Source organism: Ceratotherium simum, chromosome 8, assembly GCF_057802395.1.
Source record: "Ceratotherium simum simum isolate JZ-2026a chromosome 8, ASM5780239v1, whole genome shotgun sequence".
Classification (NCBI taxonomy): Eukaryota; Metazoa; Chordata; class Mammalia; order Perissodactyla; family Rhinocerotidae; genus Ceratotherium; species Ceratotherium simum.
In genome coordinates this window covers 32,076,540-32,364,897 of record NC_141907.1, presented here as the reverse complement: position 1 = coordinate 32,364,897, position 288,358 = coordinate 32,076,540, and the positions used below count along the sequence as shown (strand labels likewise).

The following is a 288,358-nucleotide window of genomic DNA, read 5'->3' as shown; positions in this document are numbered from 1 at the left end:
GCAAATTTCCTAAAAATGCATCCATTGATAGTAGAATATTTGTACTAAAGTCATAAAGGAAGAGGATATCTTCATTTAGAAAACAAAGTACTAAATTATAATTTTACAGTCACGACACAAGCCCCAGCTCTTCCTAGGCACAGTGGAGCAACCTAAAAAGAAACAAAAAGACATATCTGTTGGGTTTGTAGGTAAAAATGTTGATGATACCACACCAGTTGGTGAAATATTGAAACAGTCTGTACTTGTTGCTAAAGAGCTGCTGCTGCCAGCCCCTGCTGTCCTGCTCTCATCCTCAAGACTCCCCTTCTGATGTCAAAGTTTCATAGACTAAATTGTCCGGGGTATATCACGTGATTATGTAGTATCCACTTCTATTTAAAGGTAATTTTTTTTAACGGTTCAGGAATTGGTCTACGTGAAACACTATTTTGGCCAAAATGACGCACAATAGGAACATAAGGAAATGCTGAACACTTAAAGTAACTTTGTGACCAATATGGAGAAAATAGCAAGTATTATCCAGAGAGGCCCTGTAACAGATGTGCTGTCTCAGAGAGAGTATACACAACACACTGCATGCCTAGGATCTTCTTATTCCAGGGGAATCAGTAACTACATTTTTTGACTGCCTTCTCCGTGCATGGCTGAAAAGTCTCAACACATTCTACCACTTTTTAGCAGAGTAAATAAATATTAAATACCACCCATCCAACTCCCTAGGAGTGGAAACAGACCTATGAATAAATTTTATGACAGTGAGAGAGAAGTGTGGGGTGCTAGAGGAAGGAATATAATCTTCTTATAGATAAAAAATAACTCTTAAATTTTTCACTTATTGTCTTTTTTTTTTTTTAAAGTACCCTAGACACTGGGCAATTGATAGTGGAAATAAAAGTGTGGACAAGGATAGTTTTTAAAGAATGACTACTTTGAGCACAGTAAGAATCTACGCATTTGAACCAAGAGAATTAAGACATTAGCATTTAGGGAGGGTGACTGATAGAAAGCACCAAGAAAGTTTGCTTTGTACTTATATATGTGGGGGTATGTAATAAAGTGTTTCTGTCAACTACATGATATCAAAATGACTTCCTAATCAGTTTGACCTCTCCCCAGACCAACGAGTGGATTTTAAGAACACATCAGAATTCAATTATAAGAGAAGTCTCAGTTGTTCTCCATCTGAATCAGTCATTTTGATCACTGTTATCTCTTCTTGAACAATCAAATAACCTATTTTAAAACTGTATCTACTTACAGTATTCTAGGAGCTTATTCTAATACTTATTCTAAGTCATTTAAATCAAAACGTCTGTTTGTAATTAGCAGCTGTTCTCAAAACACCCAGACACTAAATTCCTACATTGCGAACAGCTGATGTTGTCATGACAACCAGCTAGAAACTTTAGCTTAGAGAATTTATAAAATACAATGAAGTCACCTCCTGGTTTGAGTCAAGGCTGGTAGCGGGGTGAGTGGTGGCTTAAAATGTTATAATCTCATTTCATTCCCTGCACAAATGTCCTCTCATTCATTTGTTGGAACGTTGGAAAGGAAAACATTAATTTTTCAGATACTATGGTTATGAGTTCACATTTAGGTGCTTTAAAATAGTAATAGGCATGCAAACAAAATAGCTGTATGGTTACAGATTATTAATTTTGATACAGAGTGATTCAGCATAAAGTACTAATTATCTGTAATAACAAGTGTCAAATACTGGCCAATAGATTTCTTTATAACTAGCCTAAGGGTTTAAATCAAATACAATTCAGAAAAAGAGATTCTTCTATCTCTTATGGGCTCTTTGGTTATCATTCACAACTACTTCTGCCATGGTGGGAGGCTGATGGTAGGTAATCAGACAATTTCTAGTGAACTCCTGTTGCTCTAACTCAAGCCCTCAAATTATGCCTTTTTCCCTCCCCCAAGAGATCTCACTTATTTAAGAAACAAGATCAAGGTCACACAATGTAAGTCTCTTCTTCTATCCTTCTCTTCACTTAAAAACTCCCTCTACCTTTCTACATTCATACTCTCATCTTTTCCGCCAACCTTGGAGGAGAAGATCTTTCCTTCAGTCTGAGGAGGACCTGTCTTTGCTCTCAATTCTGTTTCCCACTCTTCTTTCAGGAAAAGTGCTCTTCAATTTTGCTCTCTTTCTAGCATCTGGAATCTCTCTCTACTCTCTTGTTTTGACCTCTGTTGTGAAAAAAAAGCATTAGCTCAAATTCTAACTCTGCCATTTATTTGCTGTGTGACCTTGGGTCAGCTATTTGACCTTTCTGTGTCTCAGATTCCTTATCAGATATAGTGGGGAAATAATAGTTTTTACCTTATAAGGTTATTGGGAGGATTAAATAAGTTCTTTAAAGTGCTTAGAACAGAGCCTGGTACATAAAATGTGCTCAATAAATGTTAACTATCTATCATCACCATTTTAAAATCGCATGCCCCTCTACCGCCTATATTTACTTTTATTCTTCTCTTTACTGTTTACACTGCGTAGTGGCTTCCGCTTCTATCACATTCTAAAAGGTCCTTACAACTTCATAAATAAAAAATCATCTCCATTCTTCCTTGTACTCTTGAACCTCTCTCCTCTCTTTAAAGGCTCTATTCCATTATCTTCTAAGGCACTCGCTGATCACCCTTTGCTGTTTTTTTCAGAAGCTGCACCTCTCAATCCAACCCAGTAACTGTATAAAGAAAGAATAGACAGGACTTGGTAATCTCTCTCAAATCCATTTACATATTTAACACTTCAAGCCTTACAACTGAAGCAATCTTCCAAATGTTTTCCTGTTATCCAGCCTTCACCTCCCCTGCCCCTAACCCAACTTACCCTGTCCCCAGCTGCTGGCACGTGAACTTTCTATTACTGTATCATTCTCTTGGCTAAAAGTCTCCACTGGCCTCTCATTACCAAACTCTTTAGCTTGGCCTTCACAGACCTCTATCCTGACCCCAACCTTCCTCTCCAGTGAGAACTCCTACTCTTCTCAAGAATGGATCCTTATAACCTGACACACTTCCTCAATATATCCTGCATGTTTCTGCTTCAGTAACATTTCTTTCATGTTTTCTCACACAATTTCCCCTTTTTTTCTACCTTTTCGAATTGGATCAATGCATTAAGTCTTAGCTTAAATCCCACCTCTTTCTCACTGAAGCCCTTTCAACAACCATTTTCTTTTTTTCTCTTTGATTTCCTACACCACTCACTGCCTATACCATGGGACACTTCATACCAACTGCTCTACATTGTGGGTTCTCCCCTTACACATGAAGACTTTACCTACCTAAGTAGTTAAATTCTATGACAGTGGGGATTCTCATAAATTTTGTTTTCTTGACAATACTTACCATTGCTTCTTGTAGGAAAACTTTGGCTTAATTAAACATCTGATTGTCTTTTATGTATCAGATACTGAATTGGGGCACAAAATTCCTGATTCTGTTCTTGGTGATGATGGAAAGAAAGGTCTCAAAAGATCATTCCTAGAAGTGCTAGGCCTTCCCAGAAATAGACATAGTTGGAATTTTTTCTGTTAATAAGCTTGCCAGGTCAAGTTTCTTACTTGTTAATGTAATTTAGTGTTGCCATCTTTATCAGGTTATGACCAGACATTTGATCTGCTCCCAAATATCAGTGGCTTGAGTATTTAAAAATTATTGGTCATTTATGGGTAAGTGGTTCAAATTTTTCTGACTACTATCTTTGTTTCTTATTTTCCACAATCTCCCCTGTTTTTTTACAGCCTTCTTGTGCTCCTATTAGCTCTATCAATGCTAGAACATCCCATCAATTCCCAGCAAGCAAATGTTGGCAGAACAATTAATAATAATTTCTCTGAGTATTAACTTACACTTTAAAGATACTTTTGGATTTTAATTATATTATAAAATTAAACATTCCTTCTTGTTTTCTTATATTTAATTGAGGGATGACTATCATGTTTATGCTATATATTTCAATATTGGACAAAATTGAGAGGATCTGTTTTATCAATAGAATTATTTTAACAAATACAGTGTAAGTGTAATAACGAAAAATGAAATGCTATACCTGGGTCCACTCATTTGTCTGGGGATCATAAGCTTCCACTGTATTAAGATAAGTTTGTCCATCATACCCTCCAACAGCATACAATTTATCACCGAGTAAACAGACCCCCACTGCATCTCTGCTGATGCTCATAGACGCCACTGCAGTCCACATATCTGTTTTAGGATCATATCTGAAAGAAAATTTTAGAACTGGAGCTGACATTGTTTTCACAATATTTTTCATATAAATAGTTTTGTTCTTTAAACCTATCTTTTGTCTTATTATCTGCTATATAAAGTACATTTGAACATATTTTAGAGAAAAATATCAAGATGTTCTGAAAACTTTTACTTACAATATTATAGATTCATTTAGCAGATGCATAACACTTAAACTATTCGAAAGAGCTAATGCAAATACTAAAAACTATTTTAAGGTTTTAGATTGCCTACTGAAAATCTGAGAAAAGCAATACGTGAGGCTCTATGCAAGATGACTTACAGCTTCAATCACTGAAGCTGTCCATTTCTAAACGTTCTTGTTCCTTTCATGAAGTATGTTAACTAGAACCGCCAAAAGTTGTCTATCTAAGAGCAGACACATCATACTAAGATGACCTACATTGCTCCTAATACCTCTTGTATCAATGAGCAACTTTTCATTAGGTGCAGTACTACAGTGAGCCTGTAATTTATGGGGCAAAGTGAATAAAGACTTCTATAGTCCTTTCCCGGATTACAACAGGTGATAAGCGTAGTCTGAATTTTGTTTTCCAAATACAGGTGAAATGCAGGTGTAATTTTCCTGCTTTCTCATAAAACACCAACCAACTCTGCTTAGCATTTGACAGAAAGCACTCACTGTCATCAACAAACCTTTTTCACTTTTTATTCTTCTTCTAGTCATTTATAATTGATTAAATAATACACACACACTCACTCATTAGCTTCCCATTGCTCTTTAAAAAATCCTTAATAACGCCTCAAGACTCTACATGATCTGCCCCCGTCTTCACCCGACTCCTCCTCCTTTCTTGCCGCTCTCTCTATCACTCTTTTTTCTCCAGCTACAGTGGCTGCCTTCCAGTTTCCTGAATGAACATATTCCTTTCTGCTTTGGGGTGTTCATACATGCTCCGATTGACTCCACTTCCTGAATCCATTGAGTTTTCTCCATTCCTTGAACTAGATTGAACACAACAGACAGGAGCCTGAACTACTGTCCAAATCTTCCACTGATGTTAGGCTCTTTACCTGGCCCCATACTTGAGTTTCATGAGGCCAGTTTGGATGACTTGTTTAAGCTTTTAAGTCTTATTAACCTTTTATTTTATTTTATTATTTTATATTTCATTTTATATCAAAATGTGTTAGAAATGTCCCTATCCTTTTCATTTCTTATTTAGCCTCCGGCCCCTAATTCATTCTCTGAAATTCATGAAACTCCTTTTCTTTTCTTATTATGTACAGTGTCCAGTACAAAATAGGTACACAACAAATGTTTGTCATTTGATTCAATTAATAAATTATATACTCAATTCTAAGGTAAAGTTTAAGTAGGCAGTAATATGATGAGAGCAGAATCTGAGCAGGCTATTGGGAGACAGACTGAGAAATGGCCAGAGCAGACAACCCAATGTTTACAAAGCTCCTAAGGAACTGCCTCACATGTGGTAGATGTTCAATAAAGAGTTATTAATTCATCTGGAAGTGTCACAGGCTTATATTTGTTTTTTTATCCCTAGTTTTCCTTCACAGGAAGTTACCTCTCCACACAGTCTGAGAGTCTGGAAGTCAGGTTGGATGCGGGAGCATCGTGTCCTCCAATAGCATACAGCAATCCATTCCAGGTAGTCACCCCTACTCCCCCTCTCCTTTTTGACATTTGTGCACAGAGTGTCCATTTGTTAGTATGAGGATCAAAACATTCTACTGATTTGAGACAAGAACTTCCATCACGACCACCAACTGCATAAAGTCTGTAAAGAGAACAAACAGAATGATAAATAAGAAATAGTGCTACTATTATGCTTGAGACAAAGAAGTTATTCTTATGGTATTTCGTTGAATTCAAGGTGCCATCGATTATAAGACACACTGTCAATTTATGTGCCATCAAGAAAGAAGATGAGCTATCAATTAAATGACACATGTATATATCATATATATGTATACACCAGATATCACTGCGTATACATAAAAAAGAAAACAAACTCACATGAAAGCAATGACAACTATTTCATAGCTGCCATCTATTTGACAAGTCACCACTGATTGTAAGATGTACTGCAATTTTAGAGATGTTAAAATGTCTTAGTATTGATAAAATATGGTATAAAAATATACCACGACTTATGTCTTAAATAGCTATGATAAGACTTGGTTATAAAGGAAATAAACAGCTTCTCTGAATACCTACCACAGATTAGGCACTTTACCTGTATTAATTTAATCATCACAATGATGCTATGAGAAACCATTTGCATCCCTATTTCACAGGTGAAGAAACGTGCTCATGGAGATTAAGAGACTTGCATGGGGTCACCCAGTAAGAAGCAGAACCGGGACACATAGTTATATTATTGAGCAGTTGTACTGTCAACAGTCATCTGGGATGTACTTGTAATAGTGGAATAGGAGAATAAAAGGATAGCTTGAAACAATGGTATATAAATTAATATTTATTATATATGAAGAGTGATCCTTCATTAATTTAAATTACTGCAGAAATGGATACTGTGAGTTATATAAAATAAATATGATATGTTAATGTCCTAAATGTTGCCTAGTAGATCAATTTTAATTCATTATCAATCAATATACTACACTAATTTAAAAGAATTTTACTCCAAACTTAAAATATATGTAAAATATTTTAAATATTTGAACATCTGAATATTTTTTACTAAGCACAAAATCTTCTTGTACTTACTATTCACTTGGGAAGCTTTTTATGGATATTTTTCTATTAGTTTTTTAAAAAGAATAATAATTTAGTTCATTGCTGATACAAAAGGTCACATATTTTGAATTTATGGATACCTTAGTTAATACTTCAGTATTTCTTTATTCTTAAGAAATAATATTTGAACTATACCAAATTTCTGCCCAATAAAACTCTAAGTATTTATGTTTGGGTAAATATAGATATTTTAAAGACATATTTTATAATTTTAACTCATTATTTAAAGTACACTATGCCACTCAAACTGGTTCTTGAATAAGATGACCATATCTTATAATAACACATGACTGTAGCAATATCGTGTTCTAAACTTAAACTATATTAATAGTATGGAAATCAAAATTTATTTGAAACTTTAATCTGCTAAAATTTTTATCTGTTATAAGCTAATTTGTTACTGTTACTGTTATTTTATTTATTTATTTATTGTTTTGTTACTGTTCTTAATATTAAACTGTTCTCATCTTTAAGTAATACTTGGTAGAATAATTATCTGAATATCAATCACAAAATATTAGAAGGCGTCAACAATTAGAGAATATCAATAATTAAAAATACACGTACGTACACACACACAAACACACATACACACACAGACACACACACAATAGACTTCAAGGCACCCCACTCTCTTAATAGTGAATTCATGGGTCTCTATTGTGAAAAGTGGTATAGTACAGTGATTAAGAGCATGGACTCTAGAGCCAGACTTTCTGGTTTTGAATCCTGGTTCCACCCCGTACTAGCTGTGACTGTGGACAAGTTATTTAACCGCCACCTGCCTGAATTTCATCATTCATAAAATCTATTAGCCCTACCTCATAGGATTATTGATGATCAAATTTAAAGTACGACTTTGAACAGTGCCTTACACATAATAAACATGGTGTAAATGTTTAAAGGGAAAAAAGAATTCTGTCTCTACTTGTATTCTTTTAGGGAATGGCATTTTTAGATCTTGAGTGTACAAACAACATTTATACCGAGCTTATATTAAGGGCTAAAGTGTGTTGGTAACACTTTCTGAAGAATCATTCTCTCAAGCAATGGTTTTTAAACTGTATTCTAAGAATAGCGTTCTGTGGAGGACTTGAGGGAGTCCCAAAAATGGTTTATATGAAATTCAAGTTTTAAAAAGTAGTTTTAATTTTCAAAAATATCACCTAGCTCAATTAAATGCCATGGAAGATTCAGAACTCATCTCTCTTCCCCATGACAGTATCTATTACAATAAAAAGAGAAATATTATATCAAATTGTGATATATCGTACTATATATTTAAAAATAAGATTTAGGTCTTGCCTGACTTTTAAAATTATGATCAAGAATGCAAGTGATTAGTAGATATTGTTTGAGATTCAACTTAGGAAAAAAAGATTTCTACTACTTTCAAATTACTTGAGCAATTTAACTGAAGAGTTTTCTGAGATTTCAATTAAATTGAAATCTAGTAGTGAAAATAACTTAACCATTTTCAACTTCTTATCTGTGAATCAGGATTTTCTTCATACTGGACAACCAAAACAAAACATAGAAATAATCTGGGTGTTCTTTAAAACAGTCTTATTCTTCTACATTGATTTTTACAGTAAGGAAATATTACAAACTCAAACTTATAATAAATTTAAAATAAATTTATAATAAACTTAAACTTCCATTTGCCTTAAGTAGTGAACTTTTTGTAAGATTTCATTTGAAAGAGAGATTCTACTGCCAAAAATATTTGCCAGCCAGTGGCTTAAAAGTAGCCTGAGCGATTGGAAGTCTAAATAAAGCTTCTTTCTGTCAAACATGGTAGAAAGAAAAATTTTAACACTTAAAAATTTTTAAGATACAGAATTTAACTCATAAAACATTGAAACACTTCCTTCCTAAAGAAGCAACTGTATTTTGCAACAAGAAGCATTGTAAAATAAGTTAAAACAATAAAAATAGTAGTTAATCCAGGCTTATTCATTTCATAGATTAAAAAAAACTGAGGCACAGAGAAATGATTTGTTCTAAATCACAAAGGAGTAGTAGAGAAAAGATGCATAATTAATTTTTTTCAATCAACCACATACTTTTTTGTTTTCAACTAACGTAAATTCTATTTTTTCCAGATTCTGGATATGTACCTAAAAATGGAAACTGACAAAATAGTTTGAAACATTGCTACTTTGTTTTAAAGCAAGCTTAGAAAAATGCTGGTTGATGGATTAACACATCCTCTTCTTGGGGTGATTAAGCACCACTGCATCTAAGTGGTACCAGGATATTCTTCAACAAGGTTGCACACTTCAGATTACGTGCTGGGTACTGTGCTAGGTCTAAGGAACAGAAAGTTGGACCATGTCACTCAGGACCGTGATCTACTATAGGAGATGGATCAGTCAACTACACTAATAGAGTAGCACATGCTGCAACACAATTATACACAAATTATGCAGAGTAAATATGCTGAGGATGAAATGGACAATGAGCGCAGGGGGAATGAGGAGATGGGAGTGGGGATTGGAGAAAGGTTTCTGGAGGTGATTTTTGAGAAAGTTTCTAGGATGCTGAGTTTGCCAGGTAAGAAAGTTGGGGAAACAACATTCTAAGACAGACGGTATGGGTTAAAAGATGATAGGAGTGTGAAACAAAATGTATTTTTCACAAATAGGTTAGTTCTGCTGGTGTGTAATATGCACGGGTAAAGGAGAGAGAAGAGTCTAGAGAGGTGGACAGAGGCAAGATCATAAAGGAGCCTTGGTCAGATAAGCTATTGCAAGGTTTTAAGCAGGAAAGTGACATGGTCCTATTTGTATTTTAGGTAGAACATCAGGTGAGTCTCTAAAATGAGGGATGAAAGGGAGAGAGTTAAGGTTAGGGGCAAAGTGACCAGTTTGGAAGATATCCCAATAGATCAGTTACAATCACAATGTAGATATACTATACTTTCAAAATAAAATGTCTTAATATTTAGTAGATAAGAGATGCTTAGCCTCTGATACGATTATTAGGTTGCCACAGAATTATACTCAATAAATTGTACTTTAGGTAGGTTAAAGACTGAAATATTTATTTCTCATTAGAGATAAGGAAAGGTAAGAAAGTAAGATACTTCTATGCCCAGAAGTCCAGGCTACCATAGGTCTGGAAATCAGGTTTTAGAGAAGGCAGTTATTCTTCTGTCCTCTATTAGAAATAAATATTTCTAGCCAGAAATAAGGGCCAAGAAATATGCCACTGAACAAGAAACAGTCCAATGAACAAATCCCAAAAGTTTACACTAAAGGATCAAAACTGAGAATATTGTTCAGTTTTCTTTCTTTTTTCTCTCTTACTATACTCTGGTGGCTGACTCTTCTACCAAAGAATTAGCAAAGATATGTAGTGATGAATTTTGAAGTTCTTTCTTTAGCTAAAACAAATGAGGGGAGGAGTATGGAGATCAGATACATTTAAAAAGTGGGTTTCTATTTCTCTATCTTACTTGTAATAGTGCTAAAAAATAACAAAAAGTAGGATGTAACTAAGAGGAAACAAGCAAACAAGGAAACAAGACCCTATGTCATAAAATATAAAAATTTTACTAATATCTTCTCATTTTTCTTTTAATAGTCAACAGAAGTCTATAAGTAATTTTAGGTCTCTATAGTTTAACTTTGATTCCTTCATCTTCTGGAAATGATGATAAAACATTTTAAGTGAGTCAAGTTACGCAGCAAACAACTTTTATTTAATAACCATACAGACCTTCATTTTATGGAAAGAAGGCTTGAGAAAGATATGTATTTAGTCTCTGAGTCCCCAAGAGCTATTAGTGATGGCTCTATCCAAATCTGTTTACTCTATTTAGAGCAGACATGAAGCACCAGAGCACCTCTTTCTAAATCCATTCCACTTTTCACCAGTTTACCGAGACAAGAAAGAAGTGAAAGTAAAGATAAATCAGTAGAAGAGATTAGAAGGAATTATTTAGGGAAACACTAGAGAGATTATACTACTTTTAAAAGACTATATACTTTGAAAGCTATATAAACCACCAGATTTTTTGCTATACTGAATATTTATATAAAATTTCTTCACTCAAAATGATAACCAGAAATTTATAATATCTTACATTAAAATGAAAACCTAACTTAATGTTGAGCTATTTATATTTAGAACTATTATAAAAGAGACTACTTTAGAAGTTTGTTTATATCACTCAAAGTATTTCTTTCATGATTTCTGTATATCTTTAAGTTGAATGTGATTTAGCTTAATAAATTTAGCTTATTGTATTTTAAATGGAACTTTAAATATTTCCTTACTTTCCACTTAGTACTGCCACACCTACTGTGCTCCTGGGGGTGGACATAGTGGCAACAAAATTCCACTGGCGAGCCTGAGGGTCCCATCTTTCCACTGTATTCAGATAGCTCCAGCCATCATGCCCTCCTACTGCATACATGGGACCTTCCAGTACAGCCACACCTACAAGGAGACAGGAAAGAAGTAATGATTTAAAAATCACATTTTGATTGAAATATAAGTACAATGAACGTTACACATGCAAATTTGACTAAGCAAAGATTTACGATATAGATATCTGGCTTCTTCACACCTCCTCTTGGTAGGTAGGTTGGTGGGTGAAGGGGAGAAACAGCACCATAGCTCTGGTCTTAAAAGTTTTAGAGGCAGTATTATGAAGTCCAACAGTGGAAAGTTATTCAAAACTACACAAGGTGCCCATATTACCACATTTAAAACATTTTTCAATAATATGAATTTAAGATATATTTGAAAAACTATTTCTATTCCTTTACCTCTATTAATTCAAATTCATGAGATTTTACTATGGTAGTTAGATTTGCTACCATAATCTATTGATGTGATTCATCACCAGGGAACTGAGCCAGATTCATCTGTTCATTTATTCAACAAATATCTATTGAGTTTCTACTAAATGTCAGGCACTTAATAAAACATAACAGATAAGGGCTCTGCCCTCATGGACCTAATATTTTAGTCAGGAAACAGACACAAAATATATTTCAGGTATTGATAAGTGCTAATAAGAAAAATGTAACAGAATAAAAGGGCAGAGAGAATCAGGGAGGACCTTTCTGATAAGGTGACATTTGAGCAAAAACGTGAATGAAATTAGGAAACCAGACATAGAGATATCTGGGGTAAGAGAAGGTGAGGCAAGGAACAGTGTGTACAAAGCCCCGGAGGCATGCTTAGTGTGTTTCCAGTACAGCAAGGAGGCCAGTTTGGTTGAGCAGGGTGAGTGAGGGGGAGATGAGGGAGAGTGTAAAGCCAGATCACGCAGGGTGGTCGGGACTATTGTAAGGACTTGGGATTTTTTTTTTTTTCCTGTGAGGAAGATCAGCCCTGAGCTAACATCCATGCTAATCCTCCTCTTTTGGCTGAGGAAGATGGGCTCTGAGCTAACATCTATTGCCAATCCTCCTCCTTTTTTCTCCCCAAAGCCCCACTAAATAGTTGTATATCATAGTTGCACATCCTTCTAGTTGCTGTATGTGGGACGCGGCCTCAGCATGGCCGGAGAAGTGGTGCATTGGTGTGTGCCCGGGATCCGAACCCGGGCCGCCAGTAGCAGAGCACGCGCACTTAACCGCTACGCCATGGGGCCGGCCCAGGACTTGGGATTTTATTCTAAATAAGATGGAGAGCCAGTAGAGGGTTTTGAGAAGAGGTGCGACATGATCATAGTCAGGAGAAATACAAATATGTATCACTTAAGGGCCAAAGTACAAATTCTGTGATACAAATATATTTTAATTTGTGAAATCATGGCCAAATGAGATATAAATATTCATCATTCATGTATGACCCAAACCAACATACCATTCCACTCAGTATTGGATACGGGATAATACACACACACATACATCTGTAGCTCCAATTATATATAACATATATCCAATTATATGTGTATGTAATTAATCAAAGGGCTGAAAGAAAAACTAAGGGGTCCATCTAGTCCAGTTCCTTAAGCAATAGCTTTGAAAAGAAATTTTAGCAGCAGAACCACTTTTTCAAATAAAATATTTATGTAATTCTCACATATAAAGAGATAAAAGGAATGTTTAAGTAAAAATTTCTTTTATAAGTTCAAATTTATAACATTTATTTATTAAAAGGTAAATCAGTAAGAACAAGGCTTTTTTTTTTTTTTTTTTGGTGAGGAAGATTAGCCCTGAGCTAACATTTGTTGCCACTCCTCCTCTTTTTGCTGAGGAAGACTGGACCTGGGCTAACATCCGCACCTATCTTCCTCCACTTTATATGGGACACCGCCACAGCATGGCTTGACAAGCAGTATGTCAGTGTGGGCCAGGGATCCGAACCCCAGGCTGCCACAGTGGAGCAGGCGCACTTAACCGCTATGCCACCTGGCCGGCCCCGAACAAGGCTGTTTTGAATGACACAAAAATTTGAAATAAAAACTTAACTTTGAACTATATGATCATTCTCCTTTGAACCTGCTGCAGTTCAGTAAAGTCTTTTGTATGATATCTAGAACTAATGATAGTGTTCCATGCACAATCTAATCTGCACATAGCTGAATCATGGGCATTCTCACTCTATGTACTGTATCTATAAGAATTTACCTTAAGTTAGAATTAAGTTTCTTTTCCCCATAGTGGGGGAAGTATGCATTTGAATCACACTATTAACCCTGGATTTTATGGTCAACCCAAATTTTTAAGTCTTACTCATGCTGCTTTTAAGTTATATTTTCCTATTCTGTGTCTATGTAAGAGTTAATTTTACAAACTCAAGAGTAATTTATAGTTTTCTTTGTTAAATTTCACATAGTTAATTTTAAGCTCCTCTCTCAGTACCTTAGCCCTAACACTCTGGTTTTACTTTCTCACCAAACTTAAAATTTAAGATCACCTTTCATTGAAACCTAATCGTAACGAGTAGAATCTCTTGTCTCTTTGATCTTCTGCTGTACCCACTACCATATCAATCTTTATGCGTACATAATTTTCCTCACTAGCTACTGCCTTTTTTGAACAGCATGCACTCTGGTGCTCAGTATTAATAAATTGAATATAGTATAATGCTATGCTATCTAAACTTAACTCTGTCTTCACTGCTACTCATCCATCTTTTAATATGATGACCTATCAAATTCTCTACTGAAACTATTTTAAACCTTTTCCAAACTGTAATAAATTGAGAATATGGTCACAAATTCTTCTGATCCCTGAATGCATGCTTATTTTCAATGTGACTCTGTACCTCCTCCCATCAAGAGAAGGAGTCCTTTTCTCTACTCTTTGAATCTGGGCTTGCCCACGTGACTTGTTTTGGTCAGTGGGACATCAGCAAACATGATGCAAGCAGAAGCTTGCAAAGTGTCGGTGCATTGGGGCTTGCCTTCTCTTGCTGCTTTTGAAACTCTGTGACTGCCACCATGTGAAGAAGTCTGGGCTAGCCTGCTGAATGATTAGAGGCATGTGGCCCAGTTGCCTCTGCTGCCCAGGCCAACAACCTGCCCACCACTACACATGTGAATGAGGCCATCCTAGATCATCCAACCGACCTGTCAGCCCACCACAGATTCATGAGAAAACCCAGCAGAAATCATCCAAGGCAGCCCGGATCAGAAGCACAAACCAGATGAGCCACAGATCCATGAGCTAAATAAATGGTTGTTGTTTTAAGCCTCTAACTTTTGGAGTGGTTGGTTATGTAGCAAAACCTGGGTGATATAGATACATTTCAAGCCCCACCTAATTTTAATTCCACCTCATTCACTCTCATCGAACAGTTCTTTCTATTTCACCTATTCTTTCTCCTATGAGAAAAGAGAGGTCACCTGATCAAGATGCCTAAATTCTCTCTGTCATCACAGAGTGAGCCATCAGTTCCTTGAGGGTAAAGATAGTGTCTTCTTCATCTTTGTATACCTACAGAGCAAAGAGCATGGCACAGAGTACATGCTAATCAATATCTGCTCAGTAAATCATTGAATGAAAGAATGAAAAGTCTATCAGGACAGACATTCTCTGTGCCACCTCAAAATTTTTCTGGGTTTTTACTCATTTCTGCTTGAAAACCAGGGGATATAGATGAAAAACAATAATGCTAAAGATTTTTAAATAAGTATTTCAATTAGGTTAGATAACATTAATTGTCAACACAAAACACATTTAAAAAGGTGGTTTTTCAGTCCATCATGCTACACTAAAATCCTTAAACATCCATGTTTTTATTTGTGCTGGTTGCTGCCACATTTATGTGTGTTTTCTATATATTATGTACATTATGTCTATATGCTTATTTTCTCTGCTTCCACTTCTCAGTTAACAAGGAGCATGTGAAGGAATGCTTGGTGACTGATTGTTGCTGACTCAGCAGCAGCCACACTGGTCTTCTTCTGCCTGGTACAGAATGTAAGAAGGCTGTGGAAGCCTAATATATGATGTTAGGAGCAAGTCTGCACAGTTATACTCACCAAGGCCATGCCTATGTGTGGACATAGGAGGCATTACACTCCAAGTTTTTGTTTTAGGGTTGTAGCATTCTACAGTATTCAAAGTCTTCAGTCCGTCTCTTCCTCCAACCACATACAGTTTGTCATCTAACACTGCAACACCGAACTGCAGCCTCCTCCCATTCATATTTGCTACAGGAGTCCACATATTTGTACGGAGATCATACTTTTCAATACTTGTTGCTCCTTAATAGTAATATATAGAAGTTATGTAAATAAAAATTTCACCACGATTGAGTAATGTATGAAATTATACATACAAAAGTATAATTTTATTTGCATTGACAATAAGACTTTTATTATATTCCAATAAACCCTTGCATGATCTGGCCCTTGCTTCATCATCTGGCATACACCAGGCTCCAGTATTAAAAGGTCAAGTGAGAAAGGATTATCTGTCAAAGGAGGCTGAGAAGCAACAGCCAGAAGTGGGAGGAAAAGCAAAGTAGTTCAGTGTCTTGGAAGCCAAAGGAAAAATTTTTTAGCAGGTAGGACTATCAACAGCGTCAAATGCTACTGAGAGGATCAAGTAAGATGAAGACTAAAAAGTATTACTGGATTTTGCTATATGGACGTCTTTGATGACTTTAGGGAGAATTCCCTTGTTTGAATGGTTGAGACACGACTGGGAGGTGAGGAAATGGAGATAGTGAGCACAGATAATTCTTCTGAGAAGTTTGGCTATAAGAGGGAGAAGAGATAGGAATTACTAGGTGGGTTGAGGGAGGTTTTGTTTTGTTTTGCTTTTAAAATGGTAAAAACTTAAGTTTGCTTAAATGCTAATGGGAAAGATCTAATTGTGAGGACAGAGCTGAAAATACAGGAGATTAAGGGATCCTAATTAACAGTGTGAGGTTCCTGAGGAGGCAGTATCAGAGCACAGGAAAAGGGCTGGCTTTCATAGGAGGAGGGAGCGGATACATGTTCTATTGCAACTGGAAGGACAAGAGCATAAGTGTGGATCACGTGCTTTGGGAGCTATGAATGTAGGAAGTTTAGGAGTAACTGCTGATGGTGTCTACATTTTTTAAGAATTGGAAGATTCAAGAAACTCTTTTGTTTTCTTTATGAGGTGGTGAGACCACTGGAGTTAAGGAAAAAAAACCTCCACTTCTCTAAAAAAAGCCAAAAACAAACCCAACTCCTCAGTTATGAAGAGTTCAGTTAGTGTCTCCTTTGCTTCTAAGTTTCTAATACAACATGCAGTCAGTGCTATTCTTATAGAATTACAAACAGGACAAACATTTATTCTAAAGTATTTGTTACAATTAGGTCATCATAGCACTAAATACTATTGATAATCTCCTAAATTTTAGAAAGAGTTTTGTTATATATATAGAATATTATATTTTATCATATATTATAGTTTTAATTATTTTTTATTTACCCTACAAAAATTTTAGGTTATTTGGGATAAATACCAAGTCTTTTTCCATCTCTGTATTCTCATAGTACCATAAATAGACTCCCTTGTACATAGTAGCTGTTCAAAAATATTTCTGAATTTGAATAATCTTTATAATTTTTAGCTATAATGAGATTTTATCATACATTCAGATTATTTTATGTAATAGTATACTTGACTCATTCTAAATTTGATCCTAAAAGCTTCTTTCTTTCTCAAATAAAAAGGCAATGCTAATCATCTCTCCTCAGTAATGAATTTAAGGAATATTTTTTTCATTTGAATTTTAAGTTATTTCTTTTAGATATAGCTCACTAAGCAGTATCATAGTCTTATGAATTGGTAACTAAAAATTATCTTTCTAATATCAAATACAATTCTTAAAACATAAAATCTTAAAACATAGTCTGAAATATATATCTTAAAAAAAAGTCTAAAAATAACAAAATCCTAATAATTGCAAAATTCTATGTAAAAGCTCAGAACTTCCCCAATTTATACTGAAGGATTAACCTTTAAAAAAAGTAGGCACAAATAAATTCTAACATTTTCTTAGTGGCTATTTAGAACCATTACTGGCGTATTTGTTGGGTATACTAAACAGATATATGAAGGGACCAAGAACCAATGACAGACTACCATCCAACTAACACAAATTACTCTTCATCATAAAGACATTGGGAATAAGCTAAGTTAAGGCCCGGGAAGATAGCTTGAATAGGATAGAAGGTCAGAGTATTACTAAGAAAGACTCAGAAATAAAGTTGGTCAAGCTGCAAGGGCCAGATTACAGAAAGTCCTGAAATCTAGAAAGAAGAATTTACATCTTACGTGGTAAGAAATAAAGATTGCTGGAGTTTTTGAGCAGAGCAATGACACGTTAACAGAAGAGTTAACAAAGCAGAGAGTATGGTCTCTAGAGTCAAAATGCCTGTTTGAATTCTGATTCCATCACTAATCAGTTGTGTGATCCTGGGAAAGTTACTTAACTTCTCTAAGTCTCACTATCCTCATCTATAAAAGAGGGCAATAAAAACATTCAGCTCTGAGAGTTGCTATGAAGATGAAATGAAATAATATAGTCAAGTGCTTAGCATAATGCCTGGCACATATTAACAACATAATGAATGCTATTCCCACTAAATTAACGTGATCAAAATATGTGAGCTGACAGGAGGCTAACAGGAACTAGAAAGATAGCAATGGAAATTTGGAAGAATCAGACCTTTTTGAAAGAAGTCACTTAGTGACTGTCAGAATTTAAAGTCTGAAAGAGATAGAGAGAGAGAGAAACAGAGAAACAGACAGTAGCCATGTATTATTTACTTTGGGTACTTAGTATCTGAGTTCCTGTCTCATGCTTGGGGAATTTTCCACTGCACGTATGAGCCTTGATGAGATGCAGCAACCCATCTCCCAGAAAGCTGAAAAGACAGATACTTATTCTCTTTGTCCTTGGAAGTTTAGGGCTCAGGACTGACCTAAAGCTAGTCAAATGGATGCTTGCACCTAGGATTTAAAATCGAAAGCAGGAATTATACAGAAGCAGGGACAGCGGATGTAGTTCCTGTCTGTTCCTCAATAGCCTTTTAGTAAATTCCTTATCTGCTTAAACGAGCCAGAGTTACGTCCACTGAAGAACATTTAATTACAATTCCAAGTTCTCAAGTCTGGGATACATGGGCAGAGAGGATTTGGACACCGGAAGTTTGAGGTGAAAGCTGAACACCAAATAGATATTTTGTACAAGTTGGAAATATGAAAAGAAAATCAAAGTGAGAGAGTATAATTAACACAGAGATAACAGTTAAAGCCTTGAAAAAGAGAGGGAAAGAAAGAGGGGAAGAAGAAGTGCTAGTAACGACTACAAAGCCAAGTACCAGCCCCAGGCACACAGTAGATACTTAATAAGTATTTGCAGACTGATTATATGGACTGTGGAGATCTCCAAAAATGTTCAAATATTTATACAACACTAATGAGTTATCTTACTTTATGTATTTCTGTTCCACTCAGTCATTAAGCCTATATTTAGAACTTAAGCATCTATAAATACATAGCACTATGTTATATGGGATAATATCTATCTATCTTCTTTCTTTCTTTCTTTCTATCTATCTATCTATCTATCTATCTATCTATCTATCTATCTACCTACCTACCTACCTACCTATCTATCTATCTATCTATCTATCTATCTATCTATCTATCTATCTATCTGCTTGTTTCAATGAACCTAGAAGTTAAATAACAATACAAGATTTTCAATTAGAGCTAATATTTTTATATTCCTTAGAAATGTCATATAGAAGAGAAACTTTTAGATGTGGTTAATGCATGAAGTGCTTCTGTCATACAAGTAATTCAAGAGATGGCAGAGGACAACCTTCATTCATTCGAAAAATGATGCCGCGTATGTGCAAGACACTGTTCTAGGCTCTGGGAATATATTAGTGAACAAAACAAAATCCTTGCTTTCCTGGATCTTATTTTGGGGGAAGAGGTAGACAGACCATAAACAAATGTATCAGGTGCTGTGAAGAAACATAAAGCAGAGTAAGGAGATAGAAAGTAGTAAGCAAAAGATTAGAAAGTGATGGGCTAGAGGTTGCTACTGAATGGTCATGGAGGTCCTCTTTGGTAAACTGACATTTGAGAGGACATCTGAGTGAATAATTTCTGCTAGGCATTCTGATATCAGGGAGTAGACATTCCAGTGAGAGGGAACAGCTAATGCAATATCCCTGATGTGGGATAATGTTTGGCATGTTAGATGAACAAGGAGCTCAGTGGGGCTGGAACAGACGGAGTGAGGGGAGAAGTCGGAAGAGCTGAGATCAGAGAGGTAGCCAGAAGTCAGAGAGGTATTGTCAAGGAATTTCAGACTATTAGTACTAGGAATTCAGAGGAAGGGGAGATCAATGTATACTTAGAAATAATACACAGAAAACTTCTAGCACAATACCTGGCATCTAGTAGGCACTATACGTGTCTGTTGCTATTATTGTTACTATTAGTAACAACTGCTGCAAGAATTGTACAAAGAATTCCCCAACACCCTTGACCCAGATTTCCCAAATGTTTATGTTTTACTACACTTGCTTTCTATGTATGTATGTATGAATTTTTTTCTGAACTATTTAAGAGTAAGTTGCAGAAATGATGCCCTGTACCCCTAAATACCTCAGTGTATCTTCCTCAAAACAAGAAATTCTCTCACAAAACCACAAAGCATCATCAAAATCTGGAAATTAACCTTTATACAATGCTGTTATCTAATGTACAGACTTTACTTGGATTTTGTCATTTGTCTCAATTATGTCCTTTATAGCAAAAGAAAATCCAGATGATACATTATAACAGCTGTCATGTCTCTTCAGTCCTCTGTAATCTGAAACAATTCCTAAATCTTTTTTGTATTTCTTGACACTGACATTTTAGACTACTACAGACAAGTTATTTAGTATAATGTCTCTCAACTTGGATTTGTTTGTCTTTTCCTCATGATTAAGTTCGGATTATACTCTTTTGTCAAGAATAGCACAGATGTGCAGCCGAGTTCTTCTTGGTGCATCATAGAAGAGGCACATGCTGCTGGTTAGTCTCATTATTGGCAATGTTATCTTTGATTATTTGATTAAGGTGCTGTGTGCCAAATTTCTCCACTGTAAAGATACTATTTTACCCTTTGCAACTAATAAGCAAGTGGTTGGGAGATACTTTGAGGCTACATATCCTGTTCTCCTCAAACTTTCACCCTCTAGTTGTAGCCATCTATTGATGATTCTTTTTTTTTTGTGAGGAAGATCAGCCCTGAGCTAACATCCATGCCAATCCTCCTCTTTTTGCTGAGGAAGATTGGCCCTGGGCTAACATCCATGCCCATCTTCCTCCACTTTATGTGGAACGCCGCCACAGCACGGCCTGACAAGCAGTGCGTTGGTGCACACCCAGGATCCCGGGATCTGAACCCTGGCCGCCAGCAGCGGAGCGCACACACTTAACCACTATGCCATGGGGCCGGCCTCTATTGATGATTCTTTTTGTTTTCCCCCAGAGATTGATTGATTGATTGATTGATTTTTTGTGAGGAAGATCGGCCCTGAGCTAACATCTGCCAATCCTCCTCTTTTTGCTGAGGAATACTGGCCCTGGGCTAACAACCATGCCCATCTTCCTCCACTTTATATGGGATGCCGCCACAGTATGGCTTGACAAGTGGTGCGTCAGTGCGTGCCCGGGGTTCCGAACCGGTGAACCCCAGGCCGCCGCAGCAGAGTGTGCACTCTTAACCGCTTGCACCACCAGGATGGCCCCTATTTTTATTTATTTATTTTTAGTTTTTGTTTATTGATGATTCTTAACTAATTAGTTATTATTATGATGGTTGCCAAATGGTAATTTTTCTAATCTTATCTTTGCTTCTGTATTTATTAGTTGGCATTCTACTGTAAGGAAGAGCTTTCTTTTCTCCCTTCTATATTTGTATCAGTGTGGACTCATGAATACTTATTGATTTAATAGGTTATAATCTTTTACTATCATTATTTATTTTTATGCTAAAATTATCCCAGATTTGGACAGTGGCAGCCCGTACAAACTGTCTCCTGTATCCCTTGACCCGTCTCCATCATTCTTTGAGCATTTTCTTACATTCTGGCACTACAAGATGTTCTAGGCTTATCTTGTATTTTTCCTACCCCAGTTCTGGAACCAGCATTTCTCCAAAGAGCTCTTTGATCATATATATTACTAATTAAAATTCCTTTTTTTTCTGTTCTCCCAAAGAAAGCTTATTTAATACCTTTTGTTGAATCCATTCCTCCAACTGCAAATAATGTACCAACAGTTGACTTCCTTGGTTTTGTCCTAGGACTTTGTAACATGGGTCGTCTCTCTGGTAATAAATGATATTTCATTGCTTCCATAATAAGCTTCTGACATTCTATATCATCTCGAAAAAGTGCATTATTTTCCATGTCTGCCAGGAACTAGAAAAGAATAGTGAGTATGTATACCAAATGACCAAGTTCACAAATGGAAATGATATTTAAAAAAAATCCAAGTCTGGACACCTATTTTTAACTAAAATATGCAACAGTTACAACATTTATATTTTAAATTTCATTGAAAAACAAAAACTGAGGAGGATAAATGGTCTAAAATCTTAATAGTGCTTATCTCTGGGTAGTGGGGAAATGTGCTTTTTTTAATAATCTTTTTTTTATTACTTTTCTATATTTTCCAGATTTTCTAAAATAAATCATTTTACTTTTTTAATTAGAAATAATTTTAACTGAAGAAGAATAATTATGAGTTGACTAATTATACTGCATTTACTTGACCTCTGTAAACAATGCTCAAACAACAACAGCAAAAACAAAACCTACCAATTTCTTAAGGGGCAAAGAACTCTAAAGGGTGATTATTCTAAAAGAATTAAAATCCCTTGTGCTTCACTGAATCCTATTTTTTTACTTATGTAATTTTATATAAATGCATAAATGTAGTTACACCCTACTGTTTAAAAAATATATTTCTTTTCCTTTTGTGCTTGGATCTCCATCCCCCTCCCTACCCCTTTATTGCTTTATTTCTTTCATTTAGGCTATGGATCCATGTGAAATTAATTTTTTTTTTTTTTGGCTGAGGAAGCTTCGCCCTGAGCTAACATCCGTGCCAATCTTCCTCTATTTTTTAGTATGTGGGCTGCCAGCACAGCACAGCACAGCATGCCCACTAACAGAGCGGTGTAGGTCCATGCCTGGGAACCAACCCGGACACTGAAGCAGGCTGTGCTGAACTTAACCACTGGGCCACCGGGGCCGGCCCCTGAAATTAATTTTTAAACAGAGTATGAGTTGAGGAATATTTTCATCTTCTTCCAGATGGATAGCCAGTTCTGTACCTGCACCATTTATTAAATAATCTCTTTCATTTCCAACTAAAATGAACTTTGGTCATATATTACATTTTCATAAATAGATTTCAGAATGTATGAGATCTGTTTTTTGATTCTTCATTCTGTTCTGTTGATCTGTCTACTCCTATTCTAATACCACATTTTATTACACTGTCTTTATAGCATATTCTGACTTATAGCATATTCTGATTATCTGATATAAATCTACCCTCACTGTTCATTTTCATAGTTTTCTTGGCTTTTTTTTTTTTGTGAGGAGATCAGCCCTGTGTTAACATCTGCCAATCCTCCTCTTGTTTTGCTGAGGAAGACTGGCCCTGGGCTAACATCCATGCCCATCTTCCTCCACTTTACATGGGACGCTGCCACAGCATGGCTTGCCAAGCAGTGCGTGGGTGCGTGCCCGGGATCCGAACCGGCGAACCCTGGGCCGCCGCAGTGGAGCATGCGCACTTAACTGCTTGTGCCACTGGGCCGGCCCCTTCTTGGCTATTTTTGAGTGTTTACTTTTCATGTAAACTTAAGATAAATTTATCTAATTCCCCTTCACCATCTTGATCCCATTGGAATTCTAGCAGGAACTGCATTAAATTTATTTATTAATTTAGGGAGAATTTACTTTTTATGATATTAAATCTTTCTGTTCAAGAAGCCTTTCCATTTGTTGGACAGCTTTCTTCACATAGGTCTTATGCCTTTCTTTTATTAAGTATATTTCTACAAATTTTATTGCTATTGGGAATGGAGTTTTACATTTCCATTTTGCATATGTTTTGCTGGAGGAGAGAAAAATCTGCTCATTATTGTATACTTGTATTATAACCTACAACTTGACCACATTCCCTTATAAAATTCTAGCTGTTAGGGATACAATCATAATCATCACTAAACATGGAGAGTCGACATCTTTTTTTTTCTAATATGTATGCCAATTATTTCATTTTTATTTTATTATTGTGATTGCTAAAACTTTCAAAGCAAAGTTAAATAATTAGGGTGATATAGAGTAGCCCTGTTTCTGGTTTGAAGTGATATGATTTTAATGTTTCACTATTTAGGATAATAGTTGCTGTAGCATTTAGTAATCCATCTTTACTATACTTAGGTTGTTTCCTTCTCTCCCTATTTTATTTTAGAGTTTTAAAATTAAGAATGGTTGCCAATTTTTTTTCAAATATCTTTTATACATCTATTGATATGGTCATATGGCCTTTTCTCCTTTAAGTTATTGATATTATAATTACCTTGACAGATTTCCTGATACTCAACCATTCTTGTATTCCTGGAAAAAGACCTTCATGGTCATAGTGATACACTGCAGAATTGTATTTGATAATATAAGGTATACTTTATATATCATATACTTCACCATTTCAAGTATACAATTCAATGTTTTTTAGTAAATTTACCAAGTTGTGCAACTATTACCATAAAACAATTTGGGAACATTTTCATCACCCCAATTAGATCCTGCATACTTGTTTACTGTTAATTTCTGTCCCTATCTCCTATCCCAAGTAGTAATCTGTTTCGATAGATTTGCCTGTTATTAGATGTTTCATATAAATAGAATCATACAATATGTGGTCTCTTGTGTCTTGCTCTTTTCATTTAGCATGTTTTTGAGGCTCATCCATGTGTAGCATGTATGAGTACTTCATTTCTTTTTACTGTTGAATAATATTCCATTGTATGGATATACCACATTTTATCTATCCATTCACCAACTGATGGACATTTAGGTTGTTTCCAGTTTTTGGCTATTATGAATAAAGCTGCTAAGAACATTTGTGTGCAAGTCTTTATGTGGATATATGTTTTCATTTCTTTTGGGTAGATACCTAAGTAGAATTGCTGGGTCATATGGTAAATTTATATTAAGTTTTTAAGAAACTGCCAAACTTTTCCAAAGTGGCTACACCATTTTATACTCCCACCAGCAATACATAAGGGTTCCTGTTTCTCCACATTCTCACCAACAACTGTTACTCTCTCCTCTTATTTTAGCCATTCGAGTGGGTAGGAAATGTGGTTTTACTAACTGCATTTCCTTAATGACTAATATTGTTGAGAATACATTCATATTTTGATAATGAAGAAAAAGAAGAGTCTCTGACAAAAGTCACTGTAAAAGTTTGTGGCATTTGGAAACCAAGAACAGCATGCCAAAGGCAAAAAAGCTAAATTAAGACATAAGTCGCAGGATCTATGCCAGAGTGTAAATTCTGGTATTAATTATTCCATATTTTTTCTATGCACACAAAATATAGCTATACTTGCTCCAGAAACCCACTGATGAATATGCATTGAGTTGGCTCATTTACATTAATCTTAATGTTTATATTACTTCTGTTATATATAATTAGTTCTTTCTAAATAAAAATAAGTGTGAAAAAAATTGTAGAAAGTAAAGTCTTGGGAGACTTAATAGTTATTGCAATTTGAAGTAAAATATATTTCTTAGTATGCTGACAGCCTCTATAACTTATGAATAAATGGGATTAATTGTATTTAAGTAGAGAGATGAAAGTAATAAAAGAAAATATGAAGCCATTAATTCAAGAATCAGATTAATCAAATGGAAGATACCAAATATCATTTGGAAAATCATTCAGAAGGCACTGAGAGAGAACTACAAAATATAGACTTTTGTATACTTCACATTTTAAGTGAATACTATGTGCCTTCTCTGCCATAAAAAAACTGCAAATTATTAAAAACATAGCATTTAGAAAATAGAAGAAACATTTTCAATTTGTAAATTTTTATCTTCACTCACATACTTGTTCACCATAGGACTATTTCTCTAAAACTGTACCCCCAAATACTTCTTAAAGTAAAAAATAGAATGTGAATGATTTATGAACTCTATAGGCTTAAAAAAATGTTTCAGTATCAAAAATTTGTAAATTTAAAGAATGCTAGAGGTAAATACTGACTCATTTTATAATTATTACTTTTAGTAAAAAACAACTATGAGATTTGAGAACAGAACAGTGAAGATCAAGATACTTGTAATACAGGCTAACCACTGGAAACATTAAAAATTTAGGTATCAAAATATTTTAAATAATGTATATATGTCCTAGTATTTCTATCCACATTGTTTAATACTTGATCAAATGGAAAAATTTGGAATGCTTTCAAAGGTATAATAAAGTGACCATAAATACTTGTCTTCTGGATTATTCAGAGTTAAAAAAATAAAAAAAGCCACAATAAAATGATCATTTGGTAAAGGATTACAACTACAAATATTATTTCCTATATCATTTTAAGGATCTACTGTGGCAGACACTATAATAAAATTACCATATGGAAGTTGAACCTCTTTTAGCCAGGCTAAATAGAATGTTTCATTTTAACAGAGTAGGGTAAAACCTCACTGAGAAAGAACTATTTCACAAAAGTAAATTCTCTAGGTAACTGGATCTAAGGGCAATTTTTAATATTACTCATTTATTATTTGAAAATTTAAATAATTATCATATTTTCCTTTCTTAAAAAATTTCTTTGTTTTTATTTTTATGTTTTATTGAGAGAAAATTGACATATATTAGTTTCAGGTGTACAACATAATGATTTGATATATGTATACATTGCGAATGATCACCACAATAAGTCTAGTTAACATGTATCATCACACAGTTATAATCTTTTTTTCTTGCAATGAGAACTTTTAACATCTACTCTCTTAACAACTTTCAAACATACAATACAGTGTTATTAACTATAGTCACCATACTGTACATTACATCCCTAGGACTTATTTATTTTATAACTGAAGGTTGTATCTTTTAACCACCTTCACCCATTTCACTAACCCTGAAGCCCCCTTTTCCTATTTTTTAAAATAAAACATTCAGAATACAGTCCAACACTTTCTTGATAATTTTAGAGTCTACTTCAAAACTTTGTCACTTGGTATCTCTAATTCTGCAAACTTGTCCTTCACTTTTAGCAAGGAATAAAAAACCAAGCTAGTATCTCTAAATGTCACAATAGTGCAACATGATACTATCATTATAGAAAAGAAAAAAAAGAAAAAAGAAAATTGCTCAGAGAGGTGAAGTAACTAGTTTAAATTATACAGGGCAATGTGGCTTCCATCACCACTACTCATCAGGCTAAGAAGTGGTTCTCAAACTTGAGTGTGCATCAGATTTGCCAGAAGGCTTATTAAAGCATAATTTGCTAGGCTCCACCTCCAGAGTTTCAGATTCAGTAGGTGTAGAGTGGGGCCTAATAATTGGCATTTTAAACAATTGAACTGGTGCTAATCCTACAATTGGGGATCACACTTTGAAAACCACTGGACTAATCTAGTGGATTTTCTGTCCTTATCTTATTTGTCTTTTCTGTAGCATCTGATGATGTTAAAATTTCCTCCTTCTTGAACTTGGAATCATATCACTCCAGTTATTTAGGCAGGCTCGGGAACTACCACTAAATACTAGTATTTCCTACGGTTCCACCCCTAGGGCTCTTGTGTTCTCTTTAGCCAATGTCATTCTCTTCCCTTTGGCTTCAACAACCTAAATAAGTAGTTTTCAAAACTTCTTAGACTCTAAGAGGATTAAAGGTGTCAAGAAGCTCTGGGAACATGATTCTTCCACTTCCTTCCCCACCCTCAAAATCAGCTCTTCATCTGTATTCTCTGTCTTAATTGACACCACCTAATTAATCTAGTTGCACAAGTTAGAATTATTCTGGACCCCTCTTATTTTAACCCCCACCATGCCGTCATTAAGTTGTATCAATTCTCTCTCCTAAATAGTTCTTGAGCCTGGTAATTTCTCTACCTCCACTGCCAGAGATTGCCTAATTCACTTGTCTGAATCCAACAGCCTTCCTAATGAGTTTCTACTTTGACTCCTCCAATCCATTCTCTACAATGCAGTTACCGAATCTTTCTAAAATAAAATAATAATTATGCCATTCCCTATATAAAATCCTTTAGTGCTTCCTCACTGCTGTTAGGATAAAATCCAAACTCCTTGGCATGAGTAGAGATTCTTCATGATCCATCTGTTTCCCTCTCCAGCCTCATCTCTCAACGTTGCCCTTTTATTTCTGCACTCTAGCCATGCAAGCTATCTTCAAATTCCAGAACACGATATATTTGCTCATGATTGTATAACTAGGTACAATCTCCTCTCTCTCCTGGGATACCACCCCCTTGTTTTGGGTGGCTAACTCATGATGCAGATCGAGTGACACTTCAGAAAGTTCTCCTCGCTTCCCCATCATCAGTCTGGGTGGGCTACTCCAATTATTTTCATAATACCACGTTCAGATACCTATCACAGCCTTCATCTCATTATATTGTAGTCACTGATTTATTTTTTAATCTATGTCTTCCTCCACCTGATATTCTTCCCCTCACCCAGCAATTTTATACATAGTAAGAGGGAGAACAGTTTAGTGGAAAAGGCACAGAACTTTACTTGGGTTCAAGTCCTACCTCTGTCTCTTATTAGCTCTATGATATTAGCCAAGAAGCAAAGCTGAATAAAACTACAATGCCGAAGGACAGGAATTTATGCAATCACTTTGTGATTTTGAACATACAGTTTTACTTTTTTGGTCTGTTACTTCATTTATACAACAGCTGTTACACTAAATGATCTCCAAAGTGCCTTTCAATTCTAAGATCCTATGGTTATGATTATCAGCAGTATCCTGGATAACAGAAAATTTAGAGAGTCATGCAAATATAGTATCATAAATATTTGAAACTGCAAGACTGAAGTAAATTGTCAGGTTACTTAATTGCACAGATTCTTTTCAAAAGTCTACTAGGATTTTTCAGATTTTATTTTCTTTCATCTAGAAAAGAATAAGAAAAAAAATTCTGCTAGGTATCAGTAAAAATATAACTCTCTTCTTTAAATCTGATTTCAAGAGAAATATTGTATAATGTTACTTTTCCTGAATTGTTCTCAATTCATGCAGTTTCACTCCCATGAACTCACAGAACATTCTACCTCTGAAGAGGGAAGTCGTTCTTATAAAGCATCAGCACTGATTTTTGTCTCTGTAAAGCAGAGAGCGAACAGTAACTTTCGCTCACAACAGCTAGAAATAATACATAATCCTCAAGATAACTACAAATAAAATAAAATTTATGGCACTTTAAACAACAACAAAAAAGTCTGACTTTGAGCAGTTAACAACTCATTCTTTCCCCACTTTCAAGGCCTCTTTCTCCATTCAAGGCCTCAAGGTAAGCAGCAAAGTATGCAGAGGCAATTTTTGTATATTCCAGTCAAAATTGTAAAAAGAGGAAACTATCCATGTAAATATGTTATGACTGATTGCCTGAATGCACCAACTAGATATCTCTCAATTCTAAAATAATGATAACAATCATACCATTATTATTTATAGCACATTATATTTCACAGAGCTGTTTTCTGATCCTCATAATAATACTGTGAGATACATATACAGAGAGGATGTTATCTCCACTTGACAGATGAAGAAACTGAGGTGGGTGAATATGCCAAGCCATAGAGTTTTAAAATGTCAGAGCTGGAACTATTATCATGTCTTATTAATTTATACATCACCAAAATCCAGCATTTACTGGATACCTAATAAACATGTGGCAAATGAATTAATCTAAATTTTCTGGTTCCTAGAGTCCAATATTCCTTTTATTAGCACTCTTACAATTCTCTTCTAATTGCTAGGATAGGTTTGTAGCTGAGTCAAATAAAATTACTAACCCCTAATCAACAATGCTACTTAATTGATGCAATTTAGGTAGCCAGACCTTCTGAGTTGACAACATAAGCAGAATTTTTTTAGTTTGCTATCTTTTCACCTACACATTTCATAGGATTATATATAACATTACCTTATCGAATAGAATATTCACAGAAAAAAAAACCTATAGAAAAGTACATATTAATATAATTAGCATAAAGTGAATACTCAAATATTGTTGCAATTATGACACTGATTTTAAATAATCAAAAACAGTTTACCTGTGGCGCAAGAAGAGGTAGCCTAATGTAAGCCAAAAGTTTACTGAGATCTTTCCGTCTCTGTTCCAAATCATGACGGACCCATGTAAGAAGTGCATTCAGTATTGTCTCCTCATTAGGAATGTTCATGTCATCACTGGCCAAGAGCTTTGCAATTTCGCTGGCTGGTAATAACACAAATTCTTGATTTCGAATGACTTCCATGAAATGCTCCTAGAGGGAAAAAATAGCATATAAACAATATTGTTCCTTCTGGCCATCACGATTTATTTAAAAGAAACTAAAAGTTTTTAAAATTAGATGTCAAAACACAGTTTACACTTCAGACCTTCCTTACAATGTGTTACTGCTTGCTAGGAAAAAAACAGTAAAAAATAACCTTTCAACTGCAATTATGTTGTTATACTTTTTATTTCTATATAACTAAATTAAAGTGTTATACCATTTATTACATTTTATAATTTTTTATAATTTTATTTATTTATTTTTCCCCCAAAGCCCTAGTAGATAGTTGTATGTCATGGCTGCACATCCTTCTAGTTGCTGTATGTGGGATGCGGCCTCAGCATGGCTGGAGAAGCGGTGCGTTGGTGCGCGCCCGGGATCTGAACCCGGGCCGCCAGCAGCGGAGCGCGCGCACTTAACCTCTAAGTCACGGGGCCGGCCCCATTTATTACATTTTAAAAATGGGCCTGAGACTTTCAGGTATTGCTTGCCCAAGTTACAGAACAGTTTTGGAAAGTCCTTCAAAGAAAGACAGAAAAACTAATTAGACACTGAGCTGTACAATACTCTAATATCAGAAGTTAGTTTAGATTTGTGGTTGCAGAAGAATTTGGCCAACAGTGGAGCCAAATACCTGGGTGAGCCGTAAAGTTATTTCTCTTACCCAGAAATGGCCTCCAGGTTGGCCAGATTTCCCAAGACCATTAGGGACCATAGAGGTCTTCTCAGACTCTTCCTGGGAAGAGAATGTGTCCTTAGAGCTATCCTAGAACCAAACTGGTCTTTAAAAGGATTTAATGTTATTTATAAGATCACCAGGATTTAGATCTGTTTTGAAAACTTTAATCTCTTCTAATCTGATTTACATACAAAGTTCTTTTGGTCTCATTGTAAAAAAAGCCAAAGCAAAAGTGTTGACCTAGAGTGCACTGGAATTCCAGGACCTTAGACTGAAGATGACTCAGTCCTGGCCACATACTAGAATCAGGCCCCTTATCATTTGAAACGGGAGACAGAAATGCCCTTAGGTGTGAGATGATAACCCTTTTACCTTGCTATTATGCTAAACAATCCAAAGAGAAGGCAAAAGTTACTCACTGGTGTGCAAGGTTACAACTCTTAATGCATGCATTGCTTACATAGTTATAATATAAATGTGAATGCTAGGCACAGTGTCCCTTAATGTTTTTCTCATACTTGCTAAGGTGCTATGGCTGTCTCAGCATACAGAGTTTTAGTAAAACAGCCAAGGCTGTTTAAATTAGAGCTAGAGATAAGGACTATCAATAACTATCTTCCATATTAAAATGAGAATTATATTTTCCTTGAAGCCTGCAGTAACCCAAGTTAGGTCCTGATCTAAAATATGTCTTGGGTTGATATTTCTTTCTGCAGAAATTCTTAAGAGGAAAACCATACATGAATAATTAACTAAATTCAATTGCTTCAATTTATCATAATTTGTTAAACATGCCAAAATGAATCTATTTTAAATGACTGATGATCATTTCCCGAAATATATTTTAATAAAACCTCAATGCTGGAATGGCTTCAAGCAAACTCTTCTAGTCAATTGTATACTGACAGTATAAAATGATTTGATAACACATAGCAAAAGCTATAAAAATGTTGAAGCTCTCAACCTAGTTATCCTACTAGGAGTTTAATCCTTATAAATAATTCATGAGAGGGAAAAAAACCCGATGCTTTGCTAATGATGCCTCTCGGTATTATTATTTATAATATAAAAAAATGAGAAATAGTAAAAAATGAGAAATATAGGGGGTTGTAACTCAATGGACTATTAAGCAGACATTAAAATTTTCAAGGACAAAGATCACATAAATACATGGAAACATATTTATTATGTAACATTAGGCGAGATTCTGAAGAAATCAAAATAATATACATTTCTAACTGCTCAAAGGTATAGTGTCTAGTATAATCAACATGTATACAACACTGATGTAACTATTGCCAGACTTTCAAATGGTATTAACTGCATTTCATCAATGAGAAAAGGACTATTATATATTCATTTGATTGTTTATTTGTTGATATATCTATTTCAGAACAATGCCCATTCCATTCAAGCATAATTCATATTAAGTGAAAATCAAAATTTTCAACAACAGTAGTATTATGGAAATACTACTAAACTTAAGACTAAACATGAAGTGCTTTTCAAAAATATTAATTTGGTTCTGAAGCAGGTATTTTGCAGAATTCAATGTTTTTATAGGTTTTCTATCAAGAAACAAAATTTAAAAATTTTAAATTAAACGTTTATATATTTTTTATAAATCCATAATGACATTAAATATTTGTAATGATATAACCAGTCTTAGACTTTTTTGTAGAGGTTAACTGACTTGCTCCAGGTCACGTTCAGTGGCAGTCAGAACAAGAACAAGCTTCTAGGTTTCAGGATTACAAGAAGAAACTCCTCATCCTTTCCTACTTGTATTCAGGCAGGATGAGTGAACATCCCAAGTACATGCACCATTTACTGATTGTGACAATTGAATTCACTCTGGCATTATGCTTACTTCATATTTTAAATCCATTATATGATACAAACAGCTATCATGCTACCAAACTCTTGCTAGCATTATGCCCTTTCCCCTTTTGGAATAGTTCTTACGCAAATGAAATTACTGAGGGATTTATTTAAATTGAAGATAGAATTTCGCTATACATTTCAGTTACCATAGCAACAATTCAAATCACACAATCTGCCTGTAAATTACTTATTGTTATTAGAATTCAATTTCATGTCTCTGTTGAAACTGAATAATGTCAAATAATGGCCTTGAGAAGAAAAAAAAAAGCTACTACAACTAATGGGCTATGAAAATAGCTTTAAAAACATTGAGCTAATTTAAATTTATGTCTAAGCCTCAAACCAGCAATTGTACCCCTACTGTAAACAACAGGAGTGACCTAAATGCATACAAATGCTTTCATGTGAATAAAACTTCTTCCTAGTAAAGAGATATTACTTAAATTATGAACTGATTACCAAGGAAAAAAAATCCAGCTTTATTTTACTTATATTCATCCTAGTCCAAAAGGTATTTGAACTTGAGGTAAAAAGATTAAAATGAGAAATCTAGGAAGGATAAAGACTGAGGGGGAAAAATCTTTGAAACGACTTAATTTAAAAGATGCTAAACCCAATACCATGCTAGGTCTGTATAGTATTGCCCTGTCACACAATCTCTTTTTTTTCACTTGAAGCACTTTGACCATCATAAACAAGAAACATTTCTGAGAAGTGATTACACCACAGGGAGAAAAATGAATCATAAAGGTCGTGCTTTTGTATGAGTGCTTTTGTTCACTCACATAAATTCCTACTGTGTCAAATAGAGTAAATCTGTATAATGATGGTGACGATGATAATATTACTTATTGACTGGGTGTACTATGTGTCAGTCACTGTTTCAAGCGCTAAACTTCTATTAACTCATTTAGTCCTCACATCAAGCTTGTGAAGTAGGTAGAATTAATCTTCCCAACAGTTGTAAATCTCTATTCTTATAATTTTTCCAAATCTCTAGTGAAAGATTCCTAAAGCACTTGTCAATCCCTTCTCAGACAAACCAACTCAATGGAAGGATAGGAGATGGAGGAGAGGGTAGACAAAAAAACCAACTAAATGTTGATAAAATTAGTAATATGGATAACTGTATACATGTCTGTGAATGTTCACATTCTTCTCTCAGAAGCTATACTGCTAATTGAAATCTTTAAAGCAACAGTCTTCAATCACTGCCCAGGTGTGAAGATCCAGCTGCTGTAATGTAGCATGATGGTCATTCCTTAAAAATCCATACACCCTCCTCTTCCCTGAATCCCTCCACTATTAAGACCTTGGAGGCTCATCCTAACAACATGCCTTTAACATGCCCTTACTGTCCTAGATCAATCTGTATCCATTATCCTCCAGGCTTCTGAATCAGAACCCCTCTGTGATTTATTTTGAGCACATAATTTGCTATCACTAATAAAACATTGTTCTACATAGCTAAAAACACTTCTTACATAAAATCAGATTTATCCTTAATAAAAAGCCTCCCTTTCATCCTCCTATCTTCTGTATTAGTACTGCACCAACACACTACAATCACAATCATCAATTTCCATCAGTGAATATGTGGACAATTCTGAAATTCATCCATGTGCTACAAAGCAAAATGTAGGAGGGGAAGTCCTGCTTTAAAAAGCTGCAGATCCGAAAATCCTGAATGGAACAATCCTAGGCCACTTCTCTGCTTCTTAGTGACTGTAATAACTTAAGGCTTGACTCATATATGCAGGAGAAATATCACTTGCTGTTTTTCCCTCATAACTCAATGAAAACATGACACACTAGACAGTGAAACTGAACCTCCAGACATGTGGCAGAGCCATGGGAAAACAGCAACATGTAGATAAGCCCACAACAATAAGGAATAAGGCAAAGAGCATATGCCTTCCAGCTTTTCAAAAAATACATACCATAGTATAATTGTGAGCCACTTTATGCAAATCTGTACAACCTTGGGCATCAGCAAAAGAACGGATTCCAAGACAGTTGGATGGGTGAAGCTGTTTCATTAAAAACTTACAGCATGCTTCCACAACCTGTGAAAGCTGAAGAAGGCAAGCTGTAGACAACAGGCTCTCAATATTATCTTCTTTTAATTCAAGGCGGCCTTAATGAGAAAAAGAAATTCCATTAACTATGGAGCTATATTAATCTTAGTTTATAAAATAATTAGTGTTGTTAGTAGTAATTCTAAATAAGAGTTCATTACATTTATTCCAGACCTAGATGATTTAAAGATATTCCAAAACGAAAAAAAAATATTAAATATGAAAACAAATTATTAGCTTTTTGTGATTTCTACTAAAATAAAAAACTAATAGCTTATTTTCAGAATTTTTAAATAACACTTTAGTCATATTTGTTATATATCTCTCAAATTTTAAATGTAATAATTTAAAAGCATTATATAATTCATCTAATTATTATATTAACATTTAAAATATCATTCAAAACTTTAATTATCGGGGCCGGCCCTGTGGCTTGGTGGTTAAGTGCGCGCGCTGCGATGCTGGTGGCCCGGGTTCGGATCCCGGGTGCGCATCGAGGCACCACTTCTCCGTTCATCCTGAGGCCGAGTCCCACGTACAGCAACTAGAAGGATGTGCAGCTATGACATACAACTATCCACTGGGGCTTTGGGGGGAAAAAAAATAAAATAAATAAAATCTTTAAAAAAAAAAAAAAACTTTAATTATGATAACCATATTAAAGGTTCTAATATAGAGATTTTAACCTATACAGGTATCACCAGGGGTGGTGATTACAATAGCAGAATTAACCATTAGCTGTGGCAGGCTTTATTAAAAGCAGAAATCTGAGATCTAATAATATAACATAAATCTACGAAGTTTCAAATTTATTACCTGTATATGCATACTGAATCAAGGACCATAGTGAATTTGGTTCTACACCTTCCATTTTTATTTCTTCTTGTCTTGCTTCCCTGACATCATTAGTAAACATGGCAGCAAAATAATCTGAGACAGAGGAGAGCACCAATCTGAGAACATATTAGAAGAAAAAAAGAATCAATGACCACATTACAGTTGATGTTCATTAACAAATGCTGCTTCTCTCTCTCTCTCTCTTTTTTTTTTTAACTTTGTCACCCATAGAAAGTGCATGGTACTGAGAAATGCATTTTAAGTTTGACAAATTGCTTTATGCTCTAGTTTCTTCCTTTGAATAATAAATTACCATTACTGAAAATTTTCTGCTGAGGTAAATGATTTACCCATTCACTACTCAAATATCACTTTATAACACCCAGAAAAAAAGCCATAAGCCCACAGCATTACATTGACTATACTAAAAAAGGAAAAAATGTAAAGGTTATTTTTCTGTTTATCACTTTTGAAAATAACCTAAGTTATTTTTAAAAATTTAATTGTAGAAGTAGTGAATATATAGGAGACATTTGAGAATGGTTTTAGCAGTTATTTTTAATTTTCATGATTCTTTTATTATTATAGTATATGATGTTTGTATTTTGTTATAAAATTATAATTTTTATCACACTATAAAATTTAGTTATAATACATTATTATATATTAGCTATGTCTCAGTCCAGATTTTTGATAGTCACATATAAACAAAAATAGGTTATAAATATATGTTTTGAAATATACATTTTTCATTTGATAATATGTCTTGAAGATATTTCCATGTCAGCACACTTATACAGATTTACTTCATTCATTTTTTAAAAAGAAATAGAAATTATGATACAGATCACAGTTGAAGCTCCCTCTCTAATTCCGTTCTCCTCCCTCCCCAGGAGTGCTTGCTGAGTCATAAGGTTTGCCAAATTGCTCTTCAACGTGCTGTGCCAATTTAGACCCCTACCAGCATTGCATAAGAGTTAACATTTCCCCACAATATTGTTAAAATTTTTGGCCATCTGCAATGTGTTAAATGGTATTTCACTGTTGTTTTCATTTTCATTCACCTGATCATTAGTGAGGTTGAAGATCTTTTCAAATGCTTATTGGCCATTCAGGTTTCTTCTTCTGAGAGTTGCCTGTTCATTCTTTTATTCACTCAACAAATATTAATGTGCATCTTACAAGTACTGGGTACTGTGCTAGATACTTGAGATATATCAGTGAGAAAAAAACAAGATCCCTTCTCTCATGGAGTCTTACATTCTATAGGGAAGGGAAACAAACAATACACAGCACAAACAATTCTTTAGTACATTAAAAAGTGATAAGTGCCGTGGGGGAAAAAAACCAGGGTAAGGGCAAATGGGGAGTTGGGGGTGGGGTTAAATAGGTGGTCTTATTGGAAGGTGACATTTGGACAAAGACTTGAAGGTGGTGCAGGAATTAGTCACACATGTATCTGGGAACAGCATTTGGGCAGAAGGAACAGCCAATGCAAAAACCCAAAGGCAGGAGGAGCATGCCTGGGACATACAAGGAACAACAGGGGGTCTGTGTGGCTCAAGCAGAGTAAGCAAGGAGAGCAGTAGGACAGAATGTGACAGCGGAAATGGCAGGCTGGATCACACAGGCCACTGTGAGGACTGGGGCTTTCACACTCAATGACACGAGGAGTCAGTGAAAAGTTTGATCAGAGGAACGACTGGATGTGAGTTCTATTTTAAAGGATCCCTCAGGTAGCTGTGTAGAAAACAGAACGTAGGGGAAAAGAGCGCAAGCAGGAAGAGAGGTTAGGAGCTTCTTGCATTGGTAATCTAAGTGAGATGGTAGGCTATGTGTGGCAGGTAAAGTAATTAGTTCTGTTTTAGAAATACAGAATTGGAGAGGCCTCTAAGAAATTCAGGTTGAAATATCTTTTCTAATAAAACCATGCTCATAATATGGACTTTTTGTCATAGTATATAGTAGCATCTCAATAAACGTGTGCTGACTGAGTCACTCTATAAGACCAAGCCCATTCTTCCTGATTTTACTTCCACTTTGGAAGGTTTAACAAAACCTTTGGGACAGAGTGTTAATTAGTTTTGAAAGGCATAAAAAAAACCTTTGGGATCATAATGGTGATTAACGTTGAATAATTGAATATGGAATTATTAGAAGAAAAATAATGAATTTTCTTTATTAAACAGCTCTCTTTTCCTTTTCTTACTTCAAGATATAATACTTCATTTGTGTTAATGGCTTTTGTTCCCTAGCACCCCTGCTTTTCATGTTTCCCGGAGGTCATCAAACAGAAGCTGGGATAGACGTGGCTATTTTAAAACTCTTAACAGTTTTGCCACTCCATTCCACTAGTTTTTTGCTTCTAAACACTCACAACTCTAATTTCCAGTGAGTTGAAGTTATCTAACAGGTAGAATTCGGTGGGGTGAAAGCTGCTTATAGTAACTGAAATATATACCAAACAACACTGACTGATTTGAGGCTAGTGTGTTTTGTTTTTGTGCTTCTACAGAGGGAAAGTGACCCTTTTGGGGTCATTTAATGTGTAATAACTATAAATGCAGTTTTCTTTGCAAAAATTCCATGAAATACACCCCTTCCCCAAGACATTCCATTCTAATAGTCAACTGGAATGAATTATCTCAACATACATAACTAAATTATCAAGGAAATATTTCACACATATAGATACTTAGAAAACAATTACCTATGAGCTGGAATTCTGCGATCACCAGCAACTAGAATTACATCACATAACTGTTTATGTCTCAAATAGTTTTCCATCTTTTTAAATGTTTGCTCAGCATGATTAAGGGCTTGGAAAAATTCATCTGATGAACATGGCTCCATAGTATGGCAGGACGATAATGTCTGACTACTATTGGAAGTCCTGAAAAGAAAGAGAACACACATTTTGAAATATGACTACCACAACAAAAAGATCTTTCCGATCAAGTCCTTTAAAGCCTTCAAATGAAATAGAAGTAATCAATGCTACCAGTCAATATTAATGTATAATCATTCATCATTTTTGTCTTTTAAAATCAATGATGGCTCAGATCATACGTGTGTCTTGCAAACATTGCAAGTGAATGTGACATCCGTTAGTTAAGAGCTACACATATTCTTTGTATACTTGTTTTTGAGATCTCTTATCTGGTCAATACAACATCGCTACTGAAAAAGAGCCAAACTATATTCATATTGATAGTCATATCTCCTAACATTATATTTAAGGGTATAAGAGAACATTTTTTGAAGAGAGGAAGGCAATTAAACTATTTTGGAGATATAAATCCAAGGCATCCTTTACTTAAAAGTGGGTTATGCTCCACAGTTCATTTATAAGATAACTGTTCAGAATACAAAATACATATTGTCATAAGAACAGTGTTATACATAATTCATTGGATTCTCTGGCCAGTCTTCAAAAGCTCAGGTAACCTATAACTTACATTACAGGTTAAAGGGATTTGATAGCCTAATTCAGGTATCTAAAAATTATTTGAAATTTCCAAATTATAATTTGAAGATTACGAGTTCTATGTTTTCATATGATTTACTGATGGAAATGGTGAAAAAGTGAAAAGATCAGGACTAAGAACAAAATCCTAAATCCACCCCTTCTCCCCCGCCCCCCGCTCCGCAAGATCTCTTCTCCAAGACCACTTGAATCAAATAATCAACATCCGTTGGTTATGCAACTAACTACAAAACCACCAACTGTACCACAACTTAGTTCTCATTTCTCATCAGATCTACTTTTAAGGATATTATGATTCGGACAAATGCTTTGTTGAATCAAGCCTCACTATATCTTAAGAGAATATTCTTAATATAAATATCTAATAACCTTATCAAAAAAGAAGTCATTGGATCTTTTAGAGTAAAGGGAACTGAAGCCAAGGAGATTAAGTGCCTTGCCAGGAGTCATAGGAGTTCGTTCATGGCAGAAATAGGACTGTCGTAGAGACTGCCACCAAGGAGATTAAGTGCCTTGCCAGGAGTCATAGGAGTTCGTTCATGGCAGAAATAGGACTGTCGTAGAGACTGCTACGTGTTCACCAAAACTCTTTTTCTTTTTCTCCTAGGAATGGAGCTAGACTATATTTCCCAGATAGGTGTGGTCTTATGATGGAAATGAACTGTGTCACCTCCAGGCTAAAGTGGCTAAGAGTAGGTATGCCTTTCCCATTCTTTCTCTATCCATAAGTTGAATGGAGAGGACTGAGGACTTACGGGAATGAAGAGATGAAATACACACATGGAAGGTCACTCAAGTAAGAATACTCCCATAGACTATACTCACAAAAACTTTTATATTGGATTGAGATTTATCAGTTTCTAGGAAGTTAGCAGTGTCTTGACTAGTACATATCTCTACCTAAATCCTCCCAGTCCAGTCCAATGCATTTTCAGTACTATAGCAATATAAGCCCTAAAAAATGTTCTTGGAGAATAATTTTCAGTAATGATAACAGAAGAAAAATATATATTATCTAGAAGAAATGTATTGTACACTATGAATATTATTGGTGTAATGACTTGGGAAATCCAGTATAAGATACTGAACTTGACATTAAGATCATTAATATAAAAATGTATTGAGTAATGTGTAACTATGCTTATATAAATAAATGAGAACTTGAAACTATTTTAAAATCAGGATAAAACATAATATAAGCAAAAACAAATAATGTTGGCTTCCATCAATAACAATTTGAAGATTTAAAACATTTTTCAATAAACGAAGTTTTATATTGTCAAAATACTAACAAATGATTATGATTATTACTGATCTAAGGATGACAGAAAAATAGACCATCTAATTTTTATAAGCCACAAATTCTTTCAAGAACAAGAGAAAGTGAAGTAAATAAATCAAATACTTTTTTCTTAGGGTTCCTATATTTTGTATCACACTTCTTATACTTTATATTAAATTCTCAGTAATGATTAGGCAATGAGTTAGTTGAACATTTTTTGAGTGATGAATTGCCATCATCCAAACCTAAATGTTAATCAACAGTAAATTTTGAAAGAACAACAGAACTTTACAATACCAGCATCACTAAGTTATTACCGGCTAGCTTTGATGATGGTATAAGCCCAATTAATAAATAGACTACCTCTTTTCTTGTCAGAAACTTTCAGGGAGTCTAGTTCTTTAACCTCTGGCATGAATCAAGATAACCTGGGGAGCATTTCAGCATCTGTGTTCAGGGTGTCCTTCCCTGAGACTGATTCAGTAGGTCTGAGATGAGACCTGAACACTGTATTTTTAAAAGCCCTACACGTGATCCTAACATATATCATAGGCTGAAGACCACTGGCGTGCACTTCAGGCACGAGATGGATACATTACACAAATCTACATGTGATGAACTTACAGGTTCAAAACATTGATTTACACAATAGATACTTTACTTCCGAATTTCTTTGATTAAACTGAATTTCTTTGAATAAAATATTTTAAATGAACTAGTAGAACTTAATGGAATATTTGTGATTTTCAAAATGAGAATAAAGGTAGAACACCAAAATCGTTTATATACATACATATCAACAGAACAACAATTTATGCTTCTAAAATAACATTTCAAACTTCTTAATTTGCTTTCAAGGCATCAATTGCCATTACATGCTAAAAAACATTATTTCAATGTGACAATTAATTCACTGCGATTTCTGGGTATAGCAATCACTTCCACTGCTCCAAGGGTCTGATTTGTAGCCTGTGGAAAAGCAAAGCTATCCACTCACAAAAGGAATGTGAAAGAGGAAAGAACAGAGCTACTCAGACTTGAAGAGCTGCACAGCTGTCTAGCATTTCTTGTTTTGTTTTTAAGAAATTTGGGACTTTGCATAAATATAATGCAAGAATTTACTAAGGAAAAGAAAGAATTTACTGCATATCCATACAAGTATAGGACCTTAGACATTAGGACAATTATATACAGAATTTTTACATCTAGAAGACTCTATGCAATCATTTAATTCAACTCTCTTATTTTGCAGATGAAAAAATTTGAGGCCCAAAATGGCCGAAGTGATCAACCAAAGACACACAGGCAGCCAGGAGCAGAAGGCATTCAGAGTATTGGTCAAACCACTCACAAAAGAATGGAAATTCTTGCTCACCTTTACCCTAAGGCATGAGCAAGTGCAAGGACTAAGGGGTACAAAGGGAGAACGATGGTACAATATGAATAAGGATAATTTAACAGAAAAAAAGACATTAGAACTAAGGATCTTAGACATAAGTCTACTCCTATGTAACTGCCCCTTAGCTAGGTATGAGAGAGCAAGACTCTCTTAGGTTTCCATGGGACAGAGATCACATCTCTATCCCTGGCTAATCAAATGCTTTTAACACTCTGGGTCTATGTAATTTACAACAGTAATACTTCCTTAATATTTCATTTCCTATTATGTGTTTTGGTTTGGAGGGTTGAATTGGAGAGGTATGGCGTAGAGATTAAGAGTATTTTAGGAAGGTTTTAGAGCTGTGCTGTCCAATATAGTTTTCACTACCTCCATGGGTATATTTTAATTAAAATGAAACAAAATTAAAAGTTCAGTTCGGGGCCAGCCCAGTGGCGTAGTGGTTAAGTTCGCACACTCCGCTTCGGGGGCTGGGGTTTATGGGTTTGGATCCTGGGCACGGACCTATACACTGCTTGTCAAGCCATGCTGTGGCTGCGCCTTGCATACAAAATAGAGGAAGACTGGCACAGATGTTAGCTCAGGGCCAATCTTCCTCATCAAAAAAAAAAAAGGTCAGTTCTTTAGTTAGACTAGTGACATTTCAAGTGCTCAATAGCCCCATGGGGCTAGTGGCTGCCAAACTTGACGGTGCAGATATAGAACATTTCTATCAATGCAGAAAGTTCTATTGCTTAGTGCTGATTCAACTCTGTCACTATGTATCATTCTAGACAAGTTATTTAACTTCTCTAAACCACACCTTTTCCAATAGCAAGACAGGGATAAGTAATACATAGTACTTTCTTTTAGAAGATCTCTAATGGGAAGATTATTAAAGGAAATAATGAAAGCATAGCCCTAGCATAGAATAACTACACAATCAAGGTAAGCTACTATTAGTAAAACCTTGCTTTTCAATGACCAATAGGAAGGCCTGTAATCTCAGTCTTTTGACTTTATATATTATTTGTTTGTCTTTTTAAAAAATGATCCCCAGCATCATCAATTTTTATAACTAAATTTCATACTTCTTAATTAACATGGCCTTTAGTACAGCCAGTAGACATCCTAACCCACATCCTAACCTAACACAAACACCTGGGAATAGGCCATTTATGGAACATTTAGAATACATTTCTCTGTGATTTCTATAGAACTTTTACATGATAACCAAGGAAATACATCTGACGTCTCTGGTTTTATTTATCTGATGTAACTAAGACAGTAAATCACATTTCAAAGAATTGAATTGCATGACATCATTCAAATCTTTTTTAATAGACGTTGACTGTAATGAACTCTACATCTCTGAATATTTCCAGGCTACAGGGAAACATTTAATTTTTAGCTTATTGTCCCTCTGCAGTAGGCAACTGAATCTGTAAGTCAGAAAAATGCCTAAACATGGGAAAGAGGCAAGTATCAAACAAATCAAATCATCAACTATTCATAGAGTAACTCCTAACATGCAGCGTTGGACCAGTTGTTAGAAACTGTGGGGATGCAAAGAAAGACACGATTCTTTACTGAAGGGACTTGGAATCTGAAGAATCAAGTTTCATAAACTGGAAAAAATTAAACAGCAACACTACCTAATGCTTGCAATTCCTCAGATTTTACACACATGTGCACATGCACACAATTTACACCACGACCAATATTACCTTTTTATTATATACTACTTAGATTTCTTCATTCTCATCACCAGAACTTGCATTAGGCTTTCTTAATGAAGTAATTTTTCAAAAGAAGTTTTAAAAATCACTTCAGAAGAATTATACTGTAGTATATGGTTTTGAGTAGAAAACAAAGCTGCATTGAAACTCCAAATGGTCTGTTTGGCTCACTCCCTAGATAAGTGATTTATTCCTAGCCACCCGCCTCATAGGTTCTGGCATTCAGAATTCATGCTTTTGCAAAAGTGCAAATTACTATATCATGAATCTTTTGTCATCTTTTACAAAATTCAAAATCACAAATGTAAAATAAGAATGTAAATTGCTTAGTATAGGCTAGCAGTCTCTAAATTTTTTTATGCATACCCATGTCAGTATACTTTTAAGCATATGCCCAATTATATGGATATTTAATAATTTATAAAAGATATAGATACCATTGTACAATTATTATTTATACTATAAAACACAGAAAAAATAGAGATTTAAAAGATAAAATATAAATAGAAGTTTTAATATTTACATGTATATATATATTTTTTACCATTTTTCCAACAGGTCATCTTGTACATCCCCAATTGGAGTATAATTGCTATATTGAAATATAGAGAAAGGAAAGATCAATATGGGCTAGAATTTGGAAAAGCAACAAGTAGCAGGTGACATTTGAAATATGTCACAGAGTTTAGATGAGTGAGGAGGAAGAGGAGTTGGGGTCGTCCCCTTTAAAGAGAGGAAAAGGCAAGTGTATAAAGAAATGACAAGAAATGATAAAAAAAAGAATACCTTCACTTTCTCCCTTCTCAAGACAAATATTTTTTTGACTTTGGAATTTCAGGGTTTTTTCACTGGTACTGTGGCCAGAATATCTGGGGTGAAGAGAGTTAAATGTTGTTTATAAAAATCAAATTTTCTTAAATCATAACCAGTGTGAAGGGGAAGGGCCAGCAGGCACTCTCACATAATGCTGGTGAGAATTAAAACAGTAGGAATGTTCCTGAAATGACTTTGAGAACACAAATCAAAAACCCTAAAAATGTGCAAACCCTTGGGACTTTATCCAAAGGAAACAATCATCTGTATGTACAGAGATCTAGCTACAGGGAGGGTTTATGACAGGAAAATATTGGAAACAATCTAAATTCCAAACAAATAGAATATTGGTTAAATAGGGCCGGCCCCATGGCTTAGTGGTTAAGTGCGCGCTCTCCGCCGCTGGCGGCCAGGGTTCGGATCCCGGGCACGCACTGACGCACCGCTTGTCCGGCCATGCTGAGGCTGCGTCCCACATGCAGCAACTAGAAGGATGTGCAGCTATGACATACAACTATCTACTGGGGCTTTGGGGGAAAAAATAAATAAATAAAAATTTAAAAAAAAGTGAAATTAAAAAAGAATATTGGTTAAATAAACAAAAGGTATATCTGTACATGGGAGAATGACCTGCCATTTTAAAAGATATAAGGGAACATTTAATGATATGGAAAGCTGTTTTAGTGGACATTAATTGTCTTTGCCTATCCAAGATTTCTTCTTATGGTAACAGACCCATCTCTACCTTTTGGGAAACCACACATTCCCCACTTCAGTCCACATGACTTGGGCGGAGTTGAATCTTCCCCCTGGGCAGAGGTGAGCAAGGGACTGGGGCCTGGCCAAAAAGAGTATCATATCTCCTGGCAATAATGATTGGTTTCAGTGGACACATGACCCAAACAAGGCCAATGAGAGTCGATTTCAAGACGTTTTTTGGAACTCTTGGAAAAGAGTTACTTCCTTTCCATTGAGGTTGCTAAACTGATAAAAAGTAAACTTGGAGCTGCTAGTGGCTTTTTTGCTACCACACTGAGAGCCTGCTGAGACAATACTATCATAAAGGAAAACAGAATCTAGAGAGGGAGAAAAACAGATTTCTGGGGTTAAGTAGCTGGATCCCGCCATGTCTAAAGCTAGGCTCTATCCTTGAACTTTCTATGTACTTATGTGAACCAAAAACTTCTAGTTTTTGCTTAAGTGGGATTGAGTTGGGCTTCTGTCTTTTGCAAACAAGAGAGTCCTAATTTTAGTATTTACATTAGGGCAAAAAAGCAGGTTACAAAACAGTAGGTACAATAAGATTCAGATTTTTACTCTAAAGACATATATTTTTATTATGTATGTATAGAAAATATATTGGAAGGACACTTTCCCAAATTTTTAACGATTATTATTTTGGGATGGCAGGGTAATTAGTGATTTTTATATTTCCATTTTTGCTTATCTCTATTTTCTGATGTCTCTATGGTAAAATATTATGTAACAGAAAAAAAAATTAATTTAAAAAATTAGATCCAAAGAATTCTCAAGAGTTCTATTCAACTGTCTTCACATCTTGCACCCTGTTGATCGTGATGCCAAAACCATTCTTTACTTCTGCCACAGTAATGAGTTTTAGCTGGACACATGGCTACTCAGGTAGAGACTACATTTCTAAGCCTCCCTTGCAACTAGTCATGGCCATGTGACTAAGTTTTCAACAATGGAATGTGAGCAGAACTGATATATGCAACCTGTGTTATTTGCTTAATGTCCTCCCTTTTCTTTCTTTGGTCCTTCCTACAGGCTAGAATGCAGAAGGGGAGCTGAGTAAGCTTTGATCATAAAGATAGGCTAACACCCTACAGGATGGAGTAACAATGGGGAAGGAATCTGGGTCTCTGAGTGAACTTGTGAAGCAGAGCTACCTACCTGCCCTGGAACACTTGCCCATTTGTTAGTTGATAAATAAACTTCTATCTTATTTTAGCCACTGTATTTCTGCATCTCTTTATCATCTTAGTCTATTCCCTACTAGTATACTTCCTAAAGTTTACTGACCAAATTTTATGGCTTTGTGCATATGAGTGTATATGTGGTATGTGTGTGTCATTGTTTTCATGCCTAATATATCTAATTCTAAAGATATAAAGCTTCACTATCCAGTTCTAAATGGATAAAAATAAAACAGATGCAATAAGTGACATAAAGACAGCTGCTTCTGCCTTAAAAAAGAGTTATAAAGGCCAGTTGTCCAAATGTAGTACCTATCCCTTTTCATAAGCTGATTTTTCAGCATTCCCAGCAGTTCTAGGAACTAATATGATTCCAATAAATTCCTACTCTGTTTAAATCAGCCAATTTCAGCTGCTTAAAACTAAGAACTCTGAAAAAACAAAAACAAAAACTAAGAACTCTGATTGATATAGCACACAGGGAGGCTTTAGGGGGTTCATGAACTCCTTGAACTATATACAAAAATATTTAACACACACACACTGTTTTCTGGGGAGAGGTTCCATAGCTTATATCAAGGGAATCCATGATATGACTTGGGCATATATACGTGAGGGAGGACAATGCAATATATACTTCTCAGATACAAGTACATTATAGGTGAACTTCTTTGTCATCTCTGGAAACAACTTTTTTCATATGGAATTGTGGAATATTTTAATTTCAAACTGAACTAGAATTAATAGACTGGTTCAAACAAGGAGATGTATAGACAACATAAAGAGAGTCAAGAAAAAGGAGACAGCACTTGAGAAAAGGTGGTACTATGAAGATAATCTCTTGCTGGGAGAGGAGAGGGAACTAAATGCCTTCAAGATGAGTCAAAGAACAGCAAATCAACGGAACAAGGAATAGAAGAGTTCAAGGATATCTGCAGTTAAAACAGAGTAGCAAGTAACCAATAAGATGGTTCAGGTAACTGTGGATAAAGAGTTGTGGCCATGTCAAGAGATTATACCTGTAAGCCAGCCAGGTTTATTTTCAAGAACTAGGCTAAGAAAATTAGCTGAGGAGAGAACGTGAAACTGGTTAGAATGAATCATTAACTATTATGTAAATCCAAGTTGAACTCAGTGATTACACGAATGGTCATGGAGAACTGCCTACTGGTATCTGACGACGAAATCTACATCTTAACCGTTTGGGTTCAAAATGCAGCTCTTTCTAAGTGATCAAGGTCAATATCAACAGTGGTAAGTCAGGCTGACGTATCCTTGATATGACGTGATGAAAAGGGCACTTTATTTTTGTGGTCTTCCTCCCCCAAACTCATAACCCCAGTCTAATCACGAGAAAAACATCAAGACAAATCCCAATTGAGTCAGACATTCTACAAAACACCTGACCAGTACTCCCCAAACTGCCAAGGTCATCAAAACAAGTGAAGTCTGAGAAACCGTCTCAGCCCAGAGGAGCCTAAACAGACATGATGACTAAATGTAACGCGGTATCCCAGATAGGATCCTTCAACAGAAAAAGGATATCAGGTAGAAATTTTAAAAATCTGAATAAAGTATGGACTTTAGTTAATAATGTATCAATACTGGTTCATTAATAGTAATAGATGCACCACACTAATGTAAGATATTAATAATAGGGGAAACGAGGTGTGGAGTATATAGGAATTCACTATACTACATTTGTAATTTTCCTGTGAATCTAAAACTGATGTAAAAATAGAAAGTTTACTTTTTTAAAATGCAGTTTATTTTACTTACTAACTTTGAGCAAGTTACTTACCCTTCTGTGCCTCACTGGCCTCCTTCTGTAAAATTAGAATGATCACAGTAGCTTTCTAACTCAGAAATTTGCTGTGAAGGACTAAATGAGTTAATATACTAAAATGCTAGAACAGTGCCTCACATATGGTAAGCATCCAGTCAGAAGGAGCTATTATTATTTTTGAATATAGTCTTACATATAAAATATTAAACTCTAACTTTATAAACAAAGTTTGAAATAATGAAATTTCCCCCAACATATCAAAAATTACATAATTTCAAAGCTGGCAAATCAACGCAAGTGTAAACTGTGTTTATACTACAGTCACATGTGGGCCACCATGTAAACCTTGCTGGCCTTGGTAAGAATCATCCTGAATTAAGGTCTTAGGAACCTACTGCTCACATAAAAGGTGACAATTCTGTTACTTGGGGTCTAAAATTCCTCATAGCGTAAAAAAACAAAAGTTTGTATTTAAATACCAAAGTAATAACTTAGACCATTCTCATAGAGAAAAAGTGGCGAGCTACAGACCCAAGATCAAAGTTAAAAGATGAGAAACTTTTAAATAACCTAGATGTGTGGCAGCAGAAATTACCAGAAGGCTAAGGCTCAGGCAGACATTTCTCCCAGCTAGAATACAAGTGATCAAACATATTAGCAACATATGATGCCTCTTCACTTCTGCTTTAAATTGTACAGACCCACTGTAGGTGTTATGATTCTGTGTATGTAAAACCACTCAGCTGTCTTCTTTTTCTAATAACTCAAAGTTTCAGTCTAAGTTCTGAGATCTATGTAAATATTACGAACGCTTAAGTAAAAAATTCTCTATATATCATATGTATTTCCCCATTATGTCCTTCATATTTTAAGATATCTGTAGTATACTCAAATAAAGTTTATTTGAGTATACTATTTATTATAAATACTATTTTATTTGCAGATTTTACATAAGAAAAACAACTGTTTTCAAGTTACATACAAAAATCTGATGAATGTCAGCATAGCTTCTTTTGACATTAACAGTGATAGTTTTTGATTTGCTTACAGTAGAAGGGCAACCACCTAGAGAGACTGCTCACTTAATCAAAAAGTAGAGGGCAAATAAATGTATCATTTATGACAAAGATCAAAGACTCAGAGCTGGAGGATTGAAAGAAGATGTGAGAATTAGATACATTTAATCTAGAAAAAAATGAAGAAGTAAAAGTATACACACACAAATGACATTTCTAAAATCTATAATGTTTGTTTTTCCCTTTTTTGCAAAAAGATGTTAAGATAGAAATTTCAAACCATCAGGAATATTAAATTGCTTGGACACATTTCCCCTCTTATATCTAAAAATCAGAGACATTTTCTTTAAGTACATTTTCTCTTTGAAATAATATTTTAGGAATAGTTTGGTCACTGCAGATGTCAACTGTTTACTCCTATCTTATTATTTACCTTCTTAATCTTGATTAGCATTTATAAAATGGCTACATTTATTTTAGATTTTTAAAAATATCATTTCCTTAATTTTAGATCGCCTATAAATAAAAATATCCATTTTACATCTTGAAGTATGCACATAGCAACCTCTCAGTCAAAAAAAAGGCTATCTTTTTCTTTCATAATGAATATCCCGCCAAGATGATATTTGAATATGGATACCAAAGAATAGATTAACTTAATTTCAGTAATCATTAGCTATGCAAACTACCTTTGTGTAAGGAAGTAAATTATAGCGACCAATGCGTGTATAACCTTTCCAAGAATATACATGTATATAAATTTTATACTCATATATATATAATCTCTCCAGGTAGTAGATATATGTTAAGATTTTTATAACTTATGCTAGTAAATAAATGTTTTGTTTTTATAACTTTATTAAAATATTCTTGATACATTGTATTGATTTTCAAATGGAAAGATGAGTACTCTTTGGTTTCCCACAAAAATGATAAACCCTGAACCTTTTACTATATAAATTATTCTCCTTATGGTAACAAGTCTCCAAAGAAAATAATGAAACCATTAACTCAATTAATCTCCACGTTAAAATTATCAGTGGCTCCTATTCCCTTAAGATAATGCCAAGTCATGAACTAATTTGAAAATTTTTAAATTAAATACACTAGTTACCTATGTAAAGATATTCCCCTTTCTCCACTACACAAATGATTATAGATGACTGGTCTATATTTATTATTACTCCAACACCACAGTTCAGAATTCCATGTTCTGAAGGTTAGAAAAGGAGAAGGTGGTAAATATCCCCAGTAAGATATACTTGAATATATGAACTCATTTTGTCTCCATCTCTTAGGATGCCTATATTAATAATAACCAAAATACAAATTACAAGTGTTACTAAAACCTGCAAAGAAATTTTAAAAGAAAAAGAATCCAGCAATCAAACTAGACAAATGATAAGCTAGACAAATAATAAGCTATTTGTGCCTTTAAATATTTTGTAATATTTTCAAGTGTAGATGAATCAGAAAGATGACTTTCATTCTCTAACTTGTTATACAATGTGCTATCGTAGTTTAAACTGATGAATAAGAAAATCCATTTCAAAGATAAAGCCAGGTTCCAAGGGTGAAGATGGATAAAGTCATTATGAAATTACCGATTCTTTCTTTCTCTCCCCAAACTAATTTTCCCTTCTTCTTGTCCCCTTTTCACCAGTTGACTGCATCCAGTCCCTCTAAGTTCCCTTAACTCTCCTGAAGGAATGTCCTTCATTTCCCTAAATAGCATAATTTTCAGTGAAGTGAAGGTAACAGAAATTAGTAGCTGTCATCTTAGAAAGAGACATGTTACTGTACTCTCTGTATTAATCTGGAGAGCTGTAACACAGACAGGACAAAGAGAAATAACCATAAGAAAAACATTATTGACAACTACAATGGTGTAAAAAAAATATTGACAACTACAATGTGCGTCTTCTTGTAAAATCTTTCATTTTCATTAGAATTTAAAAATGACTCTATAATCTGTTGCAAACTAAAATGTCATTAAAAATTTTATACTATAGAAATGTCTGCTATAGTTTTGCTGACTATAAAGGTTAAACGAATGAAGCAAACTGCAAGGCAATGATGCATAAAATTGCTACTATATATTATTTTCAAGGCAGAGCCAGATCTATATACAGAACAAAAGATATTTCAAAATGAATGTTATTTGTTGTCTTTATAATTTAACAGAATTTAATATTACAATATTTCCAAAAATTCTAGCAAAAGTACCACATATGCATACCAACATATTATATGTATATGTATGTAGATATATATATGTATGTATGTAGATGATATATATATTCATAGATTTTAAATAATAATACTAAATTATTTTAAAACATTATAGAGAATATACACCCACACCCCATTTCTAACAGTAAGAAAATAATCAACCTGCATGAACTGGAATCAGATTCATTTTCTTCTTCACTAGTGCCATCATCCACTTCTGGTCTATCCAGCCAATGTGCACCGCCACAATCTTCTGCTGTAAACTCAAATGCAGGGACTTCAGAGGTGGATGCCATTGGCCAAAAAGGTGAATTCTGAAAATCCAGTTGGCTGGACCTTCGGTAACCAATTGAAGCCAAAGGCAATTGTAGGCTACATGGATCTAAAAACTTTCTCCCACCGTTTGCTCCAGTCTGTCCTCGATTCCAAAATTCTCCCTGCTGGCTGTCAACTGTAGAATTAGGAGATGATGCTTGATGGCCAAACCACCTCCATCTGATTTTCAAAATCTGCTTCACATCAAACTCTTTACGAGAACCAGACATCCTCAGAGAAACCAAGTGATCGTCTAGGCAACGGGCAAAAAGCACTGCACACAGATTTGTGCATCCAACCAAGACAAGTATATGCCCTGCTGTACACAATAAACAGATTGAAAGGAAAATAAATCACATTCACATATATATCTACATTTACTTTTATACCAATATACCAGATTATAAAGAACAAAGGATAATGAATAAAGATGAAACACGGTGGAACATTCCATTCAATCAGAGCAAACTCTCATCCACCTATCCTGAAGCAGCTAGACCACTTCCCCCGCTCTCCTTTCCCATACTGACCATTAGCTCTCACAAACACTGACAGCATTCATTAAACTCCTTTCAAATGCAGAACACCACCCCCTTTTTTTAAACCACAAATGACAGAGACAGAAAGCACTATCCTTTGCAGTATCTCAGTCTCTGCTGCTTAGTACATTAACTCTTTTATTGCTGAAACAAGACATTTATTCCAGAGCATTTTCCTTTGTACTTAAAAATCACTGTAAAACTAAAATGTTTCTATTTTTATACTAAGTTTCTAAATGAGATATTACAAAACAATAGTTGTTTAAAACGCATTTTTTAATTGGATGAGTTATAGTGATTTTCAAGCTGTGCTCTTTGGATGGGGGATGAGGAGGAAGGAGGAGTACAAAGCTGAGGCTTCTGTTTGTTGCTTTCCACTTCTATCTTCTCCCTTCAGGAAAGGAGTACATTTAATTAATATAGTAAGATCCTGGGTAAGATTTCATTTGAGCAAAGGATAATGAGAAGAATAAGGAGAAGAAAAAGTTTAAAAACTAAAAAGGATCAAAATATGACAGTACTTAGTCTTTTTCAACTAAATTACCTGAAGCCAATATTGCTCCATAATTAGGACTGGGCTACTTCGATTTAGTATAATATCCAAATTTCTATGACACTACTTACAAAAAGGAAAGTGTTGCTCAAGAAAGCTACCAAGGACTAGGATAGGCCTATTTCTAATGGTGCCCTCTGTTGTTAGCAAAACAAAACAATGGTCTGAACATGGTTAGAGTTAAGGCAAACTGACAAAGCAAATAAAAATCAATTAAATGCAATCACATTGTAAAATATTCAGTAGCTAGTGTGAGCAAGACACTCTACTAGACATTGTGGGGGACACAGATAAATACATCTTGGTTCCCATCCTCAAAAATAATTATGTCTAGCTATTGAAGCAAAAAAAATTGATAATTTAAATATAAGAAACATTATAATGCTGCAATATTAACATTTTGTGATCTGCAAATACAGACTGAGTTTTCAGGGTGCTCAATATCTAATGCTATATCAAATATTTCACTCAAAAGAGAATGCCTATTATCAACTGACCAAAAAAAAAAGCTGCCTTGGAGGCTCACAAAAATATTGAGACATATATCTTAACCTCATGCAGCTCCTTAGGAGAATAAAAATTATTTAGAGAAACAAGAATGAGAGGCACAAAAAGCCATATACAATTTTGTGCTAAATACCGTAGGACAAACCATGAATACTATAAGAAAGAGAAAGGAGATAACAGGATGGTGTAGAGTCGTATGGGTCAGTTTCATTAGGGAGAAAGCTTCTAAGAACAGTAAGAAGTTGTGTAGGCAGAATGATGATAGATTTTATAAAGGAAGAAAGATATTTTAAAAAGCATGATGTGAGCACACTGACAAAGAAAGAGGGGGAAATAACAATTTGATCAGCCAGCCAGGCATACCTAATTAATTATAAGGAGTAGTAAGAGAAAGTCAGATGAAAAGGATGAGATAAAACGCCTTGAGCAAAGGCAAAGATGTAAAGACTAGCAGGCAATATTAAGTGGACAGCTAACAGGGCAATGTTTTAGGAAATTAATTTGGCAGTAGTATGCAGGAGCATTAAAGAGTGAAATGACTTTTCCCTCTCCTCTCACCTCTGTCAGACTCCTTCTTATCAACTCTCTTCTAACTCCACTCTACTGATCTAAATTTATTTCTATTTTCCAACACAGACACACTGCTTCATCAGTTAAGACAGAGTCTACATTATGTTACTCCCTCTTTTATATGCTGTTTGTGTTCCAGTTTCTCTGGTTTTAAAATCCTACTCATCCTTCAAGGTTTAGCACAGCCACTACCACCCTTAGAAATATTTCTCTAATTACTCTAGCCTGTGCTTCTCAACAAGAGTAGCACCAACCTTCCACTCCCATACCCCAAGAAGGCTTCTGCAAGTTGTGGGGGTGAGGGGTGGGGTGGATTTTTAGTGGTTAGAATGACCATAGAGTGCTATAGGCATTGAGTGAGCAGGGGCCAGAGTTGGTAAACATCTTGCAATGCATAGTACAGACCCACACAATGATGAACTGCCACAGTGGTAGTTCATAATGATCTTGCCATCACTGTCTTCACTCAAATAAGTATTTACCAAGCATTTATATGTACAAGGCACCACAAGAGACAGAAAGATAAATAACAAACAGACCTTTCTTTCAAGAGGTTTTAAACTTACACTCTGGCAGACAAAGGGATAATTAAATGAACATTACAAATGAAGAATAAATTCTGATAAATACAATTTTATATAAATATAATTTTAAATTGGATTCAATCTATCAATGTGAGAGCAATTATCAGAGATTCTAGTTACAATGTGCTAGCTCTAGTGGCTAGAAGTGATTTTGATTGTTTTTGTTGTTTGGTTGATTAATTGAAGCCTGAATTCAAGAGTGGACTTCATTAAAGGCCACTAAGATGCCAGATATTTCTCAATATAATATAGAGAAGAAATCCAAAGACTTAAGGAGATGTAAATGTTAAAATGTTAAACCATGCCTGCACTCCCAAGAGGGCCGAAAGACCCTTTTCACCAAGATATTGAGATATATATTAAATATCTCTCTCTTTAATGTAGTAGCTGTTGTGAGTAAGCTAGAGATGCAGATGAAAGATCAGCCACTGAAATAGGCTCCTTGATTTTAATTTAAAGGGATACCAGGATCTTGGGTTGACAAAGCCCAAGTAGCAGCATTTAACCATCGCTGTTGTGATTATGGGTTTAGTTACATGCATACATACATATGCATATATATATAAAAAAAACCACAACCACCTTTTGTATCAGTGGACTGATATTGCATAGTTTTTTCACTAAGACCTTTATTTTGTCAATCCCCCTCCACTCATTCTACCCAGTAATCAATGCTGACAGCTTGGTGTATAGCCTTTCACAGTTTTCTCCATGTTCATAAAATCATATGCAAACTTATATACACATATACAGGAGTTTTTGTTATTGTGTTATAAAAGAGGGATCATATTGTATACATCTTTTTGGCATTTTGCTTTTTCCACCTAATTTTATACACACACATGGAAATATAAACTAATAATGATCTTTTTAACAGTTGCATAATATTTCAAAATCATAAAACACAATTTATTAAACTATCTCCTTGCTAATGGGCATTCAGGTTGATTTCAGGTTTTTGTTTTTGTTCTATGCTATTAAAAGAATATTGAAATAAACATCCTTGGGAGGCTTTTATGTCTATGGAATTTATTCCCAGAAATGCAATTGCTGGGTTGAAGGTATATGTATTTTAAATTTGAATAGTTTACTTTCCTAAGATTCACATTTTCAAAAGCGAAGTGAGCGTACCCTTCTTGTCTATTTTCATAGGCCCAGCAGTGAACAATGAGTATTATAGCTCTCCCAACCACAGATGACTACTGAGCTTGAGCATATTTTCACAGGTTAATTGACCATATTGACTCAGAATTTTCTGAACTACCCATTTATACTCTTTGCCTATTTTTCTCTTGGGCTGTTTGTCTTTTCCTTAGCACTAACTAGAAGCTCTTTGTATATTATAGATATTAACTCTTAATCTGCCTTGTTTTGCAAATATTTTTTTCTATTTCCCAAACGAATAGCTACTAGTGCCTGCACGTTTAAAAACATTTTAAAGTTAAAGTTTGACACACATTAGAAAAGTGTGCAAATTAGAAGTGGAGAGCTCAATGAGTTATCACAATATGAACCCACCCAGGTTAAGAAAAGAAATATTACCAGCACTCAAGAAGTCTGCCTCATGCCCCTTCTCAGAGGTAACTATTATCCTTTGCATCAATTAATTTTATCTGCTTTTGAACTTCATATAAATGTACTCTTTTTTTCACCATTGTTTTGAAATTAATCTGTATTGATGTCTATAGCAGCTGACAGTTGGTTTTTATGGCTATATAGTATTCCACTGTATAATATACAATCATCAAAATCCATTCTATTGTTGACAGACATTTGAGTTGTTTCTAGTTTTAGACTTTTGCAAATAATGTTGCTACGAACATTCTTATACCTGTTGTCCGGCGTACATGTACATGCATTCCTGTTATATATATAGACCCACAAATGAAACTGCTAGATCATAAGATATGCTCATGTTCAGCTTTGATTGTTGTTACCAATTTAGACTCCTACACGCAGCATATGAGAATTCCAGTTACTCCACATGCAGCCAACACTGGTATTGTCAGTCTTTAATTTCAGGCATGTTGACAAGTGTGTAGCGGTATTCCATTTGGTTTCTTTACATTTCTCTGATTATTATCATGGCTGAGTAACTTTTCATGTTTTTTGGTCATTTGGATATCCTCTTTGTGAAAGGTCTTTTGTTTAGGTCTCTTGCTCTTTTTTCCTATTAAACTGGGTCTGTCTTTATTTTCTTGATTTGTAGGAGCTCTTTATATTTCTAATATGAGCCCTCTATTATCAACTTAATTTTAATATAAACCATCCTTTTCCCACTAAATTGAGGTATTATTTTTATTATGAATTGGCTCCCCATATACACAAAGATCAATTTCAGGAAGCTTATTCTGTTCCACTGTCTATTTTTTATGCCAATATTACACTGTTTTAATTATAGTATATTTATAATATGTTTAATATTTGTTAAAGCAAGTTCCCATCTCCACATATCTCCTTCTAAAATATTTTTAAAAGCTAATTTTGGATATTTACTCTTCTATATATATTTAAAATATTATCCAATCCTCTCCTCAACAAACAGCCCTAACCCTATTGAGATTATAATTGGAAGTGCATTAAATTTGTTTATTAATTTTGAGATGATTGGCATTTTATGATATTAAGGTCAACCATATATGTTTTTTAGTTTGTTCAGATCTCATGCTCATCAATAAGGTTTTAAAATCTTTTAACTATAGGTCCTGTGCCTTTCTTATTAATTTTTTATTGTGTTCTTTTCTTTTCTTTTTTTTGTCACTGTTGTAAATGTAGTAACTTTTTCCTAGTTTCATTTCTACATGGTTATTACCATTATAATAAAAGTATTGAGTACATTTATCTTATATCCAGTCATTTTACCACACTTCCTCATTAGTTATTCTTAAAATTGGTGTGCATTTATAATTATGTTAAATTAGATGTACTTTTGGGACATCAAAGTGGAAATGTCAGATAGTTGGATAAGTGTTCCTGGAGCTCAGATCCAAGCTCCAAAGAACTCTAATAGATAGAAGTCCAGTAGTGGAGAAGCCACCAAAGGAGACTGAGAAGGAACAACTAATGAAGTAGAGGAAAATCAGCAAGGTATCGGTGTCAGGCAAGTCAAGGGATAATGTTGTTTCAAGGCAAAAGGCATGTCACTATATCAAATAAGAGGCCAGGAAAAAAAAAAGTCCACTGGAGTTGGCAACACAAAAATTTTACCAAATCAGATAGGAGCAGTTTCAGTAAAGGGATGGGGTTCAAAGCCAGACTGTACTGGGTTGAAGATGTAAAGGAAAATGAGAAATAAAAGAGAACATGTACAGACAACTCCTTCAGAAAATTCTGCTGAATAGTGAGGCTGTGGAATGGGACTGTAGCTGAAGGAGTTGAGGGATCAAGGCAATGGATTTGTTTTGCTTACTTGATTGTTGATTTTTAAAAATATGGAACATATTAGAATGATGAGAATGATCCAGCAGAAAGGACAGATTGATGATTGCAGAAGGAAGCACTGGAGCAAAAAAGTGAAGACTTTGATAAAAGGAAAAGGAATGGCACCTAAGCACAGTGGACGGCTTGGATAGTCATAGTAGGAGGGATACTTCCTCTATTGTAAGATTGATAACTTTCTAAACGCACTGATTATTTAAAAAGGAGAGAAAAGATATGCACTAAGCAGTCTACTCAAATCAAAAATCAAATCAGCCTTCTAAAAGGAGTCATGAAATAATAAAGATTAGAGGAAAAACTAAAGAATTAAGAAATAAAATGATAGAATTAATAAAGATCTAGACCTTTAAAAATCTGTCAATACATTCTATTACCTTCTCGCAAGAATAATCAAAGAAAAACAGATTAGAACCTAGAGGATAAAATAAAAGTTATAATAAAGTAGAATATTTAAATAAAAGAGTTGAAAAATAAAAGGTCAGTATTGCTACAAAAATTTTACATGTCAAATTGAATATTTCCACAAGGGAAATGCTGACAAACAGAGGGAAGTTAAGCAAGCAAAGCTGGTAAATACTCTTCAAAGGCAGAATTTGCTAAAAATCTTTTATAGCTAGGTCTCTACATAATAATTCTGCTGAAGGTTAAGCATGCACAAGCATAGCTACTTTGGGGAAAAATCTTCATTCTAACAAAACATGTTCAAAAATTATCTACTGCTATAGTTGCTTGTTATAGCCCCAACGTTAGAAGGGGGTTTACAGAAATATTTCCCAGCTTTAAGTGAATTCTTGGGCCAAATACTTTCTCTGTAAAAAATATGCAGTAAGCTTAAGCATTAATGCTTTGATGGCATGAAATTCAGCATTTACTTAAATAACATTTTTTTCTTCTGTCCCATCAACTTTTGCTAAACAATATAAAATTGTTTTGCTCAAAAATTTATCAATCTTTGATGAGAAGTATTTCCTAGGGTAATTATTTATAAAAGATCAATCCATATTAAAGTCAATACATTGTTAAATTGTCAAAATGGTTTTCACTGACTGATCTATATAAATGAGATACCTCACCATTCTCTAGATGCCTGACCCTCTTAATTTTTTTTTATAGCACTTATCACCATCTCGCATATTAGATGTTTATTCACTTATTTGTTGTCTTTATCCTCACTACAAAGTAGGTTCCAGTAGAGCCTTGTTTAGTTCACTGCCGTAGCCCCAGCGCTTAGGACCATACCTGGCAGACAGTAGGTGCTCAATGGATATTTCTCTAATGAATGAATGAATCCTACAGTTATAAGAGCAATAATAAAAACTATACACTTAAACTGTACATTTTTTAAATTATAAAATAAAATTAAGAATCTAATATAAAAAACATATTAGAGAAACATTTACCTCTGGTGAAAAAACTTTTTCAGTATTTTTTCAACTGAAAAGGAAAATCACAATATATTACTCTAAGAATTTCTCTATTTCATTCTTAAGGCAAAAAATTTTTATCACTTTGAAATCTAATGGCTAAATAGCAGATATCTTTTCACACCGACACAACACTTTCTTCAAACCGATTATCAAATTATATTCTGTACCTCTCTTTTATTTTAATAACTTCGGTTTACTTAAAGATAACTTGAGATACAAAAGCTCACATGATATTCAGAATAGATAAATGTCAATTATGAATACATTTTTCAAAATGTAATTAAGGAATCCACATGCAATTTCTGCTTCAAATCTGCTCAAACGGTAGTTTGTGAATTTAAAAGATGACACCATTCAGTATGACAATAGCAACACTGAAACGTCATTAAGATAGACTGCAGATGGGCCCACTTCAATAGCATGGCTTTTAAAGCTACGGCTTCACTCAATTTAAATCACAGCTATTCAGTAACTGGTTTAGGGTCAATCATTATTATACAAACCTCTCCTCACATACAGTTGTTTTTTTTTTTACTGATGTTTTAATAGTTTTTAACATTGTGAAATTTTGGGTTGCACATTTTTGTTTGTCCATCACCATATATATGTCTCCCTTCACCCTTTGTGCCCACTCCCCACCCCCATTGCCCCTGGTAACCACAGTACAGTTTTCTTTGTCCATGTGTTGGTTTATATTCCACATATGAGTGAGATCATACAGTGTTTGTCTTTCTCTTTCTGGCTTACTTCACTTAACATAATACCCTCCAGGCCCATCCATGTTGTTGCAAATGGGACGATTTTGTCTTTTTTTATGGCTGAGTAGTATTCCATTGTATATATATACCACATCTTCTTGATCCAGTCGTCAGTCGAGGGACACTTAGGTTGCTTCTTGGCTATGGTGAATAATGCTGCAATGAACATAGGGGTGCATAAGCCTCTTTGGATTGTTGATTTCAGGTGCGTTGGATAGATTCCCAGTAGTGGGATGGCTGGGTCATAGGGCATCTCTATTTTTAATTCTTTGAGGAATCCCCATACCATTTTCCATAGAGGCTGCACCAGTTTGCATTCCCACCAGCTGTGTATGAGGGTTCCTGTTTCTCCACATCCTCTCCAACATTTGTGTTTTTTTTTTGTCTTGGTGATTATAGCCATTCTAACGGGCATGAGGTGATATCTTAGTGTAGTTTTGATTTGCATTTCCCTGATTATTAATGATGTTGAACATCTTTTCATGTGCCTATTGGCCATCTGTTTATCTTCTTTGGAGAAATATCTGTTCATTTCCTCTGCCCATTTTTTGATCAGGTTGTTTTGTTGTTCAGTTGTGTGAGTTCTTTATATATTATGGAGATCAACCCCTTGTCAGATGTATGTTTTGCAAATATTCTCTCCCAGCTGGTGGGTTGACTGTTCATGTTGATTCTGGTTTCGTTTGTCTTGTAGAAGCTCTTTAATCTGATAAAGTCTCACTTGTTTATTTTTTCTTTAGTTTCCCTAGTCTGGGTAGGCACGTCATCCAAAAAGATTCCTTTATGACCAATGTCAAATAGTGTGTTGCCTATATTTTCTTCTATGAGTTTTATAGTTTCAGGTCTCACCTTCAGGTCTTTGATCCATTTTGAGTTAATTTTTGTGAATGGCGATAGCAGATGGTCCACTTTCATTCTTTTGCATGTGGCTGTCCAGTTTTCCCAACACCATTTATTGAAGAGACTTTCCTTTCTCCATTGTATGGTCTTAGCTCCTTTGTGAAAAATTAGCTGTCTGTATATGTGTGGTTTTATTTCTGGGCTTTCAATTCTGTTCCATTGATCTGTGTGTCTGTTTTTATACCAGTACCATGCTGTTTTGATTACTATTGCTTTCTAGTATGTTTTGAAGTCAGGGATTGTGATGCCTCCAGCTTTGTTCTTTTTTCTTAGGATTGCTTTAGCTATTCAGGGCCTTTTGTTGCCCCCTATGAATTTTAGTATTCTTTTACTATTTCTATGAAGAATGTCATTGGGATTCTGATTGGGATTGCATTGAATCTGTAGATTGCTTTAGGTAATATAGACATTTTAACTATGTTTATTCTTCCAATCCACGTGCATGGGATATCTTTCCATTTCTTTATGTCATCATCGATTTCTTCCAATAATGTCTTGTAGTTCTCATTGCATAGGTCTTTCACCTCCTTGGTAAGATTTATTCCTAGGTATTTTATTCTTTTTGATGCAATTGTAAATGGTATTATCTTTTTGAGCTCTCTTTCTGTTAGCTCATTATTAGCATACAGAAATGCAAGTGATTTTGTACCCTGCGACTTTGCTGTAGTTGTTGATTATTTCTAATAGTTTTCCAACGGATTCTTTAGGGTTTTCTATATATAAAATCACGTCATCTGCAAATAGTGAGAGTTTCACTTCTTCGTTACCTATTTGGATTCCTTTTATTCCTTTTTCTTGCCTAATTGCTCTGGCCAAAACCTCCAGTACTATGTTGAACAGGAGTGGTGAGAGTGGGCAGCCCTGCCTCATTCCTGTTCTCAGAGGAATGGCTTTCAGTCTTTCCCTGTTGAGTATGATGCTGGCTGTGGGTTTGTCATAAATAGCCTTTATTATGTTGAGGTACTTTCCTTCTATTCCCATTTTGTTGAGAGTTTTTATCATAAATGGATATTGTATCTTGTCAAATGCCTTCTCTGTGTCTAGTGAGATGACCATGTGGTTTTTATTCTTTGTTTTGTTGATGTGATGTATCACATTGATTGATTTGTGGATGTTGAACCATCCCTGCGTCCCTGGTATAAATCCCACTTGATCATGGTGTCTGATCTTTTTAATGTATTGTTGTATTCGGTTTGCCAATATTTTGTTGAGGATTTTTGCATCTATGTTCATCAGCGATATTGGCCTGTAATGTTCCTTCTTTGTATTGTCTTTGTCTGGCTTTGGTATCAGGGTGATGTTGGCCTCGTAGAATGATTTAGGAAGTGTTCCATCTTCCTCTATTTTTTGGAATAGTTTGAGAAGGATGGGTATTAAATCTTCTTTGAATGTTTGGTAAAATTCACCGGAGAAGCCATCTGGTTCTGGACTTTTATTTTTTGGGAGGTTTTTGATTACTATTTCAATCTCTTTACTTGTGATTTGTCTATTCAGATTCTCCATTTCCTCTTGGTTCAGTTTTGGGAGGTTGTATGAGTCTAGGAATTTATCCATTTCTTTTAGATTGCCCAATTTGCTGGCATATAATTTGTAATAGTATTCTGTCATAATCCTCTGTATTTCCGTGGTATCCGTTGTAATTTCTCCTCTTTCATTTCTAATTTTATTTGCTTGAGCCTTTTCTCTTTTTTTCTTAGTAAGCCTGGCTAAAGGTTTGTCGATTTTGTTTATCTTCTCAAAGAACCAACTCTTTGTTTCATTAATCCTTTCTACTGTTTTTTTGGTCTCAATTTCATTTATTTCTGCTCTGATTTTTATTATTTCTCTCCTTCTGCTGACTTTGGGCTTTGTTTGTTCTTCTTTTTCTAGTTCTGTTAGGTGTAATTTAAGGTTGCTTATTTGGGCTTTTTCTTGTTTGTTAAGGTGGGCTTGTATCGCTATGAGTTTCCCTCTCAGGACCGCTTTTGCTGCATCCCATATGGTTTGGTATGGCATATTTTCATTTTCGTTTGTTTCCAGATAGTTTTTGATTTCTCCTTTAATTTCATCAGTGATCCATTGGTTGTTCAGTAGCGTGTTGTTTAATCTCCACATTTTTGTCACTTTCCCAGTTTTTTTTTCGTGGTTCATTTCTAGTTTCATAGCACTATGGTCTGAAAAGATGCTTGTTATGATTTCAATCTTGTTAAATTTATTGAGGCTTGCTTTGTTTCCCAACATACGGTCTATCCTTGAGAATGTTCCACGCGTGCTTGAGAAGAATGTGTAGTCAACTGTTTTTGGATGGAGTGCTCTGTATATGTCTACTAGGTCCATCTCGTCCAGTTTTTCATTTAAGTCTACTATTTCTTTATTGACTTTTTGTCTGGATGATCTATCCATTGATGTAAGTGGGGTATTAAGCTCACATACAGTTTTTAAGACAACAGTATTGTTTTATGAGTAATCTATTTTAATGGACGTATTCCTATAGTTTTAAGTGTGTAATATATACTGCACGAAACACATCAAGAACTAATTTTACTGTGCTAATCCAGCAGTGCTTCATCTCCCTAAGTTTTTCCTCAACCATAAAAAGAATGAGTTACAATACACGATTTTAAAGAACCCTTTAAAATTTGGTGGTTCCAGGATATTTTTTAAACTTTGCCAAATTAGATCTTTTATCAGAATTTGGCTTATTTTAAAAATTTGAAAATTAATATAATTCACTAACATTTAAATTCCGCTAACATTTAAAAATGTATGATGGCAGAAAATATCAGTTAATTATTTACTCATATTAGAAAAAATTAGAGATTTACTTTTAACTTTAATTCCAGAAATACAACAGATATTCTGTACCTCTCTTCCAACCTCATAAAAAGAAAACATTACATTACAAATGCAAAAAAGGCCTGGATTATGTAAATTCAACAAATATTTGTTCTGTATGCAAAAAGAAGCCAGCCCTGGTGGTGTAATGGTTAAGATCCAGCACTCGCACCGCCAAGGCCAGGGTTTGTTTCCCAGTCAGGGAACCACATCACCCCTGGCGGATGCATGTTGCTGTGATGCTGAAAGCTATGCCACTGGTACCAGCAGAGTGACCCATGGTGGACAGGTGTCAGTGGAGTTTCCAGACTAAGACAGACTAGGAAGAAGGACCTGGCCACCCACTTCTGAAAAAATTGGCCATGAAAATCCTATGAACAGCAGTGGAGCACTGTCTCATTACACACTGGAAAGTGAGAGGATGGCACAAAAAACTAGGCAGGGTTCCACTCTACTGTACACAGGGTCGCTAGGAGTCGGAATTGACTGGAGGGCACTAACAACAATGTAGAAACAACACAAAGATGAGAAAAGAGGCAGTAAAATCCATCAAGACAGGGACCACTATATTCCTAACAACCTCTATAGTGCATAGCATTCAAATATTTACTGAATTTAAATCAAAGAATAAATTAATGGCACAGACCTTGATTTGAAAGATCTTAAAATCTAGCAGAAGAGGGTCTTGAATGAAATCCTTACTGAATTATCAAGAAGTAAGTATATCCTTTATTTGGGAGATAATGAGGTTCTTGAGTTGAAGACTTAGAGGTATGCCTCAAAAGAATTAATTTGGCAACAGTGAAGAACGGATTTGCAAGCGAAGATACCATCAATCGGTTAGAAAACTCTTCAAGGTGAAAGAGTTAACCTTGGCTGGTAGCAATGAGATTTGAAAGGCAGATGTATGTTAAAGATATTTCAGCGACAGATATTCCAGTCAATCTGGAACTCTGAGCACAGTAAAATCCCCCTTGTCAGATGAAAGCCATAGTTAGTCCATCAAACGAAAAAGTCAGTAATCATAAAAATTATATTTATATATCCTTAAAGAGTTTAACTGAAACACATAATGCATATTCATTCACAAATCTTTTCATATAAGGTTAATGCCATATATGTGTTATGGGCCTTCTACTGAGTTTGAGTCCTCTTTCTTGCATAAGCCATGCCCACAATGATCCATCACCTATGATCTCCTCTGTGGTTTCTATAAACGGAGAGAGAACTTAAAAACACTTCTGAAAGAATATGAATACAGAATCCATTAGACCACTGGCCTGTCCACCATGAGATAAAAAGCTGTGCCAGAATATAAATTAATACACTGCTTCCTTCAAGGAGAAAGTCTTACTATGAAAAATGTCAGCTGAACCAAACAGTGTCCTTAGTGATGTAGTTAATTTACATTCCTCTGTGAGCTCATTTCCCTGAGAACCACAAATAGTCTAAAGACCAGTTAGCTGGTCCACGGACTTTGACAGGCACTGCTTTAGACTTTGACAATCTCCCCTTCTGTCTTTTATAGTTATCCAGCCTTCATCCAATTTGACACCACATTTGTTAATAACTCATTTATTTTGAGATGTCCCAAAGCATTCAACTTAATTTTCAAAGAAAGAACTTTTTTCTTATACTCTCATTAATTTACATGTTCACTAACGTTTTATAGTTATTATAACAAGCATAACTGTTAAAAACAGGTTTGTGAATAAACACAACCAACTTTTGGTAAGTACCCAACTCAAAAGGTAAGCACAGAGGTGTGCAGGTCTACTCTGGAGCAGCCTACTTGGCCATGAACATTCAGCTGGCCCTTAGGATCAGTAAGTACATTTGACAGAGGGAAGAGAGTGCATTAGGTTAAAGTTATAAGTCAGTTCAGAGGTAGTTGGTCGAGGGTGCTTCTGCTGTTATTTTCCCACATTATCACTTCTTAATGGTGGCCTAAGTGATACAGCAGAAAGAGCCTGAGTCAATAGCTAAGCCACTCACCAGATGGCTGTATAATTTGGGCAAATCACTTCACCTTCTTCATCTTCAGTTTTCTCTTCAGCAAAATGGGATTCAGTAAGTAGTATGTGCAAGTATTGAGTCAAGATCTGGATTTGTAACAGCAACTACTATTTCCTGAGTGCCTGAATGTGCACAATAATATGTGAAATACTTTACACTGAATGGGGCATTTGGTTGCCACAAAAACTCAGGCAAACAGGGGTCATTTCCCTGCTCCTATTACAGATGAGGACACTGAAGTGAAGTGAGGTTACATATATCTGGTGAGTAGTAGGGTACAATGTGAATCCAGGACTAACTCTAAAGACCATATACTTTCAAGTATGCCACACTGCTTCTAGCTTTCAAAATATTCTCGTTTGCAGTTTGCAAATTCTCATTTGCAATATTTGTACAACTAAATGCACGAATAGTTGATTTGTACAAAGTTAGATATCTAGGAGAGAGTAGTAGAGCAGACTTAAATTCTTTACCAAAAAGATCTGACCAAACTAAAAGAAAATAAGGGAGCAAAAAAGAAAAAAAAGAGTACTTAAAGAACACATCATTCCTAATATAACAAAAACACTGTTAAGTTCATCATAATTGCAATTAAATGTCAAAATGGCACCAAGTATAAGTGCCTCACAGATTTCTCCCCACTTGGCTCCCTCCCAATTTCTGTCATTATTTCTTATAGGGCAAAATGCTGACCCACATTAACATCAAAAGTACCTTTTCATCCCTCAACTGCCTATCAGTACTAATATCTGATAGTAGTGCAAGCAACATTTAAAAAATTAGCTAAATTACACTTCTCCAAAGAAGATATACAGATGGCCAATAGGCACATGAAAAGATGCTCAACATCACTAATCATCAGGGAAATGCAAATCAAAACTACACTAAGATATCACCTCATGCCCGTTAGAATGGCTATAATCACCAAGACAAAAAACAACAAATGTTGGACAGGAGGTGGAGAAACAGGAACCCTCATACACAGCTGGTGGGAATGCAAACTGGTGCAGCCTCTATGGAAAATGGTATGGGGATTCCTCAAAGAATTAAAAATAGAGATGCCCTATGACCCAGCCATCCCACTACTGGGAATCTATCCAACGCACCTGAAATCAACAATCCAAAGAGGCTTATGCACCCCTATGTTCATTGCAGCATTATTCACCATAGCCAAGAAGTGGAAGCAACCTAAGTGTCCCTCGACTGACGACTGGATCAAGAAGATGTGGTATATATATACAATGGAATACTACTCAGCCATAAAAAAAGACAAAATCGTCCCATTTGCAACAACATGGATGGGCCTGGAGGGTATTATGTTAAGTGAAGTAAGCCAGAAAGAGAAAGACAAACACTGCATGATCTCACTCATATGTGGAATATAAACCAACACATGGACAAAGAAAACTGTACTGTGGTTACCAGGGGCAATGGGGGTGGGGAGTGGGCACAAGGGGTGAAGGGAGACATATATATGGTGATGGACAAACAAAAATGTGCAACCCAAAATTTCACAATGTTAAAAACTATTAAAACATCAATAAAAAAATTAAAGGTCAAAAAAAATTAGCTAAATTAATAATAGATGGCCTTTTTATCCACCAACTCATCTATAAAAGTTATCACAGTTGATACTATGAAGACCATAGCATGATTATAACAAAATATTTACATTTTAAAATAGCCCTTTGAGAAGTTTATAGCAATACAGGCCTACCTCAACAAACAAGAAAAATCAAATAAACAATCTAACAGTGTACCTAAAGGAACTGCAAAAAGAACAAAGCCCAAAATCAGTAGAAGGAGGGAAATAATAAAAATCAGAGCAGAAATAAATGAAATAGAGACTTAAAAAACAAGAGAAGAAAATCAACGAAAGCAAGAGCTGGTTCTTTGAAAAGATAAACAAAATTGACAAACTGTTAGCCAGACTCACCAAGAAAAAAAGAGAGAAGGCTCAAATAAATAAAATCAGAATGAAAGAGGAGAAATTACAATGGACACCTCAGAAATACAAAAGATTATAAGAGAGTACTACAAAAAGCTATATGCCAACAAATTGGATAATCTAGAAGAAATGGATAAATCCTTAGAATCATACAACCTTCCAAAACTGAGTCAAGAAGAAACAGAGAATTTGAATAGACTGATCACCAGTGAAGAGATTGAAACAGTAATCAAAAACCTTCCCAAAAATAAAAGTCCAGGACCAGACGGCTTCCCTCGTGAATTCTACCAAACATTCAAAGAAGACTTAATACCTCTCCTTCTCAAACTCTTCCAAAAAACTGAAGAGGAGGGGAAGCTCCCTAACTCATTCTACAAAGCCAACATTACCCTGACACCAAAACCAGACAAGGACAACACATAAAAAGAAAATTACAGGCCAAGATCACTGATGAACATCAATGCAAAAATCCTCAACAAAATACTAGCAAATTGAATACAATAATACATTAAAAAATCATACACCACGATCAAGTGGGATTTATTCCAGGGATGCAGGGATGGTTCAACATCTGCAAATCAATCAATGTGAGACACCACATTAACAAAATGAAGAATAGGGGCTGGCCCCGTGGCTTTGCAGCTAAGTGCGCACACTCTGCTATGGTCCGGGTTCGGATCCCGGGCGCGCACCGACGCACCGCTCATCTGGCCATGCTGAGGCAGCGTCCCACATATGGCAACTAGAAGGATGTGCAACTATGACATACACCTATCTACTGGGGCTTTGGGGAGAAAAAAGAGGAGGACTGGCAACAGATGTTAGCTCAGGGCCAGTTTTCCTCAGCAAAAAGAGGAGGATTGGCATGGATGTTAGCTCAGGGCTGATTTTCCTCACCAAAAAAAGAAAAAAGAATACAATCCCATTTACAATTGCAACAAAAAGAATAAAATACCTAGGAATAAACTTAACCAAATAGGTGAAAGATCTATACACTGAAAAGTATAAAACATTGTTGAAAGAAATTGAAGACACAAAGAAATGGAAAGATATTCCGTGCTCTTGGATTGGAAGAATTAACATAGTTAAAATGTCCATACTTCCTAAAGTAATATATAGATTCAATGCAATCCCTATCAAAGTTCCAACAACATTTTTCACAGAAATAGAACAAAGAATCCTAAAATTTATATGGAACAACAAAAGACCCCGAATAGCCAAAGCAATCCTGAGAAAAAAGAACAAAGCTGGAGGTATCACACTCCCTGATTTCAAAATGTACTACAAAGCTATAGTAACCAAAACAGCATAGCACTTGCACAAAAACAGACACACAGATCAACGGAACAGAATCAAGAGTCCAGAAATAAACCCACACATCTATGGACAGCTAATCTTCGACAAAGGAGCCAAGAACATGCAATGGAGAAAGGAAAGTCTCTTCTACAAATGGTGCTGGGAAAACTGGACAGCCACATGCCAAAAAAATGAAAGTAGACCATTATCCTACACCATACACAAAAATTAACTCAAAATGGATTAAAGACTTGAATGTAAGACCTGAAACCATGAAACTTCTAGAAGAAAACATAGCCAGTATGCTTTTCGACATCGGTCTTAGCAACATATTTTCAAGTAGCATGTCTGACCAGGCAAGGGAAACAATAGAAAAAATAAACAAATGGGACTACATCAAACTAAAAATCTTCTGCACAGCAAAGGAAACCACCAACAAATGAAAAGACAACCTAACAAGTGGGAGAAGATATTTGTACACCATATACTTGATAAGTAGTTAACATCCAAAATATATAAAGAACTCATACATCTCAACAACAAAAAAACCTAACACCACAATTAAAAAATGGGCAAAAGACCTGAACAGACATTTCTCCAAAGAAGATATATAGATGGTCAACAGGCACATGAAAAGATGCACAACATCATTAACTATCAGGGAAATGCAAATCAAAACTACAATGAGATATCACCTCACTCCCGTAATAATGGCTATAATTAACAATATGGGAGGGGCCAGCCTGGTGGCGGAGTGGTTAAGTGCACACGCTCCGCTTCAGTGGCCCCAGGGTTCACAGGTTCGGATCCCAGGCTCGGATCCACACACCATTTATCAAGCCATGCTGTGGCGGCGTCCCATACAAAGTAGAGGAAGATGGGCATGGATGTTAGCCCAGGGCCAATCTTCCTCAGCAAAAACAGAAGGATTGGCAACAGATAGCTCAGGGCTAATCTTCCTCACCAAAAAAAAAAAAAACAAAAAAAACAAGACAGGAAACAACAAGTGTTGGAGAGGATGTGGACAGAGGGAACTCTCACACACTCTTGGTGGGAGTGCAAACTGGTGCAGCCACTATGGAAAACAGTATGGCGATTCCTCAAAAAATTAAGGATAGAACTACTGTACGATCCAGCTATTCCACTGCTGGGTGTTTATCCAAAGAACACGAAAACATGCATCCATAAAGATACATGCACCCCTGTGTTCATTGCAGCATTAATCACAATAGCCAAGACTTGGAAGCAACCTAAGTGCCCATCAGGGGACAAATGGATAAAGAAGATGTGGTATATATAACAATGGAATACTACTCAGCCATAAGAAATGACGAAATCCAGCCATTTGTGACAACATGGATGGACATTCATGGTATTATGCTAAGCAACATAAGTCAGAGGTAGGTCAAATACTGTATGATCTCACTTATAAGTAGAAGATAAAAACAACAACAAACAAACACATAGAGACAGAGATTAGATTGGTGGTTACCAGAGCGGCAGGGGGGAGGGAGGTTGGTGAAAGGGGAGATTACGCACACGTGTGTGGTGATGGATGGTAATTAGTCTTTGGGTGGTGAACATGATGTAATCTATGCAGAAATAGAAGTATAATGATGTACACCTGAAATTTATATAATGTTATAAACCAATGTTACTGCAATAAAAAAAATACTCATTGATAGCAAAATAAAATAAAAATAAAAAAATAAAATAGCTCTTTGACTTGATGACAGGTAAAAACGAAAGATTTCCTTGCCACTCACTCCTTGGATTTTGTGAACTGAAGTATATATTTGCTGTGGCACAAGGATGAAAATCGTAATACCATAAGGATGATGGCAAACCACTGCTAAATTCCTGTCTGATCCTTTATGTTTGGCATGTGCTGAGACACCCAACTGCCTTATGAGCCATAAAAAGTAATAATCCAGATAACCATGATTTTGTCTTTTACTGACCTGAACCAAATCCAGTAAGTGTTTGTCTTCTGTGTGGCTTTATGGTAATGGAGGGGAAAAAAGTAATGAATCAGTCCTCTCTAGACACAAATATAATCAAACAAAATTGCCTGGGTTCTCTGAACACATAATGAACCAATCACAAATGAACTTGATTCTGCTGCAAGACCCATCAGATTTTATAAATTATATATTTATATTAGATAGAACAGTGCAAGTCAGATAAGGAAAGGTAGTAAAGACAACGCAAGCAACAGAGGAGAAAAATGAGAAGCACTCTGCTTCTCAGCTGCCCGTAATTAGAAATAGTTAATCACTACAAATGTTAATTAAACCAGTTAACCATTAAAGAAACTCTGGCTTGCCCTACAACTAGACGTAAAAAAAGAAAAAAGCCACTAAAAGACTGTTCTATAATTTAACTCCAGCCAAAAGCAAAGTAAGGCATGCTAGTGAGTCAAACGGGGATCAGTGGAGACCAGGGAAGGCTAGAATTACTTCTTAGTGTTATTCCAGTCCTCTTAGGAGGCAGTTCAGAGCAGTCCTTCCTAACTCCCAATCTCCTATGAGGGAGGTGGGGGGTGGGGGGTGGGTTGACAAATTTAAAAGGACAAACTGGGTCAGGGGCCTCCAAAAGACCATGCTGCACCTATCCAGCAATTCTAAACTCCTGGAGAGCACAGAACTGGGTATTCCTTCTTTCTGCTTATCAGAGAAATATCTCCCCAAAGAAAGGCACATATTAAGTAGAAATGAACCAACCAGCCTCAAGTTTAAAGCTCCTCTAGTCCACTCTCCACGACAGCCAAAGTAACCTTCCAAAGTACAATTCTCGACCATATCACTCATACTTAAAACGTTTTTTTGTTTGTTTTTGATCACCTACAAGATAAATAAAAGCCAAGATCATTAGCATGGAACTCAGTGTTTTCAACAACCTAGTAGTCCTTGCCTATCTTTCCAGCCTTACCTTCCTCTCAAATTCTTGCTATTTCACACTTTTTCCATCATAAAAAGAGTTAAACCACAATACATCAGAGGAAGCAAAATGAATATTAGTGAATACTTCCCAAATGAAAAGAACTATGGGAGACACTGTGGATAATACTAGTGAGAGTAGAGTTAAAATCTTTTTCCCTTCTTCATTTAACCTTCAGTTAAACTCTCTTAGCTCTGTTCCCTTGACAATCTAATAGAGGTAGCTATGTCAACTATGTTACTAGGTTAACATTGCATATAGTAAAAATGATTAGTAAATTTGTATCTGGACTCAGAGGAACTATAAATGAAGTATATACACCTCATAGGAAGCCACAGTTTTAACTTCCCTGAGTGCGACCGCACTTGTAATTGGCTCATCTCTTGCAGGGACCCTGGCACCTAAGTCTACAGAGTTGTATAACAGATATTGTCTCCTGTGGGACATGAGATTTTTTTACGCCAAGGCAGCTCCTGCACCTGCCTGATGTGAGCTTTACCTCCTCGCCCCTGGGCTTTCACTTGGAGGGATCTCCCAGATGGCTATACGAACTGCTTACATGGACTGCTGTGAGGATGGCAGCCCCTGATAAGAACATTTGATGCTGCCTTGCTGGCAAACTGTAGTTCCTGTCTGATATCCTTCTGAGTAAACAAGCCTACAGTAGTTTTGTGAATCTGAAGGTTTAGTTGAACCTAAGAAGACCTGTTCATTGGCACAGCAGCAAGAGTATAATAAGGTCTTAGAATGACATTCCAGATGTTCTACTATTTGTACCCAAACCCCTTCCCCATTTCGTCTGCTCTTTTAGCCTCACATACATCCCTGACAAATCCCACTTAATCTCTTACACAGCTTTTACTCACCTTCCTCTGTTGTTATTCTTTTTCTGGGGATCCCCTCTTTCAGGTAACATATACTACCTCTCCCAGGTCCATTCGTTCAGCCATCTGCTGAGGTGAAGCTGTGGATATTTTTCAACCAGAAAGAAAGGACATACTGCATAGGTAAAGAACGCAAGGGAACTTTGCTAAAAGAAACTAACTATACACAGCTTACTGAAAAAGAATGGAAATTTATTGAGAATAAAAATAGGTTAAGTTGGTGGAGAGATATGGCAACAGCATATTAAAGTGTAAAATGTCCAGTGTTCAGACCAATTTGGATAGTAGAAAAGAGCAGAGCAAAGTGGTATAGTAAATGCTCCCTTGTTCCTGCATTATAAGCCTTGGAGAGAAGCCAGGGAGCCCTGTATCAGCATCAAAAGCAGGTGTTGTAAGGGTTAGACAATTTAGTAATCTGTACCTCGGGAGAGGGAGAAGGGATGGACGAAAGGATTACAATGGAGATGGCGTTTGCCAGTGTTCAGGGAGGGGATATTGTTGCTACAAGTCAGTTCCAGTTCTACTTTCCTATCCTGATTATCCTAATCAGCCTGTCCCACTAGAATTTGCAAGCTGATGGTAATTGTGTAGTGGAACTTTCAACAGCATCACAGGTTTCTTTAATCTCAAACTATTAGAACTGCTTCCTTCTCTATTACAAAGTTACCTTACCTTGTCATACTTTACGGCCAACCCTATTATTTCCAAACTCTGATAGTGGTTAACTTAAAAACTAACCAAGATGTGGTACTTAGAAAAAATTTAGTTCTTCGGGAGTTGCTAAAGGCTCTAGTTAGTTTCCTTTAAGTATGTGAACTCTTAGGTTAAAATACGCATCTGACAGCAAAACAGAGAAAACCAGTCAACAGAGAAAAAGAGTATATGTGCAGGGAGAGACACTGGCAAGAAATCATATAGACCTGGAGAGGGAAAGCAGCCCCAGCTCCTAACTTTCTGTTATTGTTTCTGAGACTCAACTGCACTTCCGGCCCTTGGACTCTGTGACATAAAGCTATATCCCTCTTCTAACAAAATACTCTTTTTGTTTAAGCTAGTTTAAAGTAATTTGTCACCAAAAAATCCCTAAGACCAAAAAAGGTGCTTAGGGGCAAAGTATACCAGTATATATATACATAATCAAGTTTTATCATACTAAAAGATTCTGTTAATGTTGTTTTAAAGAGAAAGGGAAAGAGAAAACTGTTATAGCTATTTTCTATTAGGGTTGTAAACTTCCCATTCATCTTTTATTCTCACAGGATCTAACACGGTGCCTTATCCACATAACATTTAATAAATGTTTATTGAATTGACCTGTAATTCAAAAAGAATGAAATGCATTTGGTCAAAATAGTATGTCTAATTGTGAAGTTTTCAAAAACATTTCACTTCTAATTAATAAAAGATGTTCTTTATAATTCTCACTAGCATAATTCTGTGATTAAACACACATATATATATACAAAAAAAATTTCTATTTTCTATTCTCTAAATAGAATACTGGAAAACATAATTTGGATTTGATTTATTCAGACTTTATGTTAATTCACAGGACTATAAAGCCTGCTTAGTGTAGTCATTAAGACTGTCCAGGGACTATTCCAGTTCTCCTCCTTCTGGGCACATGATAGAATTGCATTTCTCTACCTCCTTGAAGTTGGGTGTAGTCATGACTTGTTTGGCCAATGAAACGTCAGTGGAAGTTCCATGTGTCACTTCCAGGTAGAAGCCTTTAAGCACCAATGTGCAATTCATCACATCCTTTCCCTTGCCCTAACAATGGTGGAAGCACGTGTTGAGATGGAGCCTCTGACAACCTGGGGCTCCAAATGACTACCTGGAACAGAGCTCCTCTGCTGACCCTAATTGTACAAGTGGTGTGATTTATGAAATAAACCTTTGTTGTCTTAAACCACTAAGATGTGAGGGTTTTTGGTATAGCATAATCTACTCTACTTGATATACTCAGCAAACCCCTCTGTCATAAATGGGGTGAAAACACTGAATAATTCTGGCCCTCAATTTGTCTTCAGAATGGTAACATATGTATAGCAACACATCATTATAGAACACTTTCTTATAGAAGTGTCTCTCACTATCCAAACTCTCAAATCCCAAACATAGGAACTGAATGGAGTCAGACAAATTTTTGGACCAATTCCTCATTCTGTCAACTCTCACTACTTACTATCTGAAACTCAGGGACCAAATACTTTTGGCTAAGGTGATATTCCTTGCCCTCCAAACTCTTGCCATCTGCACTCAGGAATGGAAAAAATTTAGACAGTAAAGGATTCTTGATACATTATTTCATTTGTGCCCTTAAAGCTGTTTTTCTACTACCCAGTACCTATTAGACTTTCAAAATCTATTGAATGAATTGTGTGTTGTCATCATTTAAATTTTACAAATAAGGAAACAGAGTCATAGGGGTTCATGAACTTGCTGGAAACAACCCTGCACATTAGTGGCTCAACCCCAGATTTTCTGTCTTCAAATCCCCTGCTCTTTCCACTATGTACCATGCTTTCTAAGGTCTCTTACAGCCACAGAATTCCAGGATTTGATAGTCAATTAATAGTACCAACACTGTTTGTGATAAAAAGCACATGTTAATCATATAGTTACATCCAAGAACAATTAAGGGAATTGTTTAAAATTCTTTAAGGAATTCTACTTGTCTAAACCTAATCTAATTCATGACCCTGAGTACCCCGAAGCACAGGGCAAGAAGAATTCCTAGAGATCACTTGGTCCAATAGCCAACTTGCAAAGCAATGAAGAACCATGAAAGAATTCAGGGGGAAAGTAGCCTTTTTCTTTGATATACAGTATGTATATAATTCTGACTTTTAGATTATCTTCACTTTGGTTCTTACCAAATTGGCTAAACTCAAACTCTTTGCTCTCCAATTCTTATCAAATCTCAGTTATAAGAAATACTCATGAAGAATTGCCTAAAGGATAAGAAATTCATCCATTTCTATAGGTTTAGTGGTTCTCAACTTGTGTTCTATATTCAAATAAATTTGGAAAAGGTCACAAAATATATCCCCCTTTAAAAGAGTAAACTTGAACATTAGCCAAAAAATTGAGTAAAAAACTATTGAGATTTATCCAGCTCAGCTATCTCAAACTTACTTGAGCTCAGAATCTTATTTCAAGAAATAAACTATTGATTTCTCATTCCTTAGAACACGGTTTGGGAAATACTGGTCTAAGTAATTCTAAATGGTTATGAATGGATCCAGTTAAGCCTTCAGAAAACTTATCTTTATAGAGTTTTATTATTGCCCTATATTGAAGAACACTGTTGTCCAAGATTATTTTCTGCAGGGATATTTTAAAGATGTTGTCAACTGCATCACACAATCCTCCTTTTTATTAGGGTCCATGAGAAAATGTTCCTCTCATGGCTCATTACTAGAAAATGCCCTGCTTAGGCAGAAGAATTGGTTTGTTTTTATCTTGGAATTAGACACACACTGAAACTTACTTTGTTCCTCTCTCTCTCTTTTTTCCTGGCTGCTAGGAAGCCCAGAGCCAAAACCGTGACTCACCTCCAATACAGGATCTTATAGTATGCACTTGGTTTTATCTTTTCCCTTGACTTTGTGTTTTTTCCCCCTGCTCTGCCTCAATTTTCTCATTTAGTTTTGTTTTACCCTATTGTACTAAGGACATCAAGTTGTTTCAAATTATTTTTAGAACTATATATCTATTAAGTCCTATCTTACAATTTCATATTGATTTCTCCCCATCTGCCCCATTACCCAGAAATATCAGTGTATCACCTTCGTGTAAAAGTAGTCACATAGTTATGACAACATAGAATATATATTATAGAGAGAGAATATATATATCAATATATACTATAGAACAGAACACACATTCACAATAGTCAAATCTGCAAACGCTTAAAACCAGAAAAACAGTCATTGTTTTTCCACTGGTCTAATAACCAAAAAGACAAACTGTTTTCTAAACGGAAGGAGAATTACCATTTATTGGGTGCCAGTAACTACTAGGCACTTTACTTAATACACAAGTTTCATTTTTTAAAGAAAGAAGGGTATTTGCACATACATAATCTCTGGAAGGATGCACAAGAAACTGGTAATACTGGTTGGCTTGGGGGTGCAGGGGTGGGTGGGGAGAGAGACTCTGTATATCCCTTTCGTACCTTTTGAATTTTGTGACGTATCAACTATTCAAAAATATTTTAAGAAATCAAATGCAACGATAATAAAGACGGCAGTAATGCTTTACTCTCTGATACAGCAAACTTTCTTCGCCAGCTTTTGATCTCAGAGTAGGCACCGAAGTGCCCAAATGAAAAAGTTTCCACCAACATGCCGGTTTGTATTGAAAGCAAGTCCCTTTCTGATGCTCCGCACTCGGAGGGTGAGGCAATTATTTAAAACAAATACTTAGATTCTGACAGCCTGCGGGTAACAATGAAAAAAAAATCCGAAATGGTTTCCAGTTTGTTTTATTAGTAGACCAGTGCGGGGAAGCAGCGAGGATTCTGGACAGCAGTCCGCGCCTCGGCCGGCCGGCCGCACTCCTCGCGTCCACAACTTCGCACAACTCGAGGGCGGCGCGGCGCGGAGGCCGGGCCGGGTTCGAGCCCCGGCGCGTGGGGGAGGCCCCCGCTGGCCCCCCGCTCCGGGCGGAGGTGCCCGGGAGCCCCCTCCTGAGGGCCCCGCGGGACTCGGGCCGCCGCGGCCCATCACGGGGGTCGCGGGGGCGGGCCTCGTCGCACGGCCGGCCCGCCGCGCCCCCTCCCCGACGCCGAGGAGGAAGTCGCACTTACCGCGTCGGGCTCCCGAGGCGGCCGGGGGTCACGGCGGGGCGGGCCGGCCAGGCCTGAGCAGGAGAGAAGGCGGGGGGCGGGCGCCGCCGGGCCGAGGAGAGGGATGCTCGGCCCCTCGGGCGCCCCCAACCCCTTCCCGGCAGCCTCACCCCCGGCGCCGGCCGGCCCTGAGCGGGCCACTCCGCCTCGGTCAGGCTGCACCAGGCCGGGGGCAACAAACTCCTCAGGCAGCCCCGAGGGGGCGGGCGGGCGAATGGGTGGGGGTCGGGGACCAGCTCGTCAGTCAGTCCCGGCGCGGCGCGAGCGGCTGCCCGCCCCGCCCCCTCCTGCCAGGCCCCGCCCCCTCCTCGCCGGGCCGGGTGCCCCGGGAGACCGCCGCCTCAGCCCGGTTGGCAGTTTCTCTTCCCCCCGGCGCGGGCGAGGCCGGGGGAAGAGGGAGAGAGGAAGAGGCGGAGAGGGGAGCTCGTGGGGGGAGGGGGACGTCAGGCTGGGCGGGGCTCTCGGGGAGGGGGCGGGGCTCTGGGGGAGGGGGCGGGGCGCGGCGGACCTGACAAAGATTCCGGTTGTTCCCCGCCCCTTGAAACTGGGATAAGGGGAATTCCTGGGGGTGGAAGTTTAGGAAGAGGTCCCTCTGCAGGGCTGGAAGGCGATCAGAGAGCGGGCCTGTGGTTTTGATTCCTTGGAGAAAGGACTATATTGTCCTAGAGCTTTGGGGGAACTCACCAAGAGTTGCCTCTCTGCTCCAGCCCTTGCAACTCTTCCCTTTGCAACAATCTGATAATTATTGTTCTCCAGGTAGTGGGGTTGTGCCCTAGCAGTTATGATCCTCAACACTGTGGCTGTAATCGTTGTTTTCCAATGGTGGAATAATAGGAATTCGACAAAAGTAGGTTCTTTATTCATTCCTCTTGCCAACGTATATTAAACTCCTAATATATGCTAAGTGCTGAGAATAACACGCGCCTATGCACCAAACACTAATCTAAGGCTCTTTACATATGTTAACACATAATCAATCTTGAGCAAAACGGCTAAGATCCCCCCATGGAGCTCATGGTGGATAAGGGAGGGAAAGGATTTCCTTAGTTTGTCTCAGAGTGACGTGTAAACGAAATATCCACCTGCTTTTGATTCTCAAAGTGATGCATATGCTCATTATTTGCAGATTCAGTGTTCACTACTCCTGTCTGTGAGGGTTGAATGTGCTCATTCCCCTAAAATGACATTTGCTCAGGAGATCTTCAGTATGTCTCCACAATGAAAATCCAACGCAAGCAAGTGGTCCAGAAGATTGATGGATCAAATCACTAGCAGAATAACAGCCAAATTGTGGTAGCAGCCTGGGGTGGTTGGGAGATCTGTTTAGGGGTCTATTTTGTACACTCCCACTTGGCGAAGTGGTTAGGAAAAGCAACATAATGTAAAACAATGAAGCGTTGACGTGGAAGCGGATGGGCCAATTTAAAACTGTTTAAACCAGGAAAGTGATGCATCACAAAATCTTCCACCGAGGGCTCCAACCACAAAGCACGGGATACATTTTTTTATCAGAGTCTCGTGGAAGAGACTCCCTACCCACCCCCCCATTTGCAATCAAACCTACATGCCTAGATAAAAATTACTTCAGTAGCATTGTCTTTAAGTACAGAAGACAGTTGTGTAAACCCATAGCCTGAATTTTTGGAATTTGGTACTATTTTTCAGCCCTCACTTGATTTTTCAGTGTTAACATTTGTGCACATTAACAGCAAATGACATTCTTCTCATGTTTTTTTTTTTTTTTTTTCTCTCAGTTATTTGTTGTTCAGTTTTGGAATTTTAATTCTTTTTCTTTTGGGTTTATAGTGAGAAAGACTAGAAAAGCTTTGCAATCAAATCAGATTACAATTGCAGTAAAAAATGAATCCTAATTGAAGAAACCAGAATTCCCATGTATCCTCTCCTTTTTTCACATTAAATATATTGTTTGTTTTGTCGTGAAGTCTATTCTCTTTGATTTACTAATCTGCGTTTTCCATTATTTGCTTTAATAAAAGCAAATCAAATAAAACATCCCTCCTGATCTGACACCTTGCTGCTGGCCTCAGCTCCTGCCATGCTTGCTCTCAGGCTGTTCCCCACACTGGACTCCTTCCCCTTCTGCCAACATACCAAGCACTTGCCAGTGAAGCCTTTGCATGTCCCTCTGTCTGGAAGCCTCTTAGCTATTCACACAACTGTCTCCCTTTTCCTTCATGTCACCTTTCCTGACTATCCTATGTAAACCTGCAACTGCAGCCCCCTCATCTCCTCATTTCTCAGCCCTTATCATCAACTGACATATATCTTTCTACTTCCACCGGAATGTAAGCTCCATGAGACCAGAATTTTGTCTGTTTAGTTCACCATTATACCTCCAGTGTCTGTTACTTACTGTGTCTGTCACATGGTAGATACTCAACAAATATTTTTTGAATGAATGAATGACTTAAAATAGGAAAGATAGCTTGTATTCCTTCTTGAAATGGCCAAAGGGCTTTAATGCAACTTATCTTATAACTAAGTTATATGACTTAGACATATTAATAAGGTCTAAAATACAGCCCAGTTTTACCCTATTTAAAATTAGAATTTAAAATGGCTGTTTTTAATCTCTCATTCTGACAATACACTAAGGAACAGGATTTTAAAGAAGCATTCACAGCTAAGAATTTATGCTGCGATCTTACAACTTGGCGCATAAATGGATCCATAGAATCAGCGAGTAATGATGGATCAATAAATGCTGTCAAAGTCTTAATATTTTTCCCTGAGATGAAACAATATAGCAGTGATAATCGAACCTAAAATTTAATTACTCTACTGGTAACTTGATAGAGAGTGCTCATACAATGTCCTTTGTGAGTGCTCAGATGATTTTAGTATTAAAGTACTGATAGAAAACAGAACTTAATCCTAGTGTGTGGATGCTCTTAATAAAGAAATGGTTTGACTTTTCATCTTCTGCTCTGATTACCAGTTGTGTGGGTGGGGAGGATTAAAGGCTTAAATATCATTATATACAGTATGTATGTTCAAAATCTGGATCCCAGGAATGGGATCTCTTTCAGAGGATTTAGGATTACTTTTAACAGTACTATTGCTATCCATGTTTTGACATGAAATCATCTCCTATTAAAATATAGAGCTTTAGAAGATCTGAGCAGATCATATTCCTAGAAGGAGAATCTCCAAGTTGAGAGACAGGTGGCCAAGTAAACCCAACCCAAAATTTGTGCCCTTGAAGTTCACCTCAGATTCTCACTCTGGTTTCTCTCAGTTCCTTAGGGTAATTCATTCCCCCTTTTAACTTGTTTGCAATACCACCACCCCCACAAAAGTTTCCTTGGCCTTCTTTACCACAACCAAGCCAATCTAGAATTTTCAAAATGAACTTGACTAAAATCCAAAGTGAATAAAAATGAAATTAGTGTGGAAAATATAAGCAACACCCATAACTCCGTTCATTTGTTCAGCTACTCTTCTACAGTTTCCATTCTTCCAGGAACAAATTTCCATCCCCAAAGGGCAGTTATAAATTTGCAGACAATTTGCCTCGTTTCCTTCCCCCTTGGCTCCCTTTCTTTCTCTGCATGGTTAGGGTCATTTTTTGTTTTTCACAGGGGAGCCATCAGGCTTGTCCCAGTCACAACCAAGGCTAAAATTAGCCTTGGTATTTATATTCCTGGTCAATTCTTATTCCTGGCCAGAGGGATATGGCATACTCTCAGTCCAATCATAGGACGTTGGGGACTGACACAATGTATGAGCTCCTTCCTCAGGTGGGACTCTCTTTACACTTGGAGGAAAGGTCATTGCCAGCCCACTGTCAGGCCACTCCTTTCAGTCCCCAGAACTGCCCTACACAGTGCTGGGGACACGGGGGAGGAATGTGCATTCTCTCACGCACATATTTCCATCCATCCATTCATAAGTAGGCCTCCTACGATCAGGCCACACTCTCTGATTGGAAAAAGAGCTTTTTGTAAAACAACTTTGAACATTTCCTGCCTGTCCCGCTAACCTTCCTTCAAGTTCAAAATTCTCAGCATGGTTGTAGGATCCTTCATAATCTAACCCTTCTCTACCTCTCCAGGCCTGTGCCCATTCTGAATGATTTGCAGTGTCCAGACTGTATCATTTCTCCCACAATTATATCTTTACATTTGTTTCCTTCCTCTGGAATGCCCTGTGTTTCCAATCCCTGCTTGCCTAAGTCCCTCAAAACTCAAATTCAAGGGTCACACCCTCTGGCAGTCTTTATCCTGAACTCTCCAGGCTGAGTATGTTTCTCATCTGTTTTCCCGTAACACTATGGGGGAGGAAAAATAATTTTCCTTCTACCCTTCTAGGTTCTTGGCTGATACCCCTTGTAATAAAAGACAGATTAATAGGAGAAAAACAAACAGAAGTTTAATAACATGTATATCACCTATATACATGGCAGAGACCCAGGAAAACTGAGTAATTCCCCAAAATGGCCCAAGTCGCCACCTTAAATATCATCACCAGCTAAAGACAGAAGATGTAGGGGAGTGAAGGGGAGCCAGTTATGGGAGGTTACCAGGCAAAGGACTATAAACAAGTGTATGGTGGTTGTGCAGATTTAAGTCAGTTGCCTTTTCCCTTGGTGAGTTTCTAGAGATTTATTCATCCTCCTCTTCCTGGTACAGAGAAGACACCCTTACTAATGGAGATTTCCGTTATAAATTTAAATGTGTCTTACAAAAGGGTAACTTCTATTTGGTTTTCAAAGCTTTTCCTGTGTCTGCTGTTTCTTAAAAATAATCCACCTAAAATAATCCTTATGCCAGAGAGTCATATTTTGGATTGGTCATATTTTGCTCCCCTTCAATACCCTATGTGCCCCTCTGTTATAGCAGGAACTTGATGGCCTGTGAACACTAGCTAACTTGTCTGTCTCCCTGACTCGCTGAGAGATTTATGATGGTCGGCACTCGTAAATATTTGTTGAACAAATGAATGAAAAAACACCCCTTGCCTATGAAGTCTTGAGAAATAGCAACTTTAATTAGAGTACGGCCATTTTTCCCCCTGAGCACTATAACATATACAGACAGGACCTTTCCTCTGATTTATGGTGTGATACTGCCAGTTTCACGACACTGTAGAAGGTCCTTCGTTTAGGATTCCATAAACTTACAAGGCAAGGGAATGAACACAAAGGACTTGTATTTATTTCCATGCCTTAAAAAAAAATTCTTCCAGCATCTCAATACACTTATTCTACTTTTTAAAAATAACAGTTCCAAGACTACTAATTGATGTTGACTTCCTATGAGTTAAAAAAATGTTCCAGGATGTATCTTCATATCTGATATATTACTTCCTGACTCACTAACAGACAGGAATCACTCTATCTAGCTCCCTTTTCAATGTTCTCAGAGAAGAAGTTCATAACCACTATACATGGTTAAGCATTTAGGTTTGTCACTGTGCTGATGATTTGCTTACAGAATATTCATTCGGCAGCACTCACAAGATATTACAAAAAGACCTACAGCATAGAAGACATTGTGCTACTTGTTATGGGGGAGAGAATAAACAAAGATGAATTACACAGATATGTAAACCGAAAAGTTATCAATCATCGTTTCCTCTTCCTCCTCCATTTTGTTCATCTTTTTAAAAGCACTCATCCTTCTGCGCTCACACTTGCATTCTATATTCAGTGACTATACTTAGCACAGAATTCTTGAGGAAAGATTCTGGCTGAGTAACAAGCAGCTGACCTGAGATTCAAAAACAGTGGGTGAATAGAAGGTGGCATGCACTATACACATTCAAAGACTTTCTCAGAGTCAGTGATCTAAGCAATATGAAAAGGCAAGAAAACAAGCATTTCATTCTCCTCCCCTTCATCCCTCAGAAAAAGTATTACTTATAGAGTATGTATATAAATAGACAGAACAGCACAATAGAAACATTCTTCATGATGCTAGAATATAACAACCTTTGACTCTTTAGGAAATAGAGAAAAATCAATTGCTCAGTCTGAAAGTATTAGGTCCAATAGGTCTAGTCTCAGATAAAAAGAACTCTGCAACAAGAGCGCTCTTCTGAATCTAAGTAATACTATTTCTTGATTTTCTGGGGGATGGAGGGAAGGAGAACGAAATGCATTCATAATTTGACATGGCAATGCCCTCTTGTTGCAGCCAGTTCTTTTTATTTGAGACTGGATCTATTGGACCTAAGACTTTCAGACTGAGCAATTGATTTTACTCCATTTCCTAAAGAGGCCAAGGTTGTTATATTCTAGCATTGTGAAGAATGTTTCGATTGTGCTTCTCTATCTCTTTATACATGTAATTAACATAATAATGCATTTCAATGTCAACTTAGTTGCCAGAAACTTGGTTCCCAGAGGCTGAGATACTACAGCAGTCCTAGGAATCCGTTCCAGAGTTTTCCCTTCTTGCCCCCTCTCTCTGAGTGTACTGGTTGTGCAGACAAGCCTGCCTCATAATTCTTTTAAGGAAAGTCACTCCAACAGGTTCTTTCCTGCTGCATAGGCTGCTATCTCAGTGCAGTGGGTTTTGTTAGCGAAAACAGACTGTCTTTCTGGCCACAGATGATTGGGGTGGGAACAATGTAGGCAAAGCAGCCTTCTATGGGCTGGGCACGAGATGGCCAGACACCTTGCAGGAGGCCTGTGTGAAGGCCTCTGGTGAACTCCACCCAGTCCTGAGCATTTTAAACACAGTGGTGGCAGATCACACCTAGAGTGGAAGTGAACGAACAAAAGGCGGCTCAGCGAACTGCAGCCTGTGTTCTGAGCAATGCTGAGCACCTTTCTGTTTCTCTGAGGGGCCAGCTGTACTTTCCAGGTTGGCACGGCTGACCTGGCTGCTATGGGGAGACCTCTTGTGTGCTCTCATGCCCTGGGTTTCTTTGCAACAACCTCGACACAGCCACTGGAGGTAACAAGGCAAGCAGAGGCAACGCTGTGGTCTCCTGCCAGCCTGACCTGAGGCTGTGTCTGGATTTCTCTTCTATGAACTTCAAGCTCTAGCCCACACTCTCAGTTTCAGAAATGACATCCTAGCCCTTTTCTCAATAATGTCTGTTTCTAAAACGACATCCCAGCCCCTTTCTCAATAATGTCTGTTTCTAAAACAGCAAAAAGCCTGTGTAGAGAGCAAGAGAGAGAGAGAATTATGTTTATTGAGTTATAATTTACATATAGTAAAATCCACCCTTTTTAGTGTACAGTTCTAGAGTTTGGCTAATGCATACAGTTGGTGGTATAACCACCACTATCATAAAGATATAATCAAGATACAGAACATTGCCATCACCCTAAAAATTCCCTCGTGCCCCTTTGTAGTCAACCCCTCCTCCTTCTACCTCCGGCTTCTGGTAACACTGATGTGTTTTCAGTCCCTAGAGCTTCGTCTTCTCCCTAGTGTCATATAAATGGCCTCACACAAGGCCTTCGTTAACATCCTTATTTAAACCAACGTGTGCCCTGCCCACTCTCTGTTAGCACCTCATTAACACCTAACATTATCTGGAAATAAACTATTGTCATTATTTGATTGTTATCTGTCACTGGGATGGACACTCCCACTAGAATGTGAGGCCAAGGACCTGGCCTCCTTTGCCACTTTGTCTCCAGGGTTCAGAACATAGCCTGACATTGCGTAGGTGTTCAGTAAATATTTGCTGAACGAACTACAAAGTGAATCAGGACATTGGAACTTCCCCAAACTCTCTCCGTACTTAGGCCGACCTTGTTAATAAGAGATTATTTTCCCCCACAAAACGTGTTAACCCAGGCATTGCTGTGTTGCCAAAGTAGATGGTTTATCTGCAAGTAACACAATTAGAAGTAATTAGGCTGATCCAGATTATGAATTATCTTTTAAATTCACTTTCTGGATGATTAGATTACCTAGAATAGAACTGGTCTGAAGTGAGTAACATGGAAACAATGATAGTAACTCTTTCATAGTGTTGTCATGAGAATTAAATGACTTAATGTAAATGAAGTGTTTAGTGCAGTGGTTCAACCGGGAACTATTTTGTCCACCCCCAGGGACATCTGGTAATATCTGGAGACATTTTTTTTTGTTGTCAAAACCTGGTGGGGGAGGGTTGCTACTCACATCTGCTGCTAAGCATTCTACCATGCACAGGACAGCCCCCTACAAAGAATTCGCCAGCCCAAAATATCAGTAGTGCCACCGTGGATTCGAAACCCTGGATTCGAGCAGTGTCTGGCACACAGTAAGGGCTATATTTGTGTTTGCCATTATTACTATTTTCTAAGTGACCCTTCCTGACAAGTGTTCCCGCACAGTCCGAGGCTGGAGGTGTAGCACAGTGGTTGAGAGCATTAAGCCTGCAGTCAGTCTCTGGATTTGAAGGCTAGCTTTACTGTTTATTAGCAATGTGATTTTGAGCACATTACTTGACTTCTCTATTCTGCACATTCTTTGCCTTATAAAATTGGAATAATAATAACAACTCCCTCAGAGAGTTGCTGGGGGAGTGAATAAAATAATCCATATAAAACATTCAATAGGGCCGGCCCCGTGGCTTTGCGGTTAAGTGCTCGCGCTCCTCTGCTGGCTGCCCGGGTTCGGATCCCAGGCGCGCATCAACGCACGGCTTCTCCGGCCATGCTGAGGCCGAGTCCCACATACAGCAACTAGAAGGATGTGCAGCTAAGACATACAACTATCTACTGGGGCTTTGGGGGAAAAAATAAATAAATAAAAAATAAATAAATAAAATAAAATAAAACATTCAATAATGTGCAGTTTCTTACACACCACTAGATGCATGGCTACTCCATGTTTGTTTGTTTCCAACTTTTCTGTTGTTTCAATTCTATCTTCAAAATAAAATTAAAAGCTAAATAAAATCAAGAGTTAGCACAACCTATGTTTATTGATTTCTAAGGCACTCTCATTTTAAGTTGAATTACCTACAAGAAACTGAAGCTTAATTCTTAAATTTTAGTGATTGCTGGGGTTTAAAACGCAAATATTTAATGATGTACTTTATGTAGCAATTTCAGTTATAAAACATGTTAGTGGATGAATTTTTTTTAAATTTTTTGTTTATTGCAATAACATTGGTTTATGACATTGTAAAAATTTCAGGTGTACATCATTGTACTTCTATTTCTGCATAGATTACATCATCTTCACCACCAAAATACTAATTACAACCCATCACCACACACATGTGCTGAATTATCCCTTTCACCCTCCTGCCTCCCCCCTTCCCCTCTGGTAACCACCAATCCAATCTCTGTCCCTATGTGTTTGTTTATTGTTGTTATTATCTACTGCTTAATGAAGGAAATCATACGGTATTTGACCTTCTCCCTCTGACTTATTTCACTTTGCGTTATACCCTCAATGTCCATCCATGTTGTCACAAATGGCTGGATTTCATCGTTTCTTATGGCTGAGTAGTATTCCATCATGTATATATACCACAGCTTCTTTATCCATTCGTCCCTTGATGGGCACTTAGGTTGCTTCCAAGTCTTGGCTATCGTGAATAACGCTGCAATGAACACAGGGGTGCATGTACCTTTACAAATTGGTATTTTCAAGTTCTTTGGATAAATACCCAACAGTGGAATAGCTGGATCATATGGTAGTTCTATCCTTGATTTTTTGAGGAATCTCCATACTGTTTTCCATAGTGGCTGCACCAGTTTGCACTCCCACCAGCAGTGTATGAGAGTTCCCTTCTCTCCACATCCTCTCCAACACATGTTGTTTGCTTTCTTGTTAATTATAGCCATTCTGACGGGTGTGAGGTGATATCTCATTGTAGTTTTGATTTGCATTTCCCTGATAGTTAGTGATTTTGAACATCTTTTCATGTGTCTGTTGGCCATCTGTATATCTTCTTTGGAGAAATGTCTGTTCAGGTCTTTTGCCCATTTTTTAATTGGGTTGGTAGTTTTTTTGTTGTTGAGATGCATGAGTTCTTTACATATTTTGGAGATTAAGCCCTTATCAGAAGTATGGTTTGCAAATATCTTCTCCCAATTGTTAGGTTGTCTTTTCATTTTGTTGATGGTTTCCTTTGCTGTGCAGAAGCTTTTTAGTTTGATGTAGTCCCATTTGTTTATTTTTTCTATTGTTTCTCTTGCCTGGTCAGATGTGGTGTTTGAAAAGATGTTGCTAAGACCGATGTCGAAGAGTGTACTGCCTATGTTTTCTTCTAGAAGTTTCACAGTTTCAGGTCTTACGTTCAAGTCTTTAATCCATTTGGAGTGAATTTTTGTGTATGGTGTAAGGTAAGGGTCTACTTTCACTTTTTTGCACGTGGCTATCCAGTTTTCCCAACACCATTTGTTGAAGAGACTTTCTTTTCCCCATTGTATGTTCTTGGCTCCTTTGTCAAAGATTAGCTGTCCATAGATGTGTGGGTTTATTTCTGGGCTTTCGATTCTATTCCATTGATCTGTGTGTCTGTTTTTGTGCCAGTACCATGCTGTTTTGGTTACTATAGCTTTGTAGTATATTTTGAAATCAGGCAGTGTGATACCTCCAGCTTTGTTCTTTTTTCTCAGGATTCCTTTAGCTATTCGGGGTCTTTTGTTGTTCCATATAAATTTTAGGATTCTTTGTTCTATTTCTGTGAAAAATGTTGTTGGAACTTTGATAGGGATTGCATTGAATCTATAGACGGCTTTAGGAAGTATGGACATCTTAACTATGTTAATTCTTCCAATCCAAGAGCACGGAATATCTTTCCATTTCTTTGTGTCTTCTTCAATTTCTTTCAGACATGTTTTATAGTTTTCGGTGTACAGATCTTTCACCTCTTTGGTTAAGTTTATTCCTAGGTATTTTATTCTTTTTGTTGCAATTGTAAATGGGATGGTATTCTTAATTTCTCTTTCTGCTACTTCGTTGTTAGTGTACAGAAATGCAACTGATTTTTGTATGTTGATTTTGTATCCTGCAACTTTACCATATTCGTTTATTACTTCTAAAAGTTTTCTGGTGGATTCTTTAGGGTTTTCTATATATAAAATTAGTGGATGAATTTTGACAGTCAGAAAAAGCAAGATATTTTGACCTTTTAATTTTAAACCTTGCCATTGAATCTTGGAGTATTTGATCCAGGGAATACTTGGAATTTGTCATTGGCTACTGTTCTGCTAACACTTTAAGCAGTTAGTAACTGTAGGCAGAATGATCAAAAGTATTTCTAAAAATTAGGTTAACATATAATAGGACAATTGTGGACAATAAAATATTCCCGAAATATCCGAGGGCATATCGTAATTTTCTCATGATTTGCTAAATCAGGGATGACACACTGGTGTCCAGCAAGTGGATTACAGGCCAGCTGTGAGATACTGATCCCCTATATCCCCAGAGCAACCAGGCAGTGGCCTGGAACTTAGGGAGCCTGGACCGGTCTCCTGACAGCCACCATCTGTGCAGCACCAGAGAAGCCAGCTGCAGAGAACATGGGTCAGCCCATCATTGACAAAGAACCCACAGAGCTGCTAGGGGAGTTTGTCTTCCAGGTGCTCGAGAATAGGATAACCAGCCTGAGGTCATATTGGGGGGTAGGAAGTGGGGAGGGGAGAAGCAGGTCTGCAAGAAATACTACCACAAAGAAAACTCACAAATCAATAAAATTTGATATGGGCAAAAGAATTAATAAGTAAACCAAAGTATTGTTGTTCATAGAAAAGAATAGATACTAACAATGCTAATTTCAGTAAAATCAAAATTGAAGTGTAAAAATATAAAAGCGATTTAACTGCCTTTTTAAGAAAATTGATCAAGGACTTAAACTGACTTAATGGTGTTATATCAGGTAAAAACTTCCTTGATTAATTTCATCTCCATTGGTAAAATTATGGTTGGAATGTTTGTATTCCTAAATAAGAGTTAGAATGTCAGAGAGAATCAAAACAGAGTCAAAATGGGGAGTAGAAGGTCCACTGACGGCTTAGTGACACCTGTAAGATGGAGAAGAATTAGGAACAGGGCCTCCCACCCCTCCCCACAGCATCTCTACTGAAGATGCTGCTTGACCTATAGTCCAATATGTCTCAGTCCTGCAAGCCAGGCAGGCCATGGCTCTCATCAACTCATCTCTTCCCTAAAGTGATCCTTCATGGTATTCATAAAATAAGTCTTATGTTTGAAGTCCTACTCCCATTTGACTGTTCTTAGACTCAGGTCCTAAGATCTCTTCACCCATGATTCCCATCTGTCCATGAAATCGCTGCACCCAATCAGAAGAAAAGATAGTTAATTAATATTCACAAAAATTCACAGCACGACCTTGTTCCCTGCCTTCTACTCCTCCATCATTCATGTTCTATAAAGCCCAGGGTTGGGTGGGTAAGACCAAGAAATAGGATAAATGGAAACAGATGAGTGGTGGGGGTACAAGGAGGAGTGAGCAGAGAGAAAACAGTTGGAGATTGTCGAGTACCATTTTTTTTTAAACCAGAAAACAAGAGCAATGGAACAAAAATATTTGTTTGTACATATTCTTTATTCACCATGAATTTTCCCTATCCTTCATTTATATTCTAAGACAAAGTATTTTATTTCACTAGGATTGTCATAATGAAAGATCTTTTTTGAAATGGGAACTGAAAACATGGAGTGTGTATCAATAATCACAGTGTTTACAGGCATAATGATAATGAGTCCCATTCTGCTGCTTTTATACAGTGTAGTAAAGTAGAACCAAAATTTTGCATGTGTCTTTAGTTTATCCTTACATTTTGTACTGTTTACTGCCTTCTGGACATACTGTTTCCTGAACACCAGAGTCCAGCACAGTGCCTGGCACTTAAAAGGGGGTCAACAATCACTTAATAAGTAAATGAATGAATGATGTCCATACAATTTGGACATGACTGACATCCATCACTTTATTTTTGGTGAGTATAGTGTAGGTTTATATTTACTCACACAGATTGGTAAACATGGGAAAATAACTTCAGATTTAGGTGAGGACAAGACCCCCTTACTTCTTGAGATCCTTTCTTTATCTTTCTTGTTTAGAAGATAGTTTGATAGTGCTTATTAGAAGGTAGTTTTCTTAATGGAAAGTGACAAAATGGAGAAGTCTCAGTTTAAGGCCTCTTTTTTTTAAAAAGTCTTACCCCAAAGGAAGTGAGTATGAGGTAAATTGCATAAACTTAAAGTTCCGCAGAGATGAAACTTAAAGCAGGAAGAAACATGCCATCAGTGTACTGGAGGGGAACACATTGTGTCATGTGAACAGACATGACAAAAACAGCCCTCCTTAAATTACTTTTGGCAATAGTGATCACATTCATTTTAATTTTGCCAGAATATTTCAAGACACCAAAAGGTGAGTATATAATTATAATCTATTTTTCCTTTTTTAATTTTTAAAAATTGTGTCTGCTAATGGTTACAGGGAAAGTCTCCTTTTTGGATACATGCTGCATGGCCTGAAGTTTTGTGTGTAAAAACTGGTAAAATGAGATTGCAATTTTAGTTGTCTGTTACATAGCACAGTAACCTTATTTTAGTACTTAATTATTGTAGCATACAATAATGAAATGAAGAAATGAAAAGAAATATTTTAAATCTGTAGTCTAGATTTCAAACATTGAGTTTACAATAATCTTATCACATGAATTTGCTCTTTAAAATAGTTTCCTTTAAAAACAATGTTAAGTATGCTTTTACATTCTGGAATTATTTTATAAAGAAAGTAACATTTATTATCTTAAAATTGCTTGAATTCCCTCCATCACAATTATTTCACGCAAATAACTTATTGTCGCTTTTTGAAAAACAACAGTATTTTGATATTTTCAAAATACAATTAAAATAAAATGGGTGAAAATTTAAGAAGGTGTATGTGTATGTATATTTGTAACTAGAGAAAAATGGAACAAAATTAACTTTGTGAATATATCAGAGAATTGTGATATGATTGCTGAAACTTAGGGTAGAAAAATAAATAGATGTATATTTAAATTATTTTAATATGTCAGTAAAAGATATGAAAATATATTATGTGATTTAGATGGTAATTGTGCTCCCTAAACAAGAAGAAAAAGTAAAAAGAAAATGCAGTATTCTATCATTAAAAAGTTATCATATGAACTGATTAAAATTAGAGAAAATCTTATTTATATTTGATGCCTTGCTGCAATGATTATTTATTGTTGCATATACATAATGTTAAATGGCCAGATAAAAGTATTTTTGCTAATTGCATTTGATGACATATTCCAATGATTATTTAATGTTGCGTGTACGTGACGCTAAGTAGCCAGGTAAAAGTATTTTTACTAAATAAACACAATGACCGCAACTTTGTGAAAGATTGAATTTTTCAAATTTTACTTGGTTGTCTGGCATTATGTTGTTTAGATTAAGCAATCATAGCATATATTTTTAATTCTTGATTTCACTGAGTGAAATATAAAAAGAATAGTTATAATAGGAATAGAGATAACCTATTTCAATTTTTAAGCTTCTGTGGGCTGAGAGTAAGCTCATTTAGTAGTTGTTTAAGGTGGGTCATATCGATGTACCTAGCACCTCTGAAAAATCAGGTTGGATCTAATGAAAACCAGTTAATCAGCCAAAAAAAATTTAATAAAGTATTTGCTAACTATTGGTTAGCGTTTTGTAAGAACCGGTGACTACAAGAGAATGATAAAAGTTTTTCTTTTTTGAGCAAATGCCTTGACAATAATCAGCCACCATTGATGATGACTTTTTTTCTTAGTTTCATAGCTGATTACATCAGCTCCCAATACTACCGTTACTGCCTCCCCAAACTTAAAATAGCCATTTCTGTTTTCCTGGTCCAAGAACAGCATAGATATTTCCTCGAACTCTTTTTGGGGTGATGGATTTATTTGGGAATTTTGTTTCAAAGGAACCCTCCTTGAGGCCAACAAACAAAAATGTTTGAAAACCACCATCTTATCCTGATGTCATTTTATGGGAGAAGGAATTTTGCACAGAGCCACCATAAATGAAAAGTTGATTATTAGGCAAACTGTTTCACATATGCAATAGTGTAATAATAATGCTTTATATTTTATAATGATTTGTAGGTCCCCAGGAACAAGTTCATATAGCCTCATTTTATACAGTCCTATATTGATTATAAGGACACATAATTGTTTTGCCTTTTTTAAAGTAATTTTTAATTACAGTAATAGTTGCCTTATGAAATGAGTTGACTTGTCAACCAGTGCACTTCATAAAATAAAATACCTAGTAAAATTATTTGGATGATAAATTAAGAGTGTTCTAGAAACACTGAAATTAACCTTGAGATTCTCTTGTGTAGTCTTTTTTTCACTTTTCTTATATTCTTTCACTATAATTTCTAAGATAAATGTTGTAAAATTACTTTTACTTATAAATTATTTACTGATACACTGTCTTTAACACGTCAAATGAATTCAAAAGGAATCTTAATAAGGAATAATATATTCACGAGGTTTAATAGATTTGATTTCAAAATAATAAACCCTCTGAAGACCTAAGTTAAAAATAGAGCACTGTGTTTGATCATTTTCCATCAAGAATATATCTGAGTCTCTGAATAATCATTGCTCAGAATATTCAATTATTATAATTACACAGTATAAGCTATTTAGTCTAAATTTACCAAAGAAGGGGAACATCTTCAATGGTGTTTGGACTTTTAATGAATTTGCATTGGGTATGCACTGGCAAGATAGCCTGTTCTAACTTTCAGTTTATTGGAAAGGCAGCTTATACTAAGATACAGTAGTTAATATAATGATTTGATACACTTATATTGCATGTAGGTAATGGAGATGTAAAAGAGAATGGATATATTTTGATTCAGAGCTTCTTGCAATTAGGAAGCTGGGTTGCCCCAAACAAGAGACTTCACCAACCTGTCTTTGTTGGACTTACACTGTTTAAGAGAGAGAGACCTGGTTAACTCATGTAAATCTCATTGATCTTGTAGTTATTTATTCTTTCACTTATGAATAATGTCTAACTATGGTAGGAACCTGGGGCTTCAAAAATGAAAGGCAGTTCTTTCTTCAAGAAGTTTTCAGTCAGGGGGAGAACTGACTGGCAAATAATTAAATACAATACTGTAATTACTAAAATAGCCATGTAAGAAGGTGCGATGACAGCGTAAAAGTTGCTCCTGCGCCTGTCTTGGGGAGGATGTTTCCTCCATTTTCGTCTGCAAAGAGACATAACTGTCAGAGTTCTAACGATCACCTAATATTTCTCCTTACCTGCTTGCAGGAGCACTTTCTAAGAGAAGCAAATATTATTGATTTTCAAATAAAATATACTGATATGAAGATCTCAGAAATTCTTGAAACCAGAAATTGTAGTGAGTTATGCAAGTGTATTCCTGATGATTCGTGGCAATGGGACAGGAACTACACGGGTGAAAACACCTCAAACCTAATTTTATCTAGCTGTTTTGACTTCCTCACTTACTTTTAAGAGCCAAGCCGACACAAGCTACGTTTACCAGCTTTCATTTCCCCTTCCATTTCACACCTTCTGGTGGAAATGGTAGTATAAAGAGCAGTGAAATTGATGAAAACAAAGGATAAAGGAACTTTAAATACTTACAAACTACAGGATAAACCCTGAAGTATTTGAGCATATGTGCACATGACTATGTCTATAGTATAAAGAACAGTGTTATTAAGGGTAAATGCAATTAATTTGCCTCAAAGTGCTATCTTAGTCCTCACAAATGGGCACTTTATTTTTTTCTTGTTGACTGGCTCACTAATAATTTAATCAGTAATCCCCAATAAGGTTTGGGATAGTCTTATGACTATTTAAATTTTTTTTAGTTTAACAAATACTTATACATGTACCAGGTACTATACCAAGTACTTTTAATAATAAAATGATAACTCATTGTAACTTGTCAAATTTCAACTCATTCATGGTGAAACGTCATACTCAAGAGAGACTATTCTGAAAATCTTTGGCAAGAAGGAATAAACCTAGATGGATAAATTTACTTCGTTGTAAGATTTTATTTCTTATTGAATTTTCTAAATCATTACAGTTTTAAAATGGCTACTGATGGACACAATATTTTTACAAATATATTTTAGACAATATCTGCTGGCCAAAAAAAAATTCTGCTGAATATAATGCTTTTCGATGCTTTGGCAGTACCGGCCATATTCTCTCATCTGTTAGGCTATGACGTCAACAACTCTTGCTCGGGAGGCTTTCTAAATGCTTGTCTCATTGCACTGGTGGATAAATGAAATGTTCTTTCCGTATATCTTTTTTGTTTTTATAGAAAAAAATTACTTTCTCTAGAACATTGATATGGTAATATATATTCCCCTTACATTGCTCTGTTTCTTTCGTTCATAGCACTTGCCATCTATATAATTTACTTATTTATTGTGTATCTTTTTTGTTGTCTGATATCTCCAAATAGGATGTAAGCTCAATGAAAATGAGGGTTTTTTTTGTTTTTTTTTTCGTATTTCAAGCACTTAGGACAGTACCTGTCACATTAGGAGACACTCAATGAGTATTTGCTGATTGAGTGAATTTCTGAGTCAGATTGTAAGGGCAATAAAAAGGAAACATTCTTGAAAGAAGCATTTCTCATCAGATCCTCCCAGCCATCTTTTGATTTAGGCAGGCGAGGCATTATCATCCTCATCTTACGTTTTCGAAACATAAAATTTCATCACAAACCTAGGACTTTTAGGTTGTTTGTGCAGTCTGTTTACTTAAAAGATATGTATCTCTTTGCCCTGAGTCATTTTCCTATCATTTTTTTTCCCATGGAGGGTTTCATAATGTGCACTTATTTCCCTTGTTTTGACAAATAAAGCCAGCAGTCTCTTTCTTATGTCCCAAATCTGTCATTCATATACTGCTACCAGAAGTTAAAAGTAACCAAAAACTTTGCCCCTTGCCCCCAGAAAATATTTTAAATTGTCTTCCCAAATGTTCTATGAATAAATCTGTATCCTCTCTAGATTCCGGTGTTCCTGATCTGGTTAACACCCTGGGTGTATCATCCATACACAACATAATCTTTTTTTTTTCCTTTCCCACTCAGTATTACTAGAGGAGATTCAACTATTGGACCCAAAATGGAAATATAATTGTTTGAATTTTTGCTATTGAAATTGATACTCTTTTGAGCCTATGCCAGTTGTTAAAGAGGCAGACCTATAACCAAAGGAAAACAACATAGGTTAACCAATGTTTCTGTAAATTAGGCAGCTAAACCATAAGCTCTTTTCTATCCTGGCAGCTAATATTTTTCAATTGCTGAATTATGCTACAGAATATCCAATAATGATGAAACATCTTTAGAAAAAATTGGCTATGTTTTGTTAGGTTTGGCTATTTTTGTAAAGGCATAATTTACATAAAATAAAATGGAAAGATCTTAAGTGTTCGGTTTCATGAATTTTGACAATCGTATGCACCTATGTAACCACCACCCCATATAAGATACAAATTTTCATCACTTTCAGAAAGATTCCTCCTGCCCTTTCCTGTCAAATCTCCTCCCAACCTCAAGGCAACTTTCTGATCTGTGTCACCATAGTTTAGTTTTGTCCCTTCTTATACTTCATATAAATGGAATCATCACACAGTATTGATTTCTGGTCTGACTTCTTTAGCTTAGCATAATGTTTTTGAGATTCGTCCATATTATTGAGTGCATCAGTAGTTCCTTTCTTTTTATTGCTAAATAGTCCATTGTACAAATATACCACATTTATCCATTCAGCCCTTTGGTTGTTTCCAGTTTTTAGCTATTATAAATATGCTGCTATGAACATTCTTGCACAAGTCTTTGTGTGAACATATGTTTTCATTTCTCTCAGGTAACTATCTAGTAGTGAAATAGCTGAATATATTTAATTTTATAAGAAACTGCTAAATGCTTCTCCAAAGTGGTTGTACTAGCTATGTTTCCAGTGGCAAAATTTCTTATTTTCTCTAGTTTACATTTAATATACTGAAGCAGTAACACTTAGAATAGGTATTGTCTGAAATAATCCCATGCTTCTTCCCAAGTTCCCTGACAACTGGTTAACAGAGCAATAGCCTAGGTATTGTGAAAATATGACTTGACATACAGTAGTTTCTGGAGCTTCTATTGTGTGTCAAACAATGAAGGTTTTATTATAAATTCCCACTTATTTTTGAAGGTCAACAGGTAGGTGAGACTTCTGTTTTTGCAGTCAAACCTTGAAAAACATTCCTGGCACAAAATATCTAAAAATGTGAGATAAAACATATTAAAAACTTAAAAAATACATAGTTGAACTGATAAGAAAATAAGAAAACTCTTCAAAGGTGGAAAATGACTAGAAATTACAAATCTAGGTGGATAAGCAAAAGTGAACAAATTAGTCACCTCAGGAACATCTACCAATTCCTGGTGGCCTAGAGTCTCAGTTTCATTGAGCCACGCATGTGGGGACAGAAGCCAAAGCCTAAAACTGGGACACAAAAGGTGCCATGTTCCATGAAGGAGTAATTAGTGAAAAAACCTGTCTGACTGTGAGGAAATTTGCTGTCTCCATGTAGGCTCTGCAGAGAGGAAGGAAAAAATTTCCCTTGAGAGAGTTTGTGAACACAAGCTGGTCATAATTTGGATATTGAGGGTCATTTTCTGTGAGGTGTGAAAAGCCCAACCCAAGAATTTAATTTAAAGTGGTTTTGAGTTAATGGCTCCATTAGACACCAAGTAGAGGCAAACACCAATCCTCTCTGGAGGAAAACATCTTCAAACCAGATCTCAAATATTTTCCAAATAAAATTCTAAGGAATATGAGCTATTATCAAAAATCATACAACACATGAAGACTCAACAGACAAGAGACAGCAGAAACAACAAATAGCAGAATCAGATCTTTAAAGAATTCAGATATTGGAATTATGAGATATAAAATATAAAATAAGTATTTGATTTGTTTCAATAACTAAAAAATGATATCAAAAAGTGTTAGTGAGAAACAATATTATTAAAAATAACCATGCAGATTTGAAAAAGAACCAACTAGAAATTCTAATTATGAAAATATAATAACTTGAAATAGAAACATGAGGAATGGAATAAACAGATCAGACACAACTGAATAACGAATTAATGAACTGGAATATAGATCTGAAGAAATTACCAAGAACATATTTCAGAGATCCAGAGAAATAGAAAATATGAAACAGAGGTTAAGAGACATGGAGAAAAAAGGGAAATATTTCTAATAAAAGCTGCAAAAGGAGAGAAGAGACAGAATGAGGAAAAGGCAATGTTTGAAGAAATGTGGCTGAGGATTTTACAGAAGTGATAAAAGACACAAATCCTCAGATTCAAGAAACCCAACAAATCACAAACAGAATAAATAAAAAGAAATTATGTAGAATATGAAAAGAGATCTTAAAAATAACCAGAGATAAAGGCAGGTTATCTTCAAAGAAACAATAATTAAGCTGATAGCTCATTTCTTGAAAGCAACAATGAAAATCAGAAGGCAGTGGGACAATGGCTGCAAAGTGCTGGGGCAATGTAGAATTGGTGAGATGTACATTTTCAAAGGAACGAAAGCAGAGAATTTATAATCACCAGATCCTCAGTGAACGAACTTCTAGAGAATTAATTTCAAAAGAAAGAATATAAACCCAGAAGAAAGGCCAGGGATGCAAGAAGAAATAGCAGTAAAAACACCTCATCAATAATTCTAAACATTTGGGTAAATCCAAATAAATCTTGAACATATTAACTGTATAAAACAAAAATAACTACCAGTTTGTGTGTCAAGGAAAAAACAAGGTAGAACTAAAATGCTATACAAAAATAGCATTTAAGTCAGGAAGGATGTGATCATAGTTAAAGTATTCTTAGATCCTTATATTGTTTGAGAGAGGGTAACACTATGAATTGACTTTAGACTTTGTTAAGGATGCATATAAAACTTAGTAAAAAATAGAAGTATAGTGTCTAACCTTCAAATAACTAAAGGGAAAAATAATGGAATGAGAAAAAAATAAATCAATTCAATAGACAGCAAGAAAGGTAATAGGAGAAGTGTTACAAATAGAAAGCACTAGATAATATGGTAGAATTAAATCCAAATATGTCAATGATCTAAATAGGCAAATCTATCCAAGTAAAAAGACAAAAAATTACGACTAGATGAAAAAACAATTTCCAGTAATATGATATTAAAAGAGACCCACCTAAAGCATTAGGAAATAAAAATAAAAGTAAAAGGGTGAGATGGGGCCGGCCTGGTGATGGAGCAGTTGGGTTCTTGGGCTCCGCTTTGGCAGCCCAGGGTTTGCAGGTTCAGATCCCAGGCGCACACCAATGCACTTCTTGTCAAGCCATGCTGTGGCGGCTTCCCATATAAAGTAGAGGAAGACGGGCACGGACGTTAGCCCAGGGCCAATCTTCCTCAGCAAAAAGAGGAGGATTAAGGTATTAGCAGGGCTGCATTCCCTTCGGAGGCACTAGGTGAGAATCCATTTTCTTGTCTTTTCCAGCTTCTGGAAGCTGCCCACGTTCCTTAGCTTGTGGCCTCCTTCCATCTTCAAAGCCAGCAATGGCCTCTTGAATCTGTCTCACATTGTATTACTCTGATACAGACTCTTCTGCCCACCTCTCCTATGTTTGTGATTACATTAGGCCTACCCAGATAATCCAGGGTAATTTCTTTGGATAAGTTTAAAACATAAGGACACATTTCTAGAAAAATATAATTTACCAAAGCTTACTTAGGAAGAAAGGGAAAATCCAAGAGTTGTACAACAATTAAAGAAATTGAGCCAATGGTTTAATTTTCCCTGAAACACAACTGTAGGTTCAGACGATTTTACATGCAAGTTCTGCCAGACTTTCAAGAAATGAATTGAGCAGGTGAACACAATTTTATAATAACCCTTTAAGAAAATAGAAAAGGGGGAACATTTTCCAATTTCTTTTTTAAGGCTAGTATATCTGTTACCCCAAACCAACAAAGATGGTACAAAAAAATTTATAGGCCAATCTCATTTATAAACATAGATAAAAAACTTTTAAACAAAACATTAAAAATTTGATTGCAGCAATGTAAAAAAATGATCAAAGTAGATTTATTCCTGGAATGCAAAATTGAATTAGCATTGGAAAATCTAATAACATAACTCACTGTATTAACAGATTAAAGAAGAGAAACCATATAATCATCTCAATAGTTGTTGAAAGAGCATTCAGTTGTACTCAACAGACTTTATAATTAAAAACTTTTAGCAAACTAGGAATAGAAGAGAACTTTCTTAAACTGATACAGGGTATCTAAAAATGCTTATGTGAAATATCATCCTCAGTGACGAAACATTATAAGTATTCTTCAGATCAGGAGCAAGCAAGGATGCCCACTCTTAACACTTCTATTCATCATGGTACTGGAGGTCCCAGTCAGTGCAATAAGACAAGTAGAAGAAACAAAAGGTATAAGATATAGAGTTGTCATTATTTGTAGTCGATATGCATATCTGCACGAAAGTCCAAAATACTTAAAGGAAAAAAATTAAAATTAATAAGGAAGCTTACAAAGTGGCAAAAACGAGATATTCAAAAGTCAATTGTATTTCTACATACCACTATGTGGAAATAAGCAGAAAGCATATTTCTTAAAAGATACTATTGATAATGGCAACAAAAAGTAAGGTACATGGGAGGAAATCTAACAAAAGATATATGGGGCCATAATGGAGAGAATTTGGAAACTATATTGAAATATATCAAAGAAAACCTATATAAATAAAGAGAAAAAAGGGAAGAAAGGACTGAGAGGAGGAGCTCAATGTCATACCTTTCTACTTCAGTTGATTTTGAGATTCAAGTCAGAATCACAACTGGGTTCTTCATTGAACTTATTGAGCAAAGGCCCAGAGCAAAGGGCCAAGAACAGCTAACACACTCCTAAACAAAATGAACAGAGTGAGGGGACTTTTCCTATCAAGTATAAAAGCTTTTACAAAGCAAAAGTAATAAAGTCAGTATGATATCTTTGCAAAGATAGAAAAATGGACTGATGGAACAAAATTGAGAACCCAGAAACACACGTCTATATACATGGATACTTAATGTGTGACAGATGTGTCATTGTAGATAGTGAGGGAAAGATAGACTACTCAATAAATGTTACTACAATTGATTATTACATGTGGAAAAAATTAATTTAGTTTCCTGCCTCACACTGTACACAATTCTAGATGAATTAAGAACTTAAACGTAAAGGCAAAACTTTAAAACTTTTAGAAGAAAATATAGGTGAAGATCTTTTTAACTTTAAGGGAGAAGGATTTCTTAAGACACAAAGCACAAATTGTAAAGAAATGATTGATAAATTCACCACATTCAAATTAAGAGCTTCCTTTAGCTAAAAGATCATAAAGAAAATGAATAGACAAGGTACAAACTGTAAGAAGATATCTTGATAAAAAATTTAAAGAACCTCTTGAAATTTTAAACAGAAAATTTAAAGAACTCCTAAACGTTAATAAAAAAAGAGAAAAATGGAAAAATAGGAAAAAATAGGGAAAACTAGGAAAATACACTTTTAAACTGTGATGAGATTCTATTTAACACTCACCAAATTGGCAAAACTTGAAAAGCATTGGCCAAGATATGTGTCAATGGGAACCTTTACACATTTCAGGTGAGAGTATAAATTGGTACAACCACTTCATATAATAATTTGGCACTTTCTAGTAAAATCAAAGGTGCACATATTGAATACCCAGCAATTTTGCTCAGTGTGTATGCTAGAGAAACTTCTGTATTTGTGTACTAGGGGACATGTTCATGAATATTCATAGGAACATTATTTAAAAATAAACTTTATTGAAATATAATTTACATATAATAAAATGCTTCCATTTTAAGTGTATAGTTCATAACATTATTATTAATAACAGCAAAAACAGAAATAACCCAAACGTTCATTGTCAGAAGAATGAATAAATAAATTGTGGTGCATTCATTCAAAAGAATATCACAGATAAATTAACTTTGGTTATACGCAGCAACATGACTAAAACATACTAAGCAAAAAAGACAAGTCATAGACGATAATACAGTATATTCCATCCACATGTATACATTTCTAAAATATGTTGAATGAAATGATGTTATTTGAGAATATACACATTTTGGAAAGACTCTAAGATAAAGCAAAGGAATAATAAACACAAAATTCACGACAGGTTAACCTGTGGGAAAGAAGTAGATAGGGATGGGAAGGGATAGGGTGCTTCAGAGATGTTGGTAATATCCTGTTTCTTAATCTGGGTGATAGATAAATGGGTGTTTGTTTATTTTTGTTATTCTTTAACTGGCACAATACATTTTCTATATATAAAATGCTTATGTGATATATATATATATATATATATATATATTAGTCTTGTTCTTTGCTTTTCTTTAAACAGAAAAAATAATTGACTTGGACATTTGCCCTACACTGTAATGTGTTTTCCTAATTTTATGTAGTATTTTATATACTTACTCTCAGAGATGGCAGTTTTAGCACTAGAGTAATTCTTGGATGCATTTCTATCTCTGGGAGTGAGAATTCATATTTCTGACTCCCAGCAGTATTAATGATGGTAGTTAAATTCATAAATCCTTGTTTACGGAGATGAGAATATAGCCTACCTGATAACAAAAATGATTGAGTAGAATCATTTATTTCTTAAAATTATATCAGGGAAGGATATGTCCTCTATTTCGTTTTCAATTGAATTACTTAAAACTAAGGTTTAAAAACCATCATAAAATGACCTCATAGCCAAATATAAAGGATATAGCATCAGTTCTAGAAAGCCCAGCTGGTTACTTTTTGGATAAGAAGACTGCAATGTTGACATAAAAATTTCTCTATCTCCTTTCTTGGTCATATCATAGGAATATAAATTCAAGAAGTTGAAAATTTCATAAGATGAAAAATGCCAGTGAGGAAAATGGAAAGATGGCAAGAAATAAGTTTTCCATGTGTCTTAGTAATATAAAAAAGCTATAGATTATAGAGTTCTGTCAGATGGTGCATTTCTCTCTCTTTCCTAGGACATTATTGTTATTTAAAAAAATCAGTTACAATTTGATTATGATTTTATTTATAAACATATTAAGTCATCATAAAATTGAGTATTTGAGTAAAATACCATCTGCCCTCCCCAAAAAACCTTTATAGCAACTCAAGTATGAAATGTTTTTATAGCTGGAAATCACATGTGAACTATTACAGAAGCAATTTAATTTGTTAAATAATAAAAATATAATCATCAGTAATGAAACACTTACAGAATTACTATTAAAGTACAAATTCCATAGGTAAAAAATGCTTTAATATCAATCAATAGCTTGACTTTCTTTTAAATTTGAACCAAGATATATGACTAGGAGTGATCATTCTAAAAAATAGAGTAATTCTTTCATTGTGGTCCACATTATTTAGAAAATTTTAAAAATACATTTTACCCTATATGGTTATATGAGAGATGGTAAAGGTGAAATCGAGCTTGTCAGCTATTTTTTCATACTAGCAATGACTGTTGGACTGAGAATATCTGAGAGGTTACCTATTCTTTAGTTAATCATTACTGCTAAGTAGAGATTCCCAGTTTTTATATAGTGAGCTTTAATTACTTGTGTGAATTAAATTATAGATAATCCTATCCTAAGTGAAGGATGAATTTTTAAATTTTACTTTGGAATATGGGTTTGCATTTTAAATAATATACATTTGTACAAATTTCATAAATGTTTTCATATGCACCATACCACTTGATGCTACTATAACCCCATGAGGTTAGCCAGATCTAGAGTTATTATCTCTATTTTGCTGATAAGAAAATGAGACTTATGGAGATTAAGTAAATTGTCCAAGTGTCTTGGCTAATGACAGATATAGTACTAGAGTCTTTGTCTTTTGTTTTGAATTCAATGTTCTTTCTATTATACCATCATTTCTATATCTGATGTTTGTCTTCAGACAAAAATAAAAATTATGTCACCCTGTTAAATTGCATCTTTGGAGGTTCAGGTAGGTTGAATAATGGCCACCCAAAGATATCAGGTGCTAATCCCTGGAACCTCTAAATGTTACCTTATAAGGAAAAAGGGTCTCTACAGATGTGATTAAGTTAAGGATCTTGAGATGGGGAGATTATCTTGCATTATTCAGATGGCTCTAAATCCAATCACAAGTGTCTTTGTAACAGAGAGGCAGAGGGAGATTTGACACAAACAGAAGAGTAGAAGACAGAGAGGAGAGGAGAAGGCAATGTAACCATGGAGCAGAGATTGGAGTGTTGTGGCCACAAGCCAAGGAATGCCAGCAGCCACCAAATGTTGGAGGAGGGGCAAGGAACGGATTCTTCCCTAGGGCCTTCAGTGGAAGTGTGGTCCTGTGGACACCTAGATTTCAAACCAGTAAAACTAGTGTTGAACTTCTGGCCTCCAGAACTGGAAGAGAATAAATTTATCTTGTTTTAAGCCACCAAGGTGGTAGTTATTTGTTACAGCAGCCCTTGGAAACTAATACAGAGATACTGTTCGAGTTTTCCATTTCCTATTCAACTCCATACAATTGACTTGAAATTCTATTTTGAAACAGATGGATTCAGAGGAACCTAAGGGTGGTCCATTAAAACTTTTCCAGAAGAGAGAATGGTTAAAATGCTAGAGTTTCCAAGCACTTCTCTACAACGACCTCTGTTCTCTGAAAATTAATAGGGAATGTTGGCAAATTTTAAAAAAAATATTTAAATGAAGTAGATATTGTTAATTCAAGTAAAAACAAAGTCTTGTCACTGATAAGCTGAAATGTACTGAATCTGCCTAAGACAAATTGTGAACTTATTGTGTATTTATTTGAATGCCTAAAACTCAGAATTTCACAGTAAAGAGTTTTCTTTTTTTTTTTTTTCCTTTATAGGAAACATTTTGGAGCTATCATGTCTGGAAATGTGTTTACAAACTAATCTCACCTATTCACTCTCCTCCTTGAATTTTTCTTTCGTGACTTTTCTGCAACCAGTAAGGGAAACTGAGACTATTATGGGAATCTCTCTAAATCGCACCAACTTTCAGAACTTCACCAGGATTTGCCAAGACATCACAACTGAATTTAATATGTGCTCCTCATGTTTGGTTTGTGAGTCCAAAGGAGACATGGATTTTATTTCTCAGGAACAAACATCAAAAGGTATATGCAAAGGGAAAGTGAGAATAAAATTTATTAAGGATAAATGACCTTATTCTGTTAAAAAAAGTACTAATAATATATTCCAATTTCAAGTCCAGTGGCATTGGAACACTCAATGATGTGGCTCCTGAGGAGTGACTTGCAGGGCTTTGGGATATTACTCATTCTTGGTTTACTTTGATTTATTAAAAACAAAATATCTATTCTTAAAATACATCAAAGTGCCACCGTAATTCACATACATTTGGTGGTTAAGGTACTATTTAACATGCTCTCTTCAAAGGTATTGAATTTTAAAAAAGTGAATTAAAAAAATTGAATTAAAAAATATTCTGAGTAACCTGGTAGGTTCTCATAGTAAAATCACACTTTGATTCTCCAAGGAGTCATTGAATCTTTGATGCATTTGTCACTACACCTGCCTAACATTTATCCACTGTATACAATTGTCTTTTTACTTGTCTAACTATCCAATGAGACTCCTGATGGCAAGGACTTTGTCTTTATTCACTATTATATTTCTTTTTTTTTTTCCTGAGGAAGATTGGCCCTGAGCTAACATCTGTGCCCATCTTCCTCCACTTTATATGGGACGCTGCCACAGCATGGCTTGACAAGCGGTGCGTCAGTGTGCACCTGGAATCCGAACCTGCGAACCCTGCACCGCTGAAGCAGTGTGTGTGCACTCAACCGCTTGCACCACCGGGCCAGCCCCCACTATTATATTTCTATATTTTAGTATAATGTCTGACATTAGACATTCAATAAATATTTGTTTAGTGAATGAACAAATAAACGAATAACTATGTATTATCTGTAGCGCCTACCTGAACCTTGCGTTTATTATGAGATCAATATATATTATTTAGTTAAATTGAATCAATTTTTTGATTCATTCAAATCGATCTTTAAAAAATTAAATAATTCGTTTACAGTCATAAAATATAGTGGTGGCCTCAAGCCCAGGCATCAGATTTATTGCTTACACCTATTCAGCAAGATTGCTTCCAGTATTGCTCTGTATTGGCATTTTTTCCATCCTTTCAGAATGGGAACAAGATTTCTTGGCATTGACTTGAGATGAAGCACAAAAGATATGTCTTTTTCTCTGTGCTTATTCAAGTTGTGCTGTAACTATTGCAGGGTTCTGGGTCAAATTCACTAGAAAGCAAATTGGGAAAATACCTTTATGATAATAGAGAACTAGGAAGTGTGTTAAGGGTTGGTAGCTCACAGATGCTACTTCTCTGCCTCCTTGAAAAGCGAAAGCAGTGCATTGACAAGCTATCCCAGTTGCTATGGCTGTGTAACAAATCACTCCAAAACTCAGTGGCTTAAAATAACAGCAATCATTTTATTATTTCTTTTCTTTTTTTTTTTTTTTTTGGTGGGTCAGGGATTCAGAATGGCATAACTGGGAATTTCTGGCTTTGAAGATTTCATACCCCGGGGGTTAGATGGTTACTGGAGCGAAAGCAAAGGGGGGCTGGAGCAGCTAGAGGTGGGTGGGCATCTCTCTCTTCATGTAGTCTCAGAGTTTTTCTCTGTGGTCTCTCCTCTTGGGCTAGTTTGGGCTTCCTCACAGCATGGTGACCTTGAGTTGTTGAACTGTAACACAGTGGTTCAAGGCTCCAATAATAGTGCTCTGGAGAACAAGGAGGAAATTGCTTTACCTTTTCTGGCCCCACCGTGCAGTGTCACTTCCTCTGCATTTGATTGGTTACAAGCAAGTCACAAACCCTCCCATCCAGATTCAAAGGGAAAGGCATTAGACTCCACCTATTTATGGGCAGTGGCAAAGTTTTAAGTTAACGTGTGCATTATGGATTGAATTATATTAAAGTCCTAACCTCCAGTATCTCAGAATGTGACATTATTTGGAAATAGGGTCATTGCAAATGTAATTAGTTAAGATGAGGTCTTTAGAGTGGACCCTATCCAACATGAGTGGTGTCCTTATAAAAAGGGGAAATGTGGACATAGACATGCACACAAGGAGAAGGCCATGTGAAGATGGGCAGAGATCAGGGTGATGCTTCTATAAGCCAAAGAATGCCAAAAATTTCCAGCAAACCACTAGAAGCTAGGGAAGAGGCGTGGAACTGATCCTTCCCTCATAGCTCTCAGAAAGGAGCAACCTGCTAACACCTTAATCTTGACAGTCTAGCTTCTAGAACTATGAGACAATAAATTTCTGTTGTTTAAGCCACCCAGTTTACGGTACTTTGTGATGGCAGCCCTAGCAAACTAGTGTAATATGGGTTGGGAAATATTGTTGTGACAATTTTGGGAAATATAATCTGTCCCACAAGTCATCAGGGAAATGTCTGTATTTTCTTTGAGATGCTCTGATTCTATTTCAACCTAACTGTCACAATCTTAAAAAATGCTTTTCACAATCTTAAGAAATGTAAGCCATTTAATTATTATTTTTAGTGCAGGTAACTTCTTGTTTCTCCTTTTTGTATAGGAAGGAAGGAGATTCAGTTTTGAGTTGTATGTGTTTTCTTACTATGTATTACTATTTTGCGAATAACATTTTCTTAATCTCTTTCTAGTTCTCATCATGAAAGGATCAATGGAAGAGGAGGCAAATGATTTTCATTCACCTTGTCAACATTTTAACTTCACTGTAGCTCCTACAGTTGGCCACTTGGAGGAATATAACATTACCTGTAATCCAAAAACCCACACTAGAAGGTCAGCAATCATGGAGGAAGAGCCAGCCGAGGAAAAGTCTATAGACCATACCTGTAGATTTATGGAATACCCAAATAATTGTATACACATTTCTTTGCACCTAGAAATGGATGTAAAAAGTAAGTTTTTAAGGAAATTAGAGAAAAAAGAGAATTGGATATAGACACAAAATTAAGTAAGAGCTACCACATTAACTTCACTGAAAGTCAAATAGTTGAAGAATTTTATTGGTGAAATAATACGGCTGGAAAAAATGTTAGCCCTTTTATCTGTTTATTTGTCTTTCAATGTGATTCTCATGGGGCCCAGCTGTGCCTAGAGGCAGAAGAGGCATCTATAGGTTGTGATTGGAGGGGCACTAGAAAGACCGTCTGCCCCAGAATAACTTTTGCACATGCCTGTTAGCTGTGCTTGAAATAATACTACCACACTTGGATATGAAAGAGTGAGATTTTTTTTTTTTATAATTTTATTTATTTATTTTTTCCCCCAAAGCCCCAGTAGATAGTTGTATGTCATGGCTGCACATCCTTCTAGTTGCTGTATGTGGGACGCGGCCTCAGCGTGGCCGGAGAAGCGGTGCGTCGATGCGCGCCTGGGATCCGAACCCGGGCCGCCAGCAGTGGAGCACGCGCACTTAACCACTAAGCCACGGGCCGGCCCGTGAGATTTGTTTTTAAGTGTAAATATCCACGTACATTGGGACGTGCTGTTAAAATCTTGTTTTGAATTGATTTAGCATGTCCTCTCAATAACCAGGCCTGGATTAAACGGGATTTTTGACATAAAGTCTTGAAGATAGGCAGGGTGTAATTCAGGTACTTTGGGTCACTGATGACCCTGAGAGAAAGATGGGAACCCAAAAAACAAAATTTGTATATATCTTAATTCTGTTTAAGGCAGATTAACTCCCTAGTCACCCTTTTCTGAATTACCACAGTTGATCCTTTCTACTAAGCAGTGTGCCCTCACTTCACCCATAAAACCTACTCTTGAAGAGTATTTTGTGATATAATCATTTAACGAGTGCCTGCTGTATGCCAAGCAGTGTGCCAGGCAGTGGGGACACCAAGATAAATGAATGTAAAACAATCAAGCAAGTGCAGTCAGTGTGTCTGGTGCGATGGTAGAGTAATTTGCTGTGCTTTTTGATATTCCAGACGTATGGGAGCCTTTCAGATGGCCTTAACATGCTTTTCTAAAGCTTTAATTATTTTAGAGGTAATTATTTTAAAAATAGTATATTTATTTTAAAGCAAACACAAATGTATAATATGTATGCATTTATAAAGTAAAATACAAGACTACAAAGAAATTTCCCCTATAAGTTAGTTTGCCCAGGGCCCTACAGCCTCTGCGATTAGGGGGTATTTCAAGGTGTGTGTATGTGTGTGGTGTATGGGAGAGGATCTGAGAAGATCTGAACAGAAGAGTCAATTCCCTCTGGTTCAGGAGTGAAGTTGGAAGGTAGGTTTTGGAAAAGCCTCACAGAGAAGGTGACTATGATGAAATCTGAAAGAATAAGAGTTTGGGATTATAGATATTAAAACATTTATTTCAATGTAGGCTTATGTATCCATTTAATTGCTTTTTATGTTTTCTAAAACATAAAGGAAAAATATGCATTTCCATGATTATGATTTTAAGAGAATTTATTTTTGTATTAATAGAAAAATCCATACGTTCTGTCAAAGTGAAATGATAGCTATCATCTTTTTTGGGTCCATAATTCAGAAAGATAACAGTGGTGCACAAATATGTAGTCTTGTATTCTAGAAAAAGTATATCCATTTTGTTATGTGTAGGAAATTAAAAATTTATTCATATTTTACTCTGCTATGCAGAAACTAATCTGATCTTCTTTAAAAGACCTATCTACCAGAGGGTGAAACCAAATTTAGTCCAATCTGGTAAATTTACTCTGAGACAATAATTTAAACTCTCTTTAGATTTTTTTAGATTCCAGTCTGTTTCCCCTTGCTCCTCTCCAAGATGGCTGCGGGGATGGGGGAAGGTGGGCAGCGTGAGACGCTGGGAGATACACTCTTCTGGTGCTTTGGTTGGTGCACTGGCTGGCCTGGCCCCGACTGTGCACATTCTGCTATTGCAATATAAAGTTGGCAAATGCATGGTTCTTTTTTCATAGCTTGATCAGTGCCTAATGACACCTTGGTCATTGGGACTCCCTTGGCTCTCACTGGCACTGCACATCTTCTATGCCAGTTAACTGCATGCTTTTATTTTGCTGAGTGAGGAATGCAAATATGGCAGCTGAATAGCATGGAATGATATGGGAGAGGCTGAGTACTGCCATTCCAGTCAACTTCTACCCTTTCTCCATTCAGCTTCTTCTCTGAATAAATGTTGACTGCTTATTTAATGGACATCTTCCCATGGAGGGAGGTCCTGTGAAAGGGATACCCAGATCGGGAGCCCCACAAGGGCAGTCATCCAAGGGTAAAAACAAGTTATATATATCTTGCTAAGTTGATTATTCAACTTAGCAAGTACTAGCTATGTTTTGTGTGCGAGGAAGAGGGTACATAGGGTGGCTTAGAAAGTCAGCAGACAGTTGTGTCTTGCACATGATGAGGTCGCCCTCATTTAAGTCACTGATTCCTGAGTCTGCTGGCCAGTGCGTCTACGGGAACAAATGAGACTGTGCTAAGCTATTGCTGGACGGTGGCTATCATTTCCATGTTGCCTCACTGTCTTTTGAATGAACAAGTTTTTACCTGTATCTTTATTAAATTTAGGCTAGGGTAACTGCATCTTTAATTAATGTGTGCACGTGATCTGGTCATTGCCATGAGAGCCCCTGCTGAAAGGGGATCTGATTATTCATCTGCCCTGGCCTCTTATATGCCTCAGTCCAGCTCTCTCTCTTTGTCTTTCGCTTTCTTTCTCATCCTCTTTATACTCACTGCATCTTTGTTGATTTGAGGACATAATTTTTGGCTGCTTGGCTCAGGGCCAAACTTGTTAATTACAAATTGCTCTGATTGTGGGATACTGCTATGCTGTGGTCCTAACCCAGTAACAGAAATTATAATGAAATTCATATCAGCATGACCTGTAAGTAAAATTAACCCTAGAATTTTGGAACTAAATGGATCCCTGGGAGTCACCTGGTCAAGTTTCATCATTTAATATCCTCGCTTAATACATCAGGAAAGAATTCAGGAGAGCACGTGACCCCATCACAGTGATGGTTATATCTTCAGCATTCCAGTTAAGGGCAGAATATGTGGTAGAACCCAGCTATACTGCTACATAGCCTCTCATCTGTTGCATCATTTTATTGTATTTTTATAGTGTTTTTTTTCTTTGCAGATTTCACTTGTTCCATGAAGATCACTTGGTATGTTTTAGTTCTATTAGTTTTTATATTTTTGCTCATCCTCATTATGCACAAAATACTTGAAGGCCACAGGAGAGTGCAGAAGTGGCAGAGTAAGTATTGAGAAATAAATGCATCATTTGGGATAATCCATTTCGTGTCAAGGAACTCCTAATCTTATCTGTAGATTCAGTTTCTTTTTTTAGTTCAACTTACCACTCACTGAGCACCTACTGTGTGTAAGTGGTGATTCTAGGTAATCCAAGGAATATAAGCATAAGTAAGACACAGAGCCAGCATTCAGGGAGCTTCTTGTGTCTTTCTCTCACCCAGACAAGTGAACAGGAGGGGAAGAAAGGCTGGGTGAATGAGAAGGAGGTGATGGCCCGGAGGTCGAGCAGCGGCTTGGTGGAAGTGAGGGCAGAAGAGAGATAGAAACATAGGGAGTGTTGATACAGAATTTCAGAGTTGGAGATCTTGAGCAGAGTGGCTCTAGGTGATGAGTGTGAGCAGGAGTCAATCTTTAATAAGTGTGAGGGTGTCAGTAGATTTTTGGCTGGGCTGAGCTAAAATGTGTAATTGGACATCAGGACAGTAGGAATGATATTAAAAATATTTAATAACTAATACGACGACAGAGGCACCTGCCTATTAGGATGGGCACTGATCATTAACTACTGGCGTGTCCCTACTGGTGTGTCCCCATGCATATACTGGCTGAATATCAGGCCTGATTGACAGTTTATAGTATGAGTAGTTCGCTTCTTAAAGACAGCATAAAATATCTCACTGTGAGAATAGGCTTTGGAGACAGGTGGACTTAGGTTAGAATCCTAGTACTACCACTTACTAGTTATGCGACTTTGGGCAAGTTACTTACTGGATCTGTCTTTTTTCTCCTCTGTAAGACGAGAATAATTACCTTTACCATACAGGGTGGAGGTAAGAATTGAAATAAAGAGATTACAAAGAAGTTTAACACAGTGTCTAGTGCATAGTAGTTCTCAATGAAGAATAGTAAGTAGTATTGTGCTGGTTGTATTATTTGCCAAGGCTCTTAGGTTCTTTAGCAGGCAAGACTATGTTAGTCATTTCAGTAGGCAGAACAAATGGTTGCCTCTAGGTTTGAGTGAAGGTGCCATTAACTCTTTTGGGTAAGTACTTGTTGCAGATATTTCTGAGAGCAGTTTCATTTCAAGTCTTGTCATTGATGCCTTAGTGTGTAAGGCCCTTAATACATTGGTTAATAACATCATCATTATGGTATATTTGTAGAATAACCATTTTCAGAGCATTTTCAAGAGCTTTTTACTAAATTCTCAAAGTATGTAAACAGGGTATTACCTGTTACTTTCATTTTATAGATGAAAAAAAACCCTGAGCCTCCGAGAGGTTAAGTGTTTTGTCCAAAGTTATACAGCTAATAAAATGTCAGAATTAAGATCCAGGGTCTTTCTAGTTTTGAAAATTATATTAATTTAAATAATGTGTGTTATCTGTAATTAGTGCATAGTTTTGAGTTTCTTGATTCATTTTTCCATATGATTACATATTAAGAAAGAGAGATAGAAGCCAGATAGAAAAGGTCTAGAAAGAGACCAATAGTGGGGAGTGACATTAAGTTCTTATGAAAATCTACCCAAATGACAGGCTTGCCTTAAAGATCCAAGCATATGAAGTAATGAGAATGTCACACCATTTAGGACATTAAATATTAAATATACATTAAATATCCTGTATGTCATATCTACATATATATAATATAAATAATATAATATTTTGTACATAAGAGCTGGAGCTTTTCATTAGAGGAGATGGCATAATGGCATTTATGATAGTGGAGAAGCCATTGGTTTTAGAAAGAACTTGTGCGTATTTGACAATGGAAAATAATAAGGAAAATCTCTTGGTGTCTTGTTATTCCAGGCCCATTTTCCTTGGTAATCCTTTGAATCAACATGGGGAATATCTATTAAGAATGTGCTTGTTTATCATCTAAATATTTAATTTCTTTTCTTGGAATAGGTCATAAATACAAACCTACATCTGTTCTCTTAAGAGGAAGTGACTCTGAGAAACTTCGAACACTGAATGTGCGGGTTATTTCAGGTGAGTTCTGTGACACAAACAGAACACCACTTAGGAAATTTCAAATCTACCTCGTTTCACTGTAGAGTAAACTCAAGATCGAGAGATCTGAGCTCATTTAAATTAGCCTTGTCTCTGGAAGAAAGGAGCTGTGGGCAAATGAAATCCAGTTTAATATGTCTTATTATCAGGGGACAGTCACTATCAAAACTACCTCCTTAAATAATGGAAAATTTGCTTAATTGGCAAGAAGAAATTCATGCGAGTAGGCAGAGGAGAGAAGGCAGTAAGGAATAAGTCTCAGATTTATTTTTAAATGAGACAAGTTACCATTATTGCTCGGAATTGCAAGAATTAATTGTAGAGTGGGCATGGCTTTTGCTGAAGCCTTCACTTAGCAGAGTGTGTCGTGCAAAGAGAACTTCTAATAGCCCCAATTAAAAAGTCCCCTGTCCCCTCCCGAGAAATAGAAATGGAATAAGGGAATCCTAATTAGAGCAGCTAAGGGGGCTGTTACCCCAGATGCTGTGGTTCGATTTCCTTCTTCTAATTGTAAAGCCTCCTTCTGAATTCAAGCTGTCAAATCATATTAAAAAGAAAGAGAGGAAGAATGTGACACGGGCAAAGGTCTCTTCATCAGGGAGAAATAATACCTTTGACTCGTTGAAAACCACAGAATTATGATTGATAGTCCTACAGCTCTTCGTGCACAGCCGGTGCGCAGGTACCTTCATACTCTGTGAGATGTTAGATAAGGAAGCTTCAAGTCTGGCGGCTAAACAGTTTTCAAAAATGAAAGGAAACCAGAGAACCCCCGAGCCCCACACTGCAGCTGCATTTGTAGCCACATGGAGATTTGCACAGCACTGCATTGAGGACTATGATCCCAAGGCTTTTCTTTCTTTTTTTTTTTTTTAATTTTATTTATTTATTTTTTCCCCAAAGCCCCAGTAGACAGTTGTATGTCATAGTTGCACATCCTTCTGGTTGCTGTATGTGGGACGCAGCCTCAACATGGCCGGAGAAGCGGTGCGTCGGTGTGCGCCCGGGATCGAACCAAGGCTTTTCTTAGCTATTTAAATGAGCAGGTACTCAGAGCTCTACCTTGAGGAAAAATTGGATTGGATGCACCTAAAGAGCTCAATTAAAAAAAAAATTTAGGGGCCGGCCTTGTGGCCTAGAGGTTAAGTTCGTTGCGCTCTGCTTTGGCAGCCGGGGTTCTGTTCCCAGGTGAGGACATGCATCACTTGTCAACCATGCTGTGGCGGCATCTCACATACAAAACAGAAGAAGATTGGCACAGATGTTAGCTCAGGGTGAAACTTCCTCAGGAAAAAAAAATTTAGACTTTCCACTCAGCATTAGCAGTAAAATTATTAACTTACGGGTAACAATAAGTATTCACTAAATAATCATTTGACACCAGCTAAATGTGGGAAAAGTTGATGGAGATTTTGTGCAGTCAGTGACAATTTTGTTTGGTTAATGAAATAAAAATCGCAGGGTTGTTTCAAATGGCAAATTATTTTTTAAAGGGAGAAAATGGCCTTTCCCCTGGTCTCCCCTCTTATCCAGTACACCTGCATGACATCCATCCACCAGGAATGTTTTAACCTAGTTCTGCTGAACTTTTATGTTGCCTCAGGAATCCTGGTCCTTTCTTTTTTCAAGTAAAAATTTTGAGCATTGCAGCCTGTCTGAGAAAAAGTCAATAATTCCCCTGTCAACGCATATAATCTGGGAAATCACAAATTGAAAGTATTAGCTAACCGCAAGACTAACCTCACAAGTTGTATTTATGAGCCTGTGATTTTCACTCACCAGAGAAATCTTCTTGGCCAGCCCTTCCATTTAATAGCTCTCACTAAAAATCCCCTTGCTTTATTACCAGCTATATAATATTAATGTTTAGAGAGGGCCAAGGGGTGATGCCCTTTTTTAAAACCAAGAGTCCTTTTGAGGCTTAGCATCTTAAAGGGGGAAAGAAGCAGATTCTTTCCTGTTATTTATATTCCTTTAATCTAAATGCAATTTCCCCCTCCCACTATAACTTGCTCTTTCTGAGAGAGAAATGGAAAGGAAATAATGTTTCCCTCGAGTGCCGTTTTTAAGGCCTATCTTTGTAATGATGGATTACAGGCGGCAGTGAGAATGTACGGAAAAAATGTGCCAGCATGGTTCTCTGGAGAAGCAGTAACATGAGTAAAAAAAAGTGTAGTTCAAAGAGAGCAGTGACTATAGTTACATTCAGCAGAGTGACTTGCTGTCGACTCTGGCTGTACATTCCAGAATGTTTCTCCAGTTGTTCAGGTATTACAAAGTAATTGTGTTACACACGAACACATGGGGGTATAGATAAGGTTCACAGCCTCAAAAAGTCAAGAGAGAAATAAAGAGAGATTACCAAGACTCTGGCACTGCTCAGTGCTTGGTATGTACTGAGGGCACAGTAAACACTGATAGAATAAATTAGTCTCATCACTGTAGAAAGAGATGTCATACAGAATCAAGTCCCAAGCTTTTATATGTCTCTAATATTTTCTTCTTTGCTTTGAGAAGCCTGATGGTTTACGCTGCCTGTCTTGGCATTAATCTACTTTACATTTTATTCATTTGACTATTATCTTCACACAGGTGGTGACTCTGTCGTATTCATCTTTGGATCCTTGTCCCTAGCATTGTATATGGCATGTAGTTCATGCACAATAAAAGTTTATTAAGTCGCACAAACCCTAAGGGGAAATGAGTGTAGATCAAAAAGAGCAGATGAGCAAGAAATGAATGTTAGGGGTTGGGAAAGGTGAAAACAAATGAAGAGACAAAGAGTGAGCAGAGGAAACATAATTCCACTCCATCAAAGAACATATAACACACTTTGTAGAATTGCTAAGAATATCAGAGAATAATGAATAACATTGACCATCTTGAAGAAGAGATTTTGAGAACTATGCAAAAGTAACTTTGAAAGGTATCCCCAGAAACAGTTCTTAATGAGTTGACCACATTAGGAGACCAAGGGCAGGGGCAGGAGCAGTGGACTAGGACCCAAATTATTGGATACAAACAATAGAAACCAACTTGGCCGACTTGGCAGAAAGGAAATTTATTGGAAAACCAGTAGATAACCCATAGACGCAGCAAGAAGATTAGGGAATCTGAGCTTGGAAAACAAACAGGAGTTAAGGGAGGCCAGGCAGCCAAAAATACAGCTAAAATCACACCACAGGAATGATTTGGTGAAAATGCCTCTGCTGGTGTCACCACCACTGGATGCTCCCTCTGAGCTGCCAGAGCCACCCTTAGACCACCTTGCAGCTTTGCATCACTGCCCAGGATTGCAAGTCCCAAGGAGGAGTATCTGATTGTCTGAGTGTAAGCCACAGATTGGTACTCGGGTACCAGGAAGCAGAGAGAGGGAATATCTGCCCCTCTGGCTTCCTGCATACTTGAGATTTCCCCTGAGATGTCCACATGCTGGTCAGCCAATAAATACATATCTATGACTCGAGGTTTCCAGGATTAGAGCTTCTGCTTATTCTTGCTGCACAGGTTGATTAAGGGGGTCATTTCATCTCTCCTCTCTATGTCCATCAAAAATGGTGAAATCTTTAAAACTTGAAATTCTTCACCTCCGGATATTCAACCACAATCTATTGAACACTGACTATGGGCCAGGCATTATGTTAAGCATTGATGATTTACAGTGGCACAAACCAGCTCAGTCCCTGCCTTCACAGAGCTGAGGTCACAGTTAAGGAGATTCTACCCCTGGTTGCCCTAGAAGAAGGGAAATTAATTCAACTATAAAAACTCGTTAAGTACCTCCCATATGCACAGTACTTTCACACATATCATTTTCTTTCATAAGAACCTCACTTTTTTGTGATGAGAAAACTGAAGCTAAGAGAGTTTAAGTAAGTGACTCACAGCCAGCTCCTAGCAGAGTCAGGGTTCAAACTGAGTTCTGTCCAACAGATGCACTTTCTAGCAAATCACTTAATGGCAATGGTGAACTGGGGAGCTCATCCCTGCTGGTTCAAACCACAGAGCAAAACTCTTCTTGCTCTTTTACATTTAACACTGAAACTGAGATGGGACATGTTCTCTCTGAGGTTGTAGGAGCTTGTGTGAGACAATGTGAGTCATCCGCAAAGGAGCATTTCAGCATTGGTTGAAATGACTTTTGCAGTTAATGTGGGTGGGTTCTTAGGGACCATGAATCAAAGAGAAAGAAATTTTATTGTGAAAGAGAATTACTAAATGCCAAAAGTGGGTGACCCAGTAATTTGTATTACCCCAAAATAAAACTGATGGTAATGTAAAATTATAATTTGCAACATGTTTATGGCCAGTATAATAAAGACTAAGCAGGTTTCAACTTTCTGCAGAAGAGAAGATAAATTACTGGTGACAGATGTCCAGCAACCAAGCAAGATAACGTGAAAATTTAATTTTTACTTGCTTCACTATAGTATTTATGGCTCTTAAAATACAGATTTGGGTTCATAAAACAGTAAAGGTTGTAGCCATCTGCTTGGTTACAGACGAGATCAAAATGCAGAGGGTGACTCTATATGCAGGAAGAAATTCATAAGTGTGAAGAATCTATAGGCAGAATAGGATAATTTATTCTATTTATTCATTGAATGCCTGTATGTGACAGCCGTTTATGCTAGGTCTGGAAGATAAAACGTATGCAGATAAACGTCTTCTCTATCTTTACACGGACTCTCCATGCTTGAACCATCTTGCCTCCCTTGCCACCCTCTGCAAATCTCCCCTCCTCCCACCCTGCCTTTGTCTAGTTAACTCCAACCCTGCCTTCTGATCTTGGCTTAACTAACACTTCCTTAGGGAAGTCATATTGGACCTCCTAAACTAGGTCAATTCCCCTTATGACACACTCTTATAACACTACAAATCTCTCTTTGTGGCAATTACCACTGTTGCTATTTTATATTTTTGTGTTATTATTTCATTGATGTCTCTCCCAGGAGCCAGTTAGCTCTGTGAGATCAGGGACACTATCTGATAATACTCGTCACTGTATCCTCAGCTCATAGCATGGTGCATATAAGGGCACAGAGTAGGTGCCCAATAAATGTTTGTCAAATAAATACAACTCGACATTGATTATGTTGAAAGAACGGCTGCTGCCGTCTTACAAAGACCTTTCAAATACTTTTTCCCCCTAAATTATAACTTTTGATAATGCCTATCCAAAATGACGAAAAGAGAATGGCTAAACACTTCATCAGTTGCCTTCCTTGGAGCAGTAAGAATATCTGCAGTGTGAATGAACTAGGAACTGAGTCAATGGCTCAGAGTTTTGGTGACTGTCTGTTCAAGGAGATTTTCTTTAGTTGTTAATTCTAGAAAACTTTGCAGTCATTTATTTTTCCATCCTCATTTGATTTTCACATTGGCCAGATTTGGAGCAGATAAGCAGTTTTAGGATCACTGTTAATAATAACAGATGGAGCTTTGAACATAGTAGGGAGTTGGCACCTTGAATAATAGAAATCTATTTTAAGCTGCCATAATTGGTTCTATTAGCCCTGAAAGGCTACTAGCTATCTTGGGCTTGTACAAAAGTGCCAATGTTTTTATGTGATGAAAAGGTCAGAATGATGCATAGCAATATTGAAGTTCTGCATTCCTGTGGCAATATGAAAAAATAGTTAAGACTGGAAGGGTTTTTGAAGCCAAATTAGATAAGTGGTTAAGAATCACCAAACCATCTGAAAATTTCCACATCTGTCTTGACCAAAGTAATCTATGAAGATTAACTTGAATTCCTTCATTTTTGGAGAAGCTCTTATGAGGAAAACAAGTATTTTGCGGGTAATAGTGTAGACTTTTATTATTGTTGTCTCCATGAAGAGTTGTGGCTGAATCTCCCAAAGTATGAACGAGAGGAAGGAAGCACTGAGGTCATCACTTCCAAGGTTGACTGTCCATAGCCTTCCCCGCTGAGCGCGTATCTGGGTTCTACTAAATTCTGAGCAGACCCCTCGAGTGGGCTTAAAAACATGCTGCTAAAAATATTGTGTTTTGCACTTTGTAGTGCTTTCTGTTTTTCAAAGTACATCAAAATACATCTTTATTACCTCATTTACCCTTACCTTTATTTTCCTCCTTTTAGCCTCAAGGCAGTCACACTAGCTTTGCCAAAGCTGCAAGGTAATCATCTCAGTTGTTCAGGTGTCAGTACCCACTGCCACACCTTTGAACAGAACAAGGTGGGGGGAGGTCAAGGCCCTGCTAGGACAGGCTGCCTTTGCCCGCAAGGCCACACAGGTGCCTCACGTAGGTGCATTTGCCTGGCCCAATGTCTTCCTTCAGGCCTGCGGAGTCAGCCTCCTGCAATGACAACACATGGAGAAGGATCCATTGTGTAATCTAGCTCACACTAAAAGGCTTGTAAAACCAGAAGGCCAATGTATTAATTCACAAAGTGTAATGCAATTGAGAGAAATATGGACCAAAACACTTCTGACAGCAAACACGTATGTCCTCTCTTCTTAGACAGAACCCTGTGGGAAGTCAAATCACAGCCAAGGCTTGCTTGGTAGGTCTTGTTGGTGGATTCCTCTGCCAACATAGTTTGAGAGGCCACCTTCTCCATTTTAGGAGTAGGCTGACTGGCTCATTTAACTCAGGACTGTTAACATTTAATGGGCTTTGGCCTGGGAATCATTTCTGAAGATGACTTTTTGTGTTTGTGCTCTGATTACGGGTAGATTTTACAGATTAACTCTCAGAAGGCAATCTTATCTTCCTTATCCCCAAATTCCTGGGTGGCACCCCAGAGTTGCCTACTTGTACTGCTTGAATCCATGCCTTTTTATTAAGAAAAACGAGGCATAAAGTAGTTAAATTACAGTCTTTCAGTCATTCAACAAATATTTATTTAGTCCCTATTATCTGTCATGCTCCAGGGTGTGTTCTGGGGGATTTAATAGTGCATAAAATACGTCTTTGTACACAAACAGGCAGACAAATAAGCAATTCCAACAAAACCAGATATACCACTATTGGGGAAGTAGAGGTCACAGAGGGTCCTATGCAGTATGGACACATAACCCTGTTTACTCCTCTTGTTTTGTTTCTAGCTGTTTTGGCTTTCCAATTTAGTAACTAAGTAAAAGTTAGCTGAACAAGGTAGTTTTGGAGATAAGAATATCAAAAATTGATGGGGCAAATTCTCTTAGCAGACAAGAGAGCCTGGCTAGGATGAGGAAGTTTTAGATGTGTCTTCACTGTGGGAGATGTACCTTGTCTTTGACAGGAAAATCACCAGGAACAAAGTGAAGAAATCACCTTGCAAGTTTTTGCTACTCGATGGGAATAAAAAATTACTTTGGAAGGATGAATTGAGGTTAGATGCCAGATGTCATAGATATAAAGCACTTTCGAAAAGTGATAGAAATCTAAAAAAAAAGAAGAAAAAGAATTATCAGATGGTAACCTGGACACTGTCATGGACAGCGTGATGGGGGCTTTATTTGAGAACATAAGGCATGGAGTTTTATTTTTAATCAAAATTTCTACTGCTGGAAATCCATTTTGTTGGCTACATTCAGCCAGGTCAAAACTCAGATTGGGATTCTGTTTAATTTTTTAGGCTCTTCTGAGGTTCCCGAAAAAAGTCAAAGAAATGTTTGATTCAGAGATTTGTCAGATTCATGAAAAGACTTCTGGGAAGTTTTAAAATATTTCTGACTGCTTCTGCTGCTTTAACTAGTGTTGGTGAATTAATATTATTTGGAAGAAACTCTATTTCCCAATGTAGAGCTAGAAAAAAATACCATCCATTTTAGCTATTCTGAAGAAGGTATTAAAATGACATATATCCTACCTTTTTGCCTTTTTATCAATTTTCCAGAAGTTTTTCTATTAGCATATAAGTTACATGACTTCGGATACCAGGAGAAACAGAAGATAATGCACCACTAGAGATTTACTTTGAACTGGCCGTCATTTTGACAGATAATAGCTCTCCATAGTAAGTTATGGTTATACCACACTATAAAACATCAGCAAACTGAATGAATAAGCAAATGATTAACAGTTTGGCTTTCCAACCAAAAGAGCTCTGTTAATTTTCTTCCATAATTATTAACTTTCATGAATAGGCTCTTTTGATATTTTAACATTTAAAAAGAACTCTCTCCAAATCTAAAACTCTAGACATTATAAGATGCTTTGTCCAAGATTGTCTAAGCAATTGCTTGCACAGTAAGTTCATGCTGAAGCTTTAATGTGCATCATAATCAACTTGGATGTCTGTAAATATTCAGGCTCCCTGGCCTCTATGAAAGGAGACTGTAATTCAGTCGATCTGGGACAGGGTCCTAGAACCTGCATTTTAAATTACCACCTCTGGTGATTTTCAGGTCAAGGCTCTGTTGATCAATTTATTAGTTTTCTGTTGTTGTGTGACAAATTTACCATAAACTTAGTGGCTTAAAACAACACACCTTTATTATCTCACAGTTTCTGTGGGTCAGAAATCTGGGCACAGCTTTGCTGGATCTCAGGGTCTCACAAGGCTGAAATCAAGATATGCGCTGGCCTGTGTTCTCATCTGGAGGCTCTACTTCCAAGCTCATTCAGGATGTTGGCAGAATTCATTTCCTTGAGGCTGCATACTGAGGGTCCTGGCTTCTCACTGGCTGTCTGCCAGAAGCTGCCCTCAGGTCCTAGAGGCCTTCTGCAGACCTCTGCTACACGACCCTTTCCATAGACAGTTCACAACATGACAGTTGGCTTCTTTAAGCCCAGCAAGAGACCCTCTCTCACCTCAAGGTAGGCCCAGTCTCCCTTTTAAGGGCTTTCACCTCATTAAGTCAGGCCTACCCAGACGAGTCTCCCTTTTGAATAACTCAAAATCAACTGATTTAATTATACCTGCAAAAGCTCTTCCTCTTTGTGTAATCTAATCACAGGAATGAAATCCTTTTCAAAGTCCTGCCCACACTCAAGGGAAGAGGATTACAGGAAACGCACACCAGGGGGTGGGAATCTTGGTGGCCATCTTAGAATTCTGCCTACCACAACCACCCTTTGAGAAACACAGGTTTAAAAAGACAAAAATCACCGACCCCTAGGAACTTTCAGTGTGAGACCGGTAGGGCTGGTAGAGCTAGCCCCATAGATGTGGTTGGTAGTTACTGATATTAAAACAAAATAAAGGATGCTAAGGGACTCCAATGTAATGCCCCTGAGAGGAAGAGAGCAAGGCCATGGGAGCTCTGTGCCCAGGTAAAGACTAGTCTCATTTTCCCACCTTTGTCCTAATCAGTCAGGAAAGCTTTGTCCTTTACCATTCAGAAGGCTAAATGCTCTGTAAGAAGAAATTCTAACTTTGGTGGTTATTTTAGCATTTCCATACGAGTTGGGGGGGGGACCCTCAATGTCTGCTGGAAGTGGCCTCAAAAAGCCATCTATTTCTGCCTCTTAAAGAGTAGATGCTTGGGCCGGCCCTGTGGCTTGGTGGTTAAGTGCGCGCGCTGCGATGCTGGTGGCCCGGGTTCGGATCCCGGGTGCGCATCAAGGCACCGCTTCTCCGTTCACCCTGAGGCCGAGTCCCACATACAGCAACTAGAAGGATGTGCAGCTACGACATACAACTATCCACTGGGGCTTTGGGGGGAAAAAATAAAATAAAATAAAATCTAAAAAAAAAAAAAAAAAAAAAAAAAAAAGAGTAGATGCTATTTTAATTTTGAAAATCTTTGGTTAAGATGGATGATTTTCTGGAAAATTTTACAAAACCTGACACCAGAAGAAATAGAAAGTTCGAACAAAACAATTATCATAGAGAAATAGAAAATTTGTCAGTTATCCCTCAAAAGTAACAGGAAGACCAGGTCACAGGGTAATTTTACCAATCTCTAAAAGATAGATGTTTCCAACGGTATTATACTATTGTAGACCATAGGAAAAAAAGGATGTTTCCTCATTCTATTTATGAAATAAACATTAATATTCAAACCTAAGGGAGATTGTGTCTAAAATGAAACCACTGGGCAATTGTCCTTATGTATATGTATGTAAAAATTCTAAACAAATGTTAACAAAGAATCTAGCAACACAGTTAAAAAATATGTATGTATAATAGACACACCCATCCCTACTATGATCAAATGGGGCATATGCTAGGAATAAAAACAGTTCAGCATTAGGGGATCTATTAATGTCACTCATTATGTTAGTAGATCTAAGAGAAAGATTGTTTGATCATCTCTGTAGGTGCTAAAAATGCATTTGACAAAACACAATACCCATTCTTCATAAAAGCTTCTAATAAAAATAAGATAAATAGGTACTTCATTAATATGATAAAATACATCTGTCTCAAACAAAAACCCAGAATCATGCTTAATAGAGAAACACTAAAAGTGTGCTTAGCAAAAACCAGACATTTTCAAGGATGTTCACTCTTGCCACTTTATCTACCATTGTCCTGGAAGTACTAGTCAACACTATTACGTAAGAGACAGAAGTACAAGGTTTACAAACTGGAAAGAATAGGTAAAATGATCACTTATTTTGCAGATGATATGATATGTACTTGGAAAATCTAAAATAATTCCTGTAAAACACATCTTAAAAAAATTCAATGAATGGCAGGGTACAGAATTAATATAAAAAATCAACAACATTCATATATTTAAACAACAACCAGTTAGAAGATACAGTGCATTTAAAACAACTGTAAAAAGATAAAATAACTAGGAATAAACTTAATAAGAAATGTACAAGATCTTTCTGAAGAAAACTTCAGAAAAATGCTCCTGAGAGACATAAAAATGACTTGAACAAAAGGAATGGTATATCATGTTCTTGAATAGGAAGATGAATATATAAAGATGACAATTCTTCCTAAATCAATATATAAACAAGTTCACTTTAATATCTCCATGAAAAATAAACTGTCAATAATAGCCAAGAAAAAATTGACATAGACTAGTAAAGAGGGAAAAAGTATCCATTCTATCATGGTAGTGGTATATAACTGGATAAAAATATCTAATGAAAAGTTAGAAAGTTCAGAACTTCAGTAAATGATGAAAATGGCGTATCCAATTAGTAGGAAAAAGAAAGATTACTGAGTGAATGATGTTGGAACAACTGAATAACCATCTAGGAAAAAAATTTACTTAATCTGGAGCTCACACACTAATACTAGGGTAAATTTCAGATGGATCAACGGTTTCAATTGAAACGTGAAACCATAAAAGGAATACAAGAAACAATGATAGAATTCATTTATAACCACTGAGTAGACCTTTCTAATCATGACACAAAACTCGGCTACAAGACTGATGAATTTGACCATGTGAAAAAGAATGTACACAGCAAAAACCATTAGGGAAAAGTTATTTGCAGTTCATCACAGATAAGCAACCTTTCCTAGTATATATGGAACTTATAATAATTGATGAAGAAAAGACCATAACCCAGTAGGCAAATGGGTAAAGGATAAGAATTGACTGTTTACAGAAAAGGAAATACAAATGGCTCTTAAACATATGAAAGGTTGTTCAGTTTCAGAATAATATTGGCCTTCTGGTATAGGAGACACAGCAGTGAACCAAACAAAACAAAGACCTCTGCTCTCATGGAGCTTACATTCAGGTGGAAATGCAAATTAAAGCTTCACTGAAATGCTATTTTCATCTATCAGATTGGCAAAAATCTAGAAGTTTGACATCATACTCTACGGCAAGGGGCAATAGGCAGTCTCATACTTTACTAAGCTAAATTGAGAGGCTAAATCATTACAACTTCTATGATTAGGTAATATGGCGATAACTATCAAAGTTACAAATGTGCAAGCCCTTTGAGCCAGCAATTCTATTTCTAGGAATTTATCCTATAGATTTACTTATATAGGAGAGAAATGACATAGGTACAGTGTTTATTGCTAGTGTGTTTGCAATATCAAAAGATTAGACACAAAGGAAATAGGGGGCTGTTTCAAGACGTGATGATACATCCATATACCAGGAAGTTGTAAAAGGGAATGAGGAAGTGCTTATGTGGAAGATCTCTAAGATAAATTGTTAAGTAGATATATAGTATGCAGTTGTATGCAATTGTATAGTATGCAAAATAGCATGCAATTGTGTAAAGAAGGACAAAAATAACATACATATATGTGTATAAATTTATCTATCAATTCACAAAAACGAATTGGTTTTTGTGAACCAATTAGTTCACAAAACTAATGAACTGATTGGTTGCCTGTGGCAGAGGAAGGGGAGAAGGGAAGGAACTATGTAATGCAGTGGGAAGTGATTGTCTGGGAGGTGGGTAAGAGGGAGATATTTTGCTGAATATCCCTTCATAGTTTTTAAATTTTTAACCAGGTGACTGTATTCCTTATTCAGAAAATTTAACCCAAAAAATAAGTTTTTCTTATTAAACTTTCTTTTTCTAATTAAAAGAATAAAATTCCGAGAGAAGGTTTGGCGATATTTCCGTTTTGGTAACCTATACCAGTGTTTAATCATCTGCACGGACAAGAAGCATCATATTCTTGATTACACTTAAATCCTCCTTTTCTCTTCTTCAGAAGCAACTACCTAAACTTCTCGTTAAATTATAGGTCACTCCCTTTCCATCCGTGTTCACGGCTTTGTATAAAAAGTAGAGACATCTGTGAAGCAAAAACCACACATATTATGTAAAACTCAAATTTCAGTATAAAACTAGAGAAGTGAGACCCCAGACCCTAGGGGAATGAAAGAGATACCATTATGCCATGGATATGAAGTGTCATCTCCTATCGTGAAGTCAGCTGAAGATCATATTAGAAGAATTTTATAAAGTCACATAGTCATAGAAAAGGAAGACAGATTAGAATTTATCTAATTTGTACCTTTGCTTTTCGGTAAAATTGTCCCTGAAATCTAGGATGTCGTTGACATTCTTCTTAGGGACATACTTCAACAATATGCAATAGAAGGAAATGTTTGCAGCTTTCAAACTAAAATTCTTTTCTTGTTACTTGACATTGTATTAAAAAAATTTTTTCTTTACTTTGCTTCTTAACTATGCTTCAGGTCTTGTGACCAGGAAGTGAGGGGAGAGGAAGAATGAAAGGAAAGAGAGTTGAGAGAAATGGGTTAAAGGCGTCAGATTTTTAGACAGGAAATTTAGTGAGTGGTGGAAACTGCCCAAATCCTTTCTAGATATAGGGCATGGTTCTCTTACTACATTAGAAAATAAATATTGTGTTTCTTTTGCATTGCTGTTGACTAAATGACTAAAACAGCTCTCCTTCTTAAATAGCGGAGACCACACAGAGGCTACCCTTAGCTCAGGTCAAGGAAGTGCTTCCTCCAATACCAGAACTAGAAGTCACTTCCATGGTGCATCAGCAAGATCAACATACACGGTGAGTGATGATTTGGCTTTATTGACAATTTGATTCTATTCATTATAAGCACAAATAGATCCAAGGAGGTATAGTTTACCCCAAACTGCATTTCTATCTGGGTATAGGAGATAGAAAGTGATGAACTTGCAAAAGCAGTTCATATAAATTAGATGACATGAAATAAAATCACTATTCCCTCCAAGGTCTAGAAAGGACCAGTAAACTAATCTCTTAGTCTATTAAACTCCATGTGCCCCTGAGATGTCAGCTCATCCCTTGGCACTGTTTCCTGGGGTTGAGTCATAATTCCAGCCGGCCAAATGTTGTTTCAGTAGGAACAGGAAAAAGGAGAGAATATAAATTTGTAAAGCAGAACTACTTACTGACATAAAAAAAAACTTGTCTAAATTAAACATCTGATAATTTAGATTAATGAGTGTTGATTTCCATGTATTTGAATCCAAAACATTAGTCAGAAATGTCTTAGAAATTTTTTTATTCATTCAACAAATATTTATTAAATAACTATTATGTTAAAAGCACTATGATAGCCGTTGTAGGAGATATAAAAATTATAACAGGGAGGAAGGACTCTTACATTTATTAGTAACTTTTTATTGGGCTTGGTGGTGATAGGCTAGATCATTTACTCTTCATTATACTTGGGTAGTTATCAGTCAAGTTCCTAGCAGGAAACTGATGGTATACTCAAATTGAATAATTTGAGGATAATTTCATAAAGGGCCTATTCAGCCAGGATGTGGGAAACCTAAAAAGGAGAGTGCAGCAACGTAGGACTAGTGACAGTTGGGCACCGCTACTGTTGCTAAGACTCAAGGGGCAAGGAACCCAGAGAGACAGAGCCCGAGGCATACACATATACACACGGACAGAATATGTGGGAACAGATGCCTGACAGGAGCTGTGACCTTTGTTCAAGGGACAGACACCACAGCCTGTGGTTGCCCTGAAGGAGAGTATAAATATCCCAACTTGGCTGTTCTTCCTTACCCTGATGTGCTAGTACTTCCCGTTGACCAAACCAACCAGAGCCAGAGGACACTGGGGTCAGATGGAAGCAGTATAGATTGGCCTCCCAGGGCACCAAGCAAGGTGGAAAAAAGTGGAGAGCAGAACTGAAGGGATCCAGCATAGGAAGCTCAATATGTCAAACTGGAAACGAAGTGTCAAGGACACATTTGTGTTCAGAACTAGAGAGAGGCAGGACTTAGTGCTTCGGTTTTAGTGTAATCAGGGTCTGCTGTCAGCTCAGAAATTCCTAGGTAGAATATAATGTCCTCATATACTTGTTTTAATGAAATATTACTGGATATTAAGCTTGATACTTCTCATTCTGGTCCTCATTCTGGGATGATCAACCTTGCACATGGAGAGCTCTCATTTATTCATTCACCAAATGCTGTTTGAGCACCTACAGTGTGCCAAGAATTCTGCCACTTATTGGCAAAAGTAGCATGCAGTCAGTGGAGGAATCAGATTAGGGAACGTCTAATTCCAAGAGAGTGTCACGTAACATGATAGAGATAGTCACAGGGGACCGGGGAGCATAATGGAGAGACTCCTCACTCACAGGACATGTCGCCTAGCATTTAATAGATGTCCAATACGTACTTGTTGAGTAAATAAATAAGTCCCAACTCCTGTGTCTCTCTGCTAGAACCATGGAATGTTATAACCCAAAGAAACTTGGGTGAATGCTTCCACTTTCATTTTATAGAAGTGGAAAATAAACCAAACATACTTGCAGTAGCAGAGCCTGGAGGAGACCCTGCGGTTCTTAGGCTGAGAAGTTTTTTACTACCAACCATACTCTCTTCTTAAGGACATAATGGTGGCTCCATTGCACAGCATAGGGTCAGAAAGAGCCCTTCATCAGTGACTTTAGGGAGTTTTTTGGTGTTTTTACAAGACACAGTTTTAATAAATGGCTTTTAAATTGCTTTCCCACTAATTCTATTCAGGTAATACTTGACAACATTTTTGTGTGAATAATGTTTGCCTTTTTTTTTTAATCCTCAGAATATCCTTTTGAATTGCTCTGGACAATTTGGACTGACCCTTTTGAAGAATACTCATAATTTCATTTTGAGAGTGAGTAAACTGGTAAATATCTGGGTCCAGCTGAGGATGCACAACAGGAAACAGCAGGAATGCTGACTGGTTGACAAAAACTGGCTCAAGAGCACTCAACTGACCCAGGAGATCAAAGGAAGGAGAGTTTTTTCAGGAAGCCATTATGAGTCACAGAAAACAAGCTGATGAAACCCATGGAAACAGCAAGAGAACAGTTATTCTCCTTGTTTAGCCATCATTATGCAGGCATACCTCATTTTATTGCCCTTCACTTGTAGGGCTTATAAGTGCCCCAAGATTTTGATTTTGAGGAACCAAAAAGAGGGTCAAGGATGAATATCCTTTCTCTCATTGGCGCACATTGCAGATTCTGATTTGATGGGTTTTCCTATGGATTGTTTCTGTTTGGCAAATTACTTAAGAGAGCTTGGATTGTTTGTTTATACATTTGTTTAGATTTATAAATATTGTCTCCTTTTGGCACTGGGGATGTTTAAAAAAATGCAAAGATACCAAAATAAAATGAATTTAACTGAAATACTGGAATTTTTAAATCTAATAGCAAAATGTGTCCTCTGATTCTTTTGGCTTTCATATTTTTACAGCTATCATTGATGTCAAGAATAATTAGAGTTATTAATTACAATAAAAGTACATATATACAAAAGGGCAGCTCTTAATATTGAATAATATAAAAATACCCTCTCAGAGTTAAGGAGGAACTTAATCTCCTGGTCTCATTATATATTTAAAATTGTTTACCTGAGTAGATTTCCAGTGTTTAACTGCAGAGGCAGATTTAATATTAAGCAAACAAATAGGAATGAATGTTTCAGCACACAGAGATTTTTCTGGTACCCCACTTTTTTGGCTAGATCACAAACTGAGATTCTAATTGTAAGATTTAGAGATTGAAGATTTGGCAATTCTACTAGTCTCTGAAGGAATTCTACTAGTCTCACCTTTTCTTGTCTGTGTATCCCTGATTAATAGGTGAGTCAGGCTCAGGTCTGGGATTATTCAACAGGAATTTAAGGGTGTCACACTCCATGAGGTATGAATATTATACAGTTTCTGCGAAGACAAATGACTGTTTCCTTGCAATCACCTATTATGTTCAGACAAATGACTTGGAAATCAATGGAAACTTGGCCTACAAAAGGCATAAATTAAGCTTCAAGTTCTGTTAAATTGTGGCAGCTTTCTGGAAGCTAATTTCACTTGTTTATTAAAATAATAGACTTGAACAGATACCGTGAATCATTCAAAGATGTAGATGGCCTGCTGTCTGCCCACAAAGAGTGTACAATCTGGTAGAGGAGACAAGACATGCCTACCACAGGTTATTATACTAGACACAGCAGGGTAACATAAGTGTTATTTACAGGCTCCATGTTTCCTGCTGAGAATTCATAGGACAATAGAATCATTTCTAGTTGGAGGTAATCAGGGCAGGCTTCTCCAGAAGGCCGCTTTTGAGTGAAGTCTAGAAGACGGCTTTTCCTGATCTCTCAGAATAGGTCAAATCTCCCAGGAATACACTTTCTCAGCTGTCAGAGCCCTTTTCATGTCTGCTATTTACAATTATTTTCATGGTTATTAATTAGTGTCTGTCTCCTTCTCTAGTCTGATTCTGTTCACCATAGCATCCCTAGCAGCTAGTAATGCTCAGCTCACAGTAGCTTCTTAATAAATGTTTTTTGGATGAAGAACTATTTATTGAGCCCCCAGTCCCCCCCCCGTCCCCCCATACATCAGGCATGTGCGTGTATACCCTTATTTCTGTCACAACCGCTCCTTGAGACAGGTGTCATTATCCCTGAGGAAGTGGAGGCCAGAGAAGCTCACCAGTTTGACTACCATCTCAGGACTAATATGTGGATTCAATCCTAGGTCTGTGGGGCTGCAAAACCTGTGCTGCTGCCAGTACTCACACTGCGGGGTTGAGACGGGGCAAAGGGAGCAGGGTACATGGAGGGGGTGCCAGCTGAGAGCACCAGCAACCCTCTCTTCTGGGAGTGTAAGGAGGCTGGGTTAACTGTGCCCTTGGAGGAGACATCTGACTGGAATTGCTGCCTGGTCGCTGGTCCTGCATGTCTCCCTTAACCTGGCAGTTCTGCTCCCCTCCCCATCCAACTGGCTCCAAGAAAAACAAATTTGTGGTCCTTGGGGCCTGATGTGACTCATGGCTTCTAATGTACACCACTGACCCCGGCTTTCAGCTTACCCTGCCTTTCAACTGATTACAAACCTGATCTTGACTGATCCTGTTCCCCCTCCCCACAGCTTATAGCTTAGTCCTGCGTCTGTGGTTCTATCCCCAGCCGCGATTCCTCCTTACAGAGGACCTCTGTGTCCTACTGAGTAGCCATGACCCTAGCCCTCCATGCAAAGGAATTCAGGTGTAGATTGGAAACGGCAGAGAGGAGACATGGCACCATGCCAGAAGGCTGCCAGAATTGTTCAGTCAAGTGGACACAGTGGAATTAGAATGGTAGAAAGAGGGATGATAGAGGAGAGGATATGAAGGGAGAATTGGTGGCACTTGGCAACTGATTTGATGCAGGGCTGGGAGTGAGGTGGGGGCAGAGAAAGGGAGAGAGAAGAGAACCAGATGGCAACCCTCCAGACTTCTGTGTGTAGAAAACAACATTGACTAACTTATAGCTGCTAGTTTTGGTTTCTAGAAGAATTTTTTCCAGAGGATACCCTTCAAACTCGACTTTCATCCTATCCTTAAGTTCTACTCTTTCCCCTCCCATACTTAGTCAGCCTGGATGGAGCAGTCATTCTGCAGACCACCTTGCTTTTCCCTGCCTCTTTTCCAACTATTACATTTTCCCTTTCCTGCCATCTGTAGAAATCCTCTCCACCTTTCAAAGGCAGATAAGCTACATTGTCCATGGGGCTTCATACCACAACTAGTTGCATTCATGTCTGTTTCCCCACCAGACTGCGAGTAAGAGTGGGAACCACATCTTCTCCAGCTTCTGAGTCCCAGTGACAGGTACATACTTCTCCCTACCTGCTCCTCCCTTGCAATAACTCATCTTGGTTAATGGAGTTGGACAGAAGTTGGTTGTAAATTCAGCACAGTGGTTACCTCTCAGGTGATGGGAAAGGGGATGGGACTGCGGATCTACATACCAGGGACTTCTAACACAAGGGTAATGTTCTTTTATAAACTTGATGGTGAGTATATGAGAGTTCATCGCGTCATGATTCTATGTAGCTAACATATATTTTAAAATATACTTTTGTACTAGCTCCGTATTTATCACAAGCAAATTTTACAAAAGACAAATATTGTATGAATTGCATCTTCCTTTCTCCCTCTGTCAGTAGATAGCTTCTGTCTGTCTGTCTCTCTATCTCTCTTTCTCCCTTCCAACTATATTCCTTTCCATTGGTGTAAGACGTGGAATAAAGACTTGGACTCAATTTTCTGACATGGTTTATTTTCATAATTTGACTTTACTTCTTTCTCTGTCTATTTATTCTACTTTTCTTTTATGTCTACATCTTTCTTAACCATCTCCAAGTATTTGTGCTATTCCACTGGGTGGTGATCTTAAGATAATAAGTGGAAAGAAGTTCTTACATTTTAAAAAATCTAAATAAGGTGTATTATCAGATTAACTGAGAGGTATGACAACTGAAAGACACATTTAAAAAAAACCCTCTGTGAACTGGGAGTCATGTACTTTAGTAAAGATAGAGTAGTCTAGAAGCTTCTGTGTTTTGAAGAACAAGATGAAGTGTGCGTGTATGGGCAGGGGGAAAACAGAACATCTTGGCAAAAAATAATGCTTCACAAAATCCTCTGGATGAGTTATTTTTCCCCCCGGGAGTTAAGGCTGTTCTGTTACCAGAGGGAAATATGGAGATAACACTGCTATTTACTGGAAGAATATTGTTTTGTGGGTAATCAAATAAGATACTCGCATCTGCAAATAACAGCAGGCCCAAGTCAAAATGACTCAAATGATAGGAAGATTTCTTATCTTACCTAACAGAAATTCTGAATAGGGTGCTTCCAGGGTTGGTTAATTCAAGAACTCAGTTCATTAAGCACCCAAGTTCTTTCCTCCCTTTCCTCTCTACCATCTTCAACTTGTTGACTTTTGTCTTCAGGCTTCCCCTCTCAAGATTTCAAGAGAGAGTGTATTAAATGGTGGTGCAACAGCACCAACAATTATCACACACTTACACCACAATGTCCTTCTTAAGAGTAAAGAAACCTTTACAAGAATTCCTCATCCCCACCCCAGTAGATTTCTCCTCATGTCAGAGCATCTAGAATTGGATCACAGACCCACTTTTAAACCAACAATGACAGGGGGATGGGACCATCATGACAGTTTAGAAGGATCAAGATTTGTCTGGTTCTTAAAGTGGGGAGGGGAATTGACCATTAGATTAAAAACAGGGCTTTCTAAACATGGAAGAAGAGGAAAATGACTGTTGGGTACCTTTGTGAATGTTCCTCCTCAATTCCAAGGAGATGTGCGGAAAGAAACTGACTTAAAACACAGGCTTGTTTTTTTCCCCAGAACAATCTCTTGAGGCATGCTAAGGGTATTTTTCAAGCGTGTGTCATTGCCCAACATTTGTGATGGATGTCTACAATGTTGTCATGGGGCCATTATCCCCCTCCAAAGATACATCTATTTTCAGACGGACTGTAGAAATCGTCCATCCATTTTCACATAGAATAGTGATACCAGTGTGTGATACCATGAAGGCAAACACAATGTTCATAGTGAAGAGCTGCTTAGTAGTCATTACTTTTCTTTCACAACCTTATGCCAATTTCGTTGTAGGGAATTACCTCTTGCCCATTGAATGATGTCTTGGCGGGACTGTAAAAGAAAGTTTCTTGCCCATCAGCCAAGGGGTGGCATGTGACTTGAGCTAGACCAACTTGATCCTCTATCTCAGGACTGTGATTTATGGATGCAGTGACATGAGGGTGGAAAAAAATGATTGGGTCTTATTCATTCCAGCAGCAGAGCTGAGTTGTTTCTTCTTCTAGATACTGTAGTACCCCCTCCGCCCCCACCAAACTGCCTTGGTTCTGAGCCTGTTTCTCCAGCCTTTCCTTTGGTTCTGTGAGCTACCGGTAATATCCTGTGAAAAGATCCATTTCCTGCTTAAATTTCCAGAGCTGGTTTCTGCTGCCTGCTGGGTACAGCATCTAACATCTATTTTATTTCATAAAGTCGTAGGCTGTCTGAGCTGTAAGACATCTTATAGATCATCTGGTTCAACTCCCTCATTTTACAGCTGAGGAAACTGAAGCCCCCAGAGGTTGAGGGTTTCACCCAAGCTCACATCGCTGAGCACATCAGCGACAGAACTGGGGATAAGGCAAGGTCTCCTTTGCCCATGGTAGTGCAGTCTGCTTTTTATTTTAATCCCTTTTTAGTATAAACCACAGCCTGATCCCCCCTTCTCTCTCTCTCTGCAATGCTTAATAGAGGATAGTGACAGAAACATCTTTTTTTTCCCTCCGAACTGACAATTTGCTTTGTGTAGTTTAAAAATCTTTTCAGAGACAGTCCTTTCAGAGATTTGACATCTGGTAAAGACAGGCATGAGTTTATATCCTTATATGGAGCCTTGATTCTTTCCAGCTATCTTTATATGTTTATTTTCCCCTTACATGAAATTCATGTTTGGAAAGGAAGTCGATTGCTCTAGGGAAACATATGGGCTAGGGTTCTGAAAGTGATTATTCACCATTTCTAAGTCTAGCTTCTAGCTGGGTGCATTTGGGGAGAGCCTTCCTTGACTCTCACTAAAAGATATCTATCTGCTCTATTTTTTCAGTTGCTTTAGGGCAGTCATAGCTCATACAAACACTGCCAAAATAGCCCAATGTTGGGGTAGGAGTCGGGGAGGGGATTAATAATAATAGTACAAGTATGTGCCAGACACTAAGCACTTAGCGTATATTAACTTGTTTTATCACACAATACTAAGAGATAAGTACAATTATCACCTCAATTTAAAGGTGAAGAAATTAAGGCAAAGAGAGGTTAAGTAACTTGCTCAAGGCCACACAGCATTTAAGTGGCAGAGCTGAGATGGGAACGCAGGTGCTCTGGCTCAGAGTCCATGCTCTTAACCCTCTGTTCTGTTGCATCTTACTCATGGAATCTCTCTCTGTGGAGGTAAAAGTAGATTCTTTTTCTTAGAAAAAAAGATTGTGTAAAACAGACAAATGCCTTTTCATAAACACTTCTAATATGGAGTTCTGTATCACGAGTCCCTGTGTCCCTACAATGTTTGGAGGTTATACTTACAAAGAATACTCTGCCACAAGTACTCTTACACAACAAATGCTTCTCTTGTCTCTACCCACGTAACAAAGTACCTCTAAAGAACTCAATTATTTGGTAGTTGTGAGAAGAATTGCATGAAATGAAGATTTTTGCTCTGGATGCTCATAAAAATAGGATCAATGAGTAATTGTTTAATCAATTATTTAAAAGAGTTAAATTCTTTTAACTCATCTCAAGATCCCCTGTGATGAAAGATATTAATTACAATGCAAAAACACCCAAATATTGATGAGGAAAGGCTGTGAACCGAGCCCTTCCCTTGCTGCTTACTGGGTTCAAAACACATTTTTATACTTGAAATTTGCTGCAGAGAGACCGGAAACCATCTCTATTCCCCTTTCTATTTTGGCAAATGAACAATGTAGGTTTTATTTTTAAGTAATTTATCATAACAAAGTTCCACTATGTCAAAACAAACCAACAGTGCTTAATGATTACATCATCATGAGATTTTTTTTCTTATATTATTCTTTATTCAGAGTGAAAAATTCAGTAGGAAAAAAGGGTATTTAAAAAATTGTCTACTTTATTCTAGTTTTCTAAATAACAGACTAATACCAGAAGAAAATTCTCCATTATTCAGTAATTGTTGCTTTTTTACAGAATAATTAGACCCATGTGAGCACAAAGGATCTCTTTCAATGCTGTGTTTTAGCGCCAGAAATTTCGTCAGAGACGGAAATCACACAGGCCGTATTCTGCAGCATCTGCTGGTTTAGATGGGAGGGGTACGGGTGGGAGAGCAGTAGGGGGGCAAGAGAAGGAGGAGACAGGAGGCTGTCTTGCCTCTCGTGGGATCCAGTTGTTGGGAACCAGTTGCATGAGCCCTGGGCATGCAGGCCTCCCTTCCCTGGGGACCCAGGTTGGCCTACCTGTGCCCTAAACAGACCAGTGTCTGAAACTCCATCTTTCCTTCCTGTTTAATTAACACCATCACAACAGTTAAGCAGTGTTGGAACAGGTGGGGGAACCTCCCCCACCATGCCAGCACCCAGACCTAGTTTATTAGCGCTTTTTCAGTGAAATTTAATTGAAGTTTATTACATATGAAAGCCTTGGATGGGCTCCCTTTTGATTATTAACATATTGCTGAAGTGCAGGTCTTTTATTTATCCATCCATTTGTTAATATAACACTTACCTTATGTCAGGCACAGTCTGATGACAGAGACAGGAAACCCAAACAATTATAATGCAGTCAGGAAAGGGCTGAGCTGCGTCTTAACTCGTTGAGGGACTGATTTTATCCATCTCTGAAGTCCCAGTACAAAGCCAGGTGCCTGATATAGAAATTACCCAGTAAGTGTTTGTGAACTTAATGGATGGAGTGATATGAGAGCCCAGACAAGGGACGTCTAAATGAAAATAGAAGACAGAAGTGAGGAAAGACTTCCTGGAGGAGGGGATAAAATCTGAGTCTTAAAGAATAAGTTGGCCAGGGAGCAAGGAACACATATAAAGGCACTTGGGCAGTGATGTACAGAAAAGGGGGCCCTAATTCAAGATCTATGTGCCCTCCAAAACACACACACACACACACACACACACACACACACAGAGTGGGCTCCTGGCATGGGGGAGACAAGAGACAGAAATACGCAGTCTTCGCAAATAGTAATAACTGTGATATTCTCTATTTCAAGGACATTGCAGTAATTAATGTGAGAGAGAGGTGGGCTTTGTTAAGCTTGAGAATGTCAGAGTTCTGCAGTGGCAAACTGACAATACTGTGATCTGTAATGATATTTTTCACACTATATAATTTGAGCTTGTAACTGCTTAACCAATTAAAGATTAAGGAGAGAGGCCTTATACGCTATTGCACAAGTGAAAGAATGATTTATTACAGCAAAGGTTATTAGAATAGAGGGAAGCCAGATTGTATTCAGAGGAACACCACTGTTACCTGTATCTGTTAATTGATGTTCCAGAACCAGGCTTCCCTGTTCAACTGGGAGAAAAGCTACAACTTAAATCCCCTTTTTGGAGAGTTCCAATGCACAATAACAAACTAAAAGGTTTGGGAAGTTTCTATAGTTAAAAAAAAAATGATTTATTAATGGTTAAACATACTTCCCAGGAAAATCCTTTTTATCTCTTCCCGATTATCCCTAAATACTAGTTTTTGAATCATTGCAGTAAGAGAAGACTGAGATACTGGAGAATTTATGGAATTTCATCCTACTCTTTTCGGGTTATACTGTAGCCAGATTTTTAAAAAAATCCAGTCGAAGATACGTTCCATTAAAGCACAGGTTCATTTGTGCTAATGATGCTACACTGATTTTAGAAATGCATTGTTCTATGACATCATCAATACTGTTGAATCCTTCAGTTCACACGGGTCTCTCATGGGGTCCAATCAATGCATGGTGGCAGCTGCATAAATTAAATTGCCACTACATAGAGGTGAGAGGGAGCCCAGTGCAAGGGGCAACCTACAAGGATCTCTCTGGGTTTTACCGTTGAGTCATGAGGGAGGAATTGATGAAGGTGCCTGAAAAATAGGCAGGGACCAGACTGGAAAAGGCCTTGTCTGGGTATTTTCCTGAATGCTGGGGTGAGCCAGTGAGGGTTTTAATCTGAGGAATAATCAGATTTGCACTCTTAGAGAGACCGTGCTGACATTACCATCATGGGTGAGTAGAACAGGGACTTGAGACCTGCACCAACCCTGAAGCTGGGTACTTGAGGGTTACTGTAAATATTCGATAAGATTACCTTTTGGCCTTTTTATGAAAAGAAGTTAATCTTGTCAATTTGCTGTTTTCTTGTTTAACCTGAGGGGTGACTCAAGGGTCACGAGGATTTATGAGGTTGTTTTACAGAAGAAAGAGAATGCCTTCAAGTAAGATACGATCACCAGATAACCAGCCCCCAGCTGTGCTGACATCCAGAAGTCAGATTGCCCAAGGGCTTATCTGGAGTGAAAGAAACATGGATTACCCCTTTGTTTCTCGGAAACTCCTCCTGCCAGACCCCTTAGGTCTATGAAACCCCCTGGTTTCTTCTCTGGTTAAGGTGGATTTGAGAGAACCTATCCTCCCATCTTCTTGTTTTAGCCAATTCAAATAAACCTTTCTCCATCTCAAAGCACCAATGTCTCAGTGATTGGCTTACTGTACAACAGGCACACAAACTTGAGATTAAGAGGTTTGGCATCAATACCAGGTTGGTATTGCAGGGGAGGAAAAGTATTTTTCCCTCTACCCTTCTGGGTTTTCAGCTGAGACCCCATAATAAAAGATAGATTAACAAGAGAAAAACAAACAGAAGTTTACTAACATGTATCCTCATGTATACATGGGAGATACCCAGGGAAAAAGAGTAACTCAAAGAGGTGACTTAGAATTCAGGATTAAATACCATTTTAAAGGGGAAAGGGAAAGGGGCATGTAGGTCTCTTAAAAGAGAGTAAATGATTTTTAGGAAACATAAATGAGCCCTTAGAAGAACAGATGGGAAGTATGATAGTTTATGACGTAGTCTGTCTGGGTGTGGTATGGACTTCTAGTCTCCTCTCCTGTGATAAGAGTCAATACTCCTTGGTTAATGAAACTCCCAGGGAGGGGATCTATGACAACTGAGTTCTTTTTGTAGGATCTGTCTTTAGGCAGATCAAGGGAGTTCAGAGAAAGCCTCTCCTTGCATTTGCTATTTTTCAAGTGCCTACAGCTCAAAATAATCAACACACCAAAGCAGCATATTCTGGGGTGGCAAGTCATGAACTCCTAAGTTACATTTGGGGTGGCATATTCTGCTACCCTTCAGTATCTATTACACTAGTTCACAGGAAGGATGAGAAGAAAATGAAACAAGACTAAGGCAATGGGATGGAGGAAGATATACAAAGAAGAAGTAATTGATAGTACTAGAAAACTGATTGGACATTGAGGGTGAAAAAAAGTGACAACCTAGGGTGACAACTAGTCTTCTGGCAGAGATAACACTATGCATCCAACTGACCAGGGAACGTAGGAGGAGGAGGAAAGAAGATGAATTCAATTTGGACATGTTCAGACTACGTTTAGTGGGACATCCAAATACTGATGTACAGATATCTGGTAGGTTGTTGACATATGGCTGGAATTCAGGAGTGATGGCAGAAATTTTGGTGTCATTAGCATATAGGTGAGTGGTTGCAAGAAGCCATGGATATGCCCACTGGATTTCTTTGCTCAAAATGATTTATATAATTTTGGATGAGAGAAGTGCAAAGTGAATTTCAAATTGAACCCTATTTTATTTAGTAGAGTTGCACGGCAGCTGCAATAAATGTTTGTGAACCAACTGGATGGATGGATGATTGAATGAATGAAGAGTACAGGTTCATGGAAATCAATAGATGTTCTCCTCTTTTACTTTATCTCATGATTTGTTTCAGCTATAGCTCTGGAATGAAAAAAATATTACTCCATCAAAGAAGCAACAAGGCAACATTTGGAAGCAATACATGGAGGACTTTTATTTCTTTTTTTTTTTTTAAAGATTTTATTTATTTATTTTTTCCCCCCAAAGCCCCAGTAGATAGTTGTATGTCATAGCTGCACATCCTTCTAGTTGCTGTATGTGGGACTCGGCCTCAGGATGGACGCAGAAGTGGTGCCTCGGTGCGCGCCCGGGATCTGAACCTGGGCCACCAGCATCAGAGCGCGTGCACTTAACCACCAAGCCACGGGGCCGGCCCTTATTTCTGCTTTTAAAAATCAATGAGCCTTTCATTTTTCAAGCCAACTAATTTCAGATCATTTGATGTATATTATTCCCATTTGGTATTGATGCCCTAGCAGTGAATGACCAACTGCTGCCTTTGCAGCAAATACAGATGGAGATGACCAGCCAAGTGACAGACTGGGCACTGTTCAGCAAGCAAACATATTATTTTGCACAGGACTTCCCTTGAGTAAATGTGAGTCTTCACTCTCCATTCCTTGCCAGGGACCAAGTGTTTTTTTTGTGTGTGTGAGGGAGATCAGCCCTGAGCTAACATCCATGCTAATCATCCTCTTTTTGCTGAGGAAGACCGACTCTGAGCTAACATCTATTGCCAATCCTCCTCCTTTTTCTCTTCCCCAAAGCCCCAGTAGATAGTTGTATGTCATGGTTGCACATTCTTCTAGTTGCTGTATGTGGGACGTGGCCTCAGCATGGCCGGAGAAGCGGTGCGTCCGTGTGCGCCTGCGATCCCAACCCCGGGCCGCCAGTAGCGGAGTGCGCGCACTTAACCGCTAAGCCACCGGGCCGGCCCCCAAGTGGTTTTAAAATAAAAAGAGATGTAGGAAACCAGGCATTGGCTTGCAACACCCATGTCTTATATAAATGGCCATTCTATGGTCCCAGGGGCTGCAGAATAGACCAAGACTGCTTAATAATCAATGACACCACCATCAAGGCAATATACAGGGCAGGTTGGAAATAAGTCTTCCATTAACACTGATGGATAATTTTTACCTTGCCAGGGAAAGGAGTTCTGAGCCTTCATGAATCATTGAGGAAATGCTTAAAATGCACAGTTCTGGCCCCAAATGGCCAAAATGTTTTCACACCTCACTACAGGCATCCAAATGGTTTGGGTATATTACAAATCCATTTTGTGGTTCAGGAAGGTCAGTAGGACTCCGATTCATTATCTGCTGAGACTTCTCTTTGCTTTCCATTTATTACTCTTCTCTGAGTGAAATGGCGCTGTAGGAGTAGAGCAGAGACCTCATTTCATTCAACCCTGACACATTATTCAAGTCTACAATTTTGCCATAAATTTGGAGAGGGAGAGACAGAAATTGCAAATGCAGGGATTTAAATCCCCTTGTGATACATTTGTCAAGATGAGCAGATTGTAAACTGCCTCTTGCAAATATGATATGCATTTGGGCATCAAGCTAATAACTCTGAACCACAAACTCATTCATTTGTGTGGTGTTTCCCTCCAGAAGTTTCTGAAATTGCTTCTGTAGTCATTACCTATCCCACAGCTGTTCAGGTTTAGTAGGAAGATTAGAGACTCTAAGGAAGTTGGAGTCCTTGTCCAATGAGATGGAAATGACAAGTTTTTCTGTTTACATCATCAGTCTTTTCAAACTATGCATTTGGAATACTTGGTTTGGGCTTTTCTGAGGAAAGCAAGGAGATATTTGTACAGTCATCAAAATTGTCTTAGATCGTTATAGGAACACTGAAGACAAAAAAATCGAAATCATTTTTTTTTTTTTTGAGATGCACCTAAAGCAGTGCTTATTAATTTTTTTTTAAATTTTTTGTTTATTGCAGTAACATTGGTTTATAACTGTAAAAATTTCAGGTGTACATCATTGTACTTCTATTTTTGCATAGATTACATCATGTTCACCACCAAAATACTAATTACAACCCATCACCACACATATGTACCGAATTATCCCTTTCACCCTCCTCCCTCCCCCCTTCCCCTCTGGTAACCACCAATCCAATCTCTGTCCCTATGTGTTTGTTTATTGTTGTTATTATCTACTACTTAATGAAGGAAATCATACGGTATTTGACCTTCTCCCTCTGACTTATTTCACTTTGCATTATACCCTCAATGTCCATCCACGTTGTCACAAATGGCTGGATTTCATCGTTTCTTATGGCTGAGTAGTATTCCATTGTGTATATATACCACATCTTCTTTATCCATTCATCCCTTGATGGGCACTTAGGTTGCTTCCAAGTCTTGGCTATTGTGAATAACGCTGCAATGAACACAGGGGTGCATGTACCTTTGCAAATTGGTGTTTTCAAGTTCTTTGGATAAATACCCAACAGTGGAATAGCTGGATCATATGGTAGTTCTATCTTTGATTTTTTGAGGAATCTCCATACTGTTTTCCATAGTGGCTGCACCAGTTTGCACTCCCACCAGCAGTGTATGAGAGTTCCCTTCTCTCCACATCCTCTCCAACACATGTTGTTTTCTGTCTTGTTAATTATAGCCATTCTGACGGGCGTGAGGTGATATCTCATTGTAGTTTTGATTTGCATTTCCCTGATAGTTAGTGATTTTGAACATCTTTTCATGTGTCTGTTGGCCATCTGTATATCTTCTTTGGAGAAATGTCTGTTCAGGTCTTTTGCCCATTTTTTAATTGGGTTGGTAGTTTTGTTGTTGTTGAGATGCATGAGTTCTTTATATATTTTGGAGATTAAGCCCTTATCAGATGTATGGTTTGCAAATATCTTCTCCCAATTGTTAGGTTGTCTTTTCGTTTTGTTGATGGTTTCCTTTGCTGTGCAGAAGCTTTTTAGTTTGATGTAGTCCCATTTGTTTATTTTTTCTATTGTTTCTCTTGCCTGGTCAGATGTGGTGTTTGAAAAGATGTTGCTAAGACCGATGTCGAAGAGCGTACTGCCTATGTTTTCTTCTAGGAGTTTCATAGTTTCAGGTCTTACAGTCAAGTCTTTAATCCATTTGGAGTTAATTTTTGTGTGTGGTGTAAGGTAAGGGTCTACTTTCATTTTTTTGCATGTGGCTATCCAGTTTTCCCAACACCATTTGTTGAAGAGACTTTCTTTTCCCCATTGTATGTTCTTGGCTCCTTTGTCAAAGATTAACTGTCCATAGATGTGTGGGTTTATTTCTGGGCTTTCGATTCTATTCCATTGATCTGTGTGTCTGTTTTTGTGCCAGTACCATGCTGTTTTGGTTACTATAGCTTTGTAGTATATTTTGAAATCAGGGAGTGTGATACCTCCAGCTTTGTTCTTTTTTTTCAGGATTCCTTTAGCTATTCGGGGTCTTTTGTTGTTCCATATAAATTTTAGGATTCTTTGTTCTATTTCTGTGAAAAATGTTGTTGGAACTTTGATAGGGATTGCATTGAATCTATAGATGGCTTTAGGAAGTATGGACATCTTAACTATGTTAATTCTTCCAATCCAAGAGCACGGAATATCTTTCCATTTCTTTGTGTCTTCTTCAATTTCTTTCAGAAATGTTTTATAGTTTTCGGTGTACAGATCTTTCACCTCTTTGGTTAAGTTTATTCCTAGGTATTTAATTCTTTTTGTTGCAATTGTAAATGGGATGGTATTCTTAATTTCTCTTTCTGCTACTTCGTTGTTAGTGTACAGAAATGGAACTGATTTTTGTATGTTGATTTTGTATCCTGCAACTTTACCATATTCGTTTATTACTTCTAAAAGATTTCTGGTGGATTCTTTAGGGTTTTCTATGTATAAAATCATGTCATCTGCAAATAGTGACAGTTTCACTTCTTCCTTTCCAATTTGGATCCCTTTTATTTCTTTCTCTTGCCTGATTGCTCTGGCTAGGACTTCCAATACTATGTTAAATAGGAGTGGTGACAGTGGGCATCCTTGTCTGGTTCCTGTTCTTAGAGGGATAGCTTTCAGTTTTTCACCATTGAGGATGATATTAGCTGTGGGTTTCTCATATATGGTCTTTATTATGTTGAGGTACTTTCCTTCTATACCCATTTTATTCAGAGTTTTTATCATAAATGGATGCTGTATCTTGTCAAATGCTTTCTCTGCATCTATTGAGATGATCATGTGATTTTTGTTCTTCATTTTATTAATGTGGTGTATTACGTTGATTGATTTACGAATGTTAAACCATCCCTGCATCCCTGGAATAAATCCCACTTGATCATGGTGTATAATCTTTTTAACGTATTGTTGTATGCGAAATCATTTAGATGCTCTCACGCACACTTCTGGCTCTTCTATTAAAAAATAATCTGTGCTTTTTATACTTTAAGTCTCTGGCGGGGCCCTATTCTCTTAATTCTCTGATCAGAAGCAATTTTCTTTTGCTTCTTGTTTTGATTTTTAAAAGTTTCCTTATGCAAGTCATCCATTAACACATTTTCATTATAAAAATATTTAAATATTGGGGCCAGTCCCGTGGCACAAGTGGTTAAGTGTGCGCGCTCCACTGCGGCAGCCCTGGGTTCGCCGGTTCGGATCCTGGGCACGCACTGACACACCACTTGTTAAGCCATGCTGTGGTGGCGTCCCATATAAAGTAGAGGAAGATGGGCACGGATGTTAGCCCAGGGTCAGTCTTCCTCAGCAAAAAAGAGAAGGATTGGCATTGGATGTTAGCTCAGGGCAGGTCCTCCTCACCAAAAAAAAAATTAAATATTATAAATAACACCTTTGATTACTATGTCAAATTCTGACTTTCCTGACCCTGGTTACAACCATTGTTAATAGTTTTGTGTATATCTTTCCAGATCTTCTTCTGGGTGTGTGTGTGTATGTGTGTGTGTAGTATATTTTTGTGTGTATGCATGCGTTATTTTAGGTAAATATACTACAAGTACCATACTGCAGCTTTCTTTTTTCACTCAACAATACATCTTGGAGCTCTACCTGTTAGTACAGAGATCTATTCCATCCTGCTATGGACTGAATGTTTGTGTCCCCTCAGAGCTCATATGTTGAAACCTAATCCCCATTGTGATGGTATTTGGAGGTAGGGCTTTTGGAAACTATTTAGGTCATGAGGGTAGAGCCCTCATGAATGGGATTAGTGCCCTTATAAGAAAAGACACAAGAGAGCTTGCTTCCTCTCTCTCTCTCTCTCTCTTTCTCTGCTCTCTGTCATATGAGGATGCAACAAGAAGACAGCCATCTGCAAACCAGGAAGCAGGCCCTCACCAGACACTGGATCTGCCAGCACCTTGATTTTGGACTTTTCAACCTCTAGAACTGGAGAAACAAATGTTTGTTTAAGCCACCTAGTCTATGTATATTTGTTATAGCCCATAACCCAAAATGACTAAGACACATTCTTTTTAACTGTTGCATAATATTCCACAAGTAACTGGTATATCACAGTTACATATTAAGGTGGTTCTTATTTTTCACTATACTCTACCCCTGCCCGATGAAGTCTTGAAAAATCCCTCATAGAGTGAAGTAAAAAATGTAAATTCCATTCACTTTAATGGAAAAATGTTTACACACTTCTAACCCCCCAAATCATATCCATTTATGCTATAACACCAAATACCATTAAAATGGACACAATTACTTCTATAGTTAATATTTCATGATATAATTCAAGCAGACATTTTCCCATCATTAATTATCCTAAAATATGGCTGTTTCCATTCTCTCATTCAGCACTTACAGATTGTATACTTAAGACTTGAATATATTTGTTCACTCAACAAATAATAACTAAACACTTACTATGTGCTAAGCACTGCTTTGGGGGCTGGGAATATGGTAATGAACAAAACAGACAAAAATCCCTGTCTCGTGGAACTTGCGTCCCAGTGCAAGAGACAGATAATAGACAAAACGTAAGATACAAAGGATGTCAGACTGTAATACATTCTAAGGAGAAGAAAACAAAGCAGAGAAAGAGAATATAAATTTGGGGAGGGCTGCAATTTGACCCGGAGGGGTCTCACTGAGAAGGTGGCTTTTGAATAAAGATCTGGAGTAAGTGAAGGAGGGAGCTGTAAGGCTGTCTGGAAGAAAAGCATCCCTTGCCCTCCAGAACCGAATGATTCTTTCTGACAGAAATGCCCAGAGTCTTTCTGCCCGGCAGTTCATCCTTGGTTTCTTGTCCTTGATCCCATTTTCTAGCAGTAGATTTTTCCTAAAGATAGCAGACTAGAGCTTTCCTGCAGAAGTGTCAAAAGGCAATCATAGTTTTCAGTGATAACTGGGTCACTCAACATGAGGTTTATAACATGAGGGAGAAGGGGACATATAGGCTATCCACTTTCTTTCAGGATCAGACACATTGGCAGAAGAAATGTGGTTAGCCCTCCGACAGGGAGATTTGTGGAGCAATTTGCCCCTGCCTGAAGCCACAAAATAGAGAGAAGAAAGCCCAGGTATTAGCTGGAAGAGAAGAACTCAACCCAAGGGAAAATGAGCAAGTTTTCTTCTCTATGACCAGACATTTGCTTGTCTGTGGGCTCTGTCTAGCATTCTATATACTGCCTGGCTATAAATCCTAGCTCTTACAATTATTAATTGGATAACCTTAGGCAGATTATTTAATCTCTCTGAGCTTTATTTTTCATCTGTAAAATGGGTATGATAATAATGGTAGCTATCTCATAAGGTTGACATTGGGGATTAAATGAGATCATGGAGGTAAAGTGGACCATAGTAAGTACTCAATAAATAAGTACACCACCATCACTGTCATCATCATCATCACTATCACCATCATTATTTCTTGGGCTTACTAGGGAACAGCACCAAGTTCAAGGACAAGAAAGCATTATTCAGTACATCTGGAAAACATTTATCAGTATCTCACAGCAGTTGGTACTAAGATTCAGCTGAAAGGCTGCCTAGATGGTAATCTTCAAGGCAAGGGAAGCATTTAAAAAACCCCTATGCTCCAGGCAGGTAGCAGAGGGTTAAGGATTTGCAGGCAGAATGGTGATTTACAAATGGGCTTCCCTGGCACTAAAAAAGGGGGAGGGAGAAGAGAAAATGGAGGTATTTTAGGAATATCAAAGGCACCTGTGAGCCGGGATGCTGTGTTGATGATGACCAGGAAGGTGCTTGGTGTAAATATCTGGGAAATGGTGAGGGTGCCTGCCGTGGGAACCACCCAGGGGCCCAATAACCTCGCATGGCTTCACTCTGTGTCTCTTTAGCCCCAGTGTGTTCTCAGTTGCATGGAAACAAGCAGAGCTGAAGACCAAATCTTTTAGCTACAATTCCACCCCACAGTGTAAAGAGAGCTAAACATATAAGTGTTCGGGTATCTCTAAAGATAACATGTTCTGTTACTCTTTCATTGGGAGGCTCTGTATAATAGTTTAAAATGCTAGTCAGGTCAGACTGACCTGAATTTGAATCCTGACTCTGTTACTCCGGTGGTGTAACATTGGATGAGTTATATAATTTCTCTGGGTCTCAGTGTCCTCATTTGTGCAGTGGATGGTGTAACAGTATCTACCCAATAGGGTGATTATGGAGATTAAATGGGAAAATGCGTATAAAACCCTCAGCACGGTGCCCAGCACATAGTAAATACATACTAGTTATTATTATTGAAATCTTTTGGATGGATTGTTTTCTGGTGAGATAAATGGGGGTACGAGAGTATAAATGTAGAGAAAGAGAAAGAGAAGAAGAGATACGGAAAAGAGAGGCAGGATGTTAAAAGCTGATCCTGGAAGAGAGGCACTTAATGACTGTCAAAAAAAATATGCTGAGAGAGAAAAAGGATAAAGATGGCAGGGACTCAAAGGCAGAGGCTTGGCTGTCTTTTTTGCCAAGGTTTCATCCATCTGGCCTTGGCTTCTATGCCAGCTTTTTCCTCCAAATGGCAGCTCTAGAAGCCTAGTGGTAAACCCAGGGCAGGGAGATAGATCATCTCTGAATCACCCTAAACTTGTGTACTCACGGAAAGCACATAAGAAATGTACCTATTATTCTTTTGCAGTATAGAATTCCTTTGAGACTAATAGAAGAGACAGGCCTGTCAAGTGAGTCAGCAGTGACCACAGGCAGACATAATCCTATTGCTTTTGGCTGACAGCTCATGTAGAGAAAAATACTCTCTGATTCAGACAAAGGTAAATGTAGCTTAAATCCCAAAGCAAAATTCTGACCCTCCATAATCAGCTTCTATTCCCAGTCTATAATGACCCTAGATACCAGAAATATCAGAAACACCATCAATACATTTCTTACTGTTGGGTTGTAATAATTTAATCATTGCTAAAGGTAAAGTGCTCAAAGAATAGAATAACTCAGATTATCTTCAGGGTCTAAGCAAAATAAATAAATAAATAAATAAATAAATAAATAAAAGAACAGAATAGTAACTTTCCTCAGATCTGTTTAATAGCAGATATTGAAGCGGAGCATCTATTATAGGTGAATATCTAGAAAACGAACACAAACCTGAACAGGTTATGAGTTATCTAGAAAAATAAGACACGTGGTTAATGACATGATTTTTTCCTTTTAAGAGAAGAATGGCTGGTCTGAATCCAATCCTATGGCTTTTGGAATTTTAATCAACTACAAAACCACAGCAAAATTGCAGTTCTAAGATGGATTTTCAGTACAACCTCTTCCAACGTGCCTTTACAAACACAATAATTTAAGAAACCAAGTTGAAGTCTGGATCTGAATATCAGAATGTAGGGCACGCTTAAGAGGAAGATCAAAAGGCAGTTTTTACATTACAAAAATTAGCTTGGCCCTGAAGAGTAATTGCTTTTATAGAATTAAATGCAGATTGAAGTCATGTATTATGACCTACTCCATCTGTTTAGCATACGCTCATATATATAGTATATATGTATACACAAATATATGTACTACATATATTTTTGTTTTAGTTTTTTAGGAAAGAAGAGAGATATGTTTATTTCACATTTTTGCTAAATTTACTTCCCTGAGATGTTATGTCCTGGACCTGTGGGATGGTTATGATTGGAATCTGTCTGCTTTGGCTTCTAACTTACATGCAGTATGGCTGACCTGTGCAGAAGTGTGACTTCCCAGATACACAAGCACTCCGGGGCAGCTGACTTCCACAAAGCGCTAGTAATGCTCTCATTTCTGAGTTCAGACCTCTACCCTATATTTAGCACTTTTCTTTAGCCCACCCAAGGCTGGTGCTTCTTTCATCCCCTTTGAGCTCTGTAGCTCCCAGTTTCCATCGTTCCTTGGTTGGTGTTGCTGAAATGCTGCGTATCCCAGCTCAGTCTTGCCACTGCCTCACCAGTCACACTACTCATCTAATCATAAGCTTGATGTGCAGCCTAGTGTGAGATCCAGAGAAAGAGAGACTTCTGTTCTCAGTGGGACAGAATATTTAAGCTTAGGCCTCTGCTTTAAGATCTGGGACTCAATTTCGCCCTTTAGCGCTGTATGTATGTATCAATAACCCAAAGCAATTTTTCTTGGATGTGTTTTGCTTTGAATTTGAAATATGCTTTTGATGTTTTTTATTTAATATGGCACAGGCACAGGACTACATTAATTATTTAGACCAGAACTTATTTTGCACTTGATGTAAGAAAAAAACTGGCACACTTGATCAGGGTGATTGCATAGAGTGAAATGAACCCAATTTATGTAAAGGATTATTGAAGGAATAGAAAACTTCCAAAGTAAGCCTGCTAAATCATTCATTCAGCAACTGACTGACATTTGCCCAGATCTGGATCCTGTGCTTTGCCAGGTTTTAAAGCAAAGCAAAGAAGCAATTATTTAAAAGTGACAGTGAAAAACAGTATTGAAAGACAGCAACCCTGGAGCGTGGATATATTTTAAGTGATTATTCTCTCTTAAATAATGTAATTCAGACCGTGGAGTTAGGCACCAGGAATCATCTCTCAGCCTACATTTCCACCTGGCAAACTTTGATATTCTATCATTAAAAGATATGTAAATACAATGTAAATAATGTCAACTACTTTTTAAAGAATAATTCTCTCTCTTATTCTTTTACAGATTTCTATTTTATTTTATGATTAAAATTTTGCTATGCATTACATGGGTACAGTTAGGCTTAAAGTCTAATTCCGGGAATCTAGCTCCTTTGAAACTATTTGTTTCTTTTACATTTGCAGTTAATGTCTATAAATCCGTCTGATGCTAAAAAATCTGATGTGAAGAAATTGTAAATCTAAGTCCTTTTCTCTGCTCTATACATAAAAAGTCTAAAATTTATGAAGAGGCAAATGCAACATTTTCATCAGTTATAATTGTTCTCTAGACTTACTAATGGAAACAGTTCAGGCAATCAAAAAGCAAGTAGAAAAAAAAGCATCTTTGATTCCTCAGAGAATTTTTTTTCTAGATTGTAAATAAATTGTTCTTATGTTTTCTATTTGGCTGTTTCAAAAACTACACAAATGAAATACAGGACATAGACAAATGAAATGTTAGTAAGTCGTAGGATATTAAAATATCCCGACTTTGCCTGCATGGAACAAAGGCAGTCTACTCTATTAGGAGAATAAAAGCGAATGTGAATGAGGGATTTTCACCCTGGCAAAACCAGAGGCTTCATCCGCCCTTGAGAGAGCCACTGGACAAGACGTCTTGTGACAATGTAAGGATGTCAATGAGGCTCTGAAATAGGAGCATTATACAGAACCCCCACCCGGAATGAACATATGGAGCTCAGGAGTAGAAGTCCCCATTGACAATGCCTCTTTTGGCTGCAGGGTCTTCTGTGCAGCCTCTCATCGATCAATATAACAGTTTGCCAACCCACACATTAGTATTTTCTGTCTTTAGAAGCAATGATGGTATTTACCACCGGTGAGAGTGATCTGTGTATTCCCGGAACAGCTTGACTCAACTGTACTAGACTTAAAAATGCAGTCCTGGGTGTCTACTGTGTTGAAATCCCTTTAATTTTTTATTTGAATACTCCCAAGCTTTGTAATTATGCTATTATATACTTATGGTCATAAGAAGCCAATTTTAAGCTAAATACTCTTTAGTATCCCTTTTCACATATATTTTCACCCCATGTATAAAGTTTGGGATAAAAAAGTTCAAGGAGTGTGGGAAAATACAATAAATCGAAGGGTAGAACATTTTAAAAACCACTAGTTTACCTTGTTCTTCAAATTTTTTAAGGTTTAGAAAATTTATTAGTATTTTAAAGCATTTTAAGAATTATTATAAACTTCTTTCAGAACATCTATCTCTACTGGGATGAGATCACATTCCTCTATTGTGAGCACACAGTAGGAGCTCAATAAATGCTTGTTTAGAGAATGAATGGCTATAAAGAGGTACTTATGTTTCTCTTTTACCATAATAGGTAAAATCTATAAGTAGTGTTATCTTTGCCCACGACGTTCATGTAACAAAACTAAGTTCAGCAAAAGAACTGATTTAAAGTAATACTGTAAGAATGGGAAATTTAAACGATTGAAAAAAGTTTACGGTCTGCCCATATATTTCTAAATATAGCATACTTGACCAGGAAAATGGAAATGAATATTTGTGAATGAACTTCAGTTTAAAGGAAATTATCAATACAAAGCCATGTAAGTTTAAATTAACATAAAGAAAATACAATTACTTCTAAAAACAACCATATACATTAAGAGAAATGATACTCTCTTTAAACTTGCATTCTCAATACTGTCTGTGCAAAATTGCTTGTAGTGTCTTCAAACGGGCATCTGCGGTCAGATGCATAGAAAACATCCCCTTGAATGGTATATATATCATAGCATTGTGGCCTGCCATTTCCTTTAATTAGATGGAGTCTGGCCAGGTCACGGCTGTGCTTTTGAACAACTGGTCTGGATATGTGAAACCTGCAGAACGGGCAGCAGCAGCTGGAAGGCGTCCTGTACGTATGCCGTGCTATTGCAGCCCTGTGAGAGGAGAAAAATGTGGTTGAAAGGTTATTTTCAGATTTAATCTTGACAATTATTCCAATTTGATAACGTTCTCTCTCCTCAAACCCCACAATATTTTATAATATTTTTCTTTTAATGTTGGTGCTTAAAGCAAATGTGAACACATTTCTTTGTATGGAGTGTGTCCAGGTCTTAATAATCTCTATTAACAGAGAGAAGGATTCACTCAAAATGAGCCTAGTCATTTCCACAGACTTTTAGGGTACATCAATATGTGTATATTTATGACCCAATATGTCCAATATGACCCAATATATCCTTTTCCCAGGTCAAGCCCACTGCACTCAAATAACAGAAAAGCACAGTATGAAGGAGGCTCTAGTTTGTCCAAACCTATAGATGAATAAACAAGAATGGTGTACATAAAACTAACTGGAGATATTATTGTGCAATTATTCACGGCAAACCTTGAATGCTATCATCCTCTCATGCATATTGGTACCTTCACTTGGTTTGGATATTTGATGTTGAGATTCATGTTCTATGGTGCCCTAACATACAATATTAGAAGGAGAGACCATTTAAATCTCAGGTAACTAAAACTTCCACTGGGAGAATGAATAAACATTTGACCTCATATTCCTCATGACTGACATGGTAAAATTAACCTGCTCATGCCTTCTGGGTAGCCAGCGGAGAGATTTTCTTATTCCATCTCTGCCTCTGACTGCCTGGGTTTCCTCTTAGCTGTATCTGTCCCTCCAGAACCTACACCTATAGCTCTTTGTCCCTGCTGGTTGACTCCATCCCACTGTATGGCTGTGTCCCAAACAATAACACTGGGTGCCATGACTTTGTGACTTTTGTACTTTGGTAGTTTTCCTTAGCAGTAAGGCATGACTCCTAAAAACATGGCTATAAATATATAGGTAGCCCTTCCTGAGTTGAAGTTTTGTACTTTCCAATTTTTGCAATTGACAGCTACTTTAGATAGCAAAAAACTACTGTATATGCATTGCCCACGTTTAAACTCAGCTTGTTAACACTTTGTGGCTTCAGCTGGGTCTGCTGTGGCTATAGATATGCCAGTTTCTTATAGTATGGCCCCTAATGGAAGGTTTTCCTCCACCAACCACAGGTAGAACACAGTGTCTATGACTCAAGAATGAGAAGGCCTCCTGGGCCTCTTTTCTTCTCTCTGACAGCACTCCTTCTGGTAAAGACACAGCAGTGTCGGGGCAGCTTTATATCTATACTACAAAGTCCTGGTGAGTGGGCAGGCCACAGAGCGAGTAGTCACAGAGGATGGTACCTCTAGTCACTGAACGGGCAGAGGCTGAACATTCTACTTGTCATTTTTGCCATTCTAGAACTTAGACCCAGCTAAATCAAAGGTTACTGTGAGTGGAGGAAAGTGCCCATTTTTTACGAAAATCACCATTGAGCAAGAATCCCTCATTGCAGCCAATAATCACAGCGTTAAATCTGGTGTCAAACTTAGCGGCAGAAATCTGCTTCTGCCGGAGGAAACAGCGACAGAAATAATGTGCAAACTTAGCGTTTCTCTTTATAATCAGGAATTCTTGAAAATTAGGTATTGTTTCTTCACCCGAGGGTTTACAGCTGGTTGAACTGCACAAATGTACTCAAACAAGACTGTTGATGATAAGATTTAGAATTGCAGTAACAACTGCTGCCTGGGAAAGAGACCAAAAAACGTAGCTCTAACATTTGCTTTGATTCAGAAGTGCTTTATCTCCAGGGGCCACTTACCTCTAACAATACACTATTGATCATGGGGTTAAGGACCTCCGCCTTCTTGTTGCTCTGCGGAATCAAAAGGATGAAATTGACAGATTAGGTGCTCATTCTACAAGGCTTGCCACATAAAATGTCATATGCCGGCTTTGTTGAGGGATCTCTTAGAGAGGAAGGGGAGAAGAAATGGAATGCCTACTATAGACCAGGCTTTGTATTTGGTGCTTCCCCATATAACCTCATTTAATTTCTTTTTTTTTTCGCTCGAGGAAGATTAGCCTTGAGCTAACATCTCTGCCAATCTTCCTCTGTTTTGTACATGGGTCATTGCCACAGCATGGCTAACGAGTGGTGTGTGTCCGTGCCTGGGATCCAAACCCATGAACCCGGGCCACTCAAGTGGAGCATGCCGAACTTAACCACTATGCCATGGGGCTGGCCCCTGATCTCATTTAGTTTTGACAGAAATCCTAGAAGGTAGGTAGGTACCATGATAAGCCAAATTTAACGATGAGAAAATAGGGGCCAGGAAGGTTGAGTAACTTGTGTAAGGTCACATAGCTAGAAATTTAAACTTAGACCTTCTTAACTATTTAAAGCTTGTGGCAGGTCTGGGATTAGGGTGAGGTGAGTGAGGCTGAGCTGTACAAGTGCAGGGTCGAATCCTGTCTTTACTTAAAATTTTGGTATTTTGTTCATCATGATTTTTTTGCATTCGTTTGATTTTTAAAAATATTGCATTAAAATATCTATCTAGATGGCTGTTTCTTTGTCTTTTTTGGGGGGGGGAGGACTTAAATTTTATAGGTGAATTAAACACCTTACTTGCCTATCCTAGTCCTAGCCCTAGACTGTAGTCTTTCTGTTTTTAAATGCAAGCACAGGTATTTGCTTATAGGGTATGTCTTCCAGACTAGCAGAAAAATTAAAACATTTTTGCAAACAAGTCTGCAGATTCCAGTTTGCAAAACATGAATAACCCATGTAAGGACAGAATACAGTGCCTGATATAAAGTAGGTGTTCAAAAAGTGAGTGGTAGTGTTAGTATCATCGATATTATTATTTCCACTATTGATCTATCAATAATAGTCTTCTCTATCTAAAATGTTCTCTCTACTCTTAGACAATAAATAATTCAAGGGACTCAAAAGAGAGAGAGCAATTTTAACAGTCTGGTTTCCCTTACTGCACCCAGAAGACTTTACGGTAAACAAAAGTATATAAATGAAATATATCTTCCCAGAGTAGCCCACTTTCATTGATACTATTCTACTCAGGGCAAAGTAATGTCTTACTGGGGAAACCATAATGAAATCTTGGGAAAAACCTCTTTAAAAGCCCAGTCACTTTAGTAAGTAACCAGAAAATCCATCATGGTATTTGCTTTCATGTTTATTTGATTATCAATAAACCTCTAAAATATAATCAAAATGAGGGCAATAAAATGACATTGGGTTTCAGAATCAGTGAGATGTGCAAGCAATTTAAATAGAGTCTGGAGAGCAATATACACTCATTAACTTCAAGTTATGAATAATGGCTGTTTTAGAGAACAGAAACAATGACTTGATGAAAATGATTCATCCTAGCACAAGATGAAGGGTATTGCGGTGAGACGGCATTTTAGTAAACTCTATTTTAGACATTTCTTCTTTCTCCAAAATAAGTTGTGTTTCTGATTTTGTGCACGCAAACATTTGTACTCATGTGTATATATATACATATACACATGTTCAAGTACACACCCATCTGCTAGAACTTTGCTACTTGAAATGTAGACTATGGGTCAGGAACACTGTTATCACTTGGGAGTTTGTTAGAAATGCAGAATCTCAGTCCTCATCCCAGACTTACTAAATCAGAATCTGCATGAATAAGATCTCCATGATTTGCTGGCACATTCAAGTTTGAGAAGCTGGAATACAATATGTTAAAAGGAACGGAAAGCAATACCATGAATATTACCCATTAATGTAAATAAATCAATGTTTAACAGGAATCACATAAAACATATAACACACACACATGCAGACACATACATCCTCATCACTAGACAACCATAGAAAACCAAACAGTTGGCTATCTGTCTGCTGTGTCTGATGGGCAGCCAATTGGGAGTTGAGAGATCAATTGAGAGGCTTGAGTGAATCAGTTCACCCCTCAGGGCCTCAGTTTTCCATCTAGTGAACTGTGGAACGAATGAGAACATGGTACAGTAGAGCCTAGGGAAGCCGAGTCACTGAGGCCATCCCATCCTGATTAAGACCTCACACCTCTCTATAAACCCACCAGTTACACCCAAGTCCATGGGTGTCACTTAATTTAGACAATACTGAGGACACAAATGCATTTTATTGAGCCTATCCTATCAATGAACTTCCCTCTCCCCTGTCACCCTGCCCGCATACAGTGAAGCTCCATTGCTGAACGACTAAAATTAGACAAATGTAAAAGCTGATGTTTTAGAAAAGAGGAGAAGCAAGCCAGATTCCTTGACAGCAGAAGGAATAGGTGTTATGTAGCTCACTCCTTATTAACTGAGTCACTTAGAGAAGAGTGGCAGACACATATCTCTTGACAGTCAGGGCCATAATCATTTCTGCCTCCTTTGAGAACTGCCTTTGGCTTGGGGCGGGGGGCACAATACACCCCAGCAGCCAGGTAGGTTTACATGATGTGACCCTGTCCCTAGTCACTACTGAGTCATACCAAGATGGACATCTGACCAACACTGATGAGTCTTTCAAACCTTTTCACGCAGGAACCCTGAATTTGGATGGAGAGACATGGGGTCTGGGAACTGCTGTAGTCGAGTCACATTAACAGCAACACGTAAGGGAGAGGGTACATGATCTCTGGTGCTGGGTCCCCACAACTGCTCACACTCCTCCATTGCCTTTAATTAGATCCCTTTTCTGTCTAAATTACTTTGTTTCTATCACTTCCTGTTATAGGCTGAATTGTATCCCCCCAAAAAGATATGTTGAAGTCCTAACCTCCAGTACATCAGAATGTGACGTTACTCAGAGATATATGATCATTGCAGGTGTAACTGGTTAAGATGAGGTCATGCTGCTCACACCCAATCCAATATGACTAGTGTCCGTATAAGAAGAGGGAAATTTGGACATAGACACACACACAGAAGGAGGACAATGTGAAGATGGAGAAAGAGATTGCAGTTATGATGCCACAAACCAAAGAATGCCTGGGGCTACCAGATGCTGGAAGAGGATAGAAAGGATCTTCTCCTAGAGGCTTCAGAGGAAGCATGGCCCTGCAGACGCCTTGATTTCAGACTTCTAGCTCCACAGCTGTGAGACAATAAATGCCTTGTGCTTAAGCCACCCAGTTTGTGGTACTTGTTAGGGCAACTCTAGGAAACTACTACATTTGCAACCAAAGAACACCATAACTAAAACAGGAAGTAAAACCTGATGTTTCTCATGGAAAGAATCATCTGCCCTTACATCCAGGGCCTTAAAAGAAAAAGTAGAAAGGTTAGAAAGGAATATTTTCCACTTGTCATCCCTGATCCCACTAAGGGGGGCTATATAACGTGACTGATTTCTAAAGAAAATAACCAGAAGCCACAGCTTCAAATGAATGCTGAACCTTTCAAAGTTTATATTATTACCTTGAGAATAGAAACACTTATGTTAATTGGTAAATCTTTTTCTTTTGGTTAAAGTTGAAGTGTAACAATAAAGCAAAGAAACTTTTTATCTTGTGTGGCTTATAAAACAGCCGCTGAGGGCAACATGAATGTGAATATTCAAGATTAATTATTTTAATAGAGATTCTTGAATTATATATCACAGGTATGAAGTAATAGAAGGAACCTTCATTTGACATTTCTTTTTTACAAATAAAGAAAATGAGGCCCAGAGAGGTTTAAAAGCCACCCAACATCTCGTATGTGCGCGATGACAAATTCAGGGCTAGAACCGAGTCAGATGAGAGCCTTCAGGTGCTTGAGCTTAGAGAAGGTGCTCTTGGCCTAGTTTTAGTAAATGTCACAGCAGAGCTTCTGTCTTGTGGAGCTATCAAAGAGGGCACTACAACCTCCACTTGTCCTCACAGCACCTCATAGACTCATCTCTCTTAAAAAGGTCAAGAAAGAATCCATATTATAATCTTACCCCAATAGTGGTTAAAGAATTCGTAAACTTCTTTGATAAGGAGGCCACTTCCTTGCACATTGCAGTAGTTAATCTGGAAAAAAAAAAAGAGGTTTGGAGATTTTCAATAAAGTAATATAATTTAACTGTCAAGACAATTACTGATATTAATACCATATTCCATTTAAAGGAACAAGTTTGAAGACGCTTTGCAGAAATGTTTTACTCAATAATCTTCCATGATTCTCAGTCACAGTTTCATCTAATCCTGGTTTTCTCTGCATGCTTAATTAAAGAATAATCATCTAACTTACCTTCCCTCTTTTTAGAGTCAAAAGTGTATGCAGGAAAATATCAGGCTTGAGCTCCACATGTATAGGGGTATACATGTGGCTTTTCTCCAAGCTTTTTGGGTATTTATAATAATAATGAACATTCACTGAGGTACTAAGTACTTTTATATGCATAATCATATTTAATCCTTATAGTGACCTTATGGGTTATGTGATTATTCCCATTTTATAGATGAAGAAACTGACATTTAAGAAGGTTAAGTAACTTGCTTAGGACAAGCAGTAGTAAGCAATAGAGCTGGGATTCAAACTCAGGTGTCTCTTGGCATCCTGATTATGTTTTTATTAGATGTCTCAAAATAAAGATCCTGTAGAATATGTTAAGACTTATATCAAAACTCCAAGTTTATTCCAGCCATTCCACTTCTAGGACTTTACCCCAAGAAAATAATGCAAGATGGACACAAATATTTAACCATTATAATGTTTGTCATAATATTACAGATGACAAAAATTGAAAACAGTCTAATTACTTAACAATGTCAGTACTGTATGATTTTTTTTTTTTACAATTAGTGTATATGACTTTTATGAATAGTGATTAAAACACTATTAAAAAAACAATAACTCTTGGGCTGGCCCTGTGGCTTAGCAGTTAAGTGCACGTGCTGTGCTGCTGGCGGCCTGGGTTCGGATCCCGGGCGTGCACCGACGCACCGCTTGTCCAGCCATGCTGAGGCCGCGTCCCACATACAGCAACTAGAAGGATGTGCAACTATGACATACAACTATCTACTGGGGCTTTGGGGAAAAAAAAGGGGGAGGATTGGCAATAGATGTTCGCTCAGAGCCGGTCTTCTTCAGCAAAAAAAAAAAAAAAAAAAGAGGAGGATTAGCGTGGATGTTAGCTCGGGGCTGATCTTCCTCACAAAAAAAAAAAACAAAACACAATAACTCCAAGTTAAGAATCTTATATGTTAAAAGATCTAATGAAGTCAGTAGAGGTAAGTTTTGTTTTGATCAATAGGAGTCCTGTCTAAGCTATGTATGTATTCAGGTTTGTTGAGCTATATCCATCCATCCACCCAACCACCCATCAATCCTTCCATTCAACCATCATCCTTCCACCCATCCATCCATCCATCCACCCAAAACTATCTGCAGAAGGGTCAGGAGTAAGGCCAGGAGATAGCCCAGAGCCACTCTGTCTACATTCTTGGGCAGTGGGTGGAGAGGCACTTATTATACAGACAAATGTGAGGCCTTGTTACCCTTTGCTTGGTGAAGCTTGGTAAGGTTGGGACAACCAGGGCTGAGAATCAGAAAGAAGCTAAGAGTAGGGTCCTGCTATCTCAGGGACTTCTGAACTTTAGCCCTCCTCTTTCAAGCCAGTACTGCAAATAGAAAATAGTACCTAGATGTTTTCCTCAATATTTAAAATGTTTTCTCTTTTGCTCTTTCCCTTTCCTTCTATACACTGAGGCAAGTACATATTCTTTCTAGGCATATTGAGGGAAGGATTGTGAGGTTGTTACAATACCTCTGATTTTCACATTTTTAGATATGAAAATCTAGACTAGATGACAAGTCCTCACAAGTGAGGAAAAAAGCCATCAGTAGTACAAAGACACTAATATTGACTTTTTGGAAGGTCCCTCCACTAAAAATTTGCTCACCAATCTACACGCCAAATGTAGCAATAAGCAAAGACTAGTTAGCTAGCAAGGTGAATGAGTGTGTTGAGATGTGTGTGTGTACATTTATCTTTAGGAGGCTTTTACTTTGGCTCTTGTGTCTGTATAATAATGAAAGAGTATCTGGACCTGTGCTAATTTTCTATATGACAGTATACAGCCACGTGCATAAAAGTTAATGGCTTATTTTTCAGCTCCATACTAACTATTTTAATGAACACTCCATACCAACCATTTTCATGTATATAAAGTTATATATATACACATTTTTATTTCACTAGATAAACTAATAACAATAGCTACTATTTATTGAAGGATGTAACATATGACAGCACATATGCACACACACACAATCCACAGTGAACTGGCTTACATTAGCAACCATCACTGCCAGAACTCAGAATATGCAGAGTTGGTATAAGTCCCTAGGAACAGTGGGGGTGTGTTTGCATATTTCTGTGAAGCTAGCTCAGAAGTCGCTTTAAGGTGTCCTTTCTCTATTCTTGTGGTATGTTGAAAACGTAATTAGCCTCATAGGTCTGTACTTCCAAGACTTTGCTCTCTTAAAATAAATACTCACATAGCTCTGAATGATTTAGCATGTCTTCCCTTAAATCGCTTCATAAATAATTCTTGGAATGTTTAATTATTATTATTCTTGCTAACATAATTCATTTTTTAAGAGTCCTTATTTCTTAAGATTACCATAGAACAATGGAATTAGTTGACTTGAAATCTGAATCTTTAGTAGCCTAGAGTGTGTGTGTGTGTATGTGTATGTGTATTTGAGTGGCACATACATATAAAATTGGAAAAATAAGAATTAAAAGTACATTTACTTTATCAGAACTTTTGCTTGATCCTGAGCTGGTTTTTCCTCTTCTTGCCCATGAAGAATTAATTCTGCTACTTTATGAAGCTGCTCAATACAGCGTGCTGTTACTTCTGCCAGACTTTCAATGGACAGCATGTAGATTTCCTGAAATAAATAAATGCAAGGAAGAAAATAACTCATCGAGCAGATGCTTTTTTAAAAACCCTGTGACACTAAAAATATTACATAATTCTTGAAAAAACAACCAAATATGACCTTAAAAAGTTTACCCAAAGATTAACGGGCCTAGGGGCCAACCCCATGGCTTATCGGTTAAGCATGCACGCTCCACTGCTGGCGGCCCGGGCTCGGATCCCAGGCGCACACCGACGCACCACTTGCTGAGGCCATGCTGAGGCCACGTCCCACATACAGCAACTAGAAGGATGTGCAGCTATGACATACAACTATCTACTGGGGCTTTGGGGGGAAAAATAAATAAATAAATAAAAGACTAACGGGCCTACCTAAGACTTTTCTAAGTGGAAATACTGCCATAAAAGAGAAACTCTGCCAGGTCCCCAGGGCTATGGCAAGCCTTATTCACAGCTGTGTGCCAGGTACTCAGAGCAATGCTGGGCACATGACAGGCAGGGGCTCAGGAATGTGTGTGAAAGGGTGACTGCACTAATAGACCTCAATGGACATTTTTCTTTAGAATGATCTAATTTAAAAACTTACTTTCACTAAAATTAAATTCAATGTAAAATGAAGTTATTGCAAACTCATTTTTGAACATGGGTGGGATATAAATTATGCACATATAAATTTATTAAACTACAGAATAAAAACTGTGGCAATGAAATTTTTTTGGAAAAAGCTTCAATTACCTCATTAGTTATGGGGCATAAAGACATTTTATAGTTACAAATTTGCATATAAGATGGAATTTTATCCTAAAGATAAATCAACTGTGTTCTTAAAGATCTTTTTTCTTTTAAATTATAACTGTAATGCTATGGAGAAAAGCTACAATATCTATGCTAAGTCACGAACTGTCTTGGCATGGAGACATTTCAGTGTTTATTACATTAATACTCATATTTCTATAACGTAGAACAGGGTACAAATGACAGTGAAATGGCCTCTCCTCACTTAAAATTAGGCTGCTAATAAAATTAACATAATATTACTGCTCTTTAGGCGGACAATCTAAAATAAATTTACCTCAACTGTCTTTGTTCTCCTTTCTTCCTTTCTATGTTCTTTGGGGTTTTCAGGTTTCTCTTCCTTTTCTTCATTCTTAGTTTTCTCCTCTGATTCTTCTGCCACATCTACCGACACCATGGTTTGATCTTCTTCCACCCAGTCATAAGCTTTTTTCATCGCCTGCAAAAGCCCCCAACCAAACCAATACATTTATTGTGTAAATATGGAGACCAAGAAATTCCAATCCCAAGACTAGGATCAAGTTGCCCTAAATCTTCAAGGGTGGTTCTCTGTACGTTTAAAGAGTGATGGGGCAATTCCTTAACCTCCTTAAAAACACCTTGTTGTTTACCTTTCTGGTAAATATAAAATAAGAAAAGAGACAGAACAGAAAGAAAATATGGAGAAAACGCTGCAGGGCTGGACAACTTTCTACAAAGCATTCTCAAATGACGCCCAGATACGAATAACAATGACAGTCACCTTGAAAGATCGATAGTATGTTTTTCACTTTTCATGATCAACCGTAAAAGAACAACAGTACTTTTAAAATATATACAGGTTAGAGATTTAGCCATGGTCACTGCTAAAGCAAATTTCCTCGTTTGATATGTCTCATGAAGCCCTTAATGTTTCATGAACCTAATAATGTATCATGCCAGGAAGATGAAGGATGGCTCTGCTCGTCCCTAGTCATGCCAGGTCTTCCAACTCAAGGGGGAGGAGAGAAGAGCCGTGGGAAAGATCTGGCTCTGTTCTGTGACTAGTTTAATTTCACACGAGTGCCGTTTGAACAACCTGTGGCCTAAAAAATTATGCTAAATTGAACAAGCAGAAACCACCTTCCCCATCTGTTATTCCCTGAATTTAGACAGGACAGACTCACCCAGCTTTGATCATTATAGTTTAAGCTGTTTGCTTAAGTGAAAGCTGTATCTGAGCTTATGCTAAACTTACTTCTCATCTTATAGCTTGCGCATCAAAGTTTAATATGTCAGAGTGTTGAATGGTGATAAATAAATGGCAAGCAATAGGATATATTGGAGCATATGAGGAAGCCATTTGGTATAAAACTAATTCAGCCTGAGTTTGTTTTTCCAAAAGGGCCTGTCGCCTTTAAACATGCATTGTGTATCTGCGTTACCAAGTCCCAAAGAGAAGAGTAAGTGCTCTTAAGATAAGGATGCAACTTCCCCCACACTGGCGTTTCCTTAAGGATAAGCATTTTTCCCTAAGCTAGGATTTGATTGCTGTACTCATCCTGTGACCACCCAACTCAAGACAAAGACCTGCCACCAACCATGCCTATTGAGACAGCAGACCTGCTACCCGCTGTGTCCATCAACAGCTATTCTGACAGGGTAGTCTGGCAGGGCAATCTTGTGGCTATTGTAAAACGGACGTTGCAATCATATGTGATACGTGCTCTTTGATGGTATATAACCGCTCTGTACACCCCACTTCTTTGGTGCCCTTACTTCCTTGGGGAAGGAAGGCTCCAGGCTATGATCCTCAAAAGTTGGCTCATAATAAACTCACCCCCATTTTGATTGATAGATTGATTATGGATTATTTACGTCAACAATGGCAAGTTAATGGCAAGAAGATTTGGGGTGACAAAACTCAAAAAAACTATCCTTGGTGTGTCCTCTTTTAGGGACAAAGGTTTACCTGACTGTGTAAATAAACCAGTGGGACCTTGGAGGCATACACACTCCGAGCAGTGGCAGGTGCCGCACGGAGATAAATGAGGCAATTTCCCACTGTGTTCAAGTCACTGACCTGCCAGAATCAGTGACCTCTATCGGAGATAAAGAAATTACTCATCTCTCCACCGCACTGCCTCATTCTGCCCTTTCCTCACCCACCTTGATAAGTGATGGTCTGTATCAACTACTGTTCGATAAGAAGACAGGAGGAAAAAAAGAGAGAGAATGGGAAAAATGACACAGTAATTAATAATCAGTGTCCTCATTAAGAAACTCCACAGCAAGACCTTGTACTAACTTGCAAAACGTACTGTGGTACTATTAGAGGAACTCAGACTGTTAAAGCTGGAATGTTTTTAGACATGCTGTAGCACCAACATTCCAGGGGACGTGTGGTTGACCTGGCTGAAGTGCTTCTTTCTGCCTAATTCTGGCATGTCACTTTATCGGGGGAGGGGAGATGGAATTTGAAAAAGCCCCTTGGTGATTCTGCACCTTTCTTCCCTCTCCTATGGTGAAGATAACCACTGCTCTGATGTAAAATTCTATTTTGGGGAGAAGTGACTTGTTCAAGGTCACAGGGTAATTACTAGTGAAGTTGCAACTGAAATGCAGCTCTCATGACACAATCTAGCATGTTGTCTACCACCACATTTCATTACGTTGCCTCCTCAACTCTTAATTATTGACCTCACGCTCCCCTCCCACCACGTGCCATTTGGGATTTGGGGCTTTTCCATTTCAGGTGAATCTCCGGAATTTTACAACCGAGATCTTTTTTTTAAAAAGACAAAAACGCAGACTCAGAAGGGGCTGACCTTATTGAGTTTGTCAGGCGTGGCCGCGACGTGTAATTCAAAGAGAAGCTCTGTGAGCATGCTAGCAAATTCTTCTCCCTTTTCTTCTAAGCCTAGAAATAGAAAATGACAGAAGTAAGAAGCAGGATTTATTTTTCATCCTTCAGAATGTGGCAGCTCCCCCAACCTTACAGCCCGCAGTCAGAGTACAAGTGGGGGCTGCAGCAGCCTGTCCTCCAGCTGCCAGGCAGGCAAAGGTGAGCTTCACTCGCTCATGGGCACAGCAGTGCGGCAGCAGGCTGCTGCTGGGTGAGGGGCTGCTGGAGCCTTGCTGCTCGCAGTCTGAGCTGGGGCACCGCCAGGCTGGCCTGAAGGCAATCTGAGGGCAGGGAGGGACTCAGCCATCTTATTCACAGCTATAGGTGCTCAGTAGCTATTTGTTGAAAGAATGACTGAATGAACAAATGAATGACCTTTTCAAGGCTTGAGAGCCCTAGGACAACACTGTGTTTATGACTTAGAGTATTGTCATGCTTAGCATTGCAACCCTAATGATACCCAGGGCGACCTTTTATGCCTTCAGAGCCACAGGGCTGAGCGAGCAGTAGTCTCGATGAGTCATGTACCATCTGATGTAACAGCATTATATCTCTGGAGAAATCTCCCAAGGTTTCCTAGGACACTTGTCTGGTCCTACAGTACTTCTTAATGATATGCTTTCCCTCCAGATTGGAAGCTACGTAAAGACAGAGATGGAATTTGTTTTGCTCATTCCTGTATCCAGAGGATCTAACACAGTGCATGGAACATAGGAGGTGCTAAAATGCATATTTATTGAATAAACAATGTATTAATAAATTATATCACATATAGCAATATATTGATTATATAAAGTATAACGTTATATATAATATATCATAAAATAAAAATAAATTAATATCATTGGTGGGTAATAAAGACGAGAGATCTTTAAAAGTTACAATCTTATTTCTGTCATTTGTATTTACAAGTCGAGGCCTTTTTTAAAGTTTCTGATAAGTGCTGAAGAATTAATTCCACAATCAGTTTATGACAGTTTTGGGGGAAATAAAAGCATCATTAATCTGGCTTGATTACACGATCTAAGAACCCTCTGAGAAGAAAATACTCTGGTTTATGTCAGTGAGGAAGGCAGTAGACAAAGCTATGTGAGAAATACCATATGTAACACTTGTCTACACGTGTTCTTTTCTGTTTTATAGACAAAATGTTAATCAGCAGCTCGTGAAGACAGCCAGGGTAACCTGTAGGTTTCCGTTTAAAACATTTGGCTTAACCAGTTTATCATCACCTACAATTTATATATTCTCATGGGGGAGACAGATCAATAAACAAACTAGATAAGTAAAACATATATGTCAGGTGAAAAGTTTTATGGAGAAGTATAAAACAAGGAAGAGGAATAGGGACAGCAAGGGGTTAGGAATTTTAAATGGGAGGGCAGCTGAGAAAGTGCCATTTGAGTAATGACCCAGAGGAGGAGAAGGGTGAGCCACACTAGATCAGGGGAAGAGATTTCCAGGCAGAGGCACCGTTAGTGCAAAGTCCAGGAGGGAGTGTGCCTGGCTTGTTCAGGGACAGCAAGGAGGCCAGGGTGGCCGCAGCAGCGGGAGGGCAGCGTGTGCCCTGGGGTGGAGAGAGAGATGGCTGTCTTTGTTAATGATGAAGCTGACACAAGCAAATCGTTATAACCCAAAGAGCTAAGTGCTCTGACGGAGAGGGCTTCTGCAGCACCTAATCCAATCCTCAGCGGGGTACTAAGAAGGCTTCCTGGAGGAGATGATGCCTGAACGGAGGCTTCAAGAATGAGAAGGCATTAGTCACATGCACAAAGAGAGAGCTTGGGGGTGAGAGACAGAGAGACAGACAGACAGAGAGAGAAAGAGAGAGAGAAAGAGAGAGAAAGAGAGAGAGAGAGATTCCCCCAAAAGCTGAGATTCTCTCTCTCTGCTGGGCAGAGGTCTTGGTCTCATCCTCTCCAGGTAGGCAAAGTAAAAGGGGCAAAAGTAGGCAAAGTAAAAGGGGCAGTGGCACATCGGGGCAGCATGGACAAGGTCTCGTTCCCAAACTGCCTGGTCCTTCTCATTCCGTAAGAGGCAGTGTTACAGGGCAGAAAGAGCCGTGACTGAGACTTGGAAGGAGGTTCTACCCCGGCTCCTGCATTTGGTGGCTCTGTGACCTGGGGCCAGTCACAGGGCCTCTCAGCTTCCATTTCCTCCTCTGTAAACTTAGGATAATAAAACCCACCCACCTCCTCTTGAGCATTGTTGTAACGACCAAATAATACAACAAATGTGAAAGGATTCCGTAAACACTAAAGTTTTACGTAACTATATTGTTATGTGCTAAAAGATATACACATAGGAAAATTAAAAATATTTGGGAGTTGAGGCCTTCCTGGTGGCATAGTGGTTAAGTTTGTGTGCTCCACTTTGGCAGCCTGGGGGAGTTCACAGGTTTGGATCCCAGGCGCGGACCTATGCACTGCTTATCAAGCCATGCTGTGGCAGGCGTCCCACATAAAATAGAGGAAGATGGGCACAGACGTTAGCTCAGGGCCAATCTTCCTCAAACACACACACAAAAATATATTTGGGAGTCATCAACACTAAATTAAGATATAAGTACTTGTGCAGCTCCAATTTTTAAATGTACATTTGTTCTATATAACAGAAAAACACACGAGCTACTTTTAGCAAATATTTTAGGAAAAACATCACAGAGAAAAATGGAAGTAGAAAAAAATAGATGATAAAAAATGTTGCAACAAAGAATACCTATTACTACAACTCTTATTCTGTACATATGGCTGAGAAGATCTTCACCAAGGATATAAAAATAGAAAACATCCTTTTAAAATCTCTTCACAGGGGCCGGCTCTGTGGCTTGGCGGTTAAGTGCTCGCGCTCTGATGCTGGCGACCCGGGTTCGGATCCCGGGAGCGCCCCGAAGCACCACTTCTCCCTCCAACACGAGGCCGGGTCCCACGTACAGCAACTAGAAGGATGTGAACCTATGACATACAACTGTCTACTGGGGCTTTGGGGGGAAAAAACTGAATAAATAAAATCTTTAAAATCTCTTCACAATAGTGTGGTAAACCAAATTAGAGACCCACGGCAGTGTGATAAAATTACAATCTGCTGGAAAGACGAACATGCAAGTTATTAGCTAACATTACTAAATGCAGAAGAGCTCGATATTAAATTTATCTAAAAATGACAATTGTTTAGATTTTCTGAGACTATCAAATTATTTAGGTGTTAGGAGGCTTTTAGGAATGTAAGTGCTTACAAGAAAAAACTTTGATGAAAATGCTCTTGTCTAAGAAAGCTTTGCTCCTGGATAAGATTCCTCTCTACAGATTTTAGATAACCCCTCCACCGTTCTGGAGTGGTAACACTTCATCACAATTGGATTGATTTAATGGCAACCCTGCTATTCTTTTTTCCCGGTTCTTCAAGTGTTTGAACGACATTTATTTATTAAATTAAGTTAATTAAAATTAAGAGTGTTTTGATAATCTGGAGCTGCCCTCTGGGAAAACGGATATATTATGGGAGATAACAGTGTTCTGTCACTTAAGGACAGACAAACCTACCATTTCTTAAGCATGCTGTTCAGGACTTCAATATTTTTTTGGTCATATTCAAAAAATCTCAATTTACTGAAGCTCTATATTTAGACTGGAACACATCACATATAGTAACACTTTCCATTTCACAGTATTGAATCAAGTTTCCTCTCCCAGAGATAGCACTAGTTGGGGGTGCAATACTGCTTTAACTTGCACTGGCAACAATATCTCTTTGATGTTAGGGGGAATTTGGGATCCTCTTTGAATGACATTCCCAAATAGGACCAAGGTCTACCTCAGGCATCATGAAACTGAAGAGAAATAGCCTGGATCATCTTTTTGGTGATTGTTACTCTGGAAAAGAAGCATCTATATTAGTTCATCTTGGGTCCATAATACTAGCTGCGTGGCCTTTGACAGCTAGTGTCTTAGCTTCGTCGTTATTAAAACAAAGACAAGGCTGTCATGCTTTCTGACTTTGTAGAAACACACAAATGCTCAAAAATGTTATTCTTCTAACTATCTCTTTGATATTGGCCTCTTTCTATGCTTCAGTCTAATGGATTCTTCTATTTTGATGCAATGAGCATAAATCTCATTAATCACATTAAAGTGAACGCACACAAGGTCACTATGTGGGGCTAAAGCAGGAGATGATATTTAAATAGCAGTTTGCAAATGCTTAGAATAATTTTTCCCTGAGCATCGAGGCTGAAGCATTTGACCTCTTGTGTTCGAGCTTTGATTAAAGGTATGTAACACGCCTGGGAACAAAACACCTCGAGTGACTTCATGGTATGAATGCACATTATCACTATTCTGCGTGTGGGTAATAACAAGTACAATCATAAATAAAAACTATATTTGGGCCGGCCCCGTGGCTTAGCGGTTAAGGGTGCGCACTCTGCTGCCGGCGGCCCGGGTTTGGATCCCGGGTGTGCACCGACGCACCGCTTCTCCAGCCATGCTGAGGCCGCATCCCACATACAGCAACTAGAAGGCTGTGCAACTATGACATACAACTATCTACTGGGGCTTTGGGGGAAAAAAATAAATAAATAAAAATTATAAAAAAAAAACAAAACTATATTTGATTTCACCTTTATTATTTTCCTGGCATTATGTTAGCACTTTAAGTAATAATAGCAGCTATTATTTTTTTAGCAGTTTTGTGTGCCAGGCATTGTAATATATGTTTCTACATATATTATCTAATTTGATCCTCACAATAGCTCTTGGGAATATGTATCACTGTCTTCATTTTACAGGTGAAGATACTGAGTTTCAGAAAGGTGGTATAACTTGTTCAGGGCCATACAGCAAGTAAGTGGTGAAAAGTTTCAAATGGAACCCTTCAGATGATCCCAGGAGAAGCCTGCCTTGTGTGTCCACGGTTGCTTAAATTTTTAGCATAAGTGACACAAAACAACTGTGGTTGTGGCGCTTGGTGGTGACATCAGTAAGAAATCACTCTCTATGTACATAGCAAATATTTTGCCAAATTCTGTTCCCAAATGGAAAATCTATTCATTAAGCATGCCCAACTTTGAGACCTTTTTTTCCCCCTCTCAAGGAATCCTTGCTTCTCACAAAATAGGTTCTAGTCTCCTTGGCGTCATGTCATTATCCAGCTGGAAGATTGTTGGAAGTGCATACCTGGCTCAGTTCAGTGATTGACAACCCAACACATCACACCCTGGTGCACTGTGTCTCTTCGTCAGAACTGTACTTTTTAGGTGGAGTGTAGGCCACTTACCAGGACACCTTAACTCCTACACATGTAAATGAAAAGGAATAAGAAAATATGAAAAGAAATCCACTGAAAGACCTGCCCACCATCAACATCAATCACATTCAACAACTTCCTCATGCAGATAAAAAATTAGACATCGGAGCATAAACTCTAGTCATCAGGGCCCTGTCTAGTGCACTGCGATCTTTGTTCATTCAACCATATGCATTTATTGCCTGCCTGTGATGTGCCAGGATTGTGTTGGACACCGAGAAATAAAGATGCCTCAAGCAGGAGTTCCTGTCCAGCGAAAGGGAGGATTACAGATCAATGTGACCAGCTCTGGAAACAAGAGCAGATGCACGGAGTGTTTTGAAAGCGGGGAGGAGGAGTACCTGAATTAAATAATCCCACCCCTGTCAAGGGGCTGTGCTTAGTAACAGCGTTTCATAAGGATTGTACCATTTTTGCTCTTTAACTGGTTATTTACCTTTACCTTGTTCTTCTTGATTCTCTTCATTCTCTAATTCTTTGGCTGCAAAGATGTCTTTAATGGAAATTAGGTCATTTTTTAAGAGTTCCAGCTTCTCTCCATCAAGGGTTGCTAAAAATGACTGAACCTGAAAAAAGAAGTAGGTCGGCATAACTGTCATCTTGTCTTCTCATTAACAATGTTTACGTACAGCCGTCCCCAGTTCTCCCAGCCTCCCAGTTCTCCCAGCCATCCCCAGTTCGGCCCCAGAATCACTGAGGTGATTGGTGGTGTGGGAGGTTGCATGTGGGATTTACTGCCTACTAACTGTGCAGTGCAACTTGGGGTAAGTTACACAAGTTCCTTGGGCCTCAGTTTTCTCATTTTTTAATTGAATGTGTTTGACATATAACATTGTGTAAATTTAATTTAAGGTGTACAATGTGTTAATTTGATACACGTATATGTTGTAATATGATTGCACTTAGAGCGATGTTTAGCACTTCTATCACCTCACATAATTATCCTTTCTTTTTAGTGGTTGGAATCATAAAGTTTTAGTCTCCTAGCAAATTTGATGATTGTAGTACAATATTGTTGTCTATATTCATTATACTGTGCGTTAGATCTCTGTGGCTTATTTACTACTTGTTGCAAGATTGTACCCTTAAACAACATCAGTCTAATCTCCCCAACCCCATTCTGGTAACCGCCATTTTACTTTCTGTTTTTATGAGTTTGACTTTTTTAGATTCTACATATAAGTAAGATCCTACAATACTTTTCTTTCTCCGTCTCATTTATCTCACTTAGCATACTGGGCTCAAGGTCTACCCATGTTGTCATAAACAGCAATATATCCTCCTTTCTCATGGCTGAAGGATATTCCATTATATATAAATATACATATATATACGTCACATCTTTTTTATCCATTCATCCATTGATGGGCATTTAGGTTGTTCCCATATCTTGGTTATTGTAAAAAATATTATAATAAAAATGGGAGTGCATATAGCTCTTCGAAATCCTGTTTTTGGTTTCCTCAAAAAATTAAAAATAGATCTACCATACGATCTAGCAATTCCACTTCTGGGTATAGACCCAAAGGAAGTTTTTCTCAGTTTTAAAATAAGATCCACATTTCATTGTGATCATTTGTGGAGTAAGTGAAGTAATGAATGTGAAGTACATTGCACAAGTGCACACAGCAGACGCTAAATAAATGGTGGTGGTAGCTCTTCTGACATAGTGGTTAAAAATACTCTTTGATGTCAACCCTGGATTCAAATATCAGCACTTCACTAACTAATTATGTGACCTTTGGTAATTTATTTTACCTTTTTGTGCCTCAGCTCCCTTATCTATAAAATGGGGACTAATAGCACCTACCTTGTAAGGTTGTTTTGAAGGTTAAATAAAATGATGTACTTAAATGTATTTATAGTGATGGTCAATAAATTATATATAGATAGATCGATAGATACACAGACATAAACAAACATAAATAAATAAATGTTATATGTATATATACAAATATACATATACACTTGCTAGATGTGTGTTATTGTACTGGGGTTATAAAAATGCACAGAACATATTTTTCTTCTCAGAGGTCTTGCAGTCTACAGGAGGCAGGCCCATGTCAACTGATAATAGCCACAACAGATGTGAGTGCAATGACAGTGGGGGCACCTGGAGGGAGCTGCAATCCCCCTTGGGGAGGTGAGAGGGGCTGTGGGGAGACTTCACAGGATGACACTTGAACTGATGTCCTCTCTGCTCGTTGTCTTTGGAACCCTTCTTTTGAAGCTAACCTTTGTAAACAACTTGCAAGTTATTTGTACAGATGGCCAGTCATCCTCTGTGAATCTGAAGATTGATTTTAATTTTCAAAATGGTCAAAGTGCATGGAGAACCATAGAAAAAGTGAAACATGACTATAAAGTATTATAAAGGTTTTAATTTTTTCGTTCTGCAGATCAAACACTTGCTCTGGAGGGAGAGCCAGCAGAGGAGCCACAGCGCTCTGCGGAATATGTTTTAATATTCATTACGGTAGTAGATTTGTACATCAGGATAAGTGAGAGAGTTAGAGAGGGCATCCGAGATGCCAGGACACCATTTTCCTAAAAGTTGCTAACGCACATCACTAGGGCATAATGCAACGGGCACCAAGGCTCTGGGAGGAAGCTCAGCAGGAAGTCGTCAACACTAAACCCATTAGCCACAGAGTTCAGCAGGTGGCAGCAAATGCGCCCTGCAGGATGGCTGCTGTCACTCCTTTTAGCCCTGACCTTTTCAGAGTCCTCACATTTAGGTCTCAGGGTCCTAGATGTGTGCACATCATATTTCTATGCTTTAGGTATATTTTCTAAACAGGGATTTTCTAAGAGTAAAAAAAAGGTAATTATTGAATAAATGTGCTTGAGTATAACACTTAGCGAAAATGGATAAGCATATGTGGAATATTTTGGTTTTCCCGTATCTTCTGGAGAGTGGCCATCCTCTGGGAGTGAATGCACTGGGGTTTTATACTTTTGGCATCCCTTGGGAAGGGTTCTTTTTCGTGAAGGACTCTTTTGTCAGCATCTTTCTACTATAGCATCTCTTTTGCTTCCTTCTAGTTCATTCCATTATGCCAAGGTAACGTGCATTGAATCTTCACTTCAATCCAATAATAAATATTAAATAATCATGCACTCCTCTATAAGTACTTGTGGGATGCTAACTAGGCTTGGCACTGTGCTAAGTGTTGTCGGGGACACGGGGTAGATAGTCTGCCTTGTAAATCTTTTCCCTGAAAGGGGGTGTGGGGTGCCCCTTTGAAGATTCTTATTTACTATTTTTGTTAACTATTGAGTATAATGGCAATAAAAATTATTAGTTTTTCCTTAAGATTTATAGAACACCACAATGCCATGCCCGTTGCCATCCTAGAATCAATCTAGTAGAATAGTAATGATAATAATTCCTTATATTTCCATACAAGGTGTCTAAGTTTTAGCCAATGGAATGTCAGCAGAGGTGAGGCGTACCATTTCCTGGCCTAGGCTTTTAAAAAATGGGAGCGTCTCTTCCATACTCTCTCTCCTTAAGCTGGTGGGATAGAGAAGACAACGAGGCCCTAGAGGATGGTGAAATCCAATGCTTGAAAACTTGGATAGAGGGGAGGCCACTGGGCCAAAGGGATGCGTCCACCCAGAGCCCACACTCTCCCTTCTAGACCACTCTCCTGAAGGTCCTTCCATGGCCTGTATGGACCTCTTCCTCAGGCTGTGCTCCTTACATGGGGACCGTCCACTGGAGTGTGCACCCCTAGGCCCAAGGGATGGCCAAGAGGTGGCTGTTTGCAGGGGTGTGGATGGAGCTTGAACTAGGGCATCCTCATCTGCACACATGAGATTCCTTGATGTGAGAGACAGCTGGAGATAAAGGGAAGCGAGCAGGCAGGGGCATGGTGTGGAAATTTGAGGAGTTTGAGAATTCTAAATGGAAACCTGGCCTTCCAAGTCATTATGAAAGTATATTCGTCAATGTAGGCTGACCAAATATATTTTCTTTAACAAATTGTTTAAAAACTCCTTTAACTTCTAAATATTTGGTATGTGTAGGGTTGCCAGATAAAATATAGGATGTGTGTGTCTCAAATATTGCATGAGACCTATTTATATTAAAAAAATAGGGCCGGCCCCGTGGCTTAGCGGTTAAGTGCCCGCGCTCTGCTGCTGGCGGCCCGGGTTCGGATCCCGGGCGCGCACCGACGCACCGCTTCTCTGGCCACGCTGAGGCCGCGTCCCACATACAGCAACTAGATGGATGTGCAGCTATGACACTATCTACTGGGGCTTTGGGGGGAAAAAATAAATAAATAAAATCTTTAAAAAAATATTCATTGTTTATCTAAAGTTAAAATTTAACTAGTCACCCTGTATTTTTATTTGCTGAATCTGACAACCCCAGTATGGATCTCCATTTGTATTCTTGCCAGAGGTCTGTGAAAATTAGGATGGGTCTAGTGGAGCCACAAGATGGACAGAGCCTGGCTTCCACATCCCTAAATGCAGGAAAGCTCCTTGCTCACCAGGTACCCCCATCTTGGACTATTTTAGGAGTGAGGATAACTCCTACCAGTTTTTAAAAAAAATTTTTGTTTATTGCAGTAACATTGGTTTATAACATTGTATAAATTTCAGGTGTACATCATACTTCTATTTCTGCATAGATTACATCATGTTCACCACCCAAATACTAATTACAACCCATCACCACAAACGTGTGCCGAATTGTCCCTTTCGCCCTCCTCCCTCCCCACTTCTCCTCTGGTAACCACCAATCCAATCTCTGTCTTTATGTGTTTGTCTGTTGTTGTTATTATCTACTACTTAATGAGTGAGATCATACGGTATTTGACCTTCTCCCTCTGACTTACTTCACTTTGCATGATACCCTCAATGTCCATCCATGTTGTCACTCCTACGAGTTTTGACCCATACATTTTTAGGACTGTATATTACAGCACCCAGCAACTATTATTACCAAGCCAAGAAAAAATTCTGCATTCCTTACTAGGAACACTGCAAAAATCTCCAAGCTGAGGAAAGAAAGCAGAGCTCGTGGGAGCAGTGCACAAACAGAGGGAAATGTACCCCTCCAGGGACCAAACCTCCTTCCTAGCAACATCAGTCCTTTGGGGCTCTTTTCTTAGGGGCCTGGGTCTGTTTCACAGCTGAGACCCGCGATGGAACCAGCCAGAGTGGAATCTCTCTCTACTACCATGATAACTTCAAGGGGCCATGCTTCTCTGTAATGTTTCTTAATAATAATAACAAATATATATATATATATATATATATATATATATATATACACATACATAACATAAAAATGCATATAAAAATAAAATGTCATCCACATTATATATGCATATACATACATATGTATAAAATGGCAGCTAACATTTATTGAGAGCTTATTATGTACTAGATATGCTGCGACTGGCTTCACATGGATTATCTCATTTAATTCTTTTAATAATCCTATGAAGTAGGTTTTATTATTATTCCCATTTCATAGATAAAGAGATTGCAGTAAGATGAGTCCAAAATCATACAGCTACTGAGTGGTATTTGATCATATAATGTCTGATGCTAAATCTAGCTTTTATAGGGAAAAATGTGTGCTTCAGTGGAAAACTGCATTTTCTAGAGAACACCTTACCAGATTACTGGATTCTGCCTCTAGGGGAGAAATTTTACAAATCTATAAATTGCAGATAGCTGACAGCAGTGTGAAATAATTCTTGTCTACAGACATGGGAATAAATTTTGTCCAGTGGAGGGACAGCCTCCCCTCCTGTGGAAAAACCAGGTTTGTGTCCATTTGCACTTTCATTTCAAATTGCTTTACTCCATATAGATTTATGCTTTGGCTTTTCCTTTGAACTGGTTATAGCATCTGTCTGGTTCCTTCATTTAATTAATGAGCTGAATAAATTCTTTAATTCATGTTCATTTTGTATCTGAGTCATGATTTTGCTTTTCAAAAAAATTATCCTGTATCAGTTTAACCACAAGACTGTTCCTGATGGCTCACGGATAACCAAAAAAGGAAATAAATACAGACAGTAACATGTAACTTGATAATCTTGGGTGTGTGCTGTGTGTGTGTCTCCATCCTTTGTGGCTCTTGGTTGCCTGTTATGTGGCAGAGGCCATCTTTCTCTGACTAGGTGGGCATCAAGAGTGTCTCAGCCTCCTCAAAGTCCAAACATAAGAAGGTATGGCCTAGAGAGAGTCAAAAATCACTTCTCCATTCTAAGGCTCACTTCGAAGTTCAACTTCCTGTCTGAGGACCTGCCTCTCTCCAGTGAATGTCATTGGGATGGCCCAAAGCCCCTCACCAGGAGGTTCAGAGGGTACTGTCCTGTGGCCTCCGCTGGAAAAACACCTCAGAGTACAGTCAGCCTGACATTCCCACAAAAGAGCCATGTATACAATTAAATGAGTTAATTTTAAAGTGCTTAGAATAGTGACTATAAAAGTGTTTGCTAAATAAAGACAGACACACACTCACCACATAGATTCTTAAAAAAACAAATAACCAAACCCTGCTGATTTCTGCTATTTATGTTTTGTTTCCTGGGATCACAGTGCGGGAATGCGAACGTGCAGGGCTGTTAGGTAATTCCCAGGTTTCTGTTCAGGAGCATTCCCAAATAGAACTTTAACCCGGAGTAGGATAATCCCGCCCTTTGCGGCCCAGGCTTTCTAACAAATGGGTGAATAAATAACTATATAACCTATAAAACTAAATATATTAAAATCCTACAGTCTGGAAAAAACATTAGCTGTTTTGTTTTCATTGGGTAGGAATAAAGACGTGGCCTGTAGGGCATCTCTGATCTGGGTATTACGTCACCAAAGGGAGGCACAGGGCCAGGAGCCTGACAGCCAAGCTTGTGAGCAGCGTTTTGCACCATGAGGTGGGGGTAGTGAGGACTCTTACTGTGCTGGCCCTCTTGGGGCTGCAGAGGGGTAAGAGCTTGGCGCAGGACAGAGACGAAATAATATGGAGCATGAGGGGGTCATCAGGCTGTCCAGTATTTGTGATCTTAGCACAATAATTATGAAGCTCTGAAAACGAGATATTTTAACGAAGACTTTCCAGTTTCTTTCATGTTTAAAAAAACATATCAGTGAAGATGTTATTTGAAATGACCAGTGCAGACATACCTTGCTCTCACTTTCATTGGATAAAATTTCCAAGGCTTCCAGGTGTGACAAACCTTGATACTCATCAAACAGCATCCCGTAGTGTGCGGTCCTCTCAGCCGTGAGCTGCTGAGCCAGTCTCTGCTTCTCTTTCTCTTTGGCTTCCCTTAACATCTGCAGAAACACACAATGTTTGTACATTAGATGTATACTTGAAAGCTCCATTTCCTGCCTGACAGAAGGGGAGATGAGGACTGACTTTGTATTTGAGAAGGGTAGGTTTTAGTCACTTTGGCATTTCAAAAAAAATTATTTATTTGATTGACTCATAATATTTCCATAATATTCCACTTTTTTTATGTGTTCATTTTATACATGACAAAACAAAGCAAAAATTCTATACCCAGGAACAGGACCGGAAAGAAGCACAACAAAAGCTTAACAGTGGTTTCCAGTGAAGTGTTTCCCACGTGTGTGATTAATTTTCTTATTTTCTAAAATGTTCAAACTTTCTATAATGAGCAAATTTTATATACACTGAGAAAGTTTAATCTATTGCGACAGGATTAATTGCAACTTCTGTACCTAGGCAGGCTTCAAAGCAGTAATATTTTGGTCTGATTTTATACGAATTACATTATTTAAAAAACTTTGTATGTGTGGTTATTAAAATCTTCAATGAAAAAAATTAGTAAAATATAAACTTGTAACGTATTCCTCCCCAGGCAGTGAATATAGCTTACCAATTCTTAGATTGGTCTCGAGAAGTATGACTGTGAGCCAAGTTTCCATCCAGGTTGATAATTTTTCTCCAGTTATTTCTTTTGTTAATAAAAAGGCAACAAAATGAACACATGTCCACCAGCCACTCCCAATTTCCTGAACTTGCTTTCTTTGATTCTAAACCTCTTTTATTTGATTCCTCATCAAGTTTACTGGGGCATTACGTTTAAAGGGTTCTTTAATAGCTGTGAAGAACACCATAAATACAGTGGCAACCACAAGGTCACAAAGGGAAGCTCACAGAAGAACAGATTTTGGTTTTTATTGTGTCAATAAAACAATCAACCTCATTCTCCTTTTGGGTTCTTGAGGTTGTTAGCCAAAAACCCACTGGGCCACAGACAGAATTCTCCCTCCTGCCTGTCTGTAAGGAGAAATAAGCACAAACTCTGAATTTTAAAGTTTTCAAAACAACCGCATCAAATCATCACTGGGAATTTTCAACATTTACAATAAAACCCAACCACCCGCACCGATCTCACTGGTTTGGTGGAGGTAAAACAAAATAAAGTGATACGGAAATTGCTTCCTTTCTCTACACCAACTTCCACCTCTGAATTTGTACTTTGGAATAGAGGGGAAAAGGGAAGAAATGGAAGGTAAAGGGGAAACGTCACTCTGGAATGATCTGGATTCACTCAAGAAATGGAGAGTGAAATTAAAGTCGCCTAGAGAAGCACTGGCTTTCTACAGGGTGTTGGTTCTATTTTCTCTCCGGAAAAGAAGAGGAGATGGTTTTAAACAGCAGTGAGTGGTTCTAGCGTGAAGACCTCCTAGTAGAAGGGCAGCTCTGGAGACCTCCCTCAGGGGGACTGGAGACCCACTGTCTCCGTGTAACTCAGGGGTTCCGGTACTACTGGGAGAGAACATGGGAGAAACTTAGGGAGCATGTGGATGAACATTTCTGATTTCTATAGTTATTTATTGTGGATTAGGGAAAACACAACAGATTTCTCTATCTCAGTTGATGGTGGCCTCATCCCTCCAGCTGCTCAGGCCAAAAACCTCGGCGTCATCCTTGCCTCCTCCTTTTATCTCATAGCCCACGTTCAATCCTTCAGGAAGTCTGGATCAACCTGCAAACTATACCCAGAATCAGCATTCCTCACTATCCTCGTGGCCCCACACTGCTCTGAGCCACCATGACCTCTTGTTTAGATAATGGCAATTGCCTCCCGAGGAGGCGGCGAGAGTGGAGCATAAATGACCAAAAGCCCCAGATGCTGCTCTTCGGAACCCTTCATGCCTCCCACGACACCTCCCCACCAATCACCAGAGCAGCAGGGACACTAAAGCAGACCTGTTCCCGGGAGACAGAAACTCCCTTGTCAGCAGACTTTGGCTGAAGGACCCTCCAAGGCATTGCCAAACTTTCCCTAGAGAGCACAGCAGTCTAGGACGCTTCCACCCTATCTCCTCTCCCTCTCCTCTTCCCCGGGGCCAGACTCGCATCTTGGTCTGATGGCTCTGCCACCCTTCCTGGGTATCCCCTCCCTTTTCTCTCACTCAAGCATTTCCCCTAACAAAATCCTTACATGTTTAAGCCCATCTTGGCATCTGCTTCTGTGAGGACTTAGATTGATACACACTCTAACTGGTCTCCCTGCCTTCGGCCCTCCCTGCCACCCAGCCTATTTTCAACACAGTAACTAGAGTGACCCTTTTAAAGTCAGATCTTGTCATTCCTCTTTTCAAAATGCTGCAATGGTTTCCCCATTTCCCTACCAGTAAAACCCACGGTCCTTACAAATGCCCTCCATGATCTGCCATCACCTGCTCCCCATTACCACTCGGGCCTCATCTTCAACAACTCTCATCCTGGGCCACTCCTCTCCCACCATGGAACATCCTTGCTGTTCCTTGCTCATACCAGACACTCCTGCCCCAGTGCCTTTGCACAAACCACTTTCTTCTGCATGCAATGTACTTCATTCGGATTTCTGCATGGTCAAGCCCCTCTTCTCCTTCAAATATTTGCTCAAATGTCATCATCTCCATGAGGCCACCCTCTCACAATGCAATTTAATACTTAACCTGCCCCTCACTCCCACATTCCTGATTACCCTGGTCCTGCACTACTTTTTCTTTTTTTCCACAGCATTCATCATCTTCTAAAATACTAGATAATGTTGATTGTTGTTTATCTCCCCTCACTGGAATGAAAACTCCTTAAGGACAGGCATTTTTATCCACTTTGGCTGCTGATGTATCTCAAGTGCTTGGAACAGTGCCTGGCACATAGTGGACATTCAAAATGCATTTGTGGAATGAATGAATGAATGAATGAATGAAAAATTACTGTTTGGAAGAAGTTTAAGGTTGGTAGTATTGTGGTGATCCAGTTTAAGCCAGCCATGTGGATTATAGGTGCAATGCTCAAGTGTGCCCAGAATGTGGTGTAGCACACTTTCTGCATGTGTTTCAGATGTGCAAGTAGAACAAACACTGCTGATGGCCAGCGTGGATTCTTGGGTGACACATTTCTCTGAGCATTGCCACTCACTTTTTAGCAGTAGACTGAATGCAAATGTGATAAAAATTATGAAAGTGACACAAAAATTATGGTAATCTGGGAAACTGACGAGGTCCAATTCTTCATTTTACACGTGTGTAAACTTAAGCCAAAGAAGCCACAGAATTAGCCAGTATCTGCACTTGGTCACATTTCCCCCCACATTACCACCTTCTTAACCAGAATGAAGTTTATATATATATATATATATGTATTTGTATATGTATATATACACATATATATGTTTATATGTATGTACATGTATGTGCACATAATATAAAAATATATACACACATATATATAATCTTGTGGCAAAAATATTCCTATGTGCTCACCAAATATCCTTTTCCTCCTAGACACACAGCTGAACTGTATTTCTCAGCCCTCATGAGTTGAATTAGGTAAACTGTAAGATAAATTTTGGCCAAAGGAATGAGGGTAATCGTGATGTACGCCACCTCTAGGCTAGTCCTAAATTGTCCCATAGGGCCCTCTACATCCTTCCTTCCCCTTTCTATGAGGCTGGAAGCAAAGGATTTCAGGACGGCAGAGCCACAAGACGTGGGCTCAGAAGAGAGCTGCCCAAGAGAGGCCCCTGAACTGGCACACACACTGCAGGAGCGACTGACAAATCTTTTTTGTTCTAAGCCACATTGATACTTGAGGGCTGGATTTTTTTTTTTTTTTTTTTTTTTTTACAACATCTAGTGTTAATTACCTGATTCATACAAATCTATTTGCTTTTTTAAAGATCAGTAGGGTGATGGTCTAGATGATCGTGCCTGGGCTACAATATCAGAGTGGTTATATGTGGATTATTCTGGAAGAGACAACAAGAAATAGCTTAAAAAAAAGCTTCTCAGGAACTGCCACTAACAATGTTGTCAGTGATGGCTCCTTCATGGCTTCCTAGTACTGAGCCATGAGAAGATATGTTTGTCCTGCCTGTGAAATTTACAAAATCCACCGCTGCATCAGCTGACCCTGATTTCAGTAAGGCATAGAGAGGCTTGGTGTGTCAGACTCTTAAGGAAAAAGGGGACAAGGGGCAATTCTTGCACTGTGGAGTATAAGCTGGGCATGTGCCATCTGAAAGAGTGAGCTCAAGGTTAGAGTTTCACATTTGGAAAATAAGATAAATATTATTTTTAATTTTCTTGACTACTGTAAGTAAGCAAAACATAGATTAAATTCTTCATATCATATTTCTCAAGGAGAATTGGAAAACCTTAGAGCTGGAAGCGTGAGAGGAGAAGCCCATCCTTGCACAAAGTAAGAGAAATATAAATTAAAATTCCAATGAGATAGCATTTCCACCTATGATATTGACACATAATAATTACAACAACACTAACTGACATTCCCGAGTGCTTACGATGAGTCAGGTTCTATTCTAACTCATTTAATTCTCACAACAAAGCTATCAGTAATCTCACAACAAAACATCCGTATTGATGTTACTCCCAGTGTATAGATGAGTAAACTGAGGCACAGGAAGGTTAAGTAACCTGCTCAAGGTCATGCAGCTAGACAGTGGCAGAGCTGGAATATATACAATGGTCCTATAGACTGAGTGCTTGTGTCCCCCCAAAATTCATATGTTGAAATCTAATCCCCAATGTGATGGTATTTGAAGGTGGGGTCTTTGGGAGGTGATTAGGTTTTGAGGGTGAAGCCCTCATGAATGGGATTAGTGACCTTATAAAAAAATCCCAGAGAGCTCCCTTCCACCATGTGAGGATACAGCGAAAAGATGGCTGTCTACGAACCAAGTAGTGGCCCCTCAGCAGACACTGAATCTATCAGCACCTTGATTTTGGACTTCTCAGTCTCCAGAACTATGAGAAACAAATGTTTGTTGTTTATAAGCCACCCAGCCTACGGTATTCTATTATAGCAGCCTGAATGGACTAAGACAAATGGCATAAATGGCATAATCTTCAAGAAATTATTAAGTGAATAAAGCAAGGTACAAAAGAATGTGGTGAGTATGCTACCATTTGGTTGAAAAAGTATATACATATATACGTGTGTATATATGTATATGTATATACCTATATCTATATGATAATTCTGATAGAATCCATAAGAAGCTGTTTCCCACGAGGAACTAAGTGGCTAAAGAAAGAAGTGTATTAGAAACTCAATTTCCACTCTCTACTATCTTGTGTCATTTGAATTTGAATCATGTGCTTTAAAATATCTAATAAAAATGTGTTTATTGAGTGAAAAAAAATTGCAAAAGTAAATAATCCCACCTGAGATAAGGAAACGGTTCTCTCCATGAGTGTCTTGGTCCGCTTAAAGCCTGGGTCACTTTCTGCAAGGACATTCATGGTTTTCTTGCCTATGAATTCCAGAGCATCAAGACCACCCGTTAAGACGCTTTTACCCTGCAGACGAGATAATTGCATGAAATTAGATTTTTACGTTTTGCTGTTTCGTAGCGGTCAGCAACTCCTAGATGGCACTATCTTCAAATATTAAAATCAACATAAAGTCACAGTTTTTTCTCATCAGGAGATGAGAAAATTTAATCTGTTTAATCCTATTTTCTTTTCCTTGGAAGAGCATATACCACATAATTTGTAGGGCATACAATGTTATTAAAAAAGGGTTCTTGGGAAAAACCAAAGCATATTTGGGATTAATTTTACTGGCTCCACGTGTATGAATAGATATGTATCTAAGACATAAAATCAATAGGTGACCCTATTGCTGTTTTTGTTTGAAAAAATTTTAAGAGAATTATTTGGAGGAGTACATTAAAATGTAACAGAATTATTTGGAGTAGACTATTACAATGTAACAGAATTATTTAGAGTAGTCTATTAAAATGTCAACTACTCTCGCCAATTTAGGAAATTCTTTAATCTAGGACCCTGGAGTGTAGGACCCTCAGGCTGTTTCAGATGGTTCTTGCATACTTTCAGAAAGTCGAAATAACTGCCTATAATTAGTATATTCATGAAATAAGACAGGTTGATTTCCACATACTACTGGCTTTAGAAACTGTTTTATTACACAGTTATCCTCCTGCAAATCCCTTTGTCAGCCATTGTTTGCCTTTAAAAAAAAAATGAAAACAAGCAAGATTTACTCACATAAACACTCATATAAACAGAATGAGTTTACATTTCCATTTCTTTGTAACTTCTTCTGTACATACATTCCAACTACACAAGTGCAGTTATAATATGCACACACCTGTGTTTTTTCCCACCATATATGAATTTATAAGCATTATATTTTATTACATTATTATCTATCTGCATTTTCCAGTCTTCGTAATTCTCACTTCAACAGTAATATTTGATTTCACTGAATTAGTGTAATTTATTAGTCATTTCCATCTTGGACATTCAGACTTTGTTTTCAGATCTAGGAGCCAATCAATAATCACACTATAAAACAGATTTTAAAATATACATACTTTGGGAGGACTATGAGATATCAGCTATTCACACTTTTGCATAATTTGATTCATTTTCTCCTAACATCCTGTGAGGGATTACTTCAGTAGAGAATAAACTGGGAGAAGAAAGGACATGGGGACTTTGAGTAAGGGCAGACCTGGTGGGGTGTCTGGAGCTTGGGAAGAGGGAGTGCCGGAAGGTTGGAGAGAACACAGAAAGGAATGTGAGGACGCTGAAGACAAACTCAGAGTGCCCTGCACTGTAGCTCAGGGAGACCATGCATTCATTTTTTAAACCAGAGATATTTAAAGAGCTTCCTCTCACCCCAACCTGACAAACTCCCCCGTGGGCATACTAGACTTGTATTGCTACTTGACTTCTACAACATATTTGCTGCTCTTCCTTGATCCTACTTAGTCCAGAGGTCCTCAAGTAGCAAGGAGAGGAGCAGTCATTTTCTGTTTCTACCCACCGAATATCTGGGTGAGATATCCTCATACGTGTGTCCACAGCCCCCTCCTCCCATGTTGCATTGTATTTGCCTGTGGAGTTGTCTCTGTCTTCCAGGATATTTTGTCCTCTTGTTTGTCAGCATATGCCCAGCATCTAGTATAGCTCCTGGTACATAGAGAGGGCTAATCACCGTTTTTTTTTTTTTGTAATGCATGAATGAATAAATTGGATGAAACATATTTCTAGAAAAACTAGTTAATTGGTTTTACATAGCAGAAAATAAATCTTTTCTTCCTGACCCTGAAGATCAGCTAGCTGCTTAATCTCAGTTGGGGTGCCTCCCCCTTTTTTTGTCATTCATCAGTGTTTTATTGCCAATAACAAGCTTCTTTAAGAGGCAGGCAGGGGCCGTGGGGCGAGGGGGTTGGGGGAGATTTAGGATTATTCGAGGAAGCGGGGAAAGTGGGAATTGGGAGGTAGGGATGGGGGAAGAATGTTGGTCTTAGTTATCCGGAAACATTTTGGAAACATCTCGGGGATGTTGTTCCTGATTCCTTACCGGTTTTGTTTTTTATGTGAATGGCCTTATAATTTTTCAAATTGAAGGTTAAGAGCCACAGAGCGTCTAGGGAAAACAGCTGTCCCAGCTCTAGGAAAGAGCCCTCCCTCCCAACAAGAGGCTGTCCTTACAGCAGTTGGAAAGGACACTGTTACATCAGACTGAAAAATGTTCCTTCGAAGCAGCTCCTTCCTTTTAAACAGAAAGTATATTTCATTTTGCCCTTATTATTTTGGTTCCAAGGTTACACCCAGTCTGTAGGAGAAAGCACAACAAAACCATAATCCAAAGTTATGAGCAAAGCCATCTTTTCTCTGATGTATCTAGGTCACTGGTAAATAGAGATATCAAAAGAAGGCGCTGGAACACACCAGGGAAAACAGAGGAAGCAGCTGATGACTTACTGTGTTTTGAACCACATTGGTGATGGCTGACAGCATGCCCCGAGACCCTGATGCAGGAGACGTGGGTGGGCTTTCTGCGGGACTCTGATCTGTGGCCGCATCTGCTACTAAAGAGAAAAACATCCTTTTAGAGTTCATTTTGCTGATCTAAACTTGATAATATCTTCTGTTTGTGCACGCGATGTAACGCAGCCCAAGTCCAAGTAAATACATCACTCACTTTGAGGGACTCCATTTTCGGTATCAGGTTGGGCCCCTTCGGAAGAGCTGGCATTTACACTATGAATCCGTAGGGTGGCCCCTGCTTTTTCCTTGACTGCTGTTATCCCATGTCCTGTCAGGAAATAAAAATATGGTTCATGGATACAATTCTATGGCTCATCTGGCAGAGCTGTTGTAAGCTGTGGTTGTGTAACTAGAAGAAAGTGTGGGGGTTAACAACAGCACTGTAACAGCGTGGGTTCCCATCTGAGTTCAGCTACACCACCGCCTAGCTGGGTGACTTGGAGAAGTTACCTAAGCTTCCCTGACTCAGTTTCTTCGTTGGGTTTTTGTGAGGAGCAAATGAGATAAATGTATGTAGAGTGCTCCCAGATGCTTTATTATTCCCTTTTGCTTCTTACATCATCTAACTAGCAACCCGGGATGTCAAACCCAAGATATGATCTGTGAATAGCGTCCCTGTCTGATCCTCTTTACTCTCTTCTAAGCTCCTCAAGGCAGCTATGCATCACTCATTTTTTGATTCCTTGCAGGCCTAGCCCATTGCAGATGCTCCATGACTATTTGTTGAATTGAAATCAGGAAAGCCTCAACATGCTCTTTTAAAGTGTTAGTCATTCCTTTAGCATGGAGATTGCGGGGTCTGGAGCTCACAGGTCAAAATCAAAAGACAAGTCAGTGGGAAAACCAGGAAGGGCACCCAATAGCTCTGACAGTTGTCTTAAGCAGTAACAGTCCAAACACAAGCTACAACAGTGGTCAGCCAGGATGAAGGGCACTGGTTTTACTCCATCTGAGCAGGGACAATACCTACATTCCCCTGAGCCCAGCACAGTGGGTATTCAATAACTATTTGGTAAATACAGAGCTGACCTTCTCATCCTGTGCCCCTATCCCCACCCTAACACACAGAAACATCCCTCGGCCTGATAGAGAAATAGTCTTGCTTACATTTTATTTTGGAGTGATTTTTTTTATTCCTTAGAGGCCCCCATGATGAGCTATATAGCCTTTCTCAGAGTTCCCAAACTGAACGAAAAAATTAATAGTCTACTGATGGTCCTCAGTGCTGTTTGAGTTCTTGGAGGAGAAACAGCATGGGCTGTCATCCTCATGGTACTCACCTCTCCCTTAGCAATTAGGGAGAAAATGAAAGCTTTCACTAGGGACATGGGCAGCCTCAGGTTATTAAAAACAAAGGCAGCAGCAATATTAATATGTGGGGAAAGACGTCCCAAGTCATGGCAGGATTTGAGATCCAAGAGAACAACCTAGCTGTAGAAGGCACGGTTAAAATGACCAGTTGTCCATCTCCTGAATAAGAGAAAGACATGGATGAATCCCAAACCCAAATGGTAGTATTTTGTCAGCTGTAACTTTATTTATCGGAGTGATCTTAACATAATCAGGGCACTGATATTTACCAAACAGATATAAGACTAATTATGTCCAGTGGGAATCACTTGTCATTATGCATTATCAAGAAAACACTGAAACTTAAGAAATATTTATTTATAACATTTACAACATTAATTATGTAGAGAAATATATGTCTACATTCATGTGCAGATCATTAGACACAGTTCAAATTCATTATTGAGTTACTTGGAAAAAAAGATGCACTATAACTGCTTAAACTAAGTCTTGAATTAATTCGCTCTAGCTTCCAATGAATTCCAAGCATTTTGATGGAACCTTATTGGAGTTTCAGTAACACATTTAAGTTATAGGATATAATCATCTAACTTATCTACCTACTGAGCCCATATTCCTTTCCATCTTTTAAAAACATATATTTTCCAAAAGGAAATAATGTATATCTAGATCTCAGTCCATGATTCTCATCTAGATTTCTGAGGGCTAAAGTCAAGGAATAAACGAGTTTGAGAAGGCTAGGAGGCATCTGCTATATCTTCTTTGCATGAGCCATACAAAATGATTCCACATCCTTCCCTGAGACCATTCAGGGTTTAATGAACCTCATTGCCATTATCTTCTCTTTCACCTTCTCCATCTTTGCAGGTTAGGGCCACGTCTGATTCTTTTCCTAGGGAAGAACAGCTTCTCACCATCTCGGAACACAAATGATCACGGATATATATGCATAAGCTGCCTCTAGAAAAATTACGTTGTTTCTGGGAGGAAATACCATTTTCATGTGCATATAAATGGGATGTGTCTGTTTAACAGACATAACAATAGGCTGCAACTCCAACTACACACACAATTAACAGCTTGACCGAGGTATAATTGATATACAAATAACTGCACATACTTAAGGTTCCTCCAACTATATTTTCTGATTAACAATTCTCTTTTGTGAATTCTTTTGTTAGTGAAAGTACATCTTTGCTGCATTCTACTAGAAACACAAAGCTATGGTTTTTCACAGCTAAGGTTTAGGCTCTATGCCACACCCTACTTTGAAGAATAACTTTTAAAACTTTACTTAGTGTGACATCTAGTGCCCAGAACAAGGAAGTAATAATATGGAGTTATTGTCGCCTTTGGACTGGGAGTGATTCATTCTCAGAGATAGTGACTGGGTTCTACCAATAAGAGAGAAAAACAACAAATATGAATAATACCATAGGGTATAGTTCATGGATTCATTTCTTCACATGTCATCATGAACCCTAAGTATCCTCAAAGAAGTGAAACTCCTCCAGATTCTATAGTTCTAAAGATGGAATAGTCTTTAACCTTTGACTCATTGCAGTATAAAGAAGGTGAGTATTACAAAGAAGATAAGAATGTTGTATAAATGCTGTGGTGCTGTGTCATTTTAGAACAAATGTTAAATGATTGCCTGGTGTTTAATTTATCACCTATAATCTAGTGGAAAACACTCTAAACTTAGGAGTCAGGAATCTTGTGGAGGAATTTTGGTTCGATCATTTATTGGCTGTATGATCTTTGTGAGTTACTTAACCGCTCTGAGTCTCTGTTGTTGTGTCTTCTCTGAAAGGAAGATTATAACATCTGCCTCCCAGGGTTTTGTAAGGTCACTGAGGAGAAATATGTGAAACCCTTGGTATTGGCCAACATTTATTGAGCACTTACTATGTCCAGTTCACTGGACTAAATATTTTTAGCATAGTAAATTATCTCATTTAATCTTCTCATTATGAAGTAAGGGATATTAGTATACTCATTTCACAATTGAGGAAACTGAGACCTGGTGACATGATATCACCTGCCCAAGGTCCCAAAGCCAATAAGTGGCAGAGGCAGGATTCGAACCTGGGCCTTCTGACTCTAGAACTCACATGCTCAATCACCATGTTATATTAAGAAAATTTTATAAGTGATTTATAGTTGATGAAATGTCATTTTAGTCCCATTTCTATAACTCCTTGGAAATCATATCCTTGATAGGAGCTTCCTCATTTTTAAAACATTGGTTTATGCTAAAATTAGCTTGACTTATCTTACCTTGACCAAGCAGCAAGGTGAAGGTAGGTCACCTCTACAGTGAAACCTTCTTCTAACCCTGCCCCTCCCAGCCGTGCCCCTGGTTGACATAGCTTGATGGAAGGATCATCCCTGTGCTGTGGAGGCACAGATCCCAAGACACTGTGTAGTGCTATCTTACGCCTCCAGTTTAATTTTTTTCTCAAAAAGCATGGTGATTTCACCATGCCCTCTTCTTGTGAGTTCCACCAAGATCAAAATCCCATTGAAGGGAGGTCTCCCCTCTGTCTGGAGGATGAAAATAATTTTCTGGTGGTGGGAGGGTCTCTCTGACCAACTTAAGGGAGCAACAGCAGTTCTATGCAGCACCCTGGATGACTAGGTAGCTCTGTGGGTGCTTTCTAGTGGTTCCATATGGTTAAGGACCTCCAAGTTGGGCACCAGCTAACTTATTCAGATGGTTCCCCCATTCAGATTGTTTTAATTTTTAATATAATACCTCCTTCTTCATTTCATTTCTTTCTTTATTTTTCTTTTTTAAAAAGTGGATATATAAAAAAGAATCTTTTTAAAAAAAATCCCATAATCTCACTTCCCTGATAGATCTGGTTGACTTTTAAAATAATAACATTTATAATATTAGCAAATTCAAAGAGTATAGAAACAAAAGGTGGACCGGCCTCTTTCTCCCTAGACAGCTTCCACTGACATAATAGACAATAGAGTCTACGAGCTTATAAGGGCCTACGGAAATATTTAAGACCTGAAAAAAATTATTGGTTCTAAAAGACAAAAAAGAAAATTTGCAAACTAAAAATTAATATTAATTAATGTATTCAAAAATTTAAATATTTGGTCAACTACAGTTCAAGTAAATTCAACTCTTACACGGTTATATATAAATTATATATTTAATGAGGGATGTGGGTATATTTTATTATATTTGCTGTGATACAAGAGGGACTTCCAAAAGAAGGAGCGCTTGGAGTTCTTTATTTTTTATTATTATTTTAAAATTTTATTTATTTATTTATTTTTTCCCCCAAAGCCCCAGTAGATAGTTGTATGTCATAGCTGCACGTCCTTCTAGTTGCCGTATGTGGGACGCGGCCTCAGCATGGCCAGAGAAGCAGGTGTGGGTGCGCGCCCGGGTTCCGAACCCGGGCCGCCAGCAGCGGAGCACGCGCACTTAACCGCTAAGCCACGGGGCCAGCCCTTGGAGTTCTTTAAAGACTTAAAGTGGTCCTGCCTTCCTCCCTTTCCCCTCTGCTCCCCCTATTTCCTTCCTTCCTTTTTTTCTTTTTTGTGAGGAAGATCAGCCCTGAGCTAACATCCATGCCAATCCTCCTCTTTTTGCTGAGGAAGACTGGCTCTGAGCTAACATCTATTGCCAATCCTCCTCCTTTTTTTTCCCCAAAGCCCCAGTAGATAGTTGTATGTCATAGTTGCACATCCTTCTAGTTGCTGTATGTGGGACGTGGCCTTAGCATGGCCGGAGAAGCGGTGCGTTGGTGCGCGCCCGGGATCCGAACCTGGGCTGCCAGTAGCGGAGTGCGCGCACTTAACCGCTAAGCCACGGGGCCAGCCCCTCCGTTTCTTTCTAAAGATAATGACTTTGTTTCTTTTGATTCCTTTCAGGAAAAATTTTAAAAAACATATACTATACATAAGTGTTCTGGACCTGGCTTTTTCCACTTCACAATATACAGTGGAGGCCTCATTACATGCAGACAGCGGTGGAGGCTGGTGTGCTGCCCAGGAGTGCTGTGCTCAGCCTCCCCGCTGCTGGGAGTGCTGTCTGCTGACAGCTCTCAGCTGAATGCCTCCCTTTGAAATGCCCTTCACCAAAGGGAATTGGTTCCCCCAAGACTGTACTACAATGACTGGTCAATGTGGGAGTTGGTGAATCAAAAGCTTGGCCCTGTGTGTTAATGGGGGATATCTCTGAAGAGTCATCCCAACCCCCAAGCTCCCAACGGGATAGGCTGAGGCCTCTGAGGAAGCTGCATTGCAGTTCAACTTCTCCCTCACCCAGTTCTGCTTCCCAATCCTTCACTCTCTTGCAAGGCTTGCTCCTGAGAGCACTTCACGGTAAAACTCCAGTGCACTAATCTCTGCCTCAGTTTCTCTCTAGGCATCCGATCTAGAACACTGATCTACCTCATTCTTTTTAATGGTTGCATAGTATTATTCCACTGAATGGCTATGTCACATTTTAACATTCTCTGTTGGTGAATACTTTAGTTGTTTCAAGTTTTTCATGTATGCCTGGTGAACTCACTCACCTCCTTAGGTCTTTGCTCAAATATCACCTCAGCAAGGTCTACCCCTCACCACCCTTTTTAAAACATGAACCTGTACTCCTGACCTCACTTTATATTTTTCATAGACTTACCACTTTCTAGCCACTCTATAATTTTCCTATTCATTATGTGTATTGGTTACTGTCTGTCTCCTTCCACTAGCATGTAAGCTATACTAGGGCAAGGGTCTTTGTTTCATACGCTCACTGCTTTATCTCAAGTGCCTGGAAGAGCGCCTGGCACAGTAACTGTTTGCTGAGTGAATTCTATACTGACCATCTTTGTACATATATATTAACGCACTTTTGCAAGAATCAACAGTGGAACTGCTGGGCAAAGGTACATACATTTGAAATTTTACAGACAGTGCTAATTGCTCTTCTGAAAGTTGCACCAATTTACACTCTTCTTTGGGTGAATTTTTGAGAAAGAGAACAGTTTAAAAATACTGACTGTATTTCAGACTCTTCTGTCAATGAACTCAAGATATTATAAAAATGTATGAGGAGCAGTTGTTTATAAAAACACATAGATGATGTTGCTGCGCTCAGCTAAAGCAAACTTCAGTGCAGCAAAAAGAGGAGCCAATCAACCTTCCTTTTGGAAGTCTTCCCTCTCCATAATGATGGTGGATGTTGACTCTGTATCAGATACTCACTTCTCTTTATGTTCAAAATTGACAAGAAGTGTTTCTGAACTGACAGTGTGTGCCTAGCCACCAAACAGAAACTCAGTAACCCCGGGTCTTATTCATAGACTGTAAAGGATTATGAACAAACCCCAAGCATTAATCCTATTATCTTTTGTATCGATGATCCTTGAGAATTTTCACATCACCAGCAGTGAATGAATGAATTCATGTGATATTGACAGTGATCTACCCAGTTAAGAGTTCTCATTGTAGTATCATTTTGACAAGTTTGCCATTCTCTATAAGAAACACTGTCATTATTTCTGACAGTGCTGATAGAAGGGTTTCATTAAAATGTGCAGAAGGAAAAAACTGTGTAACTAGGGAGAGGATGGCAAAGGGACACAATGATGCTTTTGAAAAGGTAAATGCACAGATCTGATGTACCTCTCCCTCCTCAGGTACTCTTGTGTGAGGTGTTTAGACTTATAAAACTGTCTAAAATTCTGCGAAAACTAGAATTTTAAATAAACATTTAGGCCTTTTGTAGTATCTAGAAATAAACTGCCTTATTCTACTATAGAATTTTTACCTTGGTACATTTGTATATGTTTCAGCATCGTCGAGTTTCATTTTGGTTTTTGGTCTATCACTTAGCGATATATTCTAGGAATAAGTCAGGGCATGTGGGAAATCACATGTGGTTCTCACAACATCACTTTGAAATTATCATCAAAATCTATTTTTTTTTTTTTACTTTTTCCTTTCCCACTCTGGTTTCTGCCTGGATCTTAAATAATAACAATTTTTATTGCTTTTTTTTTCTTGGTGAGGAAGATTGGCCCTGAGCTAACATCTGTGTCAATCTTCCTCTACTTTGTATATGGGACACTGCCACAGCATGGCTTGATGAATGGTGTGTAGGTCCTCACCCAGGATCCAAACCCGGGAACCCCAAGCCACTGAAGTGGAGTGTACCAACTTAACCACTACGCCACAGGGCTGGCCCCCCTTTTTTTTTTAAGTGGACATTTTCTTTTAATAGGCCATTAGATCACTTATCAAAATTACTTATACTCAAGATCAGGTGGCAAATTACAAGTAGAGCTGGAATGTAGGCAAATGTCATTACAAATGCCCCATCAAGATTACCCTCCAATGCTCAAACCTTTCTTTCAAGCAGATTTTAAGTCTTTAGTTAAAGACTCCATTTTTTAGTTCAAGGAGCTGTGATTTTGAAAGTAGCCCTTCAGTTTAAGAAATTTCGAGATGCTGTATCCTTTATTATAGGAAATGATTTTAACCATCTCTGTTGAAGGATGCCTCTTAGCATTCTCAACTAAAACACTCTTTTGGATAGAATTTCACAAACTGAACATGTTGGCCTTGTTTTTTTTTTTTAATTGCATTTTATGAACTTGTCCAAAGGCATGGGTTGTAGGTGATCAAGTCTTCTTAGAATGTGATGATAGCATATGTGGATGCAACTAATGCAAGAGTTATGCCCTCTCCAAAAATAATTGTTGGCTGAGAAATGTTTGATTTTATACAAGCATTAGGAAGTTTGCTTTTTCTCATTTTCCGTTAACCCTGGGGTCAAAGTAGTGAGGCAAAAGACAAAATATAAAAATACAGAGTGGCAAAAAGTCAATCAATTTTCTGTATTTTTCCACTTAGCACAGTGGTTACAAATATCTTTCTCCTTCTATATATAGCCACAGACTATGGAATCATCATATTCCGGAAGTTGGAAGGAATCCTAGAATTTCTCAAGTTCCCCCACCCACACTTTTCCAAATAAGGAAGCTGAGTCTCAGAAAGGTTAAGTGCATGGTGTAGCTAGTTAGTGACAGTCCTTTGTGATCACAAATTAGTAGCAGCCAGGACCAGGTCTCAGGTCTTACGACTCCTGGTACAGTGCTCTTTTCAAGAGAGAACCACCTTCCAAATGTTTCCATTCTCCAATTATTCTCCTGCCAGCTCTAAACAGTTCTAACTACTGTGACTGCAGTTTTTCAACAACTGTAAGACGTACTTCTACTTCTGTTGCCCAATTGACAGTGCTGCGTTTTGTTACAGACTATATGTTTGGCACTCCTGTCTGCAACTGGAATTACCATGGGGGTAGCATGAGGTTTCTGAGTGGGAATCAATTGCAACGGAATATGTGGTTATTCTCTTTCTCTACTTTCCACAGGCAATTTATAAACCTTCAAAGCCTCGTCTCTGCTGTGAGCGCTCTGTTTTCCAATAAGTTTCTTTGCCCTGTGGTAATAAATTGCTAAAGCTGCAAAGCCCTGGGTGGCTATTATGCCTGGACATCATGGAGATGTGCCTCTCTTCCCTCTCTCAATCCCAAGGAAGCAGTTCAATATAGACCACAATCCAGGATGGCGCCCAAACTGTTTAAAGCCTCTGTTCACAGATGGTTGAACCCTATTCCAACCCTCTGTTTCAAGCTGTGGGCCTGGCTATGGCATCTTTCCATTTGTGGGACACTGTGATCCCTATTATCTTTTGGGAGTCAAAGTCCCGATCACCACCAATGCCTGTTTCCAGCCTTGGAACCCATGACTTCAGCCACCCTTTATGCTATAAGTTTTAGTCTTCTATCAGGTCCACAAGGATATTTATCTAGTTTTATATATATTTAATATATATTGCTATGATTTTAGCTACCATTACTATATAAAGTCACAGCACGTCTTGACTAGAAATCCCCAAAATATGCCTTAGGAGCAACTTAGAGATGACATTCAGTTATATGGCTATTACATTCATTGGGGTTGTGATGACCAGTGGTGATAAACAAGTTTAGTCTCTACTTTTCAAAATATAGCTCCAATTTGTCCAGAGTGATTCTTAGAATGAGTATCAACATTTCAAAACCTCTTTAATCTCCCTCCTGTGCCCTTTGGCCATTGTTGGTGCAAACAAGGGAAAAATGCCAACATTCAAATGCTTTTCAAAATTCCAGCATGTAACCAGAGCCATAAAAATTACAAAGCTTCTGGAATGGTGGTGTAACTGATGAGGATTTCAAACAGAAAAGGGAAGTGTGGTAGGTAGTATTGAGAGAGGGCCCCCATGCTTCTTGCCCCCTGGTGTACACACCCTGTGTAATCCCTCCCCTGTGAGTGTGGGCAGGATTGTGAATATGATAGGATTTCACTCCCATGATTAGGTTACGTTATATGGCAAAAGTGAGGGGATTTATCAGATGTAGTTAAGGTCCTTGATCAGTTGAATTTGAGTTAATTAAAAGGGAGATCACCCTGGATGGGCCTGAACAAATCAGGTGAGCCTTTAAAAGGGACTGGACCCTTCCTAGAGGGAGAGATTTGAAGCATGGGAGAGATTATTCTACTGGCTTTGAATAAGGACCTGCGGGCAGCCTCTAGGAGCTGAGAGTGACCCCTGGCCAATAACTAGCAAGAAGACAGGGGTGTCAGCCCTACAACTGCAAAGAATTGAATTCTGCCAATAACTTGAATAACCTTGAAAGATGATCCTGAATGTCTGATGAGAATGCGGCTAGCTGACACCTTGATTTTAGCCTGGTGAGTCACTAAGCAGAGAATGCAACTATTCCGTACCCGAACTCTTGCCTCACAGACACTGTGAGATAATCAGTGTATGTTGTTTTAAGCTCCTAAAATTGTGGTAACTTGTTACAAAGCAATAGAAACTAATATAAGAGGGTGTACTGAACTTCATTCTAATATTTTATGGGGCAATGTGCAAATATCATACGATCTCACAGAAGCCATATTGCCACCAACCTTAAGAGGGAAAGTGGCAACAGTGACTGGCACAGTGATCATGCCGGTCCACGGGCAGTTATCTCTCTAGGCTCTTCTGGGTCAATTACTGCACAGAGCCAGGTGAGAACCACCAGAGGTCTTAAGTGGTTGTGACATTAACAAGATACAACATTTAACATCTTCACGGTGCCTTAGACACAGGGAAACTTCAAGAGCAACACCAAACACAAGTACAGGCTATAGATTAAGACATTGACTTTAGATCAAGTTAAAAAATGAGTGCCTACCAGTACGGGTGGGACCTGCCACAGAGATTACATCCTGCTTCCTAAGCAGTAAAGCCAGCATCACCTACTGGTTCCACTTGAAGCAGGTAACAGAACCTAGAGGCCTTGGAGCACAGTCCACTGGACCAAGGCTGCACTAGGCTGTACATGTGCAAAGGTCAGATTACAACAGGACACCTAAGAAGATGCTAGATAGTAAATTCAATGGGCAAGCTGTCAGTTGGTAGATGGAAAACATTTTAAGGGTCCAGCGAAGCCCAAAGTCAAATGAAGAGGCGCAGCTGCTGACTGAGAGAAACAGTAGCAAACAGACCAACCAGGGGCAGCGCAGTCACAGGCAGCTGTGCCTTTAAGTGTGCTCAAAAACACCCACAACTGCCACCCACAGGGCAGTTGATTTCTGTATTTACTGTGGAGGCAACTTATATTTAAAATATTAATGAGAAAATAAACCCCTCATCTATAACAGAACCTTCTAAAGCACTGAATTCATGATAAGCTAGGGCAGTTCTGGACACCCTTATAACTGAAAGCACCCAGAACACTTTACCGTTTTACGACATAAACCATGAGGAGAGCTGTATAGTTTTGTGACTATATTATTGACTTTTCCATGATTTATTTCAATCTCAAAAACTTTTAGACTCTACACTTCGAGGTTTTGGTTCAGGAAGCATGCCACTCCCACGTGCTGCCAGTGGCAAGATCTACTGCAGAACCACTAAAAGCTCAAACGTTTTCCTAGGAAGCAGGCTGCCTGCTGGTGCTTGTCCCCACTCTCAAACAAAACAGGCTCCTCTACTTTAATCTGGTTAATTCTGCCCTCTGCATATGCAGTGTGCATGGCATACTTGGCCCTTCAATTAGCAACAGAAAAATCTGCTCTCCAGGCTGTCAGCAGAGAGGTCAACATTTATTTGACCACTATCTACTTCCGCCAGAGCTCTCATCACATGTCATAGACATGGAATGAGGGGACTGCAATGTATCCATTCTTCCAGGCAGTCTAAATGCTATCAAATTAGATGTCTGGTCCTTAAATTGTTTGTGATCATGGTCCAAAATTGGTCCGTGGCAAAAGACCTTCAGGCATTCCTATCCCTCCTGGCTTAAGAAGTAACAATGAATTGGACCAAGTCATGGCCTATCACAAGATCCTCATGGCCATGGACTATACCTTGAGAACACCTGAGTTAGATGATCTAAAAGCTAGGTTACCCGTGGCTTCCCCTGTCCTGCTCCTCATCCTCCCCCTTCAAGATGAAATGCCGTTGCTAAATGACCTTAGACATGCTGACGGTATATCTTCAGTTTTCATGAAGAATGGATACAAGAAATGGTAACGTGAAGAATATTATGACAAACCTGCACTAATGAAGACATTGTCCATTATATTTGCTCCTTGTATAAGAGCCAATATAGAAAATTTCTTCAAAAATTTAATACCAGGAAAATAAATTTATCTAGATAAACTAAGTTTTGGTTTATCATTCAATGAAAAATAGATAATCTACTGGCAGCCAAGCAGCTCAGAGTTAAGGTCAATGCTCAACTGCAGTAACTCTATTAGCCTTGGTATATATATAATATACATCCTTCCTACCTCCATATATTTTTTTATTTGAATTTCAATGCCCTGCTGTTGAAGTGCCTTTTATTGAGATACCTAATCCTTTTAGGGAGCAGGTTAGTTGTACATTTTAAAACATTCAAGTGGCATGATAAGCACAAAGCTTTGAGAGTATACTATAAAAGCTCAAATCTTGTATTTTAAGAGGCAATATAATATAGCGGTTAAGAGCCATACAACTTGGTTCAAATCTCAACCCAGCTACCCCTGATTTTGGATAAGGTCTTAGCCTTTCTGTGATTCAGCTTCCCTATCTCTAAAAAGGAGAAAATAAGAGTACCTCTCTATAGAGTTATTTTGAGGAATAAATGTACTAACATACATGAAACACTTAGAACAGTAAGCACTAAAAATGAACTGCTCATATCATCTCATGGGCTAATGTTAAACTCTATCAGTACATGGTATAATCAAAATGTCACATCCTATTAGGCTTCCGAACTTTATCCATTCAAATGCAACACATAATGCTTACCTACTGTGGCAGATGCTGACGAGAGCAGAGATTTGCCCCAGGAGCCCCAGCCGGCCCATCCCCCTCCATGTGGAGGGGAATCCACAGCCTGTAGAAAAACAGATTAGCCACAAGGTCATCAAGTCAGTTTATCCCTGAATGGAAAAACACCCATTGGTTTGAAACAAAAAGAAAGTTTAAAAAAAAATCATGAACAACCATATCTCACTAGCTTATAGTTTATAAGGGCCATAAAAGAATATACCAACCACATTTCAAGGTGTACTTTGGAACCAAATTGATTAGTAGTGGTGGTGTCTTCTGAGGGCTTGGCTTGAAGTGAGAAGAGAGTTTGATGGTAACCAAGACCCAAATCTCCCATTGTCTGGAAGATAGGGACCAGGTCTGTAGTGGGAAAAGATTCAGTACATTGGGGCACAAAGTGGTTTGAAAAAATTCAAAAATCAGGCAATTTTTACATAGGTAAACAAATGTTCTCTTCAAGGAAGAATTAACTTTCAAATCTCTGGAGTGGTAAGAGGGAGCTTTGGCATGGATGATAGGCAAGTGTCTAGAAAAGCATCAATAAGCTTGGAGATGGGTAGCAGCAACAGGTAGCCTTTTGAGGTAGACACCTTGAATGGTGTCTACTCCACTCATAATGACCCCTAAAACTATATCTCTCACTGTCCCTGGGTTCTGCGGATTCAACTTCTTTTGTGTAGGTATTTGGATTGGGACTGAGAGATTCTAGTTCAGCTTGAGCTGGTTGCTTGAATAGAAGATGAAAACTCAGGCAATGTAGGTTGACCCTATTCTGTTTACCATGCAGACTAAGAAGAGAAAGCACAGTGAACAGAATGAAGGAGATATGCTCAGAGAAGCCATTTAAATTCCTGATAGCTTCTCAGTCCCTGGTTTCTGTCCCTCTTCAAGGCCCTGCTGCATTCCTATCTTTACGTTCCATGAGATTCCTGCATAGTCAGTCAGCCTGTCTGTCTCTCTCTGTTTTTAAACGTTTTGTTCACTGATGTAGCCTCAGAATCTAGAAGAGTACATGACATATAATAAGTGCTTAATAAATTTATTTGTTGAATAAATGACTGAAATTCATCTATTTTCTTAGGTGTGCAATAATTTCTGTTACTTGCAACCAATGAGCCCTGACTCAATTAGTGAAACCACAGCTTTCCCTTATAATCTAGGAATACATTCTAGACAATGAGGCAAGAATACATTAGGAGCTAAAGAATCACAGCTCTTTCACTCCAAAAAAAACAAAGAAAGAAGTTAAGGAGAAAGTGAAAAATTCCTACAGAGTTTGTAGATTCCATAACTTTTGACCCAAGGCTGGTCCATCAGTCATTCCCAACTTCCTTCTCCCCACTGTCTTCCACCTTTGCAGATAAGGGTGGCCATGCGAAACAGTTTTGACCAGTGAAATATAAATGGGAAAGTTTTTGCTTTCGTGATAAATTATACAGGGAATCACAGAGTCACTGGTCCTAGCACTGCTGAGCTACTAAATCAATGTGAGTAGCTGCCTACCTCCATTCTTTCTATTAAGTGAGACAAAAATAAGTTCCTGTTTTGTAAGCTGCTATATGTAGGATTTTATTTACTTGCACCCAAACGCATTCCTAACTGATTCACCTAGTAAATATCAAACACCATCCATCAGTGTAGACTACTGGTCAAGAGAAAAGGTTATGGAATAAATTGCTTGGGTTTGACTCCAGGTTCTGCCATTTTGGGCAACAAGTTTCAAGTCTTTTAAGCCATCATTTACTCATTACAAAATGTGAGGTATGGTAGTATAAGAATCATAAGTAAAAGAACCAATAACCTCATAGGGTTATTGTGAAAATTAAAAGAAATAATTCATATAAAGCTTTGAGCATAGTGCCTGGCACATACTAAATACTCCAGCACTGTTAACTAGTAATAATAATAATAAGAAACTACATTTTACACACTGTGAAGCAAAAAGCTTTGAAAGTTGGCTGACATTTTTTTCTGTCTGGAAACAATGAGAAGCTTGTTAACTTGAATGGAAATACTCATGATTCATGACTGTCTGCTTTCATTTTTGGTGTCTACATTGATTTACTTCACTTCGGCAATGGAAACCAGTGGCAATTTTATACCATCATGAAGACAGATGTAAGTTGGTGATTAATATCATTCTTTCACAGGAGAAATCACTTGCTATGTGATTAGGGAGAGTTAATACACTTAGAGGTGACAGCTTCTGACTCAAATTTACAATACTTAATATGATCTGACAGCTGGTAATTGACTAGCAAATGGAAATAAATGTTAAACGAGTCTAGAACTTTTTGCAGTATAAGTGACTATTTCAACTGCTTTATTAATAAATCTCCTTTGACATTGAGCTGTGACCTTGTGATCAGCTACAAAGAATACTTATTGTCAATGGCAAATACTCAAATGACTAAATGTGCACATTTAATATAAAAACCATATAAACCAAATGTTCAACATGAATTATAAATATATCTCATCTTGAGTATTGTCTCCACTTTAAATGACTTTAATGTGACACACTTATGAGACTATAAAGTAGGCAGCATGGATCTACTCAGATCTCCCATTATCAAACATGTTTATCTTAAAACTTTTTTCTCACCCTCACCCCACATAACACCCACCTCCTTTAACAGGCAGCTTCACATCCTAATGCACAGAGAAAACAGAGGCCACCAGATGAGAACTCTCTCAACTTCCTGCCCCCTCCCCATAAACTCTCAGAAGAATGATGTCATATTGTAACAGCAAGTCAGACTTGGCTTAATCAAGAGGGATATCCAAAACTCAACTGGAGATCATTTAAACATCTATAACTGTTGTGTGGTCCTAAGAATATGAAAGAATGTAAGATTCCATTAAGTTCAAAGTTCTTTAAACAGAAAAGACAGTTACATATCTGGTATTCCATTTAAAGGTCTTTATCATTAATTATAAAATACATTCATTTATTTTTGGCTATCAAATTCACAGGTATCATTAGATAGAAAAAATGTACGAATCTTAGAATTCCATTGATCAAAAGTCTTTAACATTTAGATGGAAATACAGGTACCTGTCTTAAAGATCAAAGATCAACCTAGTTGTCCTATTTCCTTGAGTAGATCAAGAATCAGGTACTATGCATAACTTGCATCTGGCGATGTGGGTGATGGGAGCTGTGAGACCAAACCTTTTTTAAGTTTTGTAACTTATGACAGCTGCTCTAAAAAGGGGCTCAGTGTGACATTCAGGAGGATTTAAATTGCTCTGGATGCCTGCAGTTCTGTCAATCAAGATATTTGCTTGTAAATGGCCTCAGTTATTTCCAGGTTATTTTCTTCCTTGGTGAGTATGCATCATTCAACTCTGGGAAGATTTAAAATTAAATATAGAAAGGTTTAAAGCATCAAGGTCGTGTTATTAATATTTTTATGCATATTTGGTCTTTTCTGTACTATTAATGTTTAAAGAATTTGATTAGAGTGACAATTTTTGAAAACCAATTTAAAATGAATAATTGAATTATTAGACGTGATTTTAAGTTGAAATCTTCCTCAGTTTATGCATAGTATTATACCATCTAAGAGGTCGTTAGGTCCACTCTGTAAATTTAATTTAATAGATTTATAACAATCCTTAACTACTCAGCAACGTTTTGTTTAAGTAGATAAATGAGGAATAATATAATATTATTATTATATTTTTATAACTATATAAATATTTATATATTTATATATTTTTATATATAATATATATTTTATAAATTTATTTATATAAATTTATATATATATAAATTTATAAATATATAAATATTTATAAAAATATAAATATATATAAAAATATAAATATATAATATATATTTATAATAATAATAAAAGAAAGGAAACAGAATATATTAAATTTATAGATGCAGTTTAAAAATATTTGAATGTGTTTAAGTTGGTAGAAAGGACCAAGCATTAATCAAAAGCCCCTTGAAAGTGACTGTTCAATTTTGCTAGACTTCTAAATAGAGTAAGGTCTGTGAGATGAATGTAAGCCTAAGAAGAACTGAACTTTTTAATTTGTAACCCTAATACATTGAACACTAATTATTTAAACCAAATTAAAAATCTGAGTAGTCCTTTTTAGGCACAAAACACACACTGGCCAGCACCAAAAACCCATCTAAACACAAATCTAACTTAACTGCACCCCCACTCACAATTACTCCCTTCCCTTCTGTCATTATGGAAGCCGTGTCTTCCTCTTAGTAGCAATTATCACCTCCATCTGAATTCCTCTGGGCCTAGGTAGGTTGGTTTTCCCTTCTCTCCTGGCTTTTCAACCTTTCTTCACTGGCTACTTTCCACATTTAATCATGCACACGATTCCTCCATCTGAAAACCAACAAATGAAAAATCACAATGACAAAATGTTTCTTTCAAACTTGTCTGGTTTCTGCTCCACATCTTTCTTCTTCACCTCTTAAAAAAGGTGCCTACCTTCTCTAGCCACCCCCAGTCACTCCTTCACCCACCACAGTAACTCTCCCATGGCCACTATTTCATGAAATCATTCTCATCAAGGTCACAATGGCTTCCTTGTTGCCAAAGCCATGAACTCATTTTACTTCTTGACCTCTCAGCAGCATCTGAAGCTTAACCACTTTTACATTCTTAAAATACTCTATTTCCATGGCTTCCATGCCCTATGTTCTGACTCACTTTCTTTGTCCATCTTGTAGTATTATGATTTAAGAAAGCTTCTACATGCTTATTGTGACACTGTAGGGGCTCCTCAGATCAAGCTACAATCCAAGTACTGTCAGCATTCCAAACAAATATGGATGGTCCAAGGTGGGCAGCTGGCATCCTAATCAGGAAAGTCATACTCCAGAGGCAGCTATAATAAGCACTTCTATCATCTGAATCTCTATTAACACCTGATGCTTTGTAATTAGCATACTGAATTGCAAAAATGGGTTTTAACTGGTAAACATGGTGGATTGTTAATTAGCATTCTGAATATCTGAAAGGGGTTCTAGATGATGAAATTAAAGGTATTCAAGATTTTTAGATAGTTAAATATATTTTAGAGCCTCTTCCTACCTTTACATGAATAGGGTATAAGAAAGGATTTTGCCCTGTGCTAAATGATCTACCTGGTTCTGAACTCTGGGGAATTCTAGTTCCTTTTTTTACAAATTTTTATTTATTTATTTATTTATTTATTTATTTATTTATTTTTTTCGTGAGGAACATTGGCCCTGAGCTAACATTTGTTGCCAATCTTCCTCTTTTTTTTTTTTTTTTTTTGGGAGCAAGATCAGCCCTGAGCTAACATCTGATGCCAGTCCTCCTCTTTTTGCTGAGGAAGATTGGCCCTGGGCTAACATCTGTGCCCATCTTCCTCTACTTTATTTGGGACACCACCACAGCATGTCTTGACAAGCGGTGTGTCGGCACGCACCTGGGATCCGAACATGCAAATCCCGGGCCGCCGAAGCAGAGCGTGTGGGCACTTAACCACTGTGCCACGGGGCTGGCCCCCTATCTTCCTCTTTTTACTTGAGGGAGATTGTCCCTGAGCTAATATCCGGGCCAATTTTCCTCTATTTTCTATGTGGGATGCCTCCACAGCATGGCTTGATGAGCGGTGTGTAAGTCCGCACCCGGGATCTGAATCTGTGAACCCTGGGCTGCTGAAGTGGAGGGTGTGAACTTAACCACTATGCCACCAGGCCAGCCCCTCTAGTTTCTTGATGCCAGCTATAAGGGAAGAAAACTCTGCCTCTAGAATTCTAGACCTTTTTCTTGAGAGAACTTCTCACTCAAGGTGGTGGTCAAAGCACCTAAAAGGACAGAACAATAGGACATTGTCAAGCTTACATGAGAAATCGTTCTCATGAACTGGTTTTAACCTTTTTATTAATTAATGTTTAATTTAGAAATGTCATGGGACTACATCAAACTAAAAAGCTTTTGCATAGCAAAAGAAACCATCAACAAAATGAAAAAACCTACCAATTGGGAGAAGATATTTGCAAATCATATATCTGATAAGGGGTTAATATCCAAAATATATAAAGAACTCATATAACTCAACAACAAAAAAACAAACAACCCAATTAAAAAATGGGCAGAGGAGCTAAACGTTTTTCCAAAGAAGATATACAGATGGCCAACAGGCACATAAAAAGATGTTTGACACCACTAATTATTAAGGAAATGCAAATTAAAACTACAATGAGATATCACCTCATGCCCATCAGAATGGCTATTATTAAAAAAACAAGAACTAATAAGTGTTGGAGAGGATGTGGAGAAAAGGGAACCCTCGTACACTGCTGGTGGGAATGTAAACTGGTGCAGCCACTATGGAAAACAGTGTGAAGATGCCTCAAAAAATTAAAAATAGAACTACCATATCATCCAGTTATTCCACTTCTGGGTATTTATCCAAAGAACATGAAAACACTAATTCAAAAAGATATATGCACCCCTATGTTCTTTGCAGCATTATTCACAATAGCCAAGACTTGGAAACAACCTAAGTACCCATCAATGGATGAATGGATAAAGAAGATGTGGTATATATATATAATGGAATACTACTCAGCCATAAAAAGATGAAATCTTGCCATTTGCAACAACATGGATGGACCTTGAGGGTATTACGCTAAGCAAAATAGGTCAGGAGGAGAAAGCCAAATGCTGTATGATTTCACTCGTATGTGGAAGATAAAGACAACAATGGTAACAACAACAAACAAAACACATGGATACACAGAATAGATTGGTGGTTACCAGAGGGGAAGGGAGGTGAGAGAGGGCGAAAGGGGTAAAGGGGCACATGTGTACCGTGACGGATGGCAACTAGACTTTTGGTGGTGAACAAGATATAGGCTATACAGAAGTCGAAATATAATGATGTACACCTGAAATTTATATAATGTTATAAACCAATGTTACCTCAATAAAAATAAATAAATAAAAATAAAATAAATAAATAAAAATGTCAGTGTTGTACAATGTGATTTGAGATTTGATTTCATCTACAGAATATGATGGTGAGATTCTGGAGAGAAGCAGTAACTCTCATCATCTCAACTTCTTTGCTGGCTACCACAACCTATCAAAAAGAATCTAAGGGCTGTGCATGACCAAATAGGGTTAGAGACAGGAAATCTTCCAAGGTCGAGTCCTTGGGCTCTGTTCTTTATTTATATATAACACCTGGGCAATCTTACTCGCTCCCGTTACTTAAATAACATCCAAGTACTGATGGCCTCTGAATCTCTCTCTCTCTCCTGAGCTCCAGACTATTATAACCAACTGCACACAAAATATCTTCACTTGGACGTCCCATGGCATGTTCAACACTGAACTCACCATCTTCTCAATCTCACCCAATCCCCCAACTAGCTCTTTCTGAGACCTAATATTAGTGGTTCCGAAACACTGGTCCACAGACTGACTGCAAGACTATCATCTGTGGAAACTTATTAAAAATACAGAGTCTTGGCTTCCACTGTGATCTTTTGAATAAGAATCTCTCAAGGTAGAGCCCAGGAATCTGAATTTTTACCAAGCTCCCCAGGTGATTCCAATATGCCACCAGATTTAGGCAGCACTGCTCAATACGGCCAAATGGCACCAGCATTCACGTGGTTGCCCAGACCAAAAAACTGGGTGCCATCATGTAGAGCAGGCTTAAAAAGGGAAATAAACAGAATTGGAACAAACTCTACTCACTCATTAAAGAGGCAAAAATTTGCCATCAGCATGTCTTGGCCTATGTTCTCTCTTCTTTGTCTCCCTCCACAGCAATTTTATGCCTCCTAAACATTCTGCTTTTCCTTTGCTGGGGAAAAAACTATCAAGTGGTAGTCTATGTTTTCCTTTGAGAGTACTTTTAGTGGTAATGTTGGAATTCTTTACCTTCTTCATAATTGGCTTTATACATTGGCATTGGATAATAGGGATGACATTTTTTTACTTTGGGTAACATTTCTTGGTTTTAAGAACTTAGAAAAATTTGATTTAGATTGGATCTTTTAGAGACCGATGGACTAGTATATAATAAAGTCCCACAAGATCTCTGGAAATAAATGTCACTCCTGACTAGCACCCAAGACCAACGTCTCTGAATTGAGGCTGAAGACTTCCCTGACTCTATAAGATGGATTAAGCGCTCCTTCTAAGGCTTCCTTGTGCCTGTCCTGTCTAGCACCATACGACATGCTATAATTGCTTTTATACAACACTGCCTTCCCCAGCTAGACTGTAGGCATCCCAAAGATAGCTGCATCACTCAGATTCCTGGGCATAACGCACAGTGTCATGGGGCTGGCAGAGGCCTTAGAGAATCTAGTCCAACCTCCAGTGTTCAAGTGAGGCTGGGTACCGCCTCTCATGGATGTTGTAGAGCAGATTCCTGCAGGAAGCCTCAGCTCAATGGCTTCTGAGTCTGTACATCAGAACGGATGAGAAAGAGGAGTTCCAAAGACAGAGATAGCTTCTCTGAGGGCCTCAACTGTGAATGGTGTGATCCCTCTAAGCAGAAGTGCCAGCTGAGCAGCTGGCAGAACCACTGGCCCTAGGATCCCTCCTAGTCACACCACCCTACCTGCCAAGTTATGGCCGCCATGCTGACTGAGGCAAAGGTGAAGCTAATAATGCGGATTTTAGGAGACCCAGACCCAAAGTAACTATGTAGATGCAAACCACTTATAAAAAAATAGATACATTTAAGCACATTGTCACAAAATCTAATGTGTCCTAGAAGATATTGGTTTATACTTCCTCAAAGGCTATTCTGCCAGGTTTCTTTTTAAAGCAGGCACTTTCCCACAGAAACTTTTTTAAAGAGGTGATGAGATTCTTCTAGGCTCAGATACACCTGGAGTCAAATAGGCTTTTGAGCTTGGCTGTTTTCCTATCGGACCTGTCATTCCTTGGGGGACCTATGTTCAAGATCCAAACAGCCAACTTGTGAATGACCCTTGTTTTTTTTTTCGAGGGAGGAGGAAGCTTGGCCCTGAGCTAACACCTGTTGCCAATCTTCCTTTTCTGCTTGAGGAAGAGTGGCCCTGAGCTAACATTTGTGCCCATCTTCCTTTATTTTGTATGTGGGTTGCCACCACAGCATGGCTGATGAGTGGTGTCGGTCCGCACCTGGGATCCGAACCTGTGAAGCCAGGCCACTGAAGTGGAGCATGCCAAACTTAACCACTATGCCACTGCACTGGGTTGGCCCTTTGTAAATGATCTTTTGATTCAAGATTTTGAATTTATTCTCTTCTGGGTCAACAGAAAAATATTTGTTTTCATCACCACAAAAGGACTTATAAGTGTCCAACAAAGGGCAATTAAATCAGAGCAAACCAAACAATGCTTAAGGATGAGGCACAAAATTGACTTCTAATATTAACTTAAGATAAAAGGATAGGTTACCAAGAGAGACAGTAGAATCTCCTTTTCTGGTAATCCTTAAAGAGAGACTGAATTTGCACCTACTTAGAAGGGTTTAAATATGACCTGGCTGAAAGAGATATCCTCTCCCCTCAAGGCCCTTCCAGCCATATCAGCTTTCTGCCTTCTTAGAACAAATATACTCACAGGTATTCCTCCCACACCTTGGTTCTATCTGAGTTCCTGATGCAATGCCACACACATACATCCAGAGCCACGGTCCCAACTCTGGCCACTATTTGCACTTCCATCCAGATACTTGTGTGATGCTTCATTCTGAGGAAATGCTTACCTTTTCAAAGTCCTTGAAGGCTATGAGTGTTGTGCAGGGAGAGGAGAGGAGCATCTGTCTGCCAGCGGCTCTATCCCTGTAGCTTAAGGAGGTTTATAAAGTGCTTTCAAAGGCAGGATTCATTCGACTTGCTCAAAAAATTTAAAAAGGCAGATGTATAGGAGCATACTGACTTTTTATTGTGCTATCTTTATTAACAATCTTGTTATAATTAGTAGAAGTCTGAAATTGGAAAGTATAATCTAAGCATCAGGAACACATATATTTTGAATTAGTGGAGTTTGTGTAGTTTCTTTAAGTCATCTGAGGTCAGAATGGTGTGGCTAAGATATTTTTCTTCAGGTACAAAGATATTTATTAACAGTAGCATTTATAATAAAAATTGGGAACCAATGCTCCCACAATAGAAAGATAGCATGGAGAGAAAACAGGTTCCAGAGTCAGGTATATAGGCACAGGATATATTTTTATATATATATAAAATCTCCAATTGGTTCTCTGGGGAACCCAGACTAATACAGATCCTGGCATCAGTAATTTTTACAGCTCTCCCAATGGTTGAAAAGTTATGCTAGGATTGAGAACCTCTGGTCTTGGAGTTCTTAATCCCTTAGAGGGTTCATGGAGGGCTTCAAAGGGTCTGTAAACTCTTGGGGCTCATAAACAAAATTTTGCATGTTTGTTTATATATCTGATCCAAACTCCCAGCTGGTCCTCAAATCCCCTCCATGACATCCCTGCAAAATGACTGTTTGCCTTTGTTTAAACATCTCCAATGATGGGAAACACCCTCCTCCCCAACGAAGCCCATCTCATCTTAAGCTAGTTCTAAGAGTCCCCTTGAGGAAACTGAGAAACAAGAAGCCTAATTTTGAATAAAAGAATCACAAAACACTAGTTAGAAGGATACCTGGTGGTCTTCATATGCAAATCCCTCATTTTATAGAGGAAAAAACTGAGGCGCAGAGAAATTAGATGTCTTGCCCAAACTAACAGAGTTAATGATAGATTGAAGGAAAAAAGCCCAGGCCCCTGGCTGCCTGTTTGGTGCCCTTCCCTACCGCATGCAGCAGAGTCCCTTCAAGGAGGTGATCTGTGGCAGCACACTTCAGGATAAGCAGGGCTGGGGCCTGGCTGAGGGAGGACCCCAATTCTCCCATCCCATACCATCATTCTGGAAGGCAGGATTGGAGGAGAGTGGCCTGCCTCCTTCTTTCATGCTGAGTGACTCCCCACCCCTACCAGTCCCCACATGGATGGAGGCGAAGATGCCAAGAAAACCCAGCTCGACAGTCATATTGATGTAGCACAAGGAACCAACTGAGAGACACTGGCCCAACTTAGCCCCCAGAGAAACAGGTGCAGGCACTGAAGGGAAGGAGCAGTGAACATGCTTTGCCTCTGATCCCCTGGAAGTGATGTGTGATGATAAAACAGTGATCTGAATGTTTAAGATCTCCATAATGGACTTATAAATATGCATTAAAATTTAAGTGATATTAAAGAAACATTGATGTTTAGGGTAAAATCGGGCTCATTAATAATTTGGACTCACGTTCAATATTACAATATCTTCTGTTCACTACTAAGTAGCTTAATAACTAACTGGGTTGCTTAATATCTCTGAGCCTAATTGCCTTGTCTACAAATTGAGGTTAATAATATTCAGCTTACAACCTCAAAGAACTGTTATATGGAATGACTTACATAAGATATAAAGTGGCTAGCAGAGTGCCTGGCACACAGGATGTGTCCAATAATTGGTGGTGGTTATTATTATTAATAACGCAATGACGAAAACGCAAATATTATAATGACCAATCATCCTCATATACGCCTTTTCTAACCACACACCACGTTTTTAATGACAGAGTGATGTCATGGTATCTTCTGAACGCCCAATCCCCACTCACAGAGTCTGGCACAAATCTGTGCCTATGGTAGGTATCAGTAAGAAGTTAGGTCGAACTGAATCGAACGAAACACTCTTACCGGATTATTCTGTTCTTTCAGAGGTATTTCGGATCCGGATTCTGCCTCGAGGTTGACGGAGTCAATGCATTTGGCAAGCACATCCTCAGTCACTTCTCCATTGAGGGGGGGCTCCATGGCACTGGTCTCTGTGGGCTGCTCAGGATGCCTAATGTCAGCAGTCTCTGCTCCTTGAATGGTTGCATCTTCATGCTCCTCTCCTCTGGGGTCAGCTGGTGTTGGCTCGTTTGAAATTGTAGCTGAATCACAGTGCACTTCTGCATCTTTGGGTAAAGAATCACTATTGGGCATCTCTGTAATTTCTGCTTTGTCTCCAGTGGCTAGGGTGTCACCAGCATTGTCAGACATTTTAATATCTGTCAACATGATTACAAACCGTTTATGCTTTAATCTGAATTATTAAACTTTAATTCAAAGCCCTGAATAATAAAATTAAATCTGGTAGGGGAAAACTTTTTCTACTAATAAGAAACTTCATGTAACCTCGGGGTAGGCTAAATCATGGTCCCCAAGGACATCCATGTTCCAATCCCTGGAACCTGTGAACGTTACCTTACATGGCAAAAGAGACTTTGCATATACGATTAAATTAAGGATCTTGAGATGGGGAGATTATCTTGGATTATCTGGGTAGGTCCTAAATGAAAGTGCAAGTGTCCTTATCAGAGAGAGGCGGAAGGAGATTTGACTACAAAGAGGAAACGGTGATGTGACGACAGAGGTAGATATTGGAGTGATATACTCTGAAGATGAAGGAGGGGGCCACCAGAAAAGGAATATGGGTGGCCACTAGAAGCTGAAAAAGTCAAGGAAACCATTCTCCCCTCAGAGACTCCAGAAGGAATCACCTACCAACAGCTTGACTTTAGCCAAAATGAAACTGATTTTGGACTTCTGACCACCAGAACTGTAAGAGAATAAATTTGTGTTGTTATAAGCCACTAAGTTTGTTGTAATTTGTTACAGCAGCAATAGGAAACTAATACAAACCTACAATGTTATCTTTAGAGGGTCTCTTACATGGTATTCAAGGATATGCATATGGGAACTAAGAGCATTTCCTCTATCTGTGAAATTATTTATTTAATATGACTTTATCGGTTATATTTGTAGCAATATTGAGAATAACTGTAGAAAATACCTGAGAGCTTATCAAAAATTACTTGACATTTAGCTTTGCAATGTCGTCAGTGATTCACATTGAGAAAGAGACATACATATACATAAGCGTGCTTTGTCAGGTACCAGCTGGTGAAGACCTGGGCTTTGTTTGGACAATAGTTTAGACAGGGAAACACAGGATGAAATGGAAAGGAAAGAAATGAGGTATTAAGCTAAATGAGGAATGTAGCCATTATGAAATAACCTACAAAGCAGAAAACTCTACCAAGCTTGCAAGTTACTGATATCATGTAGAACAGTGTCATTCAATAGAGCTTTCTGTGATGACAAAAATGTTCTATATCTGCACTGTCCAGTGTGGTAGCCAATAGCCACATGTGTCTATTGAGCACACGAAATGTGGCTAGTGCAACTGAGGAACTAAAATTTTAATTTTATTTAACTTTAGGTAATTTAAATTTAAATTTTACATAGGCACGTGTGGCTAGGGGCTATTTTACTGGATAGCACAGATTTAGAAGGCTAGTTCAAGAGGATAATTTTCTTAGACTAAAATGAAGACACAGTGTTCTCACTACACAAGAAGCCAAGTCTCAGTGAAATCTGTGGGCATTTCTGTTGCCCTCAGGGTTTACCAACTGGTCAAATCTTGGGTTGGTGCTAAAACCACGGTATGTGAGAAGCCACTTAACATACTGGCCACATGGTGGTACAGGCTTAGAACTCATGTGCCACATGCCAATCCTCTTGTCCAGTCAAACAGCCATTCCTCAAGGTTGCCTGGCTATTTGCTTTTCTCTTGCTACATTCTCTCCCTTGGTGAATCACATTCCTTTCTCCACCAATTTCATGTTGTGATTCTCGAATATCTACCTCCAGTCCATAAAGACAGAAAGCAAATTAGTGGTTTCCAGGGGCCAAAGGGAGGGGGAAAGAGTAGTGACTGCTAATGGGTATGGATTTCTTTGGTGGGTGATGAAAATGTTCTAAAATTAGAGACTAGTAATGGCTGTAAAGTGCTGTGAATATATTAAAAACCCCTGAACTGCACATTTTAAAAGAGTAAATTTTGTAGTATGTGCATTTTGTTATGTGATTTATATCTCAGTAACACTGTTACAAAAAAAGTTCTACATCCAGATAAGTAGTTCTACGGCCAGCTAGACATCTCTTCTTGACCAAAAGGAAACGAAAGTCCAAAAGTCCAAAAGTCTTATCTTGTCCAAAAGTCTTACTGTTAATACTAGATCTTCCTCTTGACTTTGGTGTTTCTTTTAATGGCACCTAGATTTCCCCAATAACCCAGGCATAAACCTCAGAGCTGTCATTAACTAAACCTTCACTCTCTCAAGAATATATAATATTAATATCTGCCATTTATTGAGTGCCTATTCAATCCAGGCTCTTTAAATGTATTACCTCCTGTGAGTTAGATATTATGAGCTCCATTTTACAGACGAGGCAACTGAGGCTTAGAGGTCACACTTTTAGTAAGTGGCAGATTTGAACTCATGTCTAACTTTGAGACTGAACCACGATAGAACACTATCTGCAACGCCACCTGCCTCTTCTCTTAGATTCAACCAGCACCCAAATCCTAGAGGCTCTTTATTCAGAATCCATGTCCTTTCTTTTACTTCTGTTCTTCCTGCCACCCCCCTAGATCAGGTCCTCACTATGGTTCATGTTGATGATTTCAATATTGGGTTCACCCCTCTACTGTTGCTCTCCTTTTCACTATCCCATCCTTCCCCATCCTTCATCTCACTGCTCTAAGTACATCACTCTCCTGCTCAGACATCCTCGGGGTTTCCCACCTACTACTGAGATGAGGCCACATGCTTCAGCTGGCATCCAAGGACCTCTGTGCTCTGATCTCACCAGGCTTATGTCCCACTATGCCCTTCCAAATCCTTAAACGAGACAATGTAAGTATGTGGATAATGCCTGACATTCGAAAGACTCTCAGGTGGCTGTTGGCTCCATATGTTGTTTTCTACACATTTAAGGCCCAGTTAAAATAACCACTTTCGCCATTTTTTTGTTCCTCCCAATTGGATATAATTTTTCTTCCTCTGAATTTCCAGAGTGCTTTGTGTCTATCTCACCTTGGACAGTCACAATCCTCTTTGATTAGAGTTGCTTGAGTGTTTCCTTTTATATTGTAAATTCTATGAAGACAAGGACCTTTCTTTTGTTGTTCTCATATTTTATATAGCACTTAACATGGTTTCTTGAACATGGTGGGAAGCTCAACAAATATGTTTGTTGAGTTACATTAATATTAGTGTAGAGATTTAAAATTAAAATGTAATTGGAAACGAAAGCAAGTAGAAAATGCCTTTACCTCATTTACTGCTCAGGAACTATCTCACGGCAAGTGTTTCCAAATGACCCGCATCATCTTTATTTTGTTCCTTCACCTCCCAGTTAACTGAGTTAGAATGTCTCTTTTTAAACAAAAATCCTTGAATTCAGTGATAGAACTCCTGCAAACAAGTCTACAGATGAGAAAGGCAACAGATGCATACTTCCCTTTAGCTGGAAGTTTAGGATATTCAAGGTTGGAGATGGTCTGTCAATGAGTATGGTCAAAGCCTAGTTGAAGTAGTAAAGAATGACACAAGGTCACTGTACAGAAAAGAGGTAGTTACTGTGGTTCCTGGGAGGGGGGTGGAATTGAGGGAGGGTATTTGAAAAGCTATTGTCATTTGGAAGATTATAAAATCTTTGTGAAAACCTTGAGTCAGGATTGGTCTAGGACGGGGGTTGGCAAACTATAGCCTGCTGGCTAAATCTTGTCCTCCATCTGTTTTGGTAAATAAAATTTTATTGGAACACAGACACACTCATTTGTTTATGTACTGTCTGCAGCTTCTCTAGCACTACTACAGCAGAGTCGAGTAGTTGTGACAGAGACCATATGGCCGGCAAAGTTGCAAAGCCTAAAATATTTACTATCTGGCTCTTTACAGAAAACGTCTCCTGACTCGTGGCCTAGGACCTTGCTCGATTGCCATGGCCTAAAGAGTTCTCTGTCCTAATTTATCTTATCCTCGCCTGGGTCCTAGGGCCATGACCCTAAGGAGAATGGGCCCATGAATAAATGATGCTCGGACATCACTTTTATTCCCATTTTCTGTTCATCGATAGCTGGTCATAGACACTGTCTGATATTTTAATTTCTTTGTAAGATAGTTTGAAAATCCTTATTATTAATCTGGATTATTACGAAGCTCCAAACTATTTCACTTTTCTATAAGCAGAAACATGAATAAACCAGCTATGATGAACATTTGTGGGCAAGTAAAAAGCATTACAGACACTGTGTTGGGTATGCTTTGCCCTAAATGTGTTGCGATAGTGTTCATAATGCTAAGATATTTCAGCATATACCATGTGACATATGTGTGCATTAGTTGTAATTTATACCCTGGGAGTGATTGGTTAACATCTGAGTTACCCTATTCGGGAATATACTCTCCAGAGATCTTTAGTTAGCATTTCAAAGTCTATAACTGAGTGTTTGCCTCTTGAGGGGGTTCAACTATTACCTTCTCTGAAGGTACTCCAGGGTGTGCTAATAAGCATAAGGGATATTAGAAATCATTTTTTGCTGATGAAATGCATAAATGGTGCTTAAAATATGTCAACTGGCAAGAAATAATGTACAGATGCTTTCTGCCCTTCTATTAGCAAGGCAAAAGATTATATTGAGTCCAGTAGCTTATTGCCCTTGGCAGTAGAGTTTTTTTAGTTCTTCTAGCTGATGTGGGAGAACACCAAAGCCTGATTAGAAAGTTAGCTGAGTCCTGCCTCTAGACCAGTCCTCACCAGAGGCCTAAAAAAACAGAGTGCTAGGACTTCATCAAGCTTACAAGAACAAGCTGTATAACCAAGCCCAGTCGCTAATATACATGTGCGTGTATGACAGAACACCATTCGAGAGCTTGGATTCATAATAATATTGCTTTTGGTAGGGAGGTTGCATGGGAGGAAGCCTACAGCCCTCACCGATTTCTGATGGCCAAACTGCCTTAGATCAGTTCACCTCAATTGTAGAAAAATTGCTGAAACGAAACCTCTCTTCTCTGCAGCGGCTCTGCATTCAACCAGCAACATGGATCCATTCTTTCAGTAATACCCAAAAAGTCAGCTGTAAGGTATTTAACTGATACCATTAAGAAATATTTATGGATAACTTATAAATTTCAGAAAGACTATATTTTTACATCTGTTTAAATAATAAAAATGGTCACCATAATGTTCAGCCCTACTTGAACTTTTAATTGTACATACCTCTAATCTATATTTACTTCCTTCTGTTACAGGTCTACATTTTTCCTAAACCAAAACCAAAAGCAAAAAAAAAAAAAAAATCGTTTGCTTGTTTGTTCTGGTAGACCTAGATAATCTACCCTAGATGTTATTATGACAGGAGAGATGTAATCATATGTAAGACTGTGCCCTTTTGTCTGAAGCCATTAGAAATTGTGTGTTCTAAACACACAGCTGTTTCTGAGCAGTGACTGCTGGAGTCCACCAGGACTCCAGCTGTGATGTGCTGTGTTTCCTGGGACAGTCCCCATCTCTGCCTGGATGCCCCACAGGCCACCAGACTTATAAACCTCTCCTGATTTATGGTTTGGGATGTTGATCACTGCAGCCATGTCCTGTGGCTTTGATGCTAGGGAGACTCAACCCACAGAAACAAGGAGGCTTCTTCAGTAAACTCCAAGGAGAGGAAGATTGGCACATAAAGAAGCCTTTGTGGGCTGAGAATAAGTTAGTTTTTCATAAGTAAATACATTCATCACCTAAAACGCTCTCAGAACTATGCTAGGTATTGGAGCAGCAACATCATAGCTCCAAAAATAAGTTTAAAACGAAGCCATGGTTACTATCCTTCAGAAAATGAATATTCTGTTTTCATTTTTTTCCTGGTCAGTGAAGGTCCAGGAAACTATTTCAGCTAACACCAAATGTTTAAATGATGATGCAAAACAGCACATCAAATAAGGGAAAGATGTACCTGAACTAGACTGACCTTGTGCAAGAGAGAACCTTGAACGTGGCTTTGACATGGTTATTCAGGCATGATGGGATAAGAGAAAGTGCATATGCCCAGCATCAGGAATGAATTCTAGATATTCAGGATGGATGTCTGTGTGGCCAGGCCAAGAGACCGCATGAGGAATAGTGAGGGATGGGAGGGATGAATTCTGAGGCAGAAAGAGCCTTGCTCTGGTCCCACCTCTCTCTGTGGGTGTACAACTCACTCCTTCCTGTCGGGCTTCCTCACTTCCTCCTCTGTAGAGTAAGGCTGGACAAAACGATCTGGATACTTTGTTCTCAAACACCAGACTGACTGGGACTGGTCCATGATGACAGAGAAAAATGAGGACAAGATAGCGAGTTTTTCATCAATCTAAATTTATTAAATGTAGTGGACTGCCTTCATCTTGCAAAGTTAGCCTTCATGCTTTTCTTGGTATTAAAATGTCTTTCATTTTATGAAATAGTGGTGCGGTGGATAGATTTTTTTTTAAATGGCCTCAGTTGGCAAAATAAGAATTTGGTAACACAACACCCTGTGTGAAATCACTACCCCCAATTTTAAAAAGTGCTGGTCTGTGAAGGACCAGGAACAAAAACTCTGGGTGAGAGGTTCTTAATCAGGTTGCAAGAGTTCCTACAGAGCTTGACAAGTACACGCCCAGGCCCCACTCTCTCTTCCTCCACTCTACATGTCTGCCAGATATTGTTCTGAAACATATATGGGACCTATGTGCTCCCTTGTTTAAAACCCATTAGGTTTAAACACCTTTGCATGGCATCTGTGGCCCCTCATAATCCAGCTCCAATCTCTCTACCCACCTCCTGTAATCCTCAACACACCCTACACTCCTGCCTCACCAGACTTGCCATCATGGCCTTCACAGCTCATCAACATTCCCAGCTCCTTGTCCAGGCTGCCCTGCCTCCAACTGCCTGGCAAACTCCTATTTGTTTCCCAAAATCCAAGGTCACTTTTTACTCTGAAATTTTCCTTAATGTGTCCCACTCCTTCCAAAGAATTAATTGCTCCCTCTTCCAGGTTTTTTGCGATACTTTGCATGGACTCCTATGGCATTTATAAGGAGTATGTATTTCTATGTCATTCTCTCCTCCAGGACTGTGACCAACAAGCACCTAGCTTGGTTTCAGATCCTCACTTATGTACTGAATTGAAATATATTGTCTAAGACTGATTAAAGAGAAATAATGTTTGATGTAAGCCTTGTCTTATAAATAAATGGCTACTTATACCAACTGAATCCCTGAGAGTCAAGAAGGCCCCCTCCTACCCTCAAATTCTTCTGTTCTGGCTTCCTTGTGCCTCAAATTCCACCCTGAAAGTCTCATTCCTTTGCTTAAAGCCTACAATGTAAGGAGTTCATCAGATTCTTTCCTGAGCTCAGGTTTTGATGGAGGAAAGGAAGGAGAGAGTGTGGAATGAACATGCGTGAGGTAGGAAAGAGGCCACAAGCACAAATAGAGCAGAAAGAGGACTCTGAGGAGAAAGCCTGTCTCATTCTGTTACCTCAGGCTGGCTGAGGGCTTCTGAAGTTCGAGAGACATTGATTTTAAAAGCCACCTGCTTGTATCCCTCAAGATGTTTAGGATGGGAACTGATGGGATCAGTAGGGCACAGACATCGTCCTTACAGCCCACACAGAGATGTCTTCCTGCTCTAGGAAAGGGCAGTGAAGTTCAGGAGCCTAATCTGAGAGGGCTGGAAATACTCACCAGCTTGCAGGGGAGAAGATGAGAGGATTCGGGGGTGGGGTAGGGAGGTGTCTGGGAGGCTGGGGTGGGGAGGAGGACTCAACCCGAGGCTGCACATCGAGGTGGTGCCAGCTTAGGGCGTTGGCTGGCTTGGAAGAGCAGGCAGGGCTTGGATCTGCAGGGGGGCGGGATGATGAGCTTGGGTGGGAGGTCAAGGCCTGAGCTCAGTTTTCCAAAGCCAAGGGCAGGCGAATCTCGGGATGGAGGCCTTTGCCTTACGGGGACCTGCTCCCTCTGTGCCCTCTGCCTCTCTGCCCGGGACCAGAGACATTGGGGAAACTTTCAGACTTGCTTGGGGCCGGGACTGGATACTTCGGGAAGACAAGGCAGGCTCCGCGGGGGTTCACGCCGGCCGAGGGGGCAGACCCAGAGTGCGGGCGTGTGGGTGTGTGCATGAGCGTGGACCCGGAGCGACACACACTCACACACACACACTCACACGCCCGCACCCACGCAGGGCCCTCGGCCGCGCCGCGCGCGCGCCTCCCCGGACCTTCACCCCGAAGCCCGGTCCTCCCGGGTCCCGCGCCCGGTGCCAAGTCCCTGCCGATGACTTCTCACTAACGCAGCGGGCAGGATTCGGGGGCCAGGACAAGGAGCGACGGCAGGGTCTCCCCACCGCCCCGCTGCGGCTGTGCCCGCATTCACCCCTCGCCCGGGGAAGGGGATGGGGAGAGGGTGCCCGGGGCTCTTACCGCTCAGGCGGCCGAGTGCGCGCAGGAGCGCCCGCGGGTCCCGCCCCGCCACGTCGGCAGGGCCGGCGGGGACGCGGCCGGAGGGCGGGCCGGAGGGGGACAAGGGGGTGGAGAGGCCTGGGGGCCCCGCCCCGCGTGCGCCCTGCCCCTGCCCCCGATCGCAGCTGTGGCGCCCCCGCTCCCCCTCCCCCAGGAGGGGAGGGTCCGGGCTGCGCTTCCGACCTTCCCTGGGAAACTTTGCTTTTCCAGCTCTGTGCCCGCGGGGAGAAGCAGAGGGGCGCCCACCCGGCCCCGGGCAAGTCTCGGGGTTCTCCGGATCCGTTTTCTTCCTTTAAAAGCTCCCGGAAAACCCCGCAGACAATTTCACCGGGAAGAGGTCACTCAAGTTCAGCAAGAGTTTGCGGTCCCCTGATTGGGCGTTAAACAGGGTAAGCTTTCCCTTACCCTGTTTGTGGGAGTGTATTAATCAACCAACCAACCAAAAACACTTTATAGAAGGCCAGTTTGGAAATGTGGATCAAAATTCAAAAGCATTAGCTTTGGCCCAAGAATTCCACATTTGCGACTTTGTCTTAAGTAAACAGACAAAAGTGCAAATATGTATGTACAAATATGTGTGTATGTAAAGGATGTTTATGGTGGTTATTTACGCTAGGGAAAACCTGGAAATAATCAGTCCCACAATTAGGGATAGATGAAGTAAACTATAGTAACCTCAAACAGTAGGATATGCTGTAGCCATTAAATATCATAACTGTACATCCGATTTGTTGACATGGAAGGAAGGCAGGTCTTAGCTGAATATTAAGTCGAAGGCGGGGTAAGCTTACAAAAGTGTGTGTATAGTATAAACCCATTCTTATAAATATGTATGTATGTATATATATTTTATATAAAAGTTAGGGAAAATATAATTTTAAAAACAGTGATTCTTTCTGAGTTTTGCAGTTGTGTTGGCAAACTGTGTTCCAGGTGTGACAGGTGTGTTTTGGTGTACCATAGACACAAAGGCCACGCCTGTGACTTCTGCCCTTGCCTAGGGAGAGCAAGCACCTTTGCTACACCTGCCCGTCTCTGCTGTGCTGAATGGCGACAGGCCAATCGGGATTCCCTTTTAAAGGGCTGGTTTCCTTTTCTCCTTTGACCCAAACCACACCTTTCCAATAAAAGAATATCAACCAAGCAACCCTAGCAACAAGTTTTGTTGCCAACTGCAAATTATGCCCTTTTACTCAAATGTTGCTGCTTCCAAGCCCACCAGGTTTTAGTTCAAAACTTTTATTTTTTTGCAACTTAAAAATTTGTTATTCATTTAAAGAATTCTGGAGTATTTAAAACATATAGAAAAGCAGAGAATAATATGACAAATACCTGTTTGTATAAGAAAAAAAGTAAAGAATACTATGACAATATATAGATTTAACAAATTTTTTTTTGCCATATTTATTTTAGAACCTTCTTTTAAAAGAAAAAAAAAATGTTACAGATATGTTTGAAACCCTATCCCTCCATTCTTCACCTTCCCCAGCAGTAACCATTGTCCTGAGGTTGGTGTGTATCCTTCCCACCCATATTTCCATACTTTATTACACATGTCCTCACCCATAAACATTATATAAAATTATTTTTCAATGTTTTAAAATTTTGTAAATAACATCCTATACACTTGTTTACTCAACATTATATATTTGAGAATCATTCACATTCATAAATGTAGCTCTAGTACATTCAATTCAAAGTCTTTATAGGGTTCCGTTGTATAAATACGCCACAATTTATTCGTTCCACAAGCAATGGACGTTTAGCGCGTTTCATGTTTCACTCACATATTAGTACATGTAGTGCTATATACTATATTACATATAGTGCTGCAAAGGCCATCTTTGTATGTTTTCTTGTATCAGGCTAGAAGTGGAGTAGCCAGTTCACCTTCGCTAGATATTGTGAAATTATCCTGTAGTCAGTCATTCACTGAACAAACTTTTTTGAGTATCTGCTATGTACCTAGAACTGCTCTAGGTGCTGGGAATACAATAAGGAGCAAAGCAAAGTCCTGCCCTCAAAGAACTTACGTGCTATTGAAATGGAGATAGAGTAACTAGATAATATATCAGGTGGTGGAATAAAGCAGGATATAGAGTCTATAGGGTCTAGAGAATGATGGGTGGGGGCAACCACTGCCGATAAAGTGACATTTCAGTGTAGATTTTAAAGAAGTAAGGGAGTAAACAATGGTGATACCTGGGGACATTTTCAGGCAAAGGGAACTGCGAGAGCAATGTGGGAGCATGCTTGGTGCACTCACAGAATGGTAAGGTGGCCAGTGTGGCTGGAGCAGAGGGAGGATAGGGCAGAGTGGACGGAGATGAGGCCAGAGAAGTAGTGGAGACTGAGAGATGGGGCAGACTAGGCAGTGCCTTGCACACCACAGTAGGGGTTTAGCTTATACTTTGAGCGAGAAGAGAATACTTACAGCTTTTAAGTGGCAGTGTGCCATGATTCTAGTGTCTGGTTCTAATTGGGTTGGGATGGGGTTGGGGTGGGTGGATGGGTGGAGGGAAAGGCGGAGGCAGATAGACCAGTTAGGAGCCCATTGCAGTTATCCATGTGAGAGAGAATAATAGTTTGGCCACCGTGGGAGTGGTGGAGGGCGTGAGAGGTGTTCGCTTATGGATATATTTCAAAGAAAAACTCAACAAAATTTGCTTATGGATTGGATGTGGAGTTTGAGCAAAAGAAAGAAGTTATAAATTACTGCAAGGATTTTGACTTGAATGACTGCAAGAATAGAAGTATCATCTACTGAGATCAGGGCTGCAAAAGGGGCAGTGTTGGGGTTTGAGGTAGTGAGAATTCAAGCACTTGGTTTTCAACAGGAACAACTTAGCAAATGTTTAGCAGGCAGTTGGAGTCTGGAATTCAAGGGAGAAGTCTAGGCAGGAGGTAGCAGCTGGGGAGTCATCAACAAATAAATAGTTTTTGAAGCCATGGACCAGGACGGGGGTGTATAGAGTTGGAGAAGAGAAGAATCCAAGACTGAGTCTTGGGTGTTCCATGTTAGAGAGATAAGGAACCCAGAAGGAGACTGGGAAGGAATGCTAATGATTCAGCAGGAAAATTGGAGGGAGGTGTGTGGGAGTGAGAGTGGAGGAGGGGAGAATGGGGGTCCAGAAGCCAAGTAAGAACACTTTTCAAAATCTTTTAACTGTGTTAAATGTTGCTGATAGTTCAGATGCAAATTGAGAATTGACCCTTGGATTTGGCAATGTGGACATCATTGGTGACCTTGACAAGAGCTATTTCTCTGGAGTGGTGGGGAAGGAAACCTGATTGGAGTGGGTTTGAGAGAATGGGAGAAGAATACTGGAGACGGTGAGTAAAACAACTCTTTCAAGGAGTTCTGGTGTAAAAGAAGAAGAGATTGTCGGTTAAAAGGAAGTGATTTTTTTTTAAATGAGAGAAATTGTAGCATTTATGCTAATTGGAATCATACATTAGAGCAGAAAAATGATGACGCAGTAGAGAGAAGATAATTGTAAGAGTGATTTCCTGGAGTAGTCAAACAGGAATGGGATTCAGTGCCACTGGGGAGGAATTGGCTCTTGACACAGAGAGTTCATTCAGGAGACAGAGGAAAGTAAAGTAGAACAGGTGTAAGTAAGCTAGTAGAGTTTTGCAGGGAGGATGTGGAAATACTCTTCTGGTTGCATTAATTTTCTTCATGAAAAACGAAGCATCATCAGCCGAGAGAGAGGAAGGGAAGGAGGTGTTGGAAGTGTAAGAGAGAGGAGGAGGTGTAAGACAGGAGAGAGTGAATGGGCTAGGGCAGGGGAGTAGGAAGTATGGTAGGATTGCTGCTCCCTCTTGAGGTTGGGACCCAGTCATGAATTTCACATGAGACAGTCAGCATGGATGTGTATTTCTCCAGCTACATTCAACTGCTCAGGCTCAGTATAGCCCAGTAGTGAGCTGGATTTAAGCTGGGTTGAGGAGAGAGGAGTAGGGTAGCTGAGGGTGAATGCAGAGGGCTGATTAAAAGGATGGATCATGATCTTTCAGTCTAATCCAGTGGGGCTGGGGAATTGTTGAGATTAGAGGGAAAGGATTGGAGGTGGTAGCTGTAAGGTGGGATGCTGGCAATGGAGATTATGGAGAGGGTACAGCCATTGGGAATAATAATATCTAGGGTATAATAAGGGAATGCACAGCTGAGGTAGGTTGCAGGACAAGATCATTAGAAGAGAGAATATCAAAGAAGTAAGAAGCCAGGGGAATGAAAGAATCTCTACATAGCTATTGAAATCACTGGAATTATAACAGGAGTGGTGTTGGACTTAGACAGTAAGCGATGCTAAAATACTCAATGAATGAGGTAGTGATTGGTTCTGTGGATGACTGCAACCAGGAGGAGTAGGTTTCAAGGGTTGGAGGGAGAAACAGTGATCTGGAAGTAGCAGTGAGAGTCAGACACTTTATATCACCTCCAGACTCTAAGATGTGAGGGGTGCAGTTGAGAAAACAGGGACCACTAGAGGGCGATGTGTTCAGGAAAGAGTTTAGGTCTCAGAGTGCCCTGATCTTCACCGGCCTGGAATGGAATCTCCTGATGGGCTTTTAAAATAATACTGATGCCTGGCCCCATCCCAGACCATTTAACTAAGAATCCCTGGACATGTATGAGAGTGTTCCCTCATATTTGAACCAACATTTAATATTATTAATTGTTTTAATTTTTGTCCACCTCAGGAGTGTACAGTGGTGTCTCCTGGTTGTTTTAATTTGTATTTTCTCATATTCTAATGAGGATGTATTCCTTATCATATGTTTGACTTATTTCCATTGCCTTTCCTGTTATCCATCTGTTTATATTCTTCGCTAATCTCCCCATTGGGTTTGTTAGTCATTTTCTTATCGATTTGTAGGAATTCTTTATATATTTTGGATATTAATCCTTTTATGGTTATGTGTGTTACAAATATTTTCTCCCAGACTGTGGCTTGTCTTTTTTTAATTCAGCAGAAGATTTCAGTTTTAATATCAGTATTTAATATCTAAGTTATCAATTTTACTTCTTGTGGTTTGTGTATTCTATGATATTGATAGTTTTCCTATGATTTGTTTCAAAGCTGTTGGTAGACATTAATATATATCTACTGATTTTCCAAGGAAAGAGAAAGGCAGTTGCCCTCTGTCCATATTGAGATGGTATATTCACTGTCCTTCGACTATGTTATTTTACTTATCCCACCCTGATACTACTTTATTTTTATAAAGTAAAAATGCATAAAACAGTAGCATGCACATATTTTAAAACTTCAAACAGGACAAAAGAGCATAAAATGATGAATAAAAATATGTCTCTCCCTTGGTTCTTCTGCTCAAAGGTAATGGTTTCTTACGTATCCTCTCGGAGAAAAAGCTTTCTATGCATTGATCAGCCTCTGTATGTAGACCCTTGTGCTAGTTTTCTGTGGCTGCCATAACAAATTCCCACAAGTTGGGTGGCTTAAAACAACAGAAATTTATTCTCTCAGAATTCTAGAGGCCAGAAGTCCAAAATCAAGATGTTGGCAGGGCCACCAGCTTCTGGTGGATCCAGGCATTCCTTGGCTTGTGGCTGCAAGACTCCAATCTCTGCCTCTGTTTTCACATGGCCTGCTCCTCTCTCTCTGTCTCTCTCCTCTCTGTGTGTCTCATAGGACAGATGGTGTCTTATAAGGCCCCATGGGGTGATGCTAAAGCACACAGATGCAGAGGATAGGTTGCATCTGGGTTCCAACTCCAGCCCCACCATTGACCAGCAGTGCAACCTTGGACAGATACTTAACTGCTCTTCCCCCCTGTAAGTGGAGATAATGATAGTGCTTATAGCACCTTTATGAGGGTTAAGTGAGATAATACTTGTAAAGTACTCAGAACAACACCTGGCAAGAAGATAACCTATATAAACGTCTGCCAGACCAGATTTTATGCAAATGATGTCACACTCTCTGTACTGTTCTACATCTTACTTTTCTTTACTCAATAGTATATCCGGAAGTCCTTCCGACTCAGCATGGGAGAACAGAAGGCTTGCGTAGAATTCCAAAGCTCCTTACTATAAGGACTTCTCTTCTGTGTCAATCAGTATTCCAGCCACTTTATGTTCTTATCTTCCCTACAAGTCACAAGTACTCACTCCCATTTTATGGATGAATAAGTCGTCTCTGTGAGGTTAAGCAACTTGCCCAAAGCCACACAGCTAGAGGGAGGCATTGTGAGGAGTTCAGCCCAGTACTGTTTGTTTGTTCCACTACCATGCTGTCTTCCACATTACCTGATTTTTGTGAGTTTTGTCATCTTCTTAAAGACATTCCCCGGAATTATAACAGCCTCAAAAAGAATAGACTCCTTGTTCCTAAAAACCAGCGTTATTATGCAATGCCCTGAGAAGCGTTTGTTAAAAGTCACTGTGTTACGTGACAAAATCTGCACTGATATGTGTGGGTGTGTATTTTCTTAAAGACTTTAGTCCAATGTTGCTTGAAATTCTCTCAGAACTACAGCTGGTCCCTTTCTCCTCTGCCTGTTTCACAGTTCTGGTGTCCCAGTGTCACAGATACACAGATACCCACTGCTCTCTGTCTCCTTTTGCTGGTCCAGCAGAGACCCATCCACTCCTTGCTGACCCTCCCAGTCCTGAGAAGACTTCCTCTTATATTTGATGAATAAGAACTAATAGTAAGAAGCTGGACTTTCCCTTCCTCCTGAAAGCAGAAGTGATTCTTACCCAATTATCCAGCTTTGTTGTGGGTCAAACTGTAGGGTCTTAACTTGTTTTTTGTAACAATGAGGAAATGCCAGTCAGTGAGATTAATTATAGAATGATTATTTAACTTGTATGTTCGGTTCTTTACAGAACCTCAGTTAAGTGGAGAGTCTTGGGGCTAGGTATCCTGGCTGCCTGACATATCTGGTTAACCAAACACCTTCTCTTTGTATCAATCCTTTTTGATGTCGTTCTAAAATTATCCTAAATGACCTTTAGAAAGTTGATTTTTCAACTAGTCCTGGAGGATCTCAGTGTTATTTATTATTCTAGGATCTAGAATTAAAAATTAAAATATCTAATAATACCAAATGGTCAGAATGTGGGGAAACAGGATGCAATTTCCCCCAGATGTGGCTATATATGTATCAACTACTAAACTGTCCTTGAAAGTTTATTTTTTAAAAAACAAATCTTGGCGGCCGGCCTGGTGGCATAGCAGTTAAGTTTTCGCGCTCAGCTTCCGAAACCTGGGGTTTGCAGGTTTGGATCCTGGGCACGGACCTACGTACTGCTTATCAAGCCATGCTATGGCAGGCGTCTCACATATAAAGTGGAGGAAGATGGGCATGGATGATAGCCCAGGGCCAATCTTCGTCAGCAAAAAGAGGAGGATTGGTAATGGACGTTAGCTCAGGGCTAATCTTCCTCACCAAAAAAAAAAAAATCTTGAACGAAAACTTTTTTATTTTAAAGTATCTCATCCAGGTAAAATAATGCTCTGAAACTGCTTGATAGTGTAGTTACAATTATTTTGAAAATGTTAAATATGGTGATAATAGAAAACAGGCAAAGTTCTTAACTTTCCACTCTGAGTTTAACATTCAGGCTGCAAACTCTTGCAGATAAATATTACTTCAGAAAAATATTTTTCTTCACATTGAAATTGTCATAAGCTGCTTGCTTATATGAATTTAAAATTTGATGACTGTTTTGGTTTGTAGCCGGAAAAACCCTTTGTGCCTTGCGTGTAACCTTGGAAAGAAAATTCACGTGTAGGAGTAATTCCAGTAAGGACCAACAGATGGCACAAAACTGTTTCCATGGTTTTGCTTTACTTAAATTTAAACTACGGATTTGCATTTTGTCACCCACTTGTTTTTCCGTGCCTGTAGAAGTTACTTTCTCTACCTCTGAGAAAGAAATCTTGGTAAGTAAGAAGGTTTTTGTGGCTTTTTCGAATTATGGCATAATTACTTTAAATAAGCAAGAAAATGCTAACGATTATATAGGAAATAGGTAACGTTTCCTTGAAACTTTCGCAAAATGATTTCAAGGTTTTTTTTTTTTAATATTGCGAATGTCCTTTTAATTATACAAGAAAGATAAAAATATGGCTATCTGGAAAAGATATAAAAATAACTAGCACTTGTAATCATAGTTAAGGAAAAAAACTAACCGGCATTATTTATTTCTTCTGTTTTCGTCTACTGCATTTTTCTCTTTTCTCCTTTCTCTAGTTCCTTGTTTTCAGTAACATTTATGGTAGTTTATGCCACTGATATGGCACCTATCACATGGTATGCATTTTTATAGCAGGGATGAGTGTTTGATCTCCCCTGTCACGTGGTTTTATCGTTGTTTATTTGTGTCTGTCACTAATTTATAAGCATTTTGAAAGCAGGGATATGTCAGTGCTATTCATATTTATAATCCCAGCAACTAATGCTTCGCGGAGTGCTGGCACATGTTACACTCTGAATAAACATTTATTAAATGGAGGAAGTGGCAGGGACTGTTTTAGAACTTGCCTTCCTCTAGGTTTCTCACCTAAACTTTGACAAACAAAACAGTGTTTCTCTGGCATATTTGTTGACTTGATTATGGAATCACAGTTACCTCATTTAATTTTTTTCTGATCTTTTCTTTCGTGTGGTTTTAGTTTTCGTAGATCCTATCCACCATTGTTTTTTTTCTTGAAATAGAGCTTCTTCCATCTGTCTTTTTTCCTTCCTCTTTTTATTTGATGCATCAAAGAAAAAAAAGTTTTATGTTTTTATCTCTACTTCCTTCCTTTAAAAAAATTGTGAACTGTCTGATCTTCACCTCTCATCTCCCTTTTTTCCTCTCTTTTTTTTTTCTTAAACGTAAAAGCTCCCAGCTTGTTTGTTAAGTGTATACACTAGGAACGGCTTGAGGGTATAAATGCCCCCAGAGGAATGTTTGTGTTTTGGCGGGAGGATGCTGTAAGGGCAGCTGATCAAATTTTCCACTCGGTGGCTAACTTTCAGTCGCCTGAACACAGACACCATGGAGGGACCTCTAGGTGGGTTCTCATTCATGAATGTCAATTATCTAGAGTCATGTGAAAGAAGTTCTCTCTCTATATATATATAGAAATAATAGAAGCGTGTTTCTTTACATATAAAATATTTTTACATTAGCTATATTTTAAGACAACTTTTTCAACTTATACAAGATGTTTGAAATTGGAAATCTTGGAAACATACAAAAGCATAAGAAAGAAAATTAAATTCATCTACAATTCAGAGATATAGAGATAATCACTGTTAGCATTTGGTATATTCTTTTGATTCTTTTTTCCCCTAGGCTTTGAGTATATGTTGGGTTTTAACAAGTTTTACAAAATTAGAGTCCTACTGCATATACAATTTTGTGTTCTTTTATTCACTTAACATTATATTGTAGACATTATTTTCTTCTAAAAGTGCAATATTTGAGGCTGCATGTTATTCCATATTATGGGTGTACCATAATTGATTAAGCCATTTTCTACATTAGACGTTATAAATTTTTTCAATTTTTCATGTTATGAGCATCCCCATAGTTATATTTTTATGTGTATCTCTAATGATTCCTTTAGAAGAAAATTCCTAGAAGTGGAATTGCTAAAATAAAGGTAAGCATATTTTTAAGAAATTTCTGTATTTACCCTTCAGAAAGGTTGTACTAATTTCTCATTCTTGCCAGTAGTAAGTGAGAGTTCTTGTTTTAATCCCACCTACCAACACTGGGTATTATATTTTTGAATTTTCCCAATTCGGTAGGGGAAAATAATCACACCTTATTTTTTATCTTTTAAGAAACAAAAATTCCCATTTGACCCACTTTATCTTTTTATGCTTAAATATTTTAAAGTAAATTATAGACATTCTGACATTCCATCTCTAAATGCTTCATTGTGTACCTCTAAAAAAAGTACATTTTCCTAAGTAGCCAAATAACATTATCAAAAATTAACATTTATTTCTTAAGAGCATCTAACACCTGGTCCCTCTTAAAATCCCTCTCCCCTTGTAATTCAAGTAACTTTTCCCGTGGGTCTGTCTGAACTGAGATCCAATCTAAGATCATAAGGTTCATCTAGATATTATGTCTTATTTTGTTTTAATTTGGATTTTTATTTTTTGTGAGATTGGGCATTATTCATACTATTGAGTATTGATTTCTTGGGTAAATTTTCTGAGCAAAAAATGTGCTTTACTTAATTTCAAATGTTAAAAATTTGAAAAATATAGGTAACCACTAAGAGGAGAATAAAACTCCCTTATAATCTTACCATGCGGAGATAATTACTGTTAATATCTTGGTATGTGTCTTACTAACTTTTTCACATGTATGTGTACGTATTTACTGCTGTATATTTTTTAATAAACTGCTTTTGTCACTTACGTATAGATAGCGAGCCCATGGAATTAGATTTTCATTATTTTTAAAGGCCACATAGTAATATTTAATTATATGATGATATCATAATTTATTTGAGAACCTGCTGTTTTTGGATGATTAGATTTCTTTTTCAAAGAGTAATTTATTTTGTACTGGCCACTTTATTGTACTTCTTACTGTTTGTAACAGGTTTTCAATTTCTTCTCTTGGATTTTCCACATTGACAACCATATAATCAAAAATAATGATAATTTTATCATCATTATTATTATCCAAATTTCTGTCTCTCATTTTTTCTTTCTTAATTACGATGGCTAGAACTTCTAGAACAGTGTTAAATAATGGTGGGCATCTTTGACATTGACTTTAATGGAAATGCCTTCAGACTCACAAGCCTTACTAGGCCACACTTGGTCCCAGTTTACTCAGAAAGAAATAGGAGAGGAAGTTTTCAGGTTTCCTCAGCTTCCTACCTGGTATTATAGTTCATACCTAGTCCTTTCAGCCTGGATGCTATTTACCACTCAAGAGTCATTTTTACCGTATGTGACGTGTTCTGGTAACACAGTTGACATTCTAGATGTATCAGGTTTTCAAAAAAGAGCTAGAAAGTTAACCCTACGTCAGACTAGTCCATGGAGAGGGAGAGAACTGGGTTTCTCAGTGCTTCACTCATGAGCAGTCACTGGTTGCAGCAGATGGTGGAGTTTAATGCCAAATTGAATACCCGTGTAGACTCTTAAGAATGCCTTGAAGTTTCTGGAATAGCTTCTTGTTTGCCCTTTTGTACAATTTTAGATTATCAAACTGACCAGTATCACTTTTTGGAGGAAAAAAGGACTGGTATTTAAAAGAGAGTAAAGTATTCTCTGAGTCCAGTGAAAAAAGATCATAGTCATGGAGTTAACTTTAACACAGTTGATGTAAAGTCTTTGTCTAGTAAGTCAACGCCTGTGCTTCCTCAGAGACCATTTCTATTAACTTCTTCTCCTTCTTCTTTTTTTAATTAATGGATATTATTTTTTAGAGCAGTTTTACATTTACAGAAAAATTAAAAAAAAAAAAAAAGCCAGAGAGTTCCCACATACCTCCTCTCCACTGCACACAGTTTTTCCTATTATAACATCTTGCATTAGTGTGGTACGTTTGTTATAATTCATGAAACAATATTGATATATTATTATTACTAAAGTCTGTACTTTACATTAGGATTCAGTCTTAGTGTTGTATAGTTCTATGGGTTCTGACAAATGCATAGTGTCATATATCTACCATTACAATATCATATGGAATAGTTTCACTGCCATAAAAATCCTTTGTGCTCTGCCTATTCATTCCTCCCTCCCCCAACCCCTGGTGACCACTGCTCTTTTTTTTTGTCTCTTTAGTTTTGCCTTTTCCAGAATGTCATAGAGTTGGAATCAAATAGTGATAGCCTTTCCAAACAGGCTTCTTTCACTTAATAATATGCATTTTGTGGCTTGATAGCTCATTTCTTTTTATTGCTGAATAGTATTCCATTGTACGGATGTACCACAGTTTATTTATCTTTTTACCTATTGAAAGACATCTTGTTGCTTCCAGTTTTTGGCAGTTATGAATAAAGCTGCTATAAACATCTACATGCAGGTTTTTGGGTGGGCATAGATTTTCAATTCATTTGGGTAAATACCTAGGAGTGTGATTGCTGGATCATATAGTAAGACTATGTTTAGCTTTGTAAGAAACTGTCAGACTGTCCTCCAAAGTGTCTGCACCATTTTGCATTCCCACCAACAATGAATGAAAATCCCTGTTTCTCTACATCCTCACCAACACTTGATGCTGCTTCAAGATTTTGGCCATTCTAATAGGTGTGTATTGGTATCTCATTTTTTTTTTTTTTGAGGAAGATTGGCCCTGTGCTAAATCTGTTGCCAATATTCCTCTTTCTTCCTTTTTATCTCCAAATCCCCAGTACATACTTGTGTAGCATAGTTGTAGAGTTGTAGCTCTTCTAGATGGGATGCCACCTCAGCGTGGCTTGATGAGCGGTGAGTAGGTCCGAGCCCAGGATCCAAAGCTGGGAACCCAGGCCCCTGAAGTGGAATGCGTGAACTTAACCACTATGTCCCTGGGCCGGCCCTTCATTGTTGTTTTAATTTGCAATTCCCTGATGACATATGATATTGAGTGTCTTTTCATATGCTTATCTGCCATTTGTATATTTTCTTTGGTGAGGTATCTGTTCAGATCCTTTGCCCATTTTTAAATTGTGTTGTTTGTTTTCTTATTGTTGAGTTTAAGAGTTCATTGTATATTTTGGATGCAAGTCCTTTATCAGATATGTGTTTTGCAAATATACTCTCCCAGTCTATGGCTTGTCTTTTCATTATTTTAACAGTGTCTTTTGCAAAGCAGAAAATTTTAATTTTAATGAATTCTAACAACGATTTTTTCTTTCATGGGTTGTGCTTTTGATGTTGTATCTAAAAAGTCATTGTCAAACTTAAGGTCACCTAGATTTTCTCCTGTATTATCCCCTAGATGTTTTATAGTTTGGCATTTTACATTTAGGTCTGTGTTCCATTTTGAGCTAATTTTTGCGAAAAGCATAGGTCTGTGTCTAGACCTTCATTTTTTTTTGCATGTGGATGTCTAGTTGTTCCTGCACCATTTGTTGAAAAAACTATCCTTTCTTCACTGAATTGCCTTTGCTCCTTTGTCAAAGATTGGTTGACTATATTTGTGTGGGTCTATTGCTGAGCTCTTTATTCTGGTCCATTGATCTGTCCATCCTTTGGCCAAAACCACACTATCTTGATTACTGTAGCTTTATAGTAAGTCTTAAATATGGGTAGCGTCAATTCTCTAACTTTGTTCTTTTACTTTATTTTTTTCTCCTATAAATGGGCCATACATTTTTATTTCTTTGCATGCTTCCTAGTTCTTCTGTTTAAAGCAGGAATTTGGAATATTATTATATGGTAAATCTGGAAATACTATAGTGTGGTAACTCAGGTTCTTCTCTCTCCCAGGGTTTGTTGTTGCTGCTTGTTGTGGGGTGTGGTTGTTTGTTCATTTAGTGACTTTTCTAAACTATTTTTGTAAAAACTGTATTCTTTGCCCTGTGTGGCTGTTGAATTCTCTATTCCATTAGTTTAGTGATCAGCTAGTGGAGATCATCTTAGATGGAGATTTTCTTAAACACCTGGAGATAAAATAAAACAAAACAAAAACAAAACTCCTAATCTTTGCAGATTGGCGCTGTGTTGAAGCACTTCTTCAACGCCTACTGGGCTGTTTACAACTCTGCCTTAGCCTTCACTTTCTGCTTTCACAGTGGCTAAAAGTCAGCTAGAGGTGAAAGTTGAGGATTTTCTCAGGTCTTTTCTGAGCATGCATCCAGCCCGGGCATGTGTGTGGCTTTCAAGATTAGTATACATGGAGCTTTCCAAAGACTTTTTTCTCCCATGTATCTTCTTTCCCAAGCTCTTCCTTCTCTGGCTTTTTTGTGTGTCTGCTGCTTGTGCCATCTGTTATTCCTTGCTCTGGGTGGCCGTGCCTAGTATGAACACCTTTAAAGGTTTTCAGCAAACATTGCCCAGGAGGCTGTTCCAGTCCTGAGAAAGTTCTGAGGGGGGTGAAACGAAGGCAAGCCCCTGAGTAGATCCCTCAGAGAGCCACCAGATGGGTTAAAACACGCAACCACAATTCTTTGATAATAAGGTGTATTTTGCCTTCCTTGGCACTGGCAAGCTGCATAACTGGGAAAAATACCACATTTAATTATGGGGACAGAAATGACTGATAGTGAATGAAGAAATCAGTGAGACTTTGTGTTTAGTAAGTGGAAGTTTGAGAGCAATCATCCAGTCTTTATGCATCTTAATGTATATCCTATTTCTAGAATTTGGATGCATATCAAGATACTCTGAAGAACAGCAACAACCCTTTGGGGGATTGCCACCTCAACGTCATGACTGAAGACAAAGAATCTGTTATTAGAATCTTTAATTTTGTTTACATCCTGACCTTAGTTGGAACCATAATCCAGTTGTCTGAGGAAAGTAAATTTGCAGTAGACATGTCAAAAATAGGCCTTACTCGTGTTCCAAAAGACCTGCCACCAGAAACCAAAGTCTTAGATATGTCCCAGAACAACATATCTGAGCTTCATATCTCTGACGTCAGCTTTCTGTCAGGGCTGAAAGTCTTGAGACTTTCCCATAATCGAATCTGGTGCCTTGATTTTAGTATTTTCAAGTTCAACCAAGATTTAGAATATTTGGATTTATCTCACAATCAGTTGCAGAAGATTTCCTGCCATCCTATCATGAGTCTCAAGCATTTAGATCTCTCATTCAATGACTTTGAAGTCCTGCCCATCTGTAAGGAATTTGGCAACTTGACACAACTGGATTTCTTGGGATTAAGTGCTACCAAGTTACAACAATTAGATCTGCTACCAATTGCTCACTTGCATCTAAGTTACATCCTTCTGGATTTAGAAGGTTATTATGTGAAAGAAAATGGGACAGAAAGTCTTCAAATTCTGAATACAAAAACACTTCACCTTGTTTTTCACCCAAATAGTTTATTCTCTGTCCAAGTGAACATATCAGTTAATAGTTTAGGGTGCTTACAACTGACTAATATTAAATTGAATGATGACAACTGTGAAGTTTTCATTAAATTTTTATTGGAACTCATTAGAGAGCCAACGCTACTGAATTTTACTCTCAACCATGTGGAAACAACATGGAAATGCTTGGTTAGAGTTTTTCAATTCCTTTGGCCCAAACCTGTAGAATATCTCAATATTTACAATTTAACAATAGTTAAAAGCATTGATGAAGAAGATTTTACTTATTCTGAAACGGCACTGAAAGCATTGAAAATAGAACATATTACAAACCGAGTTTTTATTTTTTCACAGCAAGCATTATACACAGTGTTTTCTGAGATGAACATTATGATGTTAACCATATCAGATACACCTTTTATACATATGGTTTGTCCTCAGGCACCAAGCACATTTAAGTTTTTGAACTTTACCCAGAATGTTTTCACAGATAGTATTTTTCAAAACTGTTCCACTTTAGTTAGATTGGAGATACTTATCTTACAAAAGAATGAATTAAAAGACCTTTTCAAAATAGGCTTCATGACTAAGAATATGCCATCTTTGGAAATACTGGATGTTAGCTGTAATTCTTTGGAATATGATGGACATGATGGAAATTGCCCTTGGGTTGGGAGTATAGTGGTGTTAAATTTGTCTTCAAATATACTGACTGACTCTGTTTTCAGGTGTTTACCTCCCAGGGTCAAGGTACTTGATCTTCACAATAACAGAATAAGGAGCATTCCTAAACAAATCATGAAACTAGAATCTTTGCAAGAACTCAATCTTGCTTTCAATTCTTTAACCGACCTTCCTGGCTGTGGTACCTTTAGCAGGCTTTCTGTACTGATCATTGACTATAATTCAATTTCCAACCCATCAGCTGATTTCTCCCAGAGCTGCCAGAATATTAGGTCAATAAAAGCAGGGAACAATCCATTCCAATGTACATGTGAGCTAAGAGAATTTATCCGAAGTATAGGCCAAGTATCAAGTGATGTGGTGGAGGGTTGGCCTGATTCTTATAAGTGTGACTATCCAGAAAGCTATAAGGGAACCCAACTAAAGGACTTTCATGTGTCCCAACTATCCTGCAACACAGCTCTGCTGATTGTCACCATTGTGGTCACTGTGTTGGTGCTGGCTGTTACTGTGACCATCCTCTGTATCTACTTGGATCTGCCCTGGTATCTCAGGATGGTGTGTCAGTGGACCCAGACCCGGCGCAGGGCTAGGAATGTACCCTTAGAAGAACTCCAAAGAACTCTCCAGTTCCATGCTTTTATTTCATACAGTGAACATGATTCTGCCTGGGTGAAGAATGAACTGGTACCTTGCCTAGAAAAAGAAGACATACGGATTTGTCTCCATGAGAGAAACTTTGTTGCTGGCAAGAGCATTGTGGAAAATATCATAAACTGCATTGAGAAAAGTTACAAGTCCATCTTTGTTTTGTCTCCCAACTTTGTCCAGAGTGAGTGGTGCCATTATGAACTCTACTTTGCCCACCACAATCTTTTTCATGAAGGATCTAATAACTTAATCCTGATCTTGCTGGAACCCATTCCGCAGAACAGTATTCCCAGCAAGTATCACAAACTGAGGGCTCTCATGACCCAGAGGACTTATTTGGAATGGCCCAAGGAGAAGAGCAAACGTGGACTTTTTTGGGCTAACATTAGAGCTGCTTTTAATATGAAATTAGCACTAGTCACTGAAAACAATGATGTGAAAACTTAAAAAAAATTCAGGAAACCCAACTTAACTTAAGAAACTGTCAACTTGAATTCTGTTGGACATTATGGTTTTAAGTTACTGTGTGGATGGTGCCTCCATTATCTCCATGGATTCAGGAAAGACTTAATGAAAACTGTGTTTCAACTGAGCTGGGGAACCATGCTGGAGGTTGAGGTGGTGCTCAAACTTGCCAATTACAGATAGCTCTGTCTCTTTTGGTTTAACCATTCTGTTTCTCATTCAGTCTCTTGCAACTAAGTACTCAGGGATTCAAGGACATTTCCTCTCCTTTCTCCTTTCCCAAATGGATTCTGTGTGAGCAGGAGTTTATGGGACTTCATGGCAGCAAGGAAAGAGTCAATCTCAGAACTGTATGCAATGGTCCTTGGAGTGTCCTAGGTTCCTCATTGGCCTCTGGGTGAGCTTTGTAATCCTGTTCAATTTTGGGGCTTGGGAAAAAATTAGATCAGTTGTGGAAAATAAAGAAGCTTTTTTTTCTTCACATCTGAGTAATGGTTTATTAAATTTTGGACCCTGCTACACGAATATGCAATTAACCAGTGAGGACTCATGGCATAGTCATTTATGTAAATAAAGGGAAATATAGGTTTTAGTCATAGGCTGTTGAGGCCAAAGACATGGATTTATCTGCTTGCCAAGGAAACTCAGAGCCAAATTTATTTGTAATTGGTTATTGAATAGAACTTTTCGGGCTATCTTAGAATTTTGGCTAATGCCTCAAAGCTGACAAAGGTAGGAAATACCACCATATTTTAAAAAAAAGATATTAGACACAGCCATGGGGGGCTTACTAAAAAATAGTAGAAAGAGACCAGTAACTATCAGCCCATATTACCTATCTCTGCAAGACTAGATTCAAAAGGGTGATTAGAGAGTCATTATTAGAGATTCTACACCTATGGGGAGATTGCTTTGAATTCCTTCCAAAGGCAAATGAGAGGGACTCTAAGCAGAGTAGAAGAGTATTCTGGCATCCCACCCCCAGCCTGAAGGATTACAAAATAACAGGAATGCACAGGTCCAGTGCATGGTGTGAGAGCTCTTAGAAGCGCTTGATGAGTGTCCCCTGGAGTTTTGGGAGTGGAGTGGGCATTGTAAACGAGAGATTTGTAAATAATGCTTGGAAAACATAGGTGCTTGATAACTATTTGTTGAACGAATGGATGAGTGCTTCCCATCTGAAGAATTCAGAAGGTGACAGTTTGGCTTGATCAGCCCAAAACGGCAAGCTGAGGAGAGAAGGGAAGCAGTGATTGCAACCTGCCCTTCCGTTATCTGGCATGGCAAAAGAATGTGAATTTCCTGTGGGCCATGTTGATCAAGGAAAGGGTAGCTGGGCTTGAGTTGTCACGATAGGACCTCAGCTAACAGGGCAGCCTATTGTGCAAAGGGACAATACTGTTGAGAGGCCACGGGGTTACGGGGAAGAGGTGTATAGTGGGGGGTTGCTGCAAGAGGTCAGCCAGAGAATGTGCCACTTGCATCAAGGAACAATCAATGTGGGATCCACCCAGGGCCTCTGAATAACCCACAGATGCATCTGTGAAAGCTCCAATATTTGGGCTCTGCCATAATAAGAGGCAGAGGCCTGATGGCCTGTCTGCCTTGTCCAACAGTTAGGCCTTATCCAACTGCAAGGAGATTTGCTCCTCTTTGTCTAATACGCTCTTCCCTTGCAGTGCCCGGGGGACATCCAGAATATAGAGAAGGCACAGAAAATGGAGGAAGAGTAAAGAAACTGACCACACTTCTCCCCACTTCACTACAAGAAAGGCCTGAACTGGGGCAAAGCAGAATTTTGAATTAGATGTGAGATTGATGTTAAATTGGACTGGCCTGGACATTTTAGTGCCTGAAATAGAGGTGCAATTACTAAAATGAGTCTTGTCACTAAAATCTATGGGATGTGCTTAAGATTCAGGCTAGGTCCTGGATAGATCCTGATAGGGAAATTCAACAAAACCTAGTGATTAGAGAAAAGAATAGAGCCCTTTGTTTCTGGACTTAGCTCATTCAATAAACCAATTTCATAATTAATAATTGTAAAGAAATGAGCCTTAATGAAATCTTACTGGAGTCATCTTCTGTTTGCACTAGCCCTTGCTTGCGCTTCAGGAGAGTACTTACTTTCCTTCACAGGCCTCTCCCAAATGGGCAATTTTCCTCAGCCTCCGTTGGACTGTTTCCTAAACAACTCCCCCCCCACAAAAATAGCAAACAACAACAACAACAAACTGTGTCATGCATTCTAAATAATCAAATGTTTTAAACCAATTTCAATACGTTTCCCACAAAATATTGTTGATATTGAAAAGATAAAATTTTGACATTTTAAAATAGAATTAAACGAAACCTACATTTTTGTCACATATGAAAACACACACATTTCAGACATATGAAAGTTCTATCATAAAAGATCAATTTCTTTTTTAGGTATAAAGATTTTCTATCTCCAGGAATCCTGTATTGACTTCTTCTGGTTGTGAGGAGCAGATATCAACTTGAGAAAGGGGGTGTTTATTTCGAGGATACAGAGGTGTCTCAAAGAATCCAAAGGCAGGGACATGACTGAGCTCCAAGAAAGTTTGGAAGCAGAGATGGCAAATCACTCAGACTTTCTCACCATCTCTAATCTCACTAACCCAGACCAATTAGCTGTGGTGGGGGTAAGGATAGGGATAGAAGAGGGGGCAATGGGATTGCCTGCCTCAGGACCATTATTGAGAAGGCTGAAAGTCCAAGATCAAAGTGTCAGTAGGTTTGGTTTCTACTGAGGCCTCTCTCATTGGTGGCAGATGGCTATCTTCTTGCTGTGTCCTTACATGGCCTTTTCTCTGTGTGCACACATCCCTGGTATCTCTTCCTTTATTTATAAGGACTTATTGGACTAGAGCCCCACCCTCATGACCTCATTTAACCTTAATTACCTCTTTAAAGTCCCTATCTCCAAATATAGTCACATTCTAAGGTACTGGGGTTTAGGAATCAACTTATGAATTTTGGAGGGGATACAATTCGGCCCACAACAGATGGCTATGCAGATAAATTGAAAAATGTTGTGACAGAGATTGTCAGTTGTCACCAGTATCCTTTCTCCTTTTATTTAATACTAGAATGTTCGAGTTTTATCAGGGCACCTGACAACCCATCTGGATACTACATTTGTCAGTCTCCCTGGCAGTTTGATGTGGACATGTGACTAAATTCTGGGCAATGGGATGTAGCTGGAACCTAGGTGCCACTCTGAGTCACGTCTCTAAGAAAGATGAGTATGGATTCCTTTGCCCCTTCCACCTTTCCACTGGCTAGGAGATAAGAACTGGAGGAGCCATCTAGAACTTGGAGATGAAAGCCTCGTGTTGATGACATGCTCCTCATTCTACCATTTTGTGTTGCCCAAGCCAGCCTCTCGCCATGTCCTAGACTGCTTACTCCTGTTATGTGAGAAAGTAAACTTCCACCTTGTTTAAGCCAGTATATTTTCAGATCCCTTTGACACAGAATCTTCATCTGCGCCTTCATGAATACAGAAATTTACAACCCACAGACAGTGGTACAGCCTTTGAATATTTCCTCGCTACTTACATCTATCATGAGAGAAGGGTGTGCATGTTCCACCCTGCAACCTAGAGCAGAACATGTGCCATCCTGACCAAGCCACCAGTACCTCTCATCTGTAAGACTGCGATAACTTCCTGACCGGCCTCCTTGCTCTTACTCTTGCCTCACACATTCTTCAAACTGCAATGGGAGTGACTGTTTTCAAAGTGTAAATTATATTAAGCCATTCTCCCGTTTAAAATCTTCTAATGACCACCCCTTACAGTTAGAACAAAATTTGAGCTCCTCATCGTGACCTGCTGTCGTAGTCTGCCTTCCTCCACTCTGAACTTACCTCTGCATCTCTTCCCTCTCTCCCCCTTGCCCAACACACTCCAGCCACAATTGCCATCTGGCTGTTCCCCAGTGCATCACATTGATTCGCAACTTACTATAGGCGGAGATGTTGTGGGTTCCGTTCCAGACCCCCACAATAAGGCAAATATAGCAATAAAGCAAGTTACACAAATTTTTTGGTTTCCCAGTGCATATAAAAGTTATGCTTATACTATACTGTAGTCTATTAAGTACACAGTAGCATTATGTCTAAAAATAACCCAGTGTAGGTACCTTAATTAAAAAATGCTAACCGTCATCTGAGCCTTCAGTGAGTTGTAATCTTTTTTCTTCCTGTGTGAGGAAGAGTGGCCCTGAGCTAACATCTGTTGCCAATCTTCCTCTTTTTGCTTGAGGAAGCTTGTCCCTGAGCTAACATGTGTGTCAATCTTCCCCTATTTTTTGTATGTGCGATGCCACCACAGTATGGCTTGATGAGCAGTGTTTAGGTCTGTGCCTGGGATCCGAACCTGTGAACCCCGGGTCTCTGAAGCAGAGCGTGTGAACTCAACCACCATGCCAATGGGCTGGCCCAGAGTTGTAATCTTTTTCTTGGTGGAAGGTCTGTAAAAAATGCAGTATCTGTGAAGTGCAGTAAAGTGAAGTGTAATAAAATGAGGTATACCTGTATACTATTTACCATCTATGGCATCCTACTGAAATTATAAACAGCCTGTGAATGGACAAAATGATAGAGCTATTATAGTTTGGATGCTAATGCTAGCCACAGGAAATTATCTTAATACTGCTTTACCATACTATAATTGATTTGGGATGTTCTATTAAGCATCTCTATAATAAAACATTTTGAACACTGTTGTCGAAGGCAGGAGGACAATGAGAATATGCCTCACCATTAACCTTATCAAAATTACTCAAGATGTGGTTTAGGGGTAGAATGGATTATATATTAACCTCTGAGGATCCCTGGAGACCTACTGAAGACTTAGTCTGGACAAAACTTAAAATTAAGGAAACTCCAGATGTTGGCCTGATCACCCAACCCAGTGAGTTATATTTTATATTAAAAAGAGCAAATAAGGAAGAAATTCCAGTGCTCTTACTAGGAGCGTTAAATAACACAGATGCTAATAGGCAGAAAGGAAAAGTGCTGGCACAAAAAGTAATTTCCAGAGTAGGAAGGAACCCAGACCCCTTTGCTCCTAAGGGCACAAATCCACACCCTGAGGACAATAATTACTATAACCCTTTTTACCCTGGTAAATTTAACCTACTAGAACCTAGGCCCATGAGAATAGACAAAACTACAACAAATGATAATTTGGAACCTATCAGAGTCACTGAACAGAGAGCTTATACTAGTATAAGACAAGAAATGACAAAAATTAGAATGGAATTCTGACAAACTGATTCAGACACAGAAACCCAGTGGTTATTAAATTTATGGTCCAAAGGTGGACATAACCTGATCCTCATAGGAGCAGAGGTTGTGCAACTCGATCCCATCACCACCAATGCCAAATTTAATCAACACCTTAGAGCATTTGGAGAAAATTATGTTAATATACAAAGACCTTTGTTTGATGGGATAGCAGCAGCCTGGAGAATAAGATGGCCTATACCTAATATTTTATCCCTTAAAACACCTCCATAGAAAACAGCAGGGGAAACTACTAACATTATAATGAAATTAGGACTATTGACTATGATTTATGATAGGGGACAGACACCCTCACCCTACATGCGGAAGCAACAGAACAAATTAAAAATGTCATCCTAAAAGCTGTGCCCCACAGGACAGAATAGCATTATTTAAGGTATTTGCAGGCACCAAGAACATAGGAGAACTGATTGACTTGATAAAAACAGCTGAGGAACTAAGTCAAGATAAAAGCTATAGCTTTAACAATAATGTATATAGACTAAAACAGGCCTACGCCTAATGTAAATAGACCTAATAGAGCAAAACCCATCAGGCCTAGGCCATTTAGACCATTTAGACTACCAGCCTTTAATCCTAGTTATAGAAATAAAAACCCTAATATGGATAATAGAAGGTACTTACAGTGGCAAAGAAATGGAAATAACCAACCTTATAGGGGGAACAAACCCACATATACATCTAATAACCTATTTACTGTAAATAATAACCCCTTTATTAAACCTAATCCCATTAATAGACAAGCCACTGATAGGCAAAGGAGAGGAAGCCCAATGAACCCCTATAGGAACTCGGCAGTCTCTGTCTCGCGGCCCAACCTATAGACAATTGACCATATGTTACAGTGGCCATATCAATAGAAACCGTTTTTGTAAATAAAAACGCTATATATACCACTATATTGTTAGATACAGGATCATAAGTAACAATGATACAAGGACATCCTACTAATTTAGAAAACCTTAACAATAAAACAGGACTAATTGAGGGATTAGGAGGGAAATTAACCTCAGGCACATGGGCACATAGATTCCTAACAATTGATGATAGACTACCCATTAAGGCTAAATGACTTATACATCTCAATTTAGAAAACACTCTTGGAATGGATGTAATAGGATATCATATAACAATAAGGATGTAACAATTCCTAAAACTAATTTGGTTATAGCAAAATGGACTGCAGTTAAACTGCCTATCCCATCTCCAATAACAAATATACTCGAATACAATCTTAAAGGAGAAAAAAATTCAGGAACTCCTAAAGTAACAAATTATTGTGCCTACTATTTCACCATATAATAATCCAATCTGGCCTGTTAAAAAGCCAGATGAATCATATAGATTTACAGAAGATTATAGAAATTTAAAACACTCTCTCAAAATTGAGGGAACACTCCCCGATACAGGCACTTTCATCAACAATTTCACCACTGGATCCGAAACTTATCATACAGTGATAGGCTTAGCTGACTTGTTCTTTGCTATACCAATTGATGAGGAGAGCCAACCCATGACTGCATTCACATGGGAAGGTAGGCAATATCAGTTTACTAGGTTACCACAAGGAAACCGTAACAGCCCAGTGACAGCCCACGCTGTCTTCCAACACAAGACATTCAGGCCTTTCAGGAAGACATACACACAACATACACACAAACCATTATTCCTTATATTGATGACATCCTTATTTATGGTGATAACTCAGAAGAACAGAGTAGGGTCAAAATAGAGTTCACTGAATTCTTTACACTCAGAGGATAGACAGTCAACCCAGGTAAGGTCCAAGGACTCCAAACTACAGTAAAATATCTAGGCATAATTTGGTCCTCTGAAGGTAGGAAAATACCAGACCTGGTCATAAACAAGATAGATTGCATACTAACTCCTACGGCAAAAGAAGCTCAGAAATGGCTACGACTGTTTGGATACTGAAAACAGCACATACCACAATAGGGATAATTTTAAAACCAGCTATAAAATAACTAGGGACTTTATATGGAAAGAGACTCAAGAGTCAGCCTTTTTTATTTGAAAAATACTGTCATAACTTTTAACACATTGGCACTAGCTAATGAGGACTCTAAATGTAAACTAGAGTATCTCTACTCACAAGAGTTTGCAACGTAATCACTGTGGACTAAACACCACAGGGCCCCAAATTTTACCTGACTGGGTTTTGGACTACGAAGTTCCTGTGGTCTAAGAATGGATACCTACCAAATTGAAAGGCTCACCTGGGCACTCTATGAGGTCCTACAAAACACAGAGCCACTAACAGAGAATAGACCAATTATATTTAAACCCCAACTGCCTATTCTGGATTGAGTAAAACAGACCCCTGACAAACAGGGGGAACTACCCCTGACCATAAAGTCCCAACCTGGAAATGGTATATGTCTGAGTGGGACATATGGATGGATGGTCGACCCTCTGCATTAACTGAGGAAACCTCAGCCATGCCAATAGTAGACTTGCCGGGGTTTCCAAGGGGTGAGCCTATCCAAGCTCGAGTAATTGGGGAATGGGGACCACCCTGGTCCACGGCACTCAATAACGCATGGTTTACAGATGGCTCAGCCTCCATGACAGCATTTGGAGTACACTGGCAGGCTACATCCTTGAGGATTAATGATGGTCTAACCCTGACAGAAGCAGGCACGGGAGAATCAGCACAATATGCTGAACTAATAGCCATAAAATTGGCGACTGAACAATCTGTTATGGGAAATCAGAATGAGATATATCTTTTCTCATGGGCAGTAGCTAATGGAATAGCTGTTTGGTCAGGAACATGGTGGGAAAATGACTAGAAAATAGGGGATAAGGACATGAGGAGTAAGGACATATGGAGAAAATAGCACTGGCTGACATCTCCATAGTCATCACACGTCTCCGCACATCAGAAGGACAGCTGTGAAATAACTGAATTTAATGACCAGATAGACAAACTCTCTAGAAAAACTAATGGGGCTAGAATCCCTAAAAATCTATCTCAAAAAACACAACGATTCATGGATAAAAACATATTCAAAACATAACCATACATAAACAAGAAGGATAATGGAACATAAAATCTGAACAAACAGGTATGCAATTGATAGAATCATTGCATGGGTACATCACCAAACAGGTCACGCTCGCATTCATGGCACTAGAATATGCTTAGAGAAAAGAAACATGTATATATCCTCCAAATACCTCCAATTCCAAATTAAGAGATAGGAGAATTGCCAAAAGTTTAAAGCTTGGAGGTCATCAATGAATACTCCAGATAAGGTCATGCAGATGGACCTTTTCCAGTTATACAAATTGATTATATAGGACCCTTGCCTATATCAGAGAATAAACTACATGCATGCACCATTGTAGACACATGGTCAGGAATAGGATTACCCTACCCCTTCAGTATAAGTGATAAAAAAGTCTACCATCAAAGCATTGGAAATCTGTATTACTTGCTACGATATCCCAACCATCATAGAATCAGATCAGGGAACCCACTTCACAGGAAAGATAATATGAGATTGGGCCAAAGAACAGGGCATATTGTGGAACTTCCACTTACGCTACAATCTAACTGCCTCTGGATCAATTGAAAGGTATAATGGCTTGCTTAAGCAAAAGCTTAGATTGCTTACTAACAATCTAGATATGAAAGCTTAGGCTAAAGCAATCTGGAAGGTGGCAAGGTTTCTAAATCACAGATATAGAAGGGATGGAAGAAATCCTGTTGAGTTAATATTGCAAGCACTCACAGAGATAAGAATTGGTACTAACAATATCCCAGAATCCAAATTAAAAGGAAAAGAATAAATTTAAAAATATGATGATATTTATAGTACTGGGGAAATTATAGCACCTGCCACTAATAAAACCTACTGGGTGACTGAAGGAAAAGGCATATTACATCAAATTAAAGAAAATAATATGAAGTCTCTATAAAATTTTCAGGCATGAATGTCATCATCTTCTATCGTATCAACACTGGATACAGGCACTAAAAACTTAGATATTTACTCTTTATATGATGGCAGGATACCTAATAGTGGGCACATTTTCATATGGCATCATTACTGGATGCCTAATATTTAGCCTAGCGTGATGCAGAGCAATTAGGCTTGGGGCAATATTGGCAGTAATGGCCATAACAGCTATAGATTTTCTTGGCAAGGACAACAATAAGAAAGAATTAGAAATTTATAGGGCACTATCTTTATTTTGCAGGTATGAATCTGCTATGTGTCTTGAACTTGGTAAATTTTGCTAAGTGGGTCAGTGCACATGCTGCCTGCTGGCCATACTATTTTGCTTGCTGCTCACTATTGGATACCATACTCATTGCAGCTATGGATACTCCTCCGACTGCTCCAGCAATAGCAGTTGTGGTACTGTTCCAAACTGGAACACTGCCTTCTCATCCAGACACAACTTTACCATTTGTGACATCCTCCACTTCCTCCATGGATCACCATCCTGGTTACCTTATTTCAACTGAGAACTCACTAGCGTTACCAGCATCACCAGCATCACCAACATCACTAAGCCCAACCTCTCTACCCCATCCTTCGCCATCAGCACCATCTACTCCCTGGGAATCCTTTGATCGACGGTGAAACTGAATACTGAGGGAAGCTGTTGAAGCATTGGAAACCTCCACTTCAATCTCCACAAGAATCAATGAGGATTCTGAACATACTCCCTATTAGACACCGACTTGCAGGATGAAGATTGGCCTGAACTACTAACTGATGCTTGGTATTGCAACCCAGAGTACATACAGAGACAACCAGATACTTTACCTTATTCTTTACCTTACAAAATGTTACTAAATCACCATGTAGGGATGCACTAAACAATGCATTTATGAATCAAACATTATTGTGGTTCATGCTGAAGGTCACATATTTAAGTTTAAATTTTACAAACATGTTCTTGAATAAAACATATGACATGACATACAAATATTGTGAGTATGAGCCACAGGCAGATTGCTCCTCTAGTGATGAGACAGGAATCTCGGAACCAATATATGCCTTGGGATGTACAAAGAATAATGTAGATATAAATACCACTAGGTGGGGTGCAGGAAGATGGTCATATCAGTGTAAAAACCTTTATTATACAAATAATATATCAAAAATAGCCAATTGGAACAGAATTGTACTCTATTTATGGAAGAGAACGCCTGAAGAATCAATAGATGACTGGTGGAAACCAAGAGTGAGAAGTAAAATAATAAATTAAAAAATGGGATAACTTAGAAAAATCGTTAAAAAATTATAGAGATGAGTTTACCACATGGAATACTAAATATGTAGTTCCAGCCATAGGTAATGATGATACTTTAGGAATAGGCGTAGGAATAGACATTGTAACAGCACATCCACATAAGGACAACTGGGCAATTATATCTTTAAATACAAATAGGCCAAAAATCGATCATTTACTACTACCCCAACTTACACTGTTTAATCCTTATTCACTTATTAGAAAATTAACAATAAATCCATAGACACCATGTCCAGACTTTAAAAAAACAGGATACCTTGTAAGGTGTATAGAGGACATATAGGAAACTTAGCGTATAATACATATCATTATCCTTGGGGGTATACATTGGGCTTCATCTCACACCACAGATTTCTACCCCAAGAATATGGGAATCTATGCTAATAAACCTCTCATGGTCATATTGGAACCCACAATAGTAGTCTATACCTTGAAATTTAATATAGAAAACTTTCAAGCCAGATACAGATCCCCAAATTGTACTCAGCTTTATCCATCTTCATTTATGCTCAGTTTACAACCTATGCCCAAAACACATTAACTAAAAGGAAAGAAACCCTTACAGTTCCTTGTTGAACTAGTAGGAGGTTTAATTGAAGGAGCGATGACTGCCACTTTTTCTCAATTCCAAATCGGTCAAATCACAGTAAATTTTAAAAACTCTGAAACCAAACGATCTCAATTTAATACGTATACAACGGCAGCTTTGTCATGGTTGGGTACACAGATGGATAAAATTAGCAATATATTGCAAAACATAAATGAACTTCATGCAGAAGTAAATAGAGCAATGGAAATTCTATGTAAAGCAGTTGGAAAAAACACTAAAAATAACAAAATACTAAAAAGCGACATAAAAGATGTTTCTCTAAGTGTAGATTGTCAATTGTTGCAGTTAAGATTGGTTGATATGTGGAATATTCTTAGAACAGCTATAGTCTCAGGGCAACACTGGTCACTTGAGATAACGGACAATCTAACCAGAACTAGTGTGATACCACACATCCTAATGTCTGATTCCCTGGGCAACCGTGAAATTAGACTATTAGCACTTAACGGAGGAAACATGACATTGGGTTACGACACTTTTGTCATTTCCCAATATCAAAAGGGAGAGTGGAGCCTACAGGCCACAGAAAGCCCCTTAAGATAGAAGAAAAACATGTTCTTAAGGATACGTTGGTGGAATGGAATCAAAATACCCTATCACTGCTAGACCTTTAGCTATACCTATGGTACATGTACTATGCCCTTGATGCCTTCTCAACCAGTTATATGTAATATGGGAAACTGGATGATGATATTATACTCTAAGCCAAATCTTACCCTAACCTGTTGGAGTCAAGGGAAAAATAAGAAACACAACATGATGGGATATGTAAAAATAGAACAAGTGATGAATGTGACAATAGAAGGAAAAAGGTGTTATTCAAGGTCAATAGAAGATAGAGGAAGCATTAAACTAACCAGAGAAATATTTCACATTGAGACTCCTAAAATTAATTTAATAAATGTAAATCATACATTAGAAAAATTAAGACAAGTAAAAGAACATCTGGAAGATGAGACTAAGAAATTAAAAATAACTGCGGAAATTGAAAAGAGAACAAAAACATGCATTCTCTAAAATAATGACAACCTTGAATTCTGATGTCATGGTAATCAAACACGTGCTTGATCGTGCCATGCAAGCCTCTACTCCCTGGAGCTTTATAAAAATGGCTTTTACATGGAAACACAATTATCAAGGAAGTTTAACTGAGTGGTGTAAGAAGCTTAACTTTTTGGTTGTTTGGCGATTGGACATGGCATCATGTTAAAGAGTTCTCAACTATGCTTATATTGATAATATTAGGAATGTGGTTGCTTAAACTGGTCATTAAGCTATGGTGTAAAAGAATGTGTCTCAAAGGAAAAGCCCCACAAAATATGATTGAGTGTTTGTGATTGAGATTGAAAGTGGTTTAGAATCACAGGGTGGGTTGATATTTCTGTGAACTGAGATTTGTACAGGGCATTAGGCCTTTAAGGTTAATTAGTGTGTGAATGATTTGAAGTCACAGGGTGGATTGTTGTGCATTGGTTTGATATGATTTCAAATCTACCTGCTTACGGCTTAAATGAAGTTGTTTTGATCTAAGAGTGAAGTGGTTCACATTGAGGGAGCTGCATGAGGATGTTGTCATCGACACCCGTTGTCATCAATAAGCACTCAGTAGCTCAGGTGACGACAGGCACTGCTGGGGGCTTGTGGATAAGATATGTGGAGAAGCAACTATGGCGACAGGACATTTAGCCCACTTAACCCAAACCAAGAGTTTGTGAGGACCTACACGAGAGTGTTTGGTCTGGGCAAGGTGACTCTTGGCTGATCTAAATAGCTCTCCGAAGACCTTGGGCATTAGCTCCTGCCATGGTAAGGTGACTCTTCACCATCAGTAGTGGAAACCATGCACCAGCCCCATGAAGGAGATTATCTTGCCCGCCAACACCAGCATTTTTGTTCCCTAGCAACATGCTCTAGCAACAAGGGACTTTTACTAAATTTGGACTTTATTTCTTTCATCTCCCTTTAGCCTAGAACGATAGTGTGATTAATCTATCATTGGTTTGGAATATGTTATTTCTTTTTTGGCTTATTAAGAGGCATTATCCTGGGCCGGCCCCGTGGCTTAGCGGTTAAGTGCACGCGATCCGCTGCTGGCGGCCTAGTTCGGATCCCGGGCGCGTACTGATGCCCCGCTTCTCCGGCCATGCTGAGGCCGCGTCCCACATGCAGCAACTAGAAGGATGTGCAGCTATGACATACAACTATCTACTGGGGCTTTGGGGGAAAAATAAATAAATAAATAAAATTAAAAAAAAAAAAGAGGCATTATCCTGTATGCTATTGGCTTGTGAAATTATTATAATTCCTGCAGTGAACCTGTGTTAAATTATTGGCAAAGACAATCTCAATCTCTCAGCGTAACATTTTTTGCCTCACAAACAAAACAAGTATGATCTCATCTTGATCCTTAGTTATATCTGTCAAGATCCTATTTCCCAATAAGGCCACATTCTGAGGTTCTAGATGCGCATGACATTTTTTTGAGGGGGGGACATTATTCAACCTATGACCCTGGGGGTGGCATGACTGTTTCTGATGGCCTGGAGACTCAGCTGGGTGTGGCAGTAGAAAAAAAATAAATGATATCTTGAGGAGAAGGAAGAATATGAAAGAAGCTGCTTGGAAAGTCAGATGTACAAAAAAAGGAGAGACTGGCAAAGGGAATAGAGTGGATGAGTGTGACAGAATGGGAAAGAGACAGTGACTGGGCGGCTTGGATGTAAATGGGGGAGAGAGTCTGAGTTTTAGTGAGAATGAGAACACAAAAAACAGTACTGAGAAAGGAGGAAATCAATTTCTGTCTAGGTTTCTGGAGAGTGATTTGATTAAAAGGGAAGGAGAATAAATTACAGAAAGTGAAAGAGACTTTTCTACAGTGAAAGAAGATTTCTAAAGCCCCAGGGACTTTCTGGGGGCTTTTAACCATAGTTAGTTTATGAGGAATTTCAGCAGAGTCAAGTCTAAGTATGAAGTAGTTTTTATTTTTCTTCAGTCGTTCCGTCAACTGGATTGTGAAACTCTCCCCTTCCTCACCCCTCAGTGATATTCGAGCAGATTTCATTCCTCTCCAGTCCTTTTGAAGTATTAATAGTGCAATCTAGTTTTTAATCTCCAACTCCATCTGAAGCTCGTCTCCTTTCTCCATAGCACAGGCTAGGCGTTAGCTCAACCTTGGTGTCTATATGGGGTTGGGCATGGTTTACCGGAGATACTTCCTGCTCCTTACTTTCCCGGATCTAGCTTTCTGATGTGGAGATGAGGGATGAGGGGTAGGAAGGTGGATATCCTTTTCTATGATTGTGTTGGTTAAGGTACAGGCTAAAGTGAAGGACAGGGAGACCCCAAACACAGGGGCTTAAGTAAGATAGAAATTTCTTTCTTTCTTAAGTAATAGGTCAAATATAGTAAGGAGGTCTGGGATAGGTAGCTGTCTCTACTCCACAAAGTTATTCAAGGGCTCAGGCTGGCCCGTTGGCTCTGTTTCTCATAGCTCTTATCTTTTTCTCCAGCCTCCATTCTCCTTTACGTGAAGCCACAGAACCAATGAAGTCCTCCTGTGCTTTCTCTGAATGTGGGACCAAGAGACGTTGAGGTGGAGATACACCCCTTTTCCCAGGCACACGACACCACAGTCTCTAATTGCCTGTTGACAAGCGTTACTCCAACAGAGTTACTCAAACAGAAATCCCCAGGAGAGTAGACACCAGTCCCTCTGTTTACTTAGACTCCTGAACTCCCAGAGGCACATGTAATGTCCTCTAAGACTGTCAGAGAGGGACCACCCTCGAAGGGAATGGGGGGGAGATTCCTGAACGCTTCTGCATCAAAGCAAGCATGCACCTGAAGACAGAGATGCCTAGGCTCCCTGTCCAGTCTCTGTGAGTGATTCTACTGGCATGCCCCCTTCACTATGCTTGGGAAGGAAAGGATGTAACTCTCCCAGGAGAAGAGGGCACAGTCTTACATCATAAACGCTGGTGTCCCAATGCTGCTGACTCTCTCACTGCCCTCTCCAGCATTCTTAGGCGGCTGGGAAATGTGAGGATGGGGTGATAGTGGAGATGGCAGTATCTGGTTGGACTGCTTTTTAGAAGCCCTGAGGGAAGTGCTCGACTCCAATGGTTGGCAGCTCTCTTTAGCATATACGGTATGTAACACTTCCTTGTCTTCAGTTTTGGACATGAGTCATAGGAGAAGGTCCAGTCAATACCCTATTACATAATCGTCAGAACCAACAGATGGGAAGGGAAACTAAAATTATTGGCAGCCTATTGAATTACGTGGCAGATGTACACCTAAAATGTATCCTAAAAATGGATACACCTAAAAATGTATCCTAAATCTGGATTAAATAATCATGAGAAAGACATAGTTTTCATACTAATAGGAGAAAAGGAGAGAATAAGGGTATGGATTTATGTCCATTGGCTCAGAAAGTCCACTTCATGGAATAAAACCTAAGGAAATAGTTATTCATACATATCCTAAGGAAATATATGAACAATGCTGCTTATCGCAGAATTGTTTATAATAGCAAAAATTGGAAAGAACTTAAATACCCAACAATAGAAGATTGGTTAAATATATTAATTAAAATATTTAAAAAATACATTATAAATCAAATGGAATATTATTCAGCTAATAATAATGAAGTTGTAAATGGGTATTTACTGACATGAAAATGTATTTATGATGTATTATATATTAAGAAAAGCAAATTACAAAACAATATACACTATAAGGCCTTCTGAGTGTATGTGTGTGTGTATGTGTAAATTGGTATAAACTTTCTAAATGGCAATTTGACAGCATCAAGACCCTAAAGCATATAGGCTATATATAGCCTAAAGCATATAGAAGAAAGTCTGCATGGTTGCTATAAAAATGGTATTGGTGTATCTTTTTTTTTTTTTTGGTGATGAAGATTGGCCCTGAGCTAACATCTGTTGCCAATCTTTCTCTTTTTGTTGGAGGGAGATGGTACCTGAGCTAATGTCTGTGCCAATCTTCCTCTACTTTTTTGTATATGGGATGCCACCACAGCATGGCTTAATGAGCAGTGTGTAGGTGCACGCTTGGGATCCGAAACCACAAACCCTGGGCTACCGAAGTGGAATGCGTGAACTTACCCACTATGCTATGGGGCCGGCCCCTGGTGTATCTTTATCTGGGGAGATTATTGTTGATTTGAAATTTATTCTTTCTATTTTTTGTATTTTCTGATTTTTCTTCAGTAGGTATTTATTATTACTTGGACAATAAAAAAATTAAAATAACTAAAAAATTATATTTGAAAAGAACACATACTCATATATTTATTTGACCTTGTCATGGAGAAGAACTTTCTAAACCCAAAAGCAGAATGTAGCAGTGGAGCTGGTTTGTATAGACTTGTGAAAGCCAGTGGTTAAATATTCAGGAATTTTGCAAGCAGGTCATTTGGTAGCTAGAAATCAGCTATAGTGGAAATATATACACTGCAGATATCGGCTAGTGCTACACATCGGGCTTTTTTTTTTGTGTGTGTGTGTGTGTAAGCTGGTTTACCAGCACACAACTGAATGACAGTAATAGCAAAGAATAAGTCAACTTACTCGTTTATATAAAAATATACATATTTATTTGTTCAAAAGATCATGAAATGAAAAGTTAAACAGTTGGGGAAGGTGTTTGCAAAAAGTTTAACAGAGGATGTCAGTAACATAAAAGAGAATGTATAATTAAATAGTAAAAACATAACCCTGATATAGAAATAGGGAAATGACATGAACAAGTAATTCACGAAAGGGATACAAATTGCCGATAAACATGAAAAACCATCCAAGACATTGATAGTAAAAAGAAATAAAAGTGAAACAAGAATGAGCTATCACTCTTCATCTATACAATTGACAGATCTCTAAAATGATACTTTTGTGGAGAAAGTGAAGCATGAGTACTCTGACTCACCCTTGGGGGCAGGTAGATTGGAACAAGCTTTATGGAGAGCACTTTGGCTGTTATGCATCAGGAACACGAAATTGTCCACGCCCTTTGGCCTGTTCATTACTTTCAGGGATTTATCTTAAGGCAACAGTAAAAAACTCAGATCAAAGTTGTAGACAAAGGTGCTTGCTGACATTTTGTGAAACTGAAAGAGGGAACCTCCGCTCAGGTGAATAGCTAGAGACGAGGCTGGCCTTGGCCTGGGATTTACTCAGGTGGCAATTTCAATCATTTGGCTGGGAAAGTTTTAAAGCAGAATTAATTAAAAGGTGAATATCCAAGAGATGCTGTTTTTCATTCCCAGCCAGATTTATGGGGCACAATTTGAGCTCTCGAGTCAGGTGAGTGAGAGGACTTGTGGGGGATTGTTGCGTGGGGAGAGTAGGGAGGGAAGGAAAGAAAGACACCCTGCTGCTCTGCACGTTGATGTGAGTACTAACCCCGCTGTGAGGGGCACCTCCCAAACTAGGCACTGTGGTCATAGCATTTGTTTTCTTCCTTATTGGCTAAGAAACCATACTCTCTACCTCTTCCTGATAAAAACGCTGGACAAACTAGGAATAGATGGGAACTTCCTCAACCTGATGAAAAGCATCAATGAAAAACTCACAGCTAACATCACAGTTAATGGGGAAACACTCAAAGCTTTCCCTCTAACCTCAGAAACAAGATGAGAATGTCTGGTCTCACCACTTCTGTTCAATGCCGTACTGGAAGTGCTAGCCAGGGCAAGTAGGCAAGAACATGTTATAAATGGCATCCTTATTGGAAAAGAAGATGACATGATCTTGTTTGTAGAAAATACTTAGGAATCCACTCAAAAACTAATTAGAACTAATAAACAAATTCAGCAAGGTTGCAAAGAAGATATAAAATTGGCCAATCTACGCATGAAAAGATGCTCAACATTATTAGGCATCAGGGAGTTAAAACCATAATGAGCTACCACTTCATCCCCAGTAAGAAGGCTATAATTAAAGTCAGGTAATAACAAGTGGTGACAAAGATGTGGAGAAATTGGAAGCCTTATACACTGCTGGTGGGAATGTAAAATGGTACAGCTGCTTTGGAAATGTCCTGGAACTCCTCAAAAGGCTAAACATAGTTACCATATGATGAAATAATTCCACACCTGAGTATATACCCAAGAGAAAATATGTCTGTAGAAAACCTGTACACAAATGTTCATGCAGCATTATTCATTAAAGCGATAAGTGTAAACAACCCAAATGTCCATCAACTGATGAATGGATAAATAAAATGTGGTATATCCATACAATGGAAATTTATTTAGCAATAAAAAAATGAAATATTGATACCTGCTACGACATAGATAAATCTTGAAAACATTAGGCTAAGTGAAATAAACCAGTTGCAAAGAACCACATATTGTGTGATTCCATTTATATGAAATGTCCAGAATAGGCAAATCTATAGAGATTAGTACAACCTATAGTGGTTGTCCAGGGCTGGGGCATAAAAGGGAGTGGAGGGTGACAGCTAAGAGGTGTGGTGTTTCTTTTTAGGGTAATGAAAATGTTCTAAATTGATTATGGTAATAGTTGCACAATTTTGTGACTATAGCTAAAGCCATTGAATTACACACTTTAAATGGGTGAAATTTTTTTTACAAAATGTGAATTATATCTCAATAAAACTTTTGTCGAAAAACAACAACAACAACAACTACAGGTCACATCTAATTGGCAGGATATTTATACCTCCCTGGATCAGAAACTGCTTCTGAGAGAAGTAGAGGGGAGCCTAGAGTCTAAGATACGGAACTTTTATTTTGAGTTAGCTCTTTGGGCTGCTATTAACTGGACGTAGGCCTGTACTTATTTGCATGGCTGTGATGACTCCATCTGGACCTGGGCTGTCCAGTATGGTAGCCACCAGTCAAATGTGACAGTTGAGCACCTGAAATGTGGGTAGCCCAAATGAGGAGTGCTCTAAGTGTAGAACACACACTGGATTTTGAACACTTAGAATGAAAACAATATAAGGTATCTCATGCATAATATTTTAGAATGATTGTATGTTGAAATAATAATATTTTTGCTATATCAGGTTAAATAAAATATTAAAATTTAAAAAAGAAGCCATATTCTCTGAAAATTACAGTTTTTCCTTGGGAGATGTGGATATATCAATGCACGGGTGTACGTGACTACAAGTGTGTGTTTGTCCAATGACAATGGGGGGAAAAAGGAGGCAAGTGGGCGACTCATAGTAGTGGGGATGAGTTTGAAGAGAAACACAGGAGTTGAGAGTGCTCAAGGGCTTCGCTTACTGCTATGCTGACTTCCTGTTCCTGGGCATTTCACTCTAGACTTAGTTCACAGAGTCAAATACCTTTGGGAGCCAGGAACTGAACTCTTAGTCCAAGACCACCCTCATCTCCCCCCTCATATTGGTCTGAGGGAAGAAATAGTGAGAGTGGATCTATTAAACAAATTGTGAGGGGTAGGAAGAAACAGAGAGAGAGAGACGGAGAATATTACCGGTCAAAAAGAATCCCAAGGTTCTTGAGGCAGACCCGTGGCTAGTGGTTAAGTTTGACACCCTCGGTGTCCCAAGTTTGACACCTTCGGTGGCCCAGGTTTGCGGGTTTGGATCCCGGGTGCAGACCTACACCACTTGTCAGCCATGCTGTGGAGGCGACCCACATATAAAGTAGAGGAAGATTGGCACAGATGTTAGCTCAGGTCTAACCTTTCTCAGCAAAATAAAGAAAAAAAAAAGAATCCCAAGGTTCTTAGTTTAGGGAAGTTAGCCTTGCTCACTGTGGTAGTAAAGCTGATTACATCAAAGAATTGTGTCCGGTTTGTGACTGGTCATCGTGTGATACTAGGCTGAGGACAAGTTCAGAGGCAGACGGCTAGCGTTTCTTGGCTTTATTTGCCCATTTGTTGTTTTGTTATTTCTGTTGTTATTTTAAAAGACAAGAGTGGAGTTATCAGAAAGGATTCCTTCAGTGCGCTTATCTGAGAAAACTTATCCTAGAAGAGATTGTTAGAGAGCATATTTTTCATGCAGAGTTTTAAAAAATCACTTTTTGAAGAAAGTTTGAAAATATCAATGGAAAAAAAGTTGAGCACCAGATTTTCTCTGAAAACCAATTTGTTAAAAAACACGTGATTAACATCCATTCCATATCAGCACATGAATGATCTCCCCTCTTGATGAATGAGTTTTAGCAAAACTTTGATCTTGACCCCTCCCTCTTTCCATTCTCAGTTACTTTTAATAGTGCGCTGATAAAAAGGCAAGAAGCAAAGCATTTGAAATACACCCAGACCTGCATACCCGCCTCCACCAGCACGGCTACAACGATATGCATTTTGAATCCAGCCAATAATCATCTGTGGATTGTTAACACCACCTCCTTCACTGCATTAGTTTTGACAATAATGAGTTGATGGTAGTGAAATACAGAGCCACAAAGATACGATTCTATTTTAATACAGCTCTATCAATTAACCCACAGACCCCATTCTACGTATGAAGAGGAGAAAGTAGGTTTCCACTTACTATGTAATGTAATTTCACTGGGATTCAGTAGATGGCATAAAAGAGCCTTCCTTCCCTCCCCCCAACATTAATGTCATTACCAGTGAAATAAATGTTTGAGGAAGTACTTGAATCTTTTACAGACTGCCAATGGGACAGACGGGCAAGTTGTCTTGGTAAGCGATATCTTTTTTTATTCTACAAAAGAAAATAGTAGTATAACTAGTTATTGGACACAAACATCTCAAAAGTCTCTATGATTAAGTGCTGCATGTTTTTCTAAGTGGGTTATTTCTGATATGTACTTACTGTGGTTTGAACTAGCATTTGTTTATCAGCTCCTCATCCTAAGTCAGAGAAAAAGAAGTTTTTTTTTGGGTGTTTGTTTTTTCTTGAATGATACCTCATTTCATGCATGAGTTGCCTTCAAGAGATATGTTTGAGCTGGAGATGAATATTTGTTTCACAAACGTCTTCTTATGGATTTCTTATGGAGCAGCTAACTTCATTTTGGGTGGCGTTGCCCCTTCCTCCCAGCCTTCTCCATCCGTCTCTTTGCAATGAGAATGCTGAGGGAAATGGGACGTAGGTAAATTACTGCTGGAGGCAGGGAGCTGTGCAATTCCTCTGTTTTTATGGGCAGGTTTATTTTAGTTTTTTCTCTGGGCTGCTCCCACGAGCTATTCTTTTCTGTTTTCTCACACCACTGAAACTGTTCTGGGGTGCTACTGGTCAGATGGAATTGTAGGTTTTGAAAATGTTTTCCAAGCTACACTCAATTTGATCAAAAGTGTTGAAAGTGAGTGTGTCATTACAACAAAAAGCAAAAGTTCGCAAAACCACATAGGAAACAAAGCAGAAAAGCCCTTGAACGGATTCCGATCATTTCACTCTGTGGTTAATAGCTAGTTGTCCTGGTGTGGAGAAGACTCTTAATTAATATTTGCGGGACTGAACTTAATGGGCCATATTGATTGTAGGGGTATTATTCATTAAGAGAAGTCAAAGTCCTGATCTGATGCCCCCAAAGTCTCCAAAGACAATTCAAATGCATAGTATCATACAATGTGAGGCTGAACCTATCAAAATCATGAAAATTGACATAAACCCACCTAGAGATTCTTTTATACTTTCAAATTAAAGCATCCTTTTACTAAACAATTTAGCAAATAATCATTTTATTTGGTAGTAAAATAGTTTTAAGTTTGTAATCTAGATGAGATTCAGTGCTGGTTGTTAGGACTTTGATCAAAAATTGATTTTCACTGATTTAGCAAGTTTGGTATATAAAACTTAAAGATCCTCTACCTAAAAATCAATTCCTCATATGTATAATACTTTGACTTCTTAATTGCAGAAATAAAGATGGTGTCATAAACTGAGTACTTCAAATTAATGACTATAAATGAAAGGGCAAAATGGAAGTTGAGCAAATAGAGGATATTTGAGTCCATTAACTTAGCTAGATATAAAACTGAAGGCATGCTTTCATTAAATGCTTGGGATAGGCAGTTTTATAAATTTAAATCTCTTGTGGTGGTTGCCGTTGTTAAGAAAACAAGGAGTACTTTCATCTTGCTTGTGGTGTGCTCACTGTGCGCTAAGCACTCACGTCAATGCACGGGGTCCTGTCTCTGCCCCTTGTGTCTCTGATCACTCTCTGTGTACCACACCTGACTATGCTGATCACTGCTTCCTTGAAACTCTGGAGTTGGCCAGAAGGTAGAAGGATCCCCAGATTTGGATTCAGGCTTAGGAATAAGTGGGGAACCCCACTGGAGATTTAAACCCAAACCACTTTTACTTCAACCTAGCTTTTACCAGATACTTCTGTTTTGAGATATTAGGCACTGGCACCAAGTATTTGTACTTGGGTACAAATACCTAAGTAATTGGGTATTATTTTGATTCTCATTTAATTATTTCTTCTGTGTAAGTAGATTTTTCAGGAAGCTGGAAAAGAAGAATTGGGAAATTTCTGGGTCTTTCAGCCAAATGCGATCAACACCATAAAAATGCCACCTTTACTTTTAACGTGCATTTTAATATCTGTGTCCCCTTTCTTGTACAGAGACTTTATGAGTGGTGATGGAGGGGTATACTGGGACCTCTTCTGGGTTCAAAGAAATAAGAATAACCAAAGCATCCGTGGGCATCTCTACAAAACGGTAAGTCGAAGCAATGCTTGGAAATGCAAAAACCAGCTAAGTTTGCATATCTAACCTGGGGAACTTTTGCAACCCAGGTTGTTTCTGCAACATGATTTATTTAGGTTCTTCTGTGCCCACTGAGAGATGTGAGGGAATATGCGAAGAAAAATTTGACTCTTTACTGATACTGATGGCTCGCTTGCCTAATGCAGCTCTAGGGGATTTTGAATAAGTTCTTTGAAAGATCTGTGTAGCCATGTAGCCCCAGCTGAAAGGGTCTCTGGAGATGAGGGGGGATGTATCACTCTCTAGGTTCATACCAACACATCTCCTTCTGGTCTCATGTGCCATTGGAATGGTGATAACAAAACAGCATCTGAGCTACAGTGGGGTGATAACTAGTGCAATAAGCATAACCTAGAACAATGCCTAGCACTTCAGAGGGAATAAATACATATTTGATGAATGAATGAAAAAAGTTTTCTGAATAAGAGAGAGGAGGAAACTGCTCCTATCCTCAAAACCTTGCAGTGCTCACTGCCCCCTCATCACTCTCAGAACGGGATCTGAACTCCTTGCAATGATCTACACCCTGTACGACCTTGGCCCTAACTCCTCTGTCCTCGGTCACTCCACGCTGACATTGACCTCCTTACTGTGCTTCAGACAAGCTAACCTCAATCCCATCTCAGGACTTTTGCATTTGCCTTTTCATTTTCCAGAAATGCTTTTCCCCAGATCTTCCCATAGATTACTCATTCACTTCATTCTGGTTTCCACCCCAATGCCATCTTCTCAGAAAGGCCCTCTCTGACTAATCAATCTAAAAAAGCCACCCCCAACCAATGTTACATACCTACCATTATTCATTTACCCTGCTTTATTTTTCTCTATAACACTTATCACTACATGATATTATGTTTAGTCATTTGTTTATTTATTTTCTATCTCCTCGCTAGATAATAAGCAACTTGAGAATTAGGACTTTATCTTATTCACTGCTTTATCTCTAGTCCCTAAAACATGGCCAGTAGACTATCAGTAAATACTGGTTGAGTAAATAAATGGATGAATGGGTGGAATCTCTGAGAGACCTTTTATCATGATCTAATTACCTTTTGAATAAGACCAAAGTTAGGCACCAAACCATGTGTAGGTAATAAAAGGTAATGCAAGAAGAGTCCAAACTCAACCACATGAGAAGGGAACTCACAAGAAAGCCGTGGGGGTACATGTCAAAGGTAGAAAGTACATCTGCTGTGAATTCTAGCTTGAATTTTAAATGATCTTTGGAGGGTTGGGGTCAGAGGACTTTCCATGAATATGTAAAACCATCTATATTAGTTTCCTGTGGCTGCTGTAACAAATTATCATAAACTTGGTGGCTTAAAACAACAGAAATTTATTCTCTCATAGTTCTGGAGACCAAGGTCCAAAATCAAGGTGTCAGCAGGGCTGCACTCTCTCTAGAGCCTCTTCCAGCTTCTGGTGGCTGTCTGGCTATTGGCGTTCCTTGCCTCGTGGCTGTGTCATTCCAGTCTGTGCCTCCATCTTCAGGTGGCCCTCCCCTTCCTGTCTCTGTTGTCTCCATCAAATCTTCCTCTGCCTTTCTCTTCTAAGGACACTTGTCATTGGATTTAGAGACCACCTGGATATCCAGGATGTTCTCCTTATCTCAAGATCCTTAACTTAATTGTCTCTATTTTCCAAATTAGGTAACATTCACAATTTCTGGAGATTAGGGCATGGTTAGGAGGTGGATATATCTTTTGAGTAGGGTCACCATTCAATCCATTACACTATCCATATTAAAAGTTATTTGATTAGAGGTAGTATAATTGTTTATAAATATGTATATTTCTCTGGCCTCAGGTTGTTTGACTCTGAAGAATGTAGCCTTCATTTTAAGAGTCTCCAATAAACAATGTCTAATGTCAGCCATGTGTAATTTAATACAATCATTTCATGTGAATTTTTTTTTTCTAGGATCTGTGTATCAAGATGCTCTGAAGAACAGTAACTACCCTTAGGAATGTCTAGTGCTACAAAATGACTAAAACTAATTCTAGCATCTTCTGTTTTGCTATCATCTTCATGTTGATACTTCAGATCAGAATCCAATTATCTGATGAAAGTGAGTTTTTTGTTGACAGATCAAAAGCAGGTCTCACCCATGTTCCCAAAGACGTATCCCCGAAAACAACAATCTTAGATATATCACAAAACTATATATCTGAGCTTCGGACTTCTGATATCCTATCACTATCAAAGCTGAGGATTTTAATAATTTCTCATAATAGAATCCAATACCTTGATATCAGTGTTTTCAAATTCAACCCGGAACTGGAATACTTGGATTTGTCCCACAACAAGTTGGGGAAGATTTCTTGCCACCCTACTGTGAACCTCAAGCACTTAGACCTCTCATTTAATGCATTTGATGCCCTGCCCATATGCGAAGAGTTTGGCAACATGTCTCAACTAGAATTTCTGGGGTTGAGTGCCACACAGTTACAAAAATCTAGTGTGCTGCCAATTGCTCATTTGCATATCAGTAAGGTTTTACTGGTCTTAGGAGACCCTTATGGGGAAAAAGAAGACTCTGAGAGCCTTCAAGACCTTAACACAGAGAGTCTGCACATTGTTTTCCCAACAGGAAAGGAATTCCATTTCATTTTGGATGTGTCCATCAGCACTGCAGTAAATCTGGAACTGTCTAATATCAAATGTGTGCTAGATGATAATGGATGTTCTTACTTCCTAAATGTTCTGTCAAAACTTCAAAAGAACCCAAGGTTATCAAGTCTTACCTTAAACAACATTGAAACAGCTTGGGATTCTTTCATTATGATCCTCCAGTTGGTTTGGCATGCAAGCATAGAGTATTTCTCAATTAAAAATGTGAAACTACAAGGTTACCTTGGCGTCAGAGATTTTGATTATTCTAACACTTCACTGAAGGCCTTGTCTATACAGCAAGTTGTCAGCGATGTGTTCAGTTTTCCACAAAGTTCTATCTACAAAATCTTTTCAAATATGAACATCCAAAATTTCACAGTGTCTGGTACACACATGGTCCACATGCTTTGCCCATCCCAAACCAGCCCATTTCTGTATTTGGATTTTTCCAATAATCTCTTAACAGATACCCTTTTTAGAGATTGTGGAAAATTGACTCAATTGGAGACACTTAATTTAAAAATGAATCAATTAAAAGAACTTGCAAATATAGTTCATATGACCAAGGAGATGAAGTCTCTACAACAATTGGATATTAGCCAGAATTTTCTAAGGTATGATGAAAATGAAGGAAATTGCTCTTGGACTAGAAGTTTATTAAGTTTAAATATGTCTTCAAATATACTTACTGACTCTGTTTTCAGGTGTTTACCTCCCAGGGTCAAGGTACTTGATCTTCACAATAACAGAATAAGGAGCATTCCTAAGCAAATCATGAAACTAGAATCTTTGCAAGAACTCAATCTTGCTTTCAATTCTTTAACCGACCTTCCTGGATGTGGTACCTTTAGCAGCCTTTCTATACTGATCATTGATTATAATTCAATTTCCAAACCATCAGCTGATTTCTTCCAGAGCTGCCAGAATATTAGGTCAATAAAAGCAGGGAACAATCCATTCCAATGTACATGTGAGCTAAGAGAATTTATCCAAAGTATAGGCCAAGTATCAAGTGATATGGTAGAGGGTTGGCCTGATTCTTATAAGTGTGACTACCCAGAAAGCTATAAGGGAACCCAACTAAAGGACTTTCATGTGTCCCAACTATCCTGCAACACAGCTCTGCTGATTGTCACCATTGTGGTCCCTGTGCTGGTGTTGGCTGTTACTGTGACCATCCTTTGTATCTACTTGGATCTGCCCTGGTATCTCAGGATGGTGTGTCAGTGGACCCAGACCCGGCGCAGGGCTAGGAACGTACCCTTAGAAGAACTCCAAAGAACTCTCCAGTTCCATGCTTTTATTTCATATAGTGGGCATGATTCTACCTGGGTGAAGAATGAATTACTACCAAACCTAGAAAAAGAAGATATACGGATTTGTCTCCATGAGAGAAACTTTGTTGCTGGCAAGAGCATTGTGGAAAATATCATAAACTGCATTGAGAAAAGTTATAAGTCCATCTTTGTTTTGTCTCCCAACTTTGTCCAGAGTGAGTGGTGCCATTATGAACTCTACTTTGCCCACCACAATCTCTTTCATGAAACTTGTGATAACTTAATCTTGATCTTGCTGGAACCCATTCCACGGTATTCCATTCCTAGCAGCTATCACAAGCTCAGAACTCTCATGGCACTGAGGACTTATTTGGAATGGCCCAAGGAGAAGAGCAAACATGGACTTTTTTGGGCTAACCTAAGAGCAGCCATTAATATTAAGTTGATGGGGCAATCAAAATAAGTAGATCACATGTACATCTAAAAATATTCCTCTTTTCACTGTTGCTGCTTTTGGAAGTTCCAACAATGACTTTATTTTGTATCAACATAAATCTAAACACGATTTTGGATTTATGATGTAGATAAAAATGTGTACTTTCAGGCCCCAGTTCACCATTTATATGTGGTAATAAAAATTAATGAAGTGATATAATCTTGATTTAAACAGTTAGTTAATTTCTAACACATGAGGGATTCACCTGTTCTTTACTAGGACTGAATTCATTGAATTTATCATGTAATCAATAGTAGTACCTGTTCAAACAACTTCAGTGATATATTCTCCTGTGTGCCAGGGTCAATCTTAGAAAACGCCATGCCTTTTATACCTGTAGCTGGGTTTCTTTAGCAATTTTCTGTAGCTGTGGGTGCCCTCTTCATTTCCACTCAGCATTGCCCCTGCATGAAATGCCCAGAAAGGGCAATTCAGAAGTGCCGGAGGTTGTCCTAGGAACCAGCCCTCAACCAATGTCAGAAAGAGAATTGGGGGATAAATACTCCAACTTTCTCAGCCCTTTTTTGGGATAAATCTGGGGTGTACTTTAAACTCTTTTTGAGTTTCTTTCTTATCTCATATCCTTTCTATTCTTATCTCATATCCTCATTTCTCCAAGGGTGTTTCCTGGAGTCTTCTCTGAAATAAACTACTTGCAGTTGAATACTTGCCTCAGAGTCTGTATCTGGAGGAACCCAAACCAAGAGTGTTACATCCCAGGCCAAATGGAAATTCTGAATCTGGTTTTCTGAGACTGGAGATCTTGCTCAGGTTCTAGTTGTCTGAACTGGCATACACAAGAGTCTTTGCTCTTTTGATCAGAAGGAAGAATATAGTTGATGTGTACTGCCTCTATGAATAGCATCCCTGTCTCTGGGGAACTATTAAAATAGGGCATGAGCAGATTGGAGCAGTGCAAGGAATGGGCTATATCAGATGTTCTTTCCCCAGCTTTATTATATTAGATGTTTTTCTTACTCATCAGACATTTTCTCTGTCTACCCTTTTACTCTGGCAGCCAGCTCTGGGCAGGTGTAGCCTGACAGCACCTTGTCATAGCTATACTGTGTACCTCTCACTCTATGCCTTGTGGCTTTACTAATACCACTGCACAGGATGTTTGTAGAAGCCTGTTCAACCATTCTGGTACATGCATAAACCTGGAAGTGCCAGACATACCTCTGAGGAGATCCTTGACCACTTAGGAGACAGGAGATATTAGATAAATATTCTTCTCTTTTATTCTTGGGTAAAAAAATGAGGCATAGTCCAGAGATGGATGTTAACTAGACATAATTGTGGTGATCATTTCACAGTACACACAAATATCAAATCACTATGTTGTACATCTAAAACTAATATAATGTTATATGTCAGTTATATCTCAATTGAAAAGAAACATCTACAGACACAAAAAAGAGGCATAGTCTACTCATTTCTCAAAGAGTCACCGATGGGATTGAGCCTTACTTACCCACAGGAGTAACCAGCTCAATAACACACTCTTGGATTGGCTTTCTCTTCCAACTTGTTTCATTCTTCTTGAGCCCCAAGATTATTTCTCCATACAAATGACCTGCACACAAAGCTCTCATCTCAGTCTCCGGTTTTGGGAGAAGCAACCCAAATAACACATACGTATACTAGCAGCTTCTTGCCCTAAGGAATTTATAGTCAATTAGAGGACATTACATGTATCCAGATAGCTAAAATAAAAATCAATGAAACAAAAAGATACAATGGAAGTTCAGAGAGCATTTAGATTGAGTGAAAAAAATCTTCATAGAAGTGATGTTCTTTCCATTGGGCCTTGAAGGAAGACTTTAACTTGGGATTTTTCAATGTGTGATGATGAAGAATGAAAAGGCTGTTCTAAATAGAGAGATGAAGAAAACAAAGACAGGAACACCCAGTCCTATTCTGGGACTAGTGTCCCAATTTGATAGGACCGTGAGGTTGATGAAAAACGACAGTGAAATATAAGTGTGGAAAGTTAGATTAAGATCATATTGTCAAAGGTCTTGAGAGTCGAGCTATGGAGCTAGAACTTAGAGATATAAGCAAGTCATCATTTAAACTTTTATGAAGCATGATAGTGGAAAGCAAATTCAAACCATGAAATATACACTAAGAATGTATGAAAGCTCTTGTTCTCTTGCAACATTTGCAACAGTTGTTAGAACCAGATTGGCCAGTTTTCTGTAGGGTGATTGAACTTCCTGTATTGAACTTCAAGATTTCATAACCAAGTTTCAATTGTTCAGCACTGTTGTGTGTTAGATTGCTAGGGCTGGTGTAACAAAGTAGTACAACCTGGGTGGCCTAAACAACAGAAATTTATTGGCTCACAGTTCTGGAGGCTAGAAATCCAACATCAAGGTGTTGGCAGGGTTGGTTCCTTTTGAGGTGTAGGGAGAAAGGATCTGTTCCGGGCCTCTCTCCTTGGCATGTAGGTGGCCATTTTATCCCTGTGTCTCTTCATATTGTCTACCCTCTTTGCCTGCCTGTATCCAAATTTCCCTTCTTTATAAGGACATCAATCATATTGGATTAGGGCCCACCCTAATGACCTCATCTTAACTTAACTAATAACGTCTACAGTGATCCTATATCCAAATAAGTTCAGATTCTATGCTACTGGGGATTAGGACTTCAACAAATGAATCTTGGGGGACACAATTCAACCCATTACGTCTAAAAAGAAATCCTTAAAGGGAGGCATAAAGTCATTTAAGTTTATCTAACAAACTCAATATTTTGAAAAGAAAAGTTTGATCAGTCCTATACATAAACAGATACATAGGATTTCATAAATGGTTTTAAGGAGGCTGCTAGGAGGTTAAAATTGTATTGGTGGAGTCTCCTGTCAAAGAATTTCAAATTGGGAGATGAAGAATTCAGGTGAAAGTATGGACAAATATGTATTAACGAAAATAGGAAAGATTTCACAGGTAAATGAGAAGAAATATTGCAGAATGGGTATAGACATAAGCTCTGATTCCAAATGTCTGGATTTCAGTTCTAGGTCCGTCACTTATTTGTGAATGACCTTGGACAATTTACTTAAATTTTCCAAGCCTAAATTTCATTATTTGTAAAATGTACTTTTAGAGTAGCTAGCCAGGACCTTTAGATTTCCAAGTATGAATTAAAGACTGGTTGCAATATGTCCCCCAAAGGACAGAGTTCACACGGCAAGCTTTCCAAGTGGTTCTGTTGAAGCCCGTATTCCTAGAGTTGAGGTAAGAGGGAGCACACTCACCCATCCTTCTTGAGGGTCAGAACTCTTAACACACCAAAAGCTCTCTCCAAAATCCTCTTCTCATCTTTAATTCCTCTCAGACGCTCCAACCCCTTTTATTGGCTAGAGATCAGCAAAGGTTTGTAAAACCAGTTACCTAGTCTCACACTTCACTCCAGGGGCCTCGACCAAATTGATATTAGGATAGTTCCATTTTTATCCGCCTGTTATACTAACAAGACTGCAGTCAAATGGGCATTTTATATAGTGATATTAGGAGGGTCAAGTAATTTGGTAATATATATCAAGAGCTTTAAAATATTCATGTTCTTTGATCCAGTAATTCCACTTCTAGAAATCTATTGGAAGGAAATAAGTTGAAATGTGGACAAATATTTCTTCACAAATATGTTAATTGTAGGGTCATTGTTAACAGTGAAAAATTTGGAACATTGCAATGGAGAAATGTGCCGTGCTCATTTAGTGACGTATTTTACAACCATTGGAAATAGTGTTCGGGGTTAAGATGGTAAATTTTGTGGTATGTGTTTTTTACCACAATTAAAAAAATAATGTATAGGAAGTATTTTTTATTAACATAAGAGAATGCTTATATTACAATATAAATGAAACACATAGGATACAAAATTATATATACAGTATAGTTTCAATAGTTAAAAATATGCAGAGAAAAAAAGTCTAGATGAAAATAAACAAAAACATTATCACTGTTTGTCTGTGGTTGGTGCTTGCTTTTGCTTTTATACTTTTCTGTGCTTGAAAAATTTGCGATTAACAAAAAAAGGAAATGGGGTTTGGGGGGTCAAAACTAGGTTTCCATCAAAGCTGGAAGTAAGGTTATAAAGCTGGGTGCTGCCCACAAGCATTCTGGAATTAAATTCTGGCCCAATTTCTGTGGAGCTCCGTGCCCTTGGATGAATTTCTTAACCTCTTCCAGCCTCCTTTTTCTCATCTGTAAAATGTGTATAATAATGGTGCCTCTCATATGGTTGTTATAGGAAATCAGTGCTGTAATGTGTTGAAAACCAGGGGCTGGCTATTCACTCCAGAGCTGGCAGTGCACTGTGGTAGGAGGAGTATTCTAGGGACAGACCACCTCACACGGAATTCTGCCTCTTCCACCTCCTTCTAGTGATCCTGAGTGGTTATGTAACTCCTCTCTGCTTTATTACCCTGGATGTAAAATGAGAATAACAACACCTGTCTCATGCTGTTGTCAGGAGCATTAAATGAGTTCATATACGTAATGCGCATAAAACAGTGCCTGGCGCAAAGTAAAAGCTCAGTAAATGTCAGCTATTATGATGATGTCATTATGATTGTTGTTATTATGATCTCCATTGTCTTATGCCACCAGATGTGGAACTGCAGCTGAGCTGCCGATCGTGTTCAGCCTAGATTGTGCTGGGCTTCCCAAGATTAAGTAAAATGAAAAAAAAAAAAAAAAAGACAGAATTTGACAACATCAAAACTGGAAACAGCTCTGTGTTAAAACAAACAAGCAAATGAATAACCAACCAAACAAAAATAACTAAAAATGGCAAATGGGGAAATAACAAATTGGGAAGTAATCTGGTAGCAAATATCATAGATAAAATTCTCTTTTCCTTTTTTATACAAAGAAGAAATAGAATAAAATAGAAAAGCTCTAGGATTCCAATCAACATATTGGCAATGAGTGTGGACAGCTCAAAGCAGGATCCAGTTAGAAAACAAATACATGAAAAACTTTAACTTCACTAATGCAACCTGAGTGTCACCAGAGTTTCTAGTCTTGGGGTTATCACTTCTTTTTATTTTCAAGTAAAAGCATTCGAGTCTCCAACCCGCATGGCTATAGGAAAGCAGTCCCTTTTGAGGATTTCAGAGGTGTGTTGAATTTCCTGGCTGCCTCTCATGTTCTCTCTCTCTGGACTGTTTCTTCCCGTGGCTCCCCAGCACTTTGAACCAGCTCATCACTGCCTTCCTTGGCTGTTCCAGAGCTCTCTGGTGGACTTCATCTCATACCAGGACACAGTCACTACTCGAATTCTCCAAGTTAACACCCACACAAGTAGATGACAACTTTTAATAAAAATCCATTATCAAAGTTAATCAACAAGTTCCCAGGCACTATGCCTTTCAGAGTCAGGGGACAGGAGTGCTGCATGTTGATGATGCCATCACAGGCAGGCCTGCAAGGACATTTACCTCTCTTCTAAGACAACTTGAAGATACAGACACTTCTTAGAACTTAAATATGATAGCTCCCTCCCCCAAAGAAATTGAAGCGTTAGAAAATATGCTAAGGGAATTTCTAAGGAATTAGAACAAAAAGATTAATTGCCAATGCAAAGGAAAACATAAGAAATAAGAGCCTAAATCTGAGAGGTCCACATCCATCTAATAGGTGTTCCAGAAAGAAAAAAATGGAGGGAAAGACATTATCAAAGAAATAAAAGAAATTCCACTGAAGGACATGAATCTTTTAACTGTGCCCAGCAAAATGAATGGTACAAGGCACCTTTTCTTGAAATTTTGGAACACCAAGGACAACAATCCTAAAAGCCTCCAGAGAGAGAGAAAAAAGCACATGTAAAGAATCAGAAATCAAAATGGCATTGCACTTCTCAATACAATACTACAAATACAATTCTGAAAAATAAGAGAGCAATGTTTTCAAAGTTGTGTGGGAAAATTATTGGCAACTTAGAAATTTAGATCTAGTCAAACAGTCAATCAAATGGGAGACAGGACATTTAAATTCCCACTCCAAATTAATCATCAAAGCATTCTTCCCTAGGAAACTACTGGAGGATGTGTTCCATTACAACAGGTGAAAACCAAAAAAGAAGATACCACGCATTCCAGGAAATAGGCAAACTGTAACACAGGGGGCGAGGAGCAGCAACTCAAAGACAGAGGATGTCAGCTCTGTGGTAGTCCTTGAGAGCATCCAGGCCATACTGGAACAGGAGGACAGGTCATTAGAGGGACGCAATAGTTTATTTGATAGATTGGATCATTTAAAAAATTTGACTTGAGAAATATTTGAGAATATGGGGAAAATTATCACAGATACATAGAAAACTAACAGAATGAAATACAATGTAATTATTAACTAGAGGAAAACTGAGAAGTGTAATCATGGAGTGTAATTATAATGTATAATATAGTTTTTAGTGGGGCCCCAACATTTACATAGGCCATAATAATGTAAACACTGAACAATGGTTTAAGCAAAGTGAGAGGTAACTCTTTAAACAAGTAAACTTGAGTTAGAGAAATGATTTCCTTTTTTTAAAAAAATAGATATAAATGATACCAGATGCAGTGGTGTGCTGGTAAATGTTTAACAACAGATTCTCCAAGAAACCCCCACAAAACTCTATGACAAATAACGAATATTTTCTCCATTACTTTCGTATATCTAGAAAATTAACAAAACAATAAAGTCCTAATTTATAGCATTTGCCAATTTCATGGTGTAAATACTCCCACCATGGTCAATTTCAAGGTACTAATGTGATGTCACTAAAGGTGGAGCTGGAAGGAGATGCTCCAATAAGGTACCAAGTATGGTGTTTCTACCATACATACAGTAGGCATAAATAACCTCAAAAGCACAATAATAGTAACTATATAGTAAAATCGTTAGGAATTGATGAGCGTTGAGTACCTATTATTTTTTTTAACATAGTGTATTTAATTGCAAATATATATATACTTTAATTTTTAATAGTTAATAATTAACTATTAATAATGAATTAATAATTTAATTTTTAACTGGCTCACAAAATTCTTGAAATTAAAAGTTGGCTGGCTCTGGCAGACCACTGGATGTATTGGAAGATATCTTAGTAAGCATGATTCACTGTGTCATTTTTTCATATTCATTCAAAACAATGGCATGTGGTTTTGGATGCAGACAAGGAAATCCAGGGCATTTCCTTATGCTGATGTGTCTCACAGGATGTTTATTACATGACTGAGTTTGTCTATAACTGTGTCTGAGATAAACACTAAGCAGATCATTGATAAAGGTGTAGTAATAACTGGCACCTGATGAGAAATCCAGACTTTCCCCCATCCTTCTCTTTTCCTATTGCCACTCCCTTGTTAGCCTATAAATTTTATTTTCTCTCTTCTTTTTGCTTCCATTCCTTTCCTGTCCCTCGCCTTCCATCCTAATTTTCTCCATTTTGTCGTTCCCCTTTATTCCTCTCTCTTTTTGCTTTCTCCTTTTGATCTGCCATCCTTTCTGCTTTTCAAAATTTTCCATTTTCTCTCTTTTCCTCTTTAATCTTTCTTTAGTCTTTGCTTATCCACTCTCTTCTCTTCCCCCTTCCACCTCTAATATATATGGTTTTTCTTTCTTGCCCCTAAAGCCTTTGGAATAGTTCTGAGGACACAGGTCCTGATAGATGTCTCAACAACAGGATTATTCGCAGAGGGATCAGGATCAGTGGAGAAAGGGAGCAGGAGCTGGAATCAGGAGAGGTGAGGAAATGGGAAACAGCAATATTTGGCATCACTGGGGAAAATTTTGTGGGTGAGTTAGAGTTCTAGTTTGTTGGTTAATTGTAGGATGGCCATTTATTAACTTGAGGCTCTAGCTCTGTTTGTCCAAAATGGTAGCCACTATGTGGCTACAGAGTCCTTGAAATGTGGCAAGTCTGAATTGAAATGTGCCGAATGTAAAACACACGCCAGATTTCTGAGACGTTGTATGAAAAAAGAATGTAAAATATCCTATTAGTAGTTTTTTTTAATATTGAGTGCATGTGAATATTTTGATATAGTGGATTACATAAAATATATTATTAAAATTAATTTCATCTGTTTGTTTTTGTCTTTTTATTTATTTATTTTGTGAGGAGGACCAGCCCTGAGCTAACATCCAATGCCTGTCCTCCCCTTTTTTCTTGAGGAAGAGGGGCCCTGAGCTAACATCCGTGCCCATCTTCCTCTACTTTATATGGGATGCCGCCACAGCATGGCTTACCAAGCGGTGTGTCACTGTGTGCCCGGGGATCCGAACCTGCGAACCCCGGGCCACCGAAGCGGAACGCGCGCACTTAACCACTTGCGCCACTGTCCTGGCCCCTGTTTTTGTCTTTTTAAACATGGCTACTAGATAATTAAAAGTTACTTCTGTGGCTTCCATTATTCCTATATCCCATTGGACAGTGCTACTCTAGTCCTTGATAATGAAGTATTTACCAAATCTCTGCAAAGTCTTTAATTAGGTTGCCACTACTTATCTGGGACCATTTCAATTTGTTTGCTTGAACTAAAAGTTTCTCTCCTCCTTATACTCATCAAGTGTGGTAAATGCATGATAAACTATTTGAATTTCCTAACCACGTGAGAATTTTATTAGCTTTTATTTGTTTTTCAGAAATATAATTCAGAAAAAATAACCTCTGTCACTATTTTCTCTTACTGCTACTTATAATTAAATTAGAGAAGCTTTACTCAATTAACACATGCTTCATACTAGACTATGATCTAGCCCGCAGTGGCTTTACGGTGAAAGCAGCCCTTCCTTCTACCCAGTGGGCAGCCTTGGGTGATGTGACTTTGCTACCTCCCTGGATCAGGGACCTAGACACTGTCAAAGGCAAGACACAAAATAGGCCAGCAGACTATCAGATGGTCCATGGGTCCTCCGCCCAATAGAGATGCTCCATTTTGGATGGTGAGATAGGATCCAAACAGATTTCTTATCTTGGGGGAAGTGCCCTCAGGATGAGCCTCTGCCCTGCCCATAAGCCATGCCACTGAGAAAAGGCTGTAGGAAGAAATAGAAGCAAAGGCAGCAGTAAAGAGAAGCTGGGAGTAAAAAGATAAGCAGATTGAGAAGGAGGAAGAGTTAAAGAGAAGCCGAGTCATAACTAGAGTAGAGAAGAGCCCTTGCCCACTTTGGAGGATCTAACAAGATGGCCTCACCACCAGGGCTGCCTCTGGAATTCCTGAGAAGCCCTTGTTCCGGGTCTCTGAGGCCTGGCTGTGTGCTACTGTGCTTCCTTACTTCCTGTAATATCTTTATTTATTTATTTTTCTGTAGTATCTTTAAAATAAACCTCCATCCATTTGAAGTAACCCAAAGCTCTCTGTTCATTGCAACCTATAATGAAGGCAGAAATATGGCAGGTAGAAGTCTGAAATCAGGGGAAGACAAGAGGAGAAATATATGTGTGTGTGAGTGTGTGTGTGTGTGTATGTCTGAGAGAGAGAGACAGAGAGAGAGAATGGCAGATATCTCTGAAACGCAGAGTAAGAAGAGACGAGAAAGAAAGTGGGGCAGAGGGTGGGGAGCGGGAGGGGAAAGATTTTTGAAGGGAATAAAAAAATTACATCCCAAAGTTATCAACACATACTGTTCTGAGCATGCCATTCCTATTGCTAATTGCAAATAAAGATTTAAAAATTTTAGAAATTCCAGATGAAGGCAGAGGGAGTGGTACATAAACTCTTGGGCACCTGGAGTAGTGAAAAAGTTGTGGGCTTTAGAGGCAAATGGACTCGATTTTGAACCTTGACTCCATCTCTTACCAGATGATGACAAGCTTCTTCCTCTCTCTGAGCCAGTCTCCTCATCTGTCAAATGGGAATCATCTACATATACTATGTAGTTTGTGGTGAGGATTAGCCAGTATCTTTTACGTAATACTTCCTGTGTTTAGGAAGTAAACGCAAGCGATAGTGATGATGATGATGATGATGGTGATGACACAAAACACTACTTTCTAACTTGGTGTGATTTGTTAATTAAAAATAAGTAAAGAAAACCTCTCCATTCACTGACAGTATAAAGTGTTTAAACATGGTGGGCTCTGGGAAAGGGAAGAATATGTCTTCGGACACCAAAAACCCCAAGTGATTATTTTTCCTTGAGAGGGCAATATAGAACATAAGTGTGCTGATCAGAGTTGTTGGAGAGTTTCTGAGATGCAAGAGATTTTAGAGCTTAGTTCATCCAACAAGCTAGGTGTACCCTCTCCAATGTTCCTGATGGGTGTGCATCCAGCACCTGTCTTCGTGTATATGTAGACATGTTTGTATATGATTACGTGGGCAGTAGAGCAGACTGTTTTTGTTTTTCTTTATATAGTTCTTTGTTGTATGATTTCCCCCCTAAAATATATGTAGAAACACATGCATTCTATTTTTACTAAAAAACACCAATATCATTGTAAAAAAAAATTCTTGTTTCAAGAACACACTCCCTCCCCAATTTCACATTTACATAAAACTATTATAATCATTCATTTTTAAATTGCCATTCCTTCTGTGGACAAATCCATTTGGATATTTTAGTCTTCACTAGTGATCTCCAGCAGTGTCACCTGAATCTTAAGTCAAATATAAATAAAACCTCGAAAAGTGTTGCTTTGAAAAAATTGATCTGTACTCTGGGGGCCGGCCCTGTGGCATAGCGGTTAAGTGCGCGCGCTCTGCTGCTGGCCGCCCGGGTTTGGATCCCTGGTGTGCACTGGCGCACACCGACGCACCGCTTGTTAGGCCATGCTGTGGCGGCGTCCCATATAGAGTAGAGGAAGATGGACACAGATGTTAGCCCAGGGCCAGTCTTCCTCAGCAAAAAGAGGAGGATTGGCAGATGTTAGCTCAGGGCTGATCTTCCTCACACACACACACAAAAATTGATCTGTACTCTGCAATCTACATAAATAATACAATGTTTGTTTTACCACTTCATTTCAAGACAGGGCCTCTAGCTTACCCCTCTCACTCTCTTCCAGTCAGATTGCTCAAATTATGGAGCCACCGTTCCTATTCCTTCCATCACCACTTGGCCTCCCATCCAATTTGATGGGCAGGATAACTAATCTGAAGCTTGAAGTAAGGCATCATCAAAGTGGTTTAAGAGGCTGTGGGAAACAGTATGGCAGTTCTGCCAAAAATTAGACCTGGAATTGCCATATGACCCAGCAATTCCACTTCTAGATGTATACCCAAAAGAACTGAAAGCAGAGACTTGGACAGATATTTGTATCCCCATGTTCACAGTAGCATTATTTACAATAGCCAAAAGGTGAAAACAACCCAAATGTCCATTGATGGATGAATGGATAAACAAAATGTGGTTTATACATACAATGGAATATTATTCAGCCTTAAAAAGTAACGAAATTCTGATACATACTACAACATGTAAGAACCTTGAAAACATTGTGCCAGATGAAATAAGCTAGTCACAAAAGGACAAATGTCTGTATGATTCCACTTACATGAGGTACCTAGAGTAGTCAAATTTATAGAGACAGAAAATAGAATAGCAATTACCACAAGCTGAGGGGAGTGGGGAATGGGGAGTTTCATGGGTACAGAGTTTCAGTTTGGGATGATGAAAAAGTTTTGGAGATGAATAGTGATGATGGTTGCACCACAATGTGAATGTACTTAATGCCACTGAACTGTACACTTAAAAATGGTTAAAATGGTAAATTTTATGTTATGTGTATTTTACTGCAATTTTTAAAAAAGTTCTGTAAGTTGATAATGAATTTGTGCAACATGTAATGCCACCAGCATGCAGTAGAGGGCAAAGGAGCTTAAGATTCACAGAAAAGCTTGATTCAAACTCTGCTGCCGCCAATTCTGGCCCTGTCAGTGAATCATCCACACCTGCAGCTCTGAAGGAGCCGGTGCAAGCTTGGGGGTAAGAACTTCGGTCAGCTTTGTGTGTTGTAACGCTCTTGAAGAAGAAATACGGGTTGTCTGGGTTGTCTCTAAAGAAGAGCTTGAACTCATGGAGATAAGAGGAAAGTAGCCTTATTCAGATTTGTAGTATTTATAATTTTGCCTATATTAATCTAAAGATGAATGATTTGTGAGTGACCTTGAGGCTATTATCTGAGGAATTGTGTTGCAGGTGCTTGAGGGTTCGGGTTTCCTTTCGCTGGTTGCTGATTAAACCTGGTAGGTCCTTCTACCCAGAGTGGATGGTCCCAGGCATCGTGGCTAGTTTTCTCCAGCTTTTATTTTCCACAATGCGTGTTAACAACATCTGCTGGATGAGATCTTTGGCTATGTAAAGCATATTTGGCTCCTTTATTGATTTTTAAAGTTCTGCATTTGTGTGACGTGTCTAAAAGGAGGGGCACATCTGATGGATTTTGTACAATGTAGTTCTTGCTCACTTTCCTTTAAAATTCTAGAGTGGCCAAAGATGGTCATGTGTCTGCTGTAAAGCAGAGAATGATTAGCATTTGATTTCTAGAAGAGCTTTCTCGCTGACCTCCTACACTGAGCTATTAATTCGAGTTGTGTGCACTTTCTGAGTTTTATTTCAATTCTCGTGAATTTATAACTCTCTTAAGAATGCATGTAGGCAAAGCCTCTTGAACTTTTTGACACCTAGCAGAGTGTCCCATAGCGGCTGCATACCACTTTGGAGAGAGGCACGTGGGTGGGAAGGGAGGAAGAGGCCACCATGGCAGCTCGTCCCGCCAGTGGAATCAATCTTGGAAATCACATCCTAAGCTACTTAATTTCAGGGTTTGAAATGACTTCAATTTGGGTTCCAGAAAGGACAAGCTAGGTCTGGGTTCAAATCCATGCTCTATAACTTATTCACTGGGTCATCTTAGGCAAGACACTTAACCCCTGGGCTTTAACCCCTCCATTTGTAAAATAGGGATAAAAATATCCACCATTTTGTTGAGTTGAGAGAATTGAACAAGATAATGTATGGAAAGCATTTAGCTCCATGCCAGGTGGATAGGAAACACTCAAAAAATGTAAGTCATTTTTACTCTTATGTTGCAAAGACCATTCAACATTCAATGGGTTTTTAATCCCTTGTCCATTTTTTTGCATCATTGGAAGAGTTAGACAATTAAGTATTCTTTGGCCAGCCACCAATAGTCATTTCATGGCGTCTTTTGACTTGGATTTTTAAATCACAAGCTATTAAGGACAGTCATTCTCTGTTTTTCATCTACTTTTAGCATAGTAGTAATAGTACTGGGAATGTGATAATAATATATAACATTTATTGAATGCATCTTTCAGCAAAAGTTTGTGTCTTCTTTTAAAAATGTTTTAATGAAATGCCGTAATGCATATACATTGCCTGAGAGATAGGAGCTTTTTGTTTTATTTTATTAAGAGAAGCTCAAGAAGAGTTAGTTCTTCTCTCTTATTTAGAATAAGTTCTACATGAGGTTGTGGTAACGGGCAGGGAGAAGAGGTGGGCAAAATATAGAAGCTATGAAATATGAAAATATAGAAGCTCAACTCAGTTGATTCCAGATAAAGTAACTGGGTTAGATTCTGCTGCATTTTTCAAGGGCCATAGCTCCCAGACCTAGGAGCTTAAAGTAAGTTGCTATAAATTGAGGTACTCTGTGAGATAATAATGTTAAAAACAACTTTGTCAGCTTAATGATTATAACTGCCAGTGTCCTGCCAAGCCACACTGGAGCCTGAGACAAAAGGAAAAGTCAGTAATACTAATCTTGTCTTTTTGAAAAATTTTGATATTTTGTTCATCATGTATTTTGAATTAATTTTAATTTTTAAAAATATTTCATTAAAACATTGTTTGTCTTAATTACTGAGTTTCTTGATGCCTCTTAAAATTTGTGCCTGAAGTCACCCTAGTCTTGGCCCTGATAACTGCTACCATTTGTGATATGGTAGGCCTGATAACAAGAGATTTATAGACATTATCTCTTTTATGCCTCTGCACAAAACGCATTTTACAGATGAGAAAATGGAACCTTTCAGCAGTTAAATAAATGATCTAAGTTAACACAGCAAGTGGGTGGCTAAGATTGGACTTGAACACAGATCTATCAATCCAACACTAAACTCATTCTCTAACCATCATGCATGGCACCATATCAGAATTCACAACACAAATTCATTCATTCAACACGTATTTTTGAGAGCATGTTAGGTATCACCTGTGCTAATGGATATAAAATTGAAATCATTCATTCATTCATATACACATTAAAAAAGTATTTACTGAGCATGTGCTGTGTGACAGGCACTATTTTGTGTGTTGGGGGATACAGAAGTGAACAAGATCATCAGCTCCCTTCTCTCATGGATGTGAGAGGTGAGGGAGATTCAATAAACAAATAAATGAACAAAAGTTTCAGATAGTGGTAAGTGCTCTATTTTGTAGGGAAATAAAATAAGGTGATATGAACTAGTAGCAAGTTGGTCACTTTACATTAGTTCATCAAGTCAGGTCTCTTAGAGAAGAAAAACTTTAAGCCAAGATCTAAATGATGAAAGATCCAGCCAAGGAAGGATTGGAGGAAGAGCATTCCAAGAGAGGAAAAAGCTAGTGCAAAGGCCCTAAGGTCGGAGCAAGCGTGGTGTGGCCAAGGAACAAAGAGACGGGCAGTGTGACAGGAGTGTCAAGTCCAAGGAAGCAAGAGCAGCTTGTGGAGCTGTTGTAATCCAGTATTAGGAGTTCGGGTTTTACTGTAAGTGTGGTAGTACATTAGTTGGGACATAGACTGGCTGCTGTAACAAGTGACCCCCAAATACAGTGGCTTAGACGAGATAGTGCTCAACATAATGGCTCAATCCATGCCAGTCCTTGTAAAGTAATTGATATAAAACCTAAATTGTGGCATTGCATTTGCAGTTGGGTGGCAATACAGTTACTTGGACTGTGTATTAGGAAATTTTAAAGAATCGGTATGACTTAGTGAGACATACTTTCCTTGTGATTAATGTATTGTAATGTATTTTGAAAACAGATTTACCTTGACTCACCCTAGAGAGACGAGATAGCAGAGTGACTAAGAGCCCAGGCTCTGGACTCACCATGTCTTAACTTTGTGACTGTGAGGCAGTTACCCGACCTACCACCACTTTTCAAATCTGTAAAGGGTGAATAGTGATAGCAGTTACCTTATAAGATGGTTGTTGTAAGGATCAATCTATGTCAAATTAGTATTACTTAGCCTAATAAATGGTAGTTGTTGTTACCCAAAAAGACATCAAGGCACCACTGCCTTATTTGCATGATAGAGTCAATATGGAGGGGAGATGCCATCGGACATGCTGAATAGAAATAAATATACAGATTCATCAAACAGAACAAGCTACTCACGTCATCATCTTAAACGTGGGTAATTGATTAAAATTATGGTACTGGTAATAATTTAATTTTACTGAATTCCTGAAATCTGGAAAATTACCATGGACATAAAGCTGCATCAAAGAGGCTTTCTTTTCAAATTCGTATTTGTTCTTATATTGATCATTAGATGCTATACTAAATGTCCTATAAAAAGGAGATGACCAAGAAAGGACTACCTGGGATGGATTGGAGGGAATATTTCAGTGAAAAGTGAACACCCTAGGCCAGTTCCAGGCTACTGTCTCCTCAATCCCATCCCCACTTAGTGCCTTTCATGACCCTCTTCCATGGAGCACGCAATGGACAACAAATATCCAAATCAGTTTTCTCTCCACAGTCATGTCACAGATGCTTGAGCATTTCTGTCCATTTTCCTATTTTTCTATGAGACAGTTTTATAAAGTATTTTCATTTTAAAATTATTTTGGGAAATATCCACGTTTTCTAGAATTTCTTCACTTCAACAACAACAAAAAACACAAACTTGGTCAGATTCTAGAGAAAGAAAAATCCAGATGAGATTGAGGTATTATTCCAGGCGTCCTTTTGTCTTTGTTCTGTCAGTTTGTCCCTTCACCATGCCTGCATGGGTATGTGTGTCTATGCGCACACACGCAGACACACAGCTTCTCAGATCAACGGGAAGCATGAACAGTACAGAGAAGTCTCGCTACGCCATGTTCTTCCCAGGGAGTATGCCTTTTGTTCCTCCTGCTTGTCTATGGGAGTGACCAGTCTGAGGGGCATTGAGGGTCAAGGTGTATCGGACACATGCAAGTAAAAGCAGGAAAGCTCGCACCATTGCTAATTCCCTTTCCTTGGTGTTTTCAGAGTGCCTGGTGTGGGAGGATGTAAAGTTGAAAAGTTTACTAATTTAATATTAGAATCTAGCCACTTCTCGCCCCCCCACCTTCATTCTTGCATAAGTTGCTCTATAGTGTCCCAAGGGGTCTTCCCTGCCAGCCTTGTGCCCTTCCAGTCATTTTCATCCAACAAGCAGAGGAGTCTTTAAGATGTACATCAGAACCTGGCGCTCCTTTACTCTAAATCCTCCACTGGTTTCTTATTTCAACCAGAGGAAAACCCTGAGTCCTTATAAAATCTGACGTCTTCAGTCTACTTCCCCAACTCCAATCTAGTCATTCCTCACATTTTCCAAGCATAGTCCCGCATCAGGTCTTTGATCGTGTACTTGCTGTTCTCCCTTTAGATCTCTGCATGAATGTCACTGTATCAGAGAGGCCTTTTTTGACCACTCTATACAAAATATCACTCCCCAGATGCCCTCTGTCCCCCTTTACCTTAGCTATTTTTCTTTCTAGCCCTTATCACCACCTAACATATAAATTTATTATTTTGTTTATAGTCTCTCTTTTCTTACCCTTTACTAGAATGTAAGCCGTATAGGGACAGAAATTCCATCTGTTCTACTCACTGCTATATCCCCAGTGCCTAGAAAAGTTCCTGGGAGAGTAGGTACTTAATAAATACCTTGAATAATGAAGATTGTGAAAACTTAGTTCTCCAACCACTTCTGTATCTAATCAAACAACTTGGAGCCTGGCTCTTCTCTCAAAGTCCTCAGAATTCTGCATCCATGAGTTTCCTCATCTGTAAAATGCCGGTAATACTACTTCCCTCACAGAGTTTTGTGATAAATAAGTGAGATAATATATATGAAGGGTTTAGTATATATCTTGGCACACAGAAAGCCTCCAAGAAATGGAAACTATTTTTATCATTATTACTATTATTCGGCAGTGATCCAGATTGCTTTTGCCACCAACCTGAAGACACATGGAGGCATAAGGACAAGAACCATTCTGTTTGTTTCTGTGTTTTGGACCTTCCATGCATATGGGTAAGTGTTGTGGAAAGTCAGATATTAGCTCAAGGGACTCTCTGTGTCCACAAACACAAAAGTTGAGGAACAACTCCATGACATTAATTCAGAGGCCAACAGTGTTTGGTGTTAAAGAATTACTTTCATTGAGAACTTACGTCCACACAATGGACATGTGCACACAAATGTTTATAGCAACTTTCTTCATAATTGCCAAAACTTGGAAGCAACCCAAACGTCCTTTAATAAGTGAATGGATAAATAAACTGTGGTAGTCTAGACAATGGAATATTATTCAGGGCTAAAAAAAAATGAGCTATCAAGCCATGCAATGACATGGAGGAACTTTAAATGCATATTACTAAGTGAAAGAAACTAATGTGAAAAAGCTACATTCCGTGTGATTCCAACTATATGACTTTCTGGAAAAGGCAAAACAATGGAGACAATACAAAGATCAGTGGTGGGGCCGGCTCCGTGCCTTAGTGGTTAAGTGTGCACGCTCCGCTACTGGCGACCCGGGTTCAGATCCCGGGCGTGCACCGACGCACCGCTTGTCCGGCCATGCTGAGGCGGCGTCCCACATACAGCAACTAGAAGGATGTGCACCTATGACATACAACTATCTACTGGGGCCTTGGGAGGAAAAAGGGAAAAAAAGGAGGAGGATTGGCAATAGATGTTATCTCAGGGCCAGTCTTGCTCAGCAAAAAGAGGAGGATTGGCATCGATGTTAGCTCAGGGCTGATCTTCCTCCCCCCCAAAAAAAGATGAGTGGTTGCCAAGGATTGTTGGGGATGGGGGGGGTGGGATGAGTAGGTGTAGCACAGAGGATTTTTAGGGCAGTGAAAGTACGCTGTATGATATCATAATGATGGATCACATGTCATTATACATTTATCCAAACCCATGGAATGTACAACATCAAGAGTGAAACGTAATGTAAACAATGGCTTTGGGTGATTATGATGTGTCAGTGTAGGCCCATCAATTGTAACAAATGTACCACGCTGGTGGGGGATGTTGATAATGGAGAAGCCTATGCATCTGGGCGGGGTACAGGACGCTACGGAAAATCTCTGTAACTTCCCTTAATTTTGCTGTGAACCTTAAACTGCTCTAAAAAAATAAAGTCTTATTAAAAAAATTACTTTCAAATTTCTTAAAGCTTTCAGACTAGCAAAAGGGGACGTGAAGGAGGGTGTTGAGTATGACCTGGTAGTGAAGTTCCTAAGTTGAACTGGGAGAGAGGCACCTCTTACAACTGTTTTATTTCTCCCTTCTGGGAAACCTGACTTGCCTCAGTGATGGGAATATGACACAGTAACTGATTTGGAAATCTATTAGACAAGTTCTGAGATCAAGTCAAAGACTCAATAAACAGTTTGAGATCCTATTCCAAAGTCTTGGTGAATATACTCAGATGTTGGCATTTTTAAAAAATAAAAGTCCTGCAGGATTTAACAAACCACATAACCACTTAACTTGCTATCTTTCTAGGATTTTGAACTCGTCTTCATCATTCATATGAGGGAACCAGTGATAAAATTCTTGGAATTACAATGAGACATATCAGAAGTGTTTATGTATTTTGTAGTATTGTTATGTCAGTGCATGGCTGGGCTTCAAAGCTGCCAGAAGAAAGGGAATTGACTACCAACTGCTCCAACATGTCTCTAAGAAAGGTTCCTGCAGACTTGACCCCAACCACAACCACACTGGATTTATCCTACAATCTCCTTTTTCAACTCCAGAGCTCAGATTTTCATTCTGTCTCTAAACTGAAAGTTTTGATTCTATGCCATAACAGAATCCAAGAACTGGATATCAAGACCTTTGAATTCAACAAGGAGTTAAAATATTTAGATTTGTCTTACAACAAACTGAAGATTGTAACTTGGTATTCGCTGGCAGGTCTCAGATATTTAGATCTTTCTTTCAATGACTTTGACACCATGCCTATCTCTGAGGAGACTGGCAACATGTCACACCTGGAAGTCCTAGGTTTGAGTGGAGCAAAAATACAAAAATCGGACTTCCAGAAAATTGCTCATTTGCATCTAAAGACTGTCTTCTTAGGATTGAGAACTCTTTCTTATTATGAAGAAGGCAGCCTGCCCATCTTAAACATAACAAAACTTCACATTGTTTTACCAATGAACATTAATTTCTGGGTTCTTTTGCATGATGGACTCAAGACTTCAAAAATATTAGAAATGACAAATGTAGATGGCAAAAGCCAATTTGCAAATTATGAAACTCAACAAAATCTTACTTTAGAGAATGCCAAGACATCTATTCTGTTACTTAATAAAGTTGATTTACTCTGGGACGACCTTCTCCTCATCTTCCAATTTGTTTGGCATACATCAGTGGAATATTTCTACATTCAAAATATGACTTTTGGAGGTAAGGTTTATCTTGACCACAATTCATTTGACTACTCAAATACTGTAATGAGAACTATAAAATTGGAGCATGTACATTTTCGAATTTTTTATATTCCACAGGAGAAAGTCTACTTGCTTTTTACGAAGATGGATATAGAAAACTTGACAATATCAGATGCACAAATGCCACACATGCTGTTCCCTATGTATCCTACAAGATTCCAATATTTAAATTTTGCTAATAATATCTTAACAGATGACCTGTTTAAAAAACCTATCCAATTGCCTCGTTTGAAAACTCTCATTTTGAAGGGCAATAAATTGGAGACACTTTCCTTAGTGAGTTGCTTTGCTAACAACACAACCTTAAAGCACTTAGATCTGAGCCAAAATCTGTTACAACATGAAAATGATGAAAATTGCTCGTGGCCAGAAACCTTGATCACCATGAACCTGTCATCCAATAAATTTGCTGATTCTGTTTTCAGGTGCTTGCCCAGAAGTATTCAAATACTTGACCTGAATAATAACAAAATTCAAACTGTCCCTAAAGAGACTATTCATCTGAAGTCTTTGCGAGAGCTAAATCTTGCATTTAATTTTCTGACTGATCTTCCTGGGTGCAGTCATTTCAGAAAACTCTCAGTTCTGAACATTGAAATGAATTTAATTCTCAGCCCATCTCTGGATTTTTTTCAGAGCTGCCAGGAAGTTAAGACTCTAAATGCAGGAAGAAATCCATTCCGGTGTACTTGTGAATTAAGAGATTTCATTCAGCTCGAAAAATATTCAGAGGGCATGATGGTTGGATGGTCAGATTCATACATTTGTGAGTACCCTTTGAATCTAAAGGGGACTCAGTTAAAGGATGTTTACCTTCCTGAACTATCCTGTAACACAGCTCTATTGATTGTCATCATTGTGGTTATCATGCTCATTCTGGGGATGGCTTTGGCTTTCTGCTGCCTGCACTTTGATCTGCCCTGGTATCTCAGGATGCTATGTCAATGGACACAGACATGGCACAGGGTTAGGAAGACAACCCAAGAACAACTCAAGCGAAATGTCCTATTCCACGTGTTTATTTCATACAGCGAACCTGATTCTGCCTGGGTGAAGCATGAATTGATCCCCAATCTAGAGAGAGAAGATGGTTCTGTTTTAATTTGCCTTCATGAGGGAAACTTTGATCCTGGCAAGAGCATTACCGAAAATGTCATAAACTGTACTGAGAAAAACTGTAAGATCATCTTAGTTTTGTCTCCCAACTTTGTCCAGAGTGAGTGGTGCCATTATGAACTCTACTTTGCCCATCACAATCTCTTCCATGAAAATTCTAATTACATAATTCTCGTCTTACTGGAACCCATTCCACTCTACTGCATTCCTACCAGGTATCCTAACCTGAAAGCTCTCATGGAAAAGAAAGCATACTTGGAATGGCCCAAGGATAGGCGTAAATGTAGACTTTTTTGGACAAATCTGCGAGCTGCCATTCATGTTGATTTAGAAGAAACCAGAGAGACATGTGAACTACAGACAGTCATAGAGCTGAATGAAGAGGCTCAAGGTTCTGCATCTTCTCTGATAAGAACAGACTGCCTATGAACCCCTCCCTTCCCCTAGGGAAGTTGAGGTCTGCACACACTGTTAGGATATAAATTAATACAACCATTATGATGGCAATTTAGCAATATCTATTAAAATGAAAAACGATCATTCCTGCATGTCAGTTCCTTGGAGGATTTCTAAGAATGTATCCTATAGAAACACAAGTTTGCAATGGTTTATGTAAAAAAGTATTTATCCCAGCATTGTTTATAATCACGAAAAAATTGAAAACAGCTCAGATGTCCACAAAATAAAGATTGATTCTATAAATTACAGTACATTAATGCAATAGAATATTACACAGCCACTAAAAAGAATGAGATAGTTCTATATTTACTGGTATGAAGAAAATTATATTAATATATTGGTTTATACACTTAAATAAAAGTCTAAAGGAATCTATACAAGTACACTGGTGTAGTAACAGTGGTTTGGGTCTGGGAGGTTAGATTACAGGGAGCATTTGGTTTCTGTGTTGTATATTTCTATGATGTTGGAGTTGCTTAGAATGAATCTGTATTTCTTTTGTAAGTAGATAAAACAATAAAGATAATTTTTAAAGCCTATACATCCTACTCATTTTGCTTGATTCTTCCCTTCTAGTCTCACAGGTCATAGAAAGAGAACACACTTTTCTGAATTTTGCAAAATTACATTTCAAAAACAAACATCATGTTACTTTCCTGATTAGAAAAATCTCTGTGGCTCATCCACATGATGAAGGAAGAAAATTCCATGCTCCTTTGAGATCTGACAGCAATCTCCTGTTACCTCCTTGCATCCTATCATTGAGCCTTATCAAGTTATTGCCCATTTCCCAAACATTCAATCGTCTTTCATGCCCCCAGACCCTAGTGTTTGGCATCGTCCCTGCCTGTAATACCTTTCCTGCCTTGGTTTGTTCAGGAAATCTTACATATCCTTTAAGGCCTAATCTAAATGTCAACTCTTCTTTGAAACCTTCCTCACTTCTTCCCCCAAGCATGCTGCTCCTTGACTCTCTATAACACTCTGGACATATTTCTATCACCAAACTGATTAAATATGTTTTTAAAATTTCCCTTTCCCACTAGACTATGAGCTCCTCAAAGGCTAGGATAGACTTCCCTCTGCCTTTGTATCAGCAATTTGCTCAGTCCCTGGTTCAGAGAAGGTGTTCAATGAGTGTTTCTGGAGTGGATCTTCGGTTAGCTAGAGGAACTTAGCTAATAGGGACTCAGCTGGCTTCAGGATAGGTAGCGGAATTTGGAGGCAAAATTCTGAGAAGCTGGAGAGGAAGAGCAGGAATAGGTTAAAGTCAAGTGAGAAGACAGAGAATCCAGAACGGAAGGATTCCTGAGTATAGCTTGAATCATGTGAAATTGCCAATATTTGGTTGCTCTTGACCTACAAAAACATCTGTTTCATCTCATTCAATCTAATAAATCTAATATCCTAAGCAGGGTAAAATTGAGTTCTGCATCTACTTTATTTCCTTATAGTTTGTGGTCTTATGAATTCCTCATGCTAGTAGTCATTTGAAAAATTGTACTCAAGATGGTCAACCTGAGAATATAGGGAGAGGGTTGGGTATTTATCCAGAAGCTAGGTTGTGCTACCATTTGGCCAGTGTCCAGTCTACTCTGAGGAACTAGAGTTCAGCAACCTTGAGGCTGAGTGTCTCTCTTCTTCCTCCCCGGGGAGCCCATGGCCTGTTTTGGTAGAAGGGGAAACCCAAGGAAACCACAGTAGAGTGATGGCAGAGAATGGGAAGAATGTCTTTCCTCCCAGGTTCTCAGCAGCTGGGCTGCTGATATTAGTGTGATTCATGGCTTCTGGAGGAGTCAAACAGATAACTGTACGAGGATTTTGCAAATCTTGAGTAAATCACTCAGTGCAAGACTCTTACCTTTAAAGATTAACTAATTGGGAACTTACAAAGAAAGTAACATTAGCCATAAAGTCACCAGGATTTAGTTACTCCATGGTGGAATCCTCAGTTTAGTAATACAGTTTTTAAAATAGATATAATTTATTACAATTTAATAAATAACATGTTAGGCTTAGCTCTCAGCAACTTCTTGTTTCAGCAGCTGGACAACCCTTAAATCTTATCTATCAGATCATTGTATTGAAACTGATACCATCCAAATTTTCCTAATATGCTTGGTTTGACTGTTATGGCTCATGGTAAGAGAAAATGAATTTTACATGAGTTTAATGTTGGGGCTTGAGACACAAGTAGCACCTAGCCTCATGTAAACCTGATGATATACTTTTACCTAAGAAATTTCAGATTTCGACAAGTGACCCACTCTCCTGCATCGTGACATTGATGGGGATGTGAGCATACACAGGCCGCGTGCTGCAACGGAAGCCAGTGTAACAACTCTGATCATGTTTTGAAAATGACTCCAGATTTTGTGAACTTGCAAGTTCCTTTTTATTTCTTTGCCATTTGTCAACCTGGGGCTTCTTCCATTTTTTTCCCAAGGAGACTGAGCTCTCTATCGATGTGGTTGGAGTCTGTCTGCGGACTCCGTAAGGGCCTTCACAACACCCATGCATCTCCGCAGATAAGTGGCAATATTTTCCAGATGTCAACAGTTCGGTTTTGACAATGGTCCATATATTCTAAATGTGGCAAAGAGGACTGGACTGAAGTGGGGTCATAATCCTCAAATTCAAGTCATTTGGAAGGAGAAGGAAAGGGTTTTAAATCTAACTTATGCCAAATGTTCCCAAAGGTTCAACTCTTTTATCTGTTTTAATGAACCACTCAAGAAAAGCATAGACTAGGAATATTTAAACTGAATGAGAATTTAGAGTTTATTAAGTATAACTCTCACTTTCAATTGAGGCTTTAGAATTTTAAATAACTCACCCAAGCCCAAGGTCAAACTTTAGTCTTTTAACTCCTAAATAATACTTTTCCTTCCAATCCTCAACAAGGTGGCTTTTATTTTTTGCATTTGACTTTATTATCTGGATCCTTTCATTTCCATTCTCAAGATCAGAGCCCTGGATGGGGTCTTTGCATATCCTGCCTATACTCCCATAATCATTTAAGGTCTGGACTCTGTCTGCAGCCTCTCCCCACTGCCAAAGCATCCTGTATTTGCCACCTGTATCACATCCCTGAAACAACATTCTCATTCTATCAGTAACTCACTACGGAGGCTGCTCCTCAGATCAGCCACCCTTTGTCCCCAAGGCAGAACGTGTTCTCTATGTAAAGGGTGAAGAATAATTGGGAGCCTGGTTTCCCTTGGAGGTTTTGAGGACATCTTCATCACTGGTACTCTGCTGGGGATGCTTCCATGGTCCCTGAGCTCAGTTCATCACCTGACATGCTGTGACACGTGATGTGCTGCTGGTATTGATCTCAGCCCTCTACCAGGCTCCTTGAATGACCGCTTGAGGAAGTGGGTCTGATAGTGCGTTCTGAAGTCCCCAAAGGTGGCAAGCACAATGAACAACTCCTGATTGTGGATTAGGAGGTGGTCTACAGCTGGACATCTATTTCAACAGCAGCTGTGACACACTGCTGCCCTTCACTGACAAGGGGCCATGGAGCTGCTGGAGTACGTTGCATTCCAGTTGTCCAAGGACAAAGGGGCAGCCACAGGTGGGGTTGTTCAGGGTCAGGATTAGGAAGGTTGGATGGGGCCTCCTGGCCAGCGCAACTCCAGACAGCAACTGCAAATCTCCCCCTTCACAATGAGAGGTACTTGTCTTCAGAATGTGTCTTGTTAGTGGTGTCCAAGCTGGCTCAGTGGTAAATGCTAACAATGCACACACATTCTAATAATTACTTTGAAATATTTGAATGAAAATCCAGTGGAGCAGATCCTAAATCCATTCACATTTTTCCAAAACATGTCAATATTACCTTTGCCCTGCAAATCTTTGCTCCAATCATGCTTCCAGTAGAAGACTTCCTGAATGATTTACTTGAAAATGCCGGCACTCATTATCCATCTTCCTTGCTTTTTATTTTTCCATAGCATTTACCACCTCCTATACTACTGTATCCTTTTTCTATTTATCTAGCTTATTCTCTGTCTTCCCCCACTAGACTGCAAACTCTTTTAGAGCAGAGATTTTGTCTGTTTTGCTCACAGATGTTGTCTCCACCTCTGTCTGGAACAGAGCCTGGCACATAGCCACTCTCCAAGTTTTCCTGAAGGAAACATAGTTTGTCTGTGGACCTGCTGTTGATTGGCCTCCTCTGCTCTTCTGAAGTCCAGCAGGGCAGCCAAGGCTGCCCACTTCAGTGACAATCCTTATCATTGTAAATCAGGGGTATAGATTTTACTCATCAGGGAGCATTCCTGACTTTCAATAGAGTGTTTTTGCTTAAACTTTCTGGGACCTGCCCTCACCGGGTTGTCTCCCCACACCCCCCACCTTTGGCTCTTCTCTTTACCTCCTCCTTTTGGGATCTTCTTGATCTCAGGGACTTGCTGTGGACAGCCCTTGCACTATTTCAGAGCCTGCAGATTCTATGAATCACCACACATGGGGTTAATGGGTTCCCCCCACCACTGCCCCTGTTCTTGTTGCTGTATCAGACTTTCAAGAGGAGAAGGGGAAGTTCTGGGCCAATAAGGCCTCTGCCATGGGCCCTTCCTCAGACTCCTTCCCCCTCCCCTATCCCCAGCTCTATGGAGGGTCTTACTTGAATTTTCTAAGTCCTTCTTAGGGCCTGGTACTGCCAGGACTGGCAATATTCTCCAAGTATAATGTTCCTGGCCCAGACCCAGACCCACATGGACCCTGGTCTTCATTTGTCCTCTTCGAGATGCTTTTGGACCCTCTATCTTGCACATGAGGTCAACTTGATAGCCTGAGGAGCTCTGGAACTCACACCTAGCAGGTCCTCTCAGAGACTGGTGGTTAGGCCCCCATTTAAGGTGGATGGCCTGGCAAGCAGATCACTCCTGCTGGCTGAAGCAGTGTGGGATGACCCAAGATTGGGCCACCAGAATGGTGCTGACATTGATTTAGGGTGACTCTCACAATGCACACAGGACAACTTCAGGGCTCTGGGCTGCCAACTTTTTACACCAACCCTTTGGCTTGAGCTACCAGTGTGGGCCTGTGTTTTGATGGTGGTGCCTCCTCCTGTCTACAGCACCTGAGGATGGCAGGCAGGGTGGCAGATCATCTTTACCCTGTGCTCCCCCTCATGCCCTAGCCTCTGTCTCCCAGGGTGATAGATGCCATTGCTGCAGGCTCTGAGCCATGTATTAGGTAGTCCTTAGATGACGGCTCTCAAGACTGAACATCAATGGGCCTTTCAATCAATGTCCTCACTTGCCTCCCATTGACATGGTGACATTGTGCTCTCCCTGTCTTAAGCCATGCTGATGAGGGAAGGACATGTCTTGTGGGAGAGAGACTGCACCTCTCTCTTCACAATGAACCCCTCACCCACCCTTCCCACTGGTGGTGGCATGTGGAAGGCTAGAGTTCAGTCAACATCGAAAGAGCTCCCATTCTAGAAATGCAATGATTACCACCTCAACAGTCCAAGAGAAGACACGGCTGGAAGATGCCTTGTTCTATGTTTACACCATAAAATTCTGAATGGTAAACTTAGAACCAGAAAATGAATATTGGGTCACATTTTCCTGCATATTTTGGGGAAGACTTGCATCAATGAAGCACAGTACTAACCTTTAAGAGTGTCAGTGGAAGGCATTGTGGATGGAGGAAGAAGCATCATGAGTAACAACATAACCAGCATTACAGACACACTATTAGGGAACAGAGGAGGCAAGAAGATCTATACTGTTTAATGG

At 38.3% G+C, this 288,358-nt stretch overlaps 6 protein-coding genes across 21 annotated transcripts in view; 4 read left to right on the top strand and 2 right to left on the bottom strand.

Annotated features, from left to right (window-relative positions):
* The window catches only part of KLHL5 (kelch like family member 5), a 79,245-nt gene extending 1,451 nt beyond the window's left edge, over positions 1–77,794 (bottom strand). The window contains exons 1-14 of one of the 6 annotated variants that reach the window (XM_087434195.1): positions 77,505–77,596; positions 72,671–72,768; positions 71,588–71,707; positions 51,362–51,833; positions 38,240–38,422; positions 35,509–35,645; positions 34,555–34,751; positions 29,827–30,039; positions 21,716–21,902; positions 15,468–15,692; positions 11,299–11,461; positions 5,820–6,032; positions 4,073–4,244; positions 1–152 (exon numbers count right to left, since the gene is read on the bottom strand). The exon at positions 1–152 is cut by the window's left edge and continues 1,451 nt beyond it. In XM_087434195.1, coding sequence (XP_087290321.1) covers positions 96–152; positions 4,073–4,244; positions 5,820–6,032; positions 11,299–11,461; positions 15,468–15,692; positions 21,716–21,902; positions 29,827–30,039; positions 34,555–34,751; positions 35,509–35,645; positions 38,240–38,422; positions 51,362–51,744 — 2,130 coding nt within the window. In that variant the 5' untranslated portion in view covers positions 51,745–51,833; positions 71,588–71,707; positions 72,671–72,768; positions 77,505–77,596 and the 3' untranslated portion in view covers positions 1–95. Of the gene's footprint in view, positions 153–4,072; positions 4,245–5,819; positions 6,033–11,298; positions 11,462–15,467; positions 15,693–21,715; positions 21,903–29,826; positions 30,040–34,554; positions 34,752–35,508; positions 35,646–38,239; positions 38,423–50,081; positions 50,181–51,361; positions 51,834–71,587; positions 72,769–77,504 lie in introns of those variants that run through there. The other 5 variants (XM_087434199.1, XM_087434196.1, XM_004418980.3 and 2 more) reach the window with 5 other exon arrangements.
* A 12,946-nt stretch (positions 77,795–90,740) lies between these two features.
* Positions 90,741–128,912, top strand: TMEM156 (transmembrane protein 156). The gene is made up of 7 exons (XM_004418979.3): positions 90,741–90,875; positions 104,491–104,760; positions 107,319–107,579; positions 110,794–110,913; positions 112,826–112,909; positions 126,194–126,299; positions 128,322–128,912. The coding sequence occupies exons 1-7, from the start codon at positions 90,788–90,790 to the stop codon at positions 128,332–128,334; spliced, it is 942 nt and encodes a 313-aa protein (XP_004419036.1). The 5' UTR covers positions 90,741–90,787; the 3' UTR covers positions 128,335–128,912.
* Positions 128,913–147,512: 18,600 nt separating this feature from the next.
* On the bottom strand, positions 147,513–217,314 carry FAM114A1 (family with sequence similarity 114 member A1). Of its 8 annotated transcripts, none has more exons than XM_014786756.2 (14): positions 217,210–217,314; positions 208,565–208,920; positions 196,817–196,904; positions 184,311–184,424; positions 184,091–184,197; positions 181,517–181,651; positions 175,985–176,137; positions 169,269–169,398; positions 163,452–163,543; positions 160,943–161,104; positions 159,741–159,880; positions 156,936–157,008; positions 152,808–152,861; positions 147,513–151,049 (listed from the first exon to the last, which is right to left on the bottom strand). In XM_014786756.2, the coding sequence occupies exons 2-14, from the start codon at positions 208,910–208,912 to the stop codon at positions 150,948–150,950; spliced, it is 1,698 nt and encodes a 565-aa protein (XP_014642242.1). In that variant the 5' UTR covers positions 208,913–208,920; positions 217,210–217,314; the 3' UTR covers positions 147,513–150,947. The 8 variants fall into 8 exon arrangements, with proteins under 8 accessions (XP_014642242.1, XP_087290315.1, XP_087290317.1 ...); XM_087434189.1 differs by lacking the exon at positions 217,210–217,314 and adding an exon at positions 216,476–216,931 and having other exon boundaries at positions 184,091–184,194; XM_087434191.1 differs by lacking the exon at positions 217,210–217,314 and adding an exon at positions 216,476–216,930 and having other exon boundaries at positions 169,275–169,398; positions 184,091–184,194.
* An 84-nt stretch (positions 217,315–217,398) lies between these two features.
* Positions 217,399–234,492, top strand: TLR6 (toll like receptor 6). Of its 3 annotated transcripts, none has more exons than XM_087434185.1 (2): positions 217,399–217,637; positions 231,537–234,492. In XM_087434185.1, exon 2 carries the CDS (start codon positions 231,606–231,608, stop codon positions 233,991–233,993), a length of 2,388 nt encoding a protein of 795 aa, XP_087290311.1. In that variant the 5' UTR covers positions 217,399–217,637; positions 231,537–231,605; the 3' UTR covers positions 233,994–234,492. The 3 variants fall into 3 exon arrangements, with proteins under 3 accessions (XP_087290311.1, XP_004419035.2, XP_087290312.1); XM_004418978.3 differs by lacking the exon at positions 217,399–217,637 and adding an exon at positions 224,988–225,167; XM_087434186.1 differs by lacking the exon at positions 217,399–217,637 and adding an exon at positions 225,429–226,877.
* Positions 225,096–269,436, top strand: TLR1 (toll like receptor 1). Of its 2 annotated transcripts, none has more exons than XM_004418976.3 (3): positions 225,096–225,167; positions 256,821–256,917; positions 258,886–269,436. In XM_004418976.3, exon 3 carries the CDS (start codon positions 258,949–258,951, stop codon positions 261,316–261,318), a length of 2,370 nt encoding a protein of 789 aa, XP_004419033.1. In that variant the 5' UTR covers positions 225,096–225,167; positions 256,821–256,917; positions 258,886–258,948; the 3' UTR covers positions 261,319–269,436. The 2 variants fall into 2 exon arrangements, with proteins under 2 accessions (XP_004419033.1, XP_087290313.1); XM_087434187.1 differs by lacking the exon at positions 225,096–225,167 and adding an exon at positions 254,825–254,925.
* Positions 269,437–273,197: 3,761 nt separating this feature from the next.
* TLR10 (toll like receptor 10) lies at positions 273,198–283,108 on the top strand. The gene is made up of 3 exons (XM_087434684.1): positions 273,198–273,278; positions 278,490–278,589; positions 280,072–283,108. Exon 3 carries the CDS (start codon positions 280,134–280,136, stop codon positions 282,567–282,569), a length of 2,436 nt encoding a protein of 811 aa, XP_087290810.1. The 5' UTR covers positions 273,198–273,278; positions 278,490–278,589; positions 280,072–280,133; the 3' UTR covers positions 282,570–283,108.
* The last annotated feature ends 5,250 nt before the right edge of the window (positions 283,109–288,358 follow it).

What these genes read in the sequence shown, in the direction of transcription:
- TLR6 (XM_004418978.3), top strand. Translation starts at nt 225,042, where the DNA reads ATGGCACAAAACTGTTTCCATGGTTTTGCTTTACTTAAATTTAAACTA. An exon ending in CCTCTGAGAAAGAAATCTTG is followed by an intron (nt 225,168 to 231,536) that starts GTAAGTAAGAAG and finishes TCCTATTTCTAG; the next exon opens with AATTTGGATGCATATCAAGA.
- TMEM156 (XM_004418979.3), top strand. Translation starts at nt 90,788, where the DNA reads ATGACAAAAACAGCCCTCCTTAAATTACTTTTGGCAATAGTGATCACA. An exon ending in TCAGGAACAAACATCAAAAG is followed by an intron (nt 104,761 to 107,318) that starts GTATATGCAAAG and finishes ATCTCTTTCTAG; the next exon opens with TTCTCATCATGAAAGGATCA. An exon ending in GAGAGTGCAGAAGTGGCAGA is followed by an intron (nt 110,914 to 112,825) that starts GTAAGTATTGAG and finishes TTCTTGGAATAG; the next exon opens with GTCATAAATACAAACCTACA.
- TLR10 (XM_087434684.1), top strand. Translation starts at nt 280,134, where the DNA reads ATGAGACATATCAGAAGTGTTTATGTATTTTGTAGTATTGTTATGTCA.
- TLR1 (XM_004418976.3), top strand. Translation starts at nt 258,949, where the DNA reads ATGACTAAAACTAATTCTAGCATCTTCTGTTTTGCTATCATCTTCATG.
- FAM114A1 (XM_087434188.1), bottom strand. Translation starts at nt 216,572, where the DNA reads ATGTGCAGCCTCGGGTTGAGTCCTCCTCCCCACCCCAGCCTCCCAGAC. An exon ending in GAACCGTTTCCTTATCTCAG is followed by an intron (nt 176,138 to 181,516) that starts GTGGGATTATTT and finishes GTGTTTCTGCAG; the next exon opens with ATGTTAAGGGAAGCCAAAGA. An exon ending in GGAGAACAAAGACAGTTGAG is followed by an intron (nt 159,881 to 160,942) that starts GTAAATTTATTT and finishes TATTTATTTCAG; the next exon opens with GAAATCTACATGCTGTCCAT.